The sequence below is a fragment of the Mesoplodon mirus genome, assembly GCF_964341445.2.
Source record: "Mesoplodon mirus genome assembly, chromosome: 1".
Taxonomy (NCBI): domain Eukaryota; kingdom Metazoa; phylum Chordata; class Mammalia; order Artiodactyla; family Ziphiidae; genus Mesoplodon; species Mesoplodon mirus.
The window spans coordinates 7,975,102-8,213,434 of NC_138976.1; the positions used below are offsets into that span (position 1 = coordinate 7,975,102).

General features: G+C 51.4%; 8 protein-coding genes, 1 long non-coding RNA gene and 1 pseudogene across 17 annotated transcripts; 5 read left to right on the plus strand and 5 right to left on the minus strand.

The window, feature by feature from the left end:
* The first annotated feature begins 5,107 nt into the window (after positions 1-5,107).
* Positions 5,108-35,001, plus strand: ENG (endoglin). Its single transcript, XM_082612982.1, has 15 exons — positions 5,108-5,533; positions 13,690-13,832; positions 22,418-22,558; positions 25,429-25,594; positions 26,272-26,437; positions 26,740-26,869; positions 27,312-27,486; positions 27,720-27,862; positions 30,311-30,448; positions 30,671-30,709; positions 31,205-31,321; positions 31,648-31,899; positions 32,960-33,014; positions 34,002-34,103; positions 34,230-35,001. The coding sequence occupies exons 1-15, from the start codon at positions 5,467-5,469 to the stop codon at positions 34,352-34,354; spliced, it is 1,959 nt and encodes a 652-aa protein (XP_082469108.1). The 5' UTR covers positions 5,108-5,466; the 3' UTR covers positions 34,355-35,001.
* Positions 35,002-35,137: 136 nt separating this feature from the next.
* On the minus strand, positions 35,138-55,798 carry FPGS (folylpolyglutamate synthase). Of its 2 annotated transcripts, XM_082612996.1 has the most exons (17): positions 55,576-55,798; positions 54,101-54,158; positions 44,452-44,543; positions 43,101-43,229; positions 42,958-43,011; positions 42,810-42,874; positions 41,099-41,213; positions 40,870-40,950; positions 40,677-40,738; positions 40,486-40,588; positions 40,087-40,164; positions 39,699-39,846; positions 39,481-39,570; positions 38,541-38,691; positions 38,023-38,098; positions 37,092-37,158; positions 35,138-36,257 (listed from the first exon to the last, which is right to left on the minus strand). In XM_082612996.1, the coding sequence occupies exons 1-17, from the start codon at positions 55,696-55,698 to the stop codon at positions 35,872-35,874; spliced, it is 1,878 nt and encodes a 625-aa protein (XP_082469122.1). In that variant the 5' UTR covers positions 55,699-55,798; the 3' UTR covers positions 35,138-35,871. The 2 variants fall into 2 exon arrangements, with proteins under 2 accessions (XP_082469122.1, XP_082469121.1); XM_082612995.1 differs by lacking the exons at positions 44,452-44,543; positions 54,101-54,158 and having other exon boundaries at positions 55,576-55,720.
* Positions 55,799-60,652: 4,854 nt separating this feature from the next.
* CDK9 (cyclin dependent kinase 9) lies at positions 60,653-65,299 on the minus strand. The gene is made up of 7 exons (XM_082619443.1): positions 64,587-65,299; positions 64,045-64,126; positions 63,194-63,284; positions 62,665-62,831; positions 62,379-62,550; positions 62,071-62,219; positions 60,653-61,580 (listed from the first exon to the last, which is right to left on the minus strand). The coding sequence occupies exons 1-7, from the start codon at positions 65,024-65,026 to the stop codon at positions 61,215-61,217; spliced, it is 1,467 nt and encodes a 488-aa protein (XP_082475569.1). The 5' UTR covers positions 65,027-65,299; the 3' UTR covers positions 60,653-61,214.
* A 6,057-nt stretch (positions 65,300-71,356) lies between these two features.
* Positions 71,357-103,742, plus strand: SH2D3C (SH2 domain containing 3C). Of its 2 annotated transcripts, XM_082622502.1 has the most exons (12): positions 71,357-71,496; positions 73,787-74,264; positions 85,858-85,897; positions 93,195-93,323; positions 94,424-94,878; positions 96,405-96,529; positions 98,038-98,561; positions 99,482-99,597; positions 100,165-100,336; positions 101,151-101,262; positions 101,632-101,838; positions 103,149-103,742. In XM_082622502.1, the coding sequence occupies exons 1-12, from the start codon at positions 71,460-71,462 to the stop codon at positions 103,322-103,324; spliced, it is 2,571 nt and encodes an 856-aa protein (XP_082478628.1). In that variant the 5' UTR covers positions 71,357-71,459; the 3' UTR covers positions 103,325-103,742. The 2 variants fall into 2 exon arrangements, with proteins under 2 accessions (XP_082478628.1, XP_082478629.1); XM_082622503.1 differs by lacking the exons at positions 71,357-71,496; positions 73,787-74,264 and adding an exon at positions 76,530-76,623.
* A 1,580-nt stretch (positions 103,743-105,322) lies between these two features.
* Positions 105,323-109,805, plus strand: TOR2A (torsin family 2 member A). Of its 2 annotated transcripts, none has more exons than XM_082623752.1 (5): positions 105,323-105,538; positions 106,147-106,412; positions 107,390-107,565; positions 108,816-108,947; positions 109,273-109,805. In XM_082623752.1, exons 1-5 carry the CDS (start codon positions 105,388-105,390, stop codon positions 109,406-109,408), a joined length of 861 nt encoding a protein of 286 aa, XP_082479878.1. In that variant the 5' UTR covers positions 105,323-105,387; the 3' UTR covers positions 109,409-109,805. The 2 variants fall into 2 exon arrangements, with proteins under 2 accessions (XP_082479878.1, XP_082479877.1); XM_082623751.1 differs by having other exon boundaries at positions 108,816-108,943.
* Positions 109,806-109,910: 105 nt separating this feature from the next.
* Positions 109,911-123,391, minus strand: TTC16 (tetratricopeptide repeat domain 16). Its single transcript, XM_082623707.1, has 12 exons — positions 122,986-123,391; positions 122,667-122,810; positions 121,134-121,234; positions 120,905-121,034; positions 118,471-118,685; positions 117,575-117,819; positions 117,053-117,194; positions 114,529-114,694; positions 113,867-114,009; positions 113,543-113,714; positions 112,007-112,091; positions 109,911-110,948 (listed from the first exon to the last, which is right to left on the minus strand). The coding sequence occupies exons 1-12, from the start codon at positions 123,241-123,243 to the stop codon at positions 110,164-110,166; spliced, it is 2,586 nt and encodes an 861-aa protein (XP_082479833.1). The 5' UTR covers positions 123,244-123,391; the 3' UTR covers positions 109,911-110,163.
* Positions 123,392-123,506: 115 nt separating this feature from the next.
* Positions 123,507-132,410, minus strand: CFAP157 (cilia and flagella associated protein 157; the record flags this gene model as incomplete). 3 transcript variants are annotated; one of them, XM_082623722.1, is made up of 9 exons in its annotated part: positions 123,507-125,275; positions 126,747-126,933; positions 127,099-127,265; positions 127,633-127,783; positions 128,011-128,141; positions 128,497-128,764; positions 129,197-129,350; positions 130,005-130,276; positions 132,241-132,410. In XM_082623722.1, 9 exons carry the CDS (start codon positions 132,408-132,410, stop codon positions 125,099-125,101), a joined length of 1,677 nt encoding a protein of 558 aa, XP_082479848.1. In that variant the 3' UTR covers positions 123,507-125,098. The 3 variants fall into 3 exon arrangements, with proteins under 3 accessions (XP_082479848.1, XP_082479847.1, XP_082479849.1); XM_082623721.1 differs by lacking the exon at positions 123,507-125,275 and adding an exon at positions 125,699-126,299; XM_082623723.1 differs by lacking the exon at positions 123,507-125,275 and adding an exon at positions 126,194-126,441.
* Positions 132,411-141,240: 8,830 nt separating this feature from the next.
* Positions 141,241-212,735, minus strand: STXBP1 (syntaxin binding protein 1). Of its 2 annotated transcripts, none has more exons than XM_082614852.1 (19): positions 212,531-212,735; positions 177,374-177,423; positions 175,604-175,685; positions 172,065-172,141; positions 171,014-171,092; positions 169,790-169,893; positions 167,934-168,082; positions 166,137-166,221; positions 165,230-165,360; positions 163,647-163,754; positions 162,474-162,534; positions 161,070-161,135; positions 160,355-160,435; positions 158,000-158,138; positions 157,168-157,277; positions 156,029-156,130; positions 153,957-154,042; positions 150,517-150,671; positions 141,241-143,210 (listed from the first exon to the last, which is right to left on the minus strand). In XM_082614852.1, exons 1-19 carry the CDS (start codon positions 212,565-212,567, stop codon positions 143,128-143,130), a joined length of 1,785 nt encoding a protein of 594 aa, XP_082470978.1. In that variant the 5' UTR covers positions 212,568-212,735; the 3' UTR covers positions 141,241-143,127. The 2 variants fall into 2 exon arrangements, with proteins under 2 accessions (XP_082470978.1, XP_082470979.1); XM_082614853.1 differs by lacking the exon at positions 141,241-143,210 and adding an exon at positions 148,761-148,894.
* On the plus strand, positions 211,736-220,533 carry LOC309800642. Of its 2 annotated transcripts, none has more exons than XR_014293488.1 (3): positions 211,736-211,865; positions 216,585-216,701; positions 219,970-220,533. It is a non-coding gene; the product is annotated as an uncharacterized lncRNA (long non-coding RNA). The 2 variants fall into 2 exon arrangements; XR_014293489.1 differs by lacking the exon at positions 211,736-211,865 and adding an exon at positions 215,914-215,987.
* Positions 220,534-235,450: 14,917 nt separating this feature from the next.
* On the plus strand, positions 235,451-237,078 carry LOC309801395 (transcription and mRNA export factor ENY2-like; annotated as a pseudogene). Its single transcript has one exon. The product of its transcript is annotated as a transcription and mRNA export factor ENY2-like (transcript).
* Positions 237,079-238,333: the final 1,255 nt, after the last annotated feature.

Here is a 238,333-nt window from a genome sequence, read left to right on the forward strand (position 1 = left end):
AGAGAAGAGGTCGAAGAGGGGACAGGGGTGGGGAACCTCGAGGGCCATTTGAGGGGCTCTGCCTTTTACACTGAGTGACATGGTTGCCTGCAGGGGGCACTGAGCAGAGGAGGGATGGAACTTGACTTGGTTTTAACGGATTCCCTTTACGGTGTACAGAATGGTCTGGGAGCAAAGGTGGAAGCAAGAAAGCCCACTGAGGTGGTGACTGCTATATTCCCAGAGGTGCTTGTGGTGACCAGAGCGGCATCTGTAGGGTGGTGGGAACCCCACAAACAATGGGAATTTGGGGGGAGGAGACAACAGGATTTACTTATAGGTTGGATGAGAGGCATAATAGAAAGAGTCAAGGTCACCCTTAAGTCTTGAGCAACGAGAGGAGGGGGCTGTCATGGTCTGAGATGGGGAGACTGAGGCAGGAACAGTTGGCAGAGGACGAATAGAGCCCAGTTTTGGATGTGTGAAGTCTGAGCTGCTTATTAAGAGCCTGGAGACTGGGGGAGAGTTCTGGCTAGAGACACAAAGCTGGGAGTCACCAGTATATGGATGGTATTTAAAGCTATTTGTCTGGGCTTCCCTGGTGGCGCAGTGGTTAAGAATCCGCCTGCCAATGCAGAGGACACGGGTTCGAGCCCTGGTCCGGGAAGATCCCACATGCCGCAGGGCAACAAACCCGTGCGCCACAACTACTGAGCCTGCACTCTAGAGCCCGCGAGCCACAACTACTGAGCCTGCATGCCACAGCTACTGAAGCCTGCGCACCTAGAGCCTGTGCTCTGCAACAAGAGAAGCCACCGCAACAAGAGAAGCCACCGCAATAAGAAGCCCACGCACCACAATGAAGAGTATCCCCTGCTCGCCGCAACTAGAGAAAGCCTGCGTGCAGCAAGACCAAAAATAAAAATAAATAAATATATAAATAAATAAGGACAGACCTTGAGTTAGCCGTCTCCTGTTTGCCCCCCAGATGCACACTCCATCCCAATGGACACATCTACCTCCTCTCAGCCAAAAATAAATAAATAAATAAATTTAAAATAAATAAATAAAGCTATTTGTCTGGATAAGGGCACCCAGAACAGTCCTTCTCAAACTTTAATGTGCACGTGAATGCCCTAAGGATACTGATGAAAGACAGGTTCTGATTCAGCAGGTCTGGGGCAGGGCCTGAGAGAAGTTCCCAGGAGATACTAAGACGCCTGGCTGTCCAGTGGTTAACACTCTGCACTTCCACTGCAGGGGGCACGGGTTCGATCCCTGGTCAGGGAACTAAGATCCACATGGCGTGGCCAAAAAAAGAAAAAGAAAATAAAAGACTACACTTTGAGTAGAAAGCATCTAGGGCATTATATTCTATGGCCAAGACCCATGGGTGGGCAATGAAATCAATAGGGTGGCAAGTGATCAGTATTTGAAAGAAAATGGAACAGGGTGGATGTACCTCATAAGGGTATATATACCTATATATAGTTTCACAAAATGTTTGTTTTAATTATTTGAGCCTGAATCCCAGGGTTTGTGCTGAGACATGACGTCATGGTCACAAAGATTTAAGAAAATCTGACTTGAGAGTGAGGGTAAACAGAGAAGGGAAGAGACCCAGGGTCCAAGCATGGGAGGATGGGGAGGAACCAGTGAAGAGACGGATAAGGTGACCAGGGAGGTGGGAGGAAAACCAGGATGGAATGTTCTGGAAGCCAAGGGAGGAAAGACAGGCTCAGATTTGAATTATCCTCTGCTTCTCCTCAGTCCTGTTGTCCTGCACACCTGAGCCTCAGTTTCCTCCATTGTAAAATGGGGACATGACAGTCTCAGCCCGTTAAAGTGGCCGTGAGGTGGCACTTGGCACAGGGCAAGTGTGTGAGGGGTGCAGTGATTCTGATTGTTCTCCTGGGCTTTGAGCTCCCCCAGGCCAGCAGGCTGGCCTCCCACTGTGCAGGGGAAGAAACTGAGACCCAGAATATGATAAAGTCTTGCCTGAAGCCACAAGGGCAGAGCCTGGATACCCTGGCTCCCAGACCAGTGCCCTCTTTCCCCTGTACCCACTTTTTCCCTCGCCCATGTGGGTCTGACCCTGTTCCTTTCGACAGCCACTGGCTCCAGGCCGGTGCTGGAGACGGACTGCCGCCTGGTGGGGGGATCCCTGGGGGCCGCCTAAAATTCCTCCAGTGGCCAGTGGCCAGGGTACACGTGCTCCATCCCTTCCTGCAGCCCCGGCCTTCCCGGCCAGCCAGGGGGAGGAAGGAGTGGAATTCGTGTACCTGCCCACGGTGGGGCCCAGGCACAGACGTCTGGCTATTGGCCACGTCTCTTTGGCGTGTGGATAGGCAGGCGGCACCCGAAAATGTCTGTATCAGTCAGAGCCCCAGCAGGAAACAGATGGCACGCTCCAGTGGGATAATTTGAGAAGAGTTTAATGAAGGGTCTGTTGACACAGGTGCGGGCAGGGTGGAGGGAAACCACAAGGGACAGTGCAGAAGCCCGGGGCTGGCAGCAGCCGTGGGCCATGACCATCCTTGGCCTGAAGGGCTTTGTGGAGAGGGCCAGGTCAGGGTTGTGGTCTTCAGTGCAGGGAGGCCACCAATTTGCAGCGACCCTGCAGGAAAGGCACCAGAGGGACAAATCCTCCACCTCCTTCCCCTCTCTGAACTGTGCAGGGCTGAGAGGAGGTAGATGTGTCCATTGGGATGGAGTGTGCATCCGGGGGGCAAACAGGAGACCGCTAACTCAAGGTCTGTTCCTGCCTGTAAGACAGTGTGACCATGCAGCTTCCTGGGGACAGGCAGCCCAGTCCCGGCCTGGCCTCTTCCAGTGGGGAACAGGAGCGAGGCTTACCTCTCTGTGCCTCAGTTTCCCTATGCCTCCATGGTCCCAGCCCCTGCCTTATCTTCCAGGGCACTTCATGATTTCAAGGGCCAAAGAGTCCTGGCTCTGTGCTGGGGACACAGCGGTGCAGAGGCATCAAAAGCCCCTGACCTCGAGGGGCTTCTAGTCGAGTGGAGAGACCTACATAGCACAACTCACACAAGCGGGGGTGGGGGAGGCCCACGGTGCTGTGGGAGCTTCGGGGTGACCGCCTCTCCACCCCAGGGGGTCCCAATCTCTTCCTTCCTCCACCAGGTCTCTGGGGTCAGGGCTCCAGGCCCTACTGTGCTGCCTACAGATTTTTCTTTCCCTGGAAGTTTGCTGCATGTTTTTCCTGTGTCCACCTGCAGCCTCTCCTGCTTTCAAGAGAAACCCGGTGGGTCTTGTTTACAACGTGGGAGGGGTTGGATTGTGCAGCATGAGGGTGGGAGGGAGGGAGGTTTGAGAAGGGCCTCCTATAGGGTCCATGATACGGCCTCAGATACCCCAACGCCCATTCAGGACCACAGTCCCCCTCACCCACTGACATCTGTTCCCTCCAGATTCAACTCAGATGGGAGCAGCAGGGAAGGAGCTGAGCTTGGAGCCAGGCAGTCCTGGGGTCTCCAGCTGGGGGTCTCCCAAACCTCAGGAGGCCTTGGGCTCCTCCTCTGTCAATGGTGTGACTTAGGGGTGGCTGTGAGGATTCAGAGCTGATAAGGTGAACGCCTAGGGCGGGGCAGAGGGAGAGTTCAGCCCCAGGGAACTGGATTAACTAACTGTCCCTGGGGCACAGACGCTGGTAGGGGGGCCTGGGAAACCTCACCCAACCTTCCCCTACTGAAGCCACCCTTTGCCTCGTGGCACCCACCTCTCCATCTCCGTGGCTGCAGGAAAAGACAGAGGAGCTGCCACTCTTGGGCTGCCACTTTGGGGTGGCCCCGTCCTCCCTGTCACGGCCTTCCTGGCCTGCTGGGCCGAGATGGGTCTCCTGTGAGCCCACACTCATGCCTGGCCGGGAATTGGCCACGCAGCCAGCCGTAGGGCTGGGCAAGCGAACGAGCCACACCCGCCCTTCCCACCCGGGGGTCAGCTCCTGCAGACACAAACACACTCCTGCTCTGCCCTCTGCTCCCTTCAGAAGCAGCCAGGGCTCCCACCTTCTCCTCCTTCCCTGGGCTTCAATTTCTCCATCTGTGACCAAGACAGTATAAAGAGAAAAAGCCCTGGCTCCATCCCCGCTGCGGGTCCTGCCAGCACACACCAAGATTTGTCTCTTCAAAGCTTGCTCTGCCAGCACCTTCTGCTCCAGAACCCTTCATGACTCCCCATGGCCTTCAGGAGAAAGCCCTGGCATTCAAGGTCCCCCTCCCAGAGCAGGGCCAGAGTCTGCCCCTCCAGGCTTCCCGTCACCACCACACCCCTGCTTGTCCCATGGTGGTCAGGCCACTTCTTGCCTCTATGCCTTTGCTCAGGCTGGTCCCCAGCCCGACATGCCCTCCTCACCCTTTCTTCTCTCCCCACCCCCAACTTGCCCAGACCTCCACAGGCCAGGCCTAAATGCCACCTCCTCCAGGCAGCTCAAGCTTCCTCCTCTGAGCTTCCTTGGGCCTGACCCTAAAGTGCCACACGTGACCAGCACCATGGTAGGCATGTAGGTGGCTCTTACTGTTTGCAAAACAAACAAGGGACAGTTCTGGGATTGTCTCCCAGGCTCAAGGAGCACTGATGGGTGAGCGCTTCCTGAGTGCCAGGCCCAGGGCTCTGCGCTTCAGTGCCCCGACCCACGGAAACCTCACAACAGCCTGGTGAGGAAGGCATCATCGTGCCCACTTTACAAACAGGATGACTGAGGGTGGAGGGCACTGGCTCGAGATCTCACAGCTCAGAGCAAGCACGGCAGGGTCCTGAACGTCAGAAATGCCATTAAAGGGACCTCCCTGGTGGCGCGGTGCTTAAGTACACGGAGCAGGGTTCCACGTGAAGCACCTTGGCCAGGCCTGGCCCCTGAAAGTTCCCCGTGGTGGGTTGTTGGGCTGATTCTTTTCATCTGCCCCCTGGGGGCTGCCGGATGCACCCCACCAGCCAGCCCTGGAGAGGGTGGGATGGGAGGTTGGGTGTGTGGGGAGACGAGCCTGGAGCCTGGGTCCTCCCACCCCACTGCCTCCCCCACGCCCCAGGGCCCCCCACCCAGCGACAAAGCCCGTGGCACTTCCTCTCCCCGCCTGGCAGGCCGCCTGGCCCGGCCCCTTGTCTAAGGAAGCGCATTTCCTGCCTCCCCGAGCCAGGCTGGATGAGCCCGGAGCTCCGCACTGCTGACGCTCAGACCCCAGCCTCCACCCGCATCCACAGGCCGTGACTGCTGCCGCCGTCCACAGGAGCCCCGCAGCCCCTCCCCGCTCAGCCCTTGGCCAGCGACCCCCGGCCTGGCCCCGCGCCCCCGTGCCCACTTCTCCTGACCCCTTGGCCGCCACCTCAGAAGGCTGGAGCAGGGACGCCGCCGCTCCAGCTGCCTGCTCCCCTTGGGTCCCCGCGAGAGCCCACGCCGGCCCCGGCGCCCGCCTGCAGCCCTGCCCCTGGACACCGGCTAAGGCCCAGCGCACAGATCCCCGGGTGGACAGCATGGACCGCGGCACGTTCCCCCAGGCCGTCGCCCTGCTGCTGGCTCTCTGCAGCCTCGGCCACACAAGTAGGTGTCCAGGGACCCGGGGTGGGGAGACTCGGCCCCCAGGGCACAGACCAGGCCCCAAGTGTTCCGGGCCTCCTCCGTGTATCCCGAGCTCACGTCCAGTGGAGCTGTCCTGGGACGTTTGGACAGCCCAAGACAGATGCCACGGGGTGACCAACCATCCCGGTTTGGCAGGACGAAGATCTTTCAGCCCTAAAAGTCTCAGGCAAACAGGGATGAGTTATTTACCTTAACTCTGGCTACTCTGGCTTCTGCCTTCCCAGCTATGTCCAGTTTCTCCCCAGGAAGCCCAGGTCCCAGAGTGCTGTGCAGCCCCTGGAGACTCTCCTGCCCTCTCTGGGCCTTAAGTTTCCCATCTGAGGAACGTGTGGGATGGAGGGGGTGTGCGGTCTCACAGCAGACCGTGGGCTCTGGGTTCAAATCTCATGTCATTATTTCCTCGCAGTGTGATCTCGGCCTCTGAGCCGAGTGGGGATGGTAGGAGAACTCCCCTCGGGGCTGTTGAGAAAGTCGGTGGTGAGGCAATGCTTGTAGAGAGGGGCAGGCTGGTTGTTTCTGTGTTATTGTTGTTTTAGGATTAGTTTTAAATTCCTCTACCCTCACCTTCTCCGGGATCTGTGAATGGCTCCCGGAACCCTTCGGACGCGGTGCTCTCTCTGCTTCTACCCAATTCTCTACTCCTCAAAAAGAGTACAGGGCTTCCCTGGTGGCGCAGTGGTTGAGAGTCCGCCTGCCGATGCAGGGGACATGGGTTCGTGCCCCGGTCCGGGAAGATCCCACATGCCGCGGAGCGGCTGGGCCCGTGAGCCATGGCCGCTGAGCCTGCGCGTCCGGAGCCTGTGCTCCGCAACGGGAGAGGCCACAACAGTGAGAGGCCCGCGTACCGCAAAAAAAAAAAAAAAAAAAAAAAAGGAGTACAAGATGCGGGCACAGGCCCAGACTAGGTGTTCTGCGGAGGCTCCTCAGCCTGGGGGCTTCTCCAGGTGGTCTTGGCCTCTGCTGTCTTCTGAAATGAGCAGATGAGGGGCAGTGACTCCCAGCCCCTCATCCCACTCACTGTGGGCCTCGCTGGGCCCTGCCCCGCATCCGCCTAAAGCCCCAGGACAGCCCTGTGGACACCCCTTCACCTCCGGCACATCCAGGACCTCCTTAAAGGATCGGGGGTGGGGGGTGAGCATGGGAACAGCAGCAGCGGTGGCCACCCCCTCCCCACCCTACCGTAACCCGCAGCATTTGATCTCTAAAGCTCTTACACTGCCTCACTGATAGACAGGAATGAGTCTCAGACATTAAGTGACCCAGCAGGGATTTGCCCCAGGCCTGGGCCTCCCCTGAGCACTTGCTTCTGACCTCAGGTGATACGGCGACCCCTCTTGATACAGCTCCTAGTCACCCTGCAACACTGCGGCCTTTATTGCCCCATTTTACAGGAGGGCAAGTGGAGGCTGTGACCTGCTAAGTTCACACAGTTCAGACTGAAGCCCTCCCTGAGCTCCACGATAGGCCCCCAGGCCACCCTGCCTTTCTCCCACCTCCCCCCACATTCTAGCTTGGTAACACTCTCTTCCTCTAGGTCATCAGAGAAAGATCCTGGAAGCTCTTTAGGGTCTGGTTTTATAGGATCAAAGGCACTGGTGTGCTGGCGAATAATGAACAGCGGAGTGGGGGGTGGGGTGGGGTAACGTTTGTCAATATCCACGGTGTAAATGTTCCCACAGGGCTGATTTCAAGCTATCAACTCAGCAGACTCAGAGTTGGGGCGGGTGCACAGTAATAAACCTTTATCTCCTATTTCCACCACACAGATATTACAGACGTAGATAACCTCAAGAGCACAGATAATACAAAAGGGAATAAAATAATTAGTGAGTAATGAGTTTTGATACTTATTAACTTTTAAATATATATAATTTATTTAATTGTAAGCTTATAAAATTTAATTTTTAATAATGGCTGTGTTTGAGAGCCAACTGGAAAAACTCCTGAAAATGTATCAGTCTGCTTCTGCGAGCAGGTACTAGCACCCAGTGATCATAGGGCTCAAGGGCATCCCAAAGCATCCAGCCCAGCTCATCTTCAGTATGGGAAACTGAGGCCCACAGAGGGCAGATGGGGACCAGGGCCAGGGTGTGGGAGCCAGATCTCCACGCCAGGGGAGGGGGTGGGAGTGCTAGTGACCCACGCATCCTCGTTAAAGCTGGAGGGGGTCAAAATGGGATGAAAACATGTCCCAAACGAGTCCAGCCTTCTGGGAACACAGCTTGGCAGAAGCTTTCAAAACCATAACTTGTGTAACAGACTCACCTTCAGAAGTCAACCCCGTGGAGTTACTTGCCCAACTCTGTAAAGATGTGTGGTCTGTAGGTACCTGTAACAAAAACCACACAACTGGAGACCACCCAGTGTCTGCCAGCCTGGGCCCTATGAAGTGGATGACTGTGCAGTGGAACCCTACACAGCCGTTACCAAGAAAAGGCTAGCTACAGATCTGCATTGCCGTGGACATATGTCTTGGACACATTGTCAGGTGTCCAAACATCAATGACTCCATTTCTGTAAGAATAAAATAGTAATAATGCACAATATGCACAAAGAAAATCCCCATGTCACTGTTCTTTAGCACTGGGTTCCTCTAGAGGATTTTCATTTTCTAAGACACACATTTTTGTCACGTTGGAATTTTTTTTTAATTGAAGTATAGTTGATTTACATGAACTTTTTAAAGAACAAATATGTACAGATTTTTGAAAAGCAATTTAACCATATATTCGCTTTAGTCCACTCCTCAAACGAAACAGATAAGAGGGGGAAAACTGACCTCCCCGGCTCCTTTATTAGTATGGGTACTGTTAGCATGCTGGTGGATTGCTTACTAGTTTTTGTCTAGCTTTTTAAGGTAATTTTAACGCAGGTGGATCAAATTTGGAAATCTTGTGTACCCTTCTTATGTCCCAGAAGTTTTCTGTGTTGTCATGTGGACTTCATAACCATCCCATTGTGGTTCTAGAATAGTCTCTCCCTCAAACGTGCCATCTCATCGTTTGCCTAATGAATTCTTTATTGTTAAATACTTAGGTGGTTTCCCCTTTGGGGCCAGTTATAAATACCACTTCCATGCACGTTTTTGGTACATGCATCTTTTCCTGTATTTTGGAGTATTTCACTTGGATAGAGTCCCAGAAATGGAGCTGCAGGGGTTCGTGGCCCATGTTGGGTGGTTGGGATCAAACAGTGCCTCCTAAGTGTGGATGAGCGTTCGCTGGAGGATGGGGTCCCCTCTACTGCTGGCCACATGTGTGAGGGTCTGGGACTCCCTGGAGAGGGGGGCAGGACATGTCCTGCTAGGGATGCAGTACACAGACCACAAATATCCATCTCTTAGAGCCTGCATTGGGGCAGCTTCCCATTTGTCCGGAGGAAAGGGAGGTTGAAGCAGGAGCCGTGTGAACCAGGAGACAGTGGGTCCCTGGGGACAGTGGGGGCATGACCTTTAAGGTTCTCACTTCAGCCAGACAGATGGTGACACTAAGACCCAGAGGGAGAAAAAGAATTGATGTCTCTCTCATGCACACAGATGGGTCAGTGATGGGCCCTCTGAGGACAGGCCTGGTCTATTTATTTGCTTGAGGACCTGACAGGGATCTGGGCAAGAGGGAGGGACCACCTCTTCTGTGTCCCCAGTGCATCAGGCAGCCCTTTGTCTCTATACCCAGGTTACAGATGAAGAAATCAAGCCTCGGGACAAGTGACAGGTCCAGGCTTCTTTTCTTCAACCCAGCTCCTTTTCTCTGCATCTTTGGTGGCCTGGGTGGGTGTGGAAGGCTTGGAGCACTGATTGCCCTGGCTCTGGAGCAACTCCCCCTTCTAGCTCCAGCTTTGGGGCCTCAGCCCTGGAGGCTGAAGAGGACCCTCATCCAAGGCTGAGCTGACTTCAATACCTGTGACGGGGTGGGGGTAAATGCCAGACACTCCTCTAGGCTTGTTTTGTGTACCATCAGACTTAACCTTCCCAACAGCCCGATGAAGCTGACACTCCTGTTACCCCCATTTTAAAGCTGAGGAGACTGGGGCACTGGCAGGTGAAGGAATTTGCCTGAGTAACGCAGCTCAGAAATGAGCAGCTGGGGCTCGGGCCCTGGACCTAACCATACACCATAGTACCTTAGGGAAGACGATGAGGCTCTCTCTCTGTTGCCAACTCCTCTCACCCCACGCATTAGATTTCTTTCCTACACCTGCAGTGGCTGTCCCACCTAGGGCACAACTGCATGGGTTCTTTTTTTTTTAAAGATTTTTTTGATGTGGACCATTTTTAAAGTCTTTATTGAAGTTGTTACAATATTGCTTCTGTTTTACGTTTTGGTTTTTTGGCCACGAGGCATGTGGGATCTTAGCTCCCCGACCAGGGATCGAACCCACACCACCTGCATTGGAAGGCGAAGTCTTAACTGCTGGACCACCAGGGAAGTCCCTGGATGGGTTCTGATGAGAAGATTTTCACAACAGGGTTTTAAAGGATGAATAGGAATCGAAGAGAAGTCGTCAAATAAAGGAAGACTATTAGTCTGCGAAAGGGCATGGCAAGGGCAAGGAACAAGGTGTGTTTGAAGGAAAAGTTCACTTCTCCCCACTGCTGGACATAAATAACCGTGACGGCGGTTGCCAGTTCCTCACACATCAGGATCCTCCTTGGCCCTGTGCATGTGTCAATTTTCCAATATTCTCACCAATTCGTTGAGGAAGGTATTTTGATTATCACCATCCCCATTCTACAGATAATAGCACTGAGGCGTGGAAAGGAAGCCGGCAAGTAGCAGAATCAGGATCTGAACCTTCAGCATCTATCAGATCCCTGCACTTTTTAACTCCACTCCAGGTTGTAGAGTATGGCCTTAGCCCGCAGACATCGGGCAGCCAGAGACAGACTAGGGAAAAGAGTGTTGAGGCCTCACTGGTGGTCAGGCCCAGGGGCAGTGGTTGGGCTGGACACAGGGAAATCTCTGAGGCCACGATTGGCCCCTGAAAGGAGCAAAGGGTGGCTGGGTAACTGAAGAAGAGGGAAAGCAGAAAAGATCCTTGTCAAAGAGGATTGCTCCTGGTTTCATGAAATAATCACCGCTACTGTGTCCAGAACACTTACTGGGTACCAAGCTCTGTACATGGGTTACCTCATGCAGCTGATACATAGCCTGCAAAGTGGGTGCTGGGCGCTAAAGCTGGATTGTCTGGGTTCCAATACGGGCCCTGCCACTTAACAGCTGCGTGCCCTCAGGCAAATTCTTGTACCTCCCTAATCTTCAGTTTCCCTTTGTGTCAAATGGTTATAATAACTGCACCTACCTTGTAGGGCTGCTATGAGCATCAAATGAATGAACCCACATAAAGCCACAAAACAGTACCTGGCGCCCAGTAAGCGTGATGGAAGCTGTTTTGCAAATGGGGAAACTGAGGCTCAGAGAAGTTAGGCTTTTGCTCAAGGTGACCAACTTTTTTTCTTTTTTTTTATTATTTATTTATTTTTGGCTGCGTTGGGTCTTCGTTGCCGTGCGTGGGCTTTTTCCTAGTTGCGGCGAGTGGGGGCTACTCTTTGTTTCAGTGCACGGGCTTCTCATTGTGTGGCTTCTTTTTGTTGCAGAGCACAGGCTCTAGGTGTGTGGGCTTCAGTAGTTGTGGCTCGCGGGCTCTAGAGTGCAGGCTCAGCAGTTGTGGCGCACGGGCTTAGCTGCTCCACGGCCTGTGGGATCTCCCGGGACCAGGGCTCGAACCCGTGTCCCCTGCATTGGCAGGCGGATTCTTAACCACTGCGCCACCAGAGAAGCCCCAGCGTGACCAGCTTTTTTAAGAGGCAGAGCTGGGATTTCACTCAGACCATCCAGCTCCAGAGATGGCTTTGCTTTGAGCATCATCCTCTCGGCCACCCAAGGTGCTGGGGGTGGCCATTTGGAAAGCCCCCAAGGTGGCTCTGTGCTTGTGGGTTGGGGAGGATAGGGAGGCGACAGAGGTGGAGAGGTGGCTCCCCAGTTGGTAGGTCTCTCACTCACCCGGTCACCCAGGGCCCCAGCGGCGCCTCCTCCAACCCAGGTCCCAGGAGCCCCAGAGTTTCCCTTGGTGCCAGGGGATTGTTTTCAGCTCTGTCTGGGCCCGCCTCTGGCTCCGGGAGACAGGCCCTGGGCGTCACACTCCCTCCTGTCTCCCCATTCTCGTCTGCGGAGTGGGGGCGGCCAGGACTCGAAAAGGCCCCAAAATAAATGGACCTCTTATCTGATCTCCCAGCCTGGCCTGTTATCTGATCATTACATAATGGCTAGGCCTGTGGCCTCTCCCGCTGGCTGACGGCATGGAGGAGGTGGCCCCAGGCGGCCCCAGCAATCGGGAGGAACTGGGGTTCCTGGAAGTCTGGGGAGGGGGCAGGGAGGAACTGGGGTTCCTGGAAGTCTGGGGAGGGGGCAGGGTAAGTCCGAAGGATAGGAGGAAAGCGCTGCACTAATCTGCAAGCCAGACCCTGGGTCTCGTGGGGAGAGGTAGGTCCGAGCCCGGCCCGGGCAGCCGCGTGTGCTGTGCACATCGCCTGCCTCCGGGCCTCGGTCTCCCCATCTGTACAGGAGGACTAAGTAACAGCCAAGAAGTCTGTCTTCACTGTCAGGGACAGGGAGAGCGTGAGGGGCTTGGTGGGTCCCAAGGTGGGGGGCGCTCAGCAGCAGGTGGTGCCAGCCCTTGAGTCTACTTGAGCCTGAGACATCAGTGACCTCCCTCACAGAGGCCCCTCACCTGCAGGCCACCCTGTTCCACCACATCACCACCCCCCTAGGACAGTCAATTCTTCTCCCATGGCTGAAGTCAATCAAAGAACTGTGATAAAAAGAACTGCCATACACCCTATCTCACCTCTGTGGGTTGTGTAGGTTCTATTCTTACTGTCCTTTTACTGATGAGGAAACCGAAGCCCAAAGTGAAATAGTTCGCCAAAGCAGCATCAGTTAGTAAGTGCTGGGCCTGAGATTCAAACCCAGGTCAGCCTGGCTCCAGGAACCTTGCTTTTAATGCAAATGCAGGCACTCTGGAGTCCCTGGCACATAGGACAGGGCCAGGGTGAGGAGTTATAAGCCAAATGTCCTTGTCCCGGACTTATCCTTCCCAGGGTGTTGCCGGCGGGTGGCCGTCTGCCGTCCTTCTCTGACCCCTGGGGGTCCTGAGCCAACGAGGCGGTGGAAGGAGGCTGGGTTAGGCCAAAGACAGCCCAATAGCCCGGGATTCAGAAGAAGCCTCCCTCCCCCGTCCTCTGAGCTGGCGTCGGCTGGACGTGCGGCCAGGCCCTCCGCACCCATCTTTGATCTCCAAGAAAACAGGAAGTAAGCGCGACAAGATGGAGACACAAACTTCCAAACAGTCTCCCCTTCTCTGTCCTCCTTCCCTCCTCCGGAGCCCCCCCTTCCCCGGCACATTCCTCAGGACGAGGTGTAGGGGCCTCATTTCCTCTTCCTCCTCTGCTGGGTCAGGGTGAAATTCCATTCCCTTCCCTCAGGACCTGCGCTTCCGGGCAGCAAGCTCTGCAGCCTACTCCGGCCGCTGCCCTCTGAACCTGGGTTCACTCTGTCCATCGGGGCCAGGAGACTCTCAACCCTCCTTGGCCCGTTCCTCCCGGCCTCCTTGAGGCATAAGAGGGCAATTTTTGTCTCCTGATCCTTTGGAGTGGACCAGCCCAGAGGCTTGGATGTGTGCACAGGTGGTCCTGCCACACACTTAGGGTTGCCAGATGTAGCAAATGAAAATTTAGGATGCCCAATTTAAAATTTAATTTCAGATAAACTGTGAAAAATGTTTTAGTATAAGTGTATCCCACGCAATGTTTGGGATATACTTATTCTTTAAAAAATATTCGTTTTTTATTTATTCAGATTTAACTGGGTGTCTTGCATTTTATCTGTCAATCCTACATCTACTAGCCCTGTGACCTCAGGCAAGAGACTTTGCGTTTCTGAGGTTCAGTTTCTTCGTCTGTGGAATGGGTATAATGATATCCACCTTGCAGGGTAGCTCTGAAGATGCAATAAAGCCCTTCACCAGTGCCAAACACCCAGTAGGCATTTGGAAAGTGGGAGCAATTGTCACCACGTTGCTCTTAACTGGCCCACTCTCTGGCTGTGCTTTCCCAACAGGTCTTGCAGAAACAGTCTATTGTGACCTACAGCCTGTGGACCCACAGGTGACATACATCACCAGCCAGGTTTCTGAGGGCTGCGTGGCTCAGAGCCCCAATGCTACCCTGGAAGTCCACATCCTCTTCTTGGAGTTCCTAAAGGTGAGTGCCTGATGGCAGGGTCAGGTGGGGGCCCAGCAGATGGCCCAGGGCCGATGAGATGAGGGGAACCTTTCCTTGTGGCTGTCTCTGGGACAGTGGGCTGAGTCCTCACCAGGGTCCCTGCCAGGAGTGTGACATCGGCATCTCATCTCACAGGGCCTGGAAGGGGTGGCATTTCTGGGGCAATCTTCTGGATGCCCGCACAAGACCCTGGGGGAAAGGGCTGTGTTTGGCCGGCAGTGGAGTGGAGAAGAGCCAGGCGAGCTGCCGTTCATGTACCTCCAGCGATGGGGAGCTCAGTTTCTCAGTGACACGGCTCTGCTCTAGGCAGCTTTGACCTTGAGACAGTGCTTCCCTCAGTTGAGCGCAAATCTCCCTCCCTGGAATGTCACTCATTGAACAACTGTGACCCGGCCAGGCAGCCCCCAGAGACTGGAAGCCGGTGATGTCACCTCAGAGACCATTCTCCCCCCACCAAGAAGGTCCACCGTGAGTTTGTCTAAGTCCCTCTTGAAAATAATAACAGGTTTATTGAGCACTTACTATGTGCTAGGTACTGTGCTAGGCCTGCTAAGTACCAGGAACAGAGTTAAGCACCTTTCATGTATCAAACCTCCTGAGGGCCCATCTGTCAGGGTCTGTTTCCCCACTTTTCGGAGGAGAGACCTGTGGCAGGCTGAGAGAGGTGAAGCGACATGCCCGAGGCCAGAGTTCACTAGATCCCCGAGACTCCAAGCTAGGCCGTCACCTGGGTCTCCAGTGGATCTCAGTGTTCAGCCAGTGCTTGGCCTGCCCGGGCTGGCAGCCACACCTGGCCAATGCGGCCTCAGGTCCTGATAGCGATTTAGTGGTGTCAGCTCGGGGCGAACTTGTGGCCCCCAAAACTGTTAGGTTGCCCTGCATTTGTGCAGTGATAAGACAGTGCCAAGACCACCAATATCGGGGGGCCTGCTCCCCACCACCCTGCCCGCCACCAGGACTGTGGGTCTCGATAATCCCCAAGCTGAAGATAGAGCCAGACACACGTTGTGTGGTTTCCATAGCCATTGTAATTTTTTTCAAGTTTGGTAATGATATGGAAAATGAGATTGCCCTCTGTAAGTTCATTATGTGTGTTCGGATGTTCAGATCTCTGGGCCTCGCCTGGGTGGCACTGGGATGCCCCCAGCCCCAATCACTCAACAGTGAGCCAGTGTCAGAGAAGGCTCCTGGCCAAGCACCCAGCTCTATTGGAGACAGATGTGTAGACAGACAGCCAGGACCCAGATGACTGGTGCTTTCTCGGGGGGCCCAGGGCAGGGGTAGGCCAGCTGCTATGGGATTAGGCCGGGCTTCGTGGAGGAAGCAGGAACACTAAGAACGGCCAGAGTTCACAGAATGAAGGAGGCCGTGGGGAAGAGCAGAGGACAGTGAACACACAGGCAGGAAAGTGGGGCTCAGTTGAGGCCAGCATGTGATTCACTGCATCGTGAGCTTACAGTTCACCTCGGAGCAGGGCTGGGGAGATGGACAAGGCCCCGTCGCCATAGTAAGGGGTTCGCTCTTTATCCTGTGGGCAGTGACAGTCATTGGAGGGTTTTTAGGGGCATGACAGGGTGCTGCTGTAATATGTCATCCTAGAGCTCATGACAACAGAATCTCCCTGTCACACTCTGCCTCTTCCAGAGAACTCAGTCCATGGAGTGTCCAGCTTTTAACTCAAGGAGTCAGGCTGCAGGCTCCAGGACCGCTGGGCCCGTTTGTTTCAGGGGGTGATGTAGAGAGCCAGGGTTCAGGAGATGGGGGCTCCAGTCCTGGATCCGTCACTGGCCAGCACCTCGTATCGTGCCTGGCATGCAGAAGGGACTCCTCCCCAGGCTCCAATAGACACACACTTCTTGGGCTACGGGACTCACCAAAGAATCATGGAGTAGCAGAAGCTGGCCCAGGGCCTGGAGTATACCAACGACTGTTTGTTGAATGTATGAATGAATGAATGCACTGCCATGTGACCTTGAGGCCAGTGTTAAGAGCATGGGCTCTGGAGCCAGACAGTCTTCGAATTGAACATTACGCCCCACCACTTACAGGGGCTCGATCTTGGGCCACCTCTCCAAGCCTTGGTTTTCCCTGGGAAACATGGAGATGATAATCATACCTAGCTCACAGGGGGCTGTGAGAATCCAGTGGGGTAGCACAGGCAAAATACTGAGCTCGGGCCTGCCCAGAGCCATTCTCGATGTTCAGTAGCTCTGCCTGTTTTTATTATAACGTCTCCTCTGTGGGTTCCGTGTCTCCCCTGTCAATACCCTCATTCGGCTGAGCAAGCTACAGTGTGTAGCACATCTTCATGTCAGTCAACTAATTTGAGCCTCATAGGTTGTTGCTACGAGGCGGCTGAAACAGGGACTGTGAATCCGTTTGCAAAGGGGGAAGCTGAGGTCTAGCCTGACGGAGCTGGGTGCTCCTGGCCTTCTTGCCCCAAGGGTCGAGCCCATGATCCCAGATCTACTACCGTGACAGCGAAAGACCCGTGGCTTCCCTGGGAGACATCTTCCACCCCAAGTGGCCCCCAAGAAGGGGGTCTACAGCCCAACAGTCCCCCTCAACCAGTCCTCGCCAGGTGCCTGCTCTGTGCCCAGCCTGTGTTGGGCATTGATGGTGCAGAGAGAAAGCAGATCTGGTCCTTGCCCTTGAGCCACTCACAGGGGAGGCAGAGGTGGGCATGGGCATCCCTGGCACCAAGTGATGGACTCGGCAGCTGGGGAAGGGGAGGCAGGGGCCTGCGGGCCCCGGGAGGATGAGCACTGGGTGTGGAGGGAAGGAGGCATTAGGGAAACGACTCCCAGTGTCTAGCCAGACCGAGAGGGGAGTCAAGGGCATTCCAGGCAGAAGACACTGTGGGAGCAAAGGCCTAGAGGCAAGAAACACGAGCGGGCAGCGGTGGCGTGGGTGGCGACTGTCTCAGCAACGGGCCCAATCCCTGCCAACCTATGGCTGCCGCCTTCAAACCCTGGCACAGAGAAACAGCTTTCCCCTGCATCCCCGCGTGGCCTCTGAAGCCTCAGATTTCCTGTGGGTGGGCGGCAGATGAGTTGTGGCAGCCAAGAGCCTCGGGGAAGAGAGGTTCGGAGGGGGGTGTGTGTGTGTTGGGAGGGTTTGCAGACAGACGAGGGGGCCGCTGGGCAGGGGCTCTATCTTGCTGGGTCCCCGAAGGGCAAGCTGGAGCCTGGATTCCGGGAGGGGGCCCAGGGTCACATCCTGACCTGCGGAGACAGGAAACCGGCCTGGTGTCTCAGCAGTTCCCGTCAGGCCGACTACACTGATCTGCTGTCTTCCTAACAAACCCCAGGCAGCCAGAGCTGAAACAGGCGCTGATTCACCCCACTTCTGGGCAAACTCAGGGAACTGACGATGCCTTGCCCACCCCCAAGCACACGACTCACGGGGCTCTGGCACTGACTCTTTCCTGGGGAGAGGGGCAGACAAGGCTGCTCAGGCAGAGGGAGGGCAGGGGGGCCACGGGGTCCCCCAGACCATCCTGGGAGGCTGTGAAGGGCTGTGGAAGGCAGTGCCGCCCTCAGACCTGGGCAAGGGGCCCCTGCCTGGCACTCACAATTTGCAGCCCCTCTCTGGCCCTTTTCCAGTTGCATCTCCCCCGCCCCGGGTGGGGAATCTGCCGAAGGGACCTGCTTCCCTCCCCTAGTCCCTACCCTGGGAACCCAGGACTCAGAATTCCCTGCCCAAGTGCGCTGGGCCTCCTCCCAGGGCTGGATGGGGCTCCTTCTTGTCCTTTCCTCTAGAAGGGGCACTGCAGGGCTGGGGTCAGCTCCCTTAGACCTGAAGGCTGGGTGAGGTGACTAAGGGTGGACATTGATGGTGCAGAGAGAAAGCAGACCTGGCCCCTGCCCTGGAGCCACTCCTGGGGGAGGCAGAGGTGGGCGTCAGCAGCCCTGGTACTGAGTGATGGACTCAGCAATGGGGGGCACAGGGGGCTGGGAGGAGTGAGCATGGCAGCTTGGGCATCCAGGCTGGTTTTCCACACGTGTCCATGTGAAGAGAAGCAAGGTGCGCTGGGGCCAGGGGCTGTCATATATGTTCTTGTCCCAGGCCTTGCAGATATTAGGGGCAAGCTTGGTGGAGGGGCATGGGCTGGGGGTCAGACAGACTGGACAGGGATTGCATCTGCTCTCTCAGTGCTGTATCCCCAGTGTTCAGCTCAGGGTCAGTCCAGGTACTGGATGGATGGATGGATGGATGGATGGATGGATCGGTGGGTGAATAATGGAAGGAAGGGGAAGTATACATGTGTATAAGCATTTGCTGATTGTCCATCCCCAAGAGGTTAGTGGTGTCACTGACTGTTTGGGAGTGTTACTCTTGTTCTCTGCCAAGCTCCTGGATGACAGGGTTGTGCCTTCTTTCCTGTCCCCCTTTGACAGCATAGAAGCCCCAGGCTGGGCCCAGTGCTGGTCTCTCAGACAAATGAACTGGGGATGTGGGGACAACATGGGCTGACCAGGGACCCTCAGCTGGGGAGAGGGGCATGCCTCTCCTGGGTGTTATGGAAGCCCACCCTGTAGCCACCTGGCTGGAGACCATGACGCCCAGATGCCACTGGGAGCCCCAGGAGGCCGGATGGACTCTAGGGGCCACACAATACTAGAACATCACTGAGCCCAGCTCCTCCCTGCACAGATGGGGAGACTGAGGCCCAGAGAGGGGAAGCTGCAGGGTGGCATGGCTGAAGTAGGTCCCAATTCCAGCTAACTGCTGCCCAGCTCTAACGCCAGCCTCCTCAGCCCCCAAACCATGGCACTCCTCTGGATGAGCGGGCAGGGAGGGAACTGGCGGTAGTGAAAGCCAATCTATCAATACTACCATGGGCACTGGACAACCCGCTTTGCAGGCAGAATCTCACTGAATCATCACAAGTCTATGAAGTGGGTATATTGTTCAGCCCATTTTCCAGATCAGGAAGCCAAGGCCCAGAGAGAGGAAGTAACTGCCCAGGGTCACAAGCGAATGACTGAGCCAGGGTTTGAATTCAGGTCAGTCTGGCTTTGACCCCCTTCACCCGTTACCCTGCCTGCATGTGCCGTCTGAGTCTGCTGGGGTGGACAGAGGACGGCTGGCTCCAATCTGGCCGGCTCCAGTCTGGCCCTCGGAGTGGGGGGTGGGGGGTGGCTGCAGGCAGCCCCGAGGCTCCACTCCTAGAAGAATTGCTGGAAGCGACTTTCTATAAGTGGCTACTAGCACTCAGGACCTCCTCACCGAAATCTCCCCTTCCCGCCACTGACTCCTGGGCCAACAATGGCATCTGTGGGACACAGGCACAAAAATAGAAACATGGTCTCCCGCCCACTGGCTCAGGGAGGGGGCCGGGGCGGGCCCAGGCCGGCCCAGGTTGCAGAGCTGGGGGAGAGGGCTTGGCTGGCCTGCCCGCCTCGGCTGGGCTCCCAGAATTCCCAGGGTGACATTGGGAGGACTGGGAGCTTGGGGTGGGGGGCAAGGCAGGCCCCTTTCTTTGCCTTTGGGCTCCAGGCTGGGAGGGAAGAGGGAAGTCGGCGTGTGAGTGACCACGCTGATGAGTCAGGGCCATGGGATGGAAATGTTTGCTGTGGAAACCCTGACTGGGTTTTTCTGGTAACCAGCTGGCCTTCGGCTCGGCCCAGGGGCTCAGAGACCCCAGGGAGCCCAGCCAGCCGAGTTTCCACATGGCTCGCTTGCTGTGTGGCCCTGGCCCCTGCCTGCCCCTGTTTGGGCTTCAGCCCCCACCCCCTTCCCAGCCCCCAACTCTACAGGGAGGGACTTGGTGACAACTGAATGGGGGGATTGGTATGTGAGCCCTGGGAGCACAGCCAGATGTCATGACAAACGTCACCAAGCTCCAGTCTCCTAACCCCCTCACCCTCAACATGACCCGACCCTGACCTCTACTTCTCTTTTTTAACTTCCTTTATCCCAAGCCCCACCTGGTTTTGGTTCCCAACCCTGTCTTACTCCCATTTCACAGATGGGGAAACTGAGGCACAGAGAAACTGGGACAGTTGCAGAGCGGCAGCAGGAACGGATATTCACAGGGCTCTTTCCTCCCAGCTCAGGGGCTGCGCTCCCAGTCGCTCTGTCACCTGCAACGCTCTCGGCCTGCGGGTGTCCACCCAAGGGCAGAGGAGGGATCTCCTCGTCTGCAGCAGCCATGGCACCTCCAAACCATGGGGCCCATCTATTCACCATGTGTGGGCCTCAAGGTCTACTCCTCTGTGGGAGGACAGACAGATGGGGCTGGACAGTGATGAACTGTGGGGCAGTCTGGGGAGCGGCAGGATTGAGAGGGAGGACACGGTCCAGGTGAGCTATCCAGGGGTCCAGGCACCCACTCTGGCACCAGGCTGATGTGCACTGGGCGCCTGACTTCATCACTCACCTTGGCATGTGACCTCCCTGTCCCCAATGGCTGCATCTGTGAAATGGGAGAGTACCTGACCCTGCTTCATGAGAGCATGCACAACTTTTACAGCACAGGACTGGGCACAGATTAGGTTGAACCACGTGAAATTACTGATATTTGATTGTTGTTTCTTTAAAAGCTTTATCGTGAAAACATTTGCCTGTTTAAAGTGTACAGTTGAGTGGTTTTTATCAAATACACAGAGTTGTGCAATCATATTCGATTGTTCAAGCTAATAAAACATAGGCAACTAAGGTAAGGAAGCTGGGGTGGGTGCATTCTTGATGGTTCAGACAGGTCAGCAGTGCCCGGGCCTTTCCTGACACCGCTGAGGTGGGTCTTCCTTCACTCCGGTTAATTTCGAGTACTGATCATAATCCTGGAACAAAATGTCAGCTCTGACCTTTAGATCGGTGTTTCATATTTTACCAGAATATGATATTGAATCCAGTATTTAATTCTTCAAGTGTTTAGAATGCATAATATTTTTAAAAATTGATGAAACAAGATATTTCAAAATCCAAAGGTTATAAACCCATTAGGAAACATAAATTAATCAAAAATGTGAACTTATACAAACATAAATTTGAGACACATCATTCTATTATAAATTAGCATAAAAGTGATTATTCAAAAAATAAGCAACCTAAATAGCTCATTAAAATGAAAAACATTATTTATGAAACATTGAAAAGGAAACATTATTTGCCTTTTTGTTGTTGTTTCAAAGAGCAAACTTACAAAGAGTGATTATGGTGTCATTATTAGGTAACGGAAATATTTCTGGCAGATTTTTCCAGCAGCTGAAACACTCTCTGGCTCTGTGACATCAGTTGGGGAAATGGCCCGGAGATAATTAGAAGTTAAATTGAAAAACTTTCCACTGATGTCTTCATCTTGAAATATCTGTCTCCTTTTTGATAAGTTTGAGGAGATTTGGGGAGGGCCAGCTTTTTGTCTCTTTGGAGAGACTGCCAGCTTTTGAGAGCCTCTGGAGTTTGTGTTTCAGTCAAGTGTTTCCATTTGTCTTTGTCCTCGTGAGGATGGGGCTTCTGAGGCCTATACCTGTCTCAGTTTCAGGAGTCACCTGTTCATACTCGATTGGTTCAGAGAGTCTTTGAGCAGAGCAGGGGTTCTTCTTTCGATAGAAGCTTTGCCTTGTGGATCGCTGTGTTCTTTTTCTTCTTGAGAATAAGGAGGTATAGAAAAATGTGATGGGACAGGATAGCAGTTGAGAGTAGGGGCCTGCCCAGGTCCAGATCTGAGCTCCATACTTACTTGCTGTGTGATCATGGGCAAATGACTTCACCTCTTTGTGTCCCACTTCCTCACCTGTGAGTGAGAATAACAATGGCACCTACCTCTTCAGGCTGTTGTGGGGATTAAGTGAGTCAATGTGTAAAGCACTTAGAATAGTCTAAGCACTTAGTAAGCACTATATAAGTGTGAGGTATTAATTCTTGTTGTTGTCGTTGTTCTGAAAGAATCCTAAATGCATACACCATGATCAATTAAGTTTTTTAATGCAGTCGGTACCTCTCAAGACATAAATGATTTCAACTTACATTTCTTATAAAATATCAAAAGAATGGTATTACTCAACAAAATATGAGTATTTGGTACTTTAAAACAGTAAAGCAAACAGGAATACTGCAAACTGGGGAGGGTTTGATGCCTCAACGCTGTTGCATAGCGACAGAGAAAGGGCACAGGGTACTCTCTAAGTCACACAGGTGTTTGCAGGCCTGGTACACAGCAGGTGCTCTGTGGAAATAATAAACCTCAACTGACTACTGGATAAAGTTCAGGTTCATTGCATTTACATATTTATGTTCATGGAAAGGCATTTTATTTTAAATATAGCCGTGTGTACATGTCAGTCCCAAACTCCCAATCTATCCCTCCCTGCTACCTTTAAAAAAACATCTCCTTGGATTTGCTGGGACTCATCTCCTTCATTTGTTCAGAAAATTTTTTCTGGGTACCTCCTGAGGGCCAGGCACTGTGCTGGGCTCTGGGAGACAGGAGTGGACAAGTTGGGCAGGGAGAAGGGAGTGGAAGCTTACAGTAAGTGAGTCGTCACTACTGATCTGGTGGTACAGCCTGTGCAATCTGACTGGTCTATGCATGTGTCTCTCCCCTGCCCCCATTCCAGGAGGTGTCAGTGCTGGAGCTGACTCTCCAGACATCCAAGCAAAATGGCAGCCTGCCCCGAGAGGTGCTCCTGGTCCTCAGCACTAACAAGACCATTTTCCTGAAGTTGCAGGCTCCGGGAATCCCGCTCCACCTGGCCTACGTGAGTGTGTTACCTCCAGCCCCAGCCTCAGGCACGGGCCGTGGGAGGCTCCTGCTGTCCACCTCTGTGGGCCAGGGTCCCCTTCTTCTCTTTTTCATTCTGACATTATTCACCAGGGCCCAGCCTGGTGAATCCCATGGGGCCCTGACAGAGAGAACGCAAAGGGCAACAGAACCTGGGATAAAGAGCCCAAACCTGGATGTGGGAATGAGGTTGATGTGCAGCCCTGGCCAACTCCAATCCTCTCTCATAGCCTCAGTTTTCCCATATGTGCAGTGGGAGAACTGAGGATAGTCCCATAAAATAACCTTGTCACTGCCTTTGAAAAAGTTACAAGACATAAATTTGAAAATATTTAAGTGCAGACGAAAAAGGCCAGGAAGAAACCTAACAATGATGGACTTCCCTGGCCATCCAGTGGTTAAGACTCCACGCTTCCAATGCAGGGGGCACGGGTTTGATCCCTGGTCAGGGAATTAAGATTCTGCATGCTGCACGGAGCGGCCCCAAAACCAAAACCAAAACCAAACAGAAGAAACCTAACAATGCGTTAACAGTAGTTATGGGGAATTCCCTGGTGAAAAACCAAACAAAACAGTACTTATGGGAGTGGGATGCGGAGAGATATCTGTTTTGTTCTTTAAACTTTGTTGAATTTGCAAGATTTGCTATAATTAGCATGGCCTATGTTGGAGAAAAATTATTTTTAAAAAATTCAGATAGTAAGTGTCAGACACATCCACCAGAGAGAGGAGGTCCACGGTCCCGGACCCACAGTGAGGAAGCTCGGGGCTGGAGGAGGCGGGGCGGACCGTGGCACCGCCCCCTCCACAGGAAAGGCCCTGGGAGGTGATCCCCAGATGCGAGCAGCTGTTGTTTACAGCCAGAGAAAGCGGAGGGGAGGGAGCCAGGGCCCGGGGGCGGGGGGGGGGGGGGAGCAAAGATAACTAGTGGGAGAGAGACACAGGAAAAAAAATGGCAACGAAAAGAGGCCTGTTGTGAGAGGAATAGACAGACCCTCAGAGAGACCATAGAGTTCCAGGAGCGGGAGAGAGGAGCTGGGGACCTGAAGACGGGCCCGGATCCAGGGCTGCCTGGGAGACGGGCCCAGACATGCAGAAGTTGAGGGGGTGCGGGGCTGGCGGCAGGGGCAGCACACAGGCAGACGGGGCTGGCCAGCGCCGACGCCCCTGGGAGGGAAGTTGCAAAGCCGTTAACGAAGCCAACCAGGAGGGCAGAGCCGACCGACCCCACGCGGTACATCCCTCGGCTCCCAGTGCGGGAAAGCGAGACCCTGCCACGGCTCCCCCTTCCTCTCGACTCTCCCCTTTCCCCTTCCTATTCCCGGACGCCCTGGCGGCCCAACCCCGGGATCTAGGCCCGGCGGCGGGGCTCCGGGTGACGCAGGGCACATGAACAGCGCCCGCCCGCCCGCCGGGGCCGGAAGGTCGTAGCAGCCGCCGGCTCCGACCTCCGCCAAGCCTTCCTTCCCCGCTCCCCGCCCCACGCTAAGAATACATGGCCGGGGGGCCGGGCGAGGGGCACCTCCGGAGACGCGCGCGGCCTCGGCCCGCAATTTCCGGAGCCGGGTGCCCCGCAGCCGGAGCCGGGACGCTGCTGGAGGGACAAAGAGCCTCACGGGGGCGCAGGCCTCTGTGCCAGACCCAGCACCAGGAGACTGACAAACGCCTTGCCCTTTAATCCCTATTACATTCCCATTTTACAGAGCTGACTCTGAGGGTCAGATGGGTAAAAGTTCCCCCACCCCCAAACTCTCCAGCTCTGACCCACTGCCACAGCCCTTACGTACGGGCGGGCGCTGGGTTCCTGACCCAGGTGCTCATCACTTTGCCCCCCGTTACAGTCCTGCTCCATTCCAGGTGGACCATTCTATGGTGTCTTGCCTATTGCCACTGTCAGGCAGTCCCCCTTAGTATCTAGCCTGAAGCCCTTATGCTGCTGCTGCTTCAGCGCAGTGCCTCTGGCTTTGGAGATAGATGGAAAAGGATCTCTCTTGAGTCTGTGGCCCCAACAGCTTCCTCTGAACCCTTTGACTACACCAGGAAGTCTTTCCTATTTCCTTCCCCAGCACACCAGAGTCTCTCCTGAAGCGTGGGCAGTGGAGGCAGTGAGGTGCTGGAGCCACCCAGATTCTCATCCCTGTCCATCCAGGGGACGTGTCTTGCTTCTTTGTTTCTTATTAAATAATATCCTCGGTCTTCTGTTGTTTCAAATGACTTGAGGCATGACTAGTTTCTGGATGGTAAGATCCCCCAGAGCAGGGACCACCCCTGTTTGTCTTTCATTCATTCATGTATTCATCCATTCCTTCTCTCTTGCCTTCTCCCTTCCCACGTGCAGGGAGCACCTGCCATGTGCCAGGCATCAGGGAGAAGCTGCCATGTCAGGATTCCAGTGCTGGGCCCAGGGCCCGGCACGAAGTCAGACAAATATTTCTCAGTGCCTACTATGTGCCAAGTCCCATGCAGGGGTGGGCGAGGCAGGCGTTGTCCCTCACAGACCTTAGAGTGTGGGGGAAACAGACAGTAACCACAGATGTCGTAAGTGTGGGCTGAATGAGGATGCCTATGGAGGGGTGCGAGGGTGATGTTTGGACAGGTGGATGCACGTGGATGTGTGTCCATCCAGCTCCCCAGGTGTAGAAAGAAGATGGGCAGATCCGGCTGTGGGGGAGCCCTAGTTAGGGGACTGTGAGCTGACTTCAGGTCCACCTGCCTCAGCACCCTCAGGCCTGGCCTCCTCTGCTCAGCCAAACAGCTGCCTTCTCAGATTATCTCCTGACCTCCTGCATGGGACAGAGGGGACTCAGGCCCAGGCACAGCACCCTGAGCCTTCACATGTCTCCCCAGAACCCCAGCCTGGTCATCTTCCAAGAGCCCGCAGAGGTCAACACCACACAGCTGCCACCCTTCACTACCAAGGGTGAGCTCCTCAACTGGGCGGACACAAAGGGTCCCATCACCTCTGCTGCTGAGCTGAACAATCCCCAAAGCATCCTCCTCCGTCTGGACCAAGGTCAGCTTCCCCAACAGCCTCTCTGGGTTCAGGACTGGGCTCTGGAGGAATGTGAGTTCCTCTGGCTCATTCCTCGGATGTGGACACTAAGGCACTGAGAGGGGATGTGATTTGCCCCAGGTCCCACATAGCAGGTCAGTGTGCTCTTAGGCAGTGATTACCCCTTCACCAAATATTAGATTGAACCACGTGAAATTGCTGCTAGTTGTCAGTTTCTTGAACTACAAAAACAGCACTTTCTTATTATTTATTGTGTACCTACTAGGCACCAAGCCCTATGCTAGGCATCTGGGGACTCTGGGGACAGATGTGGTGGGGAGATGATAATAAATATGCACACAGACGAATTCTATAATTTCAGGTCATGGTAAATTCTATAAGAAAGATAAAAGGGGGATGGTGTGCTGGTGGTTACAGGGCTGCATCCCTAGCATATGCCATGCGTGCATACCTTAAATTAACCCTGTGTTGACAGATGAGGAAACAGAGGCCAGGGACTTCCCCTGGGTCCCTCTGCTGTAAGTGGTGGAGGGGTGATTCGAACCCCGGTCCTCCCATGCCCCCCCCTCTTTGCTGCTCCATCCTGCCTGCCCCACCGTTTCTGTGGCTGAGGGTGGGCCTCTGTATTAGATGCCAGGCTGCTCGAGGAGGAGACATAAGTGCGTTTGTCTCCGCAGCCCCGAGGTCACCGTCTTCCTGCAGTCTGGAACCCCACAAGGACATGGGCCACACACTCGAATGGAGCCCTAACGCCCAGGCCTCCGTCCGGGGCTGCCGCTTGGAAGGTGTGGCTGGCCACAAGGAGGCGCACATCCTGAGGGTCCTACCGGGCCCAGAGGCCTGGTAAGGGTGCCCGCCCCGCCCCACCAGCCCCACCCCCTATAAAGCCCTGCCTCTATCCAAGCCTCAGCCCCGCCCCTGGCCTGGTCAGAGTACTGTCACCCCCACCTATCTCGGGGCCCCACCCATTTCCTCATCCACCCCACGGACCCACAACCGACCGGGTTAAGAGCGCAGCCGCTGCCCACCCGACCCCAGGTCTTGTCCCTGCCCCGCAAGTCCGGGTCAAGCACCAACCCTCCACACCCCGTCCCCTGCACCCCGCACTACCGCCCGCTCTGAGACGGAGGTCTGTCTCCCCACAGGCCCCGGACAGTGACCGTGAAGGTGGAGCTAAGCTGTGCTTCGAGGGATCCCGACGCCGCCGTGCTCATCCTTCAGGGTCCACCCTACGTGTCCTGGCTCATTGACGCCAACCACAACATGCAGATCTGGGTGAGACCCCGTTCAGGTCTCCCCAAGTCTCCCCAAAGAAAAAAACCAAACTCCCTGCACCGTCACCCCAGCCCTGAGCCTTTATACAGGATGCTCCTTCTGCCCCCGACCTCTCCTTCTGTGCACTATCTATTCTTCCTTCAGACCTTCACCTAGATGTTACCTCCTCCAGGAAGTCTTCCCAGATCCCTTAGGGAGGCCCCTAACCCAGCCCACAGGGTCTGAAAAGTTTCCTGGAGAGGTGAACTCCAAGCTGAGTTGAAAGACGAACAGGAACCCGTAGATGAGGGGAGGTGGCCCAGGCAGAGGAAACAGCAGGAGCGAAGGAGAGAGCAGGATCGAGGCCTGGCAGACCCTCACTGGCCTGCAGGTGCCCCCGCCAGGCTGTGTGCCCCCTGACCGTGTCTGTAGCCCCCTGCCCTGCCTCTCTCCCTGTCCTTAGACCACTGGTGAATACTCCTTCAAGATCTTTCCGGAGAAGAACATCCGTGGCTTCCACCTCCCAAACACAACGCAAGGCCTGCTGGGGGAGGCCCGGAGGCTCAACGCCAGTGTAGTAGCGTCCTTTGTGGAGCTCCCTCTGGCCAGTGTCGTCTCTCTGAGGGCACCCAGCTGTGGTGAGCACCCGGCTCCCTCCCTCGCCCCCCTCCCTTCCCTTGCCCTCTCCTTGGATCTGTAGCCATGCCCAGCTGCTGTGTGTGCTGGGCAAGTTGCATCAGCTGGTCAGAGCCCCATTTTCCTCATCTGCATCTCAGGGACACTGAGAGTACCTAGCTATAGAAGTGCTTAGCGCTTAAGAGCACAGCGAGCCGGCAGTGACTGTCTGCCGGCTGCCTCTGCTGCCCTGCAGGCAGTGGGCTGCAGCCCTCACCCACACCGGTCCAGACCACGCCTCCCAAGGAGGGTTGCAACCAGGAGCTGCTCCTGTCCCTGATCCAGCCCAAGTGCTCCGAGGACGTCATGACTCTGGTACTCAACAAAGATCTCATCTCGGTAAGGGAACTCCTGGCCTCCGGCCCAGCTGATGTGGGCAACTGGTCCTTCCTCTAGCCCAAGAATCTTGGGGTCCTAATCCAGGCAGGAGGACAAATCATATCCCTCGGCGAGCGTCAGTTTTTCCACTTGTAAAATGGGGTTGATAATGGTCCCTACCATGTGGTGAGAATTACATGAGGTCTGACGACCCAGCCAGATGTGGAACAGTAAGTGCTCAATAAATAGATACTAGGTAGTCGTCATTATTAATCCTAAATGGAGGCTGAGCTGAGTGGCCACTTAGAATATCTATACAATATGATGTCTGCCTAATTGAAGAACAAAGATATTTATTATAAAAATAACACAGGCTTTTTTAAATGTGGAAAAAAATAGGAAGAAAATCTCAATCACCCCATCCAAAGACAATGGCTACCAACAATTTGGTGGATTTCTTTCTGGAATGTTTTCTCTGTGTATTTCTTATACAGTGTAATCATATTGGATGCAATTGTCTGTTTCCTGCTATATTCATTTAATGTATTTTTAAAACTTTGACATATGTACTTAATAATATCACTTATTACTTTTTTAACATTGATTTATTTATTTGGTTGCGCCGGGTCTCAGTTGCGGCAAGCGGGCTCTTAGTTGCGGCATGTGGGATCTTTAGTTGAGGCTTGCATGTGGGATCTTCCCGGACCGCGGCACGAACCCGTGTCCCCTGCATCGGCAGGTGGACTCTCAACCACTGCGCCACCAGGGAAGCCCTAACATCACTTTAAAAGCACATCCAATCCCATGATATTGACATGCCATAATTAACTCCTCCTCCCTCGTTAGACATTTGGGTTGTTTGCAATTCTGTAATATTATAAATATGCAGAAAGTGTCTTTGTGCATATGAAATTTTTCTTTAAATAGGATTATTTTCTTAGGATAGGTTTCCACATTAGTGAGATTGCTGGGTCAAAATGAGTGAACATTCTGGAAGTTTTGATACATGTTGCCAACCGGCTTTCCAATAGATGATTCCAATTTTCACTGCTGATTAATGAGAACACTTTGACTCTCTCTCTCCGCAAATTATTATTTTTTGTCTAAAAAACTTTTTGCTGATGTGACAGTGGGAACACTGTTCTATTCTTGTTTGAATCTCTACTTCTTTTTTTATTGCGGTACGCGGGTCTCTCACTGCTGTGGCCTCTCCCATTGCGGAGCACAGGCTCCAGACGTGCAGGCTCAGCGGCCATGGCTCACGGGCCCAGCCGCTCCGCGGCATGTGGGATTTTCCTGGACCGGGGCACGAACCTGCGTCCCCTGCATCGGCAGGCGGACTCTCAACCACTGCGCCACCAGGGAAACCCTCTACTCCTTTGATTAGTAGTGAGTTTGGGCTTGGCTTCGTGCGACTGATAATAACCACAGTCTCTGTGTGCGTTGTAACTTGGTATTTTTCTTGATGATTTTTATTAGCTTTTTACATGAAGAAAGACATTTGTGGCCCTTTGTCCATCATTCTTATTGAAATAACCTCTCCCGGTTTGTTAGAGTTCTTTACATTTTGGCCAGAGTGTTTTTTAATTTTTTGGACATTTGAAAACGTTGGGCCATCCTAGCTGGTCATCTTTTCCTCTGTGATTTTTTTTCTAGCCTTTCCGAGGCAGGAAATCTCTCTGCCAGAGCCTTGACAAGTCATGCATGTTCTCAGGGATTTTTAGAATGACGTTTAACTCTACATCCATGTGGAAGTCTTTTGGGGTGTGGGGTATTGGGGCCTAGGTGAAGCTCCACCTGTCTGCGGCCCATCTCCCCCTCCTCCCTTGCCTCTGTGTGGCCAGACAGATGTCTGGGAGGTGGAGGTACCAGCGATGGCTGGCATTACTGCCGTCCTGTCCCAAGAGGTCTGGATGCATACACTGTAATCCATCGATCTCTGAAACATTGCACTCCAGTTAAAAAGAATGTTCTAGATCTATAATATAAACGCAGAAAGATGTCTGTGATTTATTGTTCAGTGATAAAACCAAGCTAAAGCATGAAGGACGGTATGATGCCATTTGTTAAAAATGAGGGGGAAAAAAGGGAGTTCCCTGGCGGTCCAGTGATTAAGATTCTGAGCTCCCACTGCAGGGGGAACTAAGATCCCGCATGCCGGGCAGCACGGCCAAAAAAAAAAAGGAAAAAGGAAACCAACAAAGCCACACAATTTCTCTGAGTGTGTATGTCTGTAGAGAAGAAAACACTCATGATGTCACAGATCATTGCTAAGTACAAAAGTGTTTGTCAAGTTCAGGAAAAGTAGTCTTAAATGGTGTGGGATGATGAGAACTAACAAAAATGGGGAAGGGAGCAGATTTGGGACCCCTGGGGGGTAGTCAGTCCTTGGTGCTGGGGTGTGATGGACAGGCCCCCGGGAGCCCCGTGCCTCCTGACCGTTCCCCTCCCCCCCCAACCCTGGCCCAGACTCTGAGGTGCACCATCACGAGCCTGACCTTCTGGGACTCCAGCTGCCAGGCTGAGGACAGAGATGACCAGTTTGTCTTGCGCAGCGGCTACTCCAGCTGTGGCATGATAGTGACAGAAAATGTGATCAGTAACGAGGTAAGAGGTGTGGTGGGAAAGGTATCAGGGCCGGCTTAATTGGCGCCCCCTGGATCTTCCAGGCTGAGGGGCGTTTGGGAGAGCGGGTGTGATGCTCAGTAGGAAGACAAGTTTAGCCATTGGTTGGCGCAGTCTCCCCATCCACAAAAATGGGTGCGTTGGGTGGGATGCCCTCTGGACTCCTTTCTGGCTCTGACCAGCTCCCTGGCTCTGTTCCTGCAGGTGATCGTCAACCTCCTGTCAAGCTCATCACCACAGCAGGTGAGATGGAGGATCACCGTGCTAACCCATCTGGTCCAGGGTCCTGGGGTCCATTCCTGGCCTGGGAGGGAGCAGGCCTCAGGAAATTCAGGCCCTGATCCTGGCAAGCCAATGTGTCTCCAGCGTGCCTCAGTCTCCCCTTCCGTGCAATGGGAGCAGTACTGTTTAGGGTTATGTTCTCAGCCTCCCAAGTCAGAGGGTTCATACACATATCGGCTGTGTGGCCTTGGGCAAATCACATAAGCTTTCTGGGCCCAAAGGTCCTGTTAATAGTGGCATATGGGATGAGCCATCACTGAGATGATGCATGGAAAGCACTTCACACAGGTCTCGTGCAGAGCAAGTTCTTGATAAATATCAGTTTGGGGTGGGGGGTGGTTTAAGGTGGTGACGAAGGTCAGGCAACAACTCTGGACCATGACTCCTGCTCCCACCCCTTACCTCCCTGGCTGGGTGCCTCCCCGACTGACCAAGCCCCCCTCCCATCTCCCACAGAAAAAGGTGCAGTGCATCAACATGGACAGCCTCTCCTTCCAGCTGGGCCTCTACCTCAGCCCGCACTTCCTCCAGGCCTCCAACACCATCGAGCTAGGGCAGCAGGGCTTTGTGCAGGTACTGGACTTGACCTCTTAGGCCTGCCAACTCCTGGGATTTCTCAGAGCCTTTCTTTCCACCCAGTGGAACTTGACTTCCCAGAGGGAGGAGGGAGCCCCCATGGTGCTTGGTGGAGGGGAGAGAGAGCAAAGGCAGAGCTCAGACACTGGTTGGAATGTCCCCTCTTCTTCCTCATTTGCTCCAGGCAGGCCCATGACCGTCCTTCCACCGTCGAGGTTCTGGAGCAGGAACTCTAGAATGAGTCTAGCTTATTTCATGAGAACAGGTAGGGCGGAGAGTTAAGAGTAACCGACCGTGCCTCGTCCCCCTTGCTACCCATGCAGGTGAGCGTGTCCCCATCGATCCCTGAGCTCACGATCCAGCTGGACAGCTGCCAACTGAATTTGGGGCCTGACATGGAAATCGTGGAACTCATCCAGAGCCAGGCAGCCAAGAGCAGCTGTGTGAGCCTGCTGTCCCCGAGCCCTGGTGGTGACATGCGCTTCAGCTTCCTCCTCCGTGGCTACATGGTGCCCATGCCCACGACTGGCATCCTCAGCTGCACTGTAGCCCTGCGTCTCAGCACTTGGTCCCTGGTGAGTAGGGGCTGGGCTAAGCCCAGCTTCAAGGGTGGCTTCCGGGTCTGGAGTTTTCAGGAAGGGATGTGATAGACCATGAGGATGTGGGACCAGTGGGCGAAAGACACAGCCACAGGCAGGCGCGTGGCCTCTGGGTACCAGGGGCACTCTTTCTGCCACCCTTCAGCCTTCTGATGGCTGTGTCTTGGACATTGGTAGGATATGCAGCTGCAACCATTAGCTATCCATCCATCCATCCATCCCACCCAGTCATCTAGCCGTCTTCCCACTATCCCATCCAGTCATCCATTTATCAGTTGCTACTTCTCACCATCCCACCCAGTCATTCGTCCACAGTCCTTCCATCAGCCCAGTCCCCCAGCCAGCCAGCCATCCTTCTACCATCCCACCTAGCCATACGTCAATCCCTGCATCCAGGAATCCATCCACCCACCCATCCATCCATGCAGTATGATCACCAGTGTAATCTCAGCAAACAGGAGACCTCGGGGAAGAGGGTTAGTACAAAGGACACAAAATTCTGGTTTTCTGCACTTACTGGTCACGTTTCACCATCCAGTGGATACCTGTTCTCAGACACTCAGCCCTGGACACACTCACACAGTCATCCCCAGGCCCTTGCACTCAGAAGGGTCTCCAGGATTAAAAGCCTCTCTGGTTCTATGAAGCCGGAGAAGCCCCTGAGGCTGCTCCTGAGTGGGCCTCTCCCCCAGCCACAGTGAGCCTGGGCCTCTGGGCTGACCTGGCTCCTCTCACCCAGACATTCACAAGGGTGATGGATACAGTGCCCCCATAATCCTCATGGGAGTTGGGGGCCCTCTCAGGAGCTCACAAGAACCATTCCAGCAGCAGCCAAGGATTGTCTGGCCAACACCCCCCCACAGCACAGAACTGCCAGCACCTGCCCAAAGGCTGCCAGCCAGAAGGTGGTGGAGAGGGGGCTCAAAGTCAAGGCCCCAGGGTGGGCTGTGACAGGCCAGGGTCACAGAGGCAGGGAGTAAGCCTGGAAGCTGCTCTCGAAGGCTGTGTCACACACTGTGTACTCTTCCTCCCCAAGGACGTCCAGAGGACCGTCTCCACACGCCTGAACATTGCCAGCCCTGGCCTCCATGGTGAGTTCTCTCTAAGTCTCTCCAGGGTTCCAGGGGCTGAGGTCAGAGTGGGACATGATGGACGGCCCAGAGGGATGGGTCTAGGCACACAGCAGGGAGGACCCCAGAGAGTAGGGTCCACAGCTGCCTCTTCCAGATGGAGAGCCTTTGTTCGTGACCCCCCCGTGGGCCCGGATTCCAGGCCTTTGGTTCTTCTTGATCCCCAAGGTTGCTGGCTGACCTTGCTGGGGGGCGGGGGATGGGGCCTCCTAGGATGAGACTTGGGGCAGCACTGGCCTCACCTTCCTCAAGGCCCCTAGTGTGGAGGGTATGCCTAAGCCTTCAGCCCAGCTCCCTCCAGCCTGGGCAGAAGAGTCCCTGACACTGAAGGCAGAGGTGGCAGAGGCATCTGCCACCTGGGCCTGGATGGAGCCCCTACACCCAGCCTGCAACCAACAGGGCAGGCTAATGACCCCATTGCAGGGATGGGAACTCAGAGGCCTAAGGGGAGGCTGCCTGGCCCATAGTCACACAGGAATCGGGAGTGTGGAAAGAGTGAAGCTTGGGAAAACCCAAGAGCAGAGCTGAAGAGCCCTCAGAGGTGCTCTGGCTTATCCCTACCATGGTATAGGGCTCAGAGAGGGGCAGGGACTGACCTAAGGGCACACAGCGGGACTCTGGACTCTCCGGCCCCACTCACACTTTGCTCAGATTATACCGTGCATCCTCCCTAAAAATGCATCTCTGCCAGCCTTGGGAGGCAGAGGCATGGCCCAAAGGCCTGGCTGGGCCCTCTGGGTGAATGGTCATAGCAACCACGGCTTAGTGTCAGGCGTGGGTGTGATGAACCCATTTGCTAGGCGAGGAAACTGGGGCTCAGAGAAGTCAGGGTCAGTAGCTGAGCTGAGACTGGCACCGAAACCTGTGCTCCTGGCCAGCACAACAGGGTAGGGGGGCAGGGAGGAGGCGGCAGCGCTGACCACAGCTGTCCTGCCCTTGGTTGCGCAGACAAAGGCCTCGTCCTGCCCGCTGTGCTGGGCATCACCTTTGGCGCCTTCCTCATTGGGGCCCTGCTCACCGCCGCGCTCTGGTACATCTACTTGCACACGCGTGAGTATCCCAGGCCCCCGCGATGAGTGCTCAGGACCCCTCCACCACCCCCTGGGGGAGCCCGGCGAAGCCTCTGGGGGAGTGGGGAGCCCTGGCCGGGGCCCTGACCTCCGCCCCTGCCCCCAGGTCACCCCGGCAAGCGGGAGCCCGTGGTGGCGGTGGCTGCCCCGGCCTCCTCGGAGAGCAGTAGCACCAACCACAGCGTCGGGAGCACCCAGAGCACCCCCTGCTCCACCAGCAGCGTGGCGTAGTGCCCGGCCCGCCGCCCCGGGGCCGCCCAGCCAGCCCCCGCCCACCAGGAGAGACTGCGCAGCCGCCAGCTGGGAACCAGCGGCCATGCACGTGTCCCGGGACGCCGACCCCTCCACGCGAGCAAGGATGGACAAGGTCCTCTGCGCCCGCCCCTCCTGCCTCCCTCTCCAAGGCCTGCTGCCAGTGGGGTCCCCCCACCCCACCACGAACCTTCAAACCCAGTGGGCCTGGGGTACGGCTGCCCAGGACCACGGACAGAGAGTCCGCTGCGCTATATGTCCACACTGCTGTAGAAACCCAAGTCCCCGTAATTTTAACCTGGATCCAGTACTCGGTGACGTGGGCTGGGCAGGAGCGGAGAACTCCAAGACGAACTCAGCCCAGCCCACCCAGGCTGACAGCGCCTCCTCCATGGAAACAGCCAGCCCAGAACCACCTGGACCTGCTCCCATCGGCCTCTCCATCTGGACTGGCCCAACTTTGACGGGGGAAACAGAAGCCTAGCGGCGCCCAGCCTGGACGTGAGTGGGGGAGCCTAGCTCCTCCCTGCAACTGTCACACAGAGACCCCCCCGCCGGGCAGCCAGGCCGCCTGTCCTGGGCCCACCCCTATATACTCACCACCAATAAATCAGACCATGAAACCAGTGCTGGGCTGGGCTGAGAGGAGGAGAGTGGCACCTAAACTGGGGTTGGGGGGGATGACAGTTCTGGGTTCAAATCCTGGACCTGCCACTTATTGGCTGTGTGACGGTCCCATGGCTTCTTTAAGCCAGGCACAGTTCCCTTATCTGTAAAACGGGTATGAGAGTTTGCGATCACAAGGTCTCTCAGCGAGGAGGTCTGCAAAGTGGTGCATGGCACGTGGTCAACAGACATCAATCCATTCTTCTCATTTCACAGGCCACCTAAGGCTCAGAGGGAGGGGGGAACTTGTCCCAGGCCACAAAGCCCAGGCTCCTACACAACCCAGTTCCTGTACCAGCTGTAGCCCCCAACCCCCTATTGTCTGCTGAGGGAGCTAGAGGTCAAGAGTCAATCAAATGTTCAGCCAATGCTTTTTTAAAAAAAAAAAAAGTTAAAGGCTTTAAATCACTCCAGCCACCCTCTGCCCCCAGGGGGCCCCAGGCAAGGACCCTCTCCTCTCCCAGAAGGCCACTGGGAGGAGGAAATCTATCAACCAGCAGCCAGTATCCGGCAGGACCCCAGGCTAGGTCAGGCAGCTTACACGATAAGCTGCGCCTGAGGCAGGAAGCAGACGGGGTGGGAGGGGAGGGGGGCTGGAGGGTCAGGTCTACTACAACAGCCAGAGAACTAGGAAGGAGAGGCCAAGGGCACCTGAGGCTCAGAGACAGACCTCAGCTTCCTGCCCCCAGCCCTCTATTTCACCGCCCAGAGCCCAAGTCCCTGGGGCCAGTCTAGACAGAATCAGGAAGGCACGAAAAGCACGTAATTTAGTTCATGGCGAAATGCAGGGCAGGTGTGGGGGAACCCCACCTCCAACCCCACTGCCTTGGCTACTGGGACAGGGAGGGCTCCAGCAGCTTCAGCACGCCGCCCACCAGGTGCAGGCTGCCTGTGACCAGCACGTGGATGGCAGCAGCCTCCTGGAGGACGATGGCCCCACTGCCTGCCACAGGGTGGGCAAAGAGGACCCGTGGGGGACTGGGTGGCTGAAAGACAGGGTCCCGGCCTTGGCTGATCCACTGCAAGGCGTGGGAGATGCAGCTGAAGACGAGGGAGCTGGTGTTGTGGGTGTGGGCTGGGCGGGGTGCCAGCAGCAGGGGTGCAGGCCCACCAGGCTCCGGGCTGGCCTGGTCCTCGTGCAGGCGGCTCCAGTGTTGCTGGTGCGCAAGGCAGCGGAGCAGCACCTGGTCCAGGGTCACTGTGAAGTTCTGTTGGTCTGCGGGGCACAGGGACGGGCGCATCGGCGAGGCAGCCGAGGGTCGGGGAGGGGGAAGCATGCTGTGAGCACCTGCGCAATGCCAGGCTTTATACAAGCATCATCCATCCTTACAGTGGGTGCTATGAGGAAACGGGGGCTCAGGAAGTTCAGTGATTGCCCATCGTCACAGAGCCGGTGAGAAACAGGGCCAGGCAGTTTAGCTTCAAAGCTGGGGCTTCTGCCTACCAAGCACATCTTTCTGCCCTAGCCTTATTGCCTTCATCTGTAAAACGGACAGGGTCCATCACCAGGTGGGCATAAGTACTTCTACAAATGCAGACTCCCAGACTGTCCCCACACAGTCTGATGTGGGGCCTCGGGATCTGTATTTTTTAGATTATTTCAAAAAAACTTTTAACATGATCCACAGTAAAAAATACATTTTACAGTGGCAACCCAGTACTCCCATACGTGCACACATATGTTTGGAACAGAATCTTCATCAAATAATACCTACCCTTAACTTTGTGCAAGACACACTGACACTCTCTTCTCTATTCTATTTTATTTAAAATTTAAAATGCTGGTTGAGACCCACTAAACTGATTTCAAGAACCATCACTGGGTTGTAACCTGCATTTTGAAAAATAGTTTTACCAACAATTCTTTTTTCAGTATTGCAGTCACATGCAAAATTCAAAATGTACCAAAGGGTATTTATTTATACGATAAAACAAATCTAGTTCCTACCCAGGACCTTCAGTTCAAAAGCTCTCACCGTCACCAACAGAGCAATCCACCTCAGGGCCCTCCGCCCCCTGCCCACCGGAGGGACCATGCGTCATCTCTCACCTGCGTTGTCCGTGGATGACACCTCTGTCAGGTTAGGGCAGAAAATGGTATAGTCAAACTGGCAGGGCTAGAAGGCCAAGGGGAGCAGCTCAGTGTCAGAGCCCTGAGAGGACGCCCCCCATCCCAACTTCCATACAGCACCCCCGGAGTCCACATACACGCCCCCATCTCTGGAGATGCCCCCCCACCAGCTGAACTGGAGTGATGCTGCATAAACCGAGCCACAACACTTCCATGCCCCCCATCTACCTCAATATACCCTGCCTGGCCTGTGGCCTGGGCAGCATGGCCCAACACAGATGGGGAGACAGAGGCTGGAGCGGGGGGCTGCATTTGCTTAAGGTGACCCAGCTACTGAGCACAGGATCGAGCACAAAGGATATGAAGAACAGCCTCAGCATCCTGGTCTGTGAAATGGGAAACAACCACTGGGAACCATTTCAGCCCTGACAGTCTAGGGCAGGCTCAGTTTCCTTGGGCAGAGAAGGCCCCCCCCCATATGTTTTATAGCCCAGTGACTCCTTAAATGAAACTTTAGAAGCAGGTATCCTAGTAGCAGCCCTGTTCTACGGAGAGGCAAACTGAGGCTCAGGGAAATGCCATCTCTTATCCAGGGTCATATGCTAGCAGCTAAATGGGCCTGACAAGTGAATCCAGAGCCTGCACCTTACACCACTTACCCGGTCCTCACTGTAATCCTGGGCTTGAGTGTGACCATGGAGGAGAATGAGGACAATGACCTGTGACTTGACTTCCCTGTGCCCAGTGCTTTCACATTTAAGCCTCAGTACAATTCAGGGGGGAGAGGAAAAATCACTCCCATTCTACAGTCGAGGAAACAGAGGCTCAGGGATGAAGGCACCGCTGCTGGGGGTCAAAGCCAGAACCAGGGCTGGGTTGCCTGCTGTCCATCCCCCAGCCAGCCCCTCACCTGCAGCAGCTTCAGCAGGGCCGCGGAATCCCGGTCCCCAGTGGAGTTGAAGAGCAAGACACGCACCTCAGACCCGCTGTGTGAGTGGGGAGGGGCGGGGGGAGGGGAGGGTCAGAGCGGCGCCTCCCACCCCTTCTCCGCGGGCCCCGCCCCATCCTTCCTCCAAAAACTTCCCGCCTCCCTACTGTCCCAGTCCGACCCCGTCCCTGCGACCCGCCCCATCCTTCCCCGAGGCCCCGCCCATCCCCACTGGCCCAGTCCTGCCCGGGGCCCCGCTCCATCCTTCCTCAAGGTTCCTCCCCTCTCCTCTGGCTAAGTCCCGCCCCCGTCCCCGGGTCCCGCCCCATCCTTCCCCGAGGCCCCGCCCCTCCCCGCTGGCCCAGTCCTGCCCGGGGCCCCGCTCCATCCTTCCTCAAGGTTCCTCCCCTCTCCACTGGCCAAGTCCCGCCCCCGTCCCCGGGTCCCGCCCCATCCTTCCCCGAGGCCCCGCCCCAGCCCCGCCTCTGTCCGCAGCTCACCCGCCCGGCCTCTCGCGGCTATGCAGCGCCTGGCGGAACCAGCGCACGCAGGCCTGCATGCTGCTGGTGGTGTGCGCGCCGTCCAGGTACCAAGTGAGGGGGCCCCGCCGCAGCAACTGCGTCCGGCCCGGCCACTCCGTGTCCCGAAGCCCTGGGGGAGGGGAGCAAGGCAGTCCTCCAGTTGCAGCCGCGAGGCTGCCCTTCTACATCCTCCCACTCCGGTCCTCAACTCGCACACACTACCCGCCCGTAGAGCCCCCGCTGCTGGCCGCTCTGACAGCCCAGGAGCCTCTTACTGGGCATTAGCCACTGGGATCAGCTCTTTGGCTGCCTCATCTGGTGGAATCATCCAGGCGGCCCTGAGAGGGGGCTGCTATCATATATCAGTCCCAAGTTTCAGGCAGAGAACCCTTAGCTCAGAGAGATTAGGTCACAGAGCAAGTGACACTTGGGGCTAGGATGTAATCCACCTAGCTCCAGGACTGTGTCATGGCCCTGACACGGGGCCTGGCACACAGTGGGCACACTGGAACCAACTGCTGAAGGGGCTTAACAGCCACGAGGACCTACTGTGTGCTGAAGGCTTTGGGGGCAAGCAAGAAGCCTGACAATATCACCATCCTCAAGGACCTCATGGTCTTATGATGATGATGACAAGGGTGGTAGTTTGGCAGCTACCAGTGGCTGGGCACTTTATCCCATATCTGCCAGGCTCTGGACTCAGTCCCTTAGTGATGTCACCTCACAGTGGGCCCTACCATCATCTCATTTGGCAGGTGGGGAAATGGGCTCAGAGAGAGTTCATGAATTCAAGGTGTGGGAAGCTCACTGACTCCAGTCCTTTCTCTTAAGGCACCACCTTGAATTGTCCCCACCTCTCAAACAGGAGACCAAAAGAAACATCTGAAGCAGCCTGGCTGGGCAGGAAGGTCCAACTCACCATGTTGCATGTGGGACGTGGGCTGGAACACAGGTGCCAGGGGCAGCTGCCCCAGGAGGCTTGGCCTGGATGCCTTCAGCTCTCCAGTATCTGGGCAGGGGAGGGGAGGGAAGGGAGAGGGAGGGCTGTGTGGGACTCAGTGTGCTCAGGCCTCACCTAAGGGCCCTCAGAGGCAGGTTCCACGTGTCCCCTGCCCACCCACTCACCTGCCCACTTACCCTGGTAGCCCTTTTGCTGCAGCCAGCAGCGAGCCAGCTGCAGGGCCAAGGCGGCATTGGACTGCTGGTGCTCCCCCTCTAGGCCCAGGGTCAGCAGTGGCCCCCCTTCCTCCAGGGCTTCTAGTGGTGGGCACAGGTAGAGGGGACACTGCAGAGGAGACGGGCCGCAGCTGGTCAGGGGAGCTGCTGCTGCCCCCTCGGCCAGCAGGCCCTCCCTGATGCCATCAGCCCTTCCATCTTTCCCCATCGACCACAACCCACCAAGTCCTGCTCCTAGAACCGAGATGTCCTCCAGCTGGACGAGCACGGATGAGCAAACTGAGGCCCCAAAGGATAAAGTACCTCCCCAGTCAGCCAACCCCCACCCAGCTGTCCCAATCAGACTCACTGAGATCTGCTGAGCACGGTCCCTCAGCACTGCCAGGGGCCCGTCAGGCTGGAGCACGGTGAAGGCGGGGACGCCACACTGTGGAGGACACGGAGAGTGAGTCCAGGGTCCTCCATGTCCCATCACTGGCCCCCATACCCCTGGTTCTGGATGGCCCACTCAGCTTTCCCCCCCATCAAACCTTTGGGAACCCCTCGATGGGGAAACTAAGGCCAGAGATGGGGCTCAACTTGTTCCAGTCCCATGCAGAGCTGGGATGAGAACCCAGACCCCACGGATGCCCAAGACCTCGTCCTGAGTCACGAGGATACAAATGACCCTGCCACACCTGCCCCCACTTCCCTGAATCTTGGGGCCCAGGCCATCCATGTACCTCCCTCCCCAGGGCTGCCTGGTCACCTTAAAAATGCCCCCTTTCTGCCATGCGATCTTCTCCATCGTGTCCCCCAGAAGGCCAGTGTGGTCGATGCCAAGAGAGGAGACCCCACACACCACAGGCTTCCTGGGGGAAATGAAAGAGCCATGATGCCCCTGCCCCCGGCCACCGGGCTCCCGGCCACCATCCCTCTCTTCAAGCCACTCCCCCTCACTTGACGATGTTGGTGCAGTCGTAAGCCCCGCCGATGCCCACTTCCATCACTGCCAGGTCCACCTGAAGAGGATCAGAGGGCATGGCAGGGGGTCCAGGGGCTCCCGAATACCACACAGGAGCCCCTAGTCTGCTGAGATTCCCCTTCCCGAGGCCTGGAACACAGGGTTCTGGGGAGTGGTGGGCACACACACCTTCTCTTGGAGGAAGACATGGAAGGCCATGAGTGTGAGGAAGCGGAAGTAGCCAGGCATGGAGACACAGCTGCTGTCATCCTGTGGACAGGATCACATCAGAGCTCGGGGCCCCTGCAGCCTCTGCCCTGGGGAAGATGGTGTCCCGGGATGTGCAGTGCCCTCTGGGTCTACCCACCCACTCCGGGCCCCTTACCCTGCCCACCCACCAGCCCTCCGGCATGGGCACCTTGGTCTCCTCCAGCCGGTGGTAGAGACGCCAGAAGTGCTTAGTGAAGAGCTCGGGGCTTATGGGCTGCCCATTGATTCGGATCCGCTCACGCACCTGCACCAGGTGGGGAGAGCTGCCGAGAGACCTAGGGTCATCAGGACTCCCTTCCCAAGACCCCCAGGCTGTCCCCCTCCCCACAGTCAGACCTGTCTTTCAGAAAAACAAATCTAACTATGTCACTGCCCTGCTGAAAACCCTTCCGTTGCTTCCCCCTGCCCTTTAGAGAGTCCCAGCTCCTCATCTCAGCCTACCAGGCCCCGGCGGGTCTGATGCCATTGGCCTCACCTCTCACACATCCCTTGGTAGTTCCCTGTGCCCCAGCCCCTCTGGACTATTATTAGTTCCTCCAGTTCCCCGCCCCAAAATTTTCTATCTCCAGGCCTATACACATGTCCACTCCACAGGTCTCAACTAAGACGGCTTCTCCAAAAAAGAGAAAGGACCCCGCCCCACCAGACTGCTCAGGCATGCTCTCTGGGCTCCCACAGCCCCCCATGCTTCCCCCATCCCACATCGATCAGTAACTCGGCCAACATCTGCCCCCATAATGTCTGTCTTCCTGCCCTTGAGGGCAAGGCCCCATCTGCTGTGTTCAAGCTGCATCCCCAGACTGGCCCATGAGGCCACATGGGCCCAAGTCAAAGGCTGGGCTTTTATCCCAAACATTATTTTGAAAGAGAGATTGTTGGCTTATATTTAAATCCTCAAAGGCCCTCTGGTATTATGCATCTACTCCATTTCTTTAATTTGAATGAAGAACTGCTGAGGGAAAACACATTGGTCTGAAATGACCTCAGTCAGCAGGTTTCAGATGCTTACAGAGGTCACTTGATGGAACTGGTAAAATAAAAGGAGGCAAAAATCTTGAATGCCCCAAGCTTAAGGACCAAATCCTGAGCAATCTACCATCATGTGAATCCCACTGCTCTACCAGTGACAGGCTTAAGAAGGCATGTACAGCTCCAGGGAAGAGAGACCCATGTCTAATCACCCTGCCCCCCCCATCCTCTGGTGTGAGTTTAGATGCCTGAATGCAACCAAGAGGGGGTGCTGCCTGGAGGGCAAAGCAGCAGCTCAGGCTGGCACAGCGGAAGGGCTCCCTTCCGCTGCCCACCTGGGAGGTCTCAACAGAGTTGTCTTAAACCACGCTTATTGTTTAAGCCCTTACTAGCCCGGTTTTCTGCTCCTTATGGCAAAGATGCCCTAGTTGATAAATATTTCTATGTGATTTAAAAACTGTATAAGGAATTTAAGTTAATAAAAAGATATCTGAGGGACTTCCTTGGTGGTCCAGTGGTTAAGACTCCGCACTTCCAAAGTAGGGGGCACGGGTTCAATCCCTGGTTGGGGAATTAAGATCCCACATGCCGCTAAGCGTGGCCAAATAAATAAATAAATAAATAGATATCTGACTATTCCAGCTGTGTATTTCATTTATCCATTCAAGTTGCTGCCCGCCTCCCCAATTTCTTTCCGTTGTGAAAATTAAAGATTGCCATAAACTTGGGCTAACTGGTAAATGCTAATTGACTGCCTGTTGAATGAATGAACACTAGGCAGAAAGACATGCAGCTGAGCTGCTGGGGGTGACCCTGGCCTTGAGGTGCTGGCTGGTTCCAGAGCCCCCCCAGAGAGCCAGGAGACGCCACATCCCTCTGTACCTCAGTACCTAAAGAATCCCGTCTTCAGGCCATAGCTTCGGAGGATACGTTCAGTGAAGGCACAGGTGGAGCCCTAGAAAGAAAAGGTCTTGTCTGGGCAGGTCCCCCCCCCCACCCCACCAAGTGCACGTCCTACCCCTGGGTCCTGTGGCTCGCCTTCCCCTTGGTCCCTGTGATGTGGATGATGTTCAGTTGGTCCAAGTCCTCCACCTAGGACAGACGGACAAGGTCCCCGCCTCAGCCACAGGACTCACAGACAGACGGGAATGGGGGGTGGTCAGAGGCCCTCCCCACCTTACCTGCAGCCCACTCCGTGCCAAGTACAGCCTCATGGCTTCCAGTTGTGTCTGGGGGTCACCCCGCTGGCGCTTCACCTGCTCCAGGTAGTTGGCATTGGTCTGCAGGGTGTTGAGTGTGCGCACAGCATCCTGGCAATGAGTCCCCAGGTAGTAGGTTAAGGCTCATTAGAGATCCATAAGGACAGAGGAACCCAGCATACCAGTGGCCAGGCCAGGGTCCAGGCCTGCCATGCCAGCCCTGTTTCCCCAGCCTAGAGGTTAGGCACCAGTGAGAAAGAAGTGGCATCTTTCCAGTTCTAGCAGAAATGGGAGCCTGGGGCAGTTCAGACCCACCCAGGGAGTGCCAGGCAAAGCAGGCAAAATGACTAACGGGACTATCCTTGCTTCCTGTTCAGCCTCCCCAGGCTTCACTCTCAGGCTTTTGCCCTCATTCTCTCCATGGTCCACCACTGTATTGGGCCCCTCTTAGAGCAGGGCCAGAACTACAGAAGGCTGGGGTCTTAGAACTGAAGGAATTAGAACTAGGAATTCCTGGAGGCTTCCATGCCCAGGATTGGGCATGAGGATTGGGGTTCCACATTCTGACCCAGGGAAGAGTAGCTTGAAGCAACCAGACAGGGAAGAGGAGTCTTAGGGGGAGGAAGGCTGTGTCAGGGTCACTCAGACAAGAAGGCAAGCAGGTATAACCTCAGGACTATACTATACTTCCACTTGGGGGGGTGGGGGGTGGAAGTGGGGGTGATGCTTATTTCCCCTCAGGGCCTCAGTGGCTGGTTGGAGGACCCGCTCTCATCACACTGGTGCCACCTGCCTGGCCAGCATCAGGTTCTGGTCTCTGGCAACTTGCCCCTGGCACAGAGCCAGGAGGAAGCTTTCTGTTTTTCAGATTCTTGCACACACACCCCCCACTGCTCCGAGTCCTGCCTGCTCCCCAATTCCAGGCACTTGGATCTTCATCTCCTGAATCCTAGAGACGCCAACCCAGACCTATACTCTGGATCTCCCAAGTCTGAACTCCTGAGTCCCTTTCCCCTCCCCCACCTCAACTGCTGGTTCTGAGTCCGGAGACACTGGAACTCCAGAACCTCAGCTGAGCCACTGGATCTCTTGGTCCTATCACACGGCGTCCCTTCCCACTCTCTAACGCGGTACACTTCAGCCTCAGAATTCCCAAATCAGGTACCCCGGGTCCAACTTCCTGGTGCCTGTCCCCACCTCCGGAATCCAGGATGTCCCCGCCCCCACAAGTCCCCCAGTCCCAGGCTCCTGGCCCCTCTCTCAGCTGGCGGAGGCCAGATGCCAAGCGCCTCAGGCCCGGCTCACGTGTCATTGCAGGACCTCCCTCCAATACCTGATACTCCATGCCGGGCTCCTGCGGCGCAGGCCACGCGCTCAGTACTCGCCTCGCTGCGACCCCGGTTGTTGCACCACGCGAAGAAACCGCTGCCAGGAAGAGAGCCGCGCGCAGGTGGCAGCGTGCCCGCGACATAGTAGAGATGCAAGCGGCGGCACGCTAGGCCCGGACCGAATACGCCGCGCCCCTCTCCTGGCCCCGCCCCCGCCCCGCTTCCGCCCTCCGCCACTCAGCGTTGCCCGACGAGCCCACCGGCACCAATAAGAATCTGCGGGACGCCATCCTTGTGGGGGGCAGGCCCCAGGGCGGGGCGGAGAGCTTCATTCATGTTTATGAGGGGCACGGTCCCGAGCGAGTCCTCTGCCTTAGAGAAATACGCGCTCCTTTCGTCATCATCCTCTCAAGGACCCGGCCGCGCCCCGCAAATTAGCCAGTCCCAGTCAGCAGCCCTGCTCCAGGCCAGAGCCAGCTTCGAGCCGGGATAGAATGATAGAACTGGCGGACACCTTAGGGAGGTCGCTGAATCCTGGCCCCAAAACGTCCCGACCCAACGCAGAGACCCAGGGCGGCGGGAATGCAGCCTCTGATCTGTTGAATCTGAGAGCTCGATTGTGGAGCAATAGGCCAAAAACCAGGCACCTACGCTACTGCGGCCCCTAACCGTTCCTGGGCAGCCTGGGAAGGCTTCCTGGAAGAGGCGACATCCTGGCCTCACAAGGCCTAGAGATGGAGCACAGTCAGAGAGCCCTGGGGTGACAGGATGCCAGATCCAGCAGGACCTTGTGGCCTTATAAGAAATTGGATTACATTTAGATAACAATAAAATGGTTCTAAGGAGGGATGACAAGATCAGATTTGTCATCTGATCAAATGGAATGGATGGGGCTTCCCTGGTGGTGCAGTGGTTGAGAGTCCGCCTGCCAATGCAGGGGACGCGCGTTCGTGCCCCAGTCCGGGAAGATCCCACATGCCGCGGAGCGGCTGGGCCCGTGAGCCATGGCCGCTGAGCCTGCGCGTTCGGAGCCTGTGCTCCGCGACGGGAGAGGCCACAGCAGTGAGAGGCCCGCCTACCGCAAAAAAATGGAATAGATGGGAGAGCCACCCACGGAGGGGGCAATAATCTGTCCTACCTGGGGGTGGAAGACTCCCATTTGTCCTGGAGTTTTCAGAACTTTTTCTGTCTCTGACCTTCTTGGCCCCAACTGCTAGCATGGAAAAAAGTAGTATGGAGATTTCCTTTCTACAGCTGAGATCTGGAAAGGTGTGTGTGTTTGGGTGGAGGTGGGGGAATTGCTGCAAAAACCCTCCAGAGAAGTTTCCTCAGATAAAAGGCAGACCCTTAACAACTGATGGGGTTTCAGTACCAGTAGCCCCTCCCTCTTTCCTGCAGGCATTGGGGATAAATATTTATCAGAGATTGTTTGATTTTGAAATAAACAAATATGTTGAGAAGACTCTGTCATTGGCTGGACTTCCGCTTTTCATATCACTGCAGGGTGCCCCACCCCTGCCACATGGGAGACAGACAAGTCCTTTTCTCTCTTAATGTTCTTTTTTTAAAATCATTGAAACTTTCTTTGTACATCATAATTCAATAACTGAATAAAAAATAATCATAAAGAGGCTTTATCCCTCACCCCCAATCTCCAATCCCGGTTCTCCTTTGGTAATTCTTATTGACAGCCAAGTGTGTGTCTCACGGTTGTCTATGCTCATGAAATCCCGGACACACCTAGACATCTATAAGGCCTTGATCTTTTTTGGTTTTGGTTTTTGTTTTAGTTTTTGGGGTTTTTTTGGTGGTGGGGGGAGGTGGCGTGCCCCACCTGGCTTCCAGGATCTCAGTTCCTAGACCAGGGATTGAACTTAGGCCATGGCAGTGAAAGCACGGAATCCTAACCAGCAGACCACCAGGGAACTCCTTATAGGGCCTTGTTGATGCAGACAAGATTTTTTGCATCTTAACTTTCTTACTCAACAATAAGCTCATAGGGATCCCTCTAAGACATTTACTTAACAAATAGTTAAGCAGCACCTTTCTGGGCCAGGCACTGTTTTAAACACATTGTACATAATTGCTCATTTAATCAACAAAACTCTTGAAACAGGTGCTAGTATTATATCCTGTTTCACAAGTGAGGAAACTGAGACACAAAGGAATAAAGACACATGCTCAAGTCACAAACTCAAGCATTGAACTCTGGCCCCGGAGTCCTTATTCCTAGCCTCCGTACCTCCTTCCTGCTGCCCTCCCCCACTGGGGGTGAGGGGGCACTGCTAACTCTGCAGCAGTGGCTGTACCCTAATGCATCCCCCACTTGCCTGCAGTGTTCTGCCACAGTGGATAGCATCTACACCAGGGGCTTATATTTCTGCAGGTGAGATTGCGCCAAGGGGGACAGTTGGGTCCAGGGGTGTTTGCATTCCTTCCCGCCAACACTTGTAAACGTTGCAGCCCACCAGCTGTGTAGTGTGAGGAGAGCCCCCCTCTTCCAGAATGTCCCCCAGATGACTGGGTGTAGAGTACCCTGTCATTTGTACTCTGCATTTCCCTGGCTGCAGTGAAATTGAGCATCTTTCCAGGCATTTATTTTAGTAAACTGCCTCTCACTCATCCTTGGCCTATATATATTTCCAACGTCTGTTCAGCACCTTATTGTCAATTATAAAGCACTTTGGGTATCACAGGTGTGAGTCCTCAGTTCTGTCCTCTATATGGGAAGTAATTTTTTTCTTGATCTATTAGTGGTGGCCCCAGTTGATTCATTGGTAACAGCGGGTATTGGAGCTCTCGGCCATTCTTCCAAGTATAAAATCCCAGGGAAAATGAGATCCCAGGAGGGAGATTCCCTCCTCATTCGGATGATTTGGAAGCAAGTCTTCCAAAGTGCAAATCTGACCTTTTCATCCCTCCTTAGAACCATTTTATTGTTTTCTAAATGTAATTCAATTTTTTATTGGAAAATCCCATTGCCTACTTTCCTGAATCTTAACTGATTTCTTTCCCTTTGTTCTGAGCAAAGCAGTCCTGTCAGTTCTCCCCTCTGGCCTAATACAGCCCTTCTCTAGGGTGGGGTGAACTCAACAGTCCTAAAAAATCGTTGAACTACACACCTCAGCTCAAGTTGGAAACAGAAATAGATGTAGAGACACAGAAGGCAAGGAACAGCACAGAAAATTCCAGGGATCCTATTTGGTATCATCCCAGTTGTGCAGGAAATTATAACTGGTGACTGGAGCCTTGGCAAAGTCACCCAGTGGCCTTGGGCATGTCACCTGTCCCCTGGACCTCTGCTTCCTCCATGGTCTCCAAGGACAAAATTTTATTTTGGCCATGCCACGTGGCCTGCAGGATCTTGGCAGTGAAAGTGCTGAGTCCTAACTACTGGACCACCAGGGAATTCCCTCCAATGACAATTTTCATAGCCAGTGACGCCAGGAAATTTAAAAGGGGAGGGGATAGAATAGATTTATTTTCTTTTCCTTATTCAAACTTTTCCTTACTTTTTATTTTGTTTTTAAATTCTAATTTTTTTTTTGGATGGATGATACATCATATCATTCAAATAGTCAAAGGTACAAAAAGGAAGACAGAGAAAACTTCCTTCCCACCCCAGGTCTTAGCATCCTTATTCCCCTCCCCCAAAGCAAAGTTATGTTTCTCGTGATCTTTCCAGAGACATTTTATGAACTTATAAGCAAATACAAATATATATATATATATATATATATATTTTTTTTTTTTTTTTTTTTTTTTTTTGCGGTACGCGGGCCTCACTGTTGTGGCCTCTCCCATTGCGGAGCACAGGCTCCGGACACGCAGGCTCAGCGGCCATGGCTCACGGGCCCAGCCGCTCCGCGGCATGTGGGATCTTCCCGGACCGGGGCACGAACCCGTGTCCCCTGCATCGGCAGGCGGACTCTCAACCACTGCGCCACCAGGGAAGCCCTACAAATATATTTTGATTTCCCTTTTATACTCAAAGATAGCAGCAGACTATATACATGAGTCTGCATTGTACTTTTTCCACATATCTTTATATCCTGGACCTTATTCTGGACTGTGTTGGCACATAATAGCTGCCCCATTGGCTAATTTGTTTTTTCAAAGCTGCATAGTACTCCTTGCTGAAGAAGTACTGTCGTGTATTTGGCCAGTCTCCTACTGACGGACATTTAGGTTTTCAATATTTTGCCATCACAAGCAATGCCACAATGGGTAACATCATTTCTTCCATGTGTGAGCACATCTGATGGATAAATTCCAGGAAGTGCAATGGCTAGGTCAAACGTGATTTGCATTTGACACTTTCATACAGATTGCCACGTTGTCCTCCAGAGGGACAGGACTGGTTTCCACCCCCATGCCCCTGCAGGGCATGAGCCAGCTGCTTCCTCACCAACATACACTGTTAGCCAACTTTGATCTTGCCAATTGCATAGGTGGAAAAATGGATTCTCAGGGTAGTTATCATTTGCATTTATTTTATTGTGAAGGAGGGTGAGCATTTTTCTTATGTTTAAAAGTCATTTGTGGGGTTTCCCTGGTGGTGCAGTGGTTGGGAGTCTGCCTGCCGATGTGGGGGACACGGGTTCGTGCCCCGGTCCAAGAGGATCCCACATGCCGCGGAGCGGCTGGGCCCGTGAGCCATGGCCGCTGGGCCTGCGCGTCAGGAGCCTGTGCTCCGCGACGGGAGAGGCCACAGCAGTGAGAGGCCCGCGTACCGCAAAAAAAAAAAAAAAAAAAAAAAAAAGTCTCGTATTTCTTTAGCAGTCCACTCCTCTCTTTGGCATCATTGCTTTTTATTTGAAAAGCCACAGATGTTTGTAGAAGAAAATAGAGAAAAGTATAAAGGAGAAAATCAAAGGCATCTTAATAGGGCACCTGGAGAGCCACTGTTGGCCTTTTGGTGCCACCACTGAGGTGTTCTCATCCTCCATAAAGAACAATAGAAACAAAGCCATTGTCTGGAGAGCAAAGCAAAGAGAACAAGGGCACAGAGACACTGGCAGGCAGGCCAGTGTCCACCCACGTGAGGCAGGTCTGCAGGCATGTGTGGAGGGTAAGTGAGGGGCCAGGGCTCCCGCTTCAACCCACACCCTCCCAAAGGGAAAGGACGTGAATCCATCCATTCCCTCATTCATTTGATGAGAAATTGTCTCTATGCCAGACCTGGGCTGGGTGCTGGGGACACTGGGTTCTGGAGACAGATGACAAGGCTCTGCTCTTGATAGTGCCCTGTCCAGGGGGCAAGAGAAGAGTAAAGAATGACACTTGCAAAGAACGAATATTTGCAACCCCTGATTAGAGGCTGTAGGGGCAGGAGGCTGAGGCCCAGAGAGGGACAGAGACAGCTTGGGGCCACACAACAGGTCAGCAAAGGCACCATGCCGGGCTTTCTAAATTCAGATCTGCCTGAGTGACTGCCCCCTCTCCTGCCTCATCATGACAGCTGAAGAGGACTTCAGAAATTGGCCTTGGCCTCTTCCACCTCCACCCAACATTTGCCTCTGCCTGAAACACCCTTCCCCTAAGCTCTTCCTCTTTGCTTTTTTGGGTGGGTTCTTTTAGCTTTTTTTTTTTTTTTTTTTTTTTTGCGGTACGAGGGCCTCTCACTGTTGTGGCCTCTCCCATTGCGGAGCACAGGCTCCGGACGCGCAGGCTCAGCGGCCATGGCTCACGGGCCCAGCCGCTCCCCGGCATGTGGGATCTTCCCAGACCAGGGCACGAACCCATGTCCCCTGCATTGGCAGGCAGACTCTCAACCACTGCGCCACCAGGGAAGCCCTTAGCTATTATTAAGCACTTATCCCTGTACTTGGCATTGCAATCTCTCTCTTTTTTTAATAAATCTGTTTATTTTATTTATTTATTTTTGGCTGCGTTGGGTCTTCCTTGCTGTGCATGGGCTTTCTCTAACTGCCACGAGCAGGGGCTACTCTTCGTTGTGGTGCGCGGGCTTCTCATTGTGGTGGCTTCTCTTGTCTCAGAGCACGGGCTCTAGGCATGCGGGCTTCGGTAGTTGTGGCACACGGGCCTAGTTGCTCCACGGCATGTGGGATCTTCCCGGACCAGGGCACGAACCCATGTCCCCTGCATTGGCAGGCGGATTCTTAACCCCTGCGCCACCAGGGAAGCCCTGCAATCTCTTTTAAATCCTCACAAGAACTGTATGAATTAGAAATTATCCTCACTTTACAGGTAGCGAAATGGGGGCTCACAGAGGGTAAGCAACTCACTCAGGGTGACACAGCCAGTATGCGGCAGAGCCAAGATACAAACCCAGGTTTTCTGGCTCTAACACATGCCCCTACTCTCTACCACTTGTCTGGTCAATCTCTGCTGTCAATGCGCTGTGTGACCTTGGGCAATTCGCTTCCTCTCTCTGATCCTGACTCTCAGTCTCCTCCTTAGTAGATCAAGGGTTGAAATGAGTTCTGTCCCAGGTCATAATTTCTAGGGGGGTCTTGATGAGGACAAGAGCCTCCAAAGGGCACCGCACTCCGGAGAGCCTGGACTAGAGGAGTCCTGCTGCCCCTCTGCCGCCCCCATCCAGGGTTCTGTGGAGACCAAGGGAGGTTCAAGCTCATAGGCAGGTTTACGCAGAAGCCTAGCATTCAGAAGGGAGGTACATTTCTGATGGCCACGCCAGGGTTCTGTCCCTCCGATATACATAAGGACTTCCCCACCTCTGAATATCAATTCATACAGTGACCTACAAGAAAACACTTTTCTGTCACTGGGTGAAAAGAAACTTGCCTTAACCAGAATTCCATATCCTCAGCGGCACAGCCTCTCCTTATCCTCACCCCGACTCTGGCTACAGAGGTGTTTAATGGATTTAGTTTATTAGGAGGGCAGCGAACCTTAAAAATGGGCCTCCCTTTGACCCTGCAATTCTACTACTTCTAAAAATGACCCTGAGGAAACAAACAATTGGAACTGTGCTCAGAGCCCCAACGTGCTCTGTTTATCACTCTCCAGTGGCAGGTGACACGGTTGACGACCTGACAACGCCCTCCTTCCTGAAACCCTTTGTTCTCTGGGCTTCCCCGACACCTCCCTCCCTGATTCTCCTTCTTCCTTGCTGGCTGTGCCTTGCTGGCTGGCCCTGCCTTCTCCCTTCCAATCTCCTCACCTTGGCGGCCAGGGGCTCATGCCTTTCTCCAAGGTGGTCCCTGCTGTCCTGGCTCTATGATGATGTCTGACTTTCAAATGTCCCTCTTCGCTGAGCTAACGACATGAGCATCTGGTGACCTCCTGATGTCTGCAGGCATTTCTGCCTTAAAACCTGCTGCTCCCCAGGCCTTCCCAGCACAGAGGACAGCTCCACCATCCACCAAGGGGCTCAGGTCTAAAGCTGGGCCTCACCCTGGGTTTCCCACCCCATCACTCCTGAGGCCACCCCCACCCAGCCTCTCCAGCAGCCACTCCCATCCCTCCAGTGGCATCTCAGGCTGCGACTGCAGGTCTACCCTCTAGCCTCCTTGCTGCTGTTCCTCTCGACCCTTACAACCATAACCATTCTACACCTTTTTTTTTTTTTTTTTTTTGCGGTACGCAGGCCTCTCGCTGTTGTGGCCTCTCCCGTTGCGGAGCACAGGCTCCGGACGCGCAGGCTCAGCGGCCATGGCTCACGGGCCCAGCCGCTCCGCGCATGTGGGATCTTCCCAGACCGGGGCACGAACCCGTGTCCCCTGCATCGGCACTGCGCCACCAGGGAAGCCCCTCCATCATTTTTAAAGAAACCCAGATCTCGTCTCTCCTGCCTCACATCTTCCAGTGGATTCCCACTGCACTTAGGACGAGCTCCAAGCTTTTGATCTCACCATCTCTAACCACTGCCACCCCCAGCCCTGCTGTCCTCCTCTGATTCGCAACCATGCCAAGCTCATGCCCACCTTTGTGAAGGTCTGTGCCTACTGAGCACCTAGCGTTAAAAGTATGCATTTAATCCACCCAACAGCTTTAGGAGTGCTGTGATTACCCTCCTTATGAAGATGGGAAACTGAGGCACAGACGGGTCACACAGCCAGCCAAAGGTCACACAGAGTGAATGCATGACAGAGCCTCAGGGCCTTCGCACTGGGGTTCCTTCTGCCTGGAATGTTCTTCCCCTCAAAGTTCACGTGACCGATTCATGATCATTCCAGGTCTCTGCTCAAAAGGCACCTCCTTGCCACATTCTTTTCACCATCTACCCTTTTGTACTTTTTGAATTTTGAACCACGTGATTGTATTAGCATTTCAAAATAAACGTTTTCTAAAAGAGTGTTATAAATCTTGATCTAAGAAGACTCTTAAGGGAACAAACCTGTTGATGAGACAGTATGGACAGTGGGATCCCATTTTTGTTAAAATAATTATAATTTAGAAAACAGCCTGGGTGTTATTTCCCCAAATGGTAACTGTAATGAGCTCTGAGCGGTGAGGCTAGAGGTATTTTTTTAATATATACATACATATATATATATATTTTTTTGTGTGTGTGTGTGGTACGTGGGCCTCTCACTGTTGTGGCCTCTCCCATTGCGGAGCACAGGCTCCAGACACTGCGCAGGCCCAGCGGCCATGGCTCACGGGCCCAGCCGGTCCGCAGCATGTGGGATCCTCCTGGACCGGGGCACGAACCTGCGTCCCCAACATCGGCAGGCGGACTCTCAACCACTGCGCCACCAGGGAAACCTTATTTTTTTCTTTCTTAAATATTTTATTTAGAGGTGACTTTTTTTTTGGGCCGCACTGCATGGCTTACAGGATCTTAGTTCCCCAACTAGGGATTGAACCCGGGCCACGGTGCTGAGAGCTCCGAGCCCTAACCACTGGGAAGCCAGGGAATTCCCTAAAGGTGACTTTTACCTTCCTTTTACTTGTACGTATCTTGTAATTTTCCCCCTGGGAACATGCATAAGTGGGAAGAAGAATGAATGATTTCCTCCACTCTGGGTGGCTGGCACTTCAGAGCTCTTCTTGACCAACCATCTCGGTCAGCAGTTGGGGACACTGAGGCCAGCAAGGGGCCCGAATTGATCTGGAAGCTGGTGTGGCTCCTGGATGCTCCTGGGGTGCTCCTGGGGTCCCCACTCATGGCCAAGAAGGCCCTTTGGAGGGCACCGGACATGTGGCCTGGGGCCTTGAGGTGGGCCAGGTCACAGAAAGGTTGGTTTCAGTTCTGCCACCTCTCCGAGGGGTCTGAATGCTCTCCGAGCTGGCCAAGCCCTTCTTTGCTCAAACCTGAGAGCAGGTGTCTTACCAATTTTCAGAGGGAAAAAAAAGTGTGGAATATTTTTTCTCAATTTTTTATCACACTCTGCAACCACAATTGTCCTCAGCATCTGCTCCCTGGGGTATAAGATTTACTGAGCCTCCTCCTTGCCATTTTACAGGTGAGGAAACTGAGGACAAGAGGAGAGGAATCACCTGTGAAGGTCACCAACTAGCAAGTTGGTTCAAGGATTCAGCTCAGTTCCAGCTCCTTTTGATTCCACATTTAGCCCCTCTGATCAAGCTGGGAATCCCTGGCTTTTTTTTTTTTTTTTTGTAATATGGATTTTCTTAAATAACAGTTAATGTGAGTTCTTTCTAGATAGCAGCGCTGTGTGGAGACATTTACACGCATATATTTCGTTTGACCGTCACACTCACCGTGTGAGGAAGGCTCTGTTCCGGGCAGGACCCATTTCTCAGGGGAGGCAACAAAGGCCTAACAGGGGAAGTGGCTTAGTCATTCACAGGGGTCTGTAACACCAAGCCCCGGGCACCCCTGGACCTTGCCCCCACCTGCCCTGTGCCCTTGGACGTGCCTGGTCATCTGGTCAACTGGGCTCTGGCTTTGAGCCAGCCCTGCTGGTGATGAGGAGCCCTGTGAAATGCCAATCCTCCCCAGCCCCTGGGGCCACCCTCAGTTCTTTCCCCCCTGGTGAGGGGATCACACCGTGTGACAGGTCACCTCACCTCTCTAGGGTCCTGGCCTCTAGAGTGAGGGGGCCTGGATGACCTTGCAGAGGCCATAGCTCCCAAACCCTGGCTTCTAGGGCTGCCCTTCCTGTGCTGCTGGGCAGAAGGCTCTGTCTGTCACGAGGTCTGGGGAGAAGCGGCCCGCCAGGCGTGCAGCCCCTGGGAACGCTGGCTGAGCTGCTGCAGGGCCTCGGACGGCCACCCCGAAGAGGGAGGGAGGCACTGTCTCATGGTGCCCATTCTACAGAGGAGGAAACCGAGACTTGGTGAGGCTAAGCAACTTGTCTAGTGTCTGACAGAACCTAGACTCTTGTAGCCCAGTCCGGGGTTCCCATCTCCAGCTCTGGCTGGTCTCCGCCAGGGGCTGGCTTTGCAGCTTCCCAGCTGGTGGTCCTCGGCCTCGGCCAGTCTCCTCGCCCCCTTAAACCCTGTTTCCTCATCTGTAAAGCGGGTGGACACAGTCCTTCCCGCCTCAGAGGGCCAGAGGAGGTGGATGAGGGAGGGCTGGGCCCAGAGCACAGAGCAAGGTCTCCACACATGAGCGAGGTTAGGAAACTTTAACAGGCCGAGTCTTTAAATGCCCTTAACCGTATCTTCCACATCTATGAAATGCAGATAATAACGGTCTCAGATCCATAAAACGCAGACAACAATGGGCACAGGGCCCAGCAGGTAGTAAGCACTTTGATCAATGTTGCCATTATTATTATTAATTATTATTATCATCAAAATGGAGCTAATAACCCTTCCTCACAGATCAGCCCGGAGAGTTAAATCAGAAGAAAACCAGTGTGTAAACGGGGCCTGGCACGCAGGAGGACCCTTGAGACGGCCTCTGCCACCTTCCACGCCGGCCGCCGGGTCTCCCCTAGAGACCTACCTCCAGAGCTTCCCACGGCCACACTGGGTGGGAGCTTCTGTGGCGCCTCCAGCTGGGCGGAAGGGGGGCTACGAGGCCTGTGGGGAGGGGGGGCGGCCCTTGACCACCCCAGGCCTTCAGAACAAGGCTTATGAGGACAAGATTTTTCCCCTGGGGCCCCGCAAAGTGTGGGGTTACCATCATCGCTAATGGCCTTGGATCCCTGGGGGCTATTTACACCCTTTGTACAAAGGAAGGGTTTAGAGAGGCAGGCCTCCTGTCCAAGGTCACCGTGTTCTCCTACCTGGAAGGAGGCAGCTTTAGCCGAGAGAGGACCCCCGCATGGGCCCGGCCGCTCCATGGGTGCTTCCCAGCAGAACTTCTCAGCCACTGGCCAGGAGGTAGCCAGGGACCTGGCACCTCTCATCCCTGGGCTTCCCGCTCCCTGACCGGCTGGGGCACGAAGTGACTCATAGGTGTGGGTACCCCTGCCAAGCCTGCCCTGGGCTGGGCCAGAGAGGGGAGGGGGAGGTTGAGGGGATTCCCAAGACCTCGTAGCCTTCTCCCACCCTGATGTTGGGTGACGGGGTGGGGTGGGGAGTGTGCTGGGAGGCAGGTCTTCCCTGATAGGTCTCTGCTCTCATCCTGGGATCAGCCCAGGGATCTCTTGGCCTCCCTGGCTGTTTTCCGAGCGCAGGACTAGTCAGGATCTCCCTGTGAGTTAAATAACAACTGGTGAAGGTTAAAGGTGAGAAGGCAGAGCGGGGTGTGTAGGGAGGGGGCACTTGGGAGACTTCCGGATCTTGGCGCTGGGCTTCCTGCCCAGTGGGGCTGGCTTTATCTGGCCTCTCTTATCACAGCCTACCCCTCTCCTTACCTCTCCTTACTGTTACGGCCGTTTCCCTGGACCTGCCAGGCTGGGATCCCTGGGGAGGGGGGATAGGACACGGGGTGCCCTTGACCTAAGGCGTCCAAGCCTGCCAGGGGGAGGGCTGTGTCACCAAATCATTTGATCAAAAAGATGCCAGGACACAGACCCAGTCCTCGGCCTGCAGGGTGACATCGAGGGCCTGTCCAGACAAGCTGGCAAAGGCCGTTCCCATTTCCACAGCCTTTCCAGCCATCCGCTTGACCGCTGGCTGACTCACTCCTGCATTTGGGAGACTCCCAGGTGCCAGGCTGCCTCCGGATGATGCCCCCACAAGGCCATGCCCTCTGGGAGCATTTATTCCTGGCTCCACACCTCCCTCCACAGATGGGGATGACACCACATCACCCCAGGGTTCAGGGCTGAAGGGGTCAGACCCACACCTGCCCGGCTAGTCCCAGCCTCCTCTCTGGGGTGTTCTATGGGGAGATGGGGGGGTGGGGAGAGCTCAGAGCCAGAAGCTCCAGGGTTTAGGGCCTGTTTTGGTTGTTTTAAAATACAGTTTAATTGCATGAGTAAAAATATTAATTCAGGAAATATAAGAAAACAACAGAGAAGCATAAAGGACAAACCACCCCAAATAACCATGGGTAACGTCTTAGTGTCATTGCTTCCATTACACTCCTGCAGAAGCAGGAGATATTTTGTAACCTGCTCTTTCCACCTGTTGTCTTTGTGTTGTTGCTGTGTTTTTAATATTTATTTTATTTATTTGGCTGTGCCAAGTCTTAGTTGTGGTATGCAGGATCTTTAGTTGCTGCGTGTGGGATCTAGTTCCCTGACTAGGGATCAAACCTGGATCCCCTGAATCAGGAGTGTGGAGTCTTAGCCACTGGACCACCAGGGAAGTCCCAATCCATGTGTTGTCTTTGGAACGTCTTTCTGTCATAGTGTATATACTTCGTCCTTTCACGTGGCGGCCCAGCATCCCATCATAGGGCCGTGCTCTACCTGTGCCGCCCAGATCCTGGCCAGCAAGGCAGCATCGCCCTTCAGCTTGTTAGAGGTGCCCTGCCCAGACCTGTGAGTCAGGGATCGGACGTGCAGTGACTCTGCATGCTCTAACTTATTGAAGCTGATGGAGGTTTATGCTTTCCCACCTTTTCCACAAGCAAGGCTGCCCTGAACATCATGGACACACTGCGTGGAGGTAGCAGAGAACAGGGTTGGAGCGTGGCCTTTGAGGTTCTAGTCCTGGTGTGGCCACTGTACACTGGGCCACGTAGCTCTTCTGTGTACAGGACAAGAATCAACACGTGCCCTCTCTAGTGGGTCATTCCATGACGTGCTGGCTCCCGTCTTAGAATATACAAGACCAGCTCCTTCCCTAATCCTCCTTTACAGTAGATTGTTGCTACTTCTTGTCTTTGGTCCCCTTCCTCCTGTTCTCCAGTGATCCTCCTCCGCCCGGCAAGGTTTCATCCAAAGCAATCCACCCAATGGCTCTTGCCAAGGTCATCACTGAGGTCAGTGTGGCTAAACGTGATGGTCAGTCTTCTCCCCCATCTTCTTGGCCCATCGAGAGCACTTGTCTTGGCGATCACTCCCATGTCTCAAAAACACCCTCTGTCTCTTAGCTTCTGAAACTCACTCTTCCTGTAGTCTCTCTCTCTCTTTTTTTTTTTTTGGCCGTGCCGCGCAGCTTGCGGGATCCTAGTTCCCTGACCAGGGATCGAACCCGGGGCCCCGGTAGTGAAAGTGAGGAGTCCCAAACACTGGACCGCAGGGAATTCCCTCAGTGGTCTCTTACTTCATCCGTTGTTGTCCTCAGCTCCCTGATGACATTGAACACTGGAGTGTCCCAGTGGACCACGTCTTCCTACTCCGCTCTTCCCATGTAATCTCATCCTGCGTTGGGACTTTAAAAACCACCAGGCTGGCAACTCCCAAAGGTGTGTTTAGACTCTGGGGGGCTCTGAACTATATATATAGTTCAGGTATATCCTGCCAACTCATCCTGGATGTCCATCTGTCAACCTCCAATTTACCATTGCAAAACCATGCTCCAGGGACTTCCCTGGTGGTCCAGTGGTTAAGACTCTGCCTTCCACTGCAGGGGGCACAGGTTCGATCCCTGGTCCCTGGTCGGGGAACTAAGATCCCACATGCATGTGGCGTGGCCAAAAGAAAAACAAAAACTGCCCGAAAACCACAATCCAGCCTGACCTGCTGCAGCCTTCTCTGTCTCAAGGATGGCAGCTCCGTCCTCCTTCCAGCCAAAGCCTAGGACTCTCAACTCCTCATTCATTCAAACTCACAGCCAATCTGAATGATTTGCCCTCACAATAACCTATACATCCAAGCACTCCTCACTACCAGCTTCATGACCAGCTTGGTCCAAGCCACCATCATCTTCTGCCCAGATTATTACAATAGCCCTAACCAACCTCCCTGCTTCCATCTTTACCTCCTTAGTTTTTCTCAACATAGTCACTGTGAGTTTTTTAATGGTATTTTTTTATTCTTTAAATTTATTTTTTATTGAAGTATAGTTGAATCACAATGCTGTATTAATTACTGCTGTACAGCAAAGAGGCTCAGTTATACACACACACACACATATATATGTATAGATATATATATATACACACACATTCTTTTTCATATTCTTTTCCATTATGGTTGATCACAGGGTATTGAATATAGTTTCCTGTGCTATACAGTAGGACCTTGTTGTCTATCCATTCTGTATATACTAGTTTGCATCTGCTAATCCCAAACTCCCAACCCAACCCTCTCCCACCCCCTGCCCCCTTGGCAACCACCAGTCTATTCTCTACGTCCCTGATTCTTTTTGTTTCATAGATAGGTTCATTTGTGTCTTCTTTTAGGTTCTACATGTAAGTGATAACATATGTACTTGTCTTTCTCTTCCTGACTTACTTCACGTAGTATGATCATCTCTAGCTGCATCCATGTTGCTGCAGATGGCATTTTGGTTTTTTATGGCTGAGTGGTATTCCACTGTAGACACGTACGTCTTTATCCATTCATCTGTTGATGGACATTTAGATTGTTTCCGTGTCTTGGCTATTGTGAATAGTGCTGCTATAAACATAGGGGTGCATATATCTTTTTGAATTATAGTTTTGTCTGGATATATGCCCATGAGTGGGATTGCTGGATCATATGGTAATTCTATTTTTAGTTTTGAGGAATCTCCATACTGTTTTCCACCGTGAGTTTTTTAAAATCATCAGACTGTGTCCCCCACTGTACAGAGCTCTCTGAAGGCTTCCTAGGCTCAGGGCTAGAACAGATTCTCCTTCAGAGCCTCCAGAAGGAAACAACCCTGCCGATGACACCTACAGATTTCAGAAATTCACCTCCAGATCTGAGAAAATAAGTTTGTTAGTTTAAGCCACCACGTTTGGCAGCCCCAAGAAACACACTAGTCAAGAATTTTTTTCTGGACTTCCCTGGTGGCACAGTGGTTGAGAGTCCACCTGCCGATGCAGGGGACACGGGTTCGTGCCCCGGTCCGGGAAGATCCCACATGCCGCAGAGTGGCTGGGCCCGTGAGCCATGGCTGCTGAGCCTGCACGTCCGGAGCCTGTGCTCCGCAACGGGAGAGGCCACAACAGTGAGAGGCCCGTGTACCGCAAAAAGACAAACAATTTTTTTCTTACTTTCACTGGTCTTTTGTGAAGCTGTGATCTAAGTTAATACCTACAAGCAAAGGACAGTTGCGGTAAAGGGTTTTGCCAACGTTCCTCCCCAGGTCCCTCTACGAGGACTCCCACCCGACAGAACGTAGAACTTGCCTCATACGTGGCTGTCCCCGACCTCAGACTCCCGGGAAATGTATCGCCCAGAATGTGCTGCTCCTCCAAGGGTCCCAGCTCTGAGCCCTCATGATCCGATCTTCCGCTCACTATTCTCTGTCCTCCTGCCCACTTGCCACCCTAATCCAGGCTACTGCCACCTCCCCAAGCCCCTGGAGATCCTTCAGCTTCTCTGGTCATTTCCTCTCTTGCACCCTCTATTCAGCAGCCTGAGAAGTTTTGCAAGTTTCAGATTTAACTATTGTCATTCCACTGATTAGGAGCCTCCGCAGCCTCCCGTGCTCATGAGTCAAGTCTGAACACGTGTGCGCCACAGCAGACTGTGCCTCCACCCCACGCCACCCCCACCCCGGTCACCGCTGCAGATGTAGCTCACAGCAGGCTGTCTCCAGTTCCCTCATCAGCAGACTGAGCCCGATTTCTCATGTCTCCCCTGCTTCCTCAGACACTGAGGTACCACATCATGGTACCTGCCCGGTGGGGAGCATGATGGCAAATGTTCTGGAAGGTACTCAAGAGAAAAACAGAAAAGACAAAGTCCTCTGAAGGTATGTCATGGGACATGAACTGGGTCAAAGAAAAGAACCAAGACTTGACAGATCAAATCTCAAAGGTCAGCTACAGGGTTAAGAGCTGGGGGTCTGAACATAACACAGAGCACACAGTCATTTACTGAAAAAGAGTCAACTTTAATTGTTACTGACCGAACTGCATCCAGGAATGTCTCTGAATAATTGAACAAACACGATAAAATTGTCCTATTGAAGAAACCAAGAGTTTCTGCCAGCCCCAGAGCTTCTGAGGGTTAGGCCAAGAGCAGCCCATTCCCAAGGCTGGTTCTGTCCCCTACGCCAGCTTCTCATCCCATGAGGAGGGCTGGGGATGGGTGAGGGACCTGTCCCCTCCTCCCAGCATGCTGGGATCTCTTAGAAAGTCACCAGTGGGGTGCACCTTTCCTCCCATCTCATTCCTGTCCTAAGGTAAATGGAGACCCTCTGGGCATCACCCCAAAAGCCAGGGAACGAAGTGAGGCAGCCCAAGTGCCTTCCTGGACTCTCAGCCAAAGCTTTTTTCCAGTCTGCTCGGTTGGTTCCTGATGCCCAGGGTGGGGATTAAATAAAATATGCACTAGAGAAAAACTCAAATGCCCCCACATCTCCACAACACAAGTCACAGAGCAGAAGAAAAAATAAAACAACGGCCCTAATGAGAAGCAACAGCAGCTGGCCCTCAGAAGACACGTTCAAACTCCGTCTGGTTGGTGGTGGCGGGGTTGCGGCTCTGGTTGGTGGACTGCTGGGTGATCTGGCTGCCCTTCCGGCGTGGCGGTGCTAGGTATTCAAACATGGACGTCAGGTGGGTGGACAGCATGCCCTTGAGGTCCGAGGGCATGGGGTCGGACCAGAAGAAGTCGTGGTTCAGGGCGTCATCACTGTCGATGCGCTGGGCGGGATCCAGCACCAGCAACTTGTCAATGAGGTCCAGCGCATAGGGGTCACGCACATAGGCCTTCAGCCTGTCCTTCACCTTCCGCTTCTGGCCCTTGACCAGGTCCAGTTTCTCAAACAGCTCGTACTTGTCCACATTTGGCCACACCTGGGGTGGGAGGCATGGAAAAGAGGATGTAGTCAGTTCAGGGGGTACGTGGCTGGTCCACCGGTCAAGCACTTGAAGGGACTAAACATTCTCCATTCAGAAGCTCCCAGACCGCCCCTGGAAGGCAAACTTGACCCCTCCAAGGTGAAAGCAGCAGGAACCACATATGTGGCAAACACCAAGTACCGGGTCCTTTGACACAAATTGTCTGGCGTATGTGCACCAAGCCTAATAGAACCACAGCTGTCTCACAGCAGAGCAGCTCAGCTCTGTAGTGAGGGGCTCAGACACCCTCCCCAAAGCCACACAACTAAAGGGATGCAGCCGAGACTTGAACAGTCTGTGTGGCTCTAAACAGCAGACCCCAACCATCCACCAGCAACCTCTCCAGAATGGAGCTTTTCCTCTATTCAGCACCCACCGCTCCCCGGCCAGGAAGACTTCTCTGCAGCCTGTGGGGCCCAGGGGGCCAGGCAGCCCGACTCCGTACCTCAGGAGTGATGGAGCCACAGAGCTGGCTGATGAGGGCAAGCTGGTGCTGCTCTGTGTTGCCCTGCATGATAGGGCTGCGGGTCCACATCTCTGCCATGATGCACCCAGCACCCCACAGGTCAATGGGGGGGCCGTAGTCCCGCTCCCCTGAGAAGAAGAGCACACCAGGAGGGCCCCTTGAGCCCGACAGCCTCCTGAGAGGCAATGCCCCCGGGCCGGGGGCTCAAGAAGCCCTGGCAGTGGGGGGCTGAGGCCGGGTAAGTGCCCAGCCCCTGCTTCCCTCTGCCAGCTCGGGAGAGTCCTCACCGAGCAACAGCTCCGGGGGCCGGTACCAGAGCGTCACCACACGGTTGGTGTAGCGGTTGGGCTGGCTGTTCTTGGCCAGGCTGAAGGCCCGGGCCAGCCCAAAGTCTGCCAGCTTCAGAACTCCATCGCGGGTGATGAGCACATTAGCCGCCTTCATATCCCTGTGCAGGATCTGCAGGAAGCACAAAGGTGAGGGTTCCCGAGGGTCCTTTAGCCACACCCACCCCACAGTGAGAGCAAAGGCCAGCCCAAGCCTTGGTCTCTCCTCCCCTACTCTGGCCCCCACCTTGTTCCTGTGGATGTAGTAGAGACCATTGAGCAACATCTGCATGACCCTCTTGATCTCAGACAGGGTGAACTTGACCAACACGTTGCTCAGCAGCCCGGCAAGGTCATGCTCGCAGAAGTCAAACACAAGGTATATACTGCCTTTGCAGCGGTTATAGGGGGAAGCTGAGACCGGAAGAATGAGGGGGAGAGAGAGGGACAAGAAAAAAATGAAAAATCTCATATGCACCTCACTTTCCCACAAGCAGCTCCTACCCTCTCCAACCTATGGACCCCTGGATATCCAGGTGCGAATTCCTTCACAGGTAAAATATTTTCTGAGCGCCTCCTCTGGGCTGGGTACTGTGGCAGGCCCCGAGGAGGCACCTGCTCTGAAGAAAGGGCCACAGAAAGCAGTCACACTTGGTATGTCTGGGTTAAGAAGAGGCAATGTAAGTGTGTCCAGTTCCAACTTTTGCAAACAAAACCTTAAGCAATAAGCCTCATTTCCTCCATCTGAAAATGCGGATGAGATCCGAACAACTTACCTTTGGTTCGACAGATCTCAATCAAGTTGACCACATTCTCGTGTTTTAGAAGCTGGAGGATCTTGATTTCCCGCAAGGCTGTGATGGGGAACTGGGTGGGAAAAAGACAGGAGAAGGTCAAAAGTGGGTGAGCGCACCACAGACCAAGGAACTGGCCAGGGAGTCCACAGGAAGGGTCAAAGGCTGGGAGACAGAGTAAGAGCACAGGCTCTGAAATTAGCTGTCTCAAATGCCGTATGTGTAAGATGGGTGTAATAGTATGTACCCCTCAAGGAGCTGGTTTCAGACAACGAATTGAAATAGCGATACTTCACACAAGTGCTCTATTACTAGTTATTAAATGCTCCAGTTTCTTCAACCTTATAAGTTTTAGTTCTATGCCTGTGTTTACCTGTGAGATGGTTAACAAAGACAAAAATAAAGAAGCAAGTCTCTTGAAAGCTGGACTAGAGCTAAGATGGGGCGGGGGGTGGAAGGCACTATTGTTTTTCAAGTGAATACCAGTCACCCTTTTAAAGTCATTGCATATAACTTATTATTTTACATTCAACAAAATTAAACCCTAAAGTAAAAGTGCTCAAAGCCTTCCTAACTTCAGGAACCAAGGTGCACTCCGTGCAAGCGTGGGCTCCCCCTCCTGACACCAACCATCTTCACCTAAGAATGAACTATGAAGCGGCTTCAAAACATTTGAATTAAAAGGTTTAATTTGGAAGTCAAATTCCCTGGAATATGGAAATTTCCAAACACGTAAACTGAATCTATACGTGAGAGCCCCAGAAGCAGCAGGGTGGAAACCCAACCTCACGCCCAAGGGAGCTGGCCGACCTGCCCACCCCACCCGTACTCACCCCCTCCTTCTCGTTCTCCATCAGTACCTTCTTCAGAGCCACTTTTTGGCCGGTCTTGCGATGCTTTGCCTTAAACACCTCCCTGCAGGCCGAGAGGGGGACCCAAGAGGACTCTTCAGGCCATTTCCGCAGGGCCCGCCCCTCCCCCACCAGAGGAGAACAGGAAAGGGAATCCGGGCGGGGCTGGGCCGGGTACCCAGGGCACTCGGCTACCCCACCACGCGGTGTCTTCGGTCCCTCTCCGAGCCTCTACCTCCTTCCCTCTGCCCCTTCTCCTCACCCGGGAGTCTCGCAGAGAGATCCCGTTCCACTCACATGCTCCTCTCTGCAACCCCTCCCTGCCCCCCATCAAGGGCCTCAAGCTCCTCCCCGCCAGCCGGCTCTGTCAGGCCCGGGCGGGCTGCGGCGCGGCCTAGCGAGACCAGGGAACAAGTCTGTGCCTAAATGGCTTCCCGACCAACTGGGCCCGGGCCTGGGCGTCCCAACGTCGGCCCGGAGGGGTGCAGGTTCAGGGCTCCCGGTCCCCGGGGGCCAAACCTTACCCGAAGGTGCCTTGGCCGATTTTAGCGAGCTTCTCATATTTGGACACCTCATCACAAAAGGGGCATTCCACCGAGTCGTACTGCTTTGCCATGGCCGCCTCCAGTGCGCCGCCGCCACCTCCAGCCGCCGCCGCCGTCGCTGCTCCCGCTCCGGGTCCCGCCGCCGTGCTCCAGGCCCCTCCGCGGCCGCGCCACTTCCGCCTCCACGGCCACTTCCGGCCTCGCGGCGCCGACCCCACCTCTTCCGTCCGCCGCCCGCCGCCAGGCCCCCTGGGACTTGTAGTTCCCGAGAGGCCAGGAGGAGCCGGAGCTGCAGAGGCGCCTCCGCCACCGCCGCTGCCCCCGCCTCCGCCGCCGCCACTGCTGGCGGCGGCCCCGATCGGGGGCGCGGGGAGCCGGGGCGCCGGGGCTGGGGCTCGGGGTGGTGCGTCCCGCTGCATCGGCTCGGGCCGCCGCCGCTGCCGAAGCCGCTGCCGCTCTGGCGCCCGATCCGGGGCCAGCCGCAGTGCCCTGCTCCTCCTCCTCCGACGGCACCGCCTCCGCCAGGCTGCGCTGGGCGCGGGGCGGGGGGGCGGCCCCCGAGCCGCGGCCTGGGGGCTCCCTGGCCGGGCCCGGGCCCGGGGCGGCCGGGCGAGGGGGCCGGACGGGAAGAGCCGATGAAGAGGCGGCCCGAGAGCCCGGGAGGGGGCGCGTTATAAAAGGGGAGGTGCCCCAGCCTCGCCCTCCCCTCCCCCTCCTCCCGCCCCCTCACTCCTCCCTCCCACCCTTCGCGGCCGCACCTGCCGCCGCCGCCGCCGCCCGCCGCCGCCGCCCGCCGCTGCCGCCGCCGCCCGCCGCCGCCCGCCGCCCGCCGCCGCCCGCCGCCGCCGCCCGCTCCCTGTCCGCCCGCCGCCCTCGGCGCGTCACCGCCCGCGGCCCCTCCTCCGCCTTCGGAGGTGGGGCCCCGCGCTCTACACCTGGCTGCGGGGCGACTCGCCGCGTGCCTCAGTTTACCTACACATGCTAGCTCCCGCGGGGAGCCCCTTCCTCCCCAGCTAGGGGTGCACCCCCTCACAGGCGAAGGCGGGAGGTGCCGAGGGAGCGGCCTCCGGCCTGGGGAGGAGAGAACGGCCGCCACCGCCGCCTCCCCGGGCCCCTGCCACCCGCCGTTGATATGGCAACTGACAGCCGCCAGGGGGCGCGGCGACATTGGAGGCGGCGAGCGAGCAAAGCCCAGGCCTTCCAGCCCTGGACCCCCTGTTCTCCGGGAGGCAGGGATGACACCCACAGGACCCCCGTCCCCGCTGAGCTGCGCCCGAGCTGGTCGCGCCCGGGGTCAGTAGTCACAAAAGTAGCTAGCATTTACTCTGCACCCTTGTGTGCTCAGGAAGTGCTGGGCGTTCCTGCTGAATCCTGAATCAACAGCCCCATAGTCAGGATCGCTAACCAATTTTACAGAAGAGCACATTGAGGCTCAGAGAGGTGAGGTCATTTGCTCAAGGTCACACAGTGACAAAGCTGGGACTCGAACCTTGTCTGTCTGAGTCTGAAGAGGATTCTCTTGACACAGGCTATTTACAGTCTGTCCAGGAGGACAGCAGTCGTGCTGTTTGAGGCCTGTTGTCCTTATGTGCCAGGCACCAAGCCCACCATTCACCCATCTCCTTCTCTGGTCCTGTGCCCCCTTTCCCTACCCTGGCCCTTCCGCAGCATCTTTCTGATACCTTTCTGGCTCCAGGAGCCTCCTCTTTCTTCCTCCAGCCCTACTCAAAACCCAGCCCCCAACAAGGCTGTCTTTCCACCTCCTCTGCACCTCTTCAGTCTGCCCCTCCTCTCCAGTCCTCTGCCAATGGATCCTGAGTCCTGTCCTCCCCAGGCTGCCCTCTCCATCTGTCCCCCTCGGAGCACGCGCCAGATCATTCTGAAGTGGAGTCTGTATGTATTTCCCTCCACTGTCTTCAGGCAAAACCAAATTTTGACATTTGAGGCTCTTTCCACCTTCCCTCGTAAGTTGTGACCACACTGTTTCCTACCCCCTGGGCCTCCCTGCCTTCAGGACTGTGCTCTCTGATTGCACCCCGGTACCTTTCCCCGGTTGCTCTCCACCTCTTAGCTCACATGGCTTGGCCTTGAAGCTTCCTTGTAGGAGCAGTCAGGAATGGGTCTGGTGATCCTGGTGTCCCAAGAGACCCTGTTCTGCCATGGGGGACCCTGTTCTGCCATGGGGGACCCTGTTCTGCCATGGGGGACCCTGCCAGGGAAGGTCTTGAGGGTCAGGTGAGGAGCAGAGAGCACTCTCCTGAAGGCAGTGTAGACCAGCAGGGGGTTGAGGCGTGTCAGGGTGTGATTTGGGGTCAGCTTCTTGGGCACACTATTAGAAGCAGAGTGGCCATTGGCTAAATTGGGGGTGGGGAGGGCAAGGAGGGAGAAAATAATAATTGTAGTAAGTACAATTTATCAAGGGAAAATAAATGGTCCAAGCTGTACGCTTCGCACTTGATGGGAATTATCTCAATTCTCACTCAGCAGTATTATACTATTATCACCTCTATTATACTCAGAAGGACTGAAATTCGGAAGTGCCATCATTGGTCAGGGTCAAATGGCTGGCCAGTTGCCATACTGGTATTTGAACCAGGTCAGTCTGGTGCCAACCCCAAGCAATTACCCGTGTCAGGACCCCACCCATCTGGGCTGAGGGTGGAGTTAGGGCACAGTCATGTCACAGCACCACTGGCTGGGTGCCTTGGATGCCGGTGGGAGGTGTGGGAGGGGATAGTAACATCGGAGGGGGGTAGGTCTGCCATGGGCTTGTGTGGCTTCCACCATCAGACTCTCAGGCTGGGGCCCCTACTTGTTTCTCATGAGCCCTCCCTAAGTCACATCCTGTGGGCAGAGGCCTCAGCAAAAGTTCCGGTGGTGTCATCTCCTCCACCCCACCATCCCTGGCCTGAACCCTGACATTGCCAGTCACTTCCCCTCAGGGCCTCAGGCCCTCAGCCCTTCCCTGGGGAGGAAGGCAGGAAGGAGCGGTCAGAAGCCCTTCAGAAGGCTGCCCAGGTGAAAGTGAGAAGAAATTAGGTCCTAGCCAGAGACAGTTTCTCACTGACTTTGACTTCTGATTTGCTGGTTTGAGGGAAATGTTTCCTGTTTCCATGGATCAGCTAAGCTGGCAAAACAGGGCATGTGGCCAATACTCAGGAATGTTTGCCGATCCACTGACCAGGCTCTGAGAGAGCCTCTGGTCCTGCTGCCATTTAGCATTTAGGGAAACTGAGTCACAGAGTAGGAAAGGGAGCCACTGGCCAGCTGTTTGACCCTGGCCTGGACCCTCTGTTTTCCTCCCCCGAGTAGGAACAGGGTACGGGGCGTATTGAGAGAAGAAGAAAGGCTCGTGGGGTGGGGTGCTCTTGGCTGCCGGTCTGTCTGGGGAGACAAGGAGTCACTGGATAGGGGGATACAAAGAGTGGCTGTGTGATGCCCACAGCCCTGCAATCCCATGGACATTCTGCCCACACCGGCTGGGTACTGACTGTGCCCGGCCCTGTGTTGTTATGTGTCAGACCCCTAGAACTTTATAGCACCCCTCTCAGGAAGTTGCTATTATGGGGCTAAAGTTACAGAAGAAGAAACAGGTTCAGAGGGGTGAAGTGGCCTGCCCAAGGCCACGCAGCGAGGGAGCTATGGAGCTGGGATTCAAAGCCAGGTCTCTTTGTCCCCCAATATAAGACAACTGAGTCAAGCTGGGGAAAGGTATCTACTGAGTGCTACAGTATAGCAGGCCTGAGGCCAATATGGATGCATGAGGCCAGTTCTCTCAACGGAGCATGAGGTCTGTTTGGAACATGCATATAAAGACAAAAGTGAATGTAATACAGATGATAACTCTCAGTATAAACGTGTTATTTCGTTGCCACAGGATATTGTGAGGGATGTTGTATTTGTCCAATTTTACTGATGAGAAAAATGAAGCTCAGAGAGTTGATGTGACTTGCCCGAGGTGGGGTGTGAACTCAGGTTAGCCTGGGTCCAACACCTTTGACTATGACATTGAAAAGTCTCCAATCCCTGATAGTACCTGGTCAGATTGCAGGCGACTGTGTCATAGACTTGTGGGGAGGAGGGTAAGGAGGGAGGGGACAGAAATCAGAGCAGGGTTCCTGGGGCACTATGGCTCAATCAGACCTCAGGGACTCAGTGGAGGCAAAAGGTAGAGCCAGTGGAGGGACAAGTGGCATTCCGAGTGCCGGTCGGGCCCAAGCAAAGGCCTGGAGGTGGGAAAGCACTTGTGTGTTCAGTGCTGCAGAGTGGGGCTGGGCTGGCCTCCAGCACTGTCTGAGGAGGGCCTGGGGGACAGCCACCCGCCAGCAGGTCCCCAGCCACACTCCCAACGGCCACTTGAGGCAGCACAAAGAGGGCTCTGAGCTCAGCGGAGCCGCCACACTGAGCCACCACACTGAGCCCCATTCATCCTCTCAGGGATGCAGCAACTGCCCTGGCACCTGGGCCAACAGCAGGGCTAGCCTGGCGCTGACAAGGCCCCTCCACCATGGCAACAGAGCCTCGTCGTGGCTGGGACTCCCAGGTTTCACACCACATGCCTGCCCTGGGGTTTTCCTGGCCTGTGCCAGTCTGCCCCTGGCCTGAACCACCCCCATCCCTCAGCAACAACCACCAGGGTTTGCTGAGGCCACAGTGTACTGGCCTGGGTCATCGTTTGCTCCTTTCGTCTTCCCAACAACTCCAGGAAGTGGGGGCTACTGTGGCCCCATTTCACAGATGAGGAAACTGAGACTCAGAGAGGTAAAGTCTCTTATGGAGGATCACACAGCAAGTCGGGAGTGGGCCTGGCCAGGAAGCCAGCACTGGCTGATGCCACAGCCTCAGCAGTTAGCCCAAATCACTGTGACTGCCTCTTGGAAGAGAAGCTGGGGGACCCACACTCCACCTCCCACCAGGAAGACCCCCAGCTACCACCAGGCCACAGGCCCCTCTCCCTTTTCTGACAACAACCCAGAGATGGGAAGGGACACTGGTCTGGGAGTTAGAACACCTGGGTATCTGTCTGTCTAGTCTCTGCTCCTCTTTAGCCTCAGTTCCCTCATCTGTGAAATGGGACAGTACCAGGGTCATCTCACAGGGCTGTGACGATCTGTAGGGCCTTCCAGCTCCATGCCTGGCTCATGGTTAGTGCTCAGAAGAGGGAGCTGGAGTTGTACCCTCCCTTATCCTCCTAAGGCCATGGTCCAGAAATCCCATCCTTTCATTTGAACTCTGAACACCTGTCCCATCCAGGCCTGTTTGCTGCCTCTGTCTCACAGCCTGTGTCCCTTTTCCCTCCAGGGCCTCAGGTTCCCCCTCATCCCATCGAAAAGGTTCAGCAGACCCTTCCCCTGCCAAGGTCTATCATCCAGCTGCCAGAGGGTGGCGGGAGCTATGAGTGTGGAAGTTAGGACCTCAGGCTCCACAGCTGGACAGGCAGATCCCAATTCCAGGTAACTTGACTTTGGGCGGGGGGCGGGGCTCAGTTTCCACATGAGTAGAATGAGGACAAGAGAAACATTTGCCTCTTAGGGCAGAACTGAGCCCTGTGGCTGCACATACTAAGTGACCAGAAAACGTTAGTCGTTAGTAGTCATTATTTTTATGGAGGATGAAGGATGGGCCCCATCTGACCTTGAACTTCCCCTATCATAGCCTCAGTTGCCAGCCCTGGGTCCGGGATAATAATGTCCAATCATGCTGGAGCCTCTGGGGGTTGACTGCATACCTTGCATTTGTGCCTATTCTAGAGATTAGGTGACTGAGGCTTCAGAGGCAGAAGTAACTTGTCAGCAGCACTCAGAGCCAGGATTTGAAGCTCCTGGTCTTTCAGCTGCACCGCCCCCAGCAGCTGCTGAAAGCCTCCACAGGTGTCAGGGACAACCTGTGTAGGAGAGGTTTCATTTCCTCATCTCTGTCCTGTCCATGTGAGAGCGCGCGCGCGCACACACACACACGCACACACACACACACAGGGGTTGTAGGGTGGAAAAACACCAGGCTGTGGGTTAAGGGGCCTGAAAGGGCAAGTTGTAACCCAGTCTGTGCCACCAACCCGCTGTATGACCTGGGGCAATCCTTCTGCCTGTCTGTGCCTCGGTTTTCCTATCTTTGTACAATGGGGTGGTGGACTAAATTATCGCCATGTCCCTGCTAGCTTGAAAAGGAGTGTAGTGGGCACTGATTCTGTGCCAGGCTTTGCACCAAGCACTGGACTCTGTGAGGTGGGCATTGCAAATACCTCCTACTCACAGAGAGGAAACTGAGGCTCCGGGAGGTGAGTTCCCTAGTCCAGGATCACACAGTGACAGAGTGGCCAGCCAAGACTTGAATTTGGGTCTGGGTGGTCCCAGAGCCCACAGGCCAAACCATGGCACTCTCCTATCCACCGCTGCCAGTGCATCCCCCAGCACTGAGGCTTAGAATAAACCCCCCTGCCCTCAGGTCTGACTCCCTGCACCCTCCCAGCCTGCTGGCCAGACCCCCTGATAGCTGTTGGCAGGTCCCCAGAGGCCCCCAGCCCAGTGGGCTCTGTTCCCAGAGTCTGTGGTTTATTTCCCAGACCTTCCAGATCTCACGCGCTTGCGGTCTGTCCCCTGCCTCCCCGAGGCCGAGGCCAAGGAGGAGGCCCACAGGGGCCGGGACTGGGGGAGGCCCCTGCCTCCGCCCCCTGCAGAGAGGATGGGGAGGGTGGGGCTGTGGGAGTTTCACTGGTTTAAAAATACACAGAGGAAGCGAGTGAGAGGGCGCGAGAAAGGGGAAGGGGAGGTGAGGGAGGCATCTCAACGTTGATGTCCAGAGCTTCGAGTGGCCACTTGCCTTCCAGCCAGGGGCTTCGCACGACTTGCCAAGATGACGGAGGGGACCAAGAAGGCCAGCAAAAAGTTCAGTGAGTGCAGGGTGCTGTTTGCACTGTCCTTCATCTCTCTGTCTGTCCGTCCATCTCAGCCTCTCTGTATTTGCTTCTTCATCACTCTACCTCGTTTCTGTTTTTCTTTCTGTCCATCTCTGTCTCTCTCCAGAGGCCTCTGCTTCTGAGTTTCCAGTCGCCATCTCTCCATCACTGGCCCGGTATCTCTCTCTCTCCAGCTGGTTAGGCTCTCCATCTCTGTTCTTCTCCTGTCTGTCTCTGCCCGTCTCTACTTCTCTGTCTCTCCCCACCCTAACTCTCAGTCTCTCCATTCGTCTGCATGTCCTCTGGCTCCCTTTGACCTCATGGCTGGGCCAGGGAAGACCTCCACGCAGTCCACCCCCTGCCTCTGGGCCTGGTTCACATGGGGTCTCAGGCTGGGAGTTGCTGTGGCTGAGGCGGGGGGAGGGGTGTGTGCCATGAGATCCTGTCCCATGTCCCCATCAGCAGTGACGCTGGGACCCAGAGCAACTCAGTGAGGGGCCACACCCACCCATCACTTCTCCCCCAGGTTGGTGATCCCTTCCTGGTGCCAGCAAACTTCGGTTTCCCCTGATTCTTCTGCTCTGACAGCACAGGAGGAGGGTGGACAGGGCAAGCATTATGACTGTATCCCACAGATGGAAAGACTGAGACCAAGACACTTGCCTGAGGTTATAGGGGGCTACAGAGCAGGGCTCAATCTCAAGTTCCTGGACTCTGGGCTTCAGTTTCCCTCCCTGCCCCACTACTGTTTCCTCCAGACCCCCAGTCCCCAGGGGACAAAACAAGTGGTGCTGAGAAAGAAGGCAGTCGTTGGCACAATTTCTGCCCCATGGCATAGCTTTCTAAGAGCAGAGCCTCAGCATCTTCTGACAGCATTTGTCAGGAGGCAGAGAATAAGACCAAGTGAGGGGACGGGCAGGACTGGGAGGAGAGCCCCAGAACACTGACCCCAGCAATCCAGAGCCCTGGGCCCTTGGCCAGGCTCAGCCTTGCTTTGTGACCCTGGGCAAATTCCTTCCCCTCTCTGGGCCTCGGTTTTCTGTCTGGTCAGATGGGGGCATCCCACCGATATATTCCATCATGGTTGTGAGGACCTGAGGAGGCATAGGATGCCGAGGAAGTGGAAAATGCCAGGGTTTTTCCTTTTTGCTTATCTGGAGGCTGTAGTGAAGTCAGTCAGATGGTGGTGGCTGTGAGGAGGGGCAGTCTCACAGCTGGGGATGGGGAGGAGGGAACTCACATGCACCCCCGCGGAAACGAGGAGATGGTATCACCCGAGCACTGCTGCCTGAGTCCCAACACCAGGCTCAGCTGACAGGAAGGACAGAACCGCAGGGAGTAGGACCCTCAGGCTCCCGACAACCCCCTTCTCATTTCACCCTCACCTCAGGGGCACAGAGCCTCATTCAAATGCCCCCTCCCCACCCCAACACACACGTCTCTCTCTCACACACACACACACACACACACACACACACACACACATGCTTCGCCTCCCGCTGTGTGACCTCAGGCAGGTCATGTCACAGCTCTGAACCTCATTTCCTCATCTGAAAAACTGGGGATTAAACTTGTGTCATGGAGTTGTGTTGAGAATTCAGTGAAGTAATTAATGCACGCAGCATGTTTGACAAATGCAGAGGCATTTATTGTGATCATCATCATCTTCATTACTTCTTTTTTTTTTTTTTTTTTTTTTTTGCGGCACGCGGGCCTCTCACTGTTGTGGCCTCTCCCGTTGCGGAGCACAGGCTCTGGACGCGCAGGCCCAGCGGCCGTGGCTCACGGGCCCAGCCGCTCCGCGGCATGTGGGATCTTCCCGGACTGGGGCACGAACCCATGTCTTCTGCATCAGCAGGCGGACTCTCAACCACTGCGCCACCAGGGAAGCCCTTCATTACTTCTTATGGAGGTTATTCTGTGTCTCAGGTACCATGTTAAGCATGTTATTTACATGCTGAGTTCATGCTTTTCTTCAGTTCTCCCATTGCCCATAGGAAATGGGTACTATAATCTCTATTTTACTGATGTGGAGAATGGGGCTCAGAGAGGTCAAGTGACTTGCCTAAGGTCACACAGCTAGGATGTGGAATTCAAGGGATTCAAGCCCAGGGCTATGCGATTCCAGAGCTGCCATATTATACCATAAGTTAGAGTGGGGTGTCAGTGAAACTCCTAACCCTCCTTGGACGGTCAATGAGTGGAACTGCACGAATATTTTATTGTTATTATTATTAGTGCTGGCAATATCATTAACTTCTTTCCCTCCCCTTCCCCATGCCAGAGTTCTTCAAGTTCAAGGGCTTTGGGAGTCTCTCCAACCTTCCTCGGTCCTTCACTCTGAGACGATCTTTGGCCTCCACCAGCATCCGGCCCCATCTGGAGGCTGACACCTTTGACGCCACACAGGATGACTTGGTGACAGTCCCCAAGAGCCCCCTGGTCTATGCCCGCTCCAGCGACATGTACAGCCACATGGGCACCATGCCTCGCCCCAGCATCAAGAAGGTTCGGGACCAACAGGCCATCCAGGAGGCCCAGGAGGTTGGCCCTGAGCCCCATGTGGTGCCCCGAGGGCTGCCTGACCCCTCAGGCTTGGAGGCAGCCAAGAAGATGGTGGTGGGGACCGATGCCCCCGTGGAGGACACCCCAGCAGTCGGACCCAACACTTCAGCAGGGGAAGTGGGCCCCATGAGAAAACCTGAGGACCCCAGGGCAGACACAGAAGAGGAGCAAGACCCCAGGAACGTGCTCTCAGAAAGGTAAGTGCCCATCAGGGGAGGGTGAGGGCAGGACCTGCGGGGATGGTGTCTCCAGCCTCCTACCAGTAGATCCTGGAGAGGATCCCCCAACACACACATCTGAGTAGAAACAAAACAAAACAAAACACACACACACAAGCATACCTACACATTAACCAAGTGCTTACTATAGACCAGCCACTGTTCTTAGCCCTTCACTTGTAATTAATTCTCAGGAAAAAAACAAAAACAAACAGGGAAAAAAAACAAACCCAGGGAGAAGATACTGTTATTTCCATATGACAGAAGAGGAAACTGAGATTCAGAGAGGGAATGTCATCTGCCCCAGTCAGGGTGCACATCTAGCAAATGACAAACTTAGGACTTGAACTAAAACCCGCCCCCACCCCCCGCGCCCACCCCGACTCCAGAGCCCTAGGCAGCCTCCAGCATGGGCCCTCAGCTACTGGGTGGATCCAAGCCCAATCACTGGATCCCTGCCCTGGGGCCCACACCCGAATCGCCACCTTTAATTCTGCTGGACAACTTTGCTCCCCTTGATCTAGAAGACCATTTGTCAACTAACTTGGTTACAGGGTGTGTTGAGTTGCTGCAAAAATACAAATAGTGGGGCTTCCCTGGTGGTGCAGTGGTTGAGAGTCCACCTGCCGATGCAGGGGACACAGATTCGTGCCCCGGTCCGGGAAGATCCCACATGCCGCGGAGCGGCTGGGCCCGTGAGCCATGGCCGCTGAGCCTGCGCACCCGGAGCCTGTGCTCCGCAACGGGAGAGGCCACAACAGTGAGAGGCCCGCGTACCGCAAAGAAAAAGAAAAAAAAATACAAATAGTGATGATATGACCATAGCTCTCATTTAGTCTGTACCCATTTCACTGGGTGTCAAAACAAATGTTACTCACTGAACACTCTGAAAAAGGTTGTACTATTACCACCACCACCCCCGCCCCCCGCCAATCTTACAGATGGGGAAACTGAGACTCAGCCAAAGTTGCAGAGCTGGGATTTGAGCAGGAATCTGCCTGTCTCCAGTGGCTGCACACTCATCCACCACATTGTATCCACCATCTTCTAAGCCCTCCAGCCATGTACTTCATGCACTTGGGAGACCCCCTCAGCCCCCACCAAAGGAGTCCCTGGCTTTTCTTTTCTTTTTTTCCAGTTTATTTCTTTTTTTAAAATTTATTTTTTTATACAGCAGGTTCTTAGTTATCTATTTTATACATATTAGTGTATATATGTTAATCCCAATCTCCCAATTCATCCCACCACCACCCCTGCACCCCTAGTCCCTTGCTTTTCAACACTCAGAGCCTTTGTCTAAACCATATTGGTCAGATGTACCTATTGAAATAAAGAGGGGGGAAAAAATCTGAACAAAAGTAACTCTAGGGTTAGTTCTGGAACCTCTCTTGAGTGACTCTGCCCTGAGACACCAAGCACAGCTTCTGTGTGCTGGGGTAATTGGTCCTTCAGTGGGCTGCAGGACCTTGTAAAGCTGCAGAGTGAATCCGGTCCAGACGCTGCCTCTTACTGACTGCATGACCTTGGACAAGTCTGTTCCCTTCTCCGAGCCTCACTCTTCTCATCTGATAAATGGGCACAACGATAGCACCTACCTTGTAGGGTTGTGGTGAGAATTCAAGAGTAACATACTTGTAAAATCTTAGCACAGCGCCTGACACACGACAAGCAACTCGGTAAATGGGAGTGCTTACGTTTATGATGAATAAAACAAATGCTTTTCCACCATCTCTGGCTGCTCCAGGCTGCCTTCTCTTGCCATCCCCTCTTAAATTCGGCCTCATTCGGGTGTGGAGCAAGGATTGTATGTAGGATAGCGGGCCTCGTAGCTCCGGGGGCGTTCTGAGCTAACCGAAGTCTGAGAAGCGCGCTGAGGGTTTGCTGAAGCGGGGTGGGGCGTGGCGTGGCGTGGAGAATGGGCGTGTGCAGGGGGCGTGGCCTTCCCATGCGGCGCAGGGACTGTTGGGGAAGCTGGCCTCGGAGTGGGGCGGGGCGAAGCGGAGGGGGTGTGCTCGGGGGCGTGGCCTTTCCGCTCCGACCTGACAGATGGGGAGAGGGCGGAGCGAGACAGCAGGCGGAGGGCGTGTCCGAGGCGGGGCGCGTCCTTCCCGGAGGGAGGAGTAGGCGGTGGAGCGCGCCCAGGGAGGGCAGTGGGGCGTGTCCGAGGCGTGGCCTACAGGCCAGGCTCCTCCCCAGGAGTCCTGCTCTAAGCTCCGCAGCTCCGTATCCTGAGAAAGGCGGGAGCCGTCGAGCAGAGGAGGTCCCAGGGCTGCAGGCCGCGAAGACAGGGAACTATGACTGCGGTGGGCCGAAGGTGCCCCGCACTGGGACCCAGAGGGTGAGTGACCGAGCTGGGACCGAGGAGGGCCGCCGCCAGGAACGGGAGTTGTCTGAGGGGGAAATCCGTGCCCCTGGGGCAGCTGACAAACCTGGGTGTGAGTTTAGCATCAGGGACTTTTAAACTTTCTTTTGGTGTAACTCTATCCCCAGCCTCTCCCGGCACAGGTTGGGCGTCTTCTGGTCACAACAGTACCAGAAGAGAGGCACTATTACTATCTCCAGTTTTCAGATGAGGAAAGAGAAGTTTACTTGCCCAATTTGACACAACTAGTGAAAGTCAGAGCTAGGGTTTAACTCCACCTTCCTGGACCAGGCCCTCAACGACTAGGCAACCCATTCCCCTCCAACAGGTCTTGAGACCCCTTGAGAATGCCAAGTCTAGGACCCAGCCTTCCTCCCCTGTGGGCAGAGATGGTCCTGGCAGTGCCTCTGGCATCAGGCCTGGCTTAGAGCTAACAGAGGAAATAGGGAGACTTCCCTTCCCCCCCTAATCATCTGGAGTGTCCAGGGGTCCTGAGGGGGGTGGGGTTAGGAGATCAGATTGAGCCCTTTCCTGGTGCCCTGGGACCCAGTGTCCCACCTGCTCTCCAGGCCAAGTAGGAGTCCAGGAATTGTTGAACATTTTTTCTAGGAGCCTGTGAAGCCCAGATCTGTGCTGGAGTCAGGCGACCTGCTTTGCCTGTGTGATCTCAGGCTTGTCCTGCCCTACTCTGGGCCTCAATCTCCCCAGCAGCCAAGATGGGCCTGGGATGGTCTCTGAGGATCCATCCAGCTTGGGAACAAGGGCATTTGAGAACTACCACTGAGTAAGACTGGGAGACTCATTCCTGAGTGTCCCAAGGGGGTCATCCCAGTGGCTGTTCAGGGAGCAGCGTAAGCTGGGGAAGACGTGTCCCTCCCCTACCCCCTGGGAAGCAGGTTGCACCTGGAGCAAAAGGAAGGAAGGGGAAGAGGTGAGGCTGCAGGAGTTTCCTGGTGCCCTGTTCCCTGCTGAGATCATGGGGGATGCAGAGGAAGGAGGGAGGAGGGGCCAATAGAAGGGGAATGAAGGGCCTTTAGCTCCCAAAAAGGAAAGCACCAGCCCAGTCTCCCGCCATCCCCCGGCACCCTCAGCCTTCTGCAGGGAAATAGTGGGCCCAGAGAGCCCTGACACTCTACCTTCAGTCCATGTTATAGAGGAGGAAGCAGAGTCTCAGAGAGGGAAGGGAGGTCCCCCAACACCCCACACCCACCTACACACATACACACACACACACACACACACACAGGAATTGTCGGGCCAGGGTCCCCCCAGAGGACAACTGGCCGTCCCTGCCTGGAACACTCAATGGGTGCCATCTACCACATTTTACCAGCGAGGAGACTGAGGTTCAGAGAGAGAAAGGGACTTTCCTGGGGTCACAGGGAGATTAAGTGTCAGAGCCTAGATTTGATTCCTTCCTGACCAACTCCCAAGCCCAAGCACTTAACCACTAGGCCACATTTCACCTCCTGCAAGTAAAAATCTCAGAGCTGTCTCTACCATTACTTCAAATGACTTCCCATACCCCCCTGAAAAGGCGGTAATAGGAGCCCATTTTACAGATGAAGACGTCGAGGTTTTGTGAGGTTAACAACTTGCTCGAGATGACACAGTTGAGTTGGAACTTCATTCATTTTATTAGTTACTGAGATGCAACAATCCCTAGACATTCTTCTAGGTTCTAGGGAGACAGCAGTGAGCACAGCAGACAAAACCCTGCTCTCAAGGAGCCCCCATTCCAGTGTGGGGGAGACAGATGATAAACAAGATAATGAGTTACCCGGTCAGCCAGAAGAGAAAAGCACTACGGAGAAAGATTCAGATCAAGTAGGGGAATTGGTCTTGGAGGGTAGTGGCTGGTGGTGGCAATTTAGGAAGGTTAGCCAAGAAAAAAGTCTCAGTGAGAAACTGATGTTTGAGCAAAGGAGATGAGGGAACAGACCCTCTTTTTTTTTTTTTTTTTTTTAGTTGAAATATAGTTGATATGCAATATTATATTAGTTTCCGGTGTACTGGGAACAAACCATCTTGATATCTGGGGAAGGGTATACTAGGCCGAAGGAATAGCAGGTACGAAGGCCCTGAGGTGGGAGCATCCTTGGCACGTTTGAGGAGCAGCAGAGAGCAAGATGGGGGCTGGGGAGAGGAGTGGTGGAAATGAGGCCAGAAAGGAAATGGGTTCAGATAAGTAAGGCCTGGAAGGCCCGGCAAGGACCTGGCTTTGACTCTGAGCGAGTTGCAGCCGTTGCTGGCCTCAAGCAGAGGAAGGCCCCACTCTGACTTATGTTTTACGAGGACTTCTTTAAGGAGGATTTGACCGCAGTCCTACTCATTCTAAAGTGTCTCACCTGAACACCCTTTCCTGCCTCCCAGAGACCCAGGCCCCTCCACTCCACTTCCAGGGCTGTTCAGAAGGAAACTGAGACGTGGAGAAGGAAGCACCCCGGCCGGGGGCACCCTGTGTTGCCCATGCCCCAGCCCTGGTGCCAGGCATTGAGAACAGGCCAAGACCCCCCCCCCCCACCATTTCCTTTCGGAATGTTGATTCTAGTCCAAGAATTCCCAACACTCCCCAGAGTCCCACGACCCTCTCGGCCCTGCAAAGTGACGTCAGCTGCTGGGCATCTGGTAGTGATTACCCACCGGGGGAGGGGGCTGTGGTGGGCTCAGCCCATTCAGCCTCCTCAGGCTCTGGGCGGCTGGTCCTTGTCTTCCAAAGGGGCCCAGCTGCTCCTGGCTCTCATTTCCTGTGGAGACTTTCTCACAGCCCTTGAGACCCCCAGACGCCTGAGGCTGTGGGAACTGTGCTGGCTCGGGAAGGATGGACGGTCCCCCCACCAACCCCAGCTGGAGCCACATCCCCTCAAACCCTTAGGGGACTCTGTTTACAGAATGCTGGACGTATGTGGCGTGAGAGCTGGGGAAGAAAGGGGTCGGCTACATCAGCAGCTCAGAGGCCCACTGACTTGTCTTTACAACATTGAGAAACCCCCTTCCCCTCTCTGACCCTCAGTTTCCCCATCTGTAAATTGGGGACAATAACAGCACCTGCTTCACAGGGTCATTGTGAGGACTAGACAAAGTAGAGCATTTATCCTGGACCTGGCCCGAGGAAGTACCGGTACACAGGATGCTCAGGCGATCACCACACGCATTTATAGAAGAGGAAACTGAGGCCCAACCAGGGGGATTCGCCCAGGGTCACACAGCCTCCTCCCTCCCAGCTGAGGGCCCTCTTCAGAGCCCCTGAGGGTCTTTCCTCTGTCCTTGCCCACTTCATTTCCTCTTCCTCATGTTGATTCTGGGTTCCTGGTCTGGTTGAAATGTTCTTTTTCTTCACTTTCCCCTCCCCAGTGTCCCCCATCTCCATCCAGGAGCAGTCCCCATCATCTGGGGGAGCCTGCCTCGGGCAAGGAATAAAGCAGAGCCAACCCAGGTCTCGTCTGAGCAGCTCTGTGCCCTGCTATAAAGTGGGGCTTCCACACAGGCATTCAGTCGTCTTCCCCATTTGCTCTTCTCCAGCAGCTGTTAAGTCTCAGCAGCTCTTGGGACTCAGACTCCTCAGCTCTGCCCTGGGATGAGCGACCCCCGATCTGTCCTCTCCTCACAGAGCTGGGACCCTTCCTGAGCTCTGCTGGGGAGCTCACCCCTGTCAAGAAGACGAAGGGCGCAGAATGGCGGAGAGGAGGAAGGACGTGTCCAGGACGGTGGTGGCCCGTCGTACAGGAGAGGGGGCAGGGCAGAGGCTAAAGCCAAGGGCCTTCCTGGCAGGGAATCCCGAAGGCCTCTTGGCTGGGTGTCCCCAGAGAGATGGGGCTTTCCACCCCAGCTCTCTCTTCTCAGGGTCTTTAAGGACTAAGGAGCATAGAGCAGGGTTACTTCTCTGCCCCGGTTGAGTGAAAGTTGGAGTGAAGGAGGGAGAGTATCTTCAACCCCCCTGGAGGAGCAGGATGGGAGATTTCATCTGGGGGGGGGTGGTGCTGGGGCAACGAGAGGAACCACAGGGGCTAAGGAACCTTCCACCTTTCCTTCTCATAGGATCCTTGCAACCCCTCTGGGAAGACAGTTAAAATATGCCCATTTCACAGATGAGGAAGTTGAAGCTCAGAGAGGGGAGGGCAGGGGGAAAGCTGGGAAGCATGAGGCGGACGTTGGGGAAATGTCCACTCAAGGCCATATGACCACATGTCCTGGGGGACAGACAGAAAGCAGGGGGGCTGCAGGGCTCTGCAGGGCACGGCTGCCTGCGGTGAGGGAGGGCCGAGGTGGAACAGGATGGCGGCCCCTCCTCCAGGGTCCCGGGGGAGCCTCGCCCTTCTCTCCTGGCCAGGATGGAGACCCTGAAAGGAAAGCTCAGACCGAAACCTGCACTGGGGAAATAAAGGATAATGGACTCTAATGACTGATCATTAATTCAATTAATTAAGCTAATGTATGCAATAAGTGGTACCAGTTATAAGACCAAATCAGCTAATACAGGCAATTAAAGAAGTTGGTTATTTAAATAATTAATGCAGCTGATTAATGGAACTGATTTAGCTCAGTTGTCACTATTATTTATTAATTGATTTCGCCACTAATATTAGAGAGGAAGTGCCTTTTAAATCCATAAAATAAGAAATTAATTAATTAATGGAGCTGAGTTTTTTATTTTTTAAATTTTTTTAAAATACAGTATTTCAGTTTCGTTTTATTATTTTTATATTTATTTATTTATTTATTTATTTATTTATTTATTTATGGCTGCGTTGGGTCTTCGTTGCTGTGTGCGGGCTTTCTCTAGTTGCTGTGAGCAGGGGGTACTCTTCGTTGAGCAGGCTTCTCATTGCAGTGGCTTCTCTTGTTGCGGAGCATGGGCTCTAGGCTCTAGTTGTGGCTCGTGGGCTCAGTAGTTGTGGCTCGTAGGCTGTAGAGTGCAGGCTCAGTAGTTGTGGTGCACGGGCGTAGATGCTCTGTGGCATGTGGGATCTTCCCAGACCAAGGCTCGAACCCGTGTCCCCTGCACTGGCAGGCAGTTTCTTAACCACTGGGCCACTAGGGAAGCCCGGAGCTGAGTTTTTTAAAATGGAAGCTTTGATTCCTGGATTTGATCATTACAAAGGGAGAGAGAACATTCTAGAAATCTCCAAGCAAACTGAGATCTGCAGGCTGAGTAGGGATTACTCTGACTCTAAGGGAGAGAATTCCTCTAGGCAGAAGGAATATCATGTGCAAAGGTCCTGAGGCTGGAGGGTGTAGAGCTCTTTGGAGGAAGTGTGAAGCCTGAGTGCATGGAGGACCCTAAGGACGAGAGGAGGGGTGGCTGGCAAGGGCTGGGTCACAGCAGGCCGACCCGTGAGAACTAGAGTTTGTCCTCAGGATTGCAGGGGCTGCTGGGACATTCATTCATTCAAAAACATCTTTACAGGGGCTTCCCTGGTGGTCCAGTGTTTAACACATCGTGCTTCCACTGCAGGGGGCACGGGTTCGATCCCTGGTCAGGGAACTAAGATCCCACATGCCACGCCGTGTGACCAGAAAATAGAAAACAGAGCAAAACATCTTTATAGGGTGCCTGGCACCATTCTAGGCAGAACCTAACCCCTGCCCGTGTGGAGCTGATGTTCTGGTGAGAGGAGATAGTGCAGGGCAAGTCAGATGAAGCGCTACGGAGAACGACAAAGCAGGGCGGGGAGGTGGGGAGCACTGAGAGGCCACACTTCACTGCCAGATGGGCAGCCAGGGAAGGCCTCACTGAGAAGGGACATTTTGGTAAAAACCTGAAGGAGGGAAAGGCGGGAGCTCAGTGGATATCTGGAGGGAAAGTATTCTCGCAGAGGGAACAGAAAGTGCAAAGGCCCTGAGGTGGGAACAAAAGGCAGCAAGAAGCCCAGCCTGGCTGGGGCAGCGTGAGTGAGGGGAGTGTGGTCAGAGCCAGTGTGTGAAGGCTGTTATGAGGACTTCAGCTTTTGTTTTTTAAATATATTTATTTATTTATTTTTGGCTGTGTTGGGGCTTCGTTGCTGCACGTGGGCTTTCTCTAGTTGCAGCCAGTGGGGGCTAGTCTTTGTTGCGGTGTGCGGGCTTCTCATTGCGGTGGCTTCTCTTATTGTGGAGCACAGAGCACACGGGCTTCAGTAGTTGTGGCGCACGGGCTCAGTAGTTGTGCCTCGCGGGCTCAGTAGTTGTGGCTCGCGGCTCTAGAGTACACGCTCAATAGCTGTGGTGCACGGGCTTACTTTCTCCGCAGCATGTGGGATCTTCCTGGACCAGGGCTCGAACCTGTGTCCCCTGCATTGGCAGGCGGATTCTTAACCACTGTGCCACCAGGGAAGTCCCCAGGACTTTAGCTCTTACTCTGTGTGAAACTAGGGGTCACTCCAGTGGGTTGGAGCAGAGGAAAGTTGTAAGCTGACTCATTTTAACAGGATTGCTCTGGCTGCTGGGGGGAAAACAAGCCAGAGGGACACAGATGCAGGCTGGGAGGCAGTGATGAGGTGGTGGCCATAGTCTGGGCAAATGATGGCAGTGGGTGGTGAGCCAACATGGTCACCTTATGTCTTAGGAATCCTGGAGTGTTGTAGGGGAGCAGGGAGAGGTGATGGGGGCTGGTGGTGGCTCCAGGCCCTCAGCTTCCTGGGCCTGGGCCTCTGCCTGAGCACCCCCACTGGCTCTGGCCACCTCAGCCCACCTGCTCCCTGGGGCAGGCGCCCCCTCCCCAAGGCTCTGCTCCTGCCCAGAGCGTGAGGGGAAGTGGACAGGAAGCAGGAGGAAGTGCTAGGCGATCCCAGTGTCCTGGCCAATCTGTTCCCAGCGGTGGGAGGATTTCCGGGCCTAAATGGCCGGAAACACTGGGATGGGACACCTCACCCAGGAAGAGCAGGGTGGTGAGAGGGGAAGGGGTCTGTACTGCACCCCACTCCCAACTCGGCTGGACAGAGAGAACCCAAACACCTTTGGGAGCCTGCTGAGGCCAGGCTGCAGCTTAAGGGACTATGGTTAGAGGTCAGGAAGGACTTTGCAGGAAGGAAGGCTAGCACCAGGGACTCTGGAATGTCAGAACAGGGAGGACTGTCAGACAGCTTCTCAATGAGGAGCCCCTGGCCTCAGGAGCTGGGGGAAACCCTGCATGGAATTCTGCCCTGGAAACATATATACTTCACCCACAGTTTTTGTTTTGTCTTGTTTTTAGCTCAGCTGTTTTTGTTTAAAATTTATTTTTATTAGATTTGTCACATTTAAATTTAAATTTGGTGCTTCTGTATTTGAGGAAGCAGTTCCCTGATGTTTGACTTTCCTCCCTATTTTGCAGATGGCAATACTGAGGCCTGTGCCAGCCAGAGAACCAGGGCCCAGCCTGACAGAATTAATAATAACAATAGTGATGAATACTGGTTGAGGGAATTAATAATAACAACAGTGATGAATACTGGTTGAGGGTTTACTGTTCATACATTCCTTAAGCAATAAAGAGTTCTTGAGCTCCTACCATGTGCCAGGCACCATGGTGGGGGCTCACCTGTGAGCTATATAAAGTCAGTGCCCCAGGGGAGGCGTCAGGTAACTGAGTCAACAAATAAATGTAAAGTGATTGTTTTAGGCAGAGATTGAGGAAAAGAAAGCAGGGTTGAGGACAGAGAGTGAGGGACAAGGGACTCTTCTTGGCAGGGTGGTCAGGGAAGGCTTCTCTGGGTTGGGGACATTAAGCAGAGCTCTAAATAAAATAGGGGGAGGGGCAAGCTGTGTGATGATGTGGGGTGGGGCGGAGAGCATTCCAGGCAAGGGAACAGCAAGTGCAAAGGCCCTGTGGCAAGAACGAGCTTGGCAAGGAGGCCAATGTGGCCGGGGCAGAATAAGGGATAGAATGAGGGAGGGAGGCATATTGTGGGGGTGGGAGTTGATGAGGTGGGCAGTCAGATACCACCAGGGCCACACAGGGCATCGTAGGTTGGGGAACACATGAGCCTGTTTACACTTGTTTTTCTGGCATGAAAATGGCACCCTCTTTACTCTCACAAGGGAAGAAAAGTCTTGGTTTAGTTGATAAGTTACATGGCCAGCCATTTGCAGACCATGGAGTGGGATTTAGATTTTGTTCTTTGAGAGATGGGAGGCTTGGGGGTGGGGTTTGTGCACCATGATCTGCTTAGCTTTTCCCTTGAGTGCCGCCTGGGTGGCGGAGGGCTGTGAGGGCAGACACAGCGAGAAGGCTGCTCTGTGCTCCACAGAGGACACAGAGGGCGTCCCAGATAGGGCAGGGTTGACACATGGAGAGAAGTGGTCAGCATCTATTTTGGAAGTAGGGCCACAGGATTTCCTGATGGATTGGGCGTGGAGTGTGAGTGAGAGAGGAGGTTCAGAGGACCGCAGGGTTTGGGGCCAAACAAAGCAACAAGAAGGATGAAGCTGACATCAACTGAGATGGGGATCGGATGTGGGGAGCAGGGGCGTGGGGTGGGGGGGATCAGCAGTCCTGCTTTGGATACGAAAGTCAAAATGACTTCAAACATCTGAGAGGAGATGCTAAGGAGGCAGTTGGGTGTCTGAGTCTGGTGCTGAAGGCGCAGGTCCAGGCTGCATCGGAGAAGGGAGGGCCTTTAAGGCCGAGGACTGAGGGAAGTGGCTCACGGGAGCCCTCACAAGGAAGGGTGATATCTATTTTGCGCCCGGGAAAAACAGCCACCCCCAGCCTCTGGCCTCTCCAGGCCCCATCCTGACCACCTCTTAGGGGAGGGGATCAATTCCGCAGCCAGATGTCACCAGCAATGGCACCATGATGTGCCACCGGGTGGGTCACTCTGCACTAGGGAATGAGGGTAGGGCGGGAGGAAAGGAGGCTGAGGCCCAGCCTGGGGCCACCAGCCGTGGAGTCAGGGAGCAGGTGGGGAGTGAACACCAGGAGAGTGCAGCGTCCTGAAGCTGGTTGAAGATAGCAATTCAGGGAGCAGGCCCCGTGTTAAGCATATAACATTCATCAGCTCCCAGAGTCCTCGAGAAAACCCGATGAAGCAGAAGCTATCATTACCCTGATTTACAGACAGGAAACAGGCTCAGAGAGGTGAAGGTACTTGCCCAGGGTCGCACAGCTGGAGAGTGGAGGAGTAGCCCAGCCAGCAGATTCCAGCAAATGCTATCAGCTGCAGTGCCCCCTCCTGCCTGCAGGTGGGCAGAGACTGGCAGCTGGGGAGCCAGGCAGGGCTGGGAACACTCACTTTTCTTCTCTCCTTCCAGGGCCACTGGAGAGCCGGAGGCTGGCGGGGACTATGTGAAGGTAAGTGGGGCTGGAAGGGGACACTGGAGGGCCCAGAGTCTGTTCCAGGAAGGGCAGAGTCCTTTTCTGGCCTTGTTAGGAGCCAGATCTCACCGACTGTTCCCAGGAGGAGAAGGTCTAGGAGTCAGGGCGGCGTTTCGGGTCTGCTTTCAATCTCAGCATCGTCTTCCCATGCCTTCCATCATTTTTTCCTGGCCCCAGACTCAGGACTTCCCAATGTTTGTTACTACCAGACTCCATCCAGCTGCCAGCTGGACAGGGCCCCAAGGGTGGCTCCATGCGAAGACCGGCTCTAACCCCACTTGGTCTCTGAGCGTGGGGTGCTGGTGCCGGGAGGTGGCATCAGGAAAGGATGACTCAGTTCCTCATCACAGATAATGGGCACAGTCACATCGATCATAAGCTTAATTTGTCCTGGACACTGGGAATGTTGAAAATGCAGTTTTGAAATAATAACGATAACAGCAATAACACGACAGAACATTTTGAGTGCCTATTGTGTGCAGAGCCCTGTGCTGGCTGCTAGCACTGGGAGTCAGTTCTGAGCTCTTCACATGAATGAGGTCTTTGACTTCTTCCCTCATCACTGGGCAGTGAGGGCTTTCTTGTGCCCATTTACAGATGGGAAATTTGAGGCCCAGAGAAGTGCAGTGACTTGCCCACAACCACACGGCTACTGCAGGGCAGAGCTGGGATTGCTGTCCAAGTTTATTTGATGCCAAGACCATGGACAGAGCCCTTGGCCTTCCACATCCCGGAGCACCCACCCTGAGCCAGGTCCCCTGCCGAGTATGGAGCACACAGCAGAGGGCAAGCAGCACCAGGCCCTGTGTTCCAAGGGCTCCTGGCCCATGTGGGGACCAGGGCAGAGCCACACAATGGTTTGGGCTTGTGTTTTGTGATTTAGCAGCCCCAAATTTTAGTCCCAGATCTGCCCCTTATTTGTCACATGACTTTGGGTATGTGTGTCACCTCTCTGAGCCTCAGTGTTCACCTGTATGAAATGGGGTAACAGTGGTGCTTCCAAACCAGGGCTGCTATGGGCTCAGTGAGTCCATGCCCATGAAGGGGAGATCTGGGCCTGGAACAGGGCAGGCCAGGCTCGTTCCTGACCCCAGGGCATTCCGTCACCCAAGATGCTGCCTGTAAAGCTCCGTGTAAGTGACTAGTAATGAGCTCTGTGGGAAGTGCTCACACTGCTGTCCCCCACCATCCCCAGAAGGCTCAGCTAAGAAGCCATTGGAGCTCCAGAGGTAGGGGACGACTTTCAGCTCAGGAGCTGGGGATGGGGAGATCAAGGAAGGCTTTCTGGAGGAGGAGGCGTTGAAGCCAAGCCATTGCAGTTGACCAGGAATATTCACCAACATCCTCTCTCCAAACAGAAAGCTGAAAAGGAGATAAAGATAAGCAGAGATGGGTGGTAGAGTGATCCAGGCAGAGGTAAAGAGTGTGGGCGCGGTCAGAAAGCAAGCTTGAGTGAGCCCAGGAAATGCAGCCCAGAGCTGCAGCAAGTTGAGCAGGAGCTGCTCCCGGGATTTGGGCCCTGGCTCCTCATCCCGAGCCCTGACACCACAGGGGGGACAGAGGCCTCAGGTAGAAGAACCAGCACCAAAGCCAGTGGTGGACCACACAGGGGCATATTTCAGCACCCCATAAATCCCAGCTGCCTGGCAAGGTAATGAGATCCCCATCACTGATGGTAGTGAGATCCCTGTGAGGATTAGCTTTGTACTTTTCCCTTAGTTTACTGGGCTGAAAAATGTAATTTAAAAATGCTATAAAAGGGCTTCCCTGGTGGCGCAGTGGTTGAGAGTCCGCCTGCCAATACAGGGGACGCGGGTTCGTGCCCCGATCCGGGAGGATCCCATGTGTCGCAGAGCTGCTGGGCCTGTGAGCCATGGCCGCTGAGCCTGCGTGTCCAGAGCCTGTGCTCCGCAACGGGAGGGGCCACAACGGTGAAAGGTCCGCGTACCGCAAAAAAAAAAAAAAAAATGCTAATAAAAGAAATAATACCTGCTCACTGGAGCTGATTAAAGAATCCCTTGAAGGATAAACTCAAAGGAATGTTAGTTGTAGCTTCAAGCCTCAGGAGAGGGTGGAATCAATAGTCGGTTACCAAAAGTCCATTCCTGACCTTATATACTCAGCTTCCAGAACTCCAGGGTTTCTCAGTGAGTACTTTGATTCTAAGGCAAGGATTCTAAAGTTCCAAGACCATAAAATTCCAAGTTCTATGCTCAGAGCTTCAGATGTATTTACAGAAAATAATCAAATGTCTGAGACCCAGAGAGGTGGACTCACCTGCCTAAGGTCACACAGCCTGTCAAAAGGATTTGAACTCCAGGCCTGACTGATGCAGAGTCAGTGATGACTCCCTTTGTGCTGAAGAGCCTATGATTCTAGGACCAAAAGTCCAGATTCTAAGACACTAAGCTTGAAAACAATAGCAGGCATTTATTGAGCACTTATTTTATGTCTGGCAATTTACATGCATCAGCTCAGCCAATGCTAACAAGAGTTCTGTGAGGTCAGCACAGGTATGTTTTCCAGATGAGTAAATCTGGGCTCCAGGAGAAGGGACTGGTTGGGTGGAGGTGGGGCACCGCTAGTTGAACCCAGGTTGATTCCCAAACCATTGAGCCTTACTGAGTCTCTGCCCTCCCCACCCCCACCCCCAAGTCTGTCAGTGGAATATCCCGCAATTCCCAGCAGAGTCCCTGATTCCAAATCAGAGGTGAGAAATCCTGGGCTCTGGGAGATTTCCTGAGGCCACAAAGGATTTGGTCAAACATATACAGGGATTTTTCCAGCTTTAGATATGATTTAGTTCAAAGTCTCTGCCCGCTCCGGGTCAGTGAGGGGTGAGACGAGTGGGGGCCGCAGGACCACCCCCCTCCCTTGCCGGCCCAGGGGTCCCCACCCCATCCTTCTGTCCCCCGTGAAGCCCCCCTTGGCAGGTCCCCCGTTCAGCATCCTCGGACTACAGGCTGCCGGGGCGCGCGGGGCTGGAGCTCTGGGGGCTAGGGGCGGGGAGCCGGGGGCGGGCGGAGGGAGGAACAATGGCCCCCTCCCCTCCCGGGGCTGGCTGGAGGGTGGGGTCTCCCCGCCCCGCCTCCCCGCTCCTCCCCCGACAAGGCGATGAGGTAATCGCGCCGCCGAGAGGCAAGCGCAGCCGGTGCCCAGCCCGGTCGGTCCTGCGCCCCTGCCCCGCCGGCAGCCGTCCCCCGCACAGTCCTGGCCCTGGCCGCCCGGCCCCACCATGACCGAGCGGTGCAGCCTGTGGAGCGCCCTGTCGGCCGCCGCCTGCTGCTTCTACCGCGGCTCCTTCGTGCAGGTGCAGGTGAGGGGGCGGCTCGGCCCCCGCCAGGCGCTCCGGGCTGGGACCCCTGGCCGCTCGCCCCCGGAGCCGGGGAGCCGCAGCCCGTGACGCCGCGCAGGGTCCGGCCAGTCAGGGGCTGCGGGCTGCAGGCTGAGGGCTGCGGGAGGGGGCGGGGTCGCCCCAACCTCACCTCTGGGCGCCCAGACGCTCCGCAGGGTGAGGGTCCAGCTGCCACTCCCGAGACTCGGGGCTGCGGAGGCTGCCGTTCCGGTCCTGCCTCCTCTGCAGGATGGAGCTGAGCTGGGGCGTTGGGTACCTGGAGATGAGTCCCCGGCGTCCTGCCGGTCCTCCAGCAAGCACTCCGGCCCCTGCGGCTGACCCGGGCAGCCTGACTCCCCATTGTACCGGGGGCGCTGGGCCGGGGTCCAAAGGCTGAGTGAGGGGTGGGAAGCTGAGGGGATGCTGCGGGTGCCGAGGCTGGGGCCAGAGCGCCTGCAACCCTTCTGCCCTCTAGGTGGGCTCGGGCGTGCTCCGGGCGCGGGTCTCCTAGCCCAGCTGGCCGGTCAGTGCGGGACGGCGCCGTGGCGGTGAAAGGGTTAAACGGAAGGGGGTGGAGGGGAGGACCCGGACCCCGCCTCTCTGCGGAGCATCATCTGGGGATGGCTTTGCTTAGGGTTGCGAGACTTAAGGGAGCTAGAGGGGGCTTGCTGGGCACCGGCTGGTGAGAAGTGGTTAAGACCCTGACCCAGGGTCTCCGCGCTTTTGCCTCCCGAGCCCCCTGGGGGACGCGGGGCGCATCACCTCTGCGCTCCCCCAGGCTCACACACGCTCCGAGCCCGCCTGAATGACTGCCCCGCCGGCGGCTGAGCGCAGCATCCCCGCACCCGCCAATCAGGCGCTCGCAGGCCGGGAGGCGGTGAGATCATCTCTGGCCAATAGCAGTGCAGCGGGAGCAGGGATGCTGCATTCGCGCCCCAGCACCCACCCTCCTTGGGAGCTAGGGACCCCCGGGTCGAAGGTGAGGAATCACAGGGACCTTAGGGTTCCCTAAGCTCCGGTGTGTGGGAGGACCAAGTTTGTCCCTCCAGGTTCTCCCTAACCATTGATTATGGTTTAAAAGTGGAGCCCAGTCTCCCACCCCCCATTTACAGATGAAGCTACCCAGGCCCAAAAAGGGAGACTGATCAGCTCAAGGTCATACAGTGGCAGGCAGCGTCTTGAGGCCAGGTTCTTTACTACACAGCCCCCTCCCCTTCTTTGCCCCCTGTCCCTCTTGCTCCAGCTGTGGAACTGGGGCAACTTCTCAATTGCGTGCTCTTTGTCAAGGAGAAGGAGTCTCCCCTGTGGCTTCCACTCTTCCCTCTCCAGGGTGTGGTGTGGTATAGGAGAGGGGCCAGGACCCTGAAGAATAGGGAACCCCATGGAGGAGTGTAGGTATCTGAGTTAGCTAATCTTAGTTCACCCCGGACCTCCCTGCCTTTCTGGGGTATTGGTTTCTACCCTGGGCGGGGGATGTACAGAATCCCCATCCTCAGGCCCTGCCTTTCCCTGAGCACTCATCTCCATCACCCACTCCCACCATCTGTCCCCAGAGGCCTACAGGTGCCTCAAAGCCCAAATTTTTATGGGCCCATCCCCAAGCTGCTCCTGCCCCAGCCTTGCCCACCTTGGAGAGTGTCTCATTGTCCTCCCAGGCGCTCTCTACCTGGAATCCTCTCTGACCCCTCCGCCCTCTTCCCCACACCTGATCAATGGTTGTGTAAACACCCTTCCCCCAATTCCCATCCCCACACCCCACCCTTCCCTGCCATTGCCTGGAAAACACTAGGCCATCTCCACGCAGTGGATGGAACCTGCCCCAACACTTTAGAACCCTTCTGCAGCTCTGCTGTGGCCTCTGGGTAAACCCCAGCTCCCCAAGGCAGCCTCACAGCCCTGCCATGTCTGCCCCTGCCACCCCCAGCCCTTTCGAAGCTTCTCCTCCCGCCCCCCCAGGGCCTTGGCTCTGCCTACAGGGCCCTGACTCTGCCACTGTCTTCCCAGAGCTCTTACCTGCCCACCTGCCTGTCCCCACCCTGATGCTTTTGCTTGGCTCCATCAGGCCTCAGTGGAGATGTCACCTCTTCAGGGACTCCCTGACCAGATGAGGAGGGACATGCTCCTCCGCCCCTGGAGCTCCCTGTGCGTCTCTGGACATCCAGAGATCCTGGGATTGCTTGTCAGTACCTGTGTGGCTCCCCCAGGACAGAGGCCGCCTGTCCTGATGACCTTGGGCTCAGCCCCTGGCACAGGACCTGTCCCAGAGTAGGGGTTCAGTGTTGAAATAATGGAGTAAGAGACTCTAGATATCTCTGAAGCTGGGAACCAGGATGTCTTGGCAGCAGTGTAGACTGAGGTAAGTCAAGGCAGTGGGAGCAGAGGGGTGGAGAATGGAGCAGCAGGGTTAGGCTCCGAGAGCTGTGAACGGTCAGAGGAGGCAGGGGCTGGACTAGAGGACGCTGGACGCTGGTGAGGAGTGGGTCCTGGGGAGAGATTGCCCTTTAGTGCCCCCCTTCATCTGTCCTGCTGCCTGGCCAGGTCTGGGCCATATCTATCTGTCCTGGACCAGCCATCATTGCGGTCTGGAATTGGGGGAAGGGAGAGGAAGCAATGTCACATGTTCTGGCAGTGACAAGGACATCTGTGGGCTAGTTGCAGTGCTCTGGAGTATTGCCTCCTTTCATCCTTGCAATCCTGTGAAGCAGGTTCTGCAATTGTTTCCATTTTACAGAGGAAGAAACTGAGGCCCGGGGAACTCACAAGACAGCCAGGATTGGGCTGGGCTTCATGATGGGGGCACACCTGGCAGCAGGGGCTCCCCTCCCTCTTAGGCCTCCAACCCCAGGCCACAGTAACCAGGAAACCAGGAATCTACCCCTTGGGCAGGTGGAAGGGGGCGTCCTGAGCATTATCTCCAGTGAGTGACCTCGGGCTTCCCTGCTGGGCTGCAGTTTCCCCATCTAGCAAGGATTGCTTGAGACAGCAAGGAAGAAAGGGCTTTGGGAACTGTAGAGGACATCACAGGTGTCTTTAGGCAGCGGGGTGCTCTGCTACCGTGTTTGTAGCTGCCTCCTCGACGCCTGTGTAAGTCACTGTCCCAGAATGTATCCTCATGCATTCAGCCCTGTTTTTGTCCATGCTTTTGCCTGGGTACCTGCTGTGTTATATACGTTTAGAAATCCTCCCTCCCTCCACTTCAAGACCAGTTTGGTGTCTTTGGTGCAGAATGAGTGTTTGTGATTGCCATCTCCTCCAGGAAGTCTTCCTGGACCACTCCACCTGGGCTAGACTTCGTCTCCTCCCTTTGAAAAGCTACTCGGCTCTTTGCCGCTGTCCAGTGTTGTGGTGCTGACCTCAAATGCTCATGTTGCTTTTTAAAAATATTTATTTATTTATTTGGCTGCGTCAGGTCTTAGTTGCAGCGCACAGGATTCTCTCTAGTTGTGGCATGCGGGCTCAGTAGTTGCAGTGCACGGGCTCTCTTGTTGTGGCACGCAAGCTCTAAAGCGTGCTCTTAGTTGCCCCACGGCCGAGCTGCCCCGCGTCATGTGGGATCTTAGTTCCCTGACCAGGGATCGAACCTGCATCCTCTGCATTGGAAGGTGGATTCTTAACCACTGGACCACCAGGGAAGTCCCTCAAATGCTCATGTCGCTTTTGCCTCCCCTCTTAGACTAGGAGCTTCCTTGAGGACAGGTTTATTTATTGACTTATCTACCCTGGCACATAGTTCAGAGCCTAGAACACAGTAGGCACTTTTTGGTGGATTTAATTGAGATTCTGTTACTCCTGCTGGGATAGGGACTCCTGTGTGAGGAGCTGTGCCTAAGTGTTCCCAGGGTCCCAGGATGGAATGAGTTCACCTGGGGTGGTGGCGGTTGGGAGGGAAGGAGGAAGGCGCTTCAGTTTGGATGCCAACTTTTGCTGTCTCCTGCCCAGTTCTCCAAGGAGAAGTACATCCTGGACTCATCGCCTGAGAAATTGCACAAGGAGTTGGAGGAAGAGCTCAAACTCAGCAGCACAGATCTCCGCAGCCACGCCTGGTACCATGGCCGCATCCCCCGTGAGGTGAGCGGGCCCTGAGCTGAGACCTCAGCCCTAGACCCACCGCCTCGGCCAGCCCCAGCCCAGAGAAGCTCTGACTATTGTTTGGTGGGTTCAATCCGAGTAGCCTGGGATGAGGTCTAGTTCTGCCCTTTACTGACTGTGTGACCTTGAACAAGTCACTTCACCTCTCTGAGCCCCAGTTTCCTTATCTATAAGATGGAGGATAATAATAGTGCCTACCTTAAAGGTTGGTTGTGAGAATTAAATGAACTAATAATGCATGTGAAGTTCTTAACACGATGTCTGACATGCAGTGAGCTCAGTGAACATTGCCCTTTATGGTGGTGGTTGTTATTATTACTACGATTATTTTTACTGTTATTGTTATAGGTCTATACATCAGCCTCTTGTGTGTTTGGTCAGTGCATATCAGTCCTTAGGCTACTCAATTTTAACAAAGTTGAATTTCTGGGCTGAGGCTAATAGTCACCTGTTCCCTTTTACATTCATGCTGTAAATCTTTGTCAAGTATCAGCTCTGTCAGGCCCTGTTCTGGGCACCAAGGATGCAGAGATAAAATAGGTGGTGGCTTCCCTTGAGGGCTGGTATCCCAGGGTAGGGGTTGACAGGCAGGCAGACCGTCAGAGCCCAGTGAGAGAAGTGCAAGAATGGAGTACCCAGCAGGGAGTGTGGGCTGCCCCGAGGAAGGGGTGCTGAGGAGAGAGGCCATTGTGAGATGGATAGGAGTTCACCAGGTGGGCAGGATGTTCCAGGCAGAGAAAGTAGCTTGAGGTTCAAAGGCCCAGAGATGTGCCAGAGCACTGGGTGTTTGGAGGCATGAGGACTGAGAATCCGCTCTGCCCAACGTGAGACCTGAGAAGGAGCAGGTCTGAGACCTGAGTTTCAGATCATGGCGACCCCCATCCCAGGGTGTTATGTCCTCCCATGCCTGAGCCTCTGTTCCCCGGACCCAGGGCCTCTGGCTGAGTTGCACCCTCTGAATCTGGGTCCGAGGGTGCAACTCCCAAGCTTCAGATATCTCTGTTCACTGTGTCCCCCAGATCCCGGGTCTGGCCCTCTCTGCCCCTGCCCTGCTCCAGCCTGACCCTTGCCTCTCGCAGGTCTCCGAGACCCTGGTGCAGCGCAATGGTGACTTCCTCATCCGGGACTCGCTCACCAGCCTGGGCGACTATGTGCTCACCTGCCGCTGGCGCAACCAGGCCTTGCACTTCAAGATCAACAAGGTGGTGGTGAAGGCGGGTGAGAGCTACACCCACATCCAGTACCTGTTCGAGCAGGAGAGCTTCGACCACGTGCCGGCCCTTGTGCGGTATCACGTGGGCAGCCGCAAGGCTGTGTCAGAGCAGAGTGGCGCCATCATCTACTGCCCTGTCAACCGCACCTTCCCGCTGCGCTACCTGGAGGCCTGCTACGGCCTGGGCCAGGGCGGTGGCAAGGCCGCCAGCCCCGCCAGCCCCTCAGGCCCCAAGGGCAGCCACATGAAGCGGCGCAGCGTCACCATGACCGACGGGCTCACCGCCGACAAGGTCACCCGCAGTGATGGCTGCCCCACCAGGTGAGTGAGAACCTATGCTAGGCCTCAGGCTCCCCATCTGTCAAATGGGGGTGTTGGTAATGAGGGTGCTGGTGAGAAAGGGGAGGCCCAGTCACACGGGTCTGAGGTGCTATGACTGCCCTGGAGCCTTGGTGTGCGGGGAAGAACAGGAGGAAGCTCAGGCTGTGCTGAGTAGAAGTCCGGAGCGCAGGTTGCCATCCCAGCTCTGCTACGACTAGCTGTTCACCCTTGGCCCTGGCATTCCTCCTCTCTTGCCTCCACGTTCCTACCTATAAAAGGCCCTCACTCAGAAAGCCCTCTCTGGCCTAGGGGGAGCCCTGGGTGCTGTCCTGTCCCAGGCAGGGGCCTGGTCCTTGTTGCCAGCCCACCCCACCCCACCAAACTAGGCCAAGGTGGGCATCAGAGCAGAGGGCTTTGCAGGATGCAAGCCACCGCACAGGGAATGGAATGTTCTCAGCGACATTTTTGATGACACCCAGTTGTCTGGGGCTAGGTGACACCAGGCCCTGATCCCAGGAAAAGCCACAGCAGCCAATCATTCCGGAGGCCCTACTGTGTACCTGGCCCTCTCCTGGTGCTCTTGTGCCCAACTTCAGTGACTCCCACGTCCCCCTGGGAGGTGGCTTCTGTCCATGCCCCCACTTTGTAGATGAGGAAGTAGGCTTGGAAAGGGGCAGCCGCTTGCTAGAGAGTGGTAGGACCCAGATTCTAACCCAGGCCCTCAACTCCGAAGTCTGTGCCCCTAGTTTCTATGGCCTCCCTGGCTGTTTGCAGCAAGACCTGCCATCCTGTGCCACCAGCACTTGGATAGGTCCCATTTCCCTGGGCCTGGGCTGGGTGCTGTCAGCCAAGGAATTGCTGGTTGGATACCCTGTGGGGAGTAGCCACTTGGCCTGTGGTTTGGAACCAGTGATCAAAACGGTGCCAGGGGCTTCCCTGGTGGCGCAGTGGTTGAGAGTCCGCCTGCCGATGCAGGGGACGCGGGTTCGTGCCCCGATCCCGGAAGATCCCATGTGCCGCGGAGCGGCTGGGCCCGCGAGCCATGGCCGCGGAGCCTGTGTGTCCGGAGCCTGTGCTCCGCAGCGGGAGAGGCCACAGCGGTGAGAGGCCCGCGTACAGCAAAAAAAAAAAAAAAAAAAAAACGGTGCCAGGATCCACAGGCCATGTGTGCCCAAGGCATCCTGGGTATAGTATGGGAGCAGTAAGGAGGGGCCAGGCTGGTGGGCCTGGCTCCCTTGGCCTGCCCACCTTTCCTGCTAGCCCCTCTCCCCAGACTGTTCTGCAAGTTGGGGGCAAGGTTCCCAGGGAAGAGAACAGTTGTGCAGGTTGTGGACTGCACAAGCCTTTCCTCCTCTGGACTTTAGTTTTTGTACCTGTCAGTTGGGAGGTTGGACTTGATCATCTCCAAGCCTTTTCTGCCTTTGAAGTTCAGCAGATCTTGGATGGAGGCAGAGGTGGGGGTCCTAATACTAGGCTGAGGACCCCGACCTCTGGGCTCTCTGCTCATGAAGGTGTCTGATCCACAGCACATCACTGCCCCACCCCCGGGAATCCATCCGCAACTGTGCACTCAGCATGGACCAGATCCCAGACCTGCACTCTCCTGTGTCCCCCATCTCTGAGAGCCCCAGCTCCCCTGCCTATAGTACCGGTATGTCCAGCGGAGGGGGTAGGGGCAGGTGGGGGGATCTGGTGGGAGTAGCCTTGTGTGCGCACGTGTGCGCTACCTTTGACGACTTCTGTTATAGTACGTGATCATGTGTGTTTCTGCCTCTTTTCTGAGAGTAATGCCCTGCAAGAGCTGACACTAAAAACTTGCCAGTAGAACTATCGATGTTGACATGCAAAACATATCCATGGCTTGTTCATTCTGCAACGACTCATTGAGTCCCTGTTGGGTACCAGGCACTGTGCCTATGGTTTCCAGTGCATTCTCCTGAATGTTACTGAATCTGGCTCCAGTGCTGTGAAGTGCGTGTGGTCAGCAACACTCAGCCCCCGTTGGTCAAGTGCCCCCTGTGTGGTGCTCTGCCAGGCCCTGCATCGGCTGGGACTTAACGCGTCCTGGATTCCAAATGGTGGGCTCAAACCAGACGCGTCATGCTTGCTTTAGTCTTTTAAATAGACTTTTTCATAAAAGTTCTAGATTCACAGCAAAATTGAGCAGGAAGCACAGAGCTCTGTGCTTTTTTTAAATACAAAGAAAATTTCTACTGTAGAAACATGCCACTAGTTCATTTCTGGAAGAAAACAAGTATCTTCAACAGGCCATACTGCATATTGTCCACCTGGCAGGAAAAGCTCGCAGACAGAGGTGCATCCCGGGAGGAACCTTTGCTGGGAGACACTGTTGCCATGTTGCTGTCTATATGGGTTGTCACAAGTTCTTCTCTAAACACGGGCCTGCCAGCTTGTCATAACTGCCAACTTGCCTTCAGAACAACACCCTTGGGTGTAAATGTTAAAATGCCTTGCCACAAATTATTTATCGGACAATTTCTAAGCAACACGGCTCAGGGAAGTACCCAGGAGTGAGGACTTAACACCTGGTTTTAAATCCCAGCTCTATGCCTTGCTGGCTGGGTGACCTCAGGCAGGTCAGCTGGCCTCTCTGAGCCTCAGTTTTCTCATCTGGAGAATGGGGATCATAAAAATACCGACGCACAGGATGTTGAGAAGGTTAAACGGACTAATGTGCAGAGAAGGATCTCGCAGCCAGTAAGAGCTCAATAAACATCACCTCTAATTTTGGATGATGGTTACTGTTTTGACCAGTATATCTCCAGCATGTCACCAGTTCCCAGGACACATGAACTCAATAAATCATTAGTACTAATTCATTGAGAAATAATTCCATACGATGAACTCCAGCAAGCACTTAGCTTCTCTGAATCACGGAAAACTCCATGTAGCTCCGTCGTTCCCCAAGGCTATAGCAGCCTTAGGGTAGGAAAGTGAGACTCCCGGGGTCCAGGTAATTTCAGAGTACCACTGAGAGCTGGTCAGTGTGCCAGAGTCTGCTGGGCTGGGCCTGGGTCCAGGGAGGTGGGGCTATCACCCATGTAGGGTGAATGGAGCCTGTCCTTTGAGAAGGGGGTGGGGGAACCTCACGGCGTGGGGAGTCATGGAAACTAGTCCTCTCTCTTTATCTCCTTGCAGTGACCCGTGTCCACACCGCCCCTGCCGCCCCCTCAGCCACAGTGCTGCCTGCCTCCCCTGTCACCCGCCGCTCCAGTGAACCCCAGCTGTGTCCTGGAAGTGCCGGGGAGTCGGACAAGGGCCCTTACTCCAGCCCCTCCCACACCCGCTGCAAGGCCTCCCCATCACCGTCGCTCAGTAGCTACAGCGACCCGGACTCTGGCCATTACTGCCAGCTCCAGCCTCCTGTCCGTGGCAGCCGAGAGTGGGCAGCAGCTGAGGCCTCCAGCCGCCAGGCCAGGAGCTATGGGGAGAGGCTTAAGGAACTGTCAGAAAATGGGGCCCCCGAAGGGGACTGGGGTAGGACCTTCACAATCCCCATTGTGGAAGCCACCTCTTCCTTCAACCCGGCTACCTTCCAGTCACTACTGATCCCCAAAGATAACCGGCCACTGGAGATGGGCCTCCTGCGTAAGGTCAAGGAGCTGCTGGCAGAGGTCGATGCCCGGACGCTGGCCCAGCACGTCACCAAGGTTGACTGCCTGGTAGGTGCTGGGTGCGCACTGGGGCAGGAGCAGCACCTCCATCCTCTGGCTTTGGGACAGGGGTCAGGGTGGTGAGGACCTGGCCCCAAATTCCCAAGTGTAGCGAATGGGCCTGGATTCTGACTTCATGGCCGTCCTTCACTTGCTGTGTGACTCTGACTAATCACTTCACCTGGGCCCCAATTTTCTCCTTTAAAAAAAGCAAAAACTGAGACATTCTTGCTTCCTCCAGATGTCAGTGTGGCACTGGAACCGAGGAGTCCTGAAAGCCAGTGGCGTCTGGCTGCCTGGGACACTTTCTGAGCCTGGTGAAAGTCAGTCTGGCTGGTCCAGGGAATACAAAAGGCCCGACTTCCCGTCCCCACCCCCCCTAGTGGACAAAACTCATTGCCTAGGTCCGTAAATTGTTAATGCCTGGGCCTTTGCTTTGAATGAATCTTGACCATCTAAGGACCCTGACTTGCTCTCAGTCTCAGTTTCTCTCTCTGAAGTTTGTGGCGGGAGGGCACTGACTGCTTGGTGGCACTGGTCTCTGAGCTCAAGAAGCAAGAAAAGAAACAGTGCTGAGAGGTAGCTCTGTGAAGAGTGCTAGGCGTGAAGGGAGCAGCCCTGGGTTCTAGGCCCACTGTGTGACCTTGGACAAGCCCTTTCCCCATCGGACCTCAGGTTTGCCTTCTGGAACAAGGGTGTCTTGGGCACCTCTGGCCCATGTCACCTCTGGGCATTTTCCCATTTACCCCGCGTTTCACAGATGGGGAGAATGAGGCTCATTTTGCTCCATGTCAGAGGGTTAGCAGTAGAGCTGGAATTCAAACCCTGCCTCCCGGCCAGGCTGCCCTCCAAGAGAAAGCTCCCTGACTCCCAGATGGCTTGAGCTAGCCGTGACAGAAAATTAATCAGCCCTCTGGGCGTCCTTGTAGGTTGCTAGGATACTGGGCGTTACCAAGGAGATGCAGACCCTAATGGGAGTCCGCTGGGGCATGGAGCTGCTCACTCTCCCCCATGGCCGGCAGCTACGACTAGACCTGCTGGAAAGGTAAGGCGAGTACACAAGGGGACTCACGGAGAACCCCCTGGGCTACCGCGCGGCCCTTCGCTGTGGCCGATTGGCCAATCACAGTCTCTCACCCCGGCTCCCAGGGGTTCTGGCCACGCCCCCTATCCCATTGACCAATCGCTCCTTCTCCATATCCAGCTCCAAGTAATCTTGGTTTCCCAAAGACCGAGTCCTTTATCTCCGAATTCACATTTTGCATCCTCTTGACCGATCACAATCCGTGAGCCTTGGCCCTCTCATCAGCTCTGGCTTCTCTCCTTTTCTTTCTTAGAACAGCTCTACCAGATGATTTCCGATGATTTCCGCTGATCGGTCACAAGCCTCTCAGCCTGGCGCTCTAGGGCCTCTGGCCCCGCCTCCTGACTTATACTGACCAATCAGAAGCCCTTAGCTTTGCTTTTCCTCACTCTGGCCGCGCCCCCTAATCTCATTGACCCTTTACAATCTCTCGCTTTTGGCTCTGCCCTCCGCCCCTCAGCTCTCAACCACAAGGACCCCCAACCCTAGGTCCCTGGCCCCGCCCCTCTGACCTGGCTGCTCCGACAGGTTCCACACCATGTCCATCATGCTGGCCGTGGACATCCTGGGCTGCACGGGCTCCGCTGAGGAGCGGGCAGCTCTTCTGCACAAGACCATCCAGCTGGCGGCCGAGCTTCGGGGGACCATGGGCAACATGTTCAGCTTCGCTGCAGTCATGGGCGCCCTGGATATGGCCCAGGTACTGAGGGGCCCACGTAGAGCTGGGCATAAGCTAGTCTATGTCCGGAGGAGCCCTAGGATGTGTTCCTTTGGGATAGCTGTATATTGAATCAGGAAGAACTTTGTGACCTTCTAGGCAGCATTGGTGACAGGGTAACTGGGAGAACTGAGTCCTTTAAGTGCTGACCTGCTCCCAGACAAAGTCTTCCCTTTTCCCCGCTCTCAGTTTCCCTACCTGTAAAATGAATGAGGAGCATTATATGAGTTTAAAGAATAAATGTAAAGCGGCACTCATTTAGCAAGCACTGACTATATGCTAGGTGCTACATCGAGTACTTCAGAAGCACCAATTCCTCAAAAAAAAATCTCATGAAGGGAGTGCCTTTATTGTTCTCATCACTTATGGAGAAACTGAGGCCGAGCAGTACTTGTCTAAAGTCACATTCAGAGGCTGAAAAAGTTGGGATTCAAACTAGGTCTGTCTAATTTCACAGCCCGGACCTCATCCACACTCCACTTCCTCTCCTTTGCCTCGTCAACAGTGACAGCAGGATCCCAGAGCAGTGGCTCAACTCCCAGCTCTGCCACTTATTTTTGGAATGACCTTGGGCAAGTCATTCCCCTCTCTGAGCCTTAGTTCCCTCATCTGTAAAATGGGTTGTTGGGAGAGCTTCATGGGAAATGTGGGAAAAGCAGTCAGCACTGTCCCAGATTCATGAATGGTGACTATACTAATAATTATTATCCCGCATCTGGGTGTCCGCTTGGCAGAGTGGCCTGTGGCCCCAGCAGGCCCCTTCCCTGGCCGGTCGCTCACAGTCTGGTCTCCCCAGATTGCCCGGCTGGAGCAGACATGGGTGACTCTGCGGCAGCGACACACAGAGGGAGCCATCCTCTACGAGAAGAAGCTCAAGCCATTTCTCAAGAGCCTCAATGAAGGCAAAGGTACCTCTCCCACCTTGCTATGTGACTTTGGACAGGTTCCAGCCCTCTCTGGGCCAGCAAAGACTCTCCCAGTGGGGAGGATGATGAGGGCTTGACTGAGCTTTGTGAAGGCTGTTCCCGCACTCACTTTCTGCATCTGGCAACCGTGTATGCCACGTCCAGGTCCAGCCTCAGCCCCTGAGCTTGGCCAAGGCTGCAGTGGGTTCAGCTGGAGGAATCCAAAGGGTTTGTCTCAGGAGTCAGAATCCCTGGGGGCCCTCTCTGGGACCTCAGGCAGGCCCTTTGCCCTAAAACATCCTTGGTTTCTGGGACCGCAGTGGATGGATGGGCCCTCGGAGACCTCTGAGCACTGTGTGTCCCTCCCTGCAGAAGGCCCGCCGCTGAGCAGCACCACATTTCCTCACGTGCTGCCGCTCATCACTCTGCTGGAGTGTGACTCCGCCCCGGCCGAGGGCCCCGAGCCCTGGGGCAGCACGGAGCACGGCGTGGAGGTGGTGCTGGCCCACCTGGAGGCTGCCCGCACCGTGGCACACCACGGCGGCCTGTATCACACCAATGCCGAGGTCAAGCTGCAGGGTGAGTCATGGGTCACAGCTGGGGGCGATCCTGCCAGCCTGGGCCTCCCTCCACTTGACTTGCTCTCCCCTCTCCTCCAAACACCCCTTCACGTTTCTCCATCCCTCTTTCCTGCATGCTTCCCTGACTTCTTTTTCTCACCCCTTTTCTTCACTTATTCAGCAGTCTGACAAGCAGTTGTTAGTGGCAGGCACCAGGTTGGGTGCGGGGGACAAAGAGATGATTCAAAGAGCACCATAGCTGTGTATTTTAGCTTCTCTGAGCCTCAGCTTTCTCATCTGTGAAGTGGGCATCCTAACAGGCCTACTTTACAAGGTTGTTTACAAAGCACTCGGCCTGGGGCCCTGGGGCTGAGGCAGACCTGCCCTGCCTTCAAGGAGCTCACAGTCTAGTCAAAAAGTAGAACTCCTGGGCTTCCCTGGTGGCACAGTAGTTAAGAATCCACCTGCCAATGCAGGGGACATGGGTTCGAGCCCTGGTCCAGGAAGATCCCACATGCCGCGGAGCAACTAAGCTCGCGAGCCACAACTACTGAGCCTGCGCTCTAGAGCCCGCGAGCCACAACTCCTGAAACTGCACACCTAGAGCCCGTGCTCCACGACAAGAGAAGCCACCGCGATGAGAGGCCCGCGCACCGCAACGAAGAGTAGCCCCCGCTCACCGCAGCTAGAGAAAGTCCGCGCACAGCAACAAAGACCCAACGCAGCCAAAAATAAATAAAATAAAATAAATAAATTTTAAAAAAAGTAGAACTCCTCCTTGTGGAAGGAGCAGAGAGATAATGTCTTCAGATAATCCACCTTTTACTTTTCTAGGCAGTATTTAAGTCACGAAATTTCTCTGTAGACCAATTGGAAATAACAGCTGAGCAAAACCAAGATAAAACACCAACAATTTCCTGGAGGTAAATGCCGTGAGCATCTGGCATATGTCTTTCCTGCCTTTCTTCTTCAGAAAGGACAAAAAAGAAACTATTTTTTTACATTTACTTACAAAATGTATATACATTTCTTAGGAAAACTTTTGGAATTTACAGAAAAATACAAAAGAGAAAAGAAAAATCTCCCCCCCAAAATTAATTTTAATATTTTATCTTCTAGTCATTTTTAAATTGTATGTTGCAAATAGTAGGACAAAGACTGGGTGCTAAACTGCTTGGTCACGTTCATCAGCAAACCTTGTGGGATCCCTGGTGGAGGTGGGGGGAGGTCCCTTGGAATGAGGCCCTGAGGCATGTGGTGGCTCCGAGCGGGAGTCCCAGCCTCCGCAGCTGGATGGTGGTTCCCTGACCCCTGTGCCCCACCCTGCAGGGTTCCAGGCCCGGCCAGAGCTCCTCGAGGTGTTCAGCACCGAGTTCCAGATGCGCCTCCTCTGGGGCAGCCAGGGCGCCAGCAGCAGCCAGGCCCGGCGCTATGAGAAGTTCGACAAGGTCCTCACTGCCCTGTCCCACAAACTGGAGCCTGCCGTCCGCTCCAGCGAGCTGTGACCCCCATGGACCCTTCCCCTCTGCAGCTGCGGGCAGCAACAGGGACAGAAGGGCACAGACCTTTCCCCAGAGCACCCCAGGGACACTGTGATCAGCCCGAGAACGTTCTGGGTTCAACTCCAGGATGTCCCTTGCACCTCCAGGGTCCTACGTGGACCCTGGGCTCCATCCCACCTGCTACTCACCAAGTTTTCCTTCAGGAAGAACTGGAACCCCTGTTTCTCCCTCCAGCTTCTGCTTCTCCCCTTCCTGCGGAGGTGCCCTGTGTTTGAGCCACGGGAGGCTTCTCACACCTCCTCACTCTTCTCCAGGCACCTGCCCCCGCCCCCTCACTGACACCAATGCCTCCCTCTGGCTGTAAATACATCTGTCTGTTCTGTAAATAGATGTACAGAAGCCGTGTTCTTTCTTTCATATAATAAACTTTTATGACTCTTTCTTCTGTCTCTCGGGGCTTTGGGGTAGAAGGAAGCATCTTTTCTCAGGTGAAAGGTGGAAAAATTCATTCAACAAATACTTATTTAGCACTTGAAACATTCCAGATTGTACCAGGAGCCAGAGTTACAGCCAATTCTTAAAACCCAGTCCCTGTCCTGGGGGACCTCACAGACCAGAGGGAAGATAAACAACTAATTCCAACCAGTAGGAGAAATACTGACCTGACCTGCTCCTTCCGCATTCCCTGCTCCGGGAGCCACAGCAAAGCATCCCGCAAATGTACAACCCAGGATCCTAGATGTTTGGGTGGAAGGGCTTTATGAAATCTAAGATTCCAGCTCCCCTCAGGAAAACAGAACTGGAGGGAGAAGGGACTTGCCCTGGGTCACAGCAGCAGAATGAGGAAGGCTGGAACCTGGGTGTCCTCGCCTGGAGTTCTTTCCTTTTCTCAACAGTGGGAACTACTAATTTCTTTTCAAGTTTTGAAACGTGGCCCCAGAAGTCTTCGTGTGTGTGTGTGTGTGTGTGTGTGTGTGTGTGTGTGTGTGTGTGTCAGGTGGGTGAGGCAGGAAATCTTTGAGGAGGGCCATGAAGGCAGTTGTCTTGATTTCATGGGTAGGGGAGGTAGGCAATGTGAATCAGCATAATTCCAGGCCAGGCTGGAGGCTGGGGAGCCTGTTCACTGAATTTGAAACATCTGGGGTCCTTTACCTTATGAATCCTTTGACCAAGAGAGGATGGATAACACAGTGCATTAGATCTTTGGCAGAGCCAGACTTGGGCTCAGTTCACTAGCTGGGTGGCATTGGATAAGGGGCTTAACCTGTTGGGCCCTAAGTTCCTCCTCAATAAAATGGGACAGTAACAGAACTGATCCCTTTGGGTTGCTGTTAAAGCACTTAATGCATAGCTGCTAAGTAAGGGACTGCCATGTTTCATACATAACGGATTTTTTTTTTTTTTGGCCGCGTCATGTGGCATGCGGGATCCTAGTTCTCTGACCAGGGATCTAACCCGTGCCCCCTGCAGTGGAAGCACGGAGTCTTAACAATTGGACCTGGGAAGTCCCATAATGTATTTTCAGTGATCATTTATTGATTATTTTGTGAGCCAAAACACTTCACGTGCCTGTACCTCACTGAAATATCACCATTCCTCTATATGACAGGTACTGTTATCATAAGATATATAAGGCACCTAACGTTAACGGTACATAGTAGGTGCTCACCAAAAGCTATTAGCGCTCTTTTATCATATAAAAGAAAAAGAGCACAGAAAAGGTGTTTTGCAAGGTGTAAGGTGCCGCACAAGTTTTTGCTACAGTTTTGTCACCCTTTGTGGTCATAATCCTTCATTATTCTTTCGGAGCTACTGTGATGGTCCCCTAGTTACCGTGGCCATGGAAACTCAGCCCGCAGTCCTGGATTGGACGGTTCGCGGGCTCCCCCTGGAGGCCACCTTCCGGGCCTGCAGCGGGACGACCGGGCGGGCCTTTAAGAGGGGAGAGAAGGGAGCCGGGAGTTGTAGGCCACAGGCGGTGGCTGCCGCGGAGCGATGCATATCGGGAGTTGTAGTTCTCGGGAGAGGAGGTAGGCGGCCGCAGACCCAGCTCCGGCCTCACCCGGATGGCGGCTGTTACGCGCGGCTGCCGGCCCTGGGGCTCGCTCCTCGGGGTGCTCGGGCTGGTCTCGGCCGCGGCCGCCGCCTGGGACCTGACTTCGCTGAGCTGCAACTTCGGCGCCTTCTGCGAATGTGACTTCCGGCCCGACTTCCAGGGTGAGCAGCCGCGGGCGCCCGGACCGGAGCGGCCGGCGGACCGGGGAGCCCTCGGACCCCGGGGGTGCGCCGGGGCCGGACCTGGAGAGTAGAACCGAGGGTGGGACCCCCCAGACTTCCGGACGGCCAGGGCCGGAAGTGGGCCCGGCGTTGAGGGACCCTGAGAGCCTGGGGCACGGGACTTGGGGCGAGGGTGTGGGGATGCCTGTTTGGGGTCCAGGCAGAGCCCTGCCAGGATGGAGAGAGGCCTTTGACAGCAGGGCCTTGGGGGGAAGTTTATACCTCCGCACTGGACTGGCCGTCAAGGAAGAAGCCTGCCTTGGAGATGGGCGTGAGTCTTGGGCAGACCCTCTTGACAGCTCGCGCCCACTTAGGGCTGAGCGCAGTCCAGAGGGCCATCTGGTGGGGGCGCTGCTGAGCTGAGTCAGGCCTGAGGGTGTCTCCTGCGGCCGAGACCCCAAGGGCCGCACTCCTTTCCGCAGACAGCCTGTAAAAACGTCCCAGAACGCGGATCCCCAGACCAGGTTCCAGACATGACTTCCCTCCTGGACCTCTTCCGTGGCGGGTGTGTGTCCTCAGCTCTGACACTGTCCTTCTTGTGGCCCTAGGTCTGGAGTGTGACCTGGCACAGCACCTGGCAGGCCAGCATTTGGCCAGGGCGCTGGTGGTGAAGGCACTGAAGGCCTTTGTGCAGGATCCAGCCCCCACCAAGCCACTGGTCCTCTCCCTGCATGGCTGGACGGGCACCGGCAAGTCCTATGTCAGCTCCCTGCTGGCACACTACCTCTTCCGGAGTGGCCTCCGCAGCCCCCACGTGCACCACTTTTCCCCAGTCATCCACTTCCCCCACCCCGGCCACCTGGAGCGCTACAAGGTAGGCTGGTTTTGTCCTGGACCACCATCCGCCTGCACTGTCGAGTGCCGGACCTTAGGGAAGGAGTGAGTCCTGAGCCCAGAGAGGGGAATCACTTGCTCCAGGCCACACAGCCAGTTGAAGCCTCACCTCTCAGGACCCACCCTGAACAAAGCTTGGGGTGGTACCACCCGGCAGGGAGTTCTTTCTTTTTTTTTTTTTTTTTTCTTTTTTGCGGTACGCGGGCCTCTCACCGCTGTGGCCTCTCCCACTGAGGAGCACAGGCTCCGGACGCACAGGCTCAGCGGCCATGGCTCACGGGTCCAGCCGCTCCACGGCATGCGGGATCCTCCCGGACCGGGGCACGAACCCACGTCCCCTGCATCGGCAGGCGGACTCTCAACCACTGCGCCACCAGGGAAGCCCTGGCAGGGAGTTCTTGATTTAATTCCTGGGGGCCAATAGTGGCACCTACCTGCCAGGGTTGTTGTGAGGGATGGGGGATTATAGAATTGCAGGTGTTATTTATTGAGCACTTACCTTTGCCAGACAGTCTGCATTATCTTCTCTCTGTAAAGCCTTTAGCCCCAATTTGAGGCTTAGAGTAAGCACTCAGGAAATCCAATTAGCTCTTACTACTGTTGTGGTTGATTGCAAGGTACTTTCCAGGCTAATCTGTTTCAGTTGTCAACTCTGTTGGGAATGTTCAGGGAGCAGGAAGGAGCCTTCCCCCTTTTTTTAGAAAGCGGAAGGAGCCCTGAAAAGGCAGGTGAGAGGCCTGGGTCTGAGTCCCTGTTCTCTTGCTGACTTGCTGTGTGAGCTTGGACAAGTCTCTGCCCCTCTCTGGGCCACAGTTTCACCATCAGTCCCATTAAGGGATTGGTATTCTCTGGGAAACCATATCTTCCTGGGAAGGAGATTAATTCTTGCTTTGGGAAGAAATCTGGGATTGGGGGAGCATCTCCAGGCCCCCTCATACTCTTGCCTTTCTCCCACAGAAGGACCTGAAGAGCTGGGTCCAGGGAAACCTCACTGCCTGCAGCCGCTCTCTCTTCCTCTTCGATGAGATGGACAAGCTGGCGCCAGGCCTGATAGAGGTCCTGAGACCTTTCCTGGGCCCCTCCTGGGTTGTCTATGGGACCAACTATCGCAAAGCCATCTTCATCTTCATCAGGTGGGGCCGGCTTTGCAGTGGGCAGGGTGCAGGGACACTCGTCAGAGGTCTCAGCTCTCCAGTCTTGGCCTGTGGTCCCACAGCAGAATACTGTTCCCCCAGGCCCACTGGGCTTTCCCAAAGTCCCCCACACCCTCACTGGTGACACTGTCATTCAAGGTGGTTGACTTCCCTTTGACATTCTCAAAGCCCATTCTGGGCTCAGTCTCTCTCTCTCTTTTTTAAATACATTTTTCTATCTATCTATCTATCTATCTATCTATCTATCTATTTTTGGCTGCGTTGGGTCTTCGTTGCTGTGCGCGGGCTTTCTCTAGTTGCAGCGAGCGGGGGGGGCTACTCTTCGTTGCGGCGCGCGGGCTTCTCATTGCGGTGGCTTCTCTTGTTGCGGAGCACGGGCTCTAGAGTGCAGGCTCAGTAGTTGTGGTGCACGGGCTTAGCTGCTCCGCGGCATGTGGGATCTTCCCGGACCAGGGCTAGGGCCCGTGTCCCCTGCATTGGCAGGCGGGTTCTTAACCACTGCCCACTGTTCCCTGGGCTCAGTCTCTTAATCCTCATTTCTTTGTGGAACCCTGCTGGGTTAAGAGTTTTTCCTCTTTTGTGGCCAAGAGGACACAGGCCTGGGAAAAACAGGACTAGAGTTTCAGTCCCACCTCTAAGAGCCCTAGCTTTGTTTCCTCAGGCAAAACACTTCCCCTCTCTGAGCTCCCACCTCCTCTTCTGAACAACAGGGCCAATCTTTCCTTTTTTTTTTTTTTTTTGCGGTACACGGGGCTCTCACCGCTGTGGCCTCTCCCGTTGCGGAGCACAGGCCCCGGACGCGCAGGCTCAGCAGCCATGGCTCACGGGCCCAGCCGCTCCGTGGCATGTGGGATCTTCCCAGACTGGGGCACGAACCTGTGTCCCCTGCATCGGCAGGCGGACTCTCAACCACTGCGCCCCCAGGGAAGCCCCAACAGGGCCAATCTTAATGCCCCACTGTCCTCCTAGAGGCTGGGTGAGGGAAAGTCGGTAAGGGACCTAAAAGTGTTCTATAAACTGTAAAGTGCATGACACATACAGGCGAACTTCCAGGGGTCGTGGTTAAGGGCACAAGCTCCGGAGAGGGGAAGTGGTTCCCGGGGTGTTCTGAGTGGGTTTGGTTCCTGCCAGCACTGAGCTGGGCCCCCAGGCTCAGGTCGCGTTAGGTGGCACGTGGGAAGCAAGGGCCACATCCTGTCCTCACTGTCTGCGTCCCCCGTGGTTTTTAGCAACACTGGCGGCGAGCAGATCAACCAGCTGGTGCTGGAGGCATGGCGCAGCCGCCGGGAGCGCGAGGAGATTCACCTGCAGGAGCTGGAGCCCGTTATCTCCCAGGCCGTGCTGGACAACCCAAACCGTGAGTTCGGCCAAGGACCCCCACCCCAGGGTGGTTTCCAGGCTGAGGTCTCACACCCAGATCACACGGAGGGCTGGGCTGGGCTGGGCTCCCTGGGGTGGGCCAGGCTCTCCCAGGTCTGATGCTCTGCCCACTGACCCAGTACTTCCCAGCCCAGGCTTTGGTGCTCTGGGCTGGCAGGCAGCCTCCCCGAGCCCAGCACCTGGAAGGCGCTGGATTAAGACCAGGATTAAGACCAGCCCCGTTCCTGCACTTCCTGCCTTTGGGGGTGGACAGGGCCCAGCTGATCCCCGTGAAGCACAGCCTCTTCCCATCGCTCCTTCCTGCAGATGGCTTCTGGCGCTCGGGCATCATGGAAGAGCATCTCCTGGACGCCCTGGTGCCCTTCCTACCTCTCCAGAGGCACCATGTGCGGCACTGTGTGCTCAACGAGCTGGCCCAGCTGGGCCTGGAGCCAAAGGATGAGGTCGTCCAGGCTGTGCTGGACAGCACCACCTACTTCCCTGAGGACGAGCAGCTCTTTTCCTCCAATGGCTGCAAGACTGTGGCATCCCGAATCGCCTTCTTCCTCTGACTCTCCAGGCAGCATCTGGCCAGGCCGTGAAGGAAAGCCCTGGGGCCTCTGCCAGAGGGTTCCTTGTCCTGTGCCTCCTGGGACCCAGAGCGCAATATGAAGATATGGAGGGCTGTTGGCTAGGCCATGAAACAGAAGGCCAGGGCAGGCCCTGGCCTCTTCACTGGGCTGAGGGCATCTTGGCCTTTGCTTCCTTCCTCAGGGGAACTGCTGGTCACCCCAGAACTTCAATGAGCCTTGACCTCACCCTCCAGCCTGAGCCTTCTTAAAATGTGAATTTTAACTCAGGGACGGTGGCTCGTGGCTGCTCCCTCCTTCTTTGGTCTGTTACTCTCGGCCCTGGCTCGGGCACCACACCCCTACCCTCCACCCCACACCCTATGTCCCGGTATCGGAAAGCCAGGCTGAGACTTCTGTCTCTGGGAACAGAGGGACTCAAGTTGCCACTTGGGCTGGGCTTTTCAAGTTTTTAATTTTGTAAAAGAAGAGAACAGATACAATGAATTTAGCCATGGGACCAGAGGAATGTTGGCTGAGGTTCTGGTGGCTCCGGAGGAGGCCGCTTTGCTGAGTGGCCATTGGTGGGGGCAGAATCGCCCGCAGCCCAGCAAGAAGTGAAGGGGCCGAGCGGCCCCTTCAGAGCAGCCTAACTGCTGGGGCTGGGGTTCTGTCTCAGGCCCTGGGTGGCCTGCGTGTTGCTGAGACTTGGGCTCAGTCCCCAGGTGACCTCGGTCTTGCCGGAACCTGGGCTTGTGCTCTGGCTCCAGCTCTGGGCAGCCTTGGACTGGCTGGGCCTCTGGCTCTGGCCCTCGGTGGCCTCAGTGTTGCAGGGGCTCCAACTTGGGTCATAGAAAGTCTTGATCTTGCTGGGACTTTGGATCAGTCTCCAGCTCCAGTCCTGGGTGGCACCAGCCTTTCTGGGTCTCCAGCTCTGGCCATGGGCACCCTTGGCCTTTCTGAACCTCTGCCTTGAGCCCTGGGTGGCCTTAGTCTTGTTAAGCTTTTGCCTTGGGCTCAGGGCGACCTCGGTCCTGCTGGGCCTCTGGCTCTGGATCTGGTCGGCCTCGGTCCTGCTGGGCCTCTGGCTCTGGCTCAGGGTGGCCTTGGTCCTGCTGGGCCTCTGGCTCTGGACCCGGATGGCCTTGGTCCTGCTGGGCCTCTGGCTCTGGCTCAGGGCAGCCTCGGTCCTGCTGGGCCTCTGGCTCTGGACCTGGATGGCCTCGGGCTCGCTGGGCCTCTGGCTGTGGCCTGGGGTGGACTTGGTTTTTCTGGGGCTGTGGCTCAGGCTTAGGTCTTCCCTCTTGTCCCCTGAGTCTGAGGACTGTGTCCTTAGCGGTAAGGAGTCAGAGGATGTTACAACAGTGGTCGACGTGCTCCCGTACTCCTGGTAGACAGTGGACGTCTCCGTCTCTGAGGTGGACGTGGTCCTGACTGGAAAGGATATGTCAAGAGAAGCTGTCAGGCCGCCTTCCCCAGACAGTGCCAGGAAAGGGAGACTTCTAGGCCTCACCCTTGCCTATGTCCCAGAGGCCTTGCATGGCCAAGGGGAAGGCCTGCCAGCTCACGGCAGCCCAGCCCTCCTGGCACCCTGAGCCCTGCAGGTGGGTCAGGGCCATAAGATAAGGGGGAGATGCAAAGGAACCCACTCGCCCAGCACTGGCCTCCACTCTGCTGCCTGCCTCTTGCCCTCTGCGTTCCAGCCACAACCAACAGCCTGCAGGGCCCTGGCCCCCCGCCTGCAGCAGTTCCCCCTGCTCCACCCTGTTCACACTTGGCTACCCCTCTTCCCCTGGGTCCTGGAAGCCCTTCCTGACCCCCCAAAGGCAGCTAAATGTACCCCGAGCCCTCGGGACTCCCCTCCACGGTATGGCTGCACTGTCCTGGTTATCTGTTCACCTGTGTGCCTTCTTCCCTTCAGGACCAAGAGCTCCCTGGGGCAGCGACTGTGCCATTCATGCCTGTAACCAGTGTCCAGCACAGGCCTGGCCCTAGGATGCTCAGCGCGTTTGCTGAATGGCAGGAAGGGGGCTGGCCGCTGCTACTCCCGTCCCTCCCTGGACTGCCCATGGCTGCCCCTGGGACCCAGAGCAGCATCCTTGGGTTTTTTACTTTTGTCCCCTCCACGCTGGCACCTTTCAGAATTGAGGGTAAAAGCCCCCTGGACATGCACAGGCTTCGTGGGCTTATTTCAGGGAGAGGCCAAGGGGGCAGAGAGAAGAGAGACAGGCCTGAGTGGGGAATGAGGGTGGAGCAGGCAGCAGCTGTGAAGCGCCTCGCGGTGAGAGCCGGCCTCCCAGGCTGTGTGCTGGGCATCCCTGAGGGCTCCCTGTGCCCCCCGCAAAGCTGGGATGAGTCCTCCCACTCCACACTCGCACAGCTATGACAGCAGAGCCCAAATTCACACTCAGGCCTGGGAGCCCCTGACCCCTGACCTTTGCCCTCCCTGCTGCGTTGGCTCACTCAGGTCTGGCAGGAGCAGGGGGACTTACAGCCCAAGATGGAGCCTGAAGAGGTCTGGCTGATGTAGCTGTCGGTCAGGGACCTCTCCTTGCTGGGGGCCGGCTCCAACTTCTCCTGGGGCAAGAGACAGGCTGCATGATCACAGGCTGCACGGTCACAGTGGCCGCAGCTCTGTAAGTCCAGCCGCTTAGAGCTCCTCGAGGGTCGCAGGTTAGGGCTGGATGGGGACACGGAGAGGTTGCCTGGACAGGAAGGGGCGTGGCCAGGTTAGACAGGTGTGGCCACATGAGAAAAGCAGTGACAAGAGGCTCTTGGGCCTCATCTCCCTATCTGCAAGATGCAAATTAGTTCAACTGTGGGACAGGCTTCTGTAAACTGTGAAGTGCTGTGTCCGGGGAATGGCTAGTGAAAAACTGAGGAACTTCTCCATGTTTCATCTCCCTGCGCATCTGGGAGGGAACTCCCTTGCCATTAACCATTTCCCGGACCAGGAAACGCCTAAGCAGCCTGCCCTGGGTACTCGGCTAAGAGGCAGAGAAGCAGGGCTGGAATCCAAGTCGGGGAACTCTGCGGCCAGGCTCTCGGCCAGGCTCTCAGCTGCTGGTCACGCTTGCAGGCCGTGGGAAACGTGCAGGAGTGAGATGGGGGAGCGGCGGGGACTGCGGAGAACCCAGCAGGGACCCCACGATGACTTCAGGGCATACACAGACCCAAGTTCTGTGTTTTTGTATCCTAATGTGAGCTAGAAAAATGTAGAGCTTGCCTTTCCCGTTTCTGGCAAGGGATGCTGGCGCTCGTTTACTTCAATGGTTAAAGTCTCCCTTGAACACAATTTACTTGCTGTCCGTCAGCAGTCGAGTGGATAAATAAAGGGCGGGATATTCGCAGGATGGCACTGTCTCCAGCAATGAGAAGGAGCAGTCAGCGTGGATGCGTCTCACAAACCTGGACGCTCCGTGAGAGGAGCCAGAGGCAAAGGGCCCGGCGCCACATCTGTCCTCTGTTGCGAAGGACAGGCACACCCGTCTGCGGCGTTCAGAATCAGGACAGCCCTGTGGGGTGTGCTGGGCTGAGGGAGGGGCCTGGAAGGGGGCGCGAGGGGCTTCTGGGGAACTGGGAGTGTGTTCTTTCTTGATCTGGAGAATGGTGCCGTGGGGGTATTCAGTTTGTGAAAATCCATCAAACAGTTCACTTGTGAGTCATGTACTTTTCTATATGTTCCATTCAGTGAAAAGCTTTTAGAAATGAATTTAAGAATTAAGAAAATTCTGGTACAAGTGGCCAGTGCACACAGCGGAATTTATGAAGGTGAGTGTGAACAAAGTGTGGGAAGCCTCTCTCTGTGAGGGGCCCACATCCTCACACACCCTCCTTCAGGTGTACCCCTTACTGGTACCTTCTCTGTCTCACAGCGAGATGTCCCCAGCCCAGGTCACACATCTGAGTGCTGGCAGAGCCAGGCCCAGAAGCCAGCCTCTAGCCAGCGTGCGTCCCTCAGCCCTGACTTGGGGTACATTCCACCTTGGACCTCAAGGACCTCCGGCCCCGGCGTACAGCCCACTTACCTCCTTCTCCCCAGGGGCCTTGGCCTCTTCCTCTGGGCCTTCTGGCTTTGCCTGCAGGGACTGGTGAGGGGCCTCTAGCTCTTTGGAGGTCTCGAACAAAGGCTGCTCCAGCTTCCACGAAAGCTGCAGGGCCCGGGCCCTCTGGCGCTCTAGTTCCCGCTCCTTGAGCTGCCTGACAAGCCGTGACCCCAGAGCGCTGGGTAGGCCTCCCTGACTCACCCCACCATCCCCAGGACTGGACAGTGGCATGAGAAGGCGATTAGGGCCAGAGGTGCCTTGAGCCCCAACCATCCCCCAACTCTGGGCCCTCCTGGAGAAACGTACCCCACGATATCCTGAGGGGTGCTGGCCTGCAGGCTGTGCTCCACCACCCGCTCCAGCTGCAGCCTGGCCAGGTGGGCCACCTGGCTGTTAAGCACCTCCTCCACTGACATGCCGGGGAAGAGGTTGGTCATCAGTGGCAGCAGCTGCCAGGAAAGAGGGTGACCAGAGTCAGGTGTGGGCCAGGACAGGGGGCAGATGGTGTGGTGCTGCCCTGGCAGAGGAAGGGTTTACAGGTTGTTGTTTTTTAAAGGGCTGGAACTTTTGGCCCCAGAACTATCAGGACATCTTGAGAAAGGAACTAGTCGGTGAGGGAGTGCTGACGGTGAGCCTGACCAGTGGTTCTGGAGCCAGCCAGGTAAGGGTGTGCCCTCCAAGCGCCATGACCTGGGCCATGAGAACTGACTTCTCTGAGCCTTACCCTCTTCCCTCTATGAATTGTGGGGTGATGATAATGCTACCTGTCTCGTAGGTACTGAAGAGGGTTAAATGGGGTGATGTCAGCTGAACTGGTTAGAACAGTGCCTGGCACATAGTAAATGCTCCAGCATTAGCAGCTCTTATTACTGCTAGGAAACCAGGTTTCTTTTAGGGACCGGGAGTATCCTTAGGTGGCCAGAGGTACTGACTCTGAAGCCCACCCTCCTGGCCCAGCAGGCACAGACCTTCGGTTGTTTGGGGTCAAGGAGCAGGACAGTGGCAACATCCTGGCGGGCCCCAAAAATGTTCTGCGTGAGCTGCCGGCTCCTGGCGCGGTACAGGTAGTACTGGGGCTTCTGAGGATTGTGCTGGATGGCCATTGAGAAGCGGTTCTCTGCCTTCTGGAACTGCCTGCAGGACACAGCAGGACACAGGGTGCTCTGAGCTGGGCCACCTGGAGGATATGGAGGCTTCTGGACCCCAGTGGGGAGTTTGGGGAAAATCAGGCTGGTCTCTGCTCCCTGCCACCATGCCCCTCTTGATGGACCCAACACTTAAATGTTAGTGTAAAATCCCAACATAAGTGGACATTTTTATGATCCCGGAGTAGGAAAGGCCTTTCTGAGATGTCATAAACCCAGCAGCTAAAAATGAAAAAGCTAATTTGACTATGGTTAAATCCCATTATTGAGTAGCAAAAACACCACAAAAGAAAGCAGTAAATAGTGAATAATATTTTGCCATAGAAGGCAGATGATAAGCTAATTTTCCAGCCTACAAAAAACACTTATAACCAAAAAACTTTTTTTTTTTTTTTGCGGTACGCGGGCCTCTCACTGTTTTGGCCTCTCCCCTTGCGGAGCACAGGCTCCGGACACGCAGGCTCAGTGGCCATGGCTCACGGGCCCAGCCGCTCCGCAGCATGTGGGTTCTTCCCGGACTGGGGCACGAACCCGCGTCCCCTGCATCGGCAGGCGGACTCTCCACCACTGCGCCACCAGGGAAGCCCGAAAAAAACCTTTTTTTTTTAATGAACAATTTAAGAGCAAATGAGCGAACAATGTGGGCAGGCCATAACGGCCAATAAACACACGAAAGATGCTGGCCTGCACTCACAATTTAAACAGGCAAAGTCAATCCACTGCGAGAGAGCCTTTTCTTGCCTCCCCGAATAGCAAAGTGGAAAAATAGTCTTAATACCCTGGGCTAGGAAGGTTTGGGGAAACCAAGACTTTCCTTTACTGGGGGAAGTTTATATTGGTTCATTGTTTTTGGAGAACAATTGGGTATTATCTTTTAAAATGTTAAAATTTTACACTTTTTTTTTTTTTTTTTTTCTTTTTGCGGTATGCGGGCCTCTCACTGTTGTGGCCTCTCCCGTTGCGGAGCACAGGCTCCGGACGCGCAGGCCCAGCGGCCATGGCTCACGGGCCCAGCCGCTCCGCGGCATATGGGATCCTCCCAGACCGGGGCACGAACCCGTATCCCCTGCATCGGCAGGCGGACTCTCAACCACTGCGCCACCAGGGAGGCCCCAAAATTTTACACTTTTTAACCCAACAATTTAACTTCCAGCAATCTAACTACAGAATTACTAGTATGAACACATGAAAACATATGTCTTGGGTCTCATTACTGCATTATTTATAATAAAAAACCGAAAACAGCCCAAATACTCATCAGCATACTATCGTCTAAAGAAATTAATTGTGGTACCTCCACAGAATGGAATACTTTGCAAGCAATAAAAGAGAATGAGGTCGTCCTATATGTAATTGCCATGGGAAGTAAAAGAGCAAGTCAAAAATCAGCTTAGTGGACTTCCCTGGTGGCGCAGTGGTTAAGAATCCGCCTGCTAAGGCAGGGGACACGGGTTCGAGCGCTGGTCTGGGAAGATCCCACATGCTGCGGAGCAACTAAGCCCATGCACCGCAACTACTGAGCTCACGCGCCGCAACTACTGAAACCCACGCGCCTAGAGCCTGTGCTCCACAAGAGAAGCCACCGCAGTGAGAAGCCGGTGCACCGCAACAAAGAGTAGCCCCACTCGCCGCAACTAGAGAAAGCCCGCGTTTAGCAACAAAGACCCAACGCAGCCAAAAATAAATAAACTTATTTTAAAAAATCAGCTTAGCATGATCTCACTTTTGTAAAATGATAACAATTGTTAACATATGCATAGAAATCAATCTAGAGGACTCTTTACCAAACTTACAGGGAAGGGGGAGGGGCTGGGAGGTAGATATTAGAAGGAACTTTCCTGTTCTAAGTTATATGTCACTGAATACTTAAGCTTTTTTAATAAAAAGCGCAATTACCATAACAATATTCACAGAAAAAATGAAGGATTTTTAGAGAAAACTTGAAAAATAAAATAGATATTTAGGAGACAACTGGGAGAGCAGTGGCATCTCGACCCCAGGATCCCAGCCGACCGGCTTCACTCCAGCCTCTTCCGGCCCCTCCCGCGGCCTGGTCCGCCCCGCCCACAGCCCCGCCCACAGCCCCCGCCCCACCCACAGTCAGCGCGTACCTTCTTTTTTTTTTTTCTTTTTTTTTTTTTTTTTTGCGGTATGCGGGCCTCTCACTGTTGTGGCCTCTCCCGTTGCGGAGCACAGGCTCCGGATGCGCAGGCCCAGCGGCCATGGCTCACGGGCCCAGCCGCTCCGCGGCATATGGGATCCTCCCAGACCGGGGCACGAACCCGTATCCCCTGCATCGGCAGGCGGACTCTCAACCACTGCGCCACCAGGGAGGCCCAGCGCGTACCTTCTCTTCTGCTCGCAGAAGCCCAACTTCTCCTGCAGCAGGGCCATGCGTAAGTGGGCGCCCTCGTCCTTCGGACTCAGCGCCAGCGCCTGCTGGTAGTCCGCCTCAGCAAAGGTCAGGTTGCCCAGTTGGAAGAAGCAATCTGGAGACCGGGGGCCAGGGGCGGGGGCTGAGTGAGCCCCGCAAACCCAGGGCCCAGGAGCCCCAGCCCAGCTGGCTCCACCCCCAGGGGGCGGGGCCTGCATTGGGTGGTGACACCTGCGGTGATGACACCAGCGGGCGGTCGCGGGAACCTGCAGAGGTTTTCCGTGCCTCTGGCCACCTTCTTCCAGCTGCCTGATCCCGAGCATTTTGAAGGGCTGTAGCCAGATTGTCTAAGGCAACGTTTCCCAAAGTGTGTCCGTGGGACACTGAGACTCGGCTTTCGCTCCTTCCCTCGTCCCTCCCTCAGGGCCCTCAAGCGCCCAACCCAGGCCTTGGAGGGGCAAGGGGCTCACACTGGGCTGCCCGGCCCCCACTCACCACCGCGGTTGATGTAGAGGCCTTTCTCCCGCTGCTCGTCCTTGAGCGCCTTGCTGAGCAGCAGCACGCTCTCCTGGTAGGCGCCCTGCAGGTAGCAGTGCACCGCGAAGTCGTTGTAGGTCAACAGCAGTTGGCGCTGCGCCTGCTGCACCAGGTCCTCCTGGTGCTCGGTCATCATGTCCAACGCCTTCAGGAAGTCCTCCACGGCGGAGTCAAACTCCCGGAGCCGTCGGTACATGATGCCCCTACAAGGGAGGGACATGAGGGCCAAAGTGCCCCACCGACTAGTGGTGTCCCAGAGAGAGGCTGCGGCTCTGGGCCCTCTGACCTGGGGGGAGGGGCTCCCACCGCACGCACTAAGTTTGGCCTGTGGGGCTCCTGGATTGCTACTTAGATAGCCAGCTAGTCACTGGTAATTTTACTTTTCTTTAAAAATAGCTTCCCTCTTTCATTTTGGGAGCTGTGTGTGTGCCAGCCTCTATGCTAAGGCCTTTTTGTACACAGGACATTTTATCTCCACTGTTTATACGAGAAAACCCAGGCTCGAGGCAGTGAAATGGCCCAGAATGAGGTGGTGGGTCCTCGTGGGGTGGCCCAGATTCAAACCCAAGCCTCGTCCACTGAGCTGGGCTGAGCCTGCCAGTGTAAACTGCTCAGCAGGCCCGGGGGTCCAGGATTCCAGGGTTAACAGGCTGCTGCCTGCCCCTCCTCCAGGGGCAGTAGCAGAGACCACCTCCCATGATCCCTTGACCCCGATGGGCAGTAGGGAAAGATTGCTAGAGGCTAGATGGGGAAACTGAGGCCTGGGGAGGGTCAAGCGCTCTCCTGAGATCACACAGCACATCTGAGGCAAGGCAAGGCCTGGGACCCAAGACCAGCATCTCCCCACTCAGTACCGGAAGAGGAAGAGGCTGGGGTCCAGAGGGTTGTTCTCGATGGCACAGTTGATACACTGCAGCGCATGTTGCAGCTTGCCCTGCACGGCCAGGATGCCGGCATCTTGGCGTGCCTTTTGGGCCTGGCCCACCATCACCTTGAGCAGCACCTTGGCCTGTGGGTGCTCGGGATCCAGTAGCAAGGCACTGTGTAGATCTCGATGGCAGAGGCTGGGCTGCAGGGGAGGGGGGCAGGGATGGCATCGGGGTGCAGGCCAAGCTGAACCTGCCCTGTTCAGTGTGGGGAGGCCGACCTCCAGGCCTGTAGGGGCCTTTCTCTGGGCAGGCCAGCACCATGCCACCCATCTTCAGTGGTTCTGCATTGCTTTGTGGGAAAATCCCATCTGAGGCTCCATCCCTACTGGCCCCTTTCTAGATATGACCTCAGGTGAGCCAAGTCCACCTCAGTGGTTTCTGCTGTAGAATGGGGTTACAGATGCCTCCTCCTTGCAGGAGTTCTGCAAGGCTCACCTGAGGAGGGGGGAGGGTGTGGTCTCCTGACTGTGACGGTTGTGTCCTCCCTATACTCCCCTGTACACCTTCCCCGACGCCCCTGACCTTTAAGCCCAAGACAACTCTAACGAAGAACAGATTCAGGCCTGGGCATGAGCAGAAAACATCCCTAGGCAAATACCTTCTATTGGGTGAGCAGGTCTGTCAGTCAGTCAACAAACAGTTTTAGCAAGCACCCCATGTCCTATAGGGTAATTGGTTGGAGGGTGAGTGAGGCAGTGTAGACACCAGGTGTGAGTGGAAGTCGGGAGGGGGAAGATGGCCGAGGCTGGGGCAGGGCTTTGGAATAGATGGACTTGAGTTCAAGGGGAGCACCACTGTGACCTTGGGCAAGTTACCCAGACCATCTGGACCTGTTTCCTCATCTGTGAAAAGAGGGCAATGGGTTGTGTCTACCTCAAAGGGTTACTTCCAGCCTTAGAGATAAACATGAATAAAGTGCTTAGAACGTGCTTAGGCATCGCAGGGAGCAGCTGAAATCCCAACCATCAGAAATAATTATCAATAGTTACTAGTTTCGGGACTTCCCTGGTGGTGCAGTGGTTAAGAATCCGTCTCCCAATGCAGGGGACACGGGTTCGAGCCCTGGTCTGGGAAGATCCCACATGCCACGGAGCAACTAAGGCCGTGCGCCACAACTCCTGAGCCTGAGCTCTAGAGCCCACGAGCCACAACTACTGAAGCCCATGTGCTGCAACTACTGAAGCCTGCCCGCCTAGAGCCCGTGCTCCGCAATGCGAGAAGCCACCGCAATGAGAAGCCCGCGCACCGCAAGGAACAGTAGCCCCCTGCTCGCTGCAACTAAAGAAAGCCCGTGAGCAGCAACGAAGACCCAATGCAGCCAAAAATAAATAAATAAATAAATAAATAAATGTATATATATAAATAAAAAGAGCAATAGGAGCATCTTTAAAAAATAAAAAATAAAAATAATTACTAGTCTCCTACCTTTGAAGGAGACTCTCCCACTGACTCACCTGTGGGCCACAGAAGCCCAGCCCCCAGCATAGGAAGGCTCATGGTTCCAACACCCCCAGGACACTCCGCCCAATCCAGCCCATCCCACTTACCCCCTCCTGAGGTTCCCCCCACCCCACCCGCAAGCACCCAGGCCAGGCTGGAACACCAAGCATTGTTCTGAATGCCTCCGTTTCCCTCATGTTCAGCGCGCTCCCCGCCACCAAGTCAGTCTCGGGTCCTGCTTCCAAAGGTCTGTGGGACTTGCTGCCTCCTTGCCACCCTCATGGCCATCCTCCTCGAGCCCCGCTCCTATCCAGATGGATGGTACCCAGGCTTCCGGCCTCCAGGCTTGCCCCTCCCCCCAGCCCACATGCCCCCTGGCAGCCAGAAGGCTCTTTCTAAGGCCCACTGCCCCAGGGAGCACCCTTTCGAGGCTGCTGCTGCCCCCCAGGAAGAAGTCAGAGTCCCCTGGGTTCACAAGACCCTGCCCATTGCTCTCTCATCCCTGCAGTCCCTCCTCCCTTGTGACCCCAAGTCTCATGTCTAAGGGAAGCCTGGGTGCCCCTGACGGTGCTTCACACAACTGGGAAGTCATCCTTTGTGTAATTATCCGCTTGGGGACGTCTCCCCTGGGCTGTGAGTTCCGTGAGGGCAGGGATGGCAAAGGCCTCTCACCTTGTGGTTTCTGGGGGCTGGCGCAGGCCTGGCACACAGCCAGGGCTGAGTGAGGATGGAACAACTACCCGACTGGGCCAGTGCCAGTTGGGGCCTCTACCTGGGGAGGACAGGGCCCCCACTACTCTGGGGGAGGTGTAGGCCCCCACTACAGCTTCGGGGCTGGCCGACAGCCCAGCCGCCTCCTGTCATCGCGGCATCCAGACAAGGAGGAGGTCCACCCCCCTGCCCTGCCCCGCTGCTCTACCTGCTGGAAGAAGTTGTAGAGCCTGGCCCGGAGGATGTAGACATCGGCATTGGTGGTGCCATGCTTCACCTCCGTGGTGACGAATGAGAGGCATTCACGATGCCGTTTGAGGGCCAGGAGACAGGCCATGCTGAGGGCGGAGGGCAAAGGTGCTCTGTCTGCCGGGTGAGAGGGGCAGGAAGGGGATGCCGGGGAGGCAAAGGCCAACAAGGACAGCCAGGGCGCTCACCATCGATAACGGAAGCAGACTTTCTCAGGCTGGAGCTCAGAGGCTTGAGAGAAGATGTTCAGGGCATCCAGAAAGGCGCATTGCTCGAAAAGGCACTGGCCCTGAGGACACAGAGGGCAGTCACTTCTGCTTGTGACCCCGGCCTAGCAGCACCCACGAGTTGAGGGATGGCCAGCATTGGGGTGGAATGACGAGGGACAGGGACAGAGCCCTTTAGATCTGGGAGAGACTTTAAGAGATAGAGACACAGATGGAGAGAGATCCAGAGCTGGGGAGACAGCAAGAGACAGAAATATACAGTTGACGACAGAGAGACAGCAATACACACAAAGGAACAAGGAAAAATAGAGAAAATCTGGGAGGTGGACCAGAACAGCAGATCTAACAATAGCAGGCTCCCACCTGGACTAGGGCTCCAGGTGCCAAGCCCTGTATTAAGAACTCGAACTTAGGGAATTCCTTGGTGGTCCAGTGGTTAGGATTCGGCACTTTCACTGCCGAGGATGTGGGTCGGGGAACGAAGATCCCGCAAGCTGCCCAGGTGCAGCCAAAAAAAAAAAAAAAACCACCCAAAAAACGAAAAACCTGAACTTATCTCACTGGGACCAGCTAACATTCCCCTTTTAGATGAAAGAGCTGAGGCTCAGAGAGGTGAAGTGACCTTTCCAAAGTCACACAGAAAGAGCAGGACTGGACTCAGGACCCCAACATTCTGGTTTTAAGAATGTTTCTTTTTCAGAATTGAATAATTATTGACATTAAAAACAAAGGCATTAAATTTGTCAAAATGGAAAAAAAAATCAGGACTGTTGGGATTTTATGGTTTAATATCATCTTTGTTTTGCATTGCAAATGGGGGGCACTCTTACCTTTTTAGTGCTTAGAGCCTGTGGACTCTAGGCCTGTACTGCCCCATACAATAGCCACCTGCTTCCCGTGGCTATATAATTTCGAATCAATTCAAATAAATACAATGTCAAAATTAGTTCCTCGGGCTTCCCTGGTGGCACAGTGGTTGAGAGTCCGCCTGCCAATGCGGGGGACGCGGGTTCGTGCCCCGGTCTGGGAGGATCCCATATGCCGCGGAGCGGCTGGGCCCGTGAGCCGTGGCCGCTGAGCCTGCACGTCCGGAGCCTGTGCTCCGCAGCGGGAGAGGCCACAACAGTGAGAGGCCCACATAACGCAAAAAAAAAAAAAAAATTAGTTCCTCAGTCACACTCCCCACACTTCCAAGGGCTCAACAGTTCCACGTGGCTAGTGGCTACCAGATTGTACAGTGATCATTGTCACTATTGCAGAAAGTTCTACTGGACAAAGCTGCAAAACTGTACCCAGCCCTGGTGGTAAACCAACACGGGAGGCGGGAGACGTCATTAGTGGGGCAGCAGATGGGGACATAGACACAGGGACACGAAGGTCCCTAGGGAGTCAGGGCTGGTCTCAGGAACAAGGAAAGCCCCCCAGAGCTGGAGGGAGAGTCAGCAGGCCAGGGTGTGAGGTGGGGCCTTGTGGGCCTGGGGCAGCCCCAGGCACCTTCAGGTAAAGCACCAAGGTGAGCCGCTCCAGGAAGTCCGTGTTCTCTGGCTGGGAGGAGTAGGCCTTTCGAAGGTTCTGGGCGGCCGAGGAAAAGTCGCAGAGCTGGATGTAGGCCTCGGCTCTCAAGGCATAGAATTCTACCTGTGGGAGAGGGGACCCAGGCTGCCATTCCCCTCCCCACAATCCGCCCTGAGGCTTGACACTCAGCTACCACAGGGACTTGGTGGCCCTGAGAGAAGGGGCCAGGCAGGTGCGACAGTGAGGAGTGAGTGCGGGGCCAGCAACTGCCTGTGCCCACCCAGGCCGTCCCCCTCACCAGTTGGGAGTCCAGGTGGAGGCCACGGGAGAAGGACAGCACGGCCACCTCCCAGTCTTCTTGCTCCAAGCACTGCTGGCCTCGATGGTAGCTGCAGGGGCAGGGGGCACAGGCGGAGGGGCTGGCCCTCACCTGGGACCAGTCCAGGGCATACAGCTGGGGATTCGGGAACGGGTTGGGAGGAGGGGGACTTGGATAGGGAGACAAGAGGGGTAGACAGAGACCCAGGGAGAGGAGGCTGACATTCTTGGAGCTCATCCGGGCCAGCAGCCTTTTATCTGCTGAGGTGGAAGAGCCCTATTATACAGTTGAGCTCGCTGAAGCTCAGGGAGGGAGAGTAACTGGCCCAAGGCTGCACAGCATGTCAGTGGCTGTGCAGGGTAGGAACCTGGGATCCCATGGCAAGGTAATCACTCACTACTCCCTGACTTTGAGGGGCACTGTTAACCCTGCAGCCTTTGGTTTTATATCATCAAAGTTCCGGAACACCTGGCTGGTCCCAAAGATGCGCTGTAGGGTCGCATTTGGCACTGGAATCACCCATGGCTTTGGGATGTGCTGTGAGGGAGTCTGGTCAAGCCCCAGAGCATTCTGGAACCAAGAGACAGCAAGCTGGAGCAGGCCTCCAGAGACAGCCCCCACTCTGCTTACACACTCTCCTCAGGTATTTTACAGGATGGAGGAGGGGTGGAAATGAGGCCTGGTAAGAAGCACAATCTAGGGTCTGGTGGCACTCCCACCCCTATTTCCCTGACCTCTCTCCAGTCCTGCCTCTGTCACCTATGGTCAAGGTCTCACGCTCACACTGGCCTCTGCTCTCCTCCTGGTCCCCCTCAGCTCCCACCTCCAGCTACTGACACCCAAAACTCTGCAGCTCAGGCCCTGCCCCAAGCCACAGGCCCTGGGGTTCCAGCAGCGTCTTGCATATCCTGTGGGACCCTCACACTCAGCAGGCCAAACTGAGCACCTCACCTGACTTCTGCCCCAGGTTTTCCCACAGCGGTGAGTCCATCTTCTCTGCCAACCACCCAAGCCAAAGATCTATGTCCCATCAGTCCTTAAGTCCTGTCTATCCCACTTCCTTAAAGGTCTCTTAGATCCCTCCTCTTCTCTCATCCTCTCATCTTGGACAATGCCATCTCTGGCAATATGCCAGCTCCGGCCACCCCTCTGACCGCCCCACCAGCCACAGCTCCTAAGACCTCTGCTCTCTGCGCAAGCAGCCTGGGACTTTATTGAATCGCACAAATGATCTTGTCTCTCCCGTACTTAAAACCTTTCCTGTGAACCCATACGTGGTCTCTTCTCCCCCGATCCTCTGCCTTTGCCTTAGCCTTCTCCCGCACCTCTCTGGATTCTGTCATGAGGCCCCTTCCAGGAGGACCTTCGGGCCTGGGCGGGCTCCCTCACGGCCCTCACTTGCCTCCCGGCACCCACCCCTGACGTTGCTAGGCATCATCTCCAGGATGCCCACAGGCTCCGCCACTCTAGCCACGCCCCCGGAATCCAAGGACTCCACTCGCTGGAATCCAATTTCAAAGAGAGCCGGAAGGAGGTTAGCAAGTTTTTTTATCAGCTAGGGAGGCCGAGGTCTACAGCGGGGAAAAGACTTGCCGGGTTTCCAAAGCGAGGCAGGGCCACAGCGGGGGCCAGAATACGGCTCCCTCCTCCCAATCCGGACTCCGCGAGCCCCACGACAAACCCCTAGAACTCGGTGGCAAGGCGCCGGGCAACTCGCGGGGGCGCCCCTTCCGCCCCTTCCGCCCCTCAGAAACATGGCGGCCGCGTGGCCCGCCCCGGACTGGACGCTAATGGCCGCCCCTGGATAGGTGGCGGCCGCGATTGGCCGAGAGCTGGATGACGTCAGGGGCCGGGGTCTGGGCCATGAGTTGGTGCAGCATGGGGCTGTTCGGTCTCTCGCGCGCAGGGCTGTGGTTGAGTTGGGCTATGAGCCGGTGCGTTTTGGAACCCCGGCCCCCGGGGAAGCGGTGGCTGGTGAGTAGAGTGAGGGACGGCAGCGTAGAGTAGCCATTGTCTCCTGGGCAAAGCCCCCCCCCCCCAGTTCCTTGTCATAGTTTTATTATCAGAAATGGGTCCGATGCTCGGATGGGCTCTAAACTAACAGGAATTCCGCTCCTGCACTGGGGTGCCCTGCCCGCCCACCCCGGGGGCGCCCGTTTCCACTCGGCCTTCTGGAGTCTCCGGGATTTCTTGGGCTCCTCTTCGTACCCCTAATCCACTCTGGCCCAGTTTTCCGTTTACCTTCCTCTGCTTTGGGTCCCGGAGGGCGCTGTGAGAAGGAGGATGGGGAGAGTTGTCGGGCCTCAGTTTCCCCGGTGTCGCCCGCAGGTGGCCGGGGACAGTAAGCTGAGGGCCCCAGGGGTGGGCCGCCCGGGAGGGCGCAGGGGCCAGCGAGGGGATTCTGGGCTGCGGCAGATCAGTTCACCTGGAGCTCCAGGTGCCTGTTGAGCTCCAGTTGCTGCCTGGCCTTGGGTGATTGTGAGAGCCTCAGTTTCTTCATACATGAAGTGGGGTTAATTGCGGCCCCTCCTCATGGGAGCCTTGAGTCGGGACAACCCCCCTGGGCAGATCAGCGGTAACCAGGGCCACCGTTTCCCTGTGCAAGCGGAGCTGTTTGGACTGACTGCTGAGGAGGTCTGCCTGGTGCACGATGAGCTCCACAAGCCGCTGGGGAAACTGGCTCTGAAGTTGGGAGGAAGTGCCAGGTGAGGCCCTGAGCTGGTCAGGGTGGGGATAGGGAAGCTGGCCTCCCAGCTGGAGTGGGGTAAGGGTGCCGACCCCAGTCTCGGCAGGGGATGGGGTGAAGGGTGCTGACCCAAGGAAGCACTAACTGCTCCCCTCGTATCCCTTGAAGGGGCCACAATGGAGTCCGTCCCTGTATTAGCTGCCTCGACTCTAACGTGAGTCCTGCACTGGGTCGGGTGGGCCGGCGCAGGGCCCCCGACACTCCTCACCAAAGCTCCCTGGGCCCCTCTGGCTTGCCCACAGGCAATGCCACGGCTGCGGGTGGGCATTGGGCGCCCGATACACCCGGACACAGTGCCGGGCTACGTGCTGGGCCACGTCGCCCCTGCTGAGCAGGAGCAGCTGCCTCCATTGCTGAGCACCACCGACCTGCTCCTGGACCACATCCGTGAGCGAAGCCAGAGGCCTTCATCCGGCCCCTGACGCCAGTGGACTTGGCTGCTTGCCTGACTGTCATGCCCACACACCCAGCCACGTCCACAGAGGTGCCACGCCAACCTGTGGTATCTGTTTTTTATATAACTCTTCTCTGGGCTGCCCCAGGCTGCCTGTGGACGGAAACAGGAACTGTGGCTGGAACAGTCCATTTTTGGGATAGGAGGTTGGTCTCTCTGTGTCCTACTTAGAAAGTAGGGAAACTTCAGGAATACTAAACTTTTTGAACCTTTTTGGAGAACCGGAGGTATGGATCTGTAAGAATAAAGATGCCAGCTTGGAAGCTGAGGCCTACTTGGGGGGTTCCCACCTCTCCCCTGCTGGTGGAGGAGGGGGCCACAGGACCCAGCAAGCCCCCCTCCCAGGGGATGTATGGGCATGTCTTAGCCCACTGAGGGCTTGCCACACCTTTCTTCAGTCCATTTTACAGATGAGGAAATGGAGGCTTAGAGAGGTCCAGCCACCTCCCCAGGGCCACACAGCTGCAGCATGGCAGAGCCATGATCTGCACCCAGGGCTGGCTACCATCCTGCTGTCCCCAGGGCCCCTGGCACCCTCACCTCAGGGCTACCGTGTGCCCATAAGTTTCCCACACGGGTGGTATGTGAGAGCAGCCTGAGGTCCTCAGGGTTGGGTGGGATGTGGATCCGTCGAGGCACCAGACCCAGGTCCCCTAGCTGGTAGGGTGTGATGCTGGACAGCTGCTGCAGCAGAGGCCCTGTCTTGAGTGGCTGGGTGCTGTACCGCCTGTGGGGAGAGGGCTGGTGTCATCACCTCCATTTCATAGATGAGGAAGCTGAGATTCAGACAGGCTCTGGTGAGCCAGGTTTCGGGCCCAGGCTCAGCTGAGGACAGCCCTTGGACAAGTCCCGTAGCTCCTTCCTCTGAGGTCACACAGGGTCACTCACTCACCGCTCCTTCGGTGGGCCACAGGACTGGCTATCCCGGCCGGGGGACACAGCCATCTGGGGGCTCAGGACCATGGCCGAGCTGAGCATGACCAGCAGGTGCTTCAGCATCTCCTGGTGCTGCAGCTGGAACACTACATTGAAGCCACCATCCTCCTCGTCGGGCTGCATCTGCCGATAGGGGTGCGGGCGGGCCCACGAGGTCAGGCCTTTCATGGCCCCAGCCCCCACCTCTGGGAAACTCCAACTGCAGTGCCTGTTTTCTCAGTGTTCCCTGGCTGTGGTGGGATACCCATTCTCCAAATGGGAAGACTGAGACCCGAGGCCTTCCAGGGCCTCAGAGGACCCCATCCAGCTCCTCTGAGACCTCGAAGGGGTCTTTGAAGTGCAGAATCAGAAAAGGACAGACTTGCCAGGAATCTCACGGGGAATAGGCGGGGTGCCTGGCCTGGCCATCTCCGATGGCCCAGTTATCTCCGAGCAGTTTCTGTCCTTGGCTCTATCCCCCACCCCCCACTTTCACCCACTTTCAGTTCACCTGCACAATGTCCTGTAGGAAGGAGGTGGCCTGGGCCAGGGCTGTCTCCAGGCTCGCCCGAACCTTCTGCTCTGTGGCCAGCTCCTGCTGTAGCCGCTGCCCCTCGGCCTCCTGACGCTCCAGCTGCAGGTTCAGCTGTTCTCTCTGGCTCCTGGGCCCGGGACCAGGACAAGTCAGGCTCCTCCCCATTCTAGGGTGAGGGGCCCTGCCTTTTCTCTCCAGCCCACAGGGGCCCTCGGCCAGCCCCGGGCCTCAGCCTGTTTGACAGATGAAGCCTCAGGGCCCCTCTAGAGAGGGGGAGTCGCTGGGCCGTGTCACATGGCCACAAAGGGAGGGGTTCCCGCCTGCTCCCGCCGCTTGCCCCTCTGCGGGCCGCACCTCAGTGCCTGGTTGTCCTTCTGCAGCTGCAGGAGGCTCTGCTCCAGCTGGCTCAGCCGGAGACGCAGCTGCTTGGCCTCTGCCTCGCCCTGCTGCTGCTCGCGGCACTTCTCCGTCAGCATGAGGATGATCTGCAGTGTGGGCAGGTGGCCATGCCCTGGGCCCACGACAGGCCCTCAGCCAGCCCCGCTCCCCCGGAGAGGCCCGCCGAGGCCCTGGGAGCCCGGCACCCTCTCTAGATAGCAGCTGGGTCCCCAGGGTTGGGTTCGACTTCAACCAGTTATGGGGGCTTTAAACCAAATACAAACCAGAGATGGGGCCAGAGCCCGCACAAGAAGGGCCCCATCGCCTCACAGCTACCTCCCTCGAGATTTGGCCCCTGGGGTCCACCCCTGGGGGGCTGTATTTGCCCTGAGGACAGGGTCCCTGGGGTTCCTTCCTGCTCTCCGTGCCAGATGCCCCATGATGAGGGCCTGGAGGGCACACCTTCTGGCGGCCTCTGCTGTGCCTGGCCATGACCTTCTGGGAGTCCTCCAGCAGCTCCAGCTGTTTGCACAGGTTGTCCTGGTTGCCCCTGAGCTGCTCGTTCTCCTGCAGCAGCTGCATGCCTTGCCGGGATATCTTGGCCAGCTGCAGGGTCACGGTGTTGTTCTCCATGATGGCCCGCTTGGTCGTGTCCCACATCTGGCTGGTGGCCTCCTTGCGGAACTCAGTGGCCACCATGTTCACGCGCTGGATGATCTCCTTCTTCAATCTGACAGGAGGGGTGGGAGTGAGGGGGTCGGGCAGAGTGGGTACAGGCACCTCCTGCCTACGCGGGGGTCCCCAGAGCGCCTAGATCTCTACATTCTCTCCCCCAGGAGGGGACAGGGCCCCAGGCAGGAGGCTTTTTACTGTAGACCCTTTGTACCATTTTGAACTTGATCAATGTAAATATTATTAATTATTAAATAAATAGAAGTCAAGTCACAAAAGGTGGCAAAAGGAAGTCCAGGGATTCTTCAACACCGGCGTGAGAACTGGGAACCGTTTCTTCCCTCCACCGTAAATCAGCCAGGGTTGTGGGCAGCAGCAGGTCGGGGCGTCAAGGAGCTAGTGCAGCCCCCCAGTTAGCAGCCGGGGCTGTCAGAGGTCTGTGGACCGGGCTGTGCTTGGCCCCGATGAGGCCCGGCTCCGGCCTGCCCACCTGTCCGCGTCCAGCACCGACTTCTTCTCCAGGCTGTGCACGTGGTCCTGGTGTTCGTGCTCCTGCTTCCGCAGCTGGTCCTCCAGCAACGTGAATTTCTCCATGAGCTCCTCCTTCTGCAGCCGGAACTCCTCCAGGGCTGCCAGCTTCCCCCCTGCCCCGCCGCAGGGCACAGACCTGGTGAGGGGCCACCTCGGGAGGGCAGGGTCCCGGGGGTCTTGAGCAATGATGCCCCTAAACTTGCCGATCCAGTAGGGCCAGTCCCCTGTCCCCACACATGCCATGCATGGTCCTGCCCTCCCTTATGGCTTAGTCTGGAATGCCCTTCTCCACTAGTCTTATAAAGCCTGGGGTTCAGGAGCCTCCCTTCACACTCTCTACTCCCAGCTCATGAAAGTGACAGCGACAACAGTCACTGAATTTGAACACCTTCTCTGGGTCAGGCACTCATGCTGTCATTGAAACCCACAACCACCCTTGCCCGCTGGGTGACCCTGGGCAAGACACACCCCCTTGAAGTGCTTCCTCACCTACAAAGTGGCCGGTGGTGAAGGGCTTTCCTGCCTCAGGATTGCTTGGACAATTACCATGGAGGATACGTGTGGGAAGCAGCACGTAGCTGCTGTTACTCAAGGTAGACGTATTATCCCCATTTCCCAGGTGAGAAAACAGGGTCAGAGAGAAGTGCTAGCCCAAGGTCACAAAGATAGTCCGTGGGAGAGCTAGGGTTAGAGACCAAAGAAACAGAGCCTTGGGTTCCCCCCGCCCCGCGGCGTGTGCCCCCAGCTCGCTGGCCAGCGCCCCTCACCAAGGACGAAGTTCTCAGCGGTGAGCTGGTCCTTGGTCTCCTGGAGCTCGTGGCGCACCTGGGCTAGCTGCGCCTCGAAGGCGTCCTTCTCCACCTCCTTGGCCAGCTGCAGGCTTTGGAGCTGCTCGTTGAGGTCGCTGATCTCATCCGCCTGCTGGTTAAGCGTGCGCTTGAGGGAGGCCACGATCTCCTTCTTGTTGTTGGCCAGCTGCTCAAATTCCTGGCGGAACAGCTTCTCCTGCACAGCCAGCTCATCCCACTTCTGCTGGTACCTGAGGCAGGTGCGGGGCAGAGGTCCAGGGAGCTGGACAAGCCAGGCCTCCACGCAGCTAGGCTGCTCCCTGGACCCTCCCATATCAGGGCATTTGAGGTTCCAGCCTCATCTCCCACTGTGCCCCCTGATCAAACGCTTGTGACCAAGCCAATGCCTGTGCTCAGCACTTTACGTTCATTACATCACGAGAATGTAAGGTCTGTGAGGGCGGAGCCTCTGTCTGTTACATTCACAGCTGTGTCCCCAACACGGAGGACAGTGCCTGGTACGTAGTAGGTACTCTGTGTGTTTGTTGAATCCACAACAACCTGTAAGGAAGTAGGCACTATGATGATTATACCCATTTCACAGGTGAAGAAACTGAGGCGCAGAGGGATGAAGCATCTCTGAGTTAGTAAAAGGCAAAACCAGAACTTGAACCCAAGTCAGTCTGACCCCAAAGTCGAGGCTCTCAACCATAATGCTTGCTGTTGGCTCTGTGCCCTCCTTAATACTTCCAGACTTTGCGGTCCCAAGCCTTTGCACCTGTGATCTTCCTTACCCTCCTCCACTGAGTGAACCCCTGTGTTGTCGCCTCAGTGGAGTCTTCTTGGCCCTTAGCAGCATTTGTGGCCCTTTCTTGGGTGCCCTCCTGTAGGTTGACCCTTGTCCCACTGGGAAGTCAAGACCTGGCCTCCTCCCTCTCTGTATTTTGGTGGCCTGGCAGAGGAGCTTGGCAAATAATAAGTACGCAATAGACATCTCCCAAATACATTCCATCTGGTGTCTCAGCTTGAGGGAAGCTTGTGAATTTTTAAGAGTATCACATAAACAATGTTTTGGTTTCCAATGGAATAATTGATAGAAGTTATTTGGAAAGCTGTTTTACTTCACAATTGACTCAACCAGCATCTTTTTTTTTCTTTTAAGCCGCGCTGTGCGGCTTGCAGGATCTTAGTTCCCTGACCAGGGATTGAACACGCGCCCTCGGCAGTGAAAGTGCAGAGTCCTAACCACTGGACTGCCGGGGAATTCCCACAACCGACATCTATTGTATGGCTACTGCACACAGGGCAGTGCAGGGTACAAAGCTGAATGACCTGATCTGTGGAGCAAGGAGGCAGCCTGGCGTGGCGAAGTCAGGGGCCAGGGTTCACATTCTGGAGCCTCTTCTTTGGGGTGCCTTCCTCTCCCTGAGCCTCAGTCTCCCCACCTCTATAATGGGGATGACATGAGGGCCTCTCCTGTGGGACCATTTTAAGGACGTGGTGAGCGTCAGCACAGGAAGGTCTCAACATCAGCTGTGAGTATCTGCAACATCACCTGGGGAAGACCCTCTGCCTACTTGTCACCAAAGGGGTGTGTCTTTTAAGGGTCACCCTGAGACTGGGCTAGTGCATCATAACTGAGAGGAAACCAGTGTAAAAATAAGAAAAGTGGGCAAGTGAACGTGTCTCAGAAGAGTTAGAGAATCCCCCCTCCACACACCACCACCCATGTCTCACAACCCTCCTCATTTACATTTGGGGAAACTGAGGCCCAGCATGGACAAGTGGGCTTAGCAGCTGGGGAAGCCGGTGGGGCCCACAGATCAGGGAATCATGGCACAGGCTGGGGGGAGGGGGCAGGCAGAAGGAGGGACACGTGGTTACGTGCCTGCCAGGGGGCTGCCATTTCCAATTCATCCCACTGATGGAACTCTGCCGTCCTATAAAATGCATGGTCCCACTGGGCAGCGGTGAGGCACGAGGGAGTGGTGCTTGCCTGGGGTGGGCTCGCACTGAGACCCCAGAACTCTGGGGGCTGAGATGGAGCGGGGAAATCCATTTTGCCTCAAAATGTTACCTAGGAGGAAACTGAGGCTGGGGTAGGGTGGGGTCTGGACATCCCATGGGAGTCCAGAACATAGGTCTAGGACCCCCTGGCTGAGCCTGCACGGCGGCCAGCTCTGACCTAGCAGGACCACCCTACCCGCCCACCTACCGGGCCAGCCTGTCCTCCAGGTCGCGGATCTGGATGTGGTAGAACTCCCGGATCTCCTTGCTTATGGGCACTTCCATGGACTTGTTGGCCAGGCTGGGATCCTTCTTCCCACCCTTCTTCTTGACCTCGGGTTCCTTGGCCCCCTTGCCTGGCTTCTGTTTGGGAGCCATGGCTGGGTGGCACCCACTACTCCGGGGCCCCTTTACGAGGCCAGGTGGTTGCTAAGGAAGTTGGTCCCATACATAGCAACAAGCTGAGGCTGTGAGGCAGGACTTAAAGGGATCTTCCCTCTTCCTGGCGAGGCTGGGCTTCAGAGACCAGCCTCCTGCTCCGAGGCCAACGGTGTCACAGGGGCCCTAGGCCTGGGTGGCCCAGGCCATGGCATCTCAGAAATCAGGACGCCAGGCTCACAGGACGTTCTTTTGTGGAGACCCCTCCTTCGCTCAAATGGAAATAAGTGACATGGGAATATTAGAGTGAGTCAGAGCCCTAGAAATCACCACCCTGCCCCTTTGTGCCCATTGGGAATGGGAGGGACTTCTACAGAGCTCCCCCCCACCCCCCACTCCGCTCCCGGGTCAAGAAGCCCCCCCCTCTGAGCCCAGCTTGTTCATTCTTTGGTGATGCAGCTACACAGCAAAATCATTCTCTCAGTTCACCCAAAGCCGTGTGGAGAGGCAGTATAGTAAGAAATGGATGTTTTCTTTTTTTTTTTTTTTTTTGTGGTACGCGGGCCTCTCACTGTTGTGGCCTCTCCCGTTGCGGAGCACAGGCTCCGGATGCGCAGGCTCAGCGGCCATGGCTCACGGGCCCAGCCGCTCCACAGCACGTGGGATCTTCCCGGACCGGGGCACGAACCTGTGTCCCCCGCATCAGCAGGCGGACTCTCAACCACTGCGCCACCAGGGAAGCCCAAAATGGATGTTTTCTATCAGAGGCTCCCATGCTGGGGTCCCAAGATGTCCCAGTCCAGAGGCTGGTTCAATTTTCCACAAAGCTCAGGGCAAGTGCTCCACCTGCCCCATGCTGACCCCGGCCAACAAAAGCCCGTTCTGTAAGCTTTGGTCTGGGGTGGTAGCATCCTGGGTCAGGAGGGCCGTCAGTGGCTGGTTGGCAGAGGCCCTAGCTGGCAGCCGTGTGCCCCAACCAGGCTCTGGCCCCTTCACGCTCCTTCTCCGGGCCCTCATCTCCAGCCAGCCACACCTGCATGCCTGCTGTGTCCACCCAGCGCTTGTGAGCCGAGGCACTCCCTGGGACGGTGGCCGGGCCCCGTCTACCCCTGTTGTCCCAGGGCTCCGCAGAGGCTCAGCACTTAGCAAGAGATGGCTGCTGCCCCTCCCTAAAAGTCGGACGGCTGGACAAGGGGCAGCTCAGTGTTACTTCAGCAACTGGGGTTGGTTTGAGCAGCCAGATCTTGTAAACAGTGGGATCCTTGGGATGGGTGCAGGGAGACGCGGAGGTGGGTGTTTGGCAGTGAGGCAGGTTGCAGCGGTGGTTGGTTAAAGCAGGCTCCAGTTTGGGTACTATTTCTCGCATCCCATGTAAGAGACATCTTACATCTTGGGTCAGTGGCCTGACCTCACTGAGCTGTAAAATAGGGAGACCATGTTGTGGACTGAAAGTGACCTTGTATGTGAAGTACATGGTGCAGGGATCTGGCCCAGGGATGCAGTAGGCACTTAATAAGCAGCAGCTGGGGGCTTCCCTGGTGGCGCAGTGGTTGAGAGTCCGCCTGCCGTTGCAGGGGACACGGGTTCGTGGCCCGGTCCGGGAAGATCCCACATGCCGCGGAGCGGCTGGGCCCGTGAGCCATGGCCGCTGAGCCTGCGCATCCGGAGCCTGTGCTCTGCAACGGGAGAGGCCACAGCAGTGAGAGGCCCGCGTACCGCAAAAAAAACAAACAAACAAAAAAAGCAGCAGCTGATGTTGCCATCAGTGGAGCAGGTGGGTGAAGCTCCAGCCTGCTCTGTGTGTTGAGCAGCCTCTGGGATTTCCAACGTCCCAGTACCCCCAGCCTGTGGTGGCCTGTCTTTCCCAGAATATCTGTTCCCTGCAGGCTGGCGCAGCCCTGGGAGGGCCACCACACTTGTGCACGGGCTTCAGCCTTTGCACAGACTGACAACAGTGCAGCGAGTCCTGGGTCTGCAGACGGGGCGACACTGAAGCCCCAGAGAGAGACTGACCTGGCCCAGCGCCCAAGACCTGGGGCCAGCAGGGGGGTTGCCCCTCTAGCCCAAAGCAATGCCCCCAACTCCGGCTGGACACCGCCCTTCCCCCACCTGAGCAGGGCATGGGGGGCCCCAGAGGAGCCCAGCCCAGGCAAAGCTTCTCCATGGTGCCATCCCAGTGCCCTTCCTCGTCACGCCTCTCAGGTTTCTTCCTTCTTTTACCTGAAGCACATCTCAGGAGGTAGCTCTGGGTCCCCAGCCCAGTGGGGCAGCATGACCAGCAGCCCCCTCAGGCTGCCTGGAGCCCACAGAAGGCGTCAGCTTTGGGACCTGTACCCCCTCCTTTGTTAGCACCAGAGTCGCCCCTGGGAGTCGCCAGGGCCAGGCTGATAAATGCACTGCACTCACATGGCAAGAGTGACCAGTAGGGCTTCCAGGCCAGCCTTCCAGATGGTGGGGTGGGGAAGGGGATGCTCCAGGTCCAAGGATATCCCTTTCTGGGGCTTGTTTGGAGAGCCTTCCCAAAACTCCCTATTCTGGGACCCCAGACTCGTCATCTACCCCTGGGACACTTTCTCATGACTGCTTCTGTGTCCTGCTTTGGAACTGGTGTTGGTGGCCCAGAACTGCTGGAGCTGCCTGACCACAAAGTCCGGCAGCCGCTCCGGCAGCCAGGTCTTCTGATAGGAGTGGGTACGGCGCACAAAGCCCAGCAGACTGCAGCATCAGCCCAGGGCAGTGGCCGGTGGACTGGGGGCACTGCCACCTCTAGGAGGTTCTGGAGAGAGGAAGGCCAGCCCCAAGGGAGACTGCCTGAAGCCTTGCCCACCTCTATGGAGCACACAACATGAGCGATTCATTCATTCAGGATGTGTGTGTGTGTGTGTGTGTGTGTGTGTGTGTGTGTGTGACATAATACCACCCACCACTAGTGTAAGCTCATGAGGACCCAGTCTCATTCGTGGCTACATCCCCAGAGCCTAGGGTGAGTGCTGGCACATAGTAGACGCTCAGTAAATATCTATTAACTGAGTAAGACAGTCTGGGTGGGAGTTTGGGATGGCACAGTAAAGGAGCTCGATGGACCCTCCCCCTGCAAAACCACAATTTAATTGGTGAAGATTATTTTTTAAGAAAGAAACAATCACTTAAAGTGTCTGGAGGTACAAATAAACTCATTTACAAAACAGAAGGAGTCCCAGATGTAGAAAACAAACTTATGGTTACCAAAGGCAAAGGGGGGGGAGGGATAAATTAGGAGATTGGGATTAACATATACACACTATGCTATATAAAATAGATAACTAATAGGGACTTACTGTATAGCACAGGGAACTCTACTCAATATTCTGTAATAACCTATATGGGAAAAGAATCTAAAAAAGAATGGACATACGTATATGTATAACTGATTCACTTTGCTGTACACCTGAAATTAACACAACATTGTAAATACACTATACTCCAATAAAAAATTTTTTAAGTAATAAAGTGTCTGGAAATTGTTCTAAGGGCATACAGTAGATGCAGAAACATTTATGAAAATCTACAAAATCTCTGCAAGAACGAGTCTGTGGTATTTGAGCAATGACGTACTTCCTTATCAGCTGTGATATATATTATTACATATAATAATATGATAATATGTAATAATAAAATATATATACATATTTACTTTTTGCCCTGGATTTCTGGCACAGGGCTCCTAAAACCCTTGAAATTTCCTGAGCGAAAGGAGTGTCTTTTGCTATTCATAACAAGCCCCCTTCCACATACCTAAGTTTATGCTAATGAGGTGATGGGGCTGGGTGGGGGTGGGGGGTGGGGGGTGGGGTGGAACAGCTTCAGGGTGCGGGCTGCTCACCAGAAAGACCAAGCACAAGATTAGAGGGTTAGAACTTTCAGCAACTACCAACCCCACCCCTGACCTCTGGGGAGGAGAGAGGGGCTAGAGACGGAGTTCAATTACCAGCGGCCAATGATTTAATCAACTCTGCCTACGTAATGACACCTCCATAAAAACTTCAAAATAACAGAGTTTGGGGATCTTCTGGGTTAGTGAACATATGGAGGTGCCGGGAGGGTGGTGTGCCTGGAAAGAGCGTGGAAGTTCTGGGCTACTCTCCCACTCCCGATACCTTGCCCTGTGCATCCCTTCCATTTGGCTGTTCTTGAGTTGTATCCTTTATAATAAACCAGTAACAGTAACTAAAGTGCTTTCCTTGATTCTGTAAGTTGTTCTAATGAATCATCAAACCTGAGGAGGGGGTCGTGAGGACCCTCGAATTGCAGTCATCTGGGCAGAAGTGTGGGTAGCCTGGGCACCCCTTTGGTGGCTGATGTCTGAAGTGGGGGCAGTTTTGTGGGACTGAGCTCTTGACCTGTGGGATCTGCACTAACTGAATAATTAGTGTCAGAATTGACATAACTGTCGGACACAAAGTTGGCATCAGAAACTTGGAGAAGTGGTGTGACGGTGATATGTATTTGGTGTCAGAAAAAAAATATGCTCACTCCCCCTCCCCAGTTCTGTGTAACACAGGTTTTACCTGGGTGCACACCTCTGAGCAGGCGTGGCCAAGAAGCTGGGGTCTCCCTCTCCTCTCAGCTCCTAGTCTGGGGCTCCAGTTTCTCCCTGGGAAGGGCAGATGGCCACACCCTCCTACGCTGCAGATTCTCCATTCCCAGCAGGTACAGAAGAGGACTTCCCCACACAGGTCCACTCAGACGGTAGAAGTGCCACTCCAGGTGTGGCAGGTTAAAAAATACCTGCACCCTGACCACCTCAGCTAGGTCCTAAGGTGGAGGTTCCACACCGGGAGGGGCAAGCTGAGAAGAGCAGGGGCTGCCACCCCCTAGAGCCCACTTGTAGAGCAGGTGTCCCTCCAGGAAAAGTAGGTCAGCCCCCATCCTGGGTGCAGTGGTGCACGGGTTCTACACTGCGGAAAGGCAGGCTGTAAGGACAGAGAGCTCCACCGTTCTGCCAGAGGGAGCTGACTTTGTTCAGATCAAGGCTTTGAAAACTCCTTGTCTAAGGGTGTTGGCAAAACCAGTGGCGATCCTGGTGGAGAGCAGTTAAGAGGAGGCTGGTAGCTCCGGATACAGCGCCTGGTTTTTACAAGCCTCTTGGCAACATTACATCTGGTGCCACTTTTCACTCCGAGTGTAACTCTGTTGTCTGTAGTTTGGGTTTCTTCCCCACGCTGAGGGGTGGACTTAATTGGTTTCATGTATTCTTTCGTGATTGGTATTGGGGAAACCTGCTTGGCTTATGGAGGAGGTCACCATGCTTCATTTGAAATTGATTGAAATGTTTCAGCGTGTTCATCTCCTCTCTGACAGTGTTCCTACCTAACAGGTAAAGCACGGGGAACCAGGGAGGTGTAGCTTACCGGCCTGGAAAATTCAACTTTTATTGTTCTATTTCCACTCTTTTTTTTTTTTTTTTTTTTTTTTGGTTGCTTGTGTAAAATAATCATTCTTGAAGAGTCACTGGGTCCAGCCCATACAGACTCACATTCTATATTCACGCCAGAATCCTGTTGTCTATTTACGTTGATAACACTTTTCTGAGAGTAGAGAACATGGGCTCTGGAGTCAGACAACCCTGTTTGTTTATTTATTTATTTATTTCAGATATGACTGGATTTCGGGTGAGCGACCCCTGAGGATTCCTCACCTTTTTAAAAAATTTTTACTATTATTATTTTTTAACATTTATTTATTTTGGCTGCATTGGCTCTTAGTTGCGGCATGTGAGATCTTCATTGCGGCATGCATGTGGGATCTAGTTCCCCGACCAGGGATTGAACCCAGGCCCCCTGCACTGGGGAGCACAGAGACTTACCCACTGGACCACCAGGGAAGTCCCCAGACAACCCTGTTTAAATCTAGGCTCTGCCTTGTACCAACAGGGGGACCTTGGCCAAGTTCCTCTGTCTTTGTGCCTTTGTTTCCCCATGTGTTAGTAGGGTTAATAATGACATCTAGGGCTTCCCTGGTGGTGCAGTGGTTGAGAATCTGCCTGCTAATTCAGGGGACATGGGTTCGAGCCCTGGTCTGGGAAGATCCCACATGCCACGGAGCAGCTAGGCCTGTGAGCCACAACTACTGAGCCTGCGCGTCTGGAGCCTGTGCTCTGCAACAAGAGAGGCCGCGATAGTGAGAGGCCCACGCACCGCGATGAAGAGTGGCCCCCGCTTGCCACAACTAGAGAAAGCCCTTGAACAGAAATGAAGACCCAACACAGCAAAAATAAATTAATTAATAAACTCCTACCCACAACATTTAAATAAATAAATAAATAAATAATGACATCTAACTCCTAGAGTTGTTGAGAAACTTCAGCAAGATACGTATAAAACACTCATGTCTGGCACATAATAAGTGCTCAATATACATTAACTACAATGAGAATTGTTATCTATATGATTTTGATTCCATGAAGCACTTTTAAGCCACTGATTCATTGTGTGATTGGGGCTATAAGGCAACACAATAATAACCATCCTCTCCTCGTGGGTAGCCACTATCCTGACTTTGGTATATTTATCATTCTCATGCACATTTTTATACAGTTACATCATAGGTATCCATAAGTATTCTATAGTACTTTTTATGAGGTTTAAAAACCTTACACATTCTGTACGTATTCTGTAACTTGTTCACTCAACATTAAGTTTTTGAGGTTTATTCATGTTGATATATGTAGGTCATGCATTTTTAACTGCCTTAAGAGTAGTCATTGGCTTGGGCTTCCCTGGTGGCGCAGTGGTTGAGAATCTGCCTGCCAATGCAGGGGACACGGGTTCAAGCCCTGGTCTGGGAAGGTCCCACATGCCGCGGAGCAGCTAAGCCTGTGCGCCACAGCTACTGAGCCTGCGCGTCTGGAGCCTGTGCCCCGCAACTAGAGAAAGCCCTCGCATAGAAACGAAGACCCAACACAGCAAAAATACATAAATAAATTTATTTTAAAAAAAAGAGTAGTCATTGGCTGCATACACAACAATTCATCCATCTTCTAGTTGATGGACATTTTTTTTTCCAGTGTGTGTGTTTACTCTTTTTCCCCAGACTTGGCTGAGAGTCATAATCATCACCATCAGCACTGAGTGCTTACCGTACTCACTATAGGGCCAGCTCAGCACCGTTCCTCCATGGGCGTCACTCACAGGAGGGGACCAAGTCCCTCATCAAGGTCCTGTGGACCGAGGCCCAGGTGGATGTGACCCAGGCCGGCCTGACGCCGAGGTCTGTGCTCCTAGGCGCTCTGCCATTCTGCCTCCCAGGAACGAATGCCTGGTGTCGCCGAGTGGGTGGACAGGCCCCTCATCAGGGTCTGGCTGAGACCCACAGCCTAGACCTGAAACTCCAGAAAGGCGGAGGGACTGGCTGCAGCTCACAGACTCCTGGTTTAGGATCGCCCAGTTACAGATTCAACACTCTATGCCTTGGTTTGTTGCAGAACACCTGGCCCATGCAGGAGTATTTAACACTACTGGAGACCTTCTGGAGGAATGGCCTGCAGGCTCCATTTGTGCTGTGTTACAGGAAAACCAGGACTTCTTCCAGGAGCATAGAAAGGGCCATGCTTGTTTGCCACTGGGTGGTGGTGGTGAGGGGCTGGAATGGAAAGAGGTGCCAGAGACCCTGCGTCAAATGATGTCAGGGACAGTTAGAGAGACTAACAAGCCACTACCGTGGGCCTGGAGGGGACACACGGCCCTGGGGAGAAGGAGCAGACAGTACTGACTTTGCTTTAATGTAAACTCAGTTTAGAACAATTTAGAATTTAAGAATTCTGATCTTGGACCTCACTCCAAGGCATTCTGGTTACCAGTGAGGCAACTACTAATTGAAGACAATGAGAGTCTGATGCTTTCCTGCTGGAGTGAGCTTTGTGACACGCGGGATCTTAGTTCCCCGACCAGGGATCCAACCCACGCCCCCTGCAGTGGAAGTGTGGAGCCCTAACCACTGGACTGCCAGGGAATTCCATTCAGCTCCTTCATCCGTAAAATGGGGAGAGTACCCACCCAAAAGACAAGGTATACAAGGGGGCCTGACAAGGCGCAGGGACTCAATAAATGTCATCATTACCTCCCTTAAGGCAAGTCTCACCAGACAATAGCCTGGTTGTGGAGATGCACCTTCCACCAACTGGCCCTGACTTGTTGGATTTCTTAACAGTATGAGGGAGATCAGAATTTGAATGACAGGGTGACTGGGGACAAAAGGGTAGAAACGGAAGTTCCTACAAAGAACCCCACACCCCTGCGCCCAGTATTCTAGCAGGTTTCCAGTATGACTCCAACCCTAACTTAAGGGTCCCCTCCCCACTGGGACCAAACGCATCACAGTCTCTCCAGGTCACCAACAGCCTTCAGGACCAGCAGGATACGCTTTTCAGATCTGGAAATAAGTTCATCGGAAGGCTAGACGGTGTGGCAGCAAGAACGGAGGAGGACAGCAGTACCAGAGATAAAATGACCTCATCACGTGCCCGAAATGCACTGGCACCACATGCTCAAGTAGGGCGCCACCTGCCAAGACAGAGCCTTGCTGTCTCTGCGACAGACAGACGCTCTATATACAGAGACACGGGACGATGGAAGAACTGCCTGGTGTCAGGCAGTGCAGTACACACTTCATGGATCGTCTCCAGACGCCAGGTAGCTCTAGAGCCTAATGCAAGTAACAGGGAATGGATCCAGAAGGCTTCGAGCCACAGCCAGGGGTGGCCGGGCTCCTCCCCAGTGGACCACTGACAAAGCCTTTCTCCTTCCGCTCCCCAAAGTAAAACCAGGCTGCGAGTCACCCTGGACACCGTGCATGGGCGCTGATTTATTTATTTATTAGACTCGAGTGCTTTAGTACAGAACAGTACAGAGATGATACATGTTTGTGCTTCAATACTTTCAAACACTGAGATTCTGATAATTTCAAGGTGAACAAGTTTCAAGACAGACTAGCTTTTTTTTTTAAAATATCCTTTTGATAAATTATTTTTATATAAATAACAGAGAAAGGAAAACCAACACGTCGGACAAACAAGGTCCTGAAGCATGAGCATCGATCGTTTGGTCAAGGGCAGGGGACAAAACAAGCAGTAACAAGAAGAAACAAACCAAGGCAGGTCCCTACAGTCTGTCCTAAGGAAATAAGATCTTGTAAGGGGGGGAAGGGAGACAGACCTGAAAACTAATCTGAGTGCAAAGGGGAGATTTCAAAGCCTTGAGAAGAGAATGCCACGATGCATCTAATGGGGCAGGTGAGGAGTATATTCTGAAGGGAAGTGAGGGCCGCGGAGAACTAGCACACACCACGTTTGCAATGACGACGCCACAAGACAGTAAGATACACACACGGTTTGCAGGGGTTAAGGGGGGGGTGCGGGTGGGCGTGGGACATTTTTGTGACTTCCACTGTCATTATAGTTCACAACAGCAGCAGAACAAATAGTGCGCTCCCTTCCGGAGAACGAGCTGCTGAGTCCTGAGGGCGACGAGACATCCTTCCTGCATTTGCTTCTTTAATTTCTGCATTAGAGCTAAGATTTATACAGCTACGTTTTTATACAGAGAATAAAATGATCGTTTTTCTCTTACAAGCACGACGGCATATGACCCCACACTACACAAAATAAAGTATTAGGAAGTATCTTAAACGGAGGATAACCTGAGCGGGATCAGGGTCTGGATAAATCCACCGGGCTACTCTTCAGGTGGTTTGAAGTGTCGGGGGCGCAGACAGTGCTCTACAGGAAAGGGACCTCTGACCAGGAGCCTGCGGAACTCACTCTGCTCTGGTTCGCTCCTGTCCCGTGAGCTCCACCCAGGCCGACCCTGCTGAGAAAGAGCGGCTCTGTCGGGGGTGATGCCTGGGGAAAGATGGGGTCTGGTCTGAAGGACCAGGTCTAACTGCTTCTCCAAGGGACCCAGGTCCCCGGTGGGAGCTTGCTCCTCACTCATCTGGGGACAGTGACAGACCACAGAACAGGATCACAGCGCTGCGGCAGCGGCCAGGGAGGGAGCCACGACAGGCACCCAGCCTGACTTCCTGTGGACGCCCTCCTCCAGCACGGGGGAGGGGGGGAATGAGCCCCCTGGGGAGAGCAGAGGTCGACTCCAGCTCAAACCTCTTGAGATGTCACCTGAGCTTCACTTCCAAGCTTATCTGGATGAGAGCTGGCACTGAGGGGTAGGAACTGGAGTGAAGATAACAGATTAATCCTCAGTTTAAAATACTCCAAGAACGGACATCTCAGTGATTCCCAACAAGAACAGGAACAATCCCAAACGGGTTTTTAAAAACACCCAAACATCTACCTTCTCATACGCAAGCAATGTGCACGTGTCACGCTGGGTTATATACAAGGTCATAAAATCACGACCGATGGGGAGCAGGTGTCCATTCATCATCCTAAGCAGTTCAGAAACCCTCCAGCAGCGCGTCCCTCACACCGAACGTCTCCTCCAGGATACATCTAGAAGGTACTCTTTTTTTTTTAAAAAACACAATGCATTATTTTGTTTCAAACGAGAAGAGGGCATCACCAAACACGAGAACGCAGCTGGCGACAGCGCCGGCCGGGCGTGCAGGGCTGGGGCAGGCGATGGAGGGAGAGGGGGGTCAGCAAGGGAACCGAGGCGGTCAGCGGTGGTCAGGGCTGCGAGCACTTTGGGGAGAGGGTTCGTTTTTTGGAGGCGTGGCTTATTTTTTAACTGCTTATTTCTTCATCTGTTTTATTCAGTTTCTTCAGCGTGTCCAGCAGTTTCTGTGGGGTGAGAATGTGCGTGGATCCTGGAGGAAGGCAGAAAAGACAGTGAGCTTGCCGGCTCCGGTTTCGAACACTTTCCCCTTTCCTGCCCTGTTCTATCCCCAGAGCTGTAGCCGTTCCCCCTCCCCCACCCAGATGCAGGGAGGGGTTGGGGACTGGGGTTTGGGGCCTTGTCATAGTAGGCCTGGGAGACATGAGAGGGCTGTGGATAAACAGAACACACCCTCTGGCTTGGGCAGGGTCCCGGGCTGTACCAAGGAAGGAGCCCGCCTCTCCATCAGTGCTCAGCGCTGCCGTCTGCCAGGGGACAGGGCAGCTGCACTTCTAATTCTCTCCTGAACTCAAGGTGAAGCCAGGGAGAGAAGTTCCAAACCGGCTGGGAAAGAGGCTGGGAATGGGGCAGGGGTTAGCAGGGGGGACTGTGTGTGGTAAGAGTGGTGCAGGTAGGGAGGAAGAAGTGGACAGGTGGAGCACCTGGGGGAAGCCACTGCCTTCCGGGAGCCCGCTGGCTGGGACTGCGTGGTGGGAGGGACCTCAGGTGTGAAGGGGGAAGGGCCGGGGTACCTGAGGCCTTACCTTGCAGAGACCGCGCATTGTAAGAGGTTAGAAATGCTTGCAAAAATTTAAGCTAATGGAATTAGATATACTTCTATTGCAAAAAGAAAAAAGAAAAAAGAAAAAAAAATGAAGTCCTTTTTCATAAGGAGAGAGAGAGAGATCTCGTAAGTGCAGTAAAAAAAGATGCATGGATCGTGTGGTTTGGACATGGACTTAAACAGAACAGGAGTGACTGGTGTGTGAGCATGAGGCCTGCATGCATGCAGCAGTAGGCTTCAAAAAAAGAGATCCCGGTGGGAGAGAAGAACTGAACAAAAGAGACCCGTACTTGAAAATGTGCCTCCCTGGAGATGCGGCCGAGTGGGCCTTCATGTGAGGAGGGGACCAGAAACCATGGGATGCCAGATTTCCACCCTGAGGGCAGGCAAAAGAAGGCTTTGGCTGGCTTGTTGGGAGTGATTCCAAATGCCAGGGTCCCTATGCCTTTGACCGCTACTTGCTCAGCTGACCTGCGGCTGCTGGCACTGCAGCCTGGAGCCTTCCTGGTCAGTCCAGACCAGGAGAACACTGGTGAAGCCCTCTCTGGTGTGAGAGGCTTCTCAACATCCTGTTCTCTGCAGCTCAAGCCCCAGCCCCCCCAGGGCCTGCTGAGTGAGGAACCAGTCCCCAGCTACTTCCCCGAGGTGCAGAGTGTGATGCCCTGAGAGTGCAGCCTGCGCCAGCCCCTGCGCCCAAAGCTGACTCATCCTGCAGACCCGAGGCTCCTTTGGCAAATGTGACACCGGTTTCAGCAGTGTGTCCCCCTCTCCCCCGAAGACACTCATTTCTGTGACCTTATCAATCTTCCTACTAGTCCTAAAGGTCAAAGGCTGCTCCACAAATGAGGAAACAGGGATAAACATTACCAAATTCTGACCAGAACCAATGGCAGAATGAAAGCCTTCCAAATCTCAACTTGATGCAGCAGTTTGAGTGTCTATACCTGAAAGACAGCTGCTGGGAATTCCGTACGGGGGATTAGCTTGGGGGCTCCCTAGGTTAAGGCAATGCACATGCCAGAGAAACTGTCCCTAACGTCCTCCCTTGCAGCCAAAAGGCCTCTGAGCAGATGCCTATCCCAAGGTGTCCCCTACCCTTGCTTATGTGCAGATTGACTTGGAGGGAGGCCAGAAAGAGGTGAAGGAATCCACGCTTCAGAACTTCCGGGTATTATCTGATTGCTGCCCATCTGGTGTTCCCAACCTTTGACTGAAAGCAGAAAACTTCCAGAACCAACAGTATCAGGCAACAGTTACGGTCCTGGGCCCTAACTATCAATACCTCGTCTCTTTAAAGGATGCAGACCAGCTGGTGTTAATCCGAATCACCTGAGGGCCAATTCTTGCTTCGCAATCAGCTGTATCGCTTTAATACCCTGGTCAAGCTTTTCACCACCACAAACATTGCAAATGTTCTCACTTGAACCCACGGGTGGCTGACATGTAGGCCCTCTAGAACAGCAAGTGGGTTCTACTGCTCTGAGGGTCCCTCTTATTCTACATAACTGCAACACTGAAACGTGAACGGGGGTCTCCAAAACAAAGTCATCCAAAGACTGTCAAAGCTGAGGACCAGACACAGTGACCTCTGCCAGGACAAAATCCTTCCTTCCTCACAGACGGCACCCGAGAACCACAGGAGTTCTGACAGATCAGCTGGTCTTGCTGTTCCTGGATTTGGCTGAAACAGTCCTGCTGACTCACACTACTGAGGGCAGTACCGGTGAACGATACGTTTAAATTATAGATTTAAGAGCAGCCCAGGTGAGTGTGATGATCTGCCAGATGTGGAAGACAGTGGTCTTGCCCACCCACATCCAAGACGCCCAGTGGTGAGGCGTGTTGGTGGCACAGCCAGACCCAGAAGCCATGCCACTGCTCTCAATTCTGGGGGCCCTGTGGCTTCCTGCCCCAGGAGGGGATGTGTAAGGGAACGCTGAAAAAGCAGCTGGGCATTGGATCGGCTCTGCGCTCAGATTCAAATCTGAGTCTCACTGAAAAATGAAACTTATCTGACCTCGATCTAGAATAAAGCAAAGTACTCAACATAATAAAAAAAAAAAACATACTCTCCCGTGTAAGTGCTCTATAAAGGTCTAAGCCAGCCTTTTGGTCCCCTTTCATCAGCTCCTGAGGCCTCCTGGACATTCCCTAATGGTCAGTACTTTTAACATAAACCACCTAGAGCACCGAGGTGAAGATCTAATCAAAAGATTTCATTTCTTAGACAGTTGAGAGGAATGATGGATTGATTAGCGGGGACTGAGCCAAGGCTTGGTGGCGTCTGTGCACTTCAGTTATCCATGCCCACTCCCTTCAGCCCAGCCCTGGGGAGCCAGCCTCGGCTCCAGGACAGAGAGGGGCCGGGAGGAGAGAGTGGGGCCGGGAGGATGGAGCACAGCACTGGCACGCACACAGGGCCCACCGCGGACGCTCGTTCACTGCTGAGCAGGGGAAACCCATCTCTTAAAAGCTAAGTTCCTGCAAATACCAATGTGGGGGAGGAGACCACCCAGCCTCTCTAACGCCCTGCAGTGTCCTGGGCTTTGGTCACCTGGACAATCGCAACAGAAGTGGGCAAGTCGGAAGGCTCCCCTGCTGTCTGACCTCCCTGTGCCTCACTTTTTCTTAACTGAACTCTCTAAAATCCAACACTGTTCAACAAAGCATTTCAGAAGCCGGGAACAAACAGCCAGAGTCTGTTCGTGCTCTCTCTGCTCTGATGGCAGCTGAGACCTCTCTGCTGATTGAACATAAAACAGAGGAAGCAGTGTGCAAAGAAGAGGCATCTTCCAAAGCAGGGAATCCCAGAATGAATCCTAGCAGGAGCCCCTGAGGTCTGGGTTTGTGATTCTTTCTGACTCTGCAAGTGGTCTGTCATTGCTCATTTGTCCTTTGAGAAGCCTCGAAATACACCTTGCAGCAAATGCCGTCCACCTGCCTGCCATCTGCACGAGAACCAGATGTCTCTGATTACCAACCTACCAAGGTGCTGCTGAACAATGGCTGTTTTTTTAGTTGCTTTTATTGACCACCCACTGGCCTCGCTTTCTAGGGTGAAGGCAGCCTGGGCAGGATGGCAGGTAGCCCAGGGCCACAGCCAGCCCCCCTGTCCTGGCTCACAACCACTTGCTGCTTCTCATCTCCCTACTGCCGTGGGGCAGCTACTCCGACCCAGGCGGAGAAAGAGGAGCTAAACAGCACAGCCTCCGGTGCAGACCTTTAGAGCAAGGCCTTCGTGGATGGAGCTTATTCTCTTTCAAAAAACAAGCACACTTCTGATGTTACCCCAGCCAGGGTTCTGATGTCCATTCCCCCAAGGGTCACCACAGAGTGTGCCAGAGTGTGTAGGGCTGCTTGGTTTAAGCCACCAACTGAATGACTGCATTACAGACGGTCAGAGCCCGAGCAGCCTCGGGCCCTGCCATCCAGCCTCCCTGTGTTCTGTGACCCAGGGGGAACGACCTTCCCCAGTCACACAGGTGCTTGCGGCCAAGCTGAGGCTGGAGTCCATGCCTGTCCGCTGCTCACTTGACAGGTGACTCACGCTCTGTAACTCACAGGGCCATGTTTCAGCCCGGGGTGGGGGTGGGGACATTTCTAGGGTGCATCCTAGAAAGTCAGGTACACAAGATGTGGCCTCATCACAGAATGTGTAATGAAACTAAAGAATGACTAATGGTGCAGTGAGGTCTTCAGGGTCAGTCTGCCATCTGAACAGGTCAGGGGAGATTTCCAGCACAAAAGAAGGGTGGAAAGAGAGAGGAAGGAATGAGGACAAGAATAAAACCTGGGTAATGTGCCAACCTGACAATGGGTTCCCGGGTAACTGAGATAAAGGCACGAGCATGGCGGGAGAGAAGACACTCTTTAAAAACAGCACATGGGGGCCTCCCTGGTGGCGCAGTGGTTGAGAGTCTGCCTGCCGATGCAGGGGATACGGGTTCGTGCCCCGGTCTGGGAGGATCCCATATGCCGCGGAGCGGCTGGGCCCGTGAGCCATGGCCGCTGAGCCTGTGCGTCCGGAGCCTGTGCTCCGCAACGGGAGAGGCCACAACAGTGAGAGGCCCGCGTACAGCAAAAAAACAAAAACAAAAACAAAAAAAAACAGCACATGGCGTGGAGAACAGATTTCTACCCAAAGGCTCTCAATCTGACCAGGAGACTCCAATGGGAGAGAGGGGTATGATTCTCAACTCTCGAAAGGATCCACAGGAGAATTAAAATAAAAGCAATTGCTGAAAGAGCAAATGAGTGTTAAGTGCTGTTTTTCCCAGAGGAACAGGAGACGTGAGCTCTTTCCACCGGTGGCTGGAGTTCACCATGTACGAGGTGGCTTATGACCCCATCACCCCTTAGAAATTGTTCCTCAGGATAAATGTCTTTCCTGGGAAAAAGGTATTGATGTATCTAACTACCACTGACTGGGAGTCTACCCTGACGCCCTCTGCCAAGCTTTCCTCGTGATCGCGTGCCGACTGGCACCTCCACTGGAGTTCTGCCTTGGACAGGACTGTTCCCTGAAGACCTGTTGGTCTCACTCTCAAGTTCCCACACCACATCACAACCCGGAGGCTGCCTGGTGTCCTCTGCCTTGTGCCCACAAATTCACCCTGGGGCCAGCAGGCTGGGGCACCGTGCCTGTGGCATCCCTCCACGTCCAGCTCCCTCTGGAGGACTGTGCACAGCAGTTGTGATTGTTTCTGGTCTAAAGCCCAGAGGGCTGCAGCTGTCTGACTGAGCGACAGGTAACCCAAGGCATGAGCGAGCTGGTAAGCCGGAGCCCAGTGGGGCTCAGGGTAGGGTTGGTGAGGGCAGCATCGGACACATTTTCAATCGGTGATAAGAACTGCAAGCATTTTCTTGTTAAAAGAAAATCAAATAAATAATAAACGGAAAAGGGAAAAATAAAAAGAGTGACGGAATAAATCAAAGAAAACCCTTCAGAGTGGAAGAGTTTCTTTTCTGTAATAAGCTGCTTTTACTTTGTTTCTTTGGCTCTCACTCCATTGTTGGAGCCTGATCCTCAAAAGATACCCTAGAGGACTCCCGGAAGTCGGGGTGTCTCAGGTCCATGAGAAATTTGGTGGGAGTGAGAATATGAGTAGAACCTGTGGGAGAACAGAGGCCGGCTGACTGCTTGAACAAAGGTACGTTACCGGAACATGCCAACTTAGGCCTACGTTTTATGCAGCCAATGAGGTGCGAGAGAGCGAGACGCACGCGCACGCGCGGAGCACACGCCGTGCACACGCGGCACATGCGCACATGGGCCATGAGGACGCCCGGCATGCACAGAGCGGGCGGGGTCACACAGCGGGGCGTCAGCGGTCTGCACCAGGCCTCTCCACCGATCCACAGGGGCGACCCTGTCTCCCCGGGTCTCCACCTCCCAACAGGGAACCTCAGGTCGGGTCAGCGTGGAAGAGGGGGTTACAGCGAAGCCTGGCTGTGACAGCTTCGGCCCAGGAAAGCTGTGTTTGAGCAGAGAGTTAGCCAACACGCTCATGCAACACGTACGCAAGCAGGGAACACCGAGAGCTCTGGCACGGGGTCCCACGTAACCAGAAAGGAAAGAACACAGGGAGAAACGGTGACCAGACAGGGGAGGCTTCAGGGAGAGGGGAGGGGAGGGGGAGGTGTGAGCTCCCCAATGAATGGTGGTATCTGGAAGGCGCGTTGTGAAGACAGTGCCAGCTCCATCTTGATACACCCAGGAACGGCCACATGGACGGGTCTGCAGAACCTGCTTACTCTGAGAGCTTGGGGGGCACTGCGCCTTGGTCCCCCCAGAGTGGAGGTCTAAAACTGACGCATCTTACTGAGACCAGGACAAGGGCGGGGGCCAGCCAGGGCCGTAGGTGCTGATCACCTCTTGCCAATCAATGTTAAGAGGTACTCTGGGCAGGTGCACCTCCATTTTGTTAAGGGCAAGATGGGACAAAAGGAAGGCATCTGGAGAAAGCAAGGTTTTTCTCAGCTCACTCTTCCTCTTCCAGCCGAGAAACTGGAGAAGTTCCTGTAGGCGTGAAAAAGGAGAAAAATCTCCTGCTGCCTTAAGTCAGCTCTTAATAAGTTGCTTCCTTTCTTCTGGAAAACCAGCAGGAAATAACCAGAAGGGGTATGACAGACCCTGAAGTAGTAGGAACTGGCTAGGGGAACCCTCAGCAGAGCCCAGAAGTCAGGCCAATATGTTTCAGCCAGTATCTGTTCTCACTCCTCGTCTATGCATCTCCAACGGACAGGTAAAGGAGCCGGTAATCATTCACCTGCCGTACACTGAGCGTCTTCTGGACGTGAGGCTGGTGGCCAGGAAACTGACACCACCCTACCCCCCACCCTCCAGCCCCGGGCCAGCACCAGGCCTAGTTCAGGCTGTAAGTGGGTGCTCTTAACCCCATTTTCGTGGGTAAGGAAATAACAGCGTGGAGAGGGGAGGCACTTTCGAGGTGACCCACGTGGCAGTGGCAGAGCAGGAATATCAGCCTGGGTCTCTTGGCGCCTGTGACCAGGCTCTTCCCACCACATGGGGCTGCCACTCGTCAAGAGACGCAGTGCAGACATGAGGAAGGAACCCTTGGCTCGTCAGCGTCTGCCGTCCACAAACATGTCTAGAGACTTAAGTTTTTCAGGGGCAACAGAGAACCGAAGACAGAATGAAACACCAAAGCGTGGAATGGAGTCCAAGTGCAGTGAAGCGGCCCCTTCCCTCTAGAAAACACGCCCCACTCACCTATGAGCACTTCCCACTTTCCATTGGCTTGGGTCACCTCATAAGCACAACGCATCTCATTCAGGCTCACGCCCCCCAGGATGAAGATGATGAGGCGAGGCCCACTGCGGTACTCCCCTGGGGCCTTATTCTTATGCCAGTGCCCATAGCGGGCGCTGGGGCAGGAGAGAGGGGGAGGAGAGGGAGAGAGAAAGATATTAATCATATTTATCTGCATCCAGTGTTTATACTTCATACCTCCATGACACGTTACACACTCGTTCTGTACACCAGTGACCGAAACAGAGTAGACGCTTAGCGCGTGTTGGCTGAAGTGAACTGCAGTGCAAATTATCAAGCGCTTTGGCTGCCGGGAGAAGAATCACTATGAGCGCCTGTGCTGTGACCCTGTCATGCAGGCAACAGACGGGTTCAGGTCGGCTTTAAAGCTGGACCTTCAGCAGCTTCACCCACGTGATGTTGGTCCCAGTGTCTCCCCCCAGCTGTACAGTTCTGGGCTTGTCTGGGACACTGCTGGAGGGAGCAGGGACCACAGAGTCCAGGGCCTGTCTGTAGCCGGCACATTGATTCACTGGACAGATGTGCACCAGGCGCCTCACTGGGCTGGGGCTGCCCCAGCACCGAGGAGCTGACCTGAGTGACATGTGGCTCTTGGCCAACCAAGAACTCAGGCTTAACTGGGGTGGGTGGGGCGAGGAGGGTGGCAGGAGGGTGGGGGTCTGCATCTCGCCCCAATGAGAGGAGCTCAGTGCCGTGGGAACAAACATGGGGGAGGGACTTCTAGTGCCGACTGGGCATCACTGGGGAAGGCTTCCTGGAGGAGGTGACACGGAGCTGCCTCCTGAACGACAGGCATCTCAGTGGCAGGACAGTTCCCCAGGTGGCCCCCCACCCCCACCCCCGGCCCCGGCTTCCCTCAATGAGCCTTCACCTTGTTCTCGGAAACAATGAGAAATTGGTTGCTTCCAGGCTAAGAAAATGGGGAAAACAAAACAAAAATCAAAACAAAACAAGGGGCCATCTCTTAAGAAGATCATATATATTTTTCCTTGTGTGGAGAATTATGTTGAGGATTTTAAAGTGTTAAATCAGCCTTGCATTCCTCAAACAAACCCTTCAGCAAGATGCACTGCTCCTTGTATATGCCACTGGGTTTAGTTTGCTAATAGTTTATCTATAACATTTGCCTCTCTGTGCTTGAGGGAAGTTTCATTTAATGCCATTTTCAGATTTGCTTTTAGGATCATGTACTCATAAAATGAGTGGGAAAGTTTCTTCTTTCTGTTATCTGCAAATGTGTTAATGTTGAGTGGTTTCTTCATAAAATACCAGAAGAATTCACCATTGCATCCATTGGGTTGGGAATTTCTGTTGTGGAAAATTTAAAAATAACTAAAAAGTTAATAGGAGTCACTGAGTTTCTATTTTTTAATTGTCAATTTTTGTAATTTGTAAAATGCATTTGTCCGTGTCATCTAAATTTTCAATTAAATTCAAATACATTTGAAACAGAACGAGGAGAGCAAGGCTTCTCTGAACAGTGGAATCTTTACCCTTCTTCCTGACTTAGGACAGCATTAAAGCCACTTTCCACATCACGAAGGTCAGCCCAGAGGACCTCACAGTCACTTTTTTTTGCCTGTGCAATCATTTGTTTGTCTGCCGTTGTCAGCCAGCCTGGCTGTGGTACTGTGTGGGATTTTGTATTTCACTCTAACGCTGGCAATAAACATTTGGCCTCCACTGGCATCATGCAGGCCTGACAGTGATGACAGAAGGGGGCGCGGTGGAGAGAGAAGACGGGCGGGCAAAGTACTAGTAGAGGCACATGGATTGAAAAGTGTTACCCTGGGAGCCTGGGCCACACACACGAGGGAGGCAGAGAAGAGATCCTGGAGGCAAAACGTGTGCCTAGTGTTGAGAGTCCCAGGAACTGGCTGTGGAGATGTGGCCTGCAGAGCATAGCAGGAAAAGCTTCTGGATGAACATGGCAAGGTGGTGAACAAGAGGAAGAGCTTTCGAAAACATATGCACAAGGCCTCGTGGGCGGCCAAGAAAACACAGAGGGCTGGAGAACCCAGAGATGGAAGCATGGATTGCTGTCTGCTCACATCTGCAAGCTGAGAAATGTCTGAGCATCACCAGGTACGTGGCAGAAACCCAACAGACCCAAGGCATCCACATTTCCATCATCTATGTTTCCATCAAGGATGAATCTGAGAAGTGTGGCTCTATGCAGATGATGTATTCATCCCTTTCTTAATTACTAAAATTAACGAATGCATGAAAAGTGAAGACAGAATCCACCAAGTGCCTACGACATGCCAGGCTCTGTTCTAGGCACTGAGGATAAACCAGACACGAATCCCTGCCCTCATGAGGCTGACATTCTAGTCGGGGGAGACGGGCAGTGAACGAGGTAAATACCAACAGCACACTAAGCGGTGGTGTAATCTATGGAGAAAAAGCAGGGAAGGGAGACGGGAAGTTGGGGTGCTGTCATGTTTGGTCATTTTTCCACTATTTTCTGTAACACTTTATTGAGAAATAATTCATGTATCATACAATTCACTCATTTAAACTGTATAATTCAACGGTGCTCAGTATAGTCACAGAATTGTGAGCCATCACCACAATCAATTTTAGACCATTTTCATCAACCCCAAAAAGAAATTCTATACCTATTAGCAGTCGCTCCCCATTCCCCAACCCTTACCCCCATCCCCAGTTCCGAGCAACCACCAATCTACTTTCTGTCTTGAGACTAGCCCGTTCTAGACATTTTATATAAATGGAATCACAGTGTTTGTGGGCTTTAGTGATTGGCTTCTTTCACTTAGTATAATATTTTCAAGGTTTGTCCATGTTACAGCATGGATCAGTATTTCATTCCTATCTTTGGCTGAACAATACTCCATTGTATGAATGTACCATGTGTTTTTTATCCATTCATCAGCTGATAGACATTTAGGTCATCTCCACTTTTGAGCTATTAGGAATAATGCTGCTAGGAAGACTGGTGTACTGTAATTTTAAACAGGGTGGTTAGGGAAGATGGCAGAAGGTAACAATTTATTAAAGACCTGGATGAGAAAAGAGGTGAGCCATGCAGAGATATCTGGGGACAGATCATTTCAGGCAGAGGGAAAAGCAAGTGCAAAGGTCCTGAGGCAGAAGTAAGCCTGGTGTGTTCGGGGAAGAGCAAGGAGGCTGGTGTGGCTGAAGTGGGGGAGGAGTAGGGAGTGAGGGAGGAATGGGAAGCCAGGGAAGGGCCTCATGGGCCGCTGCAAGGACTTGGCCTGCACCCTGGCTGTGACGAGAAGCAGTGGGAGGGTTCCCGAGGGTCATGCAGCATCACAGCAGGACTGCCGTGTGGCTGCCCTCCAACCGGACACGGTGCCGCTTGCTCCCTGCTCGCTTGCTCAGGGACTCACACTCACCTGACCGCAGTGGTGCTGAAGGAGGCAGAGGAGCGGGTGGAGATGTACGGGTAGTGCTTGGTGTCAAGTCTGTCTTCAATGGTGTCCTGGAAAGAAGAGACACAGCTATCGACCGGCCATCTCTTTGCAAAGGGCTGACGCAATCAAGGTAAGACAATTCGAAGAACAAGTCACTCAGCCAAAATCATGGCCAGCTTTGCAACAACCAGAGCTCCCCTGTCCGCTGCCCGCTGCCGGGTGCCTCATGCTGAGCTCGGAGCGGGCGGACCAGATGCTCCGTAACCAGCGGATACAATGAGATAAGTTTGTAGGTCTGCTCTTGAAGAGAAGTTTTTTAAAAAAACCTGCATTGGGCTTCCCTGGTGGCACAGTGGTTAAGAATCCGCCTGCCAATGCAGGGGACACGGGTTCGAGCCCTGGTCTGGGAAGATCCCACAGGCCACGGAGCAGCTAAGCCCATGCGCCACACTGCTGAGCCTGTGCTCTAGGGCCCTGAGCCACAACTACTGAGCCCACCTGCCACAACTACTGAAGCCCGCGTGCCTAGAGCCCGTGCTCCACAGCAAGAGAAGCCACTGCAATGAGAAGCCCGCGCACCGCAACGAAGAGTAGCCCCTGCTCGCCACAACTAGAGAAAGCCCACACGCAGCAACGAAGACCCAATGCAGCCAAAAACAATAAATAAATAAAATAAACTTTAAAAAAATCTGCATTAATTTTTCTTGCTTCTCTTCCACCCTTTTATGTTCCATGTGAGGTTATAAATGTCGCATCCTGTCCAATAAACTCCTGACCCTTGCCATCCGTCTTGAAGACACTAGGCATGGGCAGTCTCTCAGGCAACCTGAGGCCTTACAGCCTCGGTTTCCCAAGGGCCTAATTATCTGGTGGGTGGATCCAGCTACCCACCCCCTGCTGCCGAGAAGTCTACACTCCTAACAGCTACCGTGTGAAGCCCACACGTCTCTTTGGGGGACTGGGGTTGTGGGGGGAAGGAAAAGGGAGCAGAGAACAAAGGAGGGAATGAGACAGTGCAGTTGGTCCACTCTGCCAAGCAAAGACACGTGATTGGTTTCAAGATGTCTCATGTTCACCCATCGTTTTGGTTTGTGGGTTTTAAAAATAGGAAGCTGACTCACTACATATACTTAAAATATATTTATTTTAACGTACTGTTCAGTGGGAGCACATGGACTGCTATGAATTAACAAGGGGATCCTGGCCAAGACCTTTCATTCTCTGGACCCCAGTCCTGTCCACCTGTCAAGGGCAGGAACTGGAAAGACCATCTCCAGTTCCCACCCCAAAGCTCCCAGGGTGCGTCAGGATTCTACACAGGGTTTCCTCGACCTCGAGCTACAAGAAGGGGAGGAAGGGACACCGCTGGGCTACCTGACTTTCACAGATACGAAGCACCTACTATGCGCAAGGCTCGGTGCCAGAGGACATGTCAGGTGAGGGCACAGGACCAAGGTCTAAAACGATGACCCAACACAGAGAGCAGCACACACATGTCAAGAGTATCCCTGACACATGCTGTGGGAGTCCAGGGAGGCCTCTGTGGTGCTGGGTGGTCAGACAGGTGGGCCAGTGTATGGGACTTTGCAGGAAGGCAGGATTCAGGAGGTGGAAAGGAGAGTGAGAACTCCAGGCAAGAGACAGGGCTGCACAGAAACACGATCGGCAGGGTCTCTGGCTGACGTGAGGGCTGAGGGAGGGGAGCAGCGGGAGAGGAGGAGGATGGGCTGGGATCTCTTTCCAGAGGCCCTCCTGCCCTGCTGCTTCCTTAGCGAGGCGCTCCTTACTCACAGGACCTTCAGGTGCTGTGACGGGTTTGGTTCCTTCGGCTGCAGTACCATTGAGGGGTCTCTACTGTGGGGCTCAATCGTGTGGATCTGAGGATCCACATCTGACAGTCTCCTGGGGCTGCTCTGCACAAACCCTCCAAGGCCTGAGTGCTAATCCCTGGGTGTCACTCCCACCCGAGGGCAGGTGAGGCTGAAGCCCCCAGGCCTCAGGTGCAGAGCCCTGGGCCCGGCTGCCCCTGTGCCCTCGTCTCGGCCCGCGCTGACCTCCATGATGTCTTTGATGATCGGGGTCCATCGTGAGAGCTGGTAGGTCTGCTCGCTGATGCGCTCCTTCCGCTCTGGTTTGCTCCTGCGACGCAGCGTGGACTGAAAGCGAACACATGAACCGAGGCTCTGAGTCAGCGCCTGGGCCCACGAGGCCTCGCTGGCCCCTGGGCTCCCTTCCGGGAGTCAGCCCTGGCAAAGACTTAAGAAGTAGGGAGCTTTTCCTGCAAAAGCCCGGACGATGCCCCGTGGGCTCCAGCCCAAGAACCTGGAGCAAACTTGGTTCTTCAAAGCCAGGAAAAATGGCAAACGTGGGTCAAATGGAAAAGTGCCATTTCTTACAAATGCAGGGAGGTAAAAAAATTAGTTTGTTGTCAATTATAGGAGAAAATACTGCTTTGGTGTGACTTTGATTTTGCTTCAACAGCACGGGATGCACTGAATGAATCATCTCTGTTCTCATTTGGTCCCTCTGTGAACAAGGGCCTGAAAACACCAGATGGCCCCCAGTCACAGGTCTCTGGTGGCTCCGGAACAAAGCTTTTGACTCTAAGATTCCAGAAGGAGCACACCTACAATCCTGCTTTACCAGCACTGAGGCGTGAGCTGACTCCCTGCAGGAAGTAGGGTTCCTACAAGCAAGGTTCCTGGCGGGGGGCTCTGAAGAGTCCTGGAGCCCCCCACCCGGCCTCTTCCAGAGCTCATGGCTGGTCGGCCCCCCAACACCTAACCCCACTGGGTCCTGAGTCATTGTCAGAGAAGCAGACCCAAAGGTGGCAAGGCGGCATGACACTAAGCGTTGTGTTCGCAACCTCACAGTAGATGCTGAGTCTAAGTGTCCTACGGCAGAGCCAGGCTGACTCAAGACACGTGGGACGGGGCTGGCATGACTCCTATTTGGGGCGGGTTCACAGACACAGCTCAGCTTTGTGACTGTGTGTGCCTCCTTGACGTGCCCGCCTGGGTTCCTGGTGCTACAGCTTGACTTTATTTATACCCCTACACCTGCATCCCTCTGATTTTACATTTTCTCTTCCTCCGCGTTGAGTGTGTGTACTGTAAGCTGCCTTAAGTCAGCCAGGGGAGAAGAGATGAGAGCCGCTGTCTCCCCTCTGCCTCCCCCCGACGCCGGTGCTCACGTCCGTGACGATGGGCACCCCGAGGTGGGCCATGTTGGTGATGATCTCACTGTCCTCCGGGGGGATCTGGGCGTGCTGGATCAGCTTGTTCAGGTTTTCCTCGGTGATGCCTGCGAGAACGAAACCCCGATCACCACACCGGCCCCTGGACATCACACGCTGAGCAGCAGAGCCAAGTGCCTGGGGGGACGGTGCCCCTTCTCCTCAGGATTAGTGGGAACTAATCCGCTCATGGCATCAAGTTTACTGTGAGACAAGACAAGATCAGGACTCCAATTCCACTCTAGCCTGAGGGCTATGACCATCAGCAGCTGCCCCTCATGGTCTGTATTTCCATCCGTCTCCTGTTTCTCAGCCGTCACCACCACCCCTGGCCCACATCACGGTCAGCTTGGACAGGAGAGCCTCTGTGTCCATCTTTGGCACAATGGACACCTACGGACACTTATGGGCAACATATGTGGGTAAAAACCAGTTATTTAAAGGCACAGATTACAAATGTGGGGCAAGTTAAAAGTATCTAGCAGAAACGCTCTAATAAACTGGCCATAAAGCCAACAGACTCTCCCAGCTGTCCCCACCCTGTCCTCTTCGAATTATCCTGTCCCTTTGACTAACTCCAGAATCACTGGGGGATACTCAGCCTCTAGTTGCAACTGATCTGCCTACATGACATTTCCCCAGATGTAAAGAGCCCCTCAGATCTTATTAAACACCCCTTTCCTTCCTTTTTCCTTGTCTTTTACACTGTTTTCCACTTTGTTCTCTCTCTCCCAGCTGCCTCATTTTCCCCAAGGGCCTATCCCCCTCCTCTATATCCCACCGTTCCTACCATTCTTCAAAAAGATGTAGAGAAGGATGATGCGGATTTTGTCATAAGTGCTGACATTCGCGTCCAGCAGAATGGGGACAATGGCTCTCATGGGGTCCTTGATCTTCTCCCCTTCAGCATCCGTGCCCATCGCCAGGTCCTGCAGAAAACACACCATGTTGACCCCATTTCTGGCAACAGTCTGGACAAATGGTAACTATTAGAAAGCTGGTTATCCATAAACGTCTGGGATGTTTAGTTTGGTTGGGGGAAGGTCTTCAGCAGGTGCTTATGCTCTCAATTAATTAATCAGAACGGGGGTAATCAGCACTGGTATCTACGGCGTCAGTGAGAACCGAGGAAAAGCCCCAGGCTTCGCTTTCCAAGACCAGAAACCATGCTGATTTGCCATCTTGTTTAAAGGCAGGCTGTTCCCTCCAGGTGAGTTCCAGTGTACGTGTGCCAATTCCTCAGGGAAAGCCTCAATCCTGGTAGGTCCTCAAGAGGGACAAAGCCCTACAGAGGGATCGGGGCTTAAGGGGATGCACTTCCCACATGTGAAAAGCTTCAATATTATAAGGTGCCTCCGCCTGGCTGGACTCTTTCTGCTCCACTCTCCTTGGCACAGAAGGCTGTGCCCGCTGAGTTTTAACTACTCTAGGATTTTAACCTCTGTTTTTAATCTTCCAACCACTTTTAGGGAGAGGAGAAAAAAACATGGGCTCCCTGCAAATCCCACTGAAGGAGATGAAGGGGGAGGGGGTGCTAACAGTGGGACTGAAGATAAAGAGTGAAGTGAGCACAGTCTACGGCCCCGCCCTCGCAACTCAGGCAAGAGGCGGATCCATTCTCAACAGGCCCGAGAAAGCAGCACATCAGTCTCAGCAAACCAAGAATGATTTGGTCTTGTTCTGAGACCAGCAGCTGCAACTTTCTCTGGAGCTCTTACAGAGGTTGCCGGAAGGTTGCCTTTTTTTCTCTAAAGATCCCAGGAGTCCATAATGAGCATGATCTCAAGCTCAGGCCTCTACCCAGCCTGGGCCAGAGGAAGGTGGGGCCCCTCTCCAAGGCCCTTTCCCAGCTCAGCGCAGCCTCAACAGACATCTGCTCAGCAGGACCTGGCTCTAATACTGCCTCAAAGTCAGATTTAATGTGACTACATGGCATAGGGAGATCAGCTCGGTGCTCTGTGACCACCTAGAGGGGTGGGATAGGGAGGGTGGGAGGGAGACGCAAGAGGGAGGAGATATGGGGATATATATATATATATATATATATATATATATATATATATATATATGTATAGCTGATTCACTTTGTTATAAAGCAGAAACTAACACACCACTGTAAAGCGATTATACTCCAAAAAGGATGTTAAAAATAATAATAAATAAATAAATAAATAAATAATTTAATGTGACTAGTTCAACGAATACCACTGGGCACTTCTGGAAAAATGTAAACTTCCAAGGATGAATCCCAACTGTGCTTGTACCGTTCGCTCTAGGGATAACCTATCTTCTGGAGAGTCAAGTTCTTTTGGAGAGGACGCCTTTACGTTTGCCAACATCACCCATGAAATTGATGAATTTCAGCAGGGCTACTTCCCCGTAGGAGAGAGTCCATGAATCAGGGCTGGTCTTACAAACCTACCTGAGCCTGTCACATCAAACCAGGAGATTTAACTCTTAGCCTCACACTGAGAACTTAAGTTCTTTTTTCTGTGAAGAGGGACCTTTGGCTGAGGCTTCGGCATCGTGGGATGACCTCCCCTCCCTTAGAAGCTGACCCTGGTTGAGGAATGTTATCACATGTGAGGAATGTAGTGCCAGGATGAGTGACTCGACACGACACTCCTGGAAAATGTGGCAGCTTTGTCATGTCCCTTTGCAGACGAGGAAAAGAAAGCAGAGAGAAACAAGCACGTCAAACCAACCAGTGAAGGGGACAGAACTCCGACCGCAGCTGGGATCGGGGAGGCTGTGGGAGAATTTCTGACCTTCGGCTGCCCTACCCACTTTCAGCCTCTAGGTCTCCAAGCTGCTGTGGCTACGGCAGGAGGGAAAGACATTCAGGATACAACCTTCAGCCAGCCCTGTCAATGTAGGGCTCAGCGCTGCGTACATCTCTCTTCTGCCATTCCAGGGAGCCTCTGGTAAGTCAGACATGCAAAATCCAAATGGCATGGCATTCCAGACCAATCTAGTCCCTACCATTGAGCGTGGAACTGCACTGGCTCCAGAGAGTCGAGACAACACGATCTAGCAGGCTTTCCCATTTCTATTTCCTATGATTCTGCAGGTGTTCGAGGTCAGATGTTAAAATTCAGGTAAGCAAATAAATGGGCCTGGCCGAAAGAGAAGGAAGAGGCCCTACCTGTTCCACCCGGCAGAGTTTGTCCACGGTGCCTTGGTAATGCTTCATGCAGTCCTCGGCAAGGTGCAGGTGGGTCGAATACTAGGACAAAGCAGAGAGCGTGTGGTTAAGGAATCACTCGCTGATCTGCGCAGCATCTACTAAGCACCTGCCAGGTATTGACACGGTGCTAGGCACCCAGGCATCTCCAGCCTCATAAGGGATAGGAAATATGCGTTCAAGCAGGTTCACAGACACCGCTGGGTAGAGATTTGTGTGTGTCGGGAAGAGGGACAGACCACCTCCTACAAGAGTCAAGAGGAAGGAGGAATCCTTTATGGGGGTGGGGTGGGGTGATGGTTTCACAGGCACCCACACATCCTTTCATACTCTTCCCTCCAGCAGGTGGCGCTCAATCCTCCGTGCCTTCGTGTGGATATAGTGACTCGCTTCTAAGGCGGAAGCGATGTGTGACTCCCAGATCATTGTGACTTCCTCCGAGCTCTCTCTCTCAGGCCCATGGGGTGAGGAATTGGAAGGATACAGAGAGGAAAAGATGAAGAAGAGAAAAGAAAATCATGGGAAATAACCTGTCTATCCCAACCTTTCATTTTTTTCTAATAAAAACTGAAGATGACTAAAAACCTGTGGATTTCTATGAATCAGCAAGGGTAGAGGAGACTTTTTGCAGATGTTTATACTCACGATGCGAATGGATCATTTTGGATCGTCATACCTTGCTGAGCTCTTTCTGGTACTGGGGCATTTTCTTCAGCATCTGGGACAGGTCCCGCATGGTGGTCTATGGGAAGAGGGAAGCACACGGTCTTACTCCAGTGGCCCCCCGAGCTAAGAGGGTGGGCAAGGGGGGTGGGTGCAGGGCAGGACAGCAGCCAGCACCGGACTCCCGAGGGCTCACTCTGTAACCCCCCGAAATGCATCTGTTAAACACAAGATCACGTGAGTTTAGATTACCACCTCTCTGGCTCAAAAAATTATTGATCCAAATACCGCGACTGTCTTATAGGTGGGGAACTGACCTCTGAAATCTAGCAATTATGTTTTATTTATTGGACTAGAAAGTTACTGAGAGCATAATTCTTGCCAGGAAAGAACAGTTTTTCCTCTGCATGCTGCTTTTCTGCATACTCAGCTCAAGCAGTCATGGAATCAATTCACATTTCATCTCCGCAGAAAGGATGTAGTTGTGTAGACAGGTAGGAAGTGGGGAGAAGGGAAGAGAAGGCTGGAATCTGCATCCTGACAGGTGGAAGGGCTCTGCTGACTTTCTAATTGGGTGACCCACCTAATCCCATTCATGTACCTAAAAGAAATTTATTGAATGACTACTACATACCAGGCACTTTTAGGTGCTGGAGATACAAGGACAAAAAGAGTTTCTGCCTTCATGGAGCTAACACTGAGAGGAGCCATTCTAAGTGAGTGGCTTAGCACACTCTTGGAGGGAATCATGAGTGTGGGTGCAGAGCAGAGATACCTCCCTTGTCTTGGCTCAGAGAAAACGATGCCTGAGCCCAAGGAAAGGGACCTCATAAGGCGAGGCCGAGGCAAGGAACACAGGGATGGCTTGAGCAAGGCGATGGGGGCCAGGAGGAAGGAGGCAGAGATGAGAGTCTGTGGGGCCCAATGACCTGGGCGCTTTAAAGCGTGTCCACGGTGGGGCTTGATTCTACTGGAATCGGGAAATCGCTTAATGATGCTCAGCCAGGGAGCAACACAGTCAGAGCGGCATTTCTCCTAAGAGGAGTAAAACACCTCTGATAAACAGTCAGGAGGACGAGAGGCCCAGGTGAATTAGGCTATAAATTCTACTGCTACCACAAGCTCAAAAAGGTTTTAGCAAGTTCTTCTGGCTTAAAGTGAATCATGATCCAGAACAGTAAACACTAATCTTCAGAGTAACAAGGAGAAGCTCTCTATAAATATCAAAAGGCGGGGGGTTCAGATCTCAATTTTGAATACAAAAATAGGACAAAATGGTACAGATGAAAAGAGGACCATGACCCCTCTCAGCCCCCAACTCACTAGTCCCGTGCTGAGGAGGCATCTTCCCGGCCCCTAGAGAGAAAGCAGGGATTTCTGCTTTCTCTGGAGCACTGGAGCATGAGTACGGGTTTACCTTCTCTCCAGTATTCATTCTCTTGCTGGAAGAAAAATCCTTCAGAGAGCGGGTGACTTCCCTGGAAGACAGAAGGAAGCAGCTAAGCCTCAAGGCGGCACCAAGTGTCTCTGTATGATGTTATAGGAGTCATGCAAGATTCCTCCTTTAGGAGTATGTGGCGGCTTTTCTTGCCCGTAATGCACACATCTAAAGTGATTTTCTAAGAGGAGAGACAGATACATCATTTTCCTAACACTCTAAACCAGGGGTCTCCATAGTGGAGTGTGCAAGACAATTTGAGAGCAGAAAAGAAAATGTTAGGACATCTATTTATATAACTTTACTTCATCCTTTTCAAATTTATGTTTTTTGTATATGCTATAAAATATGCGTATTAGTACAATAAAGCATATATTTAATGCATGAATAAATTATATACTGGCGATGTGAATTAACATTTTTCTAAAGTTGAGTGATCCAAAAAGTTTGGAAACTACTTTTCTAAACAACAGAACTATCCCAGGCTGTAATAGTTTCTCACTCTTCCTTGTGAATTTCCTGCCGGAGAGCACCAACTCAGTGTAGCAGAATGTGTCTTTCTGCAAAAGCAAGCTTGTTACCTACAGTTTAAAGGTCTTATTAAAAACTTTCCAGTGTTAGAAACATTTTGAAATACTTTCAGAGCAAGGTACTGGTTTAGCACATGTGTCAGTAAATACATCAAGGCTTGCTCAGAAGTTTTAGGTATGACAACAGGGAGGAAGGGGACACACCAGCTATATAAACAAAAACTGAACTGTATGTAGTGGAGTCCGGATCCTTCAACAGAACAAACTGGCTTCAAGTGTTTAGTGTTTATAAAGCATCTTACTGAGAGAGCTACAAAAGCTTTCTAAGAATCCTAAAAGCAACCCTAACACAGAATGGATTTTCTAACTTCATGAAGTTGGTGTAGCTTGAGCTCAGATATCAGAAGGGGTTCATCACCCCTTCTGATGATGCTACCCCTAAGTAGCACGTTGGCGACTTAGCAGAAGCAACGAATTCATGCACTGGTGAGCTCTGGTCAAGTTGCCCAGAGAACGCACACCAGCAACCGGCAACTGTGATTGCCCGTGTCGGTGGGGTGAGCCCTGGAGCTTGGGGCAGGGCTGGCAGAGGCTAGGGGAAGGGAGCAGGGTGGGCTCTTACTGGGACACCTCCGCGATGTGCTTGTGGCGTAGTGCTATCCAGAGGTCGTCATCCTCGTCCAGGAGCACTTCCTTCACCCTCGCCTCTCCGATGCCGCTGGTCTCATACCTGGAGAGGAGACGTCCCACAAAGTTCATCCAATCCCCCTGGTTTAAAACAGACAGATGGGGCTTCCCTGGTGGCGCAGTGGATAAGAATCTGCCTGCCAGTGCAGGGGACACGGGTTCGAGCCCTGGTCCGGGAAGGTCCCACATGCCGTGGAGCAACTAAGCTCGCGAGCCACAACTACTGAGCCTGCGCTCTAGAGCCCGCGAGCCACAATTACTGAGCTCGCGAGCCACAACTACTGAAACCCGTGCCCCTGGAGCCCATGCTCCGCAACAAGAGAAGCCACCGCAGTGAGAAGCCTGCGCACCGCAACGAAGAGTAGCCCCCGCTCGCCACAACTAGAGAAAGCCCACGCACAGCAACGAAGACCCAACACAGCCAAAAACAAATAAAATAAATTAATTTAAAAAAAAAAGTAGAACTCCTCCCTCTGGAAGGAGCAGGAAAGAAACCAAACAAACAACAAAAAATAACAGACAGATGTTCACACAAATCTGTCTGAACATCAAGCAAGCACCCAACCATCTGATGTGTCACTATCTATGTCGGGTCTGCTGCATCTAAAAAGGCTAATGACTTCTTAGGCAGAAAGAGACCCAAAGGTCTAATCAAAGTCAACTGACTTGAGGTCCTGGTTTAAAACCCCCAGGGTCAGTTGATATGAGCTCCATCAGAGCCACCTGGCTCAGGTGTGAAGTCAGGTTATAGGTGGGTTCAGAGGTACTTGAAAGGGAAAGGTGAGGATCACACTTGTTCCTGGTTGGAAACGGCCTGGGACACCATCCTCAAATGTGTGGGACCTAAACAGCATTCTGCAGCTGCCTGCAACTGGCCCTCAGCAAATTTTCACATGTGAGATCATGAACATCTAAAGGAAAGCAAGAATTACAGGTACGAAAGGGGAAAAGCTGAGATTCAGTCGTATTTTTAGAACCTTCATTTTGAAACAACTGTCTTTACGGTTAATGTTATAAAATAAAGGACACGAGAACAATATAGCCTGTTCCCATAGAAAGAAAAATAAGTTTTTAGAGACTGAGTTTCTGATGATTGCTACCGAGAAAAATGTTGTTTATAATGAAGCAAACTGCAAATAAAATTCAGTAGGAAACTCCTGTTGATATATTTTATCATCATCATATTTCATGATCTGTAGTTAAGAAGTTTCAACTCTGAATAAGTTATGCTCTTACACACACAAGTCCACATATTAACACACCCAAGCCAGCTATGAACTGAGGTGACGTGAGCTGTGAAATAAAGATCGAAAGTTCTTATTCTCTTTGAAAGGGAGAGGAGTTTCTGGCTGGTGGTGCAGCTGGACTTTGGGAACTCACAGAAAAGCTTGCGGGCTTATTAGCAAGACTGTATCAATGCACCGGATTTTCCCAGGGTTAACGACAGCCTTTTTCTTAAATTAGAGGTGTGTTTGGTTCATTTGCAAAGCTGCAGTCACACCGGGTCTGTGTACTTACTTGTATACATCATTTTCAATCGGCAGCAGGTCGTAACTCATAGCCTGAAAAGTCAATTCATGAAGGACGGGGGAACTGGGGTCGAAACCGCGGTCCAGGATCAGGAGCTGGGAGCGTGCCTTGTCTGGGCCCTGAAGGAAGGACACAGGGAATGGTCTCATGAGCTGCCCCATGCAACTCCCGCTTCTCCGACTAGCATAGCTACCCCTCCTGTGAAAAGTGGCAGCAGGATGGAAACTCTGACTCAAATAGCACTAAGGCCATTTACTGCTGGACAAGGACACCAGCACACACCATGTGAGAATCCAATGTGTCTATTTCATAATGAGGGCCCTTTGTTGTAGATCCAAAACTGTGGCTGGGGTCTAAAGTGAGCTTACGTAGGGGAGCACCACCAAGGTTCAGCTATAAAGGGTGACCCATCATCCAGCCGGCCTGGGCCTGACGGGGTCCCCAGAACCTGGGGCTGTCAGTTTTTAAATCAAGATAGTGATGGGATAGTTCTGTGTCTTGATCGCAGTGGCGGTTAACATGTATCTACACGTGATAAAATTGCACGGAACTGCACACGCGCACGTGCACACACACACCCGAGCACGTGTACTAACTAGTGAAATCTGAATAAGGTCTGTCAATTTTCTGGTTTTGATACTGTTCCACTGAGGGGGTCCCAGGAGGCAGGGCTGTGGGTGCTAACGCTGGGAAAGTCCCAGCAAAGAGACACAAGTTGGTAGCTCAGCTACACTGAGCAGAATCTGTATCGCCTGCCCAAGGGCTTGAGCTCACTGCGCAGGAACAAGGGCGCTTGCACACACTCTGTGAGCAAAGGAAGCCAGCTGTGCCCAGGCTGCCACATGGACACTGTGGTCGCTTGGTGAGAGAAGCACGTGGGCCAAGTAAGACGTACCTCCCCCATTGTCGGGTCATCGGCTTTGTACGCGTCGAGCTTGTCCTGGATTAGCTGAGCCAGCAAAGCATTGTCCTTGTATTCCCTGACAAAGGAGGAGGGACAGAGGGTGAACGGCCCTGCCCCAACCGATGACACTGTCTGCCCTCAGGGAGGAAGGCAGGACAGTGTGGGAGGGTCAAGGGAGACACAAGCTGCATCTGTACTGTTCTTTTACAATGAGAATATACTCACTTTAGATGTGTAATTTAAAAGGACAAATAAAATACTTAGCTCGGTGCCTGGAACATAAATGATTTTCCAGTTCCCTTTAAAAAAACCAAACTATCCAAATGGAAACAGAGGTAGTATTTCCAAGCGGCTCCAGATGAACAACCACCCTTCAGCAGAGGGTCCTAACCAGCCATCCTTTTCCCACGATCAGGCTGTCTGAGTCTGACCCACCTGACTCTCACTTCCCTCAATTCAAATTCCCTCGGACCCTGTTTTGTTTTGTTGGAAGTGACATTTCTGCCAGCAGAGCCTGTGGACCTTCCACCTTGTCTGAGCTGCATAGCACTTCCTGGGCTCCTCCTGGCGATGTTTACCCTGTGGCTGCTGCCTGCCACCTGGCCACGCTCAGCGCAAAAGCAGCTCTGATCCCAGCCCTATCCCTCCAACGAGTGAACCCCAAGACCCCATTTCTTAGCTTCCACCAGGCTTCTGTCGGTGAGGACCCTAACGGAGGGGGGCGTTGTCCCATGGGTGCACATCCCTGCGGACAATGAGGTGATGAGGATCCCTGCACTTCCTGCTCAGACCCTCCGTTCCTCCTGCTGTGCCCCCCGCCCTTCTGGCTTCTCCTTGTGGGACTGTGACTCCCACTCATGCTCCCGGCTTCACACTCCCACACCACTGCGTTCACTCCCTGTGCAAATCCCCCAGAGGCAACCCAGTGATAACCACTGAAGGGCATGATCCCAAACTTGGCATCCAAGGCCTCCAGAAATGGCTTCACCTTGCCCCACTGCCCACACATACACCACGCTAGACTACCACCCCTCCCCAAACTTGCCCTTTGTTGTCCAACGTCACGCTTCTGCTCATCCCAACTGTCCACACAAAATGCCCCCTGCTCCTCATCCGTCTACTGAAATCCGAGCCCGTCCTCCGGGACTGAGCTCAGATGCCACTTCTGCTCTGAAGCTGTGCTTGCTCCTCTCAGCTCAAAGGGCCCTCTCCCTGCTCTGGATGCCCAAGCCTATGGCCTGCACTGTCCTAAGGCACTGGTCTCACAGGCCTACATAGTAGGTGTACACATCCTACCTGCCCTCCCAAATCAGGGGTTTCTAAGGGCAGGGGCTGTGTCTTCAGGTTAAGTCCGCCTGCCTAGCACTTAGCACACAGCATGTAAGTGATAAGTGAATGACCTTATCAAATCTGAGAAATGTGTCCTTTGGAGAATTATTCTCCTTGTATTTTATCTTACTCTGAAACATCCTTGGCAAGGTGGGTATTTGATTTTTAAGGTTAGGAAGAGATAAAAAATTGTAGGAAACCTGGATTGTAGTTACAGGGAGTTCACATTTAGTTATTCACTAACTGAATATATGTATTTCATGCCCTTTTCTGTATGTATTGGTATATTCCACAATAAAATTTAGAAAAGAGCAAAAACACTGGAAAATAATTATAAATGGAGACGCTCAAATCTTGACCCTCTGGAGACAACTGCCAGAGGAATGGCAAGGCCAGAGGAGTTCCCTGCTTGGGGACACGTGGGGGGGCCACTGAAGGCAGACCGGGGTGCCGCCTTACCCCCGATACCGCACGGCCGGGTACTCCTTCAGGGTGGCGCACAGAGTGGCGATCTGCTCCGCCAGGCGCTCCAGGATCGGATTCTTCATCTGAGCCTTGTGGGGACTGTAGAAGCTTTGGAAAGAGTCAGCAGAGTCCAAGGAATACACCTGAGACGGAGAAGAAATACATATATTTCCAGAACGGTGAACTGTCATATTCATCCAGAATGGTGAACCGTCAGAGTTTTTTCCAAGCTGGTAGTGAGGCTGGGTGTCTCAGGTTTTCATTTCTTCTACGAACACAGCTTGGGTGTCTGCTGGGTGCCAGGCACTGTGCTAACCACTTGGGACTGTAGTGACCAAACCACTACTGCCCTCAAGGAGTGTGCAATCTTGCAGAAAGAGGCAGACAACAAACATAATGAAAAGTAAATTTTACGGTATTTGAGAAATGGGTACGTGTATGAGAACATAAGAAGCAGGGAAAGAATGCCCACAGGATGGACAGGGAGGACACGAGGCCTCCTTGAGGAGGGGATGTTTGAGCCAGGGCTTGAAGGAGGTGCAGGGTTTCTCCCCAGCAGGGGGCGCCCTGAGGAACCGGCTGGTGCCAAGGCCCTGAGGCAGGCGTGTGCCTGTGTCTGATGACCAGTGAGGAGCCCAGGAGGAGAGCAGGGGAGGAGGTCTTGGCACACCACACAGGCCGTTCATTATAAGTTTGAATAAATAAGGGACAGGCTAGAAATTGTGCTGTGACTGTAGCAAATAAAGGAGCTCTGAATGGATTTAATAATTTCCTATCCTCATAGTATGTTCTAAGCTTTTTTTTTCTTCTTTTTTTTTTTTTGGAGGGCTCTCGAAGACTAAACTTCCCTCTTAAACTACGAGTCTACCAGCTATCAGTGTTCTCTCAGAATCTCTATGAGGTAAACTACCCTGATCTGGAAAACCTGAGGTTTTAAAAAAAGGTTATTACGTTTCAAAAATATACAAAATATAGTATGGTTGAATATGCTAAAGTTGGATTTCGTTCAATCCAGGTGGTGACAGGGCTCACACAGAGGAAAAAAACTCCTGCCCTCAAGCTGAGATTAAGCTTTAGACCAAGTGAGAGACCAAAGAGACTGTCTTTTTAAATATTCACACTCTATTTTTTCCATCTCTTCTTAAGCAAGAATTGGTCACTCTCTGGCGTCTAGAAGCTGATCTATAAAGACCCGAAATGCCACAATCATCTCTTACCTCTACAAAATGCATAGAAGTTGTGTTATTTTTTGTTTCTTTGCAAGGAGGAGGCATTTTAACAAATCTTAAAATACTAAGGTATAAATTTTGTATGTTCTCTCATGATCAGCTTCACCTTTACTGGTTTAACGACTTTGTTTTTTCCAAGAGGAGAGGTTTTGGCACTTGAAGCGTTAACAGCTCATGACGAAGGCTACCATCTGTTCCTTCGGCACATGACAAGCTGAGGTTATCTCTACATAAAAACAGTCTCCTTTGCAGCAAACGGGTGTTGTCCGATCCCTTCCCCTCCCCTCCTCCCAAGCTCTTTCTGGATTGGCTACTTTTTGCTTATTCAAGGAGTCAGCCAATAGGAGTGAACAATGTGAGTGAGGATGAAATGAACACTGAGAAGGGCAGGATGGCTGCAGAAAGTCAGAAATAACTGGAGACTAACACGAGGGCATCATGGGCAGACCCCTAAGGACTACTGTTGCCATTACATAAGCGTCCACTCACAACGCGTCATTCAGCAATCCCCTCCCCCATTCTCTTTACTGCACCCCTGCCCCACCCTCTCACACGTGGCCAGAGTTCCTGAGAGAGTAGCCAGGATGTGGATTTTCTATGCCCTCCCCCACGCAGCCTCACCTGGGATTCATATGGGAGAAATGCAATGTTGATTTCCGTCAGAGTTCTGATGACTTTGGCTGCTCGAGATTTTACCAGCTCGTTAAACAGGGCGTCTGGACAAGCTGCCAGAATGACAAAGACAGTAGGTTTTCCTGCCCATTTTCTGGTTCATTTCAACATTCGCACATGTATTTTATTAGGATTTAAAAAAGGTAAATAGAAAGTTCATCCTACCCGACAACCTACTACCTCTAGGGTATAAAAGGAATAAAAGGAATACAAAACCACCTACAAGGCCCTCAATGTATAACAGAGAAACAAATGGCAATAAAGACTGAGATATTGAGAGCTAATAAAAACTATTTTCTGACATTAGGAAGAGGAAGAAAAGGAACCAAGAGAGATCAAGAAGGGATCAGGAAAAGGCCTCTAATATAAACAAACAGCACACATCTGAGATACTTATGAAAAATAAAATAAGTAAAGAAAAATAAAATCGTTGGGAAATGTGATGCAGACATTTCCCCAGGCCCTCTAAGGAACTCAGCTGCACAGGAGTCCCACTTGGTGGGGGAACCACGATTTCTCATGACTCTTCCGGGCCAAACAGTTTCAGGTCCCCAGAAATGTGTCATTGGTTTATTATTACTAATGCCATCTGCCTGCTTTCTTTGCCACCTGTCTTCAAAGAGTATAAAATTATTCTTTGCAAGAACCTTCCCCCATCTGCTCAGTGGTGAGTTTTGTGGGGTTTTCCCCAGAGAGAACACAGGGTGAACCGTCATTATTGTGCACTCTGCACTAGGTTCCATGCACAAAACCTCCACAAAGCAAGAAAACAGATTCTAGGACAATGATACAGTTCTACCTGATACAAATACCACCAGATCAGAGTGTCTTTGTAGTTGAAAAGTAGATGGAAAACACACTGCAGTTTACAGTGATATCTGGAAGTCTATACAATGAAACACCAAGGCTGGCATCGGAAAATTCTTCTCAGCATTAAACATGCTAGACCTTAGAAGAGGAGCTATTTTTTTAATCAGGAAGGGACTGCACGACCTAGTAGGTTTGTATTTGTGGGCGTTTATTTTTCTCTCTTACGCAATTTGTCTTCTGAAGAGAAAATAAAAGATCAGGACAAAAGTGGGAACAACCCATTTCTTCCCTGTTGGCCTGGCTTGGTTGGGGTCAGTCTGGCTGTGCAGGAAGGCCGGGGCGGCAGCTGACAGCTGTACTCACAGTCAGTGAAGAAGACGTGCGCAGCCCGGTACTTGGCAGTTGGTGGGTCCTTAAAGTCACTGATGAGAGAGTGGACAGACTGTGGAAAGGGAAAAAAAGGGAACTGAATCCGATTCTAGAAGCAAATGGAACCTACATCTGAACGGAGTCAAATCCATGCTGGCTTCAAGCTACATGCACAAAATAGCAAGGGATTTCTGATGTATAATTCTAACTTATGTTCGGCCATAACTGAGTTATGAGGATTTAAGATTAGGATTGTTTCAGAGTTTAGATGAACAAAAGCCTCCCTAGCTCATTCCAAAATGACAGCATCCATTCTTTGGAGCCACCATAACTTGGGCTCCTAAGAAGAGACCCACAAAAGAGGAAAGTGGTCAGAAACCTACCAGGAGATTCATTGCGATGAAGTTCTAGCAATTTAGTTGCATCTGCGGAAACTCATACATAAGCCAGTTTTCAAAAATGAAAAGAAAACATGAAAACTGGGGGGAATTTACATAGATTAAGACATCTAAGACCACTAGCAACCAAAAGCAAGAAGGTGGGCCTTCCTTGGATACTGATTTGAACCAATCCCCCAAAATGATAAGACAGGTAAATTTGAACCCTAACTGGATATTGATGAAATAAATCTGGGAATTCCTTGGTGGTCCAGTGGTTAGGACTCCAAGCTTCCACTGCAGGGGACCCAGGTTCAAACCCTGGTCGGGGGAACTAAGATCCTGCAAGCAATGTGGCGAGGCCAAAAAAAAAAAAGAAATCTGAAAGCATAAAATACCCAAGTTCTGGAGGCGGATCACTAGATAAAGTGATCTCCTACCTAGAAAGCGAACACAAGGGGGAATCGAGATTGGTCCAGCCTGGCTTTTGGCAGAAAGCTTAATGAATGTACTCTTCACTCCTCATCGCACCCCACCTTCCCCGTTGGTGGACTGCATGCTTAAACAGAGCAGTGTGTTAAATGCGTGCTTAACCCAGAACCATCAGACACGGTGCCACCCAGCCAGCACGTGTACCCTCAGCCAAAGCTCTCCTGGGCAGGGTTTACCTTCTCAGAGGGAGTGATGAGATACACAGCTTCCAGGCTGGGGAGTGGCTCTCGGCGCTTGTTGATGTCTTCCACAACTAGACAACAAAACAGCGGCCCATGGTAAATAAGAAAACAGAACTGGTGATCGTAAAACTAGAAGCCATAGAGAGAGGCCACCTTCAGACTGGTGCAATAAAAATCTACAGTGGGGGGAGGAAAGACTCAACGCCCCTTCCCCAGAGTTACCACGTTCCTCTGTCTCACGAGGCTCAGGTGGTAGAAAACCTGAAACCTTATCACACTAGATACTTCCTATTTCCCACTTCAGTTTAAGTAAATTCCTTGATCTAGTCTTTTGCCTCTTCCTTCAGTTTTTTCTCATCTGTCCTAGATAATCCCAATTCCTTTAGAATTTCCATGTTAGGTTGGTTTTTCAACAATTAGATCGTTTTATCATTTTCCTTTGTATATCAAATGAAGACATTCCAAACATCCCTTCTGTATAATACTGTTCCTCTCAATAGTTCAAAGACTAAACATCAAATTTTGTTAAAGCAAACCATGGGTGTTTGGTTTGCTGGTTTCTTTTACAGTATGTCAGCTACTTCATCTGCTGGGGAAAGAAGACCTATGTCATCATCTCACTAGTCACCTGATAAAGCTTAGGATGCATCACCTACGCTACACTGTCCTCTGGTACAGAGCGAGCAGGAAATCGTACAGTGCCATTCTTCCTATGCAGGTGATGTAAGCAAATAAAAGCATCCCTTTAGAAGTATCCCTTGTAACATTTACAAAGACTTTTCACCGCAAACAATGTTCAAATTAATACCAAAGTCTCTCAACCATCTACTTTATCAGGGGTTGTAGATTTTTGAATTTCATAGGCCAAATATTTGGGGGTGGTTAACACAGGCTTGTTGACTTTTAAATTTTGCCAAGTAAGGACATTTAAAAAAAACTTCTGGGATAGGGAAGAGTCTGTGGGCAGGAGGGGAGAGCTGAACCCTCATCTACCATGTGAGATAATGTCTCACATGATGAATCAAGTGATACTCCTATAAGCACTTATTTAGAAATATCAAAAAGATAACCAGAAGGAAGAGCAGAGTGGCTGCCTCTGGGGTGATGGATCCTAGGGGATGGGGGAGGAAGAAGGAGGGCAGGACGCTGCTGCTTCTTTGTTAGAAGCTCATTCGCTACATTTGGCTTTTCTCCTATATTTGCATTTTTTGCCTTGATAGAGAAAAAGAAAGTTTTAAAAATTCAGTGAGGAAAATAACTTGGTAAGCTCGAAACAGGGGCAAGTCTGGTCTTGGATCACTGAATGACGTAAAGTCACACCAAAAATTATGTACTCCTATTTACAGGACTATGCTTTTGGTAATAGATAAACTAGGTTTGGAAACATGCTTTTATTTTATTTTTTTTTTGTTTGTTTGTTTTCTTTTTTATCTTAAAAAATTTTTTCCTGCGGAAATGTGTTTTAAAAAATGATGAACTCACCAACCTTTAAATTACATTCATCTAGCTTAATGAAAACCTCAACCCTCCTGGCTCTTCCTCCCGTAATTGTGGTATGGTAGTAATTTTGACAAAGACCAGCAGTAGTCTGTGGGCCACATACCATATAAAAGTTCTCTCCAAGGGAAAAAACTAGGAGCTGCACTGCAACAGGTATGTTCCACCCAAAGTTTTTTAGGAGGAAAAACAAAGGTTAACTTCCTTGTTTGAAATAATACCTCAAAATAAACTGCTTTTCCATCAATGCTGTTTCACAGATTAAAATACATGATCTCTCCTGAAAGGGGCTCCTAAGCAAGACTTGAGCTGCACACAAATGTGAAAAAGAGCTGGGGACAGCAGCCAGGAGGTCTGTGTGTCCTAGTCTCAGGTGTGACACTGGCCAGTGACCTTGAGCAGGTGATTTAACTTATTTCAAAAACCTATTACTGTGAAATTCTAAAGCACATTCCAAAGAATGAATTAAACATAAATATACAAATAATTATAAAGCAAATGCTGCACAAGCACCACCCCAGTCAGGCAACAGAATCCATCAGCGCTGCAGAAGTGCCCGCCCCTCCACCCTCCCTCATCACAATTTCCTCCCTTCCCCCCAAAGAGAACCACCATGGTGACATGAATGGTGATCACTTCTCTTTGTGGTTGTTTAAGACTCACTTGTGGGCCTTCCCTGGTGGCACAGTGGTTGAGAGTCCGCCTGCTGATGCAGGGGACACGTGTTCGTGCCCCGGTCCGGGAAGATCCCACATGCCGCGGAGCGGCTAGGCCCGTGAGCCATGGCCAGTGAGCCTGTGCATCCAGAGCCTGTGCTCTGCAATGGGAGAGGCCACAACAGTGAGAGGCCCGCGTACCACAAAAAAAAAAAAAAAAAAAAAAAAGACTCACTTGTCCCTGCATTTCAAAGCAGTACAGCTTAGCTCTGCCTGTTTTTGAACATTACGTAAACTAAAGCATATTGTTAAGGATGTACCTTGCTTCTTTTGCTCAACATTGTTTATCAGCTTCATTTACATTTTGGAATGAGCCCGTAGTCAGAGTTCGTTCCTCTTCTTTGCTATATATCCATAGTTCTCTGCTGTGTGACTATTCCACAGTTTATTTTACCATTCTACTCCTGATGCACGTTTTGGTTGCTCCCACTTTGGGGTTACTATGAGTGATGCTCTGTGAGCATCCCGGGCGCACACACCTGGGTTATCTAGGACATACATCTAACTGTAGATGTGCTGGCTCGTAGGATCTGCATGCCTCAACTCTCCTAGACTCTGCCAAGTGTTTTTCAAAGTAGCTGTACCAACTGACATGTGTCAGATCGGAGTTCCCATTTTTCTATATCCTGTCACTTGGCATTATCATATTTTAAATACTCCAATCTGAGTACACAGCAGTATCTCACTCTGGTTTTAACTGCATTCCCCTGACCACTACTGAGGGGACCAATTTTTCACGTATTTATTGGCCATTTGGATTTCTTCCTTTGTTAAGTGCCTGTTTAATTCTTTTGTCCATTTTTTTCTATTGGGTGGCCTGCCTTTTTTTTTTTTTTTTTTGATTGAGCCTTCCTTTGCCATCCTTTCACAGATACTTAATGGGCATCTAACACTGGATTGGATGTGGGGGATCCAGTGATGAACAAGAAAGCCTGGGGTCTCTCTCGGGAACTTACGGTCCTACCACCCAGGCTGTTGGAAGATCTAAAGTCAAGCAAGATAGGGACTTCTCTGGTGGTCTGGTGGTTAAGAATCCACCTTCCAATGCAGGGGACATGGGTTCGATCCCTGGTCAGGGAACTAAGATCCCACGTGCCACGGGGCAACTAAGCCTGCGCGCACCACAGGAAGAACCCACATGCCACAACAAAGACCTGACGCCTCCAAAAAAAAAAAACCAAAAAAACCCCAATGTGGTTTCATGAATAAAAATTATTAAAAAAACATAACATCGAGCAAGATAATAACAGATAGGGAGGAGAAAGAACACCCCCAAGAGAAGGCTGAGTGTCGCGGGAGGGCAGAGGGAAGGCCGCTCACTTGTTATCCCCTCGGTCATGATGTCTGTCATCTTACAGCAGGAGGAAAGCATCCTCATGCTCAGCTGATCCACCACCAGCACCTGGAAACAAAGGGAACAGTTTACAGCCTGAGGGGCACCTGCTACGATTATCTCCTCCGCTGACCCAGTCAGACTTCAGAAAGAGCCTAGAAACGCAAAATTCTGAGTTATCAATGCTTCCTACGGGGCCAGAAGTTTGCCGAGAGACATGCTAGCTTTTATTTCCCCACCAAATCTAAGCTTCTAGGAGAGTTTGCTCTCACTGATGTGACTTAATATTTTAAACTTAAAAAAATTAAAGTTTATTCCATGACAAAGAAAATACTCATAAAAATGCAAAAAAAAAAAAAAGAAAGAAAGAAAAGAAAAAGAAAAAAATTCATCTACAGCATTCACACTTGCAGAAATCCATATTAGAGGGTATTTTTTCAGGGTGTACACTTTTTCTTAATGGGAGAATGAACACTAGTGCCACATTCATGGGGTGGAAGGAGAGGACTTCGTTGCGGACATCATCGGGATGGGCCAGCACACGTGTCATCCCGGGAGCACACTCTGTCTCAGTTCAGGCGGGAAGAACAAGAACGTGCCGTCCTGGTCTAAAAGCTTCATACCTGCAATTCTTCAGCCAACCTTTCCTAACTCCATTCGGCCCACAGTGGAGAGAGGGAGCTAAAACAAAGCTATTTCTCCTATCCTTCTTCAAAGATAGAAACCCAGGCAACAGGCGCTGGAAAAATGTGGGCCCGAAAGCATCTTGCTGTAGCACGAGGGCCAATCAGTTTTCATTTCATGAGGCAGCTTCCTCAGCGTTAGTTTAAAATTCACATGTCCACAAGTCCATTACTGATGGGAAGGGTAAGAGAGAAAGGCAGGCATAAAGAGTTCCCACCGGCTGGCCTCCCACTCTGGGTATGAGGATGGATGCTTTGGCTAAAACGTAATCTCATGAGGCCAGGGTGAGACTTCAAAAGCCTCCTGGTACCAATCAGCTGTGCTGTTCCCAGGCCTGGTGAACTTTACTACAGGAAAACTCGGGAGCAAGAATGGTTGGCGTAAGCCCTTCAACAACACACAGGGAAGTTCACGTAAGACAGTGTGCTCTCCTGGTCACTGTAATGCCCGGCCCCAGACAACCAGATGGTCCTTCAAACAAAGACTTCCTGGATGGAGGACAGCATGTTTCCGACTTGCATGACCCACTGCCGGAACCGAGGCCGTAATCAATTAGACTGACTTAGATACTTGTTTCAGGTACATGACAGTTTCCAGCATCGCTCTCAATGTTAAATGAATAAACAAACTTAGTTGTTTTGTCTTATGTAGCTACAGGCAGACGGGATAGGCCAGATGAGGGCTTTTCAGACTGCTGTGTGGGCTCCATGGACATGCTTTAGGGCCACCAGAGGGGCAAGAAGGGTCCCCTCTTGTCTCCCATAGCAAGCAGGATAATTCTACCTTCTGCTGTATTCAGGTAAGATCTTGTTTGAATAAAAGAGTTCCACTTCTAGAACTCCTCACCAGGTGATCTTAAAGATAAGCTGTATGACCAAGAGATTTCCTAACCAGGATCGTACAAAATGGGAGGCACAGCAGATTCCCTTTCTCTAGTCCAGAAGCTTTTGGTATCCTCTGGACACAGCAAGGGTCCTCACTCCCCGCCTACATGCCTCTCCCCAACTCAACTCCATGCTTGTTTTTCCCCGTGAACTCACCTTTAAGGTCATTCATTGTGCTTTTCTACTTACCTTCCACTCTCCCTTCTTCTTTACCTTCTTTATCACATCATGCATGATCTCTACAAAAGGAGAGAAAAAGCAAGGAAGGACAGAAGGAGGAAGGGAGGGGGAGAGGGAGGAAAGGGAGAGGGAAGGGGGGGGAGGTGGAAGAAAAAGTCTAATGTAATTTCAAGGACTTCCAACCCCTGCCTATGAGACGAAGTCATCTTCCCCCCATAGGCTTTTTTCTCCTGAGTCATGCAATTCAGCCCATCTGTCTACTGAGCCATAAGCAATCCACCATAAAGACAGTTCTCTTCCTGCTTCCTTAATTCAGTAGTTCTCAAACTTCGTAGGCTCAGGACTCCTTTATACTCTTAAATATTGAGGACCCCAAAGAGTGTTGGTGTATGTGGGCAAATAGCTACTGACATTTCCTGTATTAGAAGTTAAACTGAGAAGTTTTAAAAATATGTGTTAATTCAATTACAATAATAATAAACCCATTCTATGATAACATAGTTTCACTTCATTAAAATGCTACTTATATTTTTGTTTTTTTTGGCTGCGTTGTGCAACGTTTGGGATCTCAGCTCCCTGACCAGGTATTGAACCTGGGCCATGGCAGTGAAAGTGCTGAGTCCTAACCACTGGACCACCAGGGAATTCCCAAAATGCTATTTATAGTTTCCATAATAAAACAATTTTAGTGAGAATATTGGCATTGTTTTACATCTTTGCAACTCTCCTTAATGTCTGGCTTCGTAGAAGACAGCTGGGTTCTGCTTCTTAAATAACCTGCTGTGAATCATATAGCATCTGGAAAACTCCACTGTACATTTGTGAGAGAATAAGAGTGAGAAGGTAGATAACATCTTAGTCTTATTATGAAGATAGCTTTGGCCTCGAATTCCCAAAAGGGTCTGGGGTTTGAGAACCACTGACTTAAGATAAGTGCGTAAAATGCTATGACAATACCCCAGGGCACACGAGCCCCCGTCAAGCTCCAAAAACAGATGTGAAGAGCAGTTGTGATATCTTTCCAACCCTGAGCACATCTATGGGATGCTCTCACCCAAAACCAACACTTCTGCAAGCCACAGTTTCTATAATGTCACACCACACACAAGTCTACCCGGTCATGGAGGATTCACAGCAAACAGCGCTCTGCTACTCTTTCTAGACCCAGATCATCCACAGGCCTGGAAGGACTCAAGGCTAAGAGCTGTCATTAGCAAGTGTGCTTCAAACATTTTAGGTCATTCTCCAGAGCACGATGGTTCCTGACTCTGCTTCTGACTATGTACAATAATCTGATGTTATCAAAGTGTTCTAAAATTTTTAAGAGTTTCTTACCTGATTATAAAAAAATACACACTCATTGCAGTAAACTTGGACAACACAGAAAAGTATAAAGAAGAAAAGACCATGTACTACTTGTATACTTGAAAAAAATCCAAAAGAAAAATCACTTGTAATCCTGCCAACCCCAAATGCGTAATTAACATTTTAATTTATTTCCTACTCGCCTTTCCCATGAACTTTTACATCGCTAAGGTCATGTGGTATCTATAATTTCGTATTATGCTTTTTTTCAGTAAGAAAACTCATTTCTCCATGTTAATAAAAATGCTTCCTAGGATCTTAAATGCCTGCATAATAGTCCCAAGTTTAGTCAACAATTTTCTCAATAGCCATTTAGATTATTTCCCATGTTTCAGTGTGGTGAAACACTGGGAACAAATATATCAAATAATAAGGCAGTGGTTAAGTCAATTAGGTTACATTTGTGCAATGGATACTATGTACACATTAGAAATAATGATGTGGAAAATACCCACTCATGCACTCAATACCACTGCTTGCCAGTCACTGGACCCGGCACCAGGGATGAACAAAAACAGCAGACATGGCACCGCTCCTTCGGAGCCTACACTCGAGTGACGGAAGCAGACAAAAGGGCAACCACGGCTCCTCACAAATGCTCTAAGGTAAATAAAGAAGGGCCGTGGTAGAAAGGAAAAAACCCAGTGTGGAGAGCTACCTTTAAGAGGGGATCAGAAAAAAAAAAAAAAGACGAAAAAACCCCAACAAACAGAAAAAACAGGAGAAAAGGGCTTCCCTGGTGGCGCAGTGGCTGAGAGTCCGCCTGCCGATGCAGGGGACACGGGTTCGTGCCCCGGTCCGGGAAGATCCCACATGCCGCGGAGCGGCTGAGCCCGTGAGCCACGGCCGCTGAGCCTGCGCGTCCGGAGCCTGTGCTCCGCAACGGGAGAGGCCACAACAGTGAGAGGCCCGCGTACCGCAAAAAAAAAAAAAAAAAAAAAAAAAAAAAAAACAGGGAAAAAAAAAGGGGACTTCCCTGGCAGTCCAGTGCTTAGGACTCCAGGTTTTCACTGCAGGAGGCACAGGTTCGATACCTGGTTGGGGAACTAAGATCCCACATGTGGTGGGCCAAAAAAAAAAAGGGAGGGTGGGCTCAGGCACGGCCTCTCTGAGGAATATGCCAGCCATTCAAAGGCTAGGAAAGGAGCATAGGGAGGCACAAAGGCTCGAGGTGGAAAAAGGAAAGAGCTTGACAGCTTCTTGGAACTGAAGCTGGTAGAAGCTGAGGCTGGAGGCCAGATCACAGGGGACCTTGACGGGAGTATGATTTTATCTGAAGGGCACCAGAAAGCCACCGAGGGTAGGGACGTCATCTGATGTGCAGTAGAGATGAGATTGGAGGGGGGCAAGAACTGAAGCAGGAGTACAGTCAGGACGCCTTCTCAAGGGCCCATCCATGGCTGGTGGCAGTGGGCATGGCGAGAAGACGGTGAATTTGATATCTATTTGGACGTATAGCCAACAGGGCTAGCTGCTGAACTGGGTGTGGGGGAAAAGTAAAGAAAGGAAACAGGTAACTCCTAGCTTTTGGGCTTAAACAAAGAAATTGATGTAGAGACACAAAAGATTTAGAGGGAGGAAAGAACTGATCTGTAGGAGAATACTGAAAATCCTTTTTTGATTAAAGATTGAGATGGCTAAGAGACGTCCGAGGGGAGATACAGGGAGGGTAGCTGGAGCTTGAAAGACTTACCTTTAGCTACGGTTTAAAATCTGGGCATTATTACCACATAGAGGTAAGGTTGGAGAAAACCCCGAATGCTTGTGGGACCAGTAAGATGGGTTGGAAACATGGTCTTTATTGACAAGCATTCTTGTGAAACAATAAGGATGAAGCCAGTTTAAAATGGGTGATGAGGAAGACAGACTATCTAGACAACTTTTTCAAGAGGTTTTCCTATAAGGTAGCAGAGAAAAGTATGAAAGCTAGACAGGGTAGACAGAGAATGTGAAATCAAGGAAGGGTTTTTCTTTTTTTTTGGTTTTGAAATGAAAGCTTTTCTTCAGTTATTTTTACTTAATACCAATTCTTTTTTTAAATTTTTATTATTTATTTATTTATTTATTTTTGGATGTGTTGGGTCTTCGTTGCTGCGTGCGGGCTTTCTCTAGTTGTGGCGAGCGGGGGCTACTCTTCATTGCGGTGTGTGGGCTTCTCATTGTGGTGCCTTCTCTTGTTGCGGAGCACAGGCTCTAGGCGCGCGGACCTCAGTAGTTGTGGCTCGCAAACTCAGTAGTTGTGGCTCACGGGCTCCAGAGCGCAGGCTCAGTAGTTGTGGTGCACGGGCTTAGTTGCCACAAGGCATGTGGGATCTTCCCGGACCAGGGCTCAAACCCGTGTCCTTTGCATTGGCAGGCGGATTCTTAACCACTGTGCCACCAGGGAAGTCCTTTGTTTTTTTAAGATGTGAGAAATTAGACTTTTTTTTTTTTTTTTTGGCCACACTGTGCGGCTTGTGGGATCTTTGTTCCCCAACCAGGGATACAACCTGGGGCCCTGGCAGTGAGAGCACAGAGTCCTAACCACTGGACAACTGGGGGATTCCCAATTACAGCATTTTTAAAAAATGGTATTGGTGATAAACCAAAGGAGAGGGGGAGATTGATGATGCAGGACAGAGGACGGATCATTCAAAGACTGAGGTCCCTGAGGAGGAGGAAGGGGCTGGGGTCTGAGACACAGGAAGAGAGCCTGACCTGGGATAGGAGGCAGGGCACCAGGTCCACCCAGTGGGGAGAGGCAGTGGACCAATGGTGGGCTGAAAGAGTGGTGGCAGAGGGGAGGGGCTTCCTCATTAGAAACGAGGTCACTGGCTCAGAGTAGGGACAGTGGTGCTGTATATGGAAGGTTTGATGAAAGAGGGTATCACACATCTTCCCAAAGATTGGGAAAGTGGATATCCTTTTAGTTCCCTGACGTACAGGGATCGAACCTGCTTCCCTGCAGTGGAAGCACAGTGTCTTAACCGAGGGATCACCAGGGAAGTCCCGAAAGGGGATTTCCTACAGAGATGTTTTAGCATTTCTTGACAGTTTTAAGGGCTAATTTGAGGTCCATGACCATAAATTTAAAGTAAAACCAGGAAACTCAGTTGTGTGATTTTCTTTTTTCTTCCCCAGTAATGTTTGATTGTCCATGTGTACGCCAGAAAGGAAAGAAAACTTGGTTTCAACTAGGGTTAGAGTTTCCCCAGGTGAATACAACAGAGGGAGAAAATATTCAAAATACATGGCCCTGGGAAAAAGGTATGCTACAACTATTTTCTAAAGGATAGGGCTTCCCTGGTGGTGCAGTGGTTAAGAATCTGCCTGCCAATGAAGGGGACACGGGTTTGAGCCCTGGTCCGGGAAGATCCCACATGCCGCGGAGCAACTAAGCCCATGGGCCACAACTATTGAGCCTGTGCTCTAGAGCCCGTGAGCCACAACTACTGAGCTCACGTACCACAACTACTGAAGCCCATGCGCCTAGGGCCTGGGCTCTGCAGCAAGAGAAGCCACCGCAATGAGAAGCCCATGCACTGCAATGAAGAGTGGCCCCCGCTCGCCGCAACTAGAGAAAGCCTGAGCACAGCAACAAAGACCCAACACAGCCAAAAATAAATAAATTAATTAAATTTAAAGGGGGGGGGCTTCCCTGGTGGCGCAGTGGTTGAGAGTCCGTCTGCCGATGCAGGGGACATGGGTTCGTGCCCCAGTCCAGGAGGATCCCACATGCTGCAGAGCGGCTGGCCCGTGAGCCATGGCCACTGAGCCTGCCCGTCCGGAGCCTGTGCTCCACAGCGGGAGAGGCCACAACAGTGAGAGGCCCGTGTACCACAAAAAAAAAAAAAAAAAAAAAAGGATATATGCATAGGAAAAAGTAGAAAATTTTAATCAAAATGCTATTTTTGTGTGGTAAGATTATGATCAATCTTTTAAGTGCCAATTCGTGCCTTCCTGTGTCCTCCCAAGCTTCTTACATTGAGCATGTATTAGGTATTATAATAGGAAAAATGCTCTGAAAGTAATGTGTCAGTGAACATCTTTGTGCCCAGGGCTTTTCTTTGTGCAAATTATTCTGTTAGGAGAGCTTTCTGGGTATGGAATGAATAGGTAAAGAGTATAAATATGCTGGGCTCTTGATAAATTCTGCTGAATTATTTTCCAAAAACACAATTTACACCCCCATCAGTACTCTGAGGGGCTCTCCAAAATAACATACTAACTGATAAAATAATACCTTGAGGTTTGTTTGCTAACATGACAGTGGAAAAATGGTATATTTCACTGTCTTTTTTGTATTACCAAGGATGAACATGTTCCTTTTTTTTTGCCACTACACACAATTAATTTAAATTCACTGACTTTAAATTCAAGTCACATTTTGATAGGGGAAGACAGAGATATAATCAGAAAATCAAAACAAGGACCACAAGTCCTAAAGACTGGGAATACTGCTGCAGGTTCAAGCCTTCCTGCCTAGTGATTCCTAGGGCATTATTGTCAGCCAATTCTAATCCTGCCCTACATTTTTCTAATCCAATACCGAAAAGGAAACAAGGATTAGAGCCCATTTTAGCATTAAGAATCAAGTAGGTTGGGCTACTTCCTCACAAATAAGCCCTGACAATCACATTTCAACTCCCTTATAAGTCCTCTTTGTGTGGAGAGAAACAATAAAGCCTTCTGAGGCTGGTGCAGCCAGAGGATCTTATTTCTGCATTCCAAACCACGTATATCTACAGCCAAAATGTCCGCTCCACCACCACCTAGCCTGTGTATATGGGGCAGCTTCAGCTTCTCCATAATCCTGAGGACCATAGTCCTGGGGGACTCTGCTTCCCTCATGGCCAAAAGGCAAGAAAGCAGATTCCTTCTCAACCACATCCTGGGTAACTCCCAAACTCAACAAATCCCTCCCAAGTCCTGAGAAACACAGCAGGTGGTCTAGATTATCTGGGACACCTTCAGATGCACCCAGTATACCAACTGGAGTCCCAAAGCGCAGGCTCTAGGGATAGCTGCAAACCCCTCCCCCGCCCCCCTGGGGAGCCCTGGCACCCATGACTGCCCTCGGCAGTGACACATGTCAGGGAACCTAAGCCCATGGCACACCAAAACATCTGAAATAGCATGGCTAATACTAGATGGGCTGGAAGCTTGGGAGAAATGGGAGCATCACCAAAGTCCTCAAAACCACAGGGGATTCCAATATCCTGTGCTCTGTAGTCCCAGAGCTCCATGCTGCCCAGACACCAGAATGAGAAGTGCCTCCGCTCTGCTGAGGGATTTAAGGGAGTGTAAACTCAGGCCACAACTGCCCTCCTCTTTGACTGAAATTCCCTTTCACAGTACAGGGAATTTCTAGTTATTCCAGCTCAATAGTGGCAGTTCTTCTGAAAGGCACCCTCTTAAATAAACCCCATTTGTGTGAGGGTATAAGCCTAGTTACTCAGGGAAAGGTCACTCCCACCCTCAAGATTCAGAAAAAATGCCAAGGGAAGCACTAAAGTTAGACAGACCAGGGAAAATCCAGGTTCAGGCATTTGTTAGCTGTGGACCTTGAGCAAGTGTAAAACGTTTTAGGCTTCAGTTTTCTCATCTGCAAAATAAAAATTATAATACTTTAATGACCAGTTGTGAAGGTTAATGAGACAATATGCCTGGTAAGGTGTCTGGCACATACAAGCCACTAAATAAAAGGCACCCATTGTGATGTCACTATAAAAATATGTTATTCAGGGGCTTCCCTAGTGGCGCAGTGGTTGAGAGTCCGCCTGCCGATGCGGGGGACGTGGGTTCGTGCCCCGGTCCGGGAAGATCCCACATGCCACGGAGTGGCTGGGCCCGTGAGCCATGGCCGCTGGGCCTGCGCGTCCGGAGCCTGTGCTCCACGGCGGGAGAGGCCACGGCAGTGAGAGGCCCGCGTACCACAAAAAAAAAAAAAAAATGTTATTCATACAGACAAGGAAATAAGAAAATTACAACACATCACTTCCACCCATCAAGATTTTAATATAATGTAAAAATCCTATTAAAAAGAAATACATATTTAAAATACAGTTTTAAAATAATCACAAAAATATTTAGATATCAAACTCTATGGGTATTTAACCAAAAACTTCTAAACTTCTCTGACCCACAATAAACATGTGAATACTCTTTGGAATAACGGCACCAATGCGTCAATGTATATAAATCTTAAATGTAAATATAAAATTGAACAGAAGAACCCTTATACCACTTCTGAGGAGACAGAGAGTGACCTCTGTTTATCTAAGATGAGATGCATTAATGCTGAAGCACAAGTCGGAGCCCCCAGAAAGTAAGATATTTCATGTCACAACACAGACACAGGACTATATATATATATATATATATTTTTTTTTTGGTGGTACGCGGGCCTCACTGTTGTGGCCTCTCCCGTTGCGGAGAACAGGCTCCAGAAGCCCAGGCTCAGTGGCCATGGCTCACGGGCCTAGCTGCTCCGCGGCATGTGGGATCTTCCCGGACCAGGGCATGAACCCGTGTCCCCTGCATCGGCAGGCGGACTCTCAACCACTGCGCCACCAGGGAAGCCCAGGACTGTATTTTTAACTTGCTATTACTTAACATCGTTCTGAGAATTCACTTAGACCAGAAAAGAAAACGAGGTATAATATTGGTAAGAAGGATGCAGAGTTATCTGCCTGCAGAAATCATGGGAATCAACTGAAAAACTATTAGAAACATTAAAACCTTTAGTAAGGTGGCAGATACAAAATAAACACATACAGACCAAGAGGACTTTCACATGGCAACAGTAATCAGACTCTAGGAAGGCAGATCCACTGTTTCCCAGTGCATATGGGGCTGGGACTCCATGCCCTGTCGATTCTACTCTACACGCTGCTGGTAATTCTGCTCTGAAGCAACGGCAAGCCTGTTCCTCTTTCCCTGACGGCAATTCAGATATCTGAGGACGGCAACCAAGCCTCTTTGAATGGCTTGCTCTGGGCTGAAGATCCTCCTTGCTAATAAACAAATGCATCTCCCTAGGTGGAATAAGTAAAGGTTACACAAAACACGAGGAAATGGTTCAAATACCTGAAAACAAGCCTTCCCAGTACTCTCAAGATCCTCCCCTTAGAAAGACCCATGTACACAGAAACTACCGGCAGCTAACTACAAACCACTTTAATATTTTGCCTTATGATGTTTTTAATAATATAGAAGTAGCACCTTCTTGTTGAAAAATTACCAATAGAGAGCTGTATAGTTACAAAGTGAAATTTCCCTCTTACCCCCACTCTTGAGGGGAAACAGCCCCTCAGGGTTTGGGGGCAGCCTTCCAGATCCTTTTCCACGCACAAACAGGCAAGCGTGGGATTGTAAACACACAAACCCATGGCTCCTTGGCAGAGGCCAGGGGAAGTAAAATAACTTTCAATGATTCTACTTCTTTGGTGCTCAAGAACACTTATATTGGAAAGAACTTTAGAGACCATCTAAGGCCAGAGTCTAGGTCCCTCGTTTTCGGATTGAGATGCTCCTGGAAAACACAGCCATCTGGAGTGGGCAAGGCCACCAACTGGTCACTCCAGAGTGAGCAGAAATAGGTCTCTGGATTCCCATCCAAATGCTCTTCCCACTACACATACTGTCTCTCAGACACCAGCACGGACTGGACTCTGCACTTGAACCCGGGTGTGCTTTTCTTTGTTATATTGCAATGATCACCTTGACAAAGTAAAGCAAAATAACTCTGATGGGTTTTGGAGCCAGATGGTTAAGGTTCAAATCCCTGCTCCTCCACTTACTAGCTGTGACTTTGGACAAGTTATTAAATCTGTGTCACAGTTTCCCCATCTATAAAATGGGGATGGCCACACACGCCTCATAGAGTTACTGTGAGGATTAAATGATGTAATGTGTGTAAAGCACTTAGTTCAGTCTTAGAATGGTACTTAGCACTGTTGGCTACCACCAGCACCATCGGCATCTATTTTAAAGGTATCTGACCTTCCTAAGAAGGGAGAACCCAGTGATTTCTAATTGGTTTCTTTTTTTTTTTTGCGGTACGCGGGCCTCTCACTGTTGTGGCCTCTCCCGTTGCGGAGCGCAGGCTCCGGATGTGCAGGCTCAGCGGCCATGGCTCACGGGCCCAGCCACTCCGTGGCATGTGGGATCTTCCCAGACCGGGGCACGAACCCGTGTGCCCTGCATCGGCAGACGGACTCTCAACCACTGCGCCACCAGGGAAGCCCTAATTGGTTTCTTTTTTTTCTTTTTTTTTTTTTTTTTTTTGCGGTACGCGGGCCTCTCACTGCTGTGGCCTCTCCCATTGAGGAGCACAGGCTCCGGATGCGCAGGCTCAGCGGCCATGGCTCACGGGCCCAGCCGCTCCGCGGCATGCGGGATCCTCCCAGACCGGGGCACGAACCTGCGTCCCCCGCATCGGCAGGCGGACTCCCAACCACTGCGCCACTAGGGCAGCCCTCTAACTGGTTTCTTATTGCTCCTCCATGGAGTTTGTGATGTGTCTCCCGTTCTCCCGTTCGTTTCTCTCCATTCAACAATAATGACTATTGAACACCTGCTATGTGCCAGACATCCTTCCAGGCACTGGAAAGACCACAGTGAACAAGCTAAACAAGATTCCTGCCCTTAAGGTGCCTATACCTGATATGGAGGGGAGAGACAGCCAATACACACAGGAGACAAATAAGATCATTCTGGAGAGTGATAAGTGCTCAGGGGAAATTTTAAAGGTTAATGAACTAGAATGCGGCGGGGGTATGGGAGAAGGTCCTCTGAGGAGGTGGTGAGGAGGAACCAACCCAGTGAAGATCTGGGGGGAGAGTTCTCCAGGCATAGGAAGAGCAGGCGCCAAGTCCCCAGGTCAGGATCAAGGATGGGACAGTCTAGGAACAGAGACTCAGCAAGCTCAGAAGAGGAGAGAGAGGCCCAGGCTGGTCTTTAAGGGAGCAACAACTGGCTGAGGACTCCACAAGTCACCCACTGTATTCGGTTCCTTGAACACTAAGCCTCATTCATTCACCTTCAAACACGATGACTCCCTCCCCCTCCCTGCACCCACCCTCCTGCCCCATCTCTGGCATCTGGCATAAAATAATGATTCAGCAAATGCCCGCAGGATGAATGAACCCCCTGAGTGGCACAGCTAAGCAGTGCTTGCTGGGAGTGAAACGGGCAGCTCTGTTCAAGGCTGAGTGAGGTGACCCCACCCAGGAGCTCTCCTTGATCTCCCACACCCCCCTCCCGGGGCCACCACTCTCCTGACACCCACCCACCAAGACTCAGAACCCCCAGTTCAAAAGTCTCAGAGACTCTTTCACAGGGATTGCTGGGGAGAGAGGTCTCTCTATTCTTGGGGAACATGACAGGCAAACTATGGCTATTCTGGCCAGTCCAAGTTCGCAAGCCAGAAGGATCTAGAGATGTTTTCCCCTTAACTCTGCTTATTCAAATTCAGTGAGGAGTGTGGTATTCTGTGAAGGTACGGATACACATGCTCATATCCAAAGTTTCTGCTATCCTAGCGTTTCTCTATATACTAATTTTAACCAGTGTCTGAGATACCAACAGCCTTAGCCAAAATACTTTTAAAAGCTCTTAGTAAAGAAAAACTCAATCAATAATTTAGTCCCGGGGCTTCCCTGGTGGTGCAGTGGTTGAGAGTCCGCCTGCCAATGCAGGGGACGCGGGTTTGGGCCCTGGCCTGGGAGGATCCCACATGCCGCGGAGCGACTAAGCCTGTGGGCCACAACTACTGAGCCTGCGCTCTAAGAGCCCATGAGCCACAGCTACTGAAGCCCGCGAGCCACAACTATTGAAGCCCATATGCCTAGAGTCCGTGCTCCACAGCAGGAGAGGCCACCGCAATGAGAAGCCCACAAGTGGCAAGGAAGAGTAGCCCCTGCTCGTCACAACTGGAGAAAGCCCACGCGCAGCAACAAAGACCCAATGCAGCCAAAAATAAATAAATAAATAAATAAATAAAATAATAATAATAAGAATTTAGTCCCAATAAGGAAAAAGTACCCACATTTAGTCAAGACTTACTATATGGAATACATTGTCCTATACATTTTCCATGTCTCCTCTCATTTAAAGCTCACAGCAACCCTCAGAGATGAATATTATAATCAATCCCATTTTACAAAGGAGGAAACGGAGGCCCAGAGAAGTGAAGTGTCTAGCAATTGCACAATAAAATGCCCATAACCACATGAAGTCTATGGAGGACATTAAAAAATATATATATAAATCAATTTCTTGATCTCCAAGAACTTGCAGTCCTGTTTGGGAAAGCAGACATTACTCCTGAAGCATAAAAGTCATCAGGCCCCTCACGCAGTGCTGGTGGGAACGTAAAATGGTGCAGCCGCTTTGGGAAACAGTCTGACAATTCCTCAGACTGCTAAATGAAGAGCTACCATATGATTCAGCAATTCCACTGCTAGGTATAAGCCCAAGAGAAATGACAACACAGGTCTACATGAAAACTTATACACGAATGTTTATAGCAGCATTATTCATAAAAGCCAAAAAGTCGAAACAACCCAGATGTCAATCAACCTGATGAATAAATAAATGTGGAATATTCAGACAATGCTATATTAGCCACAAAAAGGAACGAAGTACTGAGACATGTAACAACATGGATGAATCCTTAAAATGCTGTCAAAGAAGCCAGTCACCAAGGACCACAGATTGTGTGATTCCAATTACATGAAATGTCCAGAATATGCAAATCTATAGAGGTAGAAAGTAGGTTAGGGGACTTCCCTGGTGGTGCAGTGGATAAAACTCCACTCCCAATGCAGGGGACATGGGTTCGATCCCTGGTCTGGGAAGATCCCACGTGCTGTAGAGCAACTAAGCCCGTGTGCCACATCTCCTGAGCCTGCGCTCTAGAGCCTGTGAGCTGCAACTACTGAGTCCATGAACCACAACTACTGAAGCCCGCGTGCCTAGAGCCCGTGCTCTGCAACAAGAGAAGCCACCGCAATGAGAAGTCCGCACACTGCAACAAAGAGTAGCCCCCGCTGGCCGCAACTAGAGAAAGCCCATGCGCAACAGCGAAGACCCAATGCAGCCAATAAGTAAATAAGTAAATAAATAAATAAATAAATAAAAAGAAAGTAGATTAGATTAGGGGACTTCCCTGGTGGTGCAGTGGACAAGACTCTGTGCTCCCAACACACGGGGCCCAGGGTTTGATCCCTGGGCCCAACGAGCCCACGTGCTACAACTTAGACCCAGTACAACCAAATTAAAAAAAAAAAAAGAGTTCACATGCCACAACTAAGGAGCTGGCAAGCCACAACTAAGGAGCCCACTTGCTGCGACTAAGACCTGGTGCAACTAAACATAAATAAATAAATAAATAAATATTTTGAAAAGGGGGATGATTAGTAGTTGCCTAAGCTGGGGTATGGGGGAGTTGGGAGTGATGTCTAAGGAGTATGGAGTTTCTTTCTGGGGTAATGAAAGTGGTCAAAAATGGATTGTGATGATGGATACACAATTCTGTGAATATACTAAAAGCCACTGAATTGTACACTTTAAATCACTGAATGGTATAATGTGTGAATTGTATCTCAAGGAAGCTGTTTTTAAAAAGTCATCAGATGGGGCTTCCCTGGTGGTGCAGTGGTTGAGAGTCCGCCTGCTGATGCAGGGGACGCGGGTTCGTGCTCCGGTCTGAGAAGATCCCACGTGCCGCGAAGCGGCTGGGCCTGTGAGCCATGGCCGCTGAGCCTGCGCGTCCGGAGCCTGTGCTCCGCAACGGGACAGGCCACAACAGTGAGAGGCCCGCGTACCGCAAAAAAAAAAAAAAAAAAAAAGTCATCAGAGAATTTCATATGAAAGCTTGTAACTCAAATAACAAATGCAGTTTTGCTTAGTATGGAACTGTTCCATAGCGTATTCATCTGAAGACAGGTACTCTGGCTTACCCCTATAAAATGTTATGTAAAATTATAGCTTAATATAGTTTTGTATCTAAACTGTATTTTGCAAAAGTGAGAGAGACCAAAAGAGAGACCTCAAATTGGCAGGCACGGGGCAAGAACAGGGTACCACTCCCTATAAACTGCTGAATGGCAATTGCTTAATCTGAGAATGTTTCCAATGAAGTTTGCTTTTTTGGGGGGGGGGCCGGAAAGGGAGAGAAGGGAGGAGGTCACAAGCGTTAGAATGCATGGAGATGAGTGAACGACGGCTTGGTTGCGTTGCCCTGGTGAGCACACCCAGACGTTGCATAAGACCCAAATGTCCAAAACTTGGATTGCTGCTAACATCTGAGGGGAGTATGTGATGATAAATGCCTGCTATCTGAGAAACCAAAACTTAACCTCAGACCCATAAAGATGCTGGACAGTGTTACAGGAATGACAATTCACTTTCTCTTTCATGGGAAATCCTCATTTTCGATCTTCCTTTCCCCCTCTTTCATAAGATTTATAGTCAAAAGGTTAAGGAGCTAGAAGCTCTCTAAAACAAAGCCTCTTGGACCTTGGAACTTTGATTAGTAGAAAGAAAATCTCAACCTGGGGACAAAAAGAGGTTAGAGATAGGAGTTTCCGGTTGTACTTTAAATGCAACAGTCACTTCCCCTCAGCTCCAAAAGACCTATTTTCTTCTTCCTAAGATTGCCTTCAACATGGATAAAAGGAGCTGTGAAGTTACCAAATATACACAAATAGAAAAATCAATCAAAAATGGGATCCAAAACAATTCATCTCTTCTTCAAATCAATAGCTTATAATAGTAAATACTATTTGGTTATATTAACATTTTGAAACAAAAAGACCAAAGACAAAAAAAAAATGGTGACGTGGCAATTAATCTTCCAGGACAGAAAGCACCGTTTCTCATAAGCACTGTTGAATAAGACTTTTTTTTTTAAAGAAAAGAGTCTAGAATGAGGGCCATTTTTGTACAAGATAGTGATACGCATGCAGTTATTTGGGAAGCATTTTACATCTGAGAAACAGAGAGAGAGAGAGAAAGAGAGAGAGAAGGAAAACACACTGCCCTCATGCGTTACCACCAGCAGCCGACCTTATCTGTTAATACTCCTTTTCAGCTGCCAGTGTGTACCTGTTTCTCCGCAAAAACCTTGTCCTCTTCCTATATAGACTCCATGATGACTGTAGTAATTCCTCCTTAAACTGCAGAAATGGAGAATAGGTATCTATCTAGATCCTGGCAGGAACCCAAGATGTGGCCAGTATCTTAAACTGGTACATGTAGCATTGAATGGCTCCAAATCATATTTCTTGACTTAAATGGGAGTTTCCCTAAGGACTAAAGGATTAGGGAACATACACTTTGGAAAAAAGGGGAAAAGACTGTTTCATATAATTCCAGAAACCCAGAGCAGACAAAACATGGTCTAGTCTAGTGGTTCTCAAAGGGGAGTGATTGTGCCCACCCCCCAACCCCTGCTGGGGACAATCAGCAATGTCTGGAGGCGTGGGGTTTTTTTTTGTTTTTTTTGCGGTACGCGGGCCTCTCACTGCTGTGGCCTCTCCCGCTGTGGAGCACAGGCTCCGGACGCGCAGTCTCAGAGGCCATGGCTCACGGGCCCAGCCGCTCCGCGGCATGTGGGATCCTCCCGGACCAGGGCAAGAACCCGCGTCCCCTGCATCAGCAGGTGGACTCTCAACCACTGCGCCACCAGGAAAGCCCCTGGAGGCGTTTTTGATCGTCATGATTGGAGGGTGCTATGGGCATCTAGTGGAGAGAGGCCAGGCATGCTACTAAACATCCTACAACGTACAGGCTCATACAGCCCAAGATGTTAATAGTGCTGAGGCTGAGAAACCCTGATCTAGTCCATGTTATAAAGAAACTGAATCTCAGAGAGATCAAGTAACTTGTCCACGGGAGTGGTGGTAGAAATCACCTTACTTCCAAGGTCCAAGATTCTGACCAGCCCAATCTGTTCTGCTCTAGGATTTAACTTGCTACACGTCTTCAGGTCTCAGATATTTAAAAATGTGTACTCTCACACAGCATGACAAGGCCACAAGCTCAAGCCCCCTCTGGAAGCATCAATGCAGCCATTCAATAGGTGTCCAACTGACATAAGACAAAAGCCTCGGGGAAGCTTCCAGAAGGCAGGAAGTACTCCCCACACCCACATGGCCCAACACACACAAAGGTCTAATTTCAGGAGGGCTGCTACCTTTTCCCAAATCCAGGGAACTGGTTACAGTAAGATGCCAGGAAAAGAAAACATCCTGTTGGGATTTGGGCTCAGATCAAGCACAGGAAGAGGGTGGAGCCCCAAAGAGAAGAAACATTGAAAATCCAGAAGAAATGGCTGGGTTTGTGCAAATTTTCACCAAATATACAGACTGAGTGATCTTCTCAAGTCAGCCTTCCATACTGTAGAGAACAGATTTTGCTTTTTATGTTTTCAAATTGGCTTATTAGTTCTGCAATCCCATTATTTGTTGTTTTCCGTTGCCTTGGCTGGGCTAGCCCGCTTTCCACTTCGTTCTGTTATTTCACATTACATCCCATTTGAACTCTTGGTTCATCATTTTTATGTTTGAGAGTGATTTAAATTGTTTTCCCTGTACCTATCTTCTTCCAGAATAAATACTTTACTTGAGCCTTTATGCCTTGCTTCTGTCATTTTTCCATATCAAATGTTCACAAAGTTCCTGTGCAGAGTTTTTTTTTCCTGCTTTAATCACCAGACCGGAGGCAATTCTCTCTGGCCGTCTATTTGTATCAAAATGCATAGGTGGGCTATTGCCCCCTCCTCATTTACCTAGGCATTATTTGAACATTGCCCTCAGAATGTGAGTTGGTTCTGTGTTGGGACAGTGGCCTTTGCCCAGACTTCCGCTAGGGGATGGGTACACGAGAGCTGACTGGTGAAATCTGTCTCTCCAAACTGTATAATTTAGCAAAAAGTTCTGGGCCAAAGACCACTCCACTGAGGGTGTATACTGGAATCTAGGAGGGGATACCCAGTATCAGAAACAATGACCTTGGGCTTCACTTGATTTCCTGCTTCAGAGTGAACTAATGAGCTAATTCAGCATGAAATTCCTGGATTTGGGATGTCCCAAATATTTTTTAACCTGCCTCTGTCTAATCAGGCTTTTGTTTGCTGCCAAGACAATGAGCCCTAGGATTCTAGCAGACTGTTTCCATTCTCCTTTCAGCAAGCAAGCAAGAAAAAAGTGGCCCCAAAAGCCTGTTGTTTTGCTATAAGAAACTAGGCAAACTAGGGTGTGGTGGTCCCCAGCCTTTGGCTGGTGGCCACTCCCCCGCACCCCCGTCTTCTTGGAATGCAGTTCTTACAAAAGATAAAGTCTTAGTTTTATTTATTTTTATTTTTTATTTTTTTATTTGTGGTACGCAGGCCTCTCACTGTTGTGGCCTCTCTCTTTGCGGAGCACAGGCTCCGGACACGCAGGCCCAGCGGCCATGGCTCACGGGCCCAGCCGCTCCGCGGCATGTGGGATCTTCCCGGACCGGGGCACGAACCCGTGTCCCCTGCATCGGCAGGCGGACTCTCAACCACTGCACCACCAGGGAAGCCCTAAAGTCTTAGTTTTAAATGCTGAGTCTTATTTTCTACAATTGATGTGTGGTAACTGACTCAGCAGGCCTGGGAAAGTTGAATCCATCTGAAGTGGAGTCCTAAGCCAGCAGCAGGGAACACTGAAAACCCATTAAGTGTACATGGTAGAATCCTCAACAGTTTCAGGAGCTGGCAGTGCCAGGTACCTCTGGAACTTAAAAGAGTGGGAGAAGGTATAAGGCGTGTTGGTAGAAAGGAATTTAAGAAGCAGGTGCATCTAGATCCCTTCTCCCACTTCCCATCACTGGGTGAATGTCCTTCTCCCAACACAGAAGAACACTAAAAGTTTCCTCCTCAGAGAGTGTAGTGTGTACAGGACCCCTGGACTGGGCACAGGAGTCCAGTCTGGGACTGTGAATCTCACCTTGAAAACAGAGGGACAAATGGCTATATGTATGGATTGTTGAGAACTACCCTCCATCCCTTGGCCCTTTTCTTCCCTCAGACCCCAGAATTCTGGCAGCCAGACCTTTACCTCCAAGGAGAAAGAGACTTCTCTGGGGAATGGAGCCCAAGAAGAAAAACCCAAAGATACTGACCTTGGGGATTCCTCAACAAACAGCCCACCCAGATCAGGCCCATCCACAAGGTTGGAGCTCCCAATCCGTGTCTATGTCTCTCATTTTTAGTCACAGCAGCTAGTCAGGGTTTTCTATACATCTGAGAAAGTTCCTATATGGAAAATAGAGACCAAAACAAATGAAACAACAACAAAAAAGCATGGAGGGAACAGACTATACAGAGTTTTGTTTTGGTTTTTTAAAGACAGAGACATAAAATAAGATACCACATGCACGAAACAAGAATAGAGAGCTATAAAAAAGAAAATTTCAGAAAGCTATTATAAAATTTTAATGAACATGACAGCAGAAATTTTAAATTAAATAGGAGGGTAAGGCAAGAAATAACAAGTGCTGGCAAGGATGTGGAGAAAAGGAAACACTAATACAAATTTGATGGGAGTGTAAATCAGTGCAGGCACTATGGAAAGCAGTATGGAGAATCCTCAAAATATTTTTAACATTTGATGTTAATTTAATATTTAATTAGTTTATAAATTCATATTTAATATTAAGAATATGACTACTATATGATCCAGCTATTCCACTTCTGGGTATTTTTTCTGAATATTTCAAAAGTATTTATTCTTGGGAGTCTACTGCTAAGTAACATTGAATTCTCTTCTATGGAATATTTTGATATATTTATATTTTTCAGTTAAATATAAACCTTAATTTTTTTTCAAGTTCTTTGACACTTTATAAGAATTGCCTCTCCTCCAATTTCTTTTTTTTGACATTTAAAAGCTCTATAATAGTGAAATGATGGTTTTTAAAATTTGCATAAGTCATATCCATTCATGGCTCATGTTTTCCTTAATATACATTCTACGTTAGCATCAAACCAATGCAATAAAAACTCATTAATCCAAGCCCCATTCATTTTAAAGTCAATCCCCACTAATGACCTCTTATTTCTGCTTGTTTCTTTCCTCTCACCTAGAATTCCTTTTGTTTTTTTGAATTTTTGAATTTTATTTTATTTATTTATTTATACAGCAGGTCCTTATTAGTTATCCATTTTATACATATTAGTGTATATATGTCAATCCCAGTCTCCCAATTCATCACACCAGCACCCCCACCCCGCCACTTTCTCCCCTTGGTGTCCATATGTTTGTATTATATGATCCAGCTATTCCACTTCTGGATATTTAACCAAAGAATACAAAAACGCTAATTCGAAAAGATATATGCACCCCCAAGTTCAATAACAGCATTATTTACAATAGCCAAGATATGGAAACAACCTAAGTGTCCACTCTATTAACAGATGAATGGATAAAGAAGATGTGATTAATCAACTATACGCCAATAAAAACTAATTTAAAAAAATAAAATTAAGAATCCGCCCACCAATGCAGGGGACACAGGTTCAATCCCTGGTCTGGGAAGATCCCACATGCCACAGAGCAGCTAAGCCCGTGTGCCACAACTACTGAGTCCATGTGCCACAGCTACTGAGCCCATGTGCCACAGCTACTGAGCCCACGCACCACAACTATTGAGCCCATGTGCTGCAACTACTGAAGGCTGCGCACTCTAGGGCCCGCGTGCCGGGACTACTGAGCCCGCGTGCTGCAACTACTGAAGCCCGCATGCCTAGAGCCTGTGCTCCGCAACGAGAAGCCACCGCAATGAGAAGCCCACACACCGCAACGAAGAGTAGCCCCAACTGGCCGCAACTAGAGAAAGCCTGCGTGCAGCAACGAAGACCCAATGCAGCCAAAAAAAATAATAATAAATAAAATTCAAAAACAAAAACAAACAAACAGAAAAGGAAGATGTAGTATATATATATATATATATATATATATATATATATATACACCATGGAATACTATTCAACCATAACAAAAGATGAAACCTTGCCATTTGTGACAACATGGATGGACCTTGTGGTTATTATGCTAAGTAAACTAAGTTAGATGGAAAAAGACAAATACTGTATGACTTCACTCATAGGAGGAATATAAAAAACAAACAAAATAAATGAACAAACCAAACCAAACAAAAACAAACATGTAGATACAGAGAACAGAGTAGTGGTTAGCAGAGGGGAAGGGGTGGGAGGGAGGAGGGCAAAATGGGCAAAGAGGATCAACTGTAGGGTAACAGATGGAAATTTTTTTTTTTTTAATTTTTGGCTGCATTGAGTCTTCACTGCTGCGCGAGGGCTTTCTCTAGTTGTGGCGATCGGGAGCTACTCTTCGTTGAGGTGCACGGGCTTCTCATCGCGGTAGCTTCTCTTGTTGTGGAGTACAGGCTCTAGGCGCCCAGGCTTCAACAGTTGTGGCACATGGGCTCAGTACTTGTGGCTCACGGGCTCTAGAGCACAGGCTTAGTAGTTGTGGCACACAGGCTTAGTTGCTCCATGGCACGTGGGATCTTCCCGGACCAGGGATGGAACCCGTGTCCCCTGCACTGGCAGGCGGATTCTTAACCCTTGTGCCACCAGGAAAGTCCCGAAACTAAATTTTGGGTGGTGAGCACGCTGTGGGGTACACAGAGGTAGAAACATAGTGTTGTACACATGAAACTTATATAATGCTATAAACCAATGTTACCTCAACAAAAAATAAATTTAAAAAAATTCAAGGGTGAAAAAGAGGGAGGCAACAGAACAGACATCTGGGTTGACAGGTCATTTATTCACCAAAGGAGCAGGAGAAAGATTTATCATGTTTGGAAATGTTGGTTGAAAAATAAACAAAAAATGCATAAAATTAAATTAAATAGAAGGGTTGGAAGATAAAGCTGAGGAAATCTCCTGGAAAACACAGCAAAGAGCCAAAGAGAGAAATAACTGAAGAGAAGAGATAAGAAAATCAGAGGACCAGTCCAAGAGGTTCACCATCTGAATAGTAGGAATTCCACCAAGAGAAAACTGAGGAGAAGAAATCATTGTGAAATTATTTAAGAAATGTTCCCAGAAGTAAACAGCATAAGTTGCTAAACTGAAGGGGCCCAGTGAATATCCAGCAAACTGTGGCTCATGGGCTAAATTCAGCCTGCCGCCTGTTTCTGTACAGACCTTTACACTTTTAAAGGGGTGGGAAAAAAGAAGAAGTGGCAGAGATGATATATGAACCACAAAAACTAAAGTATTTAAACACAGGGCCCTTTATAGAAAAAGTTTCCTGAACCTGGTCTTGCACAATGGATAAGAACAGACAAATACCAAGGCAAATTACCATGAAAGTACAGAACACTGGGGACGGAGTGAAAGTTTCAGAGGGGACGACATGGGATATGTACAAAAGATCAGGAATCCAATGGCTTCAAAAACTTCTCCAAGGCAACACTGGAAATTAAGATGACAGTAGAGCCGTGTCTTCAAAAGTCTAAACACAAACAATTTCCAATGTAGAATTCTACACTCCTCCAAACCGTCAATGAAATATGAGGGTAAAGTAGGTATTTTCAGACAAGCAAGGTCTCAATAAAATTACCTCCCTTTTCTCAGAAGCTCCTGGGAGATGAGCTCCACCAAAACAGGAGAGAGTAGACCAAGAAAGGAAGACACAAAATACAAGAGACAGGACAATTCAAAACAAGAGAGGTGAGAAAAATCCCAGGAGGATGGTGAATGGAAGTCCAGGGTACTGGGGATGCACTAGAGGAAGACTGCCAATCTCTGCAGGAACATGGCTTTATTTTTACCACATGTTTACCACGTCCAGGGCTCATTATTCTGTTGCATAGAACCAGGTTTCCCTGTGGCCTCATTTCATGTAGTGCAGATCTGCTGGTGATGAATTCTTTCAACTTTTTTGAAACTGTTTATCTTGCTTTGTTGCTGAGGGATAAAACTGTTGCTCTGGGTATAAAATTCTATGTTACTATTTTGTATCTTTCAGTCCTGTAAAGACAGTGCCCTGCTGCCTTCGGGCTTACATTGTTTCTGACAAGAAATCTGCCGCCATCTTTATCTCTGTTCTGTACATAATGTGTCTTTGCTCTCTGGCTCATTAAGCATTTTGCTTTTTATCACTGCTTTTAAGCAGTTTTGGTTATGATGTGCCTTGGTGTAGATTTCTTCATGTTGCTTATGCTTGGGGTTCATTGGAATTCTTTGATCTCAGAGTTTATAGTTTTCATCAAATTTGGAAAATGTTCAGCTAATATTTTTTCAAATATTGTTTCTGACCCCCCTCATTCTTTTCACCTTTCTATATATTAGGCTCCTTGACATTGTCTCACATCTTGCTGATACTCTCTTGTTTTTATTCCCCCAATCTTTTTTCTATGTTTCACTTTGAATAGCTTCTATTGCTTTGGCTTCAAGGTCACTAGTTTTTTCTTCTGCAACGTCTAACTTGTAACCCTAACCTTTAATAAAAAGCATTTGTGTAGAGAGATAAAAACAAGAGAGATAAAAACAAAGATGGCAAGTGGTTAACCATTGTGAAATCTAGGTAGAAGATAGGTGGGTAATCATTACACTATTCTTTCAACTTTCCAGTATGTTGGAAATTTTTCTTAAGAAGGGATTGGGGGGGCTTCCCTGGTGGCGCAGTGGTTCGGAGTCTGCCTGCCAATGCAGGGGACACGGGTTCGGGCCCTGGTCTGGGAAGATCCCACATGCCGCGGAGCAACTAAGCCCGTGTGCCACAACTACTGAGCCTGCGCGTCTGGAGCCTGTCCTCTGCAACAGGAGAGGCCGTGACAGTGAGAGGCCCGCGCACCGCGATGAAGAGTGGCCCCCGCTCGCCACAACTGGAGAAAGCCCTCGCACAGAAACGAAGACTCAACACAGCTAAAAATAAATAAATAAATTTATTTAAAAAAAAAAAAAAAGAAGAAGAAGGGATTGGGCCGCAGAGGAAGAATGAGTATTACCTCTCTATGAGAAACCGACCAGATCTTTCAGTCTCAGCGAAAGCTCGAAAAAGCTTATTACTCTAACTAGAGTTTCAAATCCCTTAAACGGTAAGTAGGAGAAAGAGATAGAGACACCCCATGACGCAGTCAAAACAGTAAAGTTCAAGGTGACCCCTTTCCCCAAGATTATGTGAGAAAAAGCAAACCAGAAAATTCTCGGTGGCCACATGATTGCCTCATCTTAAAATCCTGAAGTACTTTTAGCCAAAAGATGATGAGATCTGTCGACTGAGTAATTTTAAGGGGTTCACCTCACAGTAGTCTATTGTTAAAAGCCTATAGTGTGAAATTCACACAGAGCAGAGGGGGACTCTTGTTCAGAGCCAATGTTTTATTTTCTTCAAATCCCTAGAAACTAGTACCAACAATATTGATGTGTCCAGAGACCAGGGAAAGGCCTCTCTGCTTCAACTCCTGGCTACACCAACGCTCAGAAGATGGGTGAAGAAAAGCTATGAGAGGAGAAGGTCAGCGAGCCCTCTTCACCCCGTCACTGCCAGGGTAGGGGCTCTGAAGATCATCTAAGTGTAAAGGTTCTTCCTTTCTCCCTCGGCTGCCAAACACAAGCAGCTTTGTTCCTACTGCCATTAAGGGAAGTTCATGAGGATCATCTGAGACTGGATTAGAATTAGCTGGGAAGTCCTGAGCTCCCTCTAAACACAGTATAAGCAGCCTTCCCGCCCTTACCATTGTAACAGTCCTCGCAGCTTATCCTTGTCATTGTGAATCTACGCCGACACAGAACATAAAAATAACACTGCTTGTCCCCAGCAGCCATGGAGAAGGAAGATCTGCCAATGCCATGCATCCAGCAGACTAGTACAACCTGACTTCCTGCTCCGGATGAGGCTGGACCAGATGCTCCTACAATGCTTCCCAGACTGAAGATTCTATGATTTGATGGCATCTTTTTTTTTTTAATTGGAGTATAGTTGCTTTACAGTGTTGTGTTAGTTTCTGATGTACAGCAAAGTGACTCAGCCACATGTATACATATATCCCCTCTTCCTTGGATTTCCTTCCCATTTAGGTCACCGCAGAGCACTGAGTAGAGTTCCCTGTGCTGTACAGTCTGTTCTCATTAGTTATCTACTTTACGGATACATCCATAGTAGTGTATATCTGTCAGTCCCAATCTCCCAATCCATCACACCACAACCCTACCCCCACCGATGTGATGGCCTCTTGACACAGCATAACACCCGAAATCCTCAGAGCCTTGCATTACGAGTGGCTATAATCATTTCCTCTTTCCTCCTCAAAACAATCCTGATGGGCTTCCCTGGTGGCGCAGTGGAACAACTACTGAAGCCCACGTGCCTAGGGCCCGTGCTCTGCAACAAGAGAAGCCACCGCAACGAGAAGCCCACACACCTCAACGAAGAGTAGCCCCCACTTGCCAGAACTAGAGAAAGCCTGTGTGCAGCAGTGAAGACCCAATGCAGCCAAAAATTTAAAAAATAAAATAAAATTAAAAATTAAAAAAAAAAAAAAGAGTAGGTCAGATCACAGAGGAGAGGATGCAGGGTGAGAAGAGGGCCTGGGTTCACCCCCGAGGGGCACAGACATTTACAGCCAGGTACAGGAAGAGAAGCCAGAAGGTTTGAGAGTCAGGAGGGAAGGGAGGCTAGCAGAGCAGTGTCTACGATTTTGTGGCTCCCAGGGTCCACCTTCAAATCATCCCAAAGCAAGCCTGAGCCTTCACTCAGTGATGAGTCTCCAGTCTCCAGGCTGGGAGGCTTGGCAGCTGGAAACTTTTCAGGACTTACTCTTGCTGTGGTGTTTCGCCTGTGTCTTAAAGTCAGTCCTTGCCTGTCTGAACCTTGTTGTTCTGGATTTTTTTTTTTTTTTTTTTTCCCGGTACGCGGGCTTCTCACTGTTGTGGCCTCTCCCGCTACGGAGCACAGGTTCCGGACGCGCAGGCTCAGCGACCATGGCTCACGGGCCCAGCCGCTCCGCGGCATGTGGGATCTTTCCAGACCGGGGCTCGAACCCGTGTCCCCTGCATCAGCAGGCGGATTCTTAACCACTGCGCCACCAGGGAAGCCCTCTTTCTGTTTCTTATATGCTGATGGTATTTCACTTTAAATGTCTACTAATGATTTGGCCTAACAGCTGACCTCGTAGGAAGTAAATGAGATATTAAGTAATTATTGCACTAGGAAAGCCTATTTTATTCTTGGGAGCTAAAAAATTTAGAGAGATGGGGTTCGTGCCCCGGTCCAGGAAGATCCCACATGCCGCGGAGCGGCTGGCCCGTGAGCCATGGCCGCTGAGCCTGCGCGTCCACAGCCTCTGCTCCGCAACGGGAGAGGCCACAACAGTGAGAGGCCCGCGTACCGCAAAAAACAAAACAAAACAAAACCAAAAAACAGAAAGAAAGGAATATTGGAAATCTGGCCTATGAGAGCTTGCAATTTGAGCCATTAGTAGTTAGTTATTCTTACTTTGGAGCCCCAAAGACATATATTAAGATCAGATCAGTGTATATCAGAAGCAAATTGCTTTGTTTTAACCAACGCAAACTTTCCCAAAGAGCACTGAGCGGGCAACAGCTGGCTGTTATCTGGTGATTACTAGATCCTGTGTCTATCAAAACTATGAGCGATTTGTTTCCTTGACTCTGCTCAGGACTTACTCATAACCTTGAGCAGACAAACTTATCTCGGTAATTATATCTGTAAAATAATAATAACCCCTTATAATGACTCATTGTTTTCAGAGCAATTGTTTGGATTATTATTTAATGCAAGCCTTCAAAGAATTCTGTGATGCTGGGATTAGAATTTCCAATTGAAAAAGACATTAAATAACATGTCCAGGTCACCCAGCCACTAGGGGTTGGCACTGGGACTGTCAGCTGGATGTCCTGACTTCTAGTCTAGAACTCTTTCCACTCCACAACACTGCTTTGCGCTGACTTTTTTTTTTTTAATTTTAAAAAAAGCCTGGGAACAAAAAGCAAGTAAAACTCATACTTGCTGCAATTCAGATGAAGTCTTGGCTATCTCGCCCTAACTTCAGTGCTAGCAACAGCCCTTCACAGGAGAAACTGATTGAAGCAATCAAATCAGAGGATCGCCTTGGGGATTCTCCAAGCACTTCTCACAGAGGCGAGCCACAGGACTGGGGTTCACGATTTATGGCTGTTGAGTCACCAGTGATAACTTCACAATTTGGCCTGACCACTCCACTAAAGAAAAGACTCTTCATTAGCAGCCAAACCCCTGTTTGTCTAAGAGGTGCTATGTGCCAAAAACACCAGAGGGAAAATCTTTTAGTGCATATTCAAAAAGCCCTTTTTGGATCCTGTGGTAGATATGCTCTCTTACATCTGATGGGTGACACATGGATGATCCCTGAGTCGCAAACTGCTTCTCATCGAAATTTTATCCCAAATTAAACTACTTATCACCCTATCATAAGAGTGACATTTAGTCTAAAACAAATAAGACTGTGTTTAGAAATAAACGGCAAGAATACTGCATATTAAAAAACTACAGGGGGGCAGCAGAGAGGGGAGGGTGGGGAGCCTCTGGGATTCAACCAAAGCTGTACTCAAATGACAACTCATATCCTTAGATGCTTTTATTAAAAAAAAGTTAACCAAGCATTTGATTCAAGAAATTAGAATAAGAACACACACACACACACACACCCCACAGAAGGAAGAAACTGAGTTTTTTAAAAGACAATTAAAGTAGACAAATCACTACCAAGTATTTCCATGAAAATAATAATACTAACAGGGTAGAATGAGAAAAGAGATCACAACTACCGATGCAGAAGATATTTTTTAAATTAGACAAATCTAATTTAAAGTTAATAAATTTGAAAATTTTAGGTTGAAAGGCCTATTTTATAAGAAAATATAAATTGCCAAAATTGATTCAAGAAGCTGAAGAAAGCCTGAATAAATAAATAGTAATCAAATAAATTTAAAAGACTGTCAAATATTTATCCTCTTCCCCCCCAAAAGCAACAAATTCAAATCGTTTTATGGATAAATCATTCCTAACATTCAGGGAAAGGAATGTCCATGTTATTTGATCTACTCTGGAACATGCAAAAAGATAAGAAACTTCCCAATTCATTTAAGGAGAGACAAATTCTGATGCAAAAGATCTGAAACAAAAGGGAGAGAGAGAGGAATAATATATATATAAAATACACATATTCAACCGTTCATTCCAAATATTTCTTGAGTGCCCACTATGTATCAGCATTGTTCTAGGTGCTGGGAATACAGAAGTGAACAAAACAAAGGCTATGCTCTCACGGAGCTTCCATTTGGCTGGTGGAGGCCAAGATAAAAAAAAAAAACAAAGAAGACAGTAAGTATGAAATGTCAGATTTGACATGGTGAGGGGGATGAGAAAGTAGGGGGAATTTCAATTTTATATAAAGTAGTCAGAGCAGTCCTCACTGGTGAGGTGGCATTTGACCAGAGACCTAAAGGAATTAAGGGAACAAGCATGCAGATATCTGAAGGAAGAACATTTCAGACATAGGTAACAACAAATGCAAAGCCCTGAGGTGGGAACATACTTGGAATGATCAAAGAACAGCAAGAAGGCTCCAATGCTAATGAATATAGACGTAAAAATATTAAGTAGAATTTAATAGCACTGAAAAAGAATACTGCATGTCTAACAAGTAAGTTTATCTCAGAAATGCAATGAATGATTGCTCAATATTATAATTAATTAATTATATTACATTACCAGATTAAATAAGAAAAACTACATGATCGTTTCAAAAGAAACTAAACCAGTAGCTAAGCCTGGTTTTAAAAACAAAACAAAAACTCTTAGTAGGGCTCCCCTGGTGGCGCAGTGGTTGGGAGTCCGCCTGCCGATGCAGGGGACGTGGGTTCGTGCCCCGGTCCGGGAGGATCCCACATGCCGCGGAGTGGCTGGGCCCGTGAGCCATGGCCGCTGAGCCTGCGCGTCCGGAGCCTGTGCTCCACAACGGGAGGGGCCACAACAGTGAGAGGCCCCCGTACCGCAAAACAACAACAACAACAACAAAAAAAACCTCTTAGTAAGCTGAAACTAAAAGGAAGTAATTTGGATGTCAACTTCTTTAGGGAAGCTTCCTCTAACCTCCCCAGGCTTACACCAGACTAGCGCCCTGTATCATTCCTTTGTAATTCTCATCACAATTATAACTAACAAATTATTTGTATTAACTGTAAGAGTACCATATTAGAATCCTTTTGAAAAGTGAGGTGTTTCAAAAATATGATACTTTTAATAAACTAGGAATGAAGATACAATGTGTCCATTCAAAAACAATTTTTAAAATTTAAATGAATTGTCTAAAAGGACACAGGATGAGTTATAACAAGAATAAGTAGTTTTTATTAAAAGTACACAGAAAAGGGCTTCCCTGGTGGCACAGTGGTTAAGAATCTGCCTGCCAATGAAGGGGACATGGGTTTGAGCCCTGGTCCAGGAAGATCCCACATGCCACGGAGCAACTAAGCCTGCGCACCACAACTACTGAGTCTGCGCTCTAGAGCCCACATGCCACAACTACTGAAGCCCACGCGCCTAGAGCCCGCAAGCCACAACTACTGAGCCCACATGCCTAGAGCCCGTGCTCTGCAACAAGAGGAGCCACCACAATGAGAAGCACATGCACCACAACAAAGAGTAGCCTCCACTCGCCGTAACTAGAGAAAGCCCGCACGCAGCAACGAAGACCCAATGAAGCCAAAAATAAAAATATAAATAAATATATATTTTTAAAAAATAAATAAAATGGGCAAAGGGTTTGTGTAGACATCTCTCCAAAGAATATATACAAATGGTCAATAAGCACATGAAAAAATGCTCAACATCACTAGCTGTTAAGGAAATGCAAATCAAAACCGCAATGGGATACCACTTCACACCCACTAGGATGGCTATAATCAAAAAGACAGATAACAACAAGTTCTGGTAAGGATATTATGAAATAGGAGCCCTCATACACTGCTGGTGGGAATGTACAATGGTGCAGTCACTTTGGAAAACAGTTTTGCAGTTCCTCAGAAAGTTCATTACCATATGTCTCAGCAATTCTATTCCTAGGTATCTACCCAAGAGGACTGAAAACATGTTTCAAAAATAATAAGTATAACATAAATTCTTCCAATCCATGAACATAGTATATCTCTGCATTTATTTAAGCTTTGCTATCTTTCATCAGTATTTTGTAACTTTCAGCATGCAGATCTAGAACACATTCTTTTAGATTTACACCCAAGTATTTCATGGTTTTTGTTCTACTATAGATGATACTATTTTATTTTATTTTTTTTTTTTTTTTTTTTTTTTTTTTTTTTGCTGTACGCGGGCCTCTCACTGCTGTGGCCTCTCCCGTTGCGGAGCACAGGCTCCGGACACACAGGCTCCGCGGCCATGGCTCGCGGGCCCAGCCGCTCCGCGGCATGTGGGATCTTCCGGGATCGGGGCACGAACCCGTGTCCCCTGCATCGGCAGGCGGACTCTCAACCACTGCGCCACCAGGGAAGCCCTAGATGATACTATTTTAGATTTCAATTTCTAATTGTTCATTGCTAGTATATAGAAATACAATATATTTTTGTAAATTGACATTGTGTCTTGCAACCTTGCTAAACTATCTGCAATTCTCCTTATCATACAGTTGCTCCCTTATTTGTGAAGTTAAGAATTTTTATTTTCACATTGTAATACAGCAAAGAAACTAGAATATTAAAAGTAAATTTGTTAAAACGTCAATTCTCCCCAATCCAATCTATAGATTCAAAACAATTCCAAACAGAATCCCAGAAGAATTTTTAAAAATAGAAATTGCCATGCTCATTCTAAAATTTATATGGAAAAGCAAATGAACCAAAAGAAGCAAAATAATTCTGAAAAAGAAAAACAAAGCTGGAGGACTCAAAATATCTGGTTTCCAGTCTTACTTTAAAGCTACAGTAATTGAGTCAGAATGAGTGTTAGTGAAAGCATACATATAGGTCAAGAAATAGAACAGGGAGTCCAAAAATGGACCTACCCAAAGATGGTCAATTGATTCTCAACAAAGAACAAAAACAATCAATGGGGGAAAAGGATAGTCTTTTCAACAAATGGTGCTGGAACAAATAGACACTCACAAACAAAAAATTTACATATATACAAAAATGAACTTTGATCATAGCTCACAATATATAAAATTAACTCAAAATGGATCAAAGACTAAATATAAAGCTGAAAACTATAAAACATCTAGATGAAAACACAGGAGAAAAACAAACAAACATAGAAAATCTTTGTGAACCTGGGTTAGGCAGAGATTTCTTAGATAGAATACCAAAAGTACAATCCATAAAAGAAAAAATTGATAAATTGAACTTCATAAAAATTAAGAACTTCTGCTCTTTGAAAAATACTGTTAATAGAATGAAAAGACAAGTCACAAACTGTGAGAGAATATTTGTAATTCACATATCTGATGAAAGAAATGTACCCAGAATACATAAAGACCTCTCAAAACTAAAATAATAAGAAAACAGACAACCCAATAAAAAATATGCAAAAGGTTTAGACATCTCACCAGAGAAGATACACAGATGGCAAATAAACACATGAAAAAATGCTTAACACTATTAGTCATTAGGAAAATGCAAATTAAAATCATAAGATACCACTACCTCTGAGAATGGCTAACATTTTTTAAACTGACAATACCAAGGACTAACAACGATGCTGGTGAAAAATGTAAAACGGTATAGCCACTCTGGAAAATAATTTGACAGTTTCTTATAAAGTTAAACACACACTTATCACACAACCCATTAATCCCACTCCTAGGTATTTACATATCCAAGTGATATGTTCACACAAAACCTGTGACTGCTTCTAGAAGCATTATAGAAGCATTTGCAATTGCCCAGAAAGTGAATAACTCAAATGTCCTTCAGCTGGGGAATGGAGAAACTGTAGTACATTCGTACAACAGAAGAGTAGTTGGCAATGAGAAGGGACAAACTACAGATATATGCAACATGGATGATTGTCAAATGCATTATGCTAATTTAAAGAAGGCACATTCAAAAAGCTACATACTGTATGATTCCATTGATAACGACATTCTGGAAAAGGCAAACATATAGGGACAGAAAACAGTTCAGTGGTTGCCAGGGCCTGGGGGTGGGAGGGGAGGATGACCATAAAGGGGCTGCACAAGGGAATTTGGAGGATGATGACCTGTTCTGTATTTTGATTATGGTAGTGACTATATGACTGTATGTAATGGCTGAAATTTGAAGAACTGTTCACTAAAAAGGGTAAATTTTACTTATGCAAATTATACCTTACTTTAGAAATGAAAAAATGTAACATGTATTTATTATATTTCAAAATATAACACTTAAATTATCTGTATGCTAACCAAAGTTTCTTTAAAAAAAAAAAAAGTGTAAGAATGGGGCTTCCCTGGTGGTCCAGTGGTTGAGCGTCCGCCTGCCGATGCAGGGGACTCGGGTTCCTGCCCCGGTCCGGGAAGATCCCACATGCCACGGAGCAGCTGGGCCCGTGAGCCATGGCTGCTGAGCCTGTGCTCCGCAGCGGGAGAGGCCACAGCAGTGAGAGGCCCGTGTACCGCAAAAAAAAGAAAAAAAAGAAAAAAAAAAAAGGATAACTAATAAGAACCTGCTGTATAAAAAAATAAATAAAATAAAATTCAGAAATTATTTTTAAAAAATGAAATTCTCCTTTCTCTTAACAATCTCCTTGCAAAGTCGACAGAAGGGGAAAAAAACAACTACATTTTATAGAAAGAAAATAAAGAAAAAAAAAGTAAAGAAATGACTAGAATTGGAAACAGAAGTTGGGTCAGGTTACAAATCATCCATATATTCTTCGGGTCTATTCTTGCATTTTCCAGCTCATTTGCACCTCGTTCAAGAAGTTTACCGAAGACTCCACACTTTCTCCCCCAAAACCCTGGCCCTCCAGGAAAGAAGTATTCTATCTCTTCTTGAAATCCTCTAACACTTGTACTGAACCTCTTTGTTGATCTTTTCATAATGATAATATTGACTGAATTTACTGTGTGTCAAGAACTGTATCAGACGCTGTACCTGCATTACCTCATTTAATACTCATAGAACCACATAAGGTAGGTGCTATTATTACCCATTTTATAGATGAAGAAATTGAAGCACAAAAGGGTTCCATTATTTACCAAAGTCACACAGCTAATAGTGGTAGATCAGAATTTTAGTCCAAATCCAGAGCCCATTCTCTGAATAGCTATACATAAAGATTAAGTCATTCATCCAACATTTACAAAGCCTAAGCACTAACTCTCACACTAAAGACAGACTTAACAGAAAAACAAATATCGTTATCTTAATGCATATATGTGGAATCTAGGAAAAGGGTACAGATGAACCTGTCTGCAAGGCAGAAATAGAGACACAGATGTAGAGAACAAACGTATGGACACCAAGGGGGGAAAGGCGGGGGTGGGATGAATTGGGAGATTGAGATTGACATATATATACTAATATGTATAAAATAGATAACTAATGAGAACCTGCTGTATACCATAGGGAACTCTACTCAATGCTCTGTGGTGACCTAAATGGGAAGGAAATCCAAAAAAGAGGGGATATATATGCATATAGCTGATTCACTTCGCTGTACAGCAGAAACTAACACAACATTGTTAAGCAACTATACCACAATTTAAAAAAGAAGAAAAAGAAAAAAAAGGAGTATACATATTCAAAAAAAAACCCAAAAACAGACAGACTTAAGAAGAAGATGAGGTCCTACTCTCCCACGAAAGAGCTTCTGGTCTAGTTGGAGACCAACACAAAGAAGTACAATACACTCGTTATACCTTAAGTATGTCAGGGGAGTGACAGGGAGGGCATCTCAGGATTGTCTGTGTCTGTCACAACAGTGTGACACTGTCCCACATTTTAGTGTCCCTGTATTCCCCCATAATTCCTACCAGGCTCTGAACAAACCTTTGTTGAATGAACAGCTAACACCCATCTCCTCTACTTTTGTTGTATCTGTACCTACTGCCACTCTAAAACTCAACTTAGAAAGATGTGACAGGAAGCCAAAAACTACATTTACCTTCCTCTCAATCATATCCTTAAGAACATTGATTCATTCCATGAATATTTATTGACTACCAACTATGACCAGCCACTGTTTTTGGTATGGATACAGGGATGAACATACCAGATAAAGACCATGCTCTCCCGGAAGCAATATTCAAGTGGATGAAACAATCAAACAAGTACCAAAAACAAACAGACAAAAAACCCGCCAACCAAAAAAACAAAAAATGAAACAATATCACTTCAGATCATTTTAAGTGCTATGAAGAAAATAAAATTAGGGAATATGATAAACAGTGACTATGAGGTGTTAATTTAGACCGGGAAGACCAGGCTGTGAAGATGACATCTAAACTGGTGCGTGTTGGTTAAAAAACATCTTTGTTTTACTCCTATTTGTAGAGGAAAAAGGCAAAGCTAGAAACCCCCTCCGAAATTAGGAGTCAGAATTAACAGAATTCTTTGTGTCACTGACAAAGAATTGCAAAAATATTTTTTTCCAAAATTTATACCTAACTCAATAGTTATAGAAATAGAATGCTGTTCACACATTCACCAACTTTATGTAAAATTGGTTTTATTTTTGTAAACAGTGGCTTTGCTTTATTTCAGAAAATAAATTTTGACCATATTGCACAATAATTTTTTTTTATACTTGCTTCTAAAAGTTGGGGGGAGCTACCTGCATGAACAAGGGTCACGGCAAAAGGATGCAAAAACGTGATTTCTGTAACACCTGTTTCCGGGATTTTGTTTTAAAAGCACCTTATTCAAATATAACATTTAAAAGAATGTAACATAACAATCCACATTTCACAACCCTTTAAAAAGCATACTGGAAGGAAATGGTATATCTAGAACAATGAAGAAAGTTATTTTTTCCTAATGTTGCAAGGAAATGGACACCAGGTTTTTAAAAAGTAATTAACACTGATTTTGGCAAGTCATTTAACTGCTCTGAGCCTCCATTTCTTTCCCAAGGGTAAAATGAGGGTGTTGACATGAAAGGATCCCTAAGGGTCCTTCCAGCCCTAAACGCTTTGATTGGCCTTTAAAAATAGAAGGTATGTGATTCAGAACCTTTACCGCATGGGGAAGGCAGGTGATAATTATTGTGGACACTTTTTTTAAAACTTGCTCATTTTGGGGTTCAGTTTTTACAACAATTTTCTTCTGGTGTAATAGGTCAGATAAGGTTGTACAATTGGGAATATTTTCTATATATCAACGAAAAGAATAAGGAAGAAGAAACAATTATGATGCCTCAAAAGGACCATTACAGTCAAAAACATTTGACAACCAGAGAGCGAGTGAGCGAGAGGAATTGCTCTAATATGACAGAATCTTTGGAAAGGAAACTAATTTCCACCATTTTTATTCTATTTCCTTTCTTATCCTCTCCCACAAAGTCCACTTTTAATTTTCTCTCAATTCCAAAAGAGGTAGCGAAAGTTACAGCAATCCTCTCACATATTCTGTTAAAGAAACAGCCGAAATATTGAAGAGGCACTATTTGCCCACACAGATCATCAAGCTTATTTAGCACTGGGGACGCCGTTTTCCAAATATCACCACCGTCAGAGCTCACTCCGCTGCAGCCCACACGCTCCACCATCCATTTTTAAAAATCCATTTACGTTGAGCCTTTCATCCAAACCCACGAACAACCATTTCCTCCCTGCAACAGTGGCTGGAACTGCCCGAAACCAAGCATCGGCTGAGTCTTGCGAACAGGGAGACTGCAGACTGCGGTGCTGGGCAAGGCCACTCCTCCCGCGCACACTAAAGCTTTCCTCGTCTCCCGGGTGATTTAAGACAGTTCGGGACCCTGATAAGACCCCGCCCTTGAAGCCAAGACCCAGGATCGGGAGGAGGAGAGAGGCGGCCTCAGCCCAGCAGAGCCAAGCCTTTGGAAAACAGGCTTCTCTCCAGCTGCCAGGAGTGGCCCAGGCTGGGCGAGCGGCGCGTCTGAGCCAGGGCGCGCGGAGCCGCTCCCAGGTGGGTCTCTGCAGCCGGGGACCGCGGCTCCGGCTCCCGGGAGGGAGGAGGAAGGGGGAGGAGGACGCAGGCCGGGATCTCGCTCGTCACGACTCACGAAGGAGGGTGGGAAAGAGGGAGGGACTGGAGACGGGAAAAGGAGTGGAATCAAGGAGCTTAGGGAATAAAGGCGAGGAAAAGGAGAGAGGAAATGAGGGGAAGGTACTGGGAGTGAAGAATGGGGGTGCAGGGGAGGGTAATGGGCTGCAGGGGGTAAAGGCGAGGTGAAGGGGGAGGGATGGGGTGCCAGGGGTGAAGGGGGAGGGATGGAGCGATGGGGGTGGAGGGAGATGGAGGTAAAGAGGGAAGAGAGGGATGGGGCGAAGAGGGGAGGGGTGGGATGAAGGGTAAGGGATGGAGCAAAGGTGGGGGGGCGGAAGGGGAAGGAATGCGGGAAGAGAAGAGCACGGGAAGAAGGGAAGAGGGCGCGGGCCGCAGGAGGCCGGGAGGGACTTCCCTCCGAGGAGGGCGGCGCCGGAATAACGGGACCCTCCCAGCCAGGAGCCCCGGGCCGAGCGGGGCGAGAGGCCAGCGCGGAGGCCAGGGCGCTGCGGGCAGGTACGGCGCCCGGCTTCTCCCGGGCAGCCGTAGCCGCCGCCTGCGGGGAGGACCCCGACTCCACTTACTCTCTCCGACCACCGCTTTGAGGCCAATGGGGGCCATCGCGCTGCGCGAGTCTCTGGGCTCCGAGCCTCCTCACGCGACGCCTGCGGACACCACCGCCTCCCCGGATCGGCGCGCTCTGCTAGCTGCAGCCCGCCGCCCTGCAGCCGCGCTCGGGATCGACTGACGCGCGGACTCGGCGCGGGGGCGCGGGGCGAGCCAGAGCGAGGCTGCCGAGCCGCCGGCGCGCGCGGGGGAGGGCCGGGGCCGGCCGGGGGCGGGGTCTCGCGCCAGCCGTTAGCGTCACCCGCTTGCCTCCGCCAATCGCACTGCGGCCCGGAGGCTCGGCCCCGCCCGCCGAGATGCGGCTGGAAGCGAGGAGGTCCCTGGCTCGTGGGAGAGCCACGCCCTTCCCCTCATCTCACGCGCCGCGCGCGGCCGGGACACGGCGCGCTCCCGGGGCGCCGGGTCCAAGAATCCTCTCCGCAGCCTCCGCACCTGAATCCCTGGCCTCAGGCTGCCGACGCATTCCATCTTCCTGAAACCCCGCTATGGTCTGTATTACCTCTTTCTGGGAACCTTACATCCACCCCACACACCCCCGCCCACAAAAGGAACTCAGAAGCTAGATCTTATTACTAGTACCCACTCCCCAAAACGTAAGGTTTATCGACACCATCTCTATCTCTTTGGGTGCCCATATCCATAAATCCACCATTCACTGAGCTCTTACATGCATCATCTCATTAAATCCTCGCAATATTTTTAATCTCCATTTTCAGATGAAAAAAAAATAGGCTCAGAAACTGAGTACTAGACTTGCTGTCAGGTTGTGTTTCATTCATTAGCAAATATTTATTGTTCCCTCACTACTATATGTAAGCCGCTGTTCTAGGCATTGGAGCTCCAGCCATATGTACAAGGCAGACACCGAGCCTAGTCTTTGGGCAACAAAAGTCTAGAAATATCTAGGTCCCAAATCGAATAGGAATCTGCTGTGGGATGACTCTGGTCAGTATCTCCTTCCTGGAGTCCACATTTACCAAAGTGGTCCCAGGTCAGTTTTTGCTCGATTTAGTTGACAGGGGAGATTGCTTTTGAAATATGGGACAGGACTCCCCTCTGGCTTCAAAGAAAAATGAGTTGAGCCAATTTAAAGTCAAAAAGGACAAGAGAACTGGTAGTCATAAAATCAATGAATACTCATTAAATTTTTGGAACAGCTCTGTGAGCTAGCTCCTTTTCTTTATATTGTTAAGAAATATAATATTTTACAGATGAGGAAACTGAGACTCAGAGAAGATAAGTGCCTTGCTAGTAAGTGACAAAGGAAAGATCTAATTTTAGAATCTGAATTCTGAACCATTATTTTATACTGAGCAACAGCTAAAGAAGTTGAGGCCTACAGGAGGACTTTCCTAAGGTCACACAGTGAACACTGGCCGAGGCAGGATGAGGGGCCGCATGTCCTAGTTCAGCCACCAGCCCCAGGGCATGAAGATTTGACCATCTTCTCATCCTCAGTTCAATCTACCCTAACAGAACCTTCATATGGCTTCCCAGAGAGGGAAAGTGTTCACCTGTCATCTCTTCATGTCTGGGCTCTGCCTTTTACCCAAGGAAGGTACTGATAGTCTTGGGTTGCATTTGGAAAAGGAGGAGAGAGTTTGTAAATGTGAGGGGAACTAGGATGCACTTGTGATGCCACATGCTCCCTCCTTGACCCTCTGGCACGTGTCAACAGAGACTGCCCTCAAGGAGCCGGTATTCTAGCTGAGGAAACAGACAGGAATCAAGGAGTTACTGTTCTAACAAGTGCTGAAGCAGAAGGACAGAGGGTTCTGAGAGCAAATGACAGAGCACCTGACCCAGTGAACCAGGTAGGGTGCAGTCAGGGCAGGCTTCCTGAGATTAGTAAAAGGGAGCAAGAGGGGACGGGGAGGGTGTCCTAGGCAGATATACAGAAGGTGTCAGAAAGGAGTTTGACTTTTCCAGGAACAGAGAGGGACCAGTGTGACCAGAGGGAAGAGAGTCTGGGGGACAGAGTAGGAAAGAAAGCTGCTAGAGGTTGGCCTTGCTGCAGAACTCCAGGACTTCTGGGTGACCTGGAACCTGCCTGGAGACCTCCTCAAAGGCCACAGGAAAAAAAAAAAAAACATAGCAGCTACTTATTTTCTGCGGAAGGATAAAAAAAGAAATTCTTTCCTGTGGATGTGTACCTGAGATATTTAATAGGGATGGCAAAAATCAGAATAGGATGGTTGAAAAAGCCAGTAGGGTGACAGACTGTGAACTCACCCAGGAACCCCTGACTAAGGAGTGTCGGATTGGAATCTCTCTGGATGTAGAATGCAAGACCTGTTCCAAGACTTCTTGACATCTCTGAGCCTTGATTTCTCCATCTGTGATACAGGGACAATAAAACTTCCAGGCTTCTTTAGAAGGGTGCCTCTGAGGACCCAGGGTGATGACCTGCACGATAGGATAAAATCCTCCCTCAGTCATCACACAGCACTATCCTTTGCACTGTATTCTTTATATGCAGTACGTTTGATACCCGCCAGGCACCACGCAAAGGGCTCTCATGAATTTTCATGGAATTCTCACTACGGCCCCACGAGGTCGGAGCTATTTTATTTATTTATTTATTTTATTTATTTATTTATTTATTTATTTTTGGCTGCATTGGGTCTTTGTTTCTGCGCGCGGCTTTCTCTAGTTGCAGCGAGCGCGGGCTACTCTACATTGTGGTTGCCTGGGCTTCTCATTGCGGTGACCTCTCTTATTGAGGAGCTCAGGCTCTAGGCGCTCAGGCTTCAGTAGTTGTGGCTCGTGGGCTCTAGAGCGCAGGTTCAGTAGATGTGGCGCAGGGGTTTAGTTGCTCCGCGGCATGTGGGATCTTCCCAGACCAGGGCTCGAACCGGTGTCCCCTGCATTGGCAGGTGGATTCTTAACCACTGTGCCACCAGGGAAGCCCCCGGTGCTATTATTATACATTTTCCAGGGGCACAGGGAGGTCAAGTCACTTGCCCAAGGTCACACGGCTCTAAGAGCAGACCTGGGACTTGCGCTCCGACTTCCTGATGCCCAGAGGAGAACGTCCAGCGCCCAGGTGCAGCCGCAGTGCCCTGACCTAAGGACAGGTTTAGATGTGTGGACCTCTTACTGGGAGGGTATCAGCAACGGGAACCGAACCTCTTGGGAGTCGGGGCTCAGGCGGGTCCACTAACCCTTGCCCCTGCCCAGCCTGGGGGGGTCGGGTGGGGGGGCTGTGGCCCCTGGATGCGCCTATTTGGTCCGCGGCCCCGCCCGCCCGCTGGGCAGGTGCACTTGTAGCTGCGCATGCGCGGCCTGCAGCCTCTGCAGAACCCGGGTGCCGGCCAACCTCTGGGGGCGGGAAGAATCCTGTGATTTACGCTTAGGTCACGTGACGGCGGGGAGCTTGCTTGCGGCTTGGCCGCTGCGTCAGGAGCCCGGCAGGTGGGAGACGGATGCAGAACAGAGAGGGGAGAAGCTAGGGGGTTAGGGAACAGAGACGAGGAGCCGCATGGAGGGACCGAGAACGGGGGTGGGGGGTGCGGGGAGAGAGGGACAAACAACCCAGAGTAGGCAATGGGGCGGAGCAGGGAGACACGGAAGAAACCGAGTGCCGTGGCCTCCACCAGCCCTGATAGCGCGGACCAACTGACTTGGGCCCCCCATGTACAGGGGCCTGTTGGAGAGCCCTGGGTCCAGAGTCTGGGCCTCTTCTCCGACAGTCTCGGGCTTGCACCTGCCTCCCTTCTGCTTTTAAGCTGCATCATCAGCTGCATTTTTCCGTGTTCGCCCCCACCCCCTCCTCCTGGTCTCTGGGCTTTTAAATTCTGCTGCATTCTTGTAGAAGAAGTTTCTAAAGAATTCAAGATAATGTTAATAAGGTTCTTTACCTAGTACCGGGAACCTATTAAGGACCCAATAAATGTTAGCTATTAATATCGTTTAAAATGGCATAACGAGTCTGAATACATCAGTGCTGAATACACTTACAGAGCGTTCAGTCGGTTTCCTGTTTTTTTTTTTTTTTTTTTGCTGCTGTAGTTCACGGGCAGAGAATGAAAATGTAATTGTCTCCAGCGCAGCCACCCACTACCCCCACACCTACAAAGAGCAGCAGGGCCTGGAGTGCTTCAGCTTGGTACATCCTTGCCGGAAAAAGTGAGTTAACAGTTTTTTGTGTTTGCGGTCGGAATACAGTATGAAAAAGGCTTTGTTTTCAAAAGCGTAGGCTAGGTTCTCAAACTCAAAGGAGTGTAGGGGCCAGGCAGATGTAACACTACAGATGTGGCCAACGGCAAAGCACGTGCCTTGCGGGGAGTGGGGGGGGCGGGGGGGCAGTCCTTACTCAGCTCCAACCACTGGTTTACATGCAACGACCAAGGATCTTGATTGTAAACATTTCGGCATCCCCCAGTAAGTCGAAGTGTTGCAATGGATTAAAAAAAAATGTAGGGCTTCCCTGGTGGTGCAGTGATTGGGAGTCCGCCTGCTGGTGCAGAGGACACGGGTTTGAGCCCTGGGCCGGGAGGATCCCACGCACCACAGAGCAGCTGGGCCCGTGCACCACAGCTGCTGAGCCTGTGCTCTAGAGCCCGCGAGCCACAACTACTGAGCCCATGTACCACAACTATTGAGACCCGCACTCGTGGAGCCCGTGTTCCACAACAAGAAAGGCCACCTTAATGAGATGCCTGTGCACCGTAGGGAGAGGCGGTCCCCGCTCGCTGCAGCTAAAAAGAGAGCCCGCATGCAGCAGCGGGAACCCAACGCAGCCAAAAAAAAATAAGTTTATAAAAAAAAATTTAATAACACCACACTGGCTAAACAAAACACATCTGAGGGCCATGTCCAGTGCCCAGGTTACCTGCATGTAAACTCTGGGGGATTAATACGTCTTCTGGAAGGGGGAGGTTGGATTCCCCCAAGGCGCAGGTTCTGAGGAACACTGACGTCTCTCCCATGCACATAGAGTCCTGGGGCGGTCAGGGCTTTGGACAGGGGTGGTGGTGTGAATGCCTGGGCACCTTCCCCCGTGGCCCTGAGAGCCAGGAATGAGTCCCTCTGCTTATCGTGGCTCTGGGGCAGCAGATTAGGGCCAACCACTTTTGAATGGACTGGTGAGCACTGTGGTGGCAGCCTCTGAGGACAGCTATTGTGGACAGCTCAGTTTTGCCTGGACTGTGAAAGTCCCATAGTCCTGATCCAGCCCAGGAACAAGGAGAGAGCCACACAAAAATACCATCCAAATGAAGTTTAGCCACCTCAGACAGTGGGGGCTTCAAGCGAGTTTTATTCAATTTAGAGAAATAAAGAAATATGACATTGTTTACACCTTGGGTATCAGAGAACAATTCATGCCTTTTATGTGTTAAATTGCCATGGGATCCCAGGGGAAGAAGTTTTCATTCCAACTGGAGAAATAATTTGGTTTAGATGTGGTTTGTTTTTGGCCAGTGGGGCCAGAAAGCTTCATGGAAGAGGTGGCATTTGAGCTGAGCCTGGAGGCTGAGAAGAGAGAGAAGATCAAATCCAACCAAAGAAAAGAGCATAGGCCCACGGGTCCCAAACTGTGTGTGATGCACCCTGGGGTGCCACAGCAAATAGTAACACAGTGGAGTATTTTAAATTTTGGAGAGAAACACAATGATGCTTATCATCTGTTGGACACTGTGGAACCTACTAGCTGCAAGTAGTTCACAGTTTCAACACTAGACTCTGCTACATTTCTTTCTATGATGTACATGTCTTTGAAGCTGAGTTTTCAGCAATTGATGTGGTAGAAGAAAATAACTCATGAAAATCAACGTGGAACAGGAGACTGAGAGTGTTCATGTCTGATGTGGTGCATTCTAAGGTCTGAGAAGGTGCACATATCTTAATAGTAAGGAGTGGTGGTTATTTTAGGATTACATGAAAATGTTTTTCTTTCAATTTATGGGTACTGTTTTCTCAAATGGCTACTAAGTTGTTAGGATATAACAGAAGTTGTTTGGTCCTGACTACTTCATAAACAGAGCTATTAGGTTTTTCTTTGGGTCTGGGATGCTATGAAAACATACTGAGACACAAAGGCTGCCACGTTTGGAAACCTCTGGCATAGGCAAAGTGTGAATTCATTAATTCAGCAATATTTATTGAGCACCTACTGTGTGCGAGGCACGGTCCTAGGCATTGCAGATACAGCAATAAACAAAAGAGAAAACTCCCTGTAGATACGACACTGACATTCTAGAGGGGGAAACACCATAAATATGTAAATAGTAAATTATATAGTATGTTAAAAAGGTGATAAATGCTATGATGATAAAAATAGAGTAGGGTGATCAGGATTAGGCTTGGGTAGGGGTTGAAGAGAGATAGTTTGCATTTTAAAGGGGATGGGCAGGTTAGACTTCATTGAGAAAATGTTGGATATGAGTTCAAAGTCAGGAGTCAGATCTGGGCATCCCTGTCAGCACATACAATGTGATGCCTCCAGGAAGGGTGACTCACATGACCCAGGGGGTTAGGGATTGGTCACGTAAAGGACACTGGGAAGAACTCCAGTTTAAGGCTGAGTGAAGGGAGCAGAGACCAGAAGGAGGCAGAAAGGAAATGGTCAGAGAGGTACAGGGTGAGCCAGGAGTGCAGAAAGACGGCATAGCTAACAACACCTCATGACCCAGGGCTCTGACTAAAAATAAAAAACATCGGTGGGTGTGGTCGTTGAGAGGTCACTGGTGACCTGGGCAAAAGTCAGAGTGCACACAGGGAAGGACTGACTGCGAGGAGAGGAGGGCTATCCTCCAAACTTCTCCAAAAAGTATGGATTTATCTTTCTGCAAGAAAGACAACAAAGAGGAAGAGAAAGCCTGGATGACCCACAGGGGATCAGAATCAAGCGAACTTTTTTGAACAGGGGGAAATCTCTCTCTCTCATTTTTAAATGAAACTTTAAAAAAAACAGAAAAGTAATAAAGCAAATTCCCATATGCTCCTTCCCCAAGAGTAAAGAACAGTTAATGTTTTGCTTCAGGATTTTGTTTTAGAAAAATAGATCTGATTATATCAGGTGGATTCTTTTTCCTCCTGAAACCCCACTAAAATACTAACAGGGGAATTCTTAAAAAGTTTAAATCCACGAGGACACAAAGAACAGGAAGAGAGGCAATGGGAGTTGAGAGATAGTGACAAAACTTTGGAAGATGAACAGCACATGGTTGAGGGTTGATGAGTGAACAGAGAAAAGGAAGTGGAAATATGAACCTCCAGAAGGAGACTAGCCACTCAACCACGGAACCTTGGAAACGTTCAGGAATCATTGGTACCAGGTACTTCCAGAGGTGGAAGTGAAAGGATGGGTTGAAAACAAAAGACTGGTAAAGAAAAGGATGAGTCATGGGCTTCCCTGGTGGCGCAGTGGTTGAAAATCTGCTTGCTAATGCAGGGGACACGGGTTCGAGCCCTGGTCTGGGAAGATCCCACATGCCGTGGAGCAACTAGGCCCGTGAGCCACAACTACCGAGCCTGTGCGTCTGGAGCCTGTGCTCCACAACAAGAGAGGCCGTGATAGTGAGAGGCCCGCGCACCACGATGAAGAGTGGCCCCCACTTGCCACAACTAGAGAAAGCCCTCGCACAGAAGCGAAGACCCAACACAGCCAAAAGTAAATAAATAAATAAATAAATAAAATTTTTTAAAAAGTAACTGTACCATTAAAAAAAAAAAAAAAGAAAAGAAAAGGATGAGTCAGACCACCAGATCCCCTCCACCACCCTGCATAGTCAGGTGACAACCCCTCCCCAGCAGAATGGTAAAAAATGATGATGGTGACGATGATGGTGACATGGTGATGGAAGCAAGCATATATGGGGCATACTGTGTGTCAAGCACTCTTCCAAGCTCTTCACATATATCAGTTCATTTAACCCTAACAGTCACCTGTGAGGTATTTACTATTATTATCTCCATTTTACACACGAGGAAACTGAGCCATTTGTCCAAGGTCACACAGCCAGTAAGTGATAGGGCCAGGATTCAAACCCTGGCACGTGGGAGGTAAGGATAGACAGTAGAAACCAGTGAGTTTGGACTTCATTTGTCTCTTCATTTGTCTCTCCATGAGAAGCCATGAGGATGGGGATGGGAGGGGAAGAACATAATTGAGATGAATCAAAATAGCACCACCCCCTCGGCACCCTGATGTGCCAAATGCTTCACGCACAATATCTCTTTTAATCCCCTCCTCAAATCCTATGAAGTACGTATGATGATTTATATCCATCTTATAAGATGAGGAAACTGACACGTAATGCATTCTGGGGCACATAGTCAATTTCTGGGCAAACCAGGATTTGAACCTGGTATGTCTGAGCCCAAAGCCTGAACTCTTAACCACAGGGCTCTGTTCATCTCTAGATTTCAGAGCCTTTTAGAGCCAGACATGAAAGTATACACTATGAGTCCATGCATATGAGGTTTCAGGAACAGTCTAATCTATGACAATAGAAATCAGGATAACAACTATCTCTTGGAGGTGGAGAGCAAAGAGCATTGACTGGGAAGAGAGATGTGGGAGGCCCTGGGTCTCTGGAAATATTCTGTGTCTTGATCTGGGTGGTAGTAACATGGGTGCATATTCATGTAAAAACTCACCGAGCTGCTCACTTAATTATGTAGTTTATTGGATGTTACACTTCATGTTTTTAAAAAAGCCTTCCTGGAAGACATGGCATTTGAAGTGAAACTGGAAAGCAGGACTTCCCTGGTGGCACAGTGGTTAAGAATCCGCCTGCCAATGCAGGGGACATGGGTTCGAGCCCTGGTCCGGGAAGATCCCACATGCCGTGGAGCAACTAAGCCCATGCGCCACAGCTACTGAGCCTGTGCTCTAGAGCCCGCAAGCCACAACTACTGAGCCCACGTGCTACAACTACTGAAGCCTGTGCGCCTAGAGCCTGTGTTCCGCAACAAGAGAAGCTACCGCAATGAGAAACCCACGCACCGCAACAAAGAGTAGCCCCTGCTCACCACAACTAGAGAAAGCCTGCGTGCAGCAACGAAGACCCAACGCAGCCAAAAATAAATAAATAAATTTATAAAAATTAAAAAAAAAACCCAGAAAACTGGAAAGCAGTTTAGACGATTATTATAATCATATATAAAATGCTTACCATATATCAGGCATGCCACTTATTGAGTGCTTATGATATGTTAGACACTGTGCTAAGTGCTATGCATATTATTTTATTTAATCTTTACAGTGGTCCTGAGGAGGTAAATATCCTGCCCATTTTACAGATGAGACAACTGAGGTTTCAAGAATGCAGTGACTTGCCTGGATCACACAGGAAGTGGCTTAGCCAGCCCAGGTTTTTCTTGTCAACAAAAATTCAATTAACAATCAAAAAGGAAAAAGAGAATTTTGTTCAAGCCAAACTGAGGGTTGTAACCCAAGAGAGAGACTCTCAGAAGCTCTGAGAACCATTCCACCTGTTAGAAGTCAAAGGCACAGTCATATACATTTTTAAGACAAAGGATCATACATCAAAATGACATACTGACATTTTACATAAAGTTCATCAAAGGCGTGTAGTTCAGATAAGCACAAACAAAGTGAGCAGTAAGTCACCATGACCCCTTACAGAGTTGGGAAAGAATGCCAGTCTTCTAAAAAGTTACATTGCTGGCATCAGAAGAAAAGAAAAAAAAATCATCTCCACAGTCAAGTAGGCACTCCCATCTTTGAGGAGGTCTGGTTAATGCAAAATGCAGATGCACACTGCACGCTAAAGGGGAGGGAGGAGGCCCAAACTGACAGAGAACTTTAAGTTAAAATTTTCTTGTCTTGCCTTGAAATGTAAATTTTATTTAATCAGCCTGACCCCCAAGTCTAAGCTCTTGGGAACACCTGCTCCCACCTCTCCGGCTCCACGGAGGTGCAGGGACTTGGGTTACAGAGGATGAAGGAGGAGAAACCAGAGATGACTCTGAGCAGAGGTGGAGGGTACGTGGCTCCTTGCAAAGCTCTGTAATTAATTTTGTTTTTGTAATTTTGTTTTATTATTATTATTATTATTATTATTTTGACCGCGCTGCACCGCATACAGGATCCTAGTTCCCGGACCAGGGACAGAACCACGCCCCCTGCAGTGGAAGCATGGAGTCTTAACTACTGGGCCGCCAGGGCAGTCCCTGTTTTACTGTTCTTAAAGAGGGCCCCCCATATGGTCAGAGCTTCAGGCGCTGGCTCAGAGGGTGTCTGGGAGAACAGTTGCCCCATCATTAGATTGCAGAGTGTCACTTAGCAATACCTTAACCCCCATCCCAGCTCCTGACAAGGTGCCCTGAGGTCCTCCTCATCAGATGCACCCCTCCAGCACCAGTGTCTTGTAGAGCAGACCCTGAAAAGCTCTCAATAGCCTGAGGAAAGCAGGGATGCCCGCCCCTCCCAATTCAAACTGAACACAGGCTGTCTTTCTGGCCCCTCCAGCTTCTTGCCTCCTCTCCGTGCCCCTCCTCCTTCCCTCTCCTTTTGTCTGCTGTCTTCCCACCTCGCTTTTCCTCACTCACAGCAGCTGCCTTCCCACCTTATTCCACAGAGTCAGGGCCAAGAGCCTTCCCCGCCCTGGTACAGACTGAGCAGGGCACTGAGCCTCGGGGGAACCCAGAGTCCAGCGCTCAGGGTCCTGCCTTGTTGGGTCCCCAGCCAGTCACTTCTTCCCTCTGGACATCAGTTTCTCCACTTCCCATTTATGCATAACCTGGGTCCCGGGCCCCTTGCCCTGAATCACACTGGCTATCTCTCCCTCTCTCTGAGTCAGGAAGCAGGTAGACAAAGGGGTCCACCTTGGACACCTGACTCCCTTCTCTCTACCTGCCCACCCTGGAGGTATCTCAGGTGCCGTCACTGGGTCAGCAGGGGAGGCAGGCTTTGGTCCTGGGTCTGATTGTCCAGAGGCTCAAGGTTCACTGCCCAGACTTTTAGGGCATCCCCATGTGGGGTCCCTTAGTGGGGTCCTCTTAACCCCCAAATCTTTCCCTCCCTCCCTTCCAAGCTGTGACCCTCCCCCAGCTGTTGATAAGCCCCTCCTTAAATGCATCACAGCCGTGCCCTGTTTTGAGCAGATGTTTAATATACGAAACAAAAATAGCAGCTATTTTGTTGAATGGATCCCCAGCAATCTGAAGCCATCTGTTGGGACAACCCACCCTGGGGCCTAAAAATGCCTGCCGCCTTCCTTGGCAAAAGCACAACCAGCCCAAGAGCAGTTTGAGCATATTTATAAGCAGCTCTCTGCCCTGTTTTGCTGAAAGGCTGCAAACACCCGCTGCGCCCCTAGTCCTCCGACTGATGGGGCCTCATGAAGGAGGAGAGGAAGCAGAACTTTGCATTCTGCATCCTGGGTTACAGCTTGCTTTTTCTTCCTTGACATTTCCTTTGATGCTTAAAAAAAAAAAATCAAAAAAAGCACCACCAAAAACCCTCCTTTACTCTGAAGATGAAATCTCCTGCCGTTGGCACTCTTTTCTCTAAAATCCACTTCTCACCACCCCACCACCCCTATTGCTGACCCAACTTTTGAACCTCTGTCCTGCTAAAAGAGTGTCCGTCTCCTTTGAAAAGCAACTTCAAATCCTCTGCCATTGCTATGCCCTTCATCATTCCTAATTCCTGCATTTTCCCCTCTGACTGCTGCAGGGAAATCCTGGAATGATGTAATTGGACTCTAGTGGGGTTGGGTTTTGTGTATTTTTTTTTCTTTACTTTTCATCACCCAGGTAATACAGTACACTTTTATTGTTAAAAGTATCTCAGGACTTCCCTGGTGGCGCAGTGGTTAAGAATCCGCCTGCCAATGCAGGGAACACAGGTTCGAGCTCTGGTCCGGGAAGATCCCACATGCCACGGAGCAACTAAGCCCGTGTGCCACAACTACTGAGCCTGCGCTCTAGAGCCCGTGAGCCACAACTACTGAACCTGAGTGCCACAGCTACTGAAGCCTGCACTCCTAGAGCCCATGCTCTGCAACAAGAGAAGCCACTGCAATGAGAAGCCCCTGCGCAATGAAGAGTAGCCCCTGCTCGCCGCAACTAGAGAAAAACCCGCATGCGGCAATGAAGACCCAACACAGCCAAAAATAAATAAATTAAATTAATTAATTAAAAAAAAGAATCCTTTAAAAAAAAAGTATCTCAGTAAGGAAATGAATTCTTCATACTAAAACCACCTGGGACACAGTTAAAGTTGTGCTCAGAGAAAAATTGATAGCCTCAGGGTTTCCCTGGTGGTCCAGTGATTAAGAATCCACCTTCCAATGCAGGGGATGTGGGTTCGATCCCTGGTCGGAGAACTAAGATCCCACATGCCATGGGGCAACTAAGCCCACGTGCCACAACTACTGAACCCACGAGCTCTGGAGCCCGCGCACCACAACTACAGAGCCCACACACTCTGGAGTGCACCACAACTAGAGAGAAGCCCGCGTGCCACAATGAAAGATCCCACGTGCTGCAACTAAGACCCGATGCAGCCAAAAATAAATTTAAAATAAGTTAATTAATTTTTAAAAGAAAGAAAATTGATAGCCTTAAATACTTTTATTATTATTTTTTTTAAATACTTTTATTATTAATATTGGGTTGGCCAAAAAGTTCATATGGGTTTTTCCATAAGATGTTATGGAAAAGCCCCAACGAACTTTTTGGCCAACCCAAATAAAAGCCCCAAAGCAGGGCTTCCCTGGTGGTGCAGTGGTTGAGAGTCCGCCTGCCGATGCAGGGGAAACGGGTTCGTGCCCCGGTCTGGGAAGATCCCACATGCCGCGGAGCGGCTGGGCCCGTGAGCCATGGCCGCTGGGCCTGTGCGTCTGGAGCCTGTGCTCCGCAACGGGGGAAGCCACAACAGTGAGAGGCCCACATACCGCAAAAAAAAAAAAAAAAAAAAAAGCCCCAAAGCAACTGAATCAAATATTCAACCTAAGAAATTAGAAAAATAGCAATAAAATAAAAGAAGAGGGGAGAATGAGATGAAAGCTGACAGAAATAATATAGGAAAAAATATGAAAAAGATAAAATTTGTTTGAAAAGACAAATAAAATGAGAAAAATCTTAACTAAAGGCGAGTCAAAGCAAAGAGAGAAAGCAAAAATATGCAACTTTATCCAAAGATGATATACAGGGAATTCCCTGGTGGTCCAGTGGCTGTCTCCATGCTCCCAATGCAGGGGGCTGGGGTTCGATCCCTGGTCAGGGAACTAGATCCCACATACCACAACTAAGAGTTTGCATGCCACAACTAGAGATTCCTCATGCTGCAACTAAAAGATCCCGCATGTGGCACAAAGATCCCACATGCCACAACTAAGACCCAGTACAGCCAAATAAATAAATATTTTGAAAAATTTACAAAAAAAAAAGAAGACATGCAGATGACCAAGAGGCACGTGGAAAGATGCTCAACATAACTAATTATTAGAGAAATGCAAATGAAAACTACAATGAAGTATCACCTCACACCTGTCAGAGTGGCCATCAGCAAAAAATCTGCAAATAATACATGCTGGAGAGGGTGTGGAGAAAAGGGAACCCTCTTGCACTGTTGGTTGGAATGTAAATTGATACAGCCACTATGGAGAACAGTATGGAGGTTCCTTAAAAAAACAAAAATAGAAGTACCATATGACCCAGCAATCCCACTACTGGGCATATACCCTGAGGAAACCATAATTCAAAAAGACACATGCATCCCAATGTTCATTGCAGCACTATTTTCAATAGCCAGATCATGGAAGCAACCTAAATGTCCATCGACAGATGAATGGATAAAGAAAATGTGGTACATATATACAATGGAATACTACTCAGCCATAAAAAGGAACAAAACTGGGTCATTTTTAGAGAGGTGGATGGACGTAGAGACTGTCATACAGAGTGAAGTAAGAAAGAGAAAAACAAATATATATTAATGCATGCATATGGAATCTAGAAAAATAGTACAGATGAACCTGTTTGCAAGGCAGAAATAGAGACACAGACATAGAGAACAAACGTATGGACACCAAGGGGGGAAAGGAGGGGTGGGATGAACTGGGAGATTGGGATTGACATATATACACTACTATGTATAAAGTAGGTAACTAATGAGAACTTGCTGTGTAGCACAGGGAACTCTACTCAATGCTCTGTGGTGACCTAAATGGGAAGGAAATCCAAAAAAGAGGGGAGGTATATATATATGTATGTGTATATATACACACACACACACACACACACACACACACAAATATAGCTGATTCACTTCGCTGTACAGCAGAAACTAACACAACATTGTAAAGCAGCTATACCCCAATTTAAAAAAATATGCAACTTAGGAATGAGAAAGGCAGTATAAACACAAATATGGATGTCATTAAAGTAATGACTTAAAATATTGTGGTAATAAGTTGAAATAACCAAAGGAAATATGATTTTTCAGCAAAATATAAACTATCAAAATTGAGCTAGGAAGTAGAAAATTTTAACAGACTAAGAACCATGGAAGAGATTAGAAAGATAAGTAAGATGATTGCATTCTGATGGAGAAATTTTTCATATATTGAGGTATGGGGGCGTCATTTTGGCTTATGCATGCTTCACCCTGAACTTTGTGTGAAGTAAAACAGCTTGACTCAAGGCCTGTCAAACACACACAGTACATCTGTAAGGTAAAGAATATCTGTGTGGAAAATGAGAATTTGGCATTCATGCTGACACTCCCTTGGAGATAAGCTTCCCTTCCCAGACACCAGGGTCCTGCTATCTCGCTGTGTACACTAAATCTACCTCTATTCAAACCTTGAAGGAATGTAGTCCCGTCAAGGTGATGTATGTTTTTTGTTCTGTAAGGCAGAAAACTATGCTGGAAACCATGCTTCAACGGAGCAGTCCTCAGAGCTACTGAGAGGCTCCTCCTGGGCTTTCATCCTCAGCTTGGCGCGAATCAAACTCTTTCCTATTCTTTATTATGAATTGATTATTGATGATTTCTGTCGACATTGCTTGGTGTAGGCTGCAGGATATCAGAGAAATCCACCTGTGGTCACATGGGGTCTACTTTGGACCAGCTCTCAGTACCAAGCACAAGCCCCTCGAGCTCCAGGCTTCACAGCACCCTTCAAGTGCTTGGGTGTGTTCTTCCTGGTATCTGGACCTCATTCTGGACAGTCCTGAGTTGTTGTTTTTAATTGAAGTAAAACTGATTTACAATATTATGTTAATTTCAGGTGTACAGCAAAGTGATTCGGTTATACATATTCTTTTTTTAAAAATTCTTTTCCATTTTAGTTTATTACAATATATTGAATATAGATTCCTGTGCTATACAGTAGATCCTTGTCGTTTATCTATTTTCTATATGTTAGTGTGCATCTGTTAATCCCATCAGACAGTCCTGAGTTTTATCTGAGCTGTTAAAATTTTAAGACTTGGAGTCTTAAGGGAGTACCAATACATTTCCTGGTTGGAAGGGACCTAGGAGGAATTTCCTAGGCAGGGACCTGGGGGGGATTTCCTACACAGGGAAATCCTAGAAGGAACTTTGGGGTGAACTGGGTTGGATGGCCTTATTTAATATGGCTTAAATTGGAAAGATTGTGTACATATGGTCTGAACAAACTATTTGACAACAAAACAAGAAATTGAACCTATTTGTCTCTGAAGAAAAGGGATATTTGCTCCTTGTGGGCACAAGGTGTCCTCAGGCAACTAAGAACCTAGTGGAAGTATCTGAGGATTAATCCTGGTGATGAGTAGTGGTCCCACAGGGAAACCCATCATAACACTTTAAGTTATTTACGGCTCTCCCAGGGACACACACACAAACTGGTCATTCAGTGCTCAGAGCCCCCGCTGTGGATTTAGACTGCCAGCTAGAGAAACTGAGATGCGGAAGAGCAGAACCAACTCAAGGGTGACACCTTGAGGAGCTAAGCTCATAAGCAGCACACTTCTGACCTTAGAAATTGTTCAGACTTTATAAAAAGACAAAACTGGAAGAAAATGGGAAATCTTGCTTCTAAAGCTGAGCAGCTCCTGGACGGGCAGCCACCCACTGGAACTCCGACTGGCTTCATGTACAATACCTATGGAGCCCACACATGCAATTACCTGGTAAAATGGGAAGATCTAACAAAAGATAGCTTACCTCTTTAGTGGTCAAAATGGGGAACGTTCGACTTACCAAAATTAGTTTACTTACATGCACAATGGAAAAAAGCTGACTATAAAATTACACAGACAGGATGGGAAGCATATTTCCATTGGTACTTAGAAGTTTCCAAGCGTCGTAACGATACAATGGCATCTTTACAGGAAACTAACCGAAAGTTATTAGGAACTGTTGTTAAATTGGAGAAAAGCTCAGAAGCTACCCTCTCCCCTTCTCCTCCTCCTTCCCCTCCTTCAGCAGCTTTCGGAACTTCTATACCCTGACTTGTCTGCTTTACCTCCTCCTTCACCTTTAAAGGAGAAGACTATACTGGAAGAGGTGACCCTGCACTAGAACTGAACTTAAAAATTTAACTAAGGATTTCCCAGACCCTTTACAAGATCCTTTAGGGTTTGCTGGAGAATTCTGACTGTTAGGACATATGAACCAGGATAGTCAGATTTATATCAGCTTGTGCGTTTGCTGGTATCCAAAAGTAAAGCCAGAGGATGGATATAAGAGGCAGAATGGAAGGTGCCTATAGAAGATTTTCACAAGCGTGAGCCTATAGATCTTCACAGGTGTAGAGAACTTGCTCATAGCTTGTACCAAGCCATTCTCAAAAGTTTTCCTAAGAAAATAGGTTGGACGAAGATCCACCAATGTAAACCAAAGCCCGGAGAAACTATTTTTGATTATTTTGAGAGGTTTAAGAAAATCTGTAAACAGCACTCCGGAATGGCCTCTGAAATGTTTCAAAATCATCAAAATGATCCAGTTCTAAATTCAATCTTTTAAAAAGGATTAGGTGAAGAATTAGCAAAGCTAGTTAAAAGGCATGAACTGAACAGGGCCACAATACATATCAACGCGCTTGTCACTATTGCAGACAAGCTCTCTAAAACCTTCCAAAAGAAAGAGAAAGAGTCACTAAAGGCAAGAATGTACAACTGCAACAGCTTAGTGGCCCTACGAAAACACCTTTTTCTAACTCCGGCCCAAAACCAAATGACCGCACTTGTTTTTATTGCAAAAGACCTGGTCATTTCCAACGTGACTGCCATACATTTAAATGGGATTTGGAACACAGCAAAACTAAAAAGAAATAGCGGAGCTCCGAGGATCATGCAAGGGTATTCCCCCTCCCCCTCCTCCTCCTCAGTATGTCAGGGGAAATCAAAACAACAATTGGAGGGGAAACTTCAAAAGCCCTTGTAGATGCTGGGGCTGCTGTATCGGTTCTTAACCGTACCCTTATTCATTGTCCTCTCCCTCGGAGTAAACAATCAGTTCAAATAGTAGAGGTTTCTAATTTATTTTCGCAAGTTTTAAAAGCAGAGCCCATAAGCTTTCAGTTAGGAACTATCACAGGGAAACGTGTTTCTTCTGGTAAAATGTGCCATGATTCATTTGATAGAATGAGACCTTTTAGAAGCCTACAATCCTCCTATAGCCTTTTCACAAAAAGGTGAAATGCTTCTAGACTTTTAAAATTGGGATGCTGATCCAGATCTGTTACTGAAACATTGATGGTTATAAAATCAGTGGCTCAAACAGACCAAGAAAAAAATTGATGACCTGTTATCACAAGTGCCTAAAGAATTATAGTCATCTTCTTCCTCAGATATTAGAAAAATTAAATTGGCTACTCATGTTAAGGCAACTGTTAATAACTTTAAGCCTCTACCTGATATTCAACAATATCCACTTAAATCAGAGGCATTAAATGGAATTATTTAGGAATTTCTTAAGAAGGGACTTGTAATTCCTTGTACTAGTCCTTTTAAAACACCTATCTTACCAGTGAGAGAGCCAAATGGGAAAGGCTGGAGCTTTGTTCAAGATCTGAGAGCTAGAAATAATGTTGTGATTCCCTGACATCCTGTGGTCCCAAACTCACACACACTGCTCCCAGCCATTCCAGCTGATAGCTATTTTTTAGTAACTGATTTATGCAGCACCTTCTTTAGTATCCCTGTGGGAAAAGATAATATCTTTTTGCTTTCACCTGGGAAGATCATCAATATACCTGGACAGTCATGCCACAGGGCTATACTGAAAGTCCTACTTACTTTTCTCAAATACTCAAGGCTGATTTAGCTAATGTAGAGTTTCCTAATGACGCCACCTTAATTCAATATATAGATGAGTTGATTTTATGTTCCAAAACTAAATTAGATTCCCAAAAGGACATCATCTATTTCAACAATTAGCATCAGAAGAATATAAGGTGTTCAAAGATAAACTCCAATTTTGTTTACCTATTGTAAAACATTTGGGCCACTTAATTTTTAAGGATGAACTATTGATTGAGTCTGAAAGAATGAAAGGAATTCTGGCTTTTTCACTGCCCCAAAGAAACAAACAAACAATAAAAAACAATGGAGAGGATTTCTGGGACTAACTGGATACTGCAGGGATTGGGTACCTAACTTTTCACTTATTACTCAACCTTTATATGCATTACTTAAGTCTGACCAGCCTGATCTGATTGAATGGATGCCAAAAGGAAAAGCTGTCCTAAGCACCTTAAAGTCCATCTTAACTCTGGCTTTGAGACTCCCTAGTTATAACTAGCCATTTTTTCCCTTTGTACATGAAGATAAAGGAAGTGCTATAGGTGTGTTAACTCAAAAACATGGTGATCGGGCTTCCCTGGTGGCGCAGTGGTTGAGAGTCCGCCTGCCGATGCAGGGGACACGGGTTCGTGCCCCGGTCTGGGAAGATCCCACATGCCGCGGAGCGGCTAGGCCCATGAGCCATGGCCGCTGAGCCTGCGCGTCCAGAGCCTGTGCTCCGCAAGGGGAGAGGCCACAACAGTGAGAGGCCCGCCTACCGCAAAAAAAAACAAAAAAAACAAAAAAAAACATGGTGATCGACATTGACCCACTGGCCATTACTGTCAGCAATTAGACTCAATAGCAAAAGGACTTCTACCTTATATAAGGGCTCTTTCAGCAACGGGTCTCTTTTGTAAGGCTATTGAAGAAACAGTAATGGGGTCTCCTTTAACTCTTTATGTCCCATACTCAGTTGAGTCTCTTCTAAACTCTCACCACACTCAGCACTATTCTATAAGCTGATTAGCTTCTTATGAAGCATTGTTACTCTGTGCACCTAATATTACCTTAGTTCGACATAATAACCTTAATCCTGCAACTTTGCTTCTGACACTACAGGAAGAAAACAACCACAGATTATTAACAGATTATCTTCTTGCTCCTAGGAATGACTTACAAGAAACTCTTACCGATAACGCTGATTTAATTAGGTTTACAGATTGATGAAATAAGATTCATATTTTAAGACAAGACAAGAAATATCCAAACATAAAATTTTCTCTATGCCTGTTTGGGCCTCCTCCCTTCCCTTTAGTGTGCAATGTGCATCTGCATTATACATTAACCAGACCTCCCCAATGGCAGAAATACCTGCTCAACCATAAAGATCAATTTTTTTCTTCTATGTAGAAGATAACATTCCTTGCTCAGTCCTGTAAGGAGTCCCAACAACCCACCGCTCACCTAGTACATGCAGATCTGGACTATGTATCTTTGGTGAACTTTATGTAAAATGCCAATATGTCATTCTGATATATGATCCTTTATCTCAAAAATGTATATTACTGTTCTCTCAACCTCTTGTGGGTGGAATAGTTCTCAGAGACTGTCTCTGAGAGACTGTCTCCTGGGTTATAATCCTCAGGTTGGCTTTAATAAAATTCTCTATTTCTTTCTTAGATCGACCATTGATTAATTTTTCATCAACAAGATGAATCCTACTTAAAGGAAGAGCAGAGACATTACTGAGCTGGATATGCAGTAATGGTCACAGTAGACATAATTGAAAGCTCTTATTTACCAGAAACAAAGTCAGCACAACAACCAAATTAGTTACCTTAACCTGAGCTTGTCAACTGTATAAAGACCAGATAGCAAATATTTATACTGATAGTCGTTACATCTTTGGAGTGGCACATAAATTTGAAATGCAATGGAAACAATGAGGGGTTTTAATCTTTTTGGGACAGCCTACAAAAAATGGAAAAGAGGTTGCAGAGTTATTAAATGCTATACAACTACCAGTATAGTTGGCAATTATTTAAAACACCAGGGCAGGGCTTCCCTGGTGGCGCAGTGGTTGAGAGTCCGCCTGCCGATGCAGGGGACACGGGTTCGTGCCCCGGTCCGGGAAGATCCCATGTGCGGTGGAGCGGCTGGGCCCGTGAGCCATGGCCGCTGAGCCTGCACGTCCGGAGCCTGTGCTCCGCAACGGGAGAGGCCACAACAGTGAGAAGCCTGCGTACCACAAAAAAAAAAAAAAAGAAAGAAAATTAAATAAAACACCAGGGCATTCAAAATCTGACACTATGGAAGCTAAAGGGAATCAGCTTGTTGATGCTGCAGCCAACAGACAGCTTTAAAAACTCATCCTGGGGCTTCCCTGGTGGCGAAGTGGTTGAGAGTCTGCCTGCCGATGCAGGGGACACGGGTTCGTGCCCCACTCTGGGAAGATCCTACATGCCGCGGAGCGGCTGGGCCCGTGAGCCATGGGCCGCTGGGCCTGTGCATCAGGAGCCTGTGCTCCGCAGCGGGAGAGGCCACAACGGTGAGAGGCCCGAGTACCGCAAAAAAAAAAAAAAAAAAGGAGTAAAAACTCATCCTGTTCAGCCTCAAGATGTCCACTGCTCTCTGTTAACCCTGCTAACCCAGTAAAAGATTTCCTTCTACAGGCTCAAGAAATTGCCACTAGAGAAGAGAAACAGATATGGCAACAAAAGGGGAATTTTTGACCCTGTCACACAAAAAAAACTATAGTGCCTGTTGGAGCACAATTGCCATTACTCCAGAATGTACATTATTTAACTCATTGGGTACCTGAGAAGATGGTCTTATGGAGAGAACAATATTTTTGGAAATTTTCTCCCATGGTGGCTCATAAAGTATATACTCACTCTACTACGTGCCCTAAATACAATTCTGAAAAACCACTTCATGGGTCACAAGGCCACTTGCCCCTTCTTAAGGAACCCTTTGAGGTATGACAATTGGACTTTGTCCAAATGTCACCATCTCAAGGATATAAATATATCTTCATAATGATCTGCATGTTTTTACACTAGGTTGAAGCTTTTCCCTGCAGGAGAGCAATGGCTTTAACAGTGGGTAAATTGTTGTTGGAAAGGGTAATTCCTGTTTGGGAAATTCCTTCCAAGTTACATAGTGACCGGGGAACTCACTTTACCAGACAAATAATTAAATCTATTTGTAACATTTGGCCAATAATGCAGCATTTTTACTGCACTTATCGTCCCCAATCTTCAGGACTGGCAGGAAGAAATAACAGCGCTATCAAAACTCAACTGGCAAAACTTTGAGAAGCATTTAATCTCTCATGGCCAAAAGCTCTTCTGCTAGTGCTTCTCAACCTTAGATCTTCACCTCTTGGTAAACATCAGCTATCTCCTTTTGAAATAATAGCAGGATGGCTTATGTGACTGCATGAGAGAATATATGAACCAACCTTACTCAACGGAGATATATTACATTGTTGTCAGGGTCTTATTAAGGCACTTAAAGGAAATGAAAAGTTGGTAGGTAATTTCTTTCACAGTGAGTTCTCAGGAGTCTAAGACCTTAAGGATCATGGGTTATAACCTGGAGATTTTGTCTATTGGAAAAGACATCAAATAAAAGATTCTTTGCAGCCATGTTGGAAAGGACCTTATCTGGTATTATTAACTAATCTATGCGCTGCCAAACTAAAAGGCATAGACTCGTGGATTCACATCTCTCATTTTAAAAAGTCCCCTCTCTAGTGGTTAAGAATCACCTGCCCATATACCCTGAGAAAACCATAATTCAAAAAGAGTCATGTACCAAAACGTTCATTGCAGCTCTATTTACAATAGCCAGGAGATGGAAGCAACCTAAGTGTCCATCATCAGATGAATGGATAAAAAAGATGTGGCACATATATACAATGGAATATTACTCGGCCATAAAAAGAAAAAAAATTGAGTTATTTGTAGTGAGGTGGCTGGACCTAGAGTCTGTCATACAGAGTGAAGTAAGTCAGAAAGAGAAAGACAAATACCGTATGCTAACACATATATATGGAATCTAAGGAAAAAAATGTTATGAAGAACCTAGGGGTAAGACGGGAATAAAGACACAGACCTACTAGAGAATGGACTTGAGGATATGGGGAGGGGGAAGGGTAAGCTGTGACAAACTGAGAGAGTGGCATGGACATATATACACTACCAAACGTAAAATAGATAGCTAGGGCTTCCCTGGTGGCGCAGTGGTTGAGAGTCCGTCTGCCGGTGCAGGGGACACGGGTTCGTGCCCCGGTCTGGGAAGATCCTACATGCCGCGGAGCGGCTGGGCCTGTGAGCCATGGCCGCTGAGCCTGCGTGTCCGGAGCCTGTGCTCCACAACGGGAGAGGCCACAGGAGTGAGAGGCCCGCGTACCATAAAAAAAAAAAAAAAAAAAAGCTAGTGGGAAGCAGCCGCATGGCACAGGGAGATCAGCTCGGTGGTTTGTGACCACCTAGAGGGGTGAGATAGGGAGGGTGGGAGGGAGGGAGACGCAAGAGGGAAGAGATATGGGAACATATGTGTATGTATAACTGATTCACTTTGTTATAAAGCAGAAACTAACACACCATTGTAAAGCAATTGTACTCCAATAAAGATGTAAAAAAAAAAAAAGAATCACCTGCCAATGCAAGGGACACAGGTTCGATCCTTGGTCCAGGAAGATCCCACATGCTGCAGAGCAACTAAGCCCGTGGGCCACAACTACTGAAGCCCATGTGCCTAGAGCCCGTGCTCCACAACAAGAGAAGCCACCGCAATGAGAAGCCTGCGCACCTCAACGAAGATTAGCCCTGGCTCGCCACAACTAGAGAAAGCCCACACACAGCAGTGAAGACCCAACGCAGCCAAAAATGAAATAAATAAATAAATTTATTAAAAAAATAAAAATAAAAAAGCTCCCTCCACCTGAATGGACTTCAACCCCTGTTTCTGACACCCAGCTTCAATGGACAAGCACCACCAAGCAAAGATGAGAAGAAAATGACAGCGGTAGCAGACAGCTAACCCAAGAGTCTGGACCAGGCCTGTAACCCCCAACCTTGTCAATACTTTTGGACTTAAAAAAATTTTTTTTGTTTATGTGTACATTACCTATACTCTTGACCTCATTACAGTCACAGTCAACAAGGCTTTTCCCCTTTCCCCCGTGTTTTCTTTTTTTTTTTTTTTGTGGTACACGGGCCTCTCACTGCTGTAGCCTCTCCCCGTTGTGGAGCACAGGCCCCGGACGCTCAGGCCCAGCGGCCATGGCTTACGGGCCCAGCCGCTCTGCGGCATGTGGGATCCTCCCAGACCGGGGCACGAACCTGTGTCCCCTGCATCGGCAGGCGGACTCAACCACTGCGCCACCAGGGAAGCCCTCCCCACCATGTTTTCTTTAATCTTAAAGCTTCTCCTGGGGTCTAGGTCCGGGCAGCCAAAGAATGTTGTAGGTAACAGTAATCGCTGCAAGGGTCATTTCATCTCTGGGAAGGGACGGCCCTTGCCCGCAGTGATGGTGGTTAGCAAGATGAACAAAGATGTGCAGGTGAGAGCAGCAATTAAATAAAAGTTGATAGAAACTGGAGAAAGAGAACTCCTCAAAGAGTTACTGAGAGCTAAATTAATTGAATGTGGCTGGAAGGATCAGTTGAAGGCACACTGTAAAGAGGTAATTAAAGAAAAAGTACTAGAACATGTTACTGTTGATGACTTGGTGGCTGAAATCACACCAAAAGGCAGAGCCCTGGTACCTGACAGTGTAAAGAAGGATCTCCTACAAAGAATAAGAACATTCCTTGCTCAGCATGCCAGCCTTTAAGATTGAATTAGATTGTGTTGTGGTTTTTTTGGGGTTTTTTTGTTTGTTTGTTTTTTGGATTTTATTTTTTTATTTTTTTATTAGTTTCTGCTTTATAACAAAGTGAATCAGTCATACATATACATCTGTTCCCAGATTGTGTTGTTTTGTGGTTTTATTTCTGAAAGTAAAATTGCCATAAATTAGGAATCAATTTCCCAAAATGAAATCCTTTTTTGTATGATGGTATACAGTTTTCAGTAATGATGTATACAGTTGTATTGATTTTTTTCCCTAAATGTGTTTTTTTTTTTTTTTTTTTTTTTTTTTTTTTGCGGTACACGGGCCTCCCACTGTTGTGGCCTCTCCCGTTGAGGAGCACAGGCTCTGGACGCGCAGGCTCAGCGGCCATGGCTCACGGGCCCAGCCACTCCGTGGCATGTGGGATCTTCCCGGACCGGGGCACGAACCCGTGTCCCCTGCATCGGCAGGCGGACTCTCAACCACTGTGCCACCAGGGAAGCCCTAAATGTGTTATTTTAATAAATATCTCACGAATGAAAAAAAAAAGCTTCTCCTAATTTCTCTGTTTTCTTACATCTGTATAATTCACTGTCATCCTTGGAAAGGCAATGTTATTGTACAAATGTCACACTCTCTTGCCTCCTCTGGAAATTTTTCCAGATGCTGGATATGTCACCATTCCCCTACTGGGTCCTTTGTAAAATATAATGACCCCATAGTTGTGCCCATAACCAATTTTACCACTATGCTTAACTTTCCTGTGACTCACAGAAAAGAACTCTCAGATCACGTACCAAGTTCATATCTTTACCCAGTCTTCTCCTGTCCCTTGCTTCTTCCTGACCCCACTAGAAACAATCCCAGAGGACACTGGGGGCCCACATGTAACCAATCTGATGCTTATGGCCATGATATTAGTCAAAATGTCTTCACAAAACATTACAATTTGCAAGGTCAGTGCCAGTTATTTCTCTTTCCCATCCTTTACACTATACTTACTGACAACCTGTTATAATAAGGCTGATAGCAAATATAATTCTCTATGCAATGGGATTAGAACTTGACATACTTGGATTAACGGAGGGCTCACTCCTCTTCCTACTTGTAAGGTCAATTTGACTGATTGGAAACTCCCATATACTAACCCATGGTTAGAAAATTTGGGTTACATACCTTCCAAAAAAGACTCAACACCTGGAGTACTATGTACCTTAAAGGATTTATATTTGTTTGTGGGTGTGATAACTGGCCCTGGGCACATGAATGTTTAGACAGTTGGAGAATGGGAGGAACCTGCCTGCTGAGATATTTGACTACTCTATTTACTGTCTTGAAATTGCTCACTGGCTCAAACTCTAGCCCTGATGATCACAGCAAAAAACAAAAACCAAACAATCCATAAAACCCACTCATTAGTTGAAGACTACCCTGATGAGGATTCCTCTGAATAAAAAGGTAACAGCTGTGGCCATTCTCAGGGATGTGACCTCCGTGCAGGATTCAGAAACCAATATAACCACCGCCTCAGGGTTTGGGGCTCTTGGCTAGGAGCTGGTACCACTGACCTAGAAGTGATGATGAGAAATCTTACCCAAACCATCAGTAGAATTGCCAGAGCCTCTGCAAGAGCTATTAGGGACCAACAAAGATCTCTAGACTCTTGCTTACGTGGTACTTGACAAATGTATTGCTTTAGATTATCTCCTTGCTGCCCAAG

Excerpts from the sequence above, each read along its gene's own strand:
- ENG (XM_082612982.1), top strand. The coding sequence starts at position 5,467 with ATGGACCGCGGCACGTTCCCCCAGGCCGTCGCCCTGCTGCTGGCTCTC. Across the intron at positions 13,833-22,417 it reads TCTTCTTGGAGTTCCTAAAG|GAGGTGTCAGTGCTGGAGCT; the intron begins GTGAGTGCCTGA and ends CCCCCATTCCAG. Across the intron at positions 34,104-34,229 it reads GTACATCTACTTGCACACGC|GTCACCCCGGCAAGCGGGAG; the intron begins GTGAGTATCCCA and ends CCCTGCCCCCAG.
- FPGS (XM_082612996.1), bottom strand. The coding sequence starts at position 55,698 with ATGAGAGGTGCCAGGTCCCTGGCTACCTCCTGGCCAGTGGCTGAGAAG. Across the intron at positions 44,544-54,100 it reads AACAGAGCCTTCCTCACACG|CGGTTTCTTCGCGTGGTGCA; the intron begins GTGAGTGTGACG and ends TCTTCCTGGCAG. Across the intron at positions 40,165-40,485 it reads AGAAAGGGGGCATTTTTAAG|TGTGGCGTCCCCGCCTTCAC; the intron begins GTGACCAGGCAG and ends TGTCCTCCACAG.
- CDK9 (XM_082619443.1), bottom strand. The coding sequence starts at position 65,026 with ATGCAGCGGGACGCACCACCCCGAGCCCCAGCCCCGGCGCCCCGGCTC. Across the intron at positions 63,285-64,044 it reads TGGAGAACGAGAAGGAGGGG|TTCCCCATCACAGCCTTGCG; the intron begins GTGAGTACGGGT and ends TTTCCCACCCAG. Across the intron at positions 62,832-63,193 it reads TGAGATCTGTCGAACCAAAG|CTTCCCCCTATAACCGCTGC; the intron begins GTAAGTTGTTCG and ends TTCCGGTCTCAG.
- SH2D3C (XM_082622502.1), top strand. The coding sequence starts at position 71,460 with ATGACGGAGGGGACCAAGAAGGCCAGCAAAAAGTTCA. Across the intron at positions 93,324-94,423 it reads ATGGCCGCATCCCCCGTGAG|GTCTCCGAGACCCTGGTGCA; the intron begins GTGAGCGGGCCC and ends TGCCTCTCGCAG. Across the intron at positions 101,839-103,148 it reads TGCCGAGGTCAAGCTGCAGG|GGTTCCAGGCCCGGCCAGAG; the intron begins GTGAGTCATGGG and ends CCCACCCTGCAG.
- TOR2A (XM_082623751.1), top strand. The coding sequence starts at position 105,388 with ATGGCGGCTGTTACGCGCGGCTGCCGGCCCTGGGGCTCGCTCCTCGGG. Across the intron at positions 107,566-108,815 it reads GCCATCTTCATCTTCATCAG|CAACACTGGCGGCGAGCAGA; the intron begins GTGGGGCCGGCT and ends CGTGGTTTTTAG. Across the intron at positions 108,944-109,272 it reads CGTGCTGGACAACCCAAACC|ATGGCTTCTGGCGCTCGGGC; the intron begins GTGAGTTCGGCC and ends TCCTTCCTGCAG.
- TTC16 (XM_082623707.1), bottom strand. The coding sequence starts at position 123,243 with ATGAGCTCCAAGAATGTCAGCCTCCTCTCCCTGGGTCTCTGTCTACCC. Across the intron at positions 118,686-120,904 it reads TCTACAACTTCTTCCAGCAG|CCCAGCCTCTGCCATCGAGA; the intron begins GTAGAGCAGCGG and ends CCTCCCCTGCAG. Across the intron at positions 117,195-117,574 it reads CCTCTACATCAACCGCGGTG|ATTGCTTCTTCCAACTGGGC; the intron begins GTGAGTGGGGGC and ends CCCGGTCTCCAG.
- STXBP1 (XM_082614853.1), bottom strand. The coding sequence starts at position 212,567 with ATGGCCCCCATTGGCCTCAAAGCGGTGGTCGGAGAGA. Across the intron at positions 160,436-161,069 it reads ACCAGAAAGAGCTCAGCAAG|TATTCGACCCACCTGCACCT; the intron begins GTATGACGATCC and ends GCTTTGTCCTAG. Across the intron at positions 154,043-156,028 it reads TCATCAAAGACATCATGGAG|GACACCATTGAAGACAGACT; the intron begins GTCAGCGCGGGC and ends TCTTCTTTCCAG.